Raw genomic sequence first — 288,358 nt, 5'->3', positions numbered from 1 at the left:
CATTTCAATTTTCCATTTCAATTTTGTTGAGATTTGGACGGATATTGTATGGGGTGGCTAGGAACCTATCCATAGAATTGTCCATTAGCCTAATTTTCATTTCTTTGTACATGTACGTTTGTTCTGTATGTATTATTCATCCATGCACTGTATTTTAAATGTGTATTTTGTTATCTGTCATTGCAGGATATTGCCATGCCGTTGCGTTTCCGTGGCAACGAAGCCGGATGTCTGCGGTGCAGCAGGGAGATCTCGTAGACCCGGAAGAACGGGTGGAACGCGGAAGTAGTGAATTGGAGCGCATCACTGTGTGCGCACCAGTCCGTCCGCCGGATACCGGAAGTTCGGGTCTGACAGCTTCCGGGACGCTGACTCCGGCGTGGAGCGCGGGAGACCATGGCTGGTAATGTATAAATGTCCGTTTTATGTGGGGGGACACTGGGGGAAACACTGTTGTGAATACTGTGTGTAGCTGTGGTTTATGCCCTGAGGACGGAGCGGAGGCTCCGAAAGTACTTGGCGATGACTTAACCTCAATACAGCTCTTTTGTGCAAATTATCTGTGTGGAGTACCTTTCTTCTGGAGGAGATATATATATATATATATATATATATATATATATATATATATATACATGCACACACACACACATACTAGTAAGCCTGCTCAAAGCTAATGCTTTGAAAGCTACTGTAGTCTACTACTGTACCTCTGTGCTTGTGCATGTGTGAGAAAGAAATGCAGTTTCACTTGCTGCCAACAGATGGCAGTATTTCAGAGACACACAAATGGACACTAGACATACAGTATATATAGATTATAAATGTATATATATATATATATATATATATATATATATATATATATATATACATATACAGTATATATATATATATATATATATATATATATATATATATATATATATATATAATTTTTTACTTGCTTCATCCCAAGATTTTCTATAAAAGAAATGAACAAGGAGACAGTACAGGATGTCAGGGAGTAGATACTGTCATACTGAAAGGTGATACAGTCATTATGGCAGAGATGAGTCTGGGTCATGAATTCTGACATGTCCTTACTTTACATAAAGCCAAGAATAGTGACATATTCTTCTTGGCACACATTGTTTAACCTTTTTCAAAGCCTAGGACGTCATGTTGATGTCTGAAACGTATGACCTTAGAAATCCTTAGGCTTGGAAATAATATCTAGCCAAAAACTAGAGAAATACCACAATAAAGAGTGAGAATGGGAGGCAAATAATGAGAAATGTACCAAGAATTCATGTCTCAGTATAGAGACAACAGTAATAAAGAAAATCTGCGATGATGTAGAGAAATTAGCTATAGAGAATTACATTATTCAGGTCTGAACTACAAAGTTTAATGACAAATGACACATTTACCTCTGGCCTACATAAATCATTGTGTGCATACAATGTAGTATATACAGTAGCCGCTGTTGTCTGATAGAGAACTTACCACAAGGTAACGTTTTATACTGATGAACATTTATTAAACCTTAGTTGTCCTCCGAAAGCATTTTTATATTCACACAGTTGTGGAAAACAAAATAGCCAAAGCCTTGATATTTTAACAAACAAATAATTGTACGGAAAAAAAGTAACATAAAATCCAATACAGTTAACAGCATAAATCCGATGCATAACAATGAATAACAGATACAAACGTTGCAATAAGAGCACAGAAAAGGAGAGAGCAGTGTACTGGAAAGGGCAGGGCAAGTCCTTGTCACTGGAGTCAGCAGGCAGGTTTGAGTTACAGGTGGAGGCACAACAGCTCACTAAGGGGGTCATTCAGACCTGCTTGCTAGGTTGCGTATATTTGCTGCCTACCGAGCAGGTAAACCAGGGCAAGATCCCATCTGCCAGGGAACCCATCTGCCACAGGGACCCCGCCGCTGACTTCCCATCCACTGCAGGGACCCCACTGCTGACTTCCCGTCCACCACAGGGACCCACTGCCTGCCCCGCTCTGCCTGACCCTGCTGCCTGCCACCAGTGTATGTGCGGGGGGGGGGGGGCTGCCCCTGTCACCCCGTGGATAATCCAGCACTGAGGTAAATGCTGCTCCGCCTCCCCACCAAACGCACACCCGCCCTCCCACGCTGACCAAAGCCCTGCATCACGATGCAAGTGGATGTGTACACTAACACACGCATGTGGCCGTGACAAGGAATTTGGTGCAGGTGCTTACCTCATGTGAAGTCAGCTCCCCACCCCGAGCAGGCATGGGCACGCTTGTGTTCGCAGGGGTACACCCAGCCTTTTTATGGGCACACGCCGCCATTTTTGTGTCCCCCAGAGACCGGCCACTGCCTAGCCATCATTTTGCTAACACCCTGACAAGTGTAAAACTTGCCGAAAGCGTTCCCTCCATGGGTGTGCTCATGCGCATGAGTGACTATGCGCATGTGCACTCTCACACCATCGAAAATGGGGCCAAATTCGCTGCTCGCTGAGCAGGTCTGAATTGGCCCTAAAATTCATTAGACATGTCTGACAGTTGAAGCTCATGTGAGTTGTGACGTGCAGAGTTCGCCATGTTGCGGAGGGTTATTAATGTCATGTGTATTATTATTTCAGTCTCCTGGAGGAGAAACATTATTAAAGAAAGTGGAATGAAGTGTATTTTTATTTGACGTCCCTCTTCCCCATGCGAGAAGAACTAGCGGGAGTCCAAGCAATGGATTTCTGCAGTTCATGGATTCTCAACATGACTCATTCTAGGCAGGGCCGTATTAACCCATGGCCCAGAGGCGTAGCTACCGTAAGGCAGCCACCGCGGCTGCTTGGGGGAGCAAGCGCCAGCGGGACACCCCCGGTGCCCGGGCACTCTGGTCAGACCCCCTCTTACCCCTCCGCATGCCGCCGCCACCGCATTCAGTCCGGCACCGCAGATAGCCTCCGGGCTCCGTCTCCTGCAGTAATGAAAAATGTCACGACAAAATGGCTGCCCCCTAATAGCAGACAGTTTTTACGGATGCTAGAGGAGGCCGCCGCCTCCTCTAACATCCCTAAAAAAACTGTCTGCTGTACGGGGGCAGCCATTTTGTCGTGTTGTTTTTCATTACTGCAGGAGACGGAGCCCGGAGGCTATCTGCGGTGCCGGACTGAATGCGGTGGCGGCGGCATGAGGAGGGGTAAGGTAATTTTTTGGCGGGGGGCGCCACAATATTTGTTACGCCTCTGCCATGGCCGGGTGTAGTCTTTCAGGTATTTCAGTCCCTCTTCAGCACTTCCTTCTTCCACCGCACTACAGCAAAGATATGGGGTTAGACACCTGCTCTTCTACAGAGTGCACATTCCTCAGATGGCAAGCAAACAGTTCCAAACTGGTTGTAGGTAATAGGGCAGTCTGTAAATAAAAAAGAGTTGTGGCACTGCACTTCAGCTGACATTTCAGAAACACAGCCTATGCTATCATTAACACTTTCAGTATTCACAGTATTCTCACTCCTATTGGTCAAATGTCTCTCACCCCCAACTGCTAAACCATTCCCTTCCCACTTCCTCCAACTACGAGAGTGCCTTTAACCATTGGAACCCTAGGCCACCAGCAACAATGCCTCGGTCCCAGGTGGTTCACACCATGCACACTGCACCCATTTTTTACTACTTTCCTCTCCAGAGTCCTGCGATGAAGGCAGCAGTGCTTCTGGAATCCACAAAATAATTCCATGGCACCTTTTTTTCGGAGTTCCACGCATGCGCCGTAGAGTCTGAGACTCTATCCTATAGATGGAAGAATAACAAGAACAATTTATTAATACTGACTCACTGGACATATATCTAAGTTTATATTTAAGTTAACATCAGTCACCATTGTATGAATGTGGAGACAGTGGGATAGGGGAAGTCATGTCCATCAGTAATCCTTCCCCTTACATTTTCCATTTCCTTCTCTGTAGGGTGACAGTGTACATTCACACAAGGGTGCCCTTCAGTGTTACAGTTAAATATAAATTGTCAGCATTTAATTAATGTTTGTAAACCTCCATTTATTAGGCCTGATTCAAACCTGACTGCTGATCTGCAAAGTTGCAGATGAACGGGAGTAGACAGAAAGGAAATCTGCAAGAGAATTGCAAATGGATCACTATCTACCCGCAAAACCAATACGCAAATAATAAACCATCAAATGATTTGTCTGTACAAATGTCAGTGAGTCTGACCACAGATACAGGCTGATTGAGGCTGGCACTGATGTCATAGACCCTCCCTTAAAACACCTGGTACGACCTGCATTTTTTTGGACACTCCCAGAAAACATCCGGTTACCACCCAAAAACATTGACCGCTTTGCATTTACGATCCATATGCTTTTTCTGTCTCTATTTCCCCTTATGCATGCGCAATGTCTACAGTATGCATGAGCAGTCATTAGGTAATCGCTTGATCTGCGCATTTACTGATCAGCGATCAACTGTGAATCAGGAGGTTCGAAATTCAGTTAGCTGTAATGTGTGGGAATTATTTGCAATAAAAAGGTAATATTTTTATCCAGCTGTGATATGATTTTATTTTCTTTTGCCTTAAAATAGATATAAACATGTTTCCTTTACTTTGGCATTGAGTAATCTTTCCTGTTTGTGTTGTTTATCATCATCCAAGTCAGTGGTCATCAATGAGACCTACATTAACATGAAGCTTCTCTGGCTTGAAGCAACTTAATGGCTGGTCGTGACTATGACTCCACGAATGACATTTCCCCATGCAATGACCTGCTTAATGACCTTTATTCTCTACGATGGATTTTCAAAACAAAACTGCATCAAAACACTTGAGAAACATAATACATTTCATTAACTAAACATAAATAGAACAGCAAAAAACATAGATCTGAAACTCTAAAATAGCTACTGGGAAATAAAAACACAACAGTTGGGCACAGGTCAAAGTTTAGAAAGTGATAATTAAAAATATATTATGATTTCTACTTGTGCAAAAATTAATATAACAGTGGAACTCAGGGGTAGATTTATTAAGCTTGGTGAAGTGATAAAGTGTCTGGTTTTTATCACCAGCCAATCAGCTCCTGCCTTTCATTTTTCAAACAAAGCCTTTAACTTCACAATATTACAATATTTGTACACAGGCACTGGTTTTTATGTACTGTATTACCTGTGTACAAATATTGTAATATTGGCACTGGTTTTTATGTATTTTATATATGTACAGTGTGGGTCACTGTTCCTAAATTTAGATTGTGGAACGCATTATAAGGAAGTGCCCTTCCAGTGGAACGCAAGATTATACTAGTGGAAGACACGCTGCCATACATCATTAGAGCGCGCAGTCTCCACAGCGCTGACACGCATTTACAGATAGTTCCGGGTATGTGAAACGCACCTGTCTTAAGAGGCGCGACACATCCCATTTGATATACACACATCCAGCCGGGTGACACACGGAAGCGGGTGCAATGGAACGCACCTGACTTCTGGTCACCGCGATCACCAGCGGTAGCGCTATTTTAGCCCTTCTATGTACTTATCCTACAGACTATGGATTAAGGAAGATGACCCACACTTATGAAAGTTCTTATATGTATTTTTAAAGTGTTTACCTACAGTTTTTTACTTATGCCTTAAAAACGGAACAGGAAGTTACTCTAATTCCTGTTACAGGGTATATAAACCCTGACCCAGACACTCCTCTGTACACCATGAGGAAGATCCCAGAGATGCGTTGTGTGAACAGAGGAGGACGCACTTTGGGCTGCTAGTATCCAGTTTGGGACTTTGATCTTTCACTCCCTGGTCGGAATATCCGGGAAAGCCTGCCAGGTTGTAGATCGTTTTGTTTACATCTGTACCCGCCTAGCAATCCAAGTATTATCCTCACCATTTTATCTATTTTTTATGTGATTGTTTTTTAATGTGGAAGTCATTAAAAAAGTTTTTATGATCTATCCATCGTGTGGTCTGAGAAAGAAACCTTTATAAGAACGTCGCAGCTACAAAATCAGTGAGTTGGGGTACACATTGGATTTCCAGTTGTGGTGGCACCTCCCCCTTTCCCTGGTGGACCCAAAAGATACCTTGATGTGCAAGCATATTAATTGTATATTGTGAGTTGGGGTACGAATCAACTAAAATATACCTTGATAGGCTTTTCCAGCAACATCATTGATGTGAGTTGGGTACGTTATTCTGTACCAATAACAATCAGGTGGAAGGAACATCACCATAGTCCCTCACTCCTTGCACGGATGTCAATGAGATTCTGTGTGGACATACTTCACCATATGCCATTTTTTTCTGTTTCTCTTTTCATGGACAAACGTATGTGAAAAATTCCCTACAAGGATTTGTACTTTGCCCATTTGACGAAAAGGAAAAATCCTACTAACAAAGGTAAGTACCATCGAACATGTTGTAAGCGCTGGAAGGTTCCCACTTAAAATTTGTGTGTATTGGTTGTATTTTTGAGGAGTGGTGTCTCCCCATTAAGTGTTTTGAGACCTACTAGCAGCTGCGCCCAAGGGTGATCCATTTGCCTTTCTTTGGGTTTTATACTTACCGATCCCCATGGGTGACGGTCACAGGCGACGGGCGGCAGCTTTCAGTCTCCTCCTCCATCAGTCACTCCGAGTCCCCGGCCCCAGCAATGTACGTAATTCATTGCATTTCCGCTGGGGGAGCATCACATGGTTTCCCTGCTCCCCAGCGGCACTACGCTAATTGCGTACATTGTAGGCTGGCAGTGCCAGAGGAGGGGGACTGAACGATGGTGCCAGGGAGTGACTGCTGGAGGAGAGGGACCCATCAGGTGGATCAGGGGGACCCAGTGGATGTGGTGGCCGGGTCAGAGGAAGGTAAGTATAATGCACAACACACATACATTTCCCCCACTATCCATGTCATATCGCCACTATTCATGTCATACCCCCAGTATCCACGTCGGCGTGTAGTTGACTTTATAAAGTGTGGCGAGCGCAGAAAGCCACCGAGCCCAAAGCGTGGCGAGTGCAGCGAGCCCGAAGCTTGGCAAGTGCAGCAAGCCCCTCTGCAGGGCTACAGAAGCAGTTACGTAGTTTTTGTAGGCAGCATAGTGCTGTATACTGTAGGTATTCTCAATAAAGCACTACATAAACTATGTAACTGCCGCCGCGAAACTAAACAAGTACCATAGTTCTTTATTTTTAAGCAAGATATAGTTTTCTCTACATTCTATTGATGATAATTGTTCTGTCATTGAGAACATTAAGATTTTCTCTCCTATGCCATCTCCAGTCATTGTGTGTCATTGTATGTCAGTGAAAGAACTATTTGAGTTGATAATGTTGATGCTTTTGTCCAATGTCAAAATGAGTGAAAGAAACATATTAAGGGTTACTTATATCACTTTCAGACAGAAAAAACCCTAAATCCCAGCTTTTACTCAGCATTTGAGTTCCGGGTTGTTTTGCAGGCCCCAGCCTGACCCCCCTTCCCCCCCATTTCACACAGAAAAGCTAATTACTATCTGATAATTTGCTGATTAACACCGGTATTTGTTCTGTAAGAAAGGGTCCACCCGGGTCGGATTCCCAGGGTCTTCGACCCCGGTGAATACTTGGGTCAAAGACTAGAAATTTCAACATGGATTGACTCTTTCACACAAGAAAAGGACCCGTGTTGAACGGCAAATTGCAGTCTTGAAATGTTTGACCCGGTAATTTGCTTTTCTGTGTGAAAGGGTATTGAGAAAGTGTAAAAGCACATGAACATGTAATTAATACCCCTTTCACAATGAACATTAAAGTTACAGAGTGAAGCATTTCTGCTCTTTAATTAGTTCAATATAAAAGGGTCAACTTAAATTCCGAGTCGCTGACCCTGCTCTTTACCACGATTTGCGACCCGGCTTGACCCTTTCACATGTATCTCAACCAATTACCAGGTTGACATTTTTTAACCCAGTAATTTGCTTCTAAGTGTGAAATGGGGTCAAACTGCACCCGGCAAAATAACCCGGCATTAAAGTCTTTAAATCCCAGGTCGCCAACCCTGCTCTTTACCAGGGTCGGCGATCAAGGATTTGCAAATTGAGTTGACCCTTTCATACTTAAGAAATCCCGTGTAATTCAGAAAATGGCACTCAAAATGTCGGGTAATTGCCGGATCGCAGGTCTGAAAGTGGTATACGCTTTATTTTGTTATCATATTGCCCTAGGAATTTGAAATATCCATCTGTGACCTTAAAATGTCCCAATCACTAAGATAGTTAATGGTCTTAAACAGGTATCTTGTATGTTGGCAACTCATGTCAACTTTTTTGGATGGGGTCTTTGTGTGCACGCTAGGGCCCAAAGGGTGTTGCAGCACCGTTGCTTAACATGTTAAATAGCAGAAAAGGCAAACATTAAGGGCAGGGTGCCGCTAGAGGGGATGAAACCAAATGTTCTCACTAATCCCATATGTGGCTCACATTCCAGCAACATGGCAACACAGGCAAAGCAATCCAGGAGATCTGACCACTGTAGCTTAGTGGTCCCAGGAATTATTACTTTTTGTGTAATTTGTTTTTAGTCAGAATAGATTTAACAATTTCTAAATCATTTTCTTGCTGACTCTACTGTATCTTTGTTTCTGGCTGGCTTGTGTCTGTATTCCATATTTACTGATGATGTAGAACTGCATTTTTGCCTAAGACAGTCATGTTTGCTAAAACAACAGGTAAATGAATTGATTTTGACAGGCAACATTTGATTGGCTGGAATATCATCCAGTTGCACTATGGAAGATTATGATATCTTTCACCAGACATGACTGGTCTTTAACAGAAATACATAAACAAATACAGTACAAATCTAAAAGAAAAACAAGCACACAATCACACGATCACACCACAGGAACTAAAAAGAAAAAGATAAAATACTTTATGGAAAACAACCTCAAATAGACCAATATAGAACACAAAAACTAGACATCTTATTAGCAATCTCTTGATATCTTTATAGTTTCCTACATTGTTTTTTTTTCTCCATTTAAACTACTAAAAACCCACAAAGTAATAGTAGCCAGCATTATAAAATGGATTAATAGAATAGCACCTAATCCAATGCGGTCTGTTTCTTAACCCCTTCCCGACATTTGACGTATATATACGTCATGGCCGGGATGTACTTCCCGACACATGACGTATATATACGTCATGACTTCAAAGTGCCACTGCGTCTAGAGACGCAGTGACAGAGGGACGATGACTGCTGTCCCTGACAGCAGACATGTCCCTGCATGCCCAGGGGGGGCGGCGATGCCGCCCCCCCGTCGGCGATCGCTGTGATTGGCTGTTCAATGTGAACAGCCATTCGCAGCGTTTTCCTGTGTTACCGGCGAATCAGACGCTCGGTAACACAGGTGTCAATCACCGCCGGGTGTGAGGGGGCATGAGGGGGTCATCGGTGACGACGACACCTCACCCCACCTGCCCCCAAGGCTGTGATTGGTCCGTCGGACCGACGGACCAATCACAGCCAAGGCGCGCCATTTAAACTAACGGTGACTGTGCTGCAGACGCCATTCCGGTCTGGAATTGCGTGCAGAGCGGTCACCGGCCACTCTGTCGTGATATACATACCTGAACCTTGCCTGATACTTACCTGATCACCGCTGATCACCGCTGGTAGCGTGCTGCCAGCAGTTGGATGCTTCCTGGATCTTGTGACTTCCTGTGTCCTGCTGCTGCAGTGTCATAGAGTCACAGATCGTGAGAGATAGTCAGAGATAGTCAGATATAGTGAGAGAGAGTGATAGAGAGTGATAGAGAGTGATAGAGAGTGCTATATTTTGTGTCTGCTGCACCCCTTTTGTGCTGATCAGTATATCTGTGCTGATCAGCAACTTTTTGGGTTTTTTTTTTTTATATATATACCTGTCAGTTGCACCAAAGGTTGTGCTGCCTGTGCAACTGACTGCTGCCCCCCCTTTTGTGCTGATCAGTTTAAATTAATTAACTGATCAGCAACTTTTTGGGGGTCCAGTTTTTTTTTTTATATATATACCCTGTCAGGTTGCACCCACAGTTGTCTGCCTGCTGCCCCTCACTGCTAATCAGTGTCGCATCACTGCATCACTGATCTGCAGTTTTTTTGGGGGGGGGGGATTGCAGTGGGGTTTTGTTTTTACACCCACGTTGCTTTTGTGGGTGCTTTTGTGGGTGTCCTGTGGCCGCTGATCAGTGACGTACATCACTGAACAGCATTTTTGGCACAGGGTTGATATCATTTTTTTTCTGCAGTTTTTTTAAATTGTTTTTTTTTTTGGAGAGTGCTGTGGTTTATTACACCCACGTTGCTTTTGTGGGTGTCCTGTGGCCGCTGATCAGTGACGTACATCACTGAACAGCATTTTTGGCACAGGGTTGATATCATTTTTTTTCTGCAGTTTTTTTAAATTGTTTTTTTTTGGAGAGTGCTGTGGTATTTTTTTTTTAAATTGTTTTTACACCTGTTGCCTTTGAGCGCTGTTCAGTGACGGAAGTTACTGACCAACATCTGTGCTCAATTTTTGGCGCAGGACCTTTTTTTTTTTTTTTTTTAACCCCTTCAATTTTTTATTTTTTTTATTGGGATCAAATTCCTGTATAAAGTATTTTTTTTTCTGCACTACATACACACTACACACTACATACCCCCCGTGTTGAATGCCCCCCCTCCCTCGTAGGTGTTAGTGGAAAAATTGTCTGGGATTTAGTGCACCCCTTCCTGGATAAAGGTTATCACCTCTATGTGGATAACTTTTACACTAGCATCCCCCTGTTTAAGGCCCTTGGTTCAAGAGGTACAGCAGCTTGCGGTACTGTGCGCAAGAACCAAAGAGGCCTCCCAAAAACGCACGTTGCCCAATTACTGAGAAGGGGTGAAAGCAGGGGAATATGCACCGAAAATATGTTGTTGGTCAAATATAAGGACAAGAGGGATGTCCTTATACTGACAACAATTCATGGAGACAGTACCACCTCCATCCCTGTACGAGGTACCAGTACCCACACCTCAAAACCTAATTGTATCCTAGATTACAATAAGTACATGGGCGGAGTGGATCTTTCAGATCAGGTACTGAAGCCGTACAGTCCCCTGCGGAAAACAAAAATCTGGTACAAGAAGCTGGCCGTGTATATCATCCAGATGGCACTGTATAACGCTTACGTACTATTCCATTCTACCAGCCAGAGGGGGACATTTATGCACTTTCAAGAGGAAGTCATAAAGGGCCTAATATTTGGGAACCAGCAGGCAGAGGGCCCCAGTACTTCTAGTACTGGCCCCCGTATTGTACCAGGGCAGCATTTTCCTAACGAAATCCCCTCCACTGCAAGAAAGGGCAGGACACAAAAAAGGTGCAAAGTTTGCTATAAAAAGGGAATAAGAAAGGATACTATTTTCCACTGTGAAACTTGCCCCGACAAACCCGGCCTATGTATAAAGGAGTGTTTTAAAATATACCACACATCTATGGATTATTAGGTTCATCATTTCACCGTGCTTCGGGGGTCTTGCTAATGCCACATAGCACCCACCATTCATTCCACCAGAATCTGAGCTGCAAAATCCAAAAATCACTCCTTCCCTTCTGATTCCTGCCATGCACCCAACTGGTATTTTTTGGTCACATATGAGGCATTGCCATACTCGGGAGAAATTGGGGCACAGATTTTGGGGTGCTTTGTCTCCTTCATTCCTTGTGAAAATGAAAAATTTGGAGCCAGAACTGCATTTTTGTGTAAAAAATGTAATTTTTCATTTGCACAGCCCAGTTGTATCAAAATTGGTGAAACCCCTGGGGGTTTGAAATGTACACTATACCCCTAGATGAATTCCCTGAGGGGTGTAGTTTGCAAAATGGGGTCAATTGTGGGGGGGTTCCACTGTATTGGTGCTTCGGGGGTCTTGCTAATGCGACATAGCACCCACCAACATTCCACCAGAATCTGTGCTGCAAAATCCAAATATCACTCCTTCCCTTCTGAGTCCTGCCATTTTTTGGTCACACATGAGGCATTGCCGTACTCGGGAGAAATTGGGGCACAGATTTTGGGGTGCTTTGTCTCCAGTGGTGCAAGTAGAATTTTTTTCTTGGTGGTACTGATAGCCTCCACCAAAAATGGGCGTGGTCATGTGTCATGAGGGGGTGTGGTCACACAAAGCTAGAGGAGAGACTAAATGACAATAGTGGCGTGACATCAGGAGACAGGGAATGACTGGGGGGCTGTTGGCTCTTGCTTGGGGGAGAGCCGGGCAGCTTGTGCTTACAATTGTGGAGCTTGCTCTTCATGTTGTCGGCGCAGCTGACAGGGCCGGCATCAGACATCTTGGGGCCCGGTACACTGATCTATCTGGGCCCCTCCCCCTAAACACATTCCCTTGAGCAGAACATTTTTAGTATACTGCATATTACATGTGTTTTTTTTATTGTTACAAAAGAAACATAATTCATAATCACTAATACTGGAGGGGGGTCAGGGTAAGTATCTTTACAGGAATCCAGGCTTGGTGCCTTTATTAACCATTGCTAGGCACTGCACTGCCACAGCAATGCTTACAGCCCCTGAGCCACACAAAACTTTGGGGCCCCTCACAAGCTTGGGGCCCGGTACAGGTGTCCCTGTCGCCTGCCCTGGCCGCTGATGCCTGTCAGTGTGACAGGCTAAATCAGCAGTAGCCGGTAGCTGCATACAGCACCAATCATAATGCTGGGTGGGCAGGCTGCGGATGCATTATATTTAGACTTAAAATAAAAATAGCATTGACAGTGGGTCAGGGGGTAAGTGGTACTAAGTATCTGCAATATATTTCTTACAGGTACTCCGTACCACGCCGTACCCCCTTACTTGCAATACTGTTTGTCTCCTTCATTCCTTGTGAAAATGAAAAATTTTGAGCCAGAACTGCATTTTTGTGTAAAAAATGTAATTTTTCATTTGCACAGCCCAGTTGTATCAAAACTGGTGAAACCCCTGGGGGTTTGAAATGTACACTATACCCCTAGATGAATTCCCTGAGGGGTGTAGTTTGCAAAATGGGGTCACTTGTGGGGGGGTTCCACTGTATTGGTGCTTCGGGGGTCTTGCTAATGCGACATAGCACCCACCAACATTCCACCAGAATCTGAGCTGCAAAATCCAAAAATCACTCCTTCCCTTCTGAGTCCTGCCATGCACCCAAATGGTATTTTTTGGTCACATGTGAGGCATTGCCGTACTCGGGAGAAATTGGGGCACAGATTTTGGGGTGCTTTGTCTCCTTCATTTCTTGTGAAAATGAAAAATTTGGAGCCAGAACTGCATTTTTGTGTAAAAAATGTAATTTTTCATTTGCACAGCCCAGTTGTATCAAAATTGGTGAAACCCCTGGGGGTTTGAAATGTACACTATACCCCTAGATGAATTCCCTGAGGGGTGTAGTTTGCAAAATGGGGTCACTTGTGGGGGGGTTCCACTGTATTGGTGCTTCGGGGGTCTTGCTAATGCGACATAGCACCCACCAACATTCCACCAGAATCTGAGCTGCAAAATCCAAAAATCACTCCTTCCCTTCTGAGTCCTGCCATGCACCCAAATGGTATTTTTTGGTCACATGTGAGGCATTGCCGTACTCGGGAGAAATTGGGGCACAGATTTTGGGGTGCTTTGTCTCCTTCATTCCTTGTGAAAATGAAAAATTTGGAGCCAGAACTGCATTTTTGTGTAAAAAATGTAATTTTTCATTTGCACAGCCCAGTTGTATCAAAATTGGTGAAACCCCTGGGGGTTTGAAATGTACACTATACCCCTAGATGAATTCCCTGAGGGGGGTAGTTTGCAAAATGGGGTCACTTGTGGGGGGGTTCCACTGTATTGGTGCTTCGGGGGTCTTGCTAATGCGACATAGCACCCACCAACATTCCACCAGAATCTGAGCTGCAAAATCCAAAAATCACTCCTTCCCTTCTGAGTCCTGCCATGCACCCAAATGGTATTTTTTGGTCACATGTGAGGCATTGTCGTACTCGGGAGAAATTGGGGCACAGATTTTGGGGTGCTTTGTCTCCTTCATTCCTTGTGAAAATGAAAAATTTGGAGCCAGAACTGCATTTTTGTGTAAAAAATGTAATTTTTCATTTGCACAGCCCAGTTGTATCAAAATTGGTGAAACCCCTGGGGGTTTGAAATGTACACTATACCCCTAGATGAATTCCCTGAGGGGTGTAGTTTGCAAAATGGGGTCACTTGTGGGGGGGTTTCCACTGTATTGGTGCTTCGGTGGTCTTGCTAATGCGACATAGCACCCACCAACATTCCACCAGAATCTGAGCTGCAAAATCCAAAAATCACTCCTTCCCTTCTGAGTCCTGCCATGCACCCAAATGGTATTTTTTGGTCACATGTGAGGCATTGCCGTACTCGGGAGAAATTGGGGCACAGATTTTGGGGTGCTTTGTCTCCTTCATTCCTTGTGAAAATGAAAAATTTGGAGCCAGAACTGCATTAATTTTTCATTTTCACTGCCCAGTTGTACCACAATTGGTGAAACCCCTGGGGGTTTGAAATGTACACTATACCCCTAGATGAATTCCCTGAGGGGTGTAGTTTGCTAAATGGGGTCACTTGTGGGGGGGTTCCTAACTTTTAGCATCTTATGGTGCCTAGAAACCTACATGGTGCCTAAAAAATAATCTCATAAAAAGGAGGCTCCAAAATCAAGTAGGTGCTCCTTCTATTATGAAGCCTGTGGTTTGGTCAACGTGCACACTAGGGCCACATATAGGATATTTATGAAAACAAAAGAATTGGGGGAATCAATTTTTAGTCACATTTCTCTAGTAAAATCTACTGTGTTCCTTAGAAAAATGTATTAAAATTGCAAATCTGCAAAAAAAATGAAATTTTGAAATTTCACCTACACTTTGTTTTAATTCCTGTGAAACACCTAAAGGGTTAACAAACTTCCAAAATGCTGCTTTGAATACTGTGAGGGGTGCAGTTTTTGAAATTGCATCATTTATGGGGGTGTCTCACATACAAGTCCCTCAAAGTCACATCAGAACTGAACTGGTCCCTAAAAAAATCAGTGTTTGAAATTTTCTTGAAAATTTGAGAATTTGCTATTCATATTTTAAGCCTCCTAGTGTCCAAAAAAATTAAAAGGATGTTGAAATAATGATGGAAACATAAAGTAGACATATGGTCTATGTTAGTTATTAACTATTTTGAGTGGTATGATTATTTGTCTCACAAGCAGAAAATTTAACATTTTGAAAATTGCTAAATTTTCCATTTTTTTACGACATTTTGGTATTTTTCACAAAAAAACACAGACTGTATCGACCCAAATTTACCACTAACTTGAAGTACAATGTGTCACGAGAAAACAATCTCAAAATCACTGGGATAAGTAAAAGCAAAAAAAAGTTATCCCCACTTAAGTGATACCTGTCAGATTTGAAAAAAAGGGCTCTGTCAGGAAGGCAAAAACAGGCTGCGGCGGGAAGGGGTTAATAAATACAGTAGTATTTAAATGAAGTAAATTAATAATAAAATAACTTCTGTTCCACTGTGTTCTGGGATGTAGTTTTACGCACCAGCGTGGGACTTAAGGTACCCATAAACAGTACACATGTGACTTCTTGGAGGGAGAAGTCGCATAAGAAATTCTTTAAACCGCCCGGAGCATGATCGCATGTTATCCCATTCCCCGCTGCTGGGAGGCTGCCCATGGTGGAGGTCTGACCAGCTAGCAGGTCTGATCTCTGACTCAGATATGGTGCGCACGGGACCGATGTCAAATGGGGCATCACGGATGGTGTATGGTTAGCATTACTGCCTCACAGAACTGAGGTCATGGGTTTGATTCCCACCGTGGCCCTAACTGTGCGGAGTTTGTGTATTCTCCCCGTGCTTGCGTGGGTTTACTCCGGGTTCTCCGGTTTCCTCCCACAATCCAAAAATATACTGGTAGGTCAATTGGCTTCCAAAAAAAATGAACCCTAGAATGTCTGTGTGTGCGTGTACATGTGGTAGGGAATATAGATTGTAAGCTCCACTGGGGCAGGGACTGACGTGAATGTTCAAATATTCTCTGTAATGCGCTGCGGAATATGTGTGCGCTATATAAGAAACTGTTAATACATAAATACATCCGATTTGGCCAATTTTCACCCGATTTCTCAGTCAGATCCATTGGAATCGGGTGAAAAGTGGCCAATTCGGACAAGTGTATGGCCAGCTTTAGGGCAAGGCTGCGAGAAAGGGGGGTTGGGCTGCGGGCACTTAGAAATCAGGTTAGAGTTAGACTGCGGGGCAGGGTAGGTTAGGTTTAGGCCAGTGATTTTCAACCGTTTTACCTTGCGGCACACTAAATTTTACAATTGCCAAGGCACACCATGAGATCCCCACAGGACAAAACACATTGGCCCCCACAGGAAAAAACAAACCTATTGGCCCCCATATAAAAAAGAATCACACTGGTCCCCACATGTAACAAAAATAAAATGGCTATGTTCTGGCTATGGCATCTATGACCTGCAAGGCACTCCGAATACATGGGTGCTTAGCGCAAAGTTGTCAATGGAGAGAACACATACTGTATACTGTAGATAGCAAGTGCAGTATAATAAACAAATTGTCACATCATGTACATGTACAGTATTTGTGTCAATTCGATCAGACAACTCATGCAATGTCCTCTACCTTGGTTTCCCAGTAAAAAAATTGCACCTCTGGTGCAAAACCAACCAGCCCTGCTCAAGCCAAGTTACAACCATTCTCTACTCCCTTCACTGGCTGCATGTAAGATTGACTTACTGAATTTCAAAGCCCCACGTGGTATTTGAAGCAGCTTCTGATTTCACACAGCTCACTCGAGTACTGCGATCTGTAGAGGAAGGACTTTTAGCTAGAGATGTGCGGGCTCGGATTCCTCAGATCCGAGCCAGCACGGACGTCATCAATCCGGGCCCGGATACGAGCAGCGCTCGGCGCTTCCCGCCTTACTCGAATCCGGGCGCACGGGCAAAACGTCATCGCACGGCGTCGGATTCTCGCGAGATCACGGAACCCTTAAATTCCGCAACCTCGCGCCGCCATCTTCACTCCAATCTCGGAGAAGGGTAGGGAAGGGTGTGCTGCTGCTGTGTGTGGTCTCTGCTGGGGCCCGTGCTGCTGTGTACTGCTCAGTGATCAAGACATCACCATTGCAAGGATGACTGGTGCTGTGTTCTGTCTCTCCTTTGTGCTGGGGCCTGCCTCTGCTGAGTCTGCTCCTGTATAGTCAGTCACAGTGTGATAGTCCACTGGTGCTGCTAGTGCCACTGCCTGCCCTGCACTGCCTAGTGTCTGCTGCAGTCTGCTCTCTGCTGTTTCCACTGGCTAGTGCCTACCAGTACCTATTGCAGTATATAATTCCAGTGTGCTGTTGCCCTTGGCTACCAGTACCTATCACAGTATATAATTCCAGTTTGCTGTTGCCACTGGCAGTGGCTACCAGTATTTTATTTATTGCAGTATATAATTCTAGTCTGCTGTTGCCACTGGCTACCAGTATTTATCGCAGTATATAATTCCAGTCTGCTGTTGCCGCTGGCTACCAGTATTATTTATCACAGTATATAAAAATCCAGTCTGCTGTTTCCACTGGCTACCAATATTTATCGCAGTATATAATTCCAGTCTGTTGCCACTGGCTACCAGTATTTATTGCAGTATATAATTCCAATCTGCTGTTTCCACTGGCTACCAGTACTATCAGTCCAGGGGTGCCCACATGTGTGCTGTATCCATCCAGGGGTGCCCACATGTGTGCTGTATTTGTCCAGGGGTGCCCCCATGTGTCCTGTATCAGTCCTGGGGTGCCCGCATGTGTGCCGTATAATTCCAGGGGTGCCCCATGTGTCCCATATCAGACCAGGGGAGCTGCCCTTTTTTTTAATGAAAATAAATTTAAGGTGTTTTTTTTTTTTACGGCAAGGGCTGTTAAATGCGCTGTAGTCCAGGGGTGAGCCAAGAGTGCTGTATAATTCATGGGGTGTTGCTAAGTAAGGTGTGCTGCTCTTTTTTATAATTAAAAGAATACACATTTTTATTTTTACTGCAGGAATTTGTCTGCCGTATAATTCCATGCCTGCCGCCATGTGTGCCGTAACAGTCCAGGGGTGCCGCCATCTGTGCCGTATAATTCCATGTGTGCTGTATCAGGTCAGGGGTGCCACCATCTGTGCCGTATAATTCCTGGGGTAAGCCAAGTCTGCCGTATAATTCATGGGGTGCTGCCAAGTGTGCTGTATTAGTCCAGGGGTGATGCTAAGCGTGCCATATCAGTCCAGGGGAGATGCTAGGTGTGCCGTATCAGTCCAGGGGTGATGCTAGGTGTGCCGTATCAGACTAGGGGGGATGCTAAGTGTGCCATATCAGTCCAGGGGTGATGCTAAATGTGCTGTATCAGTCCAGGGGTGATGCTGTGTGCCATATCAGTCCAGGGGTGATGCTGTGTGCCGTATCAGTCCAGGGGTGCTATTAAGTGTGCCATATCAGTCCAGGGGTGATGCTAGGTGTGCTGTATCAGACTAGGGGGGATGCTAAGTGTGCCATATCAGTCCAGGGGTGATGCTAAATGTGCTGTATCAGTCCAGGGGTGATGCTACCTGTGCCATATCAGTCCAGGGGTAATTCTAGGTGTGCAGTATCAGCCTAGAGGGGATGCTAAGTGTGCCATATCAGTCTAGTGTTTGTGCCGCACACTTGTGTGGCTTATTATCATAGTTATCCAGCTACCTCGGTGCAACCTTTTGCCCTAAAAACAATATTGTAAGGTGTGAGCTGTTCAGAATAGACTGTAAATGAGTGGAAATGAATGTTATTGAGGTTAATATAGCGTAGGAGCAAAACAAATAAAAAATTCTGCGATTTTAGCAGTTTTTATGCTTTTTTAACAAAAAAATCAGAACCCAAAACCCAAGAAATCCAAACACAAAACACTTAGGAGGTGTTTTGGCAAAACCCATTAGAACCCAAAACCTCAAGGTAATCAGAACCCAAAACCCAAAACCCGAAAAGTGGCCGGTGCACATCTCTACTTTTAGCAGTACCTTAAATCTCCCGAAATTCATGGGATGGACGAGCTTTTAATCATCCTGCTCCACCTTTATGGAATGCACTTCCCCACAATGTTCAAGAAGTCCCTACTCTAGAACTCTACAAAAACAGAATCAAGACTTTACTGTTTACTCAAGTATTTCCTTAAATGTTCCTTTATACCACTTTCACACTGCCTAAACGTTTAAAAAAACAGTATTTTGAAACGGTATTTAAAACGGGTCTGAGCCTTCACATTGCAGTAGATTACCGTTTTAAATACCGTTTAAATACCATTCACATCAGTCAACCCGTTTAATCCCCTGAACACATTTCAAGGCAGAATGCAGGGGACAGCCTATCACAGGTCTGTAGTCTGTTGATTTTACTAAATACCGTTTCATAAGCATTCTCACTGCATAAAAAACGGCTCTGAAACGTGTAGGACTCTGCTTTTTAAACGTTTTGAAATACCGGTTATCTTTAACCGGTAAATTAACTCTGGTGCTTTCCCACTGCAGCCATAAACGTTTTAAAATGGAAAAAAAACGGCAATATACCGTTTAACAAGTGCAGTGTGAAAGGGGTATTAGTATCTACTGTGACAAGGATCACAAACACAGGGTCTCAGATGACAAATGTGTTGTTTATTCTCAACAGCAGGTTACAGCATAGCATGTTAAATTCATATGCAGTCGGAATTATAGGCAATAGAATACAGGCACTCTAAGCATAGCAGACTCGTAAAAGGCTCCAATGGTCCCTATGCTATGACACCCCCAGCCTAACACTCAGGTACATATTCCACCATCGAGAGCAAGGTGACCCTGCCCTGGAAACCCTTATATCAGGAAATCCCAGGTGCTGCTGATTACACCCAATTTTTTGTCCCGAATTTTGGTGTAAGTTGGCATGGGCACGTATCAGTGTACCGCGTTCCCTCACAGGGCTCGCTGCTCTCGTCGTGGATGGTAGTGGTATGAAATACCGCCAGTTTTAGAAAAGACTGTGAAAAACTCACGTCGACCTTTCAACTGTCCACCTTCCCATTGTCGACGTACTACTTGTGTAGACCTTCTGGCCCACGTCAACCTTAGCCATGTCAACCAATTTCATGTGTCAACCTTCACAGTGTGGACCTAGCAAGCTTATCCCGTACCCAGCCTCACACCATTCCACATGAAATGCATCAAAGTATAAGAAATACAAATAAAAACTTGTTGTTTTTATGTACCATGTTTAATCTGCAAGTGGGGAAAAAGCACAACTTGAATTACAAAGACTTCACTATTAGAATTTACAGTTCTTAAACTGAGCGAGAAAAACAAGAAAGAACCGTACAGGGGAGCAGTGGGGACATTGAAAAAACATGTACTGAAAAATCTGAAATGAAAGGAGAACCACAATGCAATGGTCAATTGATGTGATAAGGGGGCAAAGAACACATACTGTACTGTGGCTCCTATAACTGTACAATAGGGCAACAGCGCCACCTTCAGGACACTCAGCGCTTGTACACAGAAAACAAACTGAATTGTCTTTAATATCTGCTACAGAATGAAACAGCATGCAGGTAAACAGCAGTACTGTATGCCAAGACACAATCTTACATGTGTATGCACGGCACGTCCCTGACAATGTATTAAATAAGCGTAAAGCTTTTATTACTGTGTCAAAGGAACCTTGCACCTGGCAATGACCAATTCTACAATAAAGCCAGGGAATATTTACAGGGCCAGCTCAAAGATGTATAGTTGGATTTATTTTACACAGTGATGAAATACTTTGTTTCATGGGGGAAAAAAAAATATTTTATCCCAATAATAAAAGAATAAATAAAAGTAGACTTCAGGGACAGCCTTGGGGCAGCGCTCCCCATTTTCTGTATGAACAACATGTAACATAAATTATACTGTAGACAAAGGATATTTTGTGCTGTCTGAATGATACAGTATTAGCGCATACTGGGTTCTACAATGGGAAGTGTCTAAAGTTGCCAAATGAAACAGTTCTCGTTTTTGTTAGGCTCAAATTGAAACTCTATACTATTATTCATTTTGAGCATTTATTGTTCTTAATTAGCACAGTAGTTTCTAACATGTGATAAGGGCCCTGATTCTGGTTTTCTCTGTAATCTGTGAATATTGTAGCTTACCGAGCACCAGAGGCGCCGCCCGTCGCCGCCGATTCCCCTCGGTAACATGCGAGCGGATCTGTAACGAAAACACGTCTCAGACCATCGAACGATTTCTCCTGCCTTTGCAAATAAAATGTCAGCCTGAAATGGTTTTTATTTGCATGTGCCTGCCCAAAGACAGGACGTCTGACATTCCTGTAACGTCAGCTGCCCGCTCCCATAGGCATCAGCCCGCCCACATACTCATGGGAACACCCATCAGGGGCGAGGCTACACGGGTGGAGGGGGCAGGGCTACGCAGAACAGAAGGGGTGGGGCTATGAGGGAGCAAGATAGAAGACACAGGAGACTAAAGTTTGAGTGTACTATGTCGGCAACTGATGTGGGCAGGTGTATAGGTAGTGCTACTAATGTCGGCAACTAGTGTGGGCATGTGTATTGGCAGCGCTACTAATGTCAGAAACTGGTGTTGGCACGTGTATAGGCAGCAATACTACTGTCAGCAACTGGTGTGGGCACGTATATAGGCAGCGCTACTACTGTCAGCAACTGGTGTGAGCACGTGTATAGGCAGCACTACTAATGTCGGCAACTGGTGTGGGCACATGTATAGGCAGCACTACTATTGTCGGCAACTGGTGTGGGCACATGTATAGGCAGCGCTACTAATGTCTGCGACTTGTGCGGGCACGTGCATAGGCAGCACTACTAATGTCGGCAACTTGTGTGGGCACATGTGTAGGCAGCACTACTACTGTCAGCAACTGGTGTGGGCATGTGTATAGGCAGTGATTCTACTGTCGGCAACTGGTGTGAGCATGTGTATAAGCAGTGCTACTACTGTCGGCAACTGGTGTGGGTGTTATGAATAGGCATCGCTACTACTGTTGGCAACTGGTGTGGGCACGTGTATAGGCAACGCTACTACTGTCGACAACTGGTGTGGGCACATGTATAGGCAGTGCTTCTTCTGTTGGCAATTGGTGTGGGCATATTTGTATAGGCAGTGCTTCTAATGTCGGCAACTAGTGTTGGCACTTGTATACTGCTGTCGGGCACGTGTATAGACAGTGCTACTAATGTCGGCAACTGATTTTGGCATATGGTTACGCAGCGTTACTAATGTCGGCAACTGGTGTATGTGTATAGGCAGCACTACTAATGTCGGCAACTGGTGTGGGCACGTGTATAGGCAGCGCTACTGCTGTCAGCAACTTGTGTGGGTATATGGTTACACAGTGCTACTAATGTCGTCAACTGGTGTGGGCATTATGAATAAGCAATGCTACAAATGTGGACATATGAAAGAGTATTCGGGCATTATGTGTAGCATAATGTGTGTCAATGTCATATGGGCATTATGGTGCATGGCATATTTTGTAAGGGGAATTATGGTGTGTGGCATAATTTGTAATGGGCATTATGGTGTGCTGCATATTGTGTAAGGGTAATAATGATGTGTGGCATAATGTATCATTTGCATTACTGTTTGTGGTATAATGTGTAATGGGCATTGAGGTGTGAAGCATAATATGTTATGGGGATTACAGTGTCATTGGTTTTTTTATGTGACCATGCCCCTTTCCCATGAAGCCACGCTCCTACATTTTTGCACGCGTCTACGGGGCGGACTATCCTTATTTTTTAACTCATGGCACCAAAATGGCTAGTTACAGCTGTGTAAGGTGAATAATATTATAGCCATTCCCCTTCCTTGTGAGATCACACATTTTTCTTTCTGTGTGCGCTCTCCCTTTGTAAAGCTTGGGTGGGCGCAAAATTATAGTTTGCAGGAGGGCGCCAAACCCCCTAGCACCGGTCCTGGTTGGGGACATGGACATTGCAATTTCATAATTGTAAAAAAATTCAGTACTGAATTAAGAAGAGGATTCTGCACCATTAGAGCAGTAAAATTCTGTGTGGGGGGGGGGGGGGGGGGGGGATATTTACAGCAACTACTGTTAATGAATTTAGTCAAAACTAGATACTGTACATTTTTGGCCACTAAGGGAATCCTATAGATATGACTTACTCAAGCCAGGAGTTGCAAGTGAAATAGGTTGAAATTGATGGACTGACATATTTTTTCAACATGCGCTAGGGACCCCAAGTATACAGAGAAGCCTTGATGACATCTGGGGGGCTTAAGTATTAATTTGCGCAAATATATGTAACCAATATCTATTATCATGCAGTCTTCTAGACTGGTTACTAAGACCATTCAGTGAGCTGATGGAAACCATGTTTTTCTTATTTTTAAAGCCCAGCCTGTGACATGGCAGTTACAAGCTGATTGGCTGGCTGTTTATCACTCTCCATTTTATCACTTTTTGAAGCTTGATACATCTGGCCCAGAGTGAAATCCCATCCTGTGAACGTTTGCAGATGGCTTGCGAATGGATCACTGATCTGCAAATCCATATACAACTCACTCATCATCTAATGATTTTCACAGTCTGTGCAGTCAGTGTGTAACTCTAACACTCCCACAACTCTGCCACCAGTGCCTAATTAACCAATAGGCTGATTAAGCTGAAGCCTAGAGCAGTGGTTCCCAACCCTCGTCCTCAAGTACCCCCAACAGTGCACGTTTTGCAGGTCTCCACACAGAATCACAAGTGCTATAATTAGCTCCACCTGTGGATCTTTTCAAATGTGCCTGAATAATGAGTGCACCTGCCGGGTGACCTGGAAAACATGCACTGTTGGGGGTACTTGGCCAGGGTTGGGAACCACTGGCCTAGAGCACCAGCACTAGGGGGCACCTTGCAGTTGACAGCCAAGAAATAAAATGACTGCCTAATTTATTACATACTTGTTAGCTATCTCCCAATGTACTGTGGGGAAAAACGTTTTTAAGGTGACTGCCAGATGGCTGTGCCAATGTAACTTATTGATGGAACCATTAATTTATGTACAGATGGAGTCAGCCTTAACTTTGCAGGGCTGGCATCTCTATCACCGGCCCCGCCAGCGGCCGACTCCCGCCAGGGGCGCGCGCTCGAGATGCTTGCGGGCCCCGTGGCAACGGACCTTTTCCCGGGTCCGCGCCCCCTCCCCTGCCACCTCCCCCGGTGTCCCTCGCCGCCCCGCCGTCCCCCCTAACCCTGCCCGTCTCCCTGAAGCGGAGATGGGCAGGGATCCGTATCGCCACCGTCAAGAGACTGGGACTCACACGCTCACACGCACGCGTGTCCCAGTCTCTGTCGCCGGCGCTTGCTAGCACAAGGGGTCTGGCGAGTGCCGGCCAAAGACATGCTCCATCTGTACATTGTACTGCAGCGCCAGCCGGGCAGCCTAAAGCCAAATTCTCCTTCCCATGCCACAAGAGATTAAATTAGATCCTACATGCCAGTTCTATAACCTTTGTCACATGCACACGGCCAGTATGAATGGCGAGTTGCTGAGCACTCATGCACATGTGTTTAGCAGCATTACAAGGGGAGCAACATGTGTATTTGCTTAGGGCACCTGGAACCTTTAATCGGAACCTCATGATTGAGGCTGGAGACAGGATGATCGAGGCTAGAGCTGATGTCACAGACCCGCTCTTTTAAACACCTGGTCACACCTTTGTTTTTCTGACACTCCCAAAAAATGTCCGGTGTCCATCCACAAACGCCGGTTTCCTGTCAGTCGAATTGTGATTTTTGTCACTGTTTGGCATAGCACATGCGCACCTCGATCCATGTGCAGTCGTTCGATAATTGATCAGCTTGCAGCTTTGTACAACATTAATCAAGTCTGAATAACCCCCAGAGTCTTCATACGGCACCCTCCTCTGTTAAGACGCCCTTGCTGGCAGAAACATCGCCAAACATGAAACCTACAATCTTTTTAATATTTCTATAGAAATATTGATATTTTGGTAGCTTGTTTAACTCAGAATCTGTTTTCTCTTACTGTATATAGTATATACGTTACTTTTGAACAGAGATCCAACTTATGAATAAAACATCATGTCCATGCTAGGAAAATTGTACACATTTTATCTCAAAAATCCTCCATGTTGCCAGGACTTTGCTGGCTAAGTTCAATCAAACGTCTGATCTCGTCTCTTCTTGGAACCATGAAACCGTAATGCGACTGCTTTGCTGTGAAGTATAAATGTGTGCCTTTAGTTTGTTTGGAACGCATTGGGAGATAAGTCTGACAAAACAAGTCATTGATCCTGTCATCTGGCCGCTAAGATGTTAAACTTCAATTAACCTTTTTACAGAAGTTACAAGAAACAGTCCAAAAATAACCAACAGTAGTATAACAAAAGGTACTATACTGTATTTCAGAGGTTCTCAAACTCGTTCCTCAGGCCCACACAGTTTACGTTTTCCAGGTCACCCGACAGATGCACTCATTACTGACTGACACATTTTAAAAGATCCACAGGTGGAGATAATTATTTCACTTGATTCTGTTAGGAGACATGGAAACATGCACTGTGTGGGGTCCTGAGGACCGACATTTGGAACCTGTGCTGTATATATTCTAAAGTAAATATCTGAGAACAGGTTATAACAGTTAGGATTCTGACTGTAGTTTCTCCGACATTGGAATCCCGACTTTCAGGAGATGACAGGGGGTGAGCGTATTCAAGTGGCACCAGCCGCAGGGCATGCTGGGAGGGATCCGTGACCTACATAGAAGAGGCAGATTATGTGTGCATCATACATCAGTGATGTCACTGTTTAATATTTAATAGAGTTGCTGCGATTTTATCAATAAGGGTCCAGTCAGCAGAATGGCTGCTTCCACTGTGTAGGTTATAGGTCAGTTGGAAAGGGTAAGAGATTAATCACTGACATGCAATGCTCTATTGGTTTACAGTCAAAAGAATCTGCGGAAGAAAATTCCAATATTTTCTAGTAACGCATCCCAGTACAGGCATGACTGACAGCAACACTACAGTAACACAATGACATGTGTCAGAATCAGTAGCGGAACTAGTGAGTAGTAGGCCCAGGTGCAGACATATGCTTTGTGGGTTAGGATCATTGGAAAGACACCACTAGGTCGACATGCATAAAGGTCGGCATGGGATTTTTCACTTTTTTTTTACCCGAATGAAAAACCAGTCGACATGGACACTAAAAAGTGCGCTCGCCATGCTTGGTCATGGTGCCTCGCTGTGCTCGGCACACTATTTTATTCACCCACTGCGCCCGAGTGGATGAAATAGAAAAGAAAAAGTGAAAAACCCCATGTTGACGTTTGACAGTCGACCTCCCCCATGACAACCTAATGACCCTGTCGACCTAATCCCATGTAGACCTTTAGTCATGTCAACCTTTACGCATGTCGACCTAGTGGTGTCAACATAACGCTTGTGACAAAATCCCACTTTGAGCGCCCCACCAACATGCCACCCCCCCCCCCCTCACCCCTCAACTGACTAAAGGAAAAATAGGCAGTTAGTACACTGATACAAAAAGTGCCTGTGCTCATTCCACAGCAGCATTCCCCTACATGCCCCCAGTGTCTCACTAACATGCCCCCTCCACAGAAGTGTATTCCTCACTACACAACATAACTGCACTACATTACCCTGTATGCTGTATTACATTTCATAAAATGCAGTATTACAGCACTTAGAGCGAGATTCACCAAACACAAAATGCCGTAAAAACCCTGTTTTCTGGGTTTTTACCGCATTTTCATAAGCAGCAAAGCCCCACCGCCGGGGCTTCACTGCGGGGGGTTATGCCAGTTCTAGATGGCTGAGCCCCATGGAAGCCTATGGGCTTCCCTTTGCGTCCCCCGCCGCCCTGCACACCCCCGGTAATCTGCGCTGCATCCCCCTCAACTGTGTCAGGGCAGCCTCCGGCTGTGCTGCCCGGACCAGTGATCTCCTCCTGCCTGCACCGCTTCTGGATGCAGGGAGGAGGAAGAGGAGCCCTCTCACAGCCGGCTAAGGGTTCAGGGAGGGAGGGGGGACCCACTGCACATCGCCGGCCATCGCCTTTGCGTTAATAATAGCATATGTTACTGCATATGCGATTATTAACAATGCGAGTGCCGGTGATGTGCGGACGGGATTATTAGAGAATCCCGCCCTTATTCTCCACATTACGCTCCAGTGCATCACGTTATAAGCTGCACTACATCACTACACTACTACACTGCATTCCCCTATACGCTGCACTATGAGCCAGATGCACTAAGCTTCAAAAGTGATAAAATGGAAAGTGATAAACAACCAGCCAATAAGCTCCTGCCTCACATTTTTCAAACACAGTCTGTGACATGGCACCTGATTGGCTGGCTGTTTATCACTCCATATCCATTACATAACTTTTGAAATTTGTATCTGGCTCTATATCAACCCGGCCGGCCCCACCCATTATGCATTTTACTCAGCTGAGTAAGGCGCCAGAATAGTACTCCCTCTCTTTCTCTGAGATAATCAGCTCCTAACTGTGAAGTTACAGGCTTGCTTTGAAAAATGACAGGTAGGAGCTGATTGGTCGGTGATAAAAAACAGAACCTTTATCACTTCACCGAGCTTAATAAATCTACCCCTTACTACTATCCTTCTATAAAATAGATTATAATAGTCCCTTTTTAGACATAGAAAAAAAATATAATAATTTTCCATTATTTTGAATATATTGAATGTAAAGGGAATAAATAGAGAATCATTTTAGATGCTTTGGATATTTTTGTAACTGTTGAAAAACATCCAACACCTCTTAGCAGCCCCATCTGTAAGCAGAGTGATTTATTTCCACAGCCTCCTCCCTTGAGTAACACTAGTAACCCCAAGTTAATAAACCAGTAGTTTACATTGATGATATTGGAATATTGATTTCTGTTAAACATTTATATCCCTGCTTCAGCATACAGTATGTATACACATGTACACATTTGTGTGTGGATGAATGTGTGCATTATTAATATAGGGACTGATAATGGGGGAGATTCTCTAAACAAGAAATGCGGTAAAAACCCCGTTATCGGGTTTTTACAGCAAAAATCTGGCGATGCCCCATAGACGCCAATGGGCTTCTACCGCATCCCTCCGCCGCCCCGCAACGACCCCCCGCCGCCCTGCATCGCCCCCTCCCACCTCACTTGTGTCTGGGCAGCACAGCGCAGTGCTGCCCGGACCTGTGACCTCCTCCCTGCACTGATCCTCTTCCGGGTGCAGGGAGGAGGAGAGCCCAGCGCAGCAGCTGCAGCGCCGGGTGTGTGAGGGAGGGGGGAGCTGCCGGGACCTGCTGGGACCTGGTGACTCTCACCGCAAAGGACAGCTCTTAACGCAAGAGCTGTCCTTTGCTATAATTATCGCATATGTTAGAACATATGCGATAATTATAATTGCGATGGGTGGCGAAGGGGGGCGGAGATTCTTAGAGAATCTCCCCCAATGAGTGGAATTGTTGCATGATGTGAGATTATATTACAGTATATCATCCACAACTACACTTACTGTATGGCTGAAAAGGGGTAGGTGGGCTGTAATATGGCACTGCTGGGTACTGTGGTATAATTTTAGTAACATAGTGGAATCCCTTGAGGCTGCATCAAAAGATGAAATGATCACTAATAGATGATAAAGTTATCTGGATATGTAACATTGTTGTAAGAAACAGAGAGAGTACAGTACTATATGGGGAAGTTAGGAAGCAAATGACCACTGATAAAACATATAACAACCCAAGGATGACCTGGCCACAAGAATATCTAAGGCCGGTATAGAATTAACTACAAAAGCCCTTAGTGATGAGGTAATAAGTAAAAATGTACAATATTCAGGAACCCACAATTTATGTAATAACTAATATCTCTAACGATCCCCTGCCCTGCCCTGCTCTGGTTATCTTATTGTCTCAGGCTGTAAAAGTCTAATATCCAAGTTTATCTGCTCAAAGGGTGGCAATTGGTGGGACCTCCGTCAATAATTGTCATTGATGGCGAAACTGTTAGTGTCTATCGATAGTTAGCAACTATGTTAGGGGAGAACATTAATGGTTTTAATCATAGATAGTAATCCCTGTTCTTTCAATGAATGGCCCACTTAAGTAAATTTACCCCAATGTACCTTGCACAACCTTTGGAAGAGTTTTAGCACAACAGAAGTAAAACTCCTATCTGGCAAGGATGTAGCTACCATAGGTGCAGGGAGTGCAACTGCTATGGGGTCCAGAGCTGAGATGGGCCACCTTCCTTGTCAAAGTATACATTGGTCACCATAGGGTGGTACGCCATCAGCACTGACAAACTAGTTATGTCCCTGGACCTACACATTGTAATGTGGCAAACAATGTACTGTAGGGCCTTATTGGGGGAAATTTACTAAGCAAAATGTGCCTATTAGTATTTTCAGCATTTACTATGCCGAAAATACGACTAATCCGATTGGTATTCATGGCACATTCATATTCACAAATACGAATGTATATGCTTTGAATGAATATGACTAGGAATCACCATTCATTTGAATGGTGATTCCTAATTTACTAAGCTACTATTTTACATACATATTTTAAATACGGCCGCTAATTGCTGGCAAAATACGCCTGGAAAATACACTTCATTTTCCAGGCATATTTGGCAGAAGCCTGCACGGAGTCAGATCCCTGCAGGCTTCAGTGTACAAAGAAAAAGAAAGAATTTTAAAACACAGCCATAACCAGCCCCAGCCGGTCCTGGTTCCCAAAATACGGGGGACAAAAAGAGTAGGGGTCACCCATATTTTGTGACCCAGCACCAGGTCAAACCTGCCAGCAGGATAATTCCACAGCTGGGGGACACTCATGTCACGTCATGCCAAAGCTGACATCACCATCTCCTCCCTCAGCCAATCAGGAGCGGGCTCCGGGGGAGCTCTGCATCTGATTGACCCCATTTGACCTTGCGTCAGGATCAATTAGCGGCTCCCTCCATAAGCTATAATGTTAAACATTTTACATTGTTGCCTACGGTGGGAACCGCTCATAGACACCCATGTTGTTCTCATAACATGGATGTCTATGGAGCCACGTACAGCCAATCAGGTGCGGAGCTCCCCCAGAGACCCTGGGGGGAAGGGGGGGGGAGATGGGCACACCTTTTTTTAAATTATTTATTTATGTTCTTCTTTTTTTTACACTGCAGCCTACTTTGATCTGACTGATCCATGCAGGCTGGCGACTCGTATTTGTATTTAGCAGCCGTATATACAGATGCTAAATATGAATACGAATCCGGCAAAATATGACTGCCTACGCCATCGGCAAATATGAATCCGTAAATACGGCAGATTGGTAAATCTGTCCTATTTACAAATCGTATTTCTGACAAAATATGACCAATGGCAGTCATATTCTGTGGTATTAACAATACGACCATGACTGAGCCATATTCGTATTCTTAGTAAATTTTCCCCATCATGTTGCATAATATGTACTGGGTAACTGTAATGTGGCACAATATAAAGTGGTGGCACTATAGTGACAATATGGAACAGAGAGTTGTGTGGCATGATATGTACTGGCAGCCCCACAATGAGCCATCGCACATTGGAATCATAAAATAAACTAGGGGCATGACATGGGCACTATAATGGCTCAGAAAATTAACTAGAGTACTGTTATGGAGCATAAAATTAATAGACCTTGAAGAGAACCATGCAGAGAGGTATCTCGCTAGTAGTATTAAGACAAGGGACCCTTCAAAATGTTGCTATGGGGCCCACAAAGTCCTTGCTACACCCCTGTCATCTGCTAATTATAAAGTTTTGTGGTTACAGATCAGGGACGTGCAGTCAAGGAAGACATAATAAAATAAAACAAAGAATATGCTTATGACACATATTATGTGTCATAAGTATCTGCTTTATATAAATCTATTAATTTTGACACCATAATTTGTTGCTTACTGTTTCGGAGGCACCTAGAGCAGTGCCTCCTGTTATTGTTAAGGTTCAAGAAACAAGGGTCGGGCAGGGGGGCAGGGCCAATCACCAGGCTGCAAAATCCCATTAAAAAACCTCTATAAGCGGCACCTATAGCGGTGCCTCGGTGACATGGACATGCTTTGAAAGCACTCCCCTGTCTGTGAGGCAGCTGCGATTGGTCAGCGCAGCAGAAGCAACCCAGCTGCACCCATCAGCTGCATGGACACCACCACCCCCCCCCCCCCCCCCCAGCATGTGCATGATGAAACCTCCGCAAACCCCCCACCCAGCAGGTGCAGGAACCTCCACACTTACTAGTGTGTGGCATTCTGTGCATGTGGTGTATTACTGTTGCTTACTGCGTATAAGGGTATGACCGTGGAGGTTGAGTGTAGTGGTATATCTACCACAGGTGCAGGGGATGTGGCTGCTATGGCACCCTTGATGTTTGTAGGACCCGCCACTCCCCTGCACCAAGTCATGCTGCTGCCAGTGCCTCACCAACCACTGATCTCACCACACGTCACTGTAACAGATATAACTCCAGATATAAGTGTGAAAGTAGGAGAAATATCCATGTATTTCATTCAGGGAATTGTAAATAGAAACAACCAGACCAATTAGAGATCAGAAGTTAAAGAACTGGATTATTTTCACAGCAAGACAATTCCAAAATACACTACAGTACCTTAATATGCTACATGTATGTGTCATTTAAAAATAAAATATTACAAAATACAACAATGAAATACAGCCTGGTATAAATGTCTCATACGGTATAAATCCAAATACTACATATAAGAGAGATCTCACAGTAATCTGTATAAAAAGAATTCAGTTGATATATTAGAACACTTAGATACACTTTGCAAGACTTAATGCAAAGAAGCTATTTTTGATCCTTTTGAAAGTATTGGAAAAGGAAAAACTCATTTATGCAAGATAAGAATGTATTGATTATGTAAGCGTCAGCTGATGTTAGCAATATTAATCTCAGCTATAGAAAAGATGTGCATACTATTCAATTGTCTTAACATAAGCATGTTATTTAGAGGCTAAGCATATACAAGATAAGGTTAATGCTATAGCCAATTATCTGTGCAGTTTTCAGCTTCAGTCGGTCAAATTCCTTACTCTTGTTACAAATCTATCGCCCTGGTAATGCCCACAGGGACACCTCAAATTGATTATTCCAAGTTAGTTAAGCTTTTAAAGAAATTGGTGTCACTAAACACTTCGGATTCATATTGAAGATATTGGTACTTATTAATTCAAGGTGAGGAGACATTGATTGGGGGTATTTTTGGAGACAAGAAAATGAAGTGCAAACCAATAATTGTTAAAAGACAGATAAAGCTAAAATACACATTTCTTTCTATAAAATAGCTTCTAAAAACATATATTAACACTGTATATAGGTTAGAGTTTCCACACACAGACAGCAAATGACAAATTTCAATTACATTTGCTATGTAGTGGAGTTACATATGTTGTCCTCTCTTATCGGCCAACTTCTGCAAGACATGGCTAAAAGAGGTTGACTGCATTTATGGAGGTTCAATGGCTTCTGGGAAAATGGGCCATAATGAGTGTTTGCATGGTAGGGAATTTATATAAGACTTAATGAGTCAAGGCCTGGTGTGTCTGATTCAATAGTCTTTGGAAAGTCTTTTGTGATCTATGTAAAAATACTTTAAGATGAGTCCCATAGCTGACATGTGCAGTAGGAGCTGGAGCTAGCCTGAGGTGCCAATGGGACAGAACTCAGAGGACAAAAGTGGACCACTCTGGTGTGATTGGGGTAATTATTAAGTTGGGACAGAGCATACCTCCCAACATGACCCATGTCATGTCAGAATGCTCTGCCCCTGGACCTTCCTCTTAATTTAGGATTACCCTCATCTCTGGTGAAACAACTTTCTTATTATTTAACCTGTTCAGAACAGGTGACAGCAATCATAAATTAACATAAAAGTTTGTCCCTCCTGGCATGGGTCATGTTGGGAGGTATGCAGAGTGATGTCAGGATTGGATGGGGTGGAGCCAACGGGCAAAACTGGACAGAATGGGAGACAGACCAAGGAGACCTGGGTTCCCTTACTGTTCTATATAATGATAATTATAGGTCTATCCAATGCCTAAGGATAGTGGAAGCCAAGGCCTGCAATCCCCCAAACACTGGTTTTCACTGCAGTGAACGGGAAAGACCAGCCAGTCAGAACAGAAAACCTCTGTGCCATCACAATGGATAACTATACAGTGGGGACAGGATATGGATGGGAGGAAGTGTAGTGGAATAAAGACCTAACTGATGTAACTTTACTGGTATATTATACAAAAAAGCATTAAATTACAATGAATGCATATACAATATATATATATATATATATATTTGTTTTTTGTTTTTACTTTCTTTTTTGCCTTCGTCACTAGCACTTTTCACTTTTATGCCATCATCCTGAAGAAATGGCCTGTAGGGCCATGAAATGTTGATGCACCAGACAAACTATTGTCGCTACATGTACTTTTTTGTTACATATAAAGCTTGATTGGAAACCTCAGTGGAGGTTCCTGGAAGGCACCCCAGCAATTGCTATTATTCATCCAGAGATATATAACAAATATAAAAAGCCCTGAAACTTTACACAACTGGGTCTGGTGTTTAGACCCCTGTTCTCCCACCATGTTAAGGTTTATTACTGCAAGCTACAAGCAACCAATCTGAGAAATAATATAGTTGCAGGTGGATTTATCATTTATAAAAAAGATACAAACAACCAGTATTTTTAGTGACCTAGATTTATCTAATATGTATCCAAAATGTAAGTGTTGGCAATTTTATAGATGTGCACAAATGTTTATATTTTTAATGTGTCCATAAATGCACCGATATATCTCCCTCTCCTTCAAACCATACGTTCAATACCTTTCACAATTCTTCTATTTCCATCTGAGAATCTTTCTCTCTTAGGAGGCAACTAAGACCCTCATCCACTCCCTGGTCAGAATATGGACTAGGCTACTATAATATCCCTTTATCTGGCCTCCATATCTCCTAAATACTGTATGTCTACTGCAATCTGACCTAAATGGTGCTGCCCAGATCATCCTCCTGTCTAAATGTAGAACATCTGCCTCCTTGCTCCGATAAGCCCTACACCTGCAGCCTCCTTCCCGTTCAGAACTCAATTCAAACTTTGCATACTCACAGAACCTTTACCCAATTCTTTCGTACTGACGTCTCTGGCCTCATCTCCCTTCATATTTCCACCTGCCCACCTCACTCTTTTTCTCCTCCATTCTGATTACTTCCTCCCGCCTCCAATATTTTGACCATACTGTTCCCTATAATCCAGAACTCTCTCCATATCGTTTTCGACCCTCGACCTCCTACAAAATATCAAACTGGCTCTCAAGCTCCCACTTCTTTATCAAAGCTTTTCAACTCTCATCCTAGCCCACAGCTCAGCCTCCATGCTCCTTGCTCACAGGCTCTCAAGACCTCACTTCTTTGCCTTTCTCCTCTCATTCTAGCTCACAGCTCCATGTTCCTTGCTTGCTGTCTCTCCCCTCTACATATCTAAGGTCTTATAAAAAGGCCCTCTTCCCTCTTGACTACAAAACAGCATCAATCCTTTGGCTGCTGAGTTTGCTTCTATGACTATTGTTGCAACAATGTTTATATTCTGCCATGTTGGACTGTAAAAAACAGTTTGAGTGTACCTGTTCCTACTACTTCCATTGTAGGATGTTGTAAGACACTGCAGGCCCTTTGTGGCACAATAAAAATAAAGTATAATAATACTAATAAAAAATATAGGTACTTCCTCATCTTTGCGGCCACCGCTATGCCAGTTACATTAGCCGCTACTTAACCGCTATGTAAGGATTTTCACCATTGTCCCCTCGCAGGCTCGCTACGCTTTGGGCTCAGTGGCTCGCACCGCACTCGCCGTACAGTACGTAAGTTCCGTAGCATAAGTGGTGGTCGCAAAGATGAGGAAGTACCAAAATATATTATGCTAGTAACAATATTCGTAGTTCATGGCAGGAATAATGTAGGATGATCCAAAGAAGATTCCGACAGTCCCTCCAAGAATAAGTGTCCAAATACAGTATATGATGAATTCACAATAATAGACATTGGGGGAAATTTACTAAGATGTGTATTCTACTTCACATGTGATGTTGCTATGGGCAACCAATCAGATCCTGTCTACTATCTTCTAGAGGGTGCTAAATAAATAAGAAGTAGGTTCTGATTGGTTGCCCATAGCAACATCACATGTGAAGTAGAATACACATCTTAGTAAATGTACCCCATTGTCTCACCTTACAAGATGCAGAGGACTACTAATAAGCTGTTCTTTGATGGAGTAGTCAAGGCAGCGGGCAGCAGTTTCTGATGAAACCAGAAGTCATGTGTTCAGTTGATTTGCGAACTGTATTGATGAAATCTGGAATGTGTGTTCTACTCGAAATTCTAATTATAATACAGGTTTAACTTTCCAACATGGTATGAATTGTTCTGCCCATGTTTTTCTGGCCACATTCAAAGCTGTCATAATTACAAACAGCACTTGCAACCATTCTGAGCCTACATTGTAGAGAGGGGCGACAATGAGAGAGGGTAGGAGCACGGGAAATTTAACCATAGCATTCCATGCAGGTAATAGTGGAGGTTTATTCTGCTTTCACATCGCAAAATGAAGGTTCGCACTGGGACTTTGAAACGATTCAGTCCTGGCGCGAACCTGCATTTTTGGATGTTCACATCCCACAGCGAACCGGCAATAATGCCTATTCGCTGACGTCATCTGGGGCGCGGCCTGGAGTCGGCACGTCATCGGAGGCAGGACAGCTGGAGCTGCTCCAAGTGCTGCCTCCTCCATAGTGTGAACGGGAAACATTTAACCCGTTCACACCGCCAAGCAACACGGCAACAAACCGGTAAGAACTCATTTTCCTTACTGGTTCTTATTGCCATGTTGCTACCTGTTTAAGGGACAAGGTAACCCCTTTCACATCGCACTAATTACCGGGTCAAACTGGCTTGTACCCGGTAATTAGCTGTGATGTGAAAGGGGTATAAGTTGTCAAAGTTGCAGGAGGCACAGAAGGAGATTTATTATTCGCACAGGACCCTCATTATGTTGGAGGAAAGTAGGATGGACCCCCTAGAATATTTTTTAAACTAGGTATATAAAAGTTAACTTTTATTGACATAGTTTAAAAATAGCGAAATATAAAAACACACAAAACAAAACAACATGTTTTGATTTGTGTCTTTATATTTCGGTATTTTTAAACTATGTCAATAAAAGTTAACTTTTATTCGTGAGAGTCCAAATAGGTGCACCACGCTGTGACACACTTTTTCTTTTCCTTGTCTCTGTATATCTCAATTGTGTCCAGTGGTAGCACACCTCCCATGGAGTAAAAACTCTAAGGAATATACCTAGTTTAAAAAATATTCTAGGGGGTCCATCCTACTTTCCTCCAACATAATGAGGGTCCTGTGCGAATAACAAATCTCCTTCTGTGCCTCCTGCAACTTTGACAACTTATACCCCTTTCACATCACAGCTAATTACCGGGTACAAGCCAGTTTGACCCGGTAATTAGTGCGATGTGAAAGGGGTTACCTTGTCCCTTAAACAGGTAGCAACATGGCAATAAGAAGGGGTTTATTGCATTGGTGATAAGGTAGAGGGAAGTAGAAAATAATCTATAACAGAATAGAATAGTATCAACTTAATTGGCCATGTGTGCTGGCGCACACTAGGATTTTTTTATGGATTACAGTGCAGCATCAAGCAGGGATGAGGGGGGGCATTACATACATTAAGACATTACATGCGAGGAACACATGCCCGCCGAACTGCACAGTGCATAGGCAGTCATCAGCGGCGCCACTGGTCATTGCAGCAGCCAGGTAGGTGACAATATAAGCAGGGACAGTATAGTTATCACATAGAGAACACTATACTGTCCCTGCTTATATTGTATATAATATACATAAATATATAAATATATATATAAACAAAATTTAAAACAGTGATGAAATGCTAACTGCATACAGGAAGCAAACATAAAACAATGTTATGAAACAATCACCAGGCTGGCTGCAAGACCTGGAATTTTTGGCACTTTTATCACAGTCTATTGTAACCACACATCGGCACCAGATTAAATGTTTCTCTATTGTTACCCTTATTCTGGAGCTGAATATATTATATGGGCTTAGACAGGTTCAACAAATCCTTATCCCTGGGAGGGGTGGGGGAGAAGCCCTATCCTGCTTTGAACCCCAAAAAAATAAATACTTGAAAAATGAAATAATTGCAAACAGATTGGTGCTCGTCTACCGGAGAAACAATTCTTTTTAGAAATCAAAACAAATTGTCATTCATCCTGATAGATTAAAACATTTATTGGAACAGCAAAGTCCAATAGGTTCTCAAATGAGTCATGTATCATGTTGATATGAAAACCACTAGTGGATTTTGCAGAAATCAATCCATCTCGGGGCATTAAGAGTCTACCGCTGCATACTAACAGTGCTTTGTGTGTCCCAAAAGTGATTTTCTCACTTCCATCCAGACACTTTGTATTTTTTTCCAGAGGACAGCTGTTTAATTCTACCATATATTGAAGTGGGAGATCTCCTATAGTCTGGATTGTGCTGCCGCGTGGAGTAGCTGCTGATTAATGAGCAGGTCAGTGACACATTTACTGAGAGATGCTTACTAAGAATGGCAAATAGGAAAAATGTATGCATCACTGCAGAATATATAGAACTGCAAGAAAATTGCATTCTACATGAAAATCATAGCTATAACTTTTAAAAATGAACAATAATGAAAACAAGGAGAAATTACAAGGACCGTGTTTGCATGTGTTCAGCCTCAGAAGAGTGACAAGTGGCCTAGCTGCCCACTGGTAAGACAATGACAAGGAGTGATGTGTATCCTGAATGTACACAAGAATCCACATGGACTATTGTGCATATAACACAACAAACCTGTGGCTCTGCACAGCACATTTTCCCCTTGCCTGCTCTACCAAAATATCCTGGAGACTCCAGAATCTTGGGTGGCTCTCCCAGCCACCCAGAAAAGTGGGAAAGTCTAATGGGGGATCCCTCATGGCTCTCCACTTCCACCCACTTCCTGAGCGAAGTCAAGGCGGCTTGATGACATCATTAACACTGAGTTGTGGCATCTTGGCCCTGATCCACTTTACTAAGGGCCAGATGTATCAAGCTTCAAAAAGTGATATACTGTATTGGAGATAAACAGCCAGCCAATCAGCTCCTACCTGTCATATTACAGTTTGGGTTTGAAAAATCACAGGAAGGAGCTGATTGGCTGGTGGTTTATCACTCTCCACTTTTTCACTTTTTGTAGCTTGATACATCTGGCCCTCAGGCAGAAATCACAACATTGTATTGTGGCCACAGTGATGCAATAAGGATACTACTCCCCTCTACCCCTTTGGCTATGCCATGCCGCACCTTCCTCCACACCTACCACCTGGCACTGGTTTTACAACTTCAATATAGCAACAGGCCAGTGCTATTTGATATTAAACCGGAAACCCTTAGGGTAAGGGGGGCAAACACATAATTGGGCCACTTGCCAGAGAATCCCAGAGCAATGTTGGACAGCCCATATATTTTTGTAACATTATTTTATTGTATTTATATTTTTATACTAGTGACAAGCAAGATACAGAATCTTAAAAACGTGTGTGTCCTCCACTACAGATGGAGCCAGGCAATATGTATGGGAACAACATAATTCACAGACACGGGGCTGGACTCGTTGGAAAGCCCTGGTCCTCAGCTACAAAATGAAATGACAGGGGGGGGGGCACGTGCCCAGGTGCCCCCCCCCCCCCCCTGAATCCGCCACTGGCTCACGATACTGTATATTAGTTATTCACTAAAATGCCTAATTTATTGGCCAGTGTGTAACCATTTTTACTTGTCCATATTTATTATGTGAGAAGGAATTAACACTGGGCACTGCTGTGTACATACATATGCTCTCTGCTTAAGCAGTCCAATAAAGTAGATTAAAAGACAGGTTGCTGTATGTGACCTCCTGCAACTCTGCCCTTAATGCCGCCCGTTTCAGCACTGGCCAGAGACCCTTTCCATGGCAATCTTTTAGGAGAAAATCTGGAGAACATTCTAGATCAATTTCCATACCACTATGATTGAGAATGGCCGCAGCAGCACCACTATTGGAAAGGATAACGGTATCCATCTACAAGGTTGTGCAGTTCACCATTTATAAGACACAATGGGGCTGAATCAGACTTTCCCGGTGGGCAGCAAATTTGGCCCTGTTTTCGATGGTGGGGGAGTGTGCATGCACATAGTCGCTCATGTGCATGGGCACACCACCAAAACGAACGCTAAATGATGGACAGACAGGGAGCGGTCAGCATTTTATTTAGCGTTCCTACAAAAAATGGTGGGCGCGCCCATGGAAAAGTTGGACGCGCCCATGGAAATGCTGGGCAGACATCTGCGAATGCAGGTTTGGGGCAGACGGATGACATCACATGACGTCAGCGACCGCCCCCGAATTTGAACAAGAGCGACCATCATAAAAGTAAGTCTAAGAGAGGAAAAACAGTACTTGTTTCCTAGCGCGGCGCCCATCGCATCGCATACCATAACACTAAATATCGTATACGATGGTATGCGATGCGATGCAATGCAACAATGGCATATAATGCGATCGTATACGATTTTTTATTGTACAACCACCCTGATGGGTCCTTACAATGTTAAATGGCCCCCCATACTCAACGCCACCCCCACGATCAACGCCAACCCGAAGCGTGGGCGAGCGCAGCGAGCTCGCGAGGGTCGGCGGTACGCATCCTCCAACCTTTTCATACCCCCACTATCCACGACGGCGTGGAGTTGATTATAGATAGTGTGGCAAGCGCAGCGAGCCACCGAGCCCAAAGCGTGGCGAGCGCAGCGAGGCCTGCGAGGGGATGCGGAACGCGAGCCCAAAGCGTGGCGAGCGAACGCGCAATACATGTAAAGTAATCCGTGTCCCCTCGCGGGGCTCACTACGCTCGCCACACTATCTATAATCAACTCCACACCGACGTGGATAGTCAGGGTATGAAAAGGTCGGAGGACGCGTACAGCCACCCCTCGCGGGCTCGCTTAAGCTCGCCACGCTTCGGGTTGGCGTTGATCGTGGGGGTGGCGTTGAGTATGGGGGCCATTTAACATTGTAAGGACCCATCAGGGTGGTTGAACAATAAAAAATCGTATATAATCGCATCGCATGCATTGTATGCGGCTATATGGCATGCGATGCGATCGCATAAGATGCCATAAGATGAAAATATTGGGCGCCGTGCTAGGAAACAAGTACCGCTAAATCATTTGACAGTAAAAGACAATCAAATGCTTTTTTAAGCGCACACATCTGCTCTCATCACGCTGTAGGGATTTGCCCGGTGGGGGATTGGCGGGCGGCATTTACCTGCTTGCTAGACAGCGAATATATGCAGCCTAGCTAGCAGGCCTGAATTACCCCCAATATACCGTACCGATGACTTTTCATTTCCTCTGGAGTTCAGTAGCAATCTCCTATATTGCATGTTAATATGATGAAAATTGTTTTGATTGAATAAAAATAATTTTGGACAATGTTGAAAAAGACAGGTAGAAAGATAACGTAAACCCCTTCTGTAGGGCACACAGTGGTAGACATGCCTGCATCTGCATATGATTAATACATAAAAAGCTACTCCGCCAGGGCTGTAGAGAGTGAGTGCTTGTCTTTGGCCGCACTCCAGAAGTGCCGTTAGTTTTCCGTATCGGATACCTAAGGTTTATATTATGTGGTTCTGCAGATCCCCAGTGAAAACCTGCTCTTAAAATTGCCTTCCACAAGTCAGTTCTCAGCAATAATCCTTAAAGTCTGAAAACTGGATATATGTATTTTATGCTAACGGCACAGATCTGTAACTCCGTGCCTGGAATCTGTAATGCCTTTTAAATAACAGAACAACATCTGCCTTACATTAATCTTATGGAATCGTTAGAAATGGAATCCTTGGATGTTATATATACAGTACTAGTCTAGATAGGACAGAAATAAGCTGATTAGGAATCACTGGGAGCAGGCCAGCTAAACCAGTTGATTTATTTATCTTGATACGTATACTAATGTACATTTTACTGCAACAGGGATAGCAGTCATACAGATGGATTTAGTGTTCTCCAAAACATATTAATTAATTATTATTTAAAGTAAATGTTACAGGGCACATACAGGACTGTGAGTGGGGTATTCCAACTTTTTTACCTTATCAAGTTACGGCTGTAGCCTTCTCATTTATAGGGGTAGAGAACCTGTATGGCAGGGTTTGTGTCTTGTTTGGGCTCCGGACTGGGACCAGTGGGCAAGACTGGTTGGGACAGCACTTAACGAAGTTAGATAGGGCCGGATGAACTAAGCTTTAAAAGTGATAAAATGGAGAGTGATAAACAGCCAGCCAATCAGCTTCTGCCTGATATTTTTCAAACACAGTCTGTGACATGACCAGGGGGTGCTGTGGGTACAGCTGTCGCAGGCACAGGGTTCTGGAAGGGCCCAGGCAGCTCATTTTCCCACCGCAGCCAGTGGCGTAACTATAACATCTGCTCCCCCAAGCCAAAAAAGTGGTTCAGTGGGGTTTCGTTGGTTTTCCGGGCTCTTAGTACTAACAGTGCTGGCTGCTGTACCCGGACTCTGACGCCTGTCAGAGAACGGGGCGCCTGCAGGGGTGTGCAGAAGGGAACGCCGTCCGGCAGACACTGCTGGAGCTGGTCTCCCTCTACAGGTTGCTGCCGCCCGCCCTGTTTTCCTAGTCCCGTACTCACCTCCTGATGCACGTCTGGGTCTTCGGCCGGTGCAGTCTCTGTCTTGCTGGTGCGCGCACGAAGTTCCAGCTTTCAAGGGGTGCAGCTGCCGCTGGTATGGATGGCTTGGTGTGATATTAGGAATGCTAATATACATGGCGGGCGGCAGCAACCTGTAGAGGGAGACCAGCTCCAGCAGTGTCCGCCGGACGGCGTTCCCTGCTGCACACCCCTCCAGACACAGAGCCGGGAGGGAGCGAGGACGCGGGGCGCAGGGCTGCTGTGCTGCCTGCCGGGGGAGTCGGGGACCAGGGAGGAGGACAGACACGGAAACGGAGGAGCTGCCCGCGGCGCAGCAGCCCACCCGCGGCCATCTTGTTTTCTAGCAAAATGCCAGTTCGCCGTAGCTGACAGGTGCCCGCAGCCCACCAGCTGACAGGCGCCCACCACAGCGCTGCTCCTCCAAGCCACCGCGGGGGCTGCCTCACAGTGGCTACGCCACTGACCGCAACACTCTAATAATAATTATGCCCCCCTAAGAGCAAGGTGCTTCAAGGTAAAAATACGGTCAAACTTCAGTTAATGCAGTTTTCAGGGGTTTGCCGCATTTCTCCTATGCTCTAAGCTCCTGAAAGTGAAATATTCTAGAGCTAGGACCTGGTAGCCAGATGCCATTCTGCTTAAAAGTGATAAATTAGCCATCTCTAGCGCACATGCTAAGAATTGCCACCTTTGCTCTAGAGCAGCTAATTATACCCTGATTCCATTAAATTCCTTTCTCACCCTCTTTTCTTTCCGTGCTACTGTAAATAATCTTGTTTCCGTGTTTCAGAAGGACAGCAGACATGTGCAATTGTTCAGATGGAAAAACATTTCATACTGCAGCAATATTGTTTGCATGCCCGTCACCAGGCGTGACCTGCCTGTAGGTACAGTACGTCTGATTTTTGCCAACTGTACTATGAAGCTCTGCTGTATAATACATTGGGGGAAATGTACTAAGATGCGTATTCTACTTCACATGTGATGTTGCTAGGGGCAACCAATCAGATCCTGTCTACTATCTTCTAGAGCAGGGGTGGCCAAACCTGTCCTCAAGATCTACCAACAGTTCTTGTTTTGCAGGCAGCCTGTGGATCTATAGTAGGAATGAATGCAGCATGTTTGAAAATGTGACAGTTTGTAATGACCACAGCTGTGCACCAGCTAGGTGAGCTGGAAAACGTGGACCGTTGGTAGATCTCGAGGACCGGTTTGGCCACCCCTGTTCTAGAGGGTGTTAAATAAATAAGAAGTAGATTCTGATTGGTTGCCCCAACAACATCACATGTGAAGTAGAATACACATCTTAGTAAATTTCCACCCTTATGTTAGAGATTCCCAAACTCTGCCATTACAGTCCAGGTTTTAAGGATATAAATTCTTAGGGCCAGATGTACTAAGCCTTGAAAAGTGATTAAATGGAGAGTGATAAACCACCAACCAATCAGCTCCTACCTGTCATATTTCAAACACAGCCTGTAGTATGTCAGTTTAGAGCTGAGTGGCTGGTGGTTTTTCACTCTCCATTTGATCAAGCTTAGTACATCTGGCCCTTTGACATAATTAGTACCTCAGTCAATTTGGTTTTACCATATGGGCTTAAGCATGGATATCCTTATAGCCAGGACTGTAATGGTGGAGCTTGTGAAACTCTGCTCTATATTATTACATCTATCTAAGGTGTTAAGTCATAAATAGAACTCAGCAGTGCAACATTGTGTGGCGCACTGACACCTTCACCTCATACCCTCCAACATTTCAAATGCAGAAATCGGTACAACTTCAGAAAAGAGGGGTGGTCACGGGTGAAGGGGCATGGCCACATCCCCTTTCTTATCCTTTTGATGGACAGTTTTGCAGATTTAAGCTGGCCATACATCAGAATGATCGATCTTAAGATCGAGTGCTTATGATTGTGTACAATTTCCCTTGAAATCCCCGGCAGTCCTTGGTGGTTTTTGGACACACAATCTACACACAATCCATCTTACAATCAGTCATACAATCCATCTGCTGTATGACTGTGTATGCAAGATGTGCACACAATCTGCATAAAATCCATCATACAATCAGTCATACAATCCATCTGATGATTGATTGTATGATTTGTGTACACAAGATGTGCACACAATCTGCATACAATCCATTTTACAATCAATTGAGATTGTATGATTGGGTACAATATCTTTCTGATGTATGGCCACCTTTAGAATTATCCTCTCTGATCACGGTGCGGTCCCTACCTGATGCTGCTCCCCTCTCTACCGCTTCTCCAGGGATGCAGTCAAAATCCCGACAGGGTCAAAATCCCGAATGGGTCATAATACCGACAAGGACAAAATCCCGACAAGGACAAAATCCCGACATTTAAAATCCAGACATGTGCAGACAGGCGGTATTTCATGCCCTACCATCCACTAGGGCGTGGTGGGAGAATAAAATAGTGTGCCCGAAGCATTGCGAGCGAAGCGGACGATGCGAGGGGCTGTGGTTCACTTCCAACTGTGTCGACATTTGGGTAAAAAAACAGTGGAAAAAAACATGTCGACCTCGCGACCTGTCGACAGAAAGTCATGTTGACTGTTTCACCTGTACATTCTATATGTCAGTATTTTGACCCTGTTGGGATTTTAAATGTCGGGATTTTGTCCATGTTGGAATTTTGTCCTTGTCGGGATTTTGTCCTTGTCGGTATTATGACCCATTCGGGATTTTGACCCTGTTGGGATTTTGGGCTGCAGTACCGCTTCTCCATGCTACATACTCTCCGGCTGCTACTGCTGCTCTCACACACGCAGGGAGGGACTGCAAGCGCTGCTTGAACCAAGGACCCGGCTGCGGCACGGCAAATCAGCGACCTTGCACAAGTGATTGATGGCGGCTTAGCCAGTCAGGGCTCCCAAAAAAAGGTGCAGGGGAGCTGCAGCCGCAGGCGTGCGGCTGCTAAGAGGCTAGAGATATACACTGTATGGGCAGCGGCCATTTTGTTGTAGTGTGTGGACGGGGATAGAGAGAAAAATCGGTACAATCGGTACAGGGAGATTTAGCCGGTACAGACTACTAAAAAACGGTACTGTACCGGCTAAATCGGTACAGTTGGAGGGTATGTCACCTAACATATAGCAGTATATGAGCTGAAATACATATTTGATATAAATATGCATTTAAAGGTAACTGGGGCAAACGTACGAGAACAATAACGTACTATAATGCCAGTTTATATCATGTCATTTTCTTAGCTTTGACTTAGGCCTAAATGCTAACATTGAGTCCTAAAATAGGAGTTTTTAGGAATGAACTTTGGAGGCAAAAACAATGTTCCGAGCTGTGCTGACTTCCCACCAGTGCGACTGCCTTGGCACGGTGATTATATTGTATATGATTACACTATCCTCCTGTGGTGAGCTGATTACATTCTTTTATCAAATTGCAGCAGCAGCAGCTGTTCCATTCTCAATAACATCTATACTAAACCAACAGTAGATTCAGTCGTATGGCATAACATACTAATACACTTTTTGGACAAATATATATTTGTCAACAGAGTTAGTGGGACTGACACATACATGTAACAGAATTTGCTCTGTTCTATAACCGAACGAATTAGAGGTTTGGTTATCAGGAAATCCGAGTCCATCTGAATCTTGTGGATCTGAAGAACTGAACCAAAACCCGGTCTGGATACCCCAAATCCCAGTTCAAATCTCCTGGTTAGGACATTTTAAAATCTAAAATTCTGGTTTTGAATTGAAATTTTTTTATATTTGAGATGAATCCGAAACCAAAACACGAGGGTCGGCTTTTATCTCTAGGTTAATGGTGTATACTGTACTTTGGTGCCATTTTGTGTCTTTTTAAGAAGTGATCCTCTTGCACTTTTTGTGTTTCTTAATGTCTTATCCTGGACAGAAAGCTGATTTTTGAAAGCATTCACGGCCCCCATTTTCTTTTTTAATACTTACCTCCGAAGTCCAGTCACCAGTAAAATGGCCACACTACATTTTCCTGCAGATCTGTGCATGCACAGTAGGGTCTGAGCTCTCCCAGCAAAGAGGAGGGGGCTTGGCCAGAGGAGGCAGCAAACGGGCCTCCTTCTCTCTTAAAATGCCCCTTCCTGGGGTCAATTGCCCAGCTGCCTTACCAACAATTGCCAACCTCATCGGAAATGGAAAAATAAATGGAAGTAGCATGTAGCATAAAAATTGGGCCTGATTTAGGGGGTTATTCAGACCTGAGCACACAGCTGCTACTTTGCAGAGCCCTTTGATCTGGAATAAACTGCCCAGCCAGAGTAAAATCCCACCAAAATATTATCAGCCCTTCTCCATCTAATGATTATTACACTTACTCGATGGCTGCATGAAAAAAAAAAAAGTGGTATGGGGCCGGTGCTGGCGACACAAGACTTCCCTTCAAACGCTTGGGAATGTCAGTGTTTTCCCTGACACTTCCAGAAAGCAGCCAGTTACCACCCCAAGCGCCGGCTTCCTGTCAATCAACTTGCCCACGGCCAGCAATTAATAAAGTTGCTAAATTTTATCACAGGAAGGCCTCACACATGCTTACTAGGAGCCGTAGGCATGCAAAGTCTATCGATTATCACCCAGCCTGCAATCGCCCCCAAACGCTCACTACCCGTCAAACTGAGACTATTGTGATTAAACTGGTAGTACATCGTGGTCAGGAATATTTATCGCTAATTCCAGCCACACGTTTGATAATCTGCCGAATTGCAAAGTTGATGATTAGGGATCAGGTCTGAATCAGGCCTATTATACGGCCCAATGGAATGAACTTTTTTTTTCCTTTACATCTGACCAAGTATATTAGTGTTTAAACGTATAAGTCTGTGTGACAGGGGACCTATGTTTAGCGTTCACTGCTATGTATTATATTACTACTTGGTGTACAGACCGTTCCGTTTATCTGGCATTATTACAGCTTTTGAGTCTATGCAACATAAATCACACACGGAGGCAACAAATACAACTGAATGTGTAAAAATATCAAATGTAATCTTCTACCGTGCTTCCCAGGTCTATAAATCGTTTGATTTATAGATACTCGCTCCTTTATTTGTACTTGTGAATTGAGGGCAAGGTTTTTGAATCTAAAGGCCCCCATCCACTACTAGTGGGAGGTATTACATGCGATCCCCCGAATGTGATACCCAGGGCCGGCGCCACCACTAGGCAGCTCTAGGCATTTGCCTAGGGCGCCGGCTCCTGGAGGGCGGCAGTTCACCCCTCACCCCCAGCGAACTGTGTAAAATACTTGCGGCCCCGGCGTCCCTGCAGTGCTGCTGGAGCGGTCAGGGGTGTCCGTGCTGCAGGGGTACCTGCTGCGCCGTCATGTGTATAAAGCTGGCTGCGGCCGGCGGGGTCCCTGTAGTGAATAGAAAATAACTAGCGCTATGCGCACGGCAGCATGACACATGAAATGATGGCGCCGCAGGTACCCCTGCGGCACGGACACCCCTGACCACTCCAGCAGCACTGCAGGGACGCCGGGGCCGCAAGTTTTTTCCACAGTGCTCGCTCCTGGCCTTCTGAGCAGGGGGTGGATAGGGGCGTTGCGGCTGGATCAGGGTCATTACCATATGCACACGCCCTGCGTTTCATGGGCATTCCCATGATAACGCAGGTGGTGCCTATGGAAATGTGGTTGTGACGTGTGTGGGGCAGACAACTGACAGATGTCAGCTGCTCGCCCATATCCCTGCTTTTCTTTGCTCATATGTACGAGGGTTCTAGACCACTCGTGCATGGGCGAGCGCTTTCGTCATAATTCGATGGTCGCCGACCATCAAATGATGGACGAGGTTCCCACAGGCATGCGTTGGATGTTCACATAAAACATCCGTTCCAATGCCGACCGGCCAAATGCAGCGTGCGCTGACGATTCATTCACTAGGCAGAGTTTGGTACATTCGCTACTGTTTTCTGTATTCAGAGTGAAAAGTACCTCCTTGTACATACGCAATTCCTTGTAAAGTGACACAAGTGACGTAAGATGTGATTTTTGTCAAGGTTCCAATCGCATGTTTCCAAATCGCAAAGTTTTTGGCCAAATCGCAAATGTGACAGAATGCGGTTATAGGGTTAGTAACAGAATTCACATGCGATTTGGTGCGATTTTTTTGGTCATAAAAATGTGTTTTATTACACATGTGCGATTTTGTTCACATGGTAATGTGGGGTTTTTGGCAACCAGCCCTGGGCTCATTGAACCGATCCTATGTTTAGAAATTCAGGGGCCAAACAACGTGAGGTTCCCCATCATTTCTAAACCAGCACCAGGCTCATGGGCCGGTCCTGGTTCTCAAAATACGGGAGACAAAATGAGTAGGGGTCCCCTGTATTTTGAGAACCAGGACCAGTTCAGTGAGCCTGGTGCTGGTTATGCTTGGGGGGTGGGACCCCACAATGTTTTTATTTTTATTTTATAACACAGTTTTTTTGACAAAGTTTGCAAAAGTCAGAAAATCACTGCCTATTACATTTCTTTACCTCCCAACTTTTTTGTTAAAAAAAAACGTGGCATCTGCGCATGCCTAAGGTGCACGGACGAAATTAGGAGGCATGGCTTTGAAACAAAGGAACGTCCTGGTTTTTGGCCGGCATGCCCAGTGCCGGCATTGTCCTGTGGTGGGAGGCAGTTGGCAGTCCCCCCTGTCATCTGGTTAATATATGCTGTGCCCTGCAGCATAGAGGCTGGGGGCTGGCCAGTAGCTTACAGAGCCACAGCTCAGGCCCCCACAGTGGTAAAAATGGGGAGTGGCCTGCAAATCCCATCATCCCCGCAAGGCCATGCCCCGTTTTTTGCCACTGTGAGGGCCTGACCAGCGGCTCCTGGTTCCCAAAAACCAGGACGTTCCGCGGGAGGGGGGACAGTTAGGAGGTATGCATGTCACCCATGATGTAGATGAAAAACTAGTTCCTCTGCACAACGATAAATACTTCACAAAGTTTAATCAAAATGGGTCAGACATTAATTAGTGCTATAGAAGTTGGCAACTGTACTTATTATCAACTGTGGAGGACAAGGAGGATAGATTTTATACAAAAAGAGGTTTGTCAGTTAGATTAATATCAATCTTTAGTAGATGATAATTCAAATCATAAAAAAACCTATCCAAATAATTAAACAAGAAATAAAACTAGAGCCAATATACTGTAGATCATTCTGGATAGATTTGGTTTTGGAATTTGCAGTCTCTGGGCATTGTTTACGATCAGACCTCACAGCTCAACAAACTGTATTGTGACTTACTGTACTGTAGGTCTGTTATACATGATGGATTCATGTGCTAGGAATAGTCTTGGTCCCATCAGTAGCAGTAAAGCTTATAGTTGCAAGTGATGTATCACGAGTCTCTCTCTCTCTCGCACGCGCTCTCTCTCTCGCACGCGCTCTCTCTCTCTCGCACGCGCTTTCGCGAACATTTACTAAAATATAGAAGATAAGAAATATAATCTGTTTCCTTGCTATAGACAACATCCTATCTTCAATAGAACTTCCATCTTAGTAAATTTACCTCCCTCTCTCTCTCTCACTCTCTCTCATTTCTCTCTCTCTCATTTCTCTCTCTCACTCATTTATTTCTCTCTCTCTCATTTCTCTCTCTCTCTCATTTCTCTCTCTCTCTCATTTCTTTCTCTCTCTCGTTTCTTTCTCTCTCTCATTTCTCTCTCTCTCATTTTATCTCTCTCATTTCTCTCTCATTTCTCTCTCTCTCTCTCATTTTATCTCTCTCATTTCTCTCTCATTTCTCTCTCATTTCTCTCCTCTCGCTCTCGGGAACATTTACAAAAATATAGAAGATAAGATATATAATTTGTTTGCTTGCTATAGACAACATCCTATAGAATTCAATAGAACTCCCATCTTAGTAAATTTACCTCCGTCTCTCTCTCTGTCTCGCTCTCATTTCTCTCTCTCTCATTTCTCTCTTTCATTTCTCTCTCTCATTTCTTTCTCTCTCTCTCTCTCTCTCTCTAATTTCTCTCTCTCATTTCTTTCTCTCTCATTTCTCTCTCTCTCTCTAATTTCTCTCTCTCATTTCTTTCTCTCTCATTTCTCTCTCTCTCTCTCATTTCTCTCTCTCTCATTTCTCTCTCTCATTTCTCTCTCTCTCTCTCATGTCTCTCTTTCTCTCTCTCATTTCTCTCTCTCTCACACAAAAGATTCAGTCAAATATTTTACAAACTTTAAGTTACTTTTTTTCCGCTTACAGATTACTAAAGTGAAAGATAAAGTAGAGAGAAATAAAGTACCAGCTTCTGTCATATTACAGGCTGTGTTTAATTGGTTTGTTCTCTACTCTGTATCTCTCTACAAGGCTTTGATAAATCTCCCTTTAACTGCAAACTCCACTCTGATGAAGAGACAACTGCAACAAGATAAAGTGCAGGTGACAAAGCTTACTCAGCAGCACTCCATCAAACATAACGTGAGTGATGGAACTGACCAGACCCCGAGGGGTTCACTCCATACACAGACGAGAGAGGGAGGAATATACAATGTATTTGATTTCTCAATAACAAACGTTTGGAATAGGGGTGCAATGGATAAAAGTCTGATACTACAGGGTGCAATGGATTCTAAAACTTTTGGGAACCACTGCTTTAAGCATCAAGCACACTGGTAGTCAGAACAATTATTATAAACTCTCCTGCCATGGAGAACTGAAAAAATGGTGTGGATCCCTAATATTCCCTAAGGTCCAGGACCACCCCACCCCCCTCCCCCAGCCAGAAGAAGAGATGTAAAAAAGCATCTTCATTTTATTTACACTACCAAAATACCTAAGTATTCAATGTGTCGTTAATTATTATGTATCATACTCTGGTGTTTCCCTATAGTATTTTGTGTTTTAAGCCATTTGTATATTTGAGTACCACTAAAGGACTTTAAAGAACAGTTTCAAGGAGATAATTTTTTTAAATTGTTCTGGGTGTTATCAACACCATATTGTGTATACCTCTGGAGATAAGTAAGTAAATGCCCTGAAAACACTTTGCTCAGTATGGCATAATATGAACTGGAGGAATTTAGTTCCATGTGGCATAATATGAACTGAAGGCAAGTTGTTCCATGTGGCATAATATGAATTGAAAGCACTTAGTTTTATGTGGCATAATATGAATAGTGGGTACTACAGGAACGTTTGATATTGACAATGAATAAAAAAAATGTTTTAGGAAGTCTGAATAGTGTTGAATCTAGAAAATTTGAGTGCCTATTGAAGGATCATGAGACAGAGTAGCAACCTCCTAAACTTTTGTTAAATACACTGCATTCTTTCTAATTTTGTTCTCTTACAGATTTGCCATAAAGTTTTTGAACCCTTTGGGGGAAATTCACTAAGGTAAATTCGTAAAAAAAAATCGTATTTTCATAGTAAAATATACTTTCTTTTTTTTGTCGTATTCGTATTTTTGGCATTTACTATGCCAAAAATACGATTATTTGTATTCTTATTTATGGGACATTCATATTTGTATTTACCCTAAAGCAGGTCCTTATATGCCACATGGAGTAGTCTGGGGTAGCTCTTAGTTCAGATATATCAAGTAAGGAGCCATTATCATGTGGCTTGTTGCTGGTTAATCGTAGACCCAATTTAGGGTAACGGTGGTGTGGGGTGCGGTGCCCCTGGACTGGTTGAGCAGGGTGGCTTTAGTGCGGCACACCTTTACATTCTATTAACACTTTTCCCTTACTAACACTATCTCTCTTCTATTTCATTTTTTTATTTTCTCTCTCTCTCTCTACACATAGCTTCGGCTTCCTATCACTAATTATTAACACTATAGTATCTTACTGGCGTGCCGCACTGGGCTTTCTAGCTTATGATAGTTTTGGGGTGCCGCACCCTGCACTAGGGACCCCCAATATACAGAGAAGCCTAGACGTGGCTTGGGGGCATAGCATACACCTGCGCAGGTATATGTGACCAATATCTCTGAATTCTATTATCACGTAGTGTTCAAGACTGGTTACTAATACCATTTAGTGAGCTGGGGGAAACCATGTCTTTTTTACTTACTCGGTATTAACCCCTCCCTCATGCACCTGAGTAGTATTACTGAACTAATTGAGCATCTACCGCTATCTGTAAGCCTGCACGGATCTGACTGATCCGTGCAGACTGCCTAGACAAACTCGTATTAGCGGCCGTATATACAAATGAAAATGCCATTGGGGGTTTAAAAAGCAGTCGTATTTAAAAATTACCCTCCGGAACACGAAATTTGCATACGGCTGAAACAGTATTCGTATTCTTAGTAAATTTCCCCCTTTATGTTTTCTGTTATTCTGCATAACCTTAACGTATTTAGATCTATGTCAAAAGATAAAAAGAATAAAAAACAGAATCAGAATTTGATTCATAGCAGCCCTGTGTCAAAAGATTCATATTAAATGAATTGTATTTTATAGGTCCCCCTTAGGTTCAGTTATGAGATGAGGGACAGTACTTGCTTCTGTTTGTGCAGATACTTTACGATTGGAAGCCTCAAGTACTTTTTACTATTACATTCACCATAAACAATTTTAATTGGACCGGGACCATCAACCTAAGGCACCCCTGCAATGCGTCGAGACTCCCCAGGGTGCCCAAACACACAGTTTGGGAACCACTTATGCATTTGCAAACTCCTAAACTGTGTGCTGCTGAGGCCAAATTGCATTGAAATGGTTTTACACCTTCCATTGCGTAAGTGCCCATTGTGGGTGTTTAAAACGCCTAGTCCCCACGATAAGGGCAATAGTGTGAACATATACCGCAAGCTACAGTAACTTTTAACATTGTTAGGTTCATCTATTTATAGTTGCTAATGAGCAACGGTTAACATGCACTTAGGCTAGGACATTATCTGTGCCTGTTATGCTGTATTTGTGTGTATATTATCGGTGAGCTTTGCCCAAGTTTCTGCTTTCTACACCGGTAAGTCTATAAGCAATGACTGATTTTCTTAAGAGGAATACTGTAGTGCAGTGTCTGCACATTTCCTTTAACTCAATCTTAGTGAGTTTACCAGAGTTCCTATGTCAACCCGCAGTTATTTTGATTTTCAAGCAAAACAGGCTACTGTACAGTAGATATTGATTTTCTCCCTTTCTGGAGGAATTCTTGTAAACAAAATTATTAATCCACTCCAAATGGGCTATGGAAGACTGGTTGCAATCTAGCCTCGAAGATGAAGAAAAACTTCCCGAATGAGCCTCCTTCACTAAACGCTTGTAGAAATATGAAACAGAGCCAGGCTACATAAGTTTGTGTAATAGGAGATGCTGAATGTACTGTTTTATTAAAAGAATCTGCTTTCTGTAAGTGAGATTATAAAATCATGTGTTTTATTTTGTATTACACTATTCTGTGGGTTAACTTTGAATGTAGATTTGCCAAAGACATAAACACACACACACATACAGTACACACACACCTGTCAATCATTTAGCGACGCTTCATATCCTAAAAACAGAACCTTTCAATATAATTAGACAGACAGAATGATTGATGTCCCAGAAAACTGTGCTGTGTCGATGTGATTTGCAGGCACAGCGATTGCATGTGTTGTGTATTTCAACTTTTTTGATCTTTGTTATTTTCTTATGCCAGATATACTTGCTGTGAGCAGAATTTTAGCATCCTGCATTTTTCTGATGAATCGTTTTTTTAAATTTGTCTTGCCTGTCAATCACTTGCATGGCCTTATATTTTATGTACCTGGGTCTAACAAGGTCTCACAACAAATTAACCATATAACTGCAATGAGAAAACTTCCTGGCCATACTGGTTGTGCTTTATGTAGTGGATTATACTACGTATACTGTCACATCAAGCAGATGTACAGTAGCATCCGATTGGTGAATGTCAAGGGCCAATAAACTATAAGAGGAAACCCAAACACTATACAATCCACCAATCAAAGTGCAGGCAGTTTCTACTGGGTATGACAACACCCAAGCTCAGCCACAGCCAAACCTGTTCTAGGATACTGTATTTTCTCTGTTTTGCATAACATAAACTAGGACGCACTCTGTATTGTATATTTTAGTTAATAGATGGCTTTATTTCCTTAGACTGTCCAGTATATTGTCTAGAATCCTCTTGGTAATTTGTATCAGTCCTTGGACTTCAGTTTATATGTATCAGCTCTAGATTTTCAATGATGGTAACTGTATCGTATATTGGTCATTAGAATGCTGCTTATATTGTATATCCATCACTCGCAAGATCATTGTTTTATAAGTATGTAAATAAATGTATCTTTGTACGATACATGTGTTCATAGAACAAGAGCCTTCGCGTTTCGCCGCAAAAAGCAGCTTTTTCAAGGATCATCCTTGAAAAAGCTGCTTTTTGCGGTGAAACACGCAGGGTTCTTGTAAATTGATTAACTGAACCATTGGATAAGCCACCCACCTTGCCCAACAACATATGGGCACCACCTTTCCAGCGGAGGTTACAACTACCACCATTGAACTATGTGGCTTGGATCTCTTCAACTCACCGTGGCAACACCACCTTTGGAGGAAGGCCACCTCCTAATAGACCCGGTTCCATTCTTGGTAAAGGAGAGGAAGAGACTCCCACCTCCTATTCATTTGATATTACAAATTTCTCAACATCTTCCCAATAACCAAATGGACTTCCCCAGTAAGGGTGACTATCCATACACTCATGTCTAATGCACTGAGTGACCATTGATTTGCAGTATTTTAATATTTTATTACTATTATTGCTTCATCATATATATTGGTTTCTTGATTTTTATATGCATTTCAGTATATTAAAATGAACATTTTTATGTCATACACTGTTTTTCTATATCTATATTGTACAGACACTGTAATGCTCTCTGTATTGTACAGAGACAATGCTTTCTGTACTGTATATACAGTACTGTATGTGTCGAGAATCATTTCTGCAGTAAGAAGGGGCCAGATAGGACTGGTACAGTAAGTGTAGTATTTGATTTTAGCATCATATTTCGTATTTCTTTGGCAATATAAATCCGTGCCTGTGGGGTTTTTCTCCATCACACCACATCCTTGCCATTATAAAAGCTAGTATTTGCACCCCAGCCCAAAAAAATTGTTAGCCCGCCTCTAGACATTGGGAATTTATTTAAAAAATCTGTATAACAACTAAATGTTCGACAATTATTTAATTCATTATTTCATGGTTTTAAAGTTATCTAAACAAGCTTCCTCAAAAAATCTGTCTTTTAAACTACAGTACATCATACATTTCCCAATATTTCCCTTCTGATAACACATCCATCATTTTGGTCACAGAAGCAAAACACCTCAGCGTTCATATAAATCATCATATCTCTAATCTTAACTCTTTGCTGTAGGCAATGAAGTCACACATCTCAAAATAACACATGACCCTGTCACTCCCTCAAAACAGCTTATTATGGTATGTCTGGAGAATAGCTCTGTAGCCCTGGACAAGCTGGACATTCAGTCATTTCTACAAACAGGATTGTTTACACCGGTGAAGGAAATGTCCACTCTTCATGTACCCAACCGACAATAATATGATTTGAACACATTTGTTTTTCACTTTCCTCCCACCCTTTTGCCGAAAGGCCATGTTATTGAAATAAGGCCTATTTAAACAAACATATCCCTTTAAATGCCAACATCTCTGTGAGATGTGCAAAATATCTGCTAAAAATACCAGCGTCGCTCCAATTTGTTATACAAATTCAAATAAAAAAATGTGTCAACAAAAAAATTATATTTCCTATATAAAGTAAACATTACAGGTCAATTTTCACACCTATTTGACAAATTCACTTAGCATGCTAAATAAATAAAAAGCCTCACTAACATCCCCAACATATTATAACAAGATTAACAATTAACAAAAATTAAATGCTAACATAGGATTGGAGGAGATTTATTAAATTCTGGAGAAAGATAAAGTAGCAATTAATCAGATTCAGTCGCTTTTCAATCATAGGGTCAGATGCACTAAGCTTCAAAAAGTGATCAAATGGAGAGTGATAACCAGCCAGCCAATCAGCTCCTGCCTGACATTTTTCAAGCACAGTCTGTGACATGGCAGGTAGGAGCTGATTGGCTGGCTGTTTATCACTGTCCATTTTATCACTTTTCAAGCTTAGTGCATCTGGCCATAGCCTGAAACATGGTATTTAGTTGAAGATTGGTTGGTATTTTATCTTTTTCCACTTTATCTCTCTCCAAGGCTTAGGACATCCAAGGTTTGATTTATCTCTCCGAGTAGAACAAATGACAATCCCCATAAGAAAAGAGCACTGCTTTGGGGCATAAGAGGGCAGATGGGCGCCAATTAAACCTCCTAATAAAGGGCCATGGGGAAGCCCTGAAATACCTGTAGCTTCTGGTATCATTGGAAAATAATAGAACTTGTTTCAAAGGGGAAACTTTCTCAAAGATTGGAGAAATATACAGTGGAGAGAAAAAAAAAGTACTAACCAATCAGCTTCAACCAGCCATTTTGAAAAATGTCAGGAGCCGACTCGTTGGCATTTTGGGGCAGATTTATTAAGCTTGGAGAAGAGATAAACTGGAGATAAAGCGGAGAAAAGGTCAAAGGAGATAAAGCACCAGCCAATCAACTGTGTTTAAAAAAGACAGTTGGGAGTTGATTGGCTGCTGCTTTATCTCCTTTTACCTTTTCTCCGCTTTATCTCCAGTTTATCTCTTCTCCAAGCTTAATAAATCTGCCCCATAATCTCTCTCCACTTGATCTCTGTCCATGCTTTTATTAAATCCCCCCATAGCCTGTAAAATAGCATTTGGGAGCTGATTGGTTGGTACTTTATCTCTCTCTCTGTGCGCTTTGCTTAATCTCACCCAGAGAAGGGTATATAGGGAGGTATTCAACACATCTCTGCACATGTTACATCTGCCCTACCTGCAGTGCACATGGTTTTGCCCATTTTGAGGACAAATTTGTACTGCGATCAGGTCTGAATAAGGGCCAAAGTCCGAGGATAAGTGAAAACGGATCTGTTTTGTCGAAAACGGCCTTCAATGCTATAGGAAATGGGATTGAATACTCTCCTGTCTTCTAAACTTTTCAAGATGTTGCTTGAAAAAGATGAACCCCAATCCCCAATATCCTTAACTGTCTATATTTTTCACTGAAACATACAGATGGAGCTTGACCCATCGTTGCAGGGGATGGCGGAAGATTCACCAGCCGCCATCCCCCGACAGCCACCATAAGGGGATGCACGCACGTCCCCTTACAACGGGTCCCCGCCACCTTGCCGACGGTCGCCCCGGGTCCCTGCCTCCTTGCCGCACCCCCCCCCCACCAACCCTGTCCGTCTCCCTGAAGCGGAGACGGATAGGGTTCCCGTCCCCCCGCCGACGGGAAACTGGGACGTGCGTGCGTGTGAGACGCACGCACGTCTCAGTCAGATGGAGCGGCTCTCTGCCGGCGATCGTCAACGGACAGATTCTGGCGATCCTGGGGCAATAATGAGAGGTGCTCCATCTGTACATTGCACTAACATCAGTCCAAATTCTAAACTTCCATGAAACTAGATTATGAATAGACTTTAATTCAGTGGCGTAACTCCCGGAGGCAATGGAGACTTTTGCCGCCGGGCGTTAGCCATCAGGGGGGACACAGAGAGCAGGCGCAAGCAAGACTACCCAGCCCCCACTGCAGCAAGAAACCCACTTCTGACACAGACCCCCCCGCCCCGCTCTAATATGGTCCATTACAGCTGCAGCTTGCCGCAGATCGGATCTCTACAACGGTTCCGTTCCGCAGCGCAGCTCCCCTCTCTATTGCAGTGCACACTGACAGCTCACGTCAGGTGCCTGCTGCAGCGCTATCCAGGACAGCTGAGCGACGGCTCAGCTGTCCAATGCTATGTAAATCTGCAGCCTGCCGGACCCTGATTGGGTGGTGTGCAGGCTGCCCGGAGGAAGGAGGCGGGATCTCTGAAGCAGCAGGTGACCCGCTCTCAGTATCAGCAGCACAAGTAAGACTGGCTTTTAGATTATGCATAACACATATAAGTGTGTGTATATATTATATATATATATATATATATATATATATATATATATATATCTTGTGTGTATGTATATATATATATATATATATATATATGTATATACAGTATGTGTATGTATATATATATATATGTATATACAGTATGTGTATAGTATATACAGTATGTGTGTGTGTATATATATATATATATATATATATATATATATATATACACACACACACACACACACACGACAGTATATATCAAATCTAATATAATAGTTTTTATGGTACTTGTGGAGTATCACGGCTCCCATCGCATGCCATCGCATCCCATATATAGTGGCATGCGATGGCATGCGATGCGATGCGATTTTGGCCGTTTTTTTTACAAAATCGTATACAATCGCATCGCATGCGATCGCATCGCATACGATTTTGCACTGAAAATCATCCAAATGCATTGGAATTAGTATTAAACATGTTCAATGGCCCCCAACTGGCATGTTTGAGGCTGTACCACCCCCACTATCAACGCGAACCCGAAGCGTGGCGAGCGCAGCGAGCCCGCGAGGGGCGGCGGTACGCGTCCTACGACCTTTTCATACCCCCACTATCCACGTCGGCGTGGAGTTGAGAATAGAAAATGTGGCGAGCCACCGAGCCCAGAAGTGTGGCGAGCGCAGCGAGCCCCACGAGGGGACGCGGACACCTGTGAAGCCCGTGAGGGGACGCGTATACCTGTGAAGGTATCCGCGTCCTCTCGCGGGGCTCGCTGCACTCGCTACGCTTCGGGCTCGGTGGCTCCCTGCGCTCGCCACACTTTCTATTCTCAACTCCACGCCGACGTGGATAGTGGGGGCATGAAAAGGTCGTAGGACGCGTACCGCCGCCCCTTGCGGGCTCGCTGCGCTCGCCACGCTTCGGGTTCGCGTTGATAGTGGGGGTGGTACAGCCTCAAAAATGCCAGTTGGGGACCATTGAACATGTTTAATACTAATTCCAATGCATTTGGATGCTTTTCAGTGCAATTTTTTGGCATACGATGGCCATCGTGGGAGCCGTGATACTCCACAAGTACCATTTTTATTTTTAGGTTGGTATATACAGTTTGATATCTACAAATGCGGTGGGGGTTGGGGGGGGGGGCACCACTATCTTTACCGCCTCTGGGCGACTCGTATGAAGATACGCCACTGCTTTAATTTACTCATAGATCTAAATATTTCCAAGTAGTGCGCAAAGTACATATTTGTGAAGGATGTCTTGGAGTGCCCAAAAGCCGATATTGCTCACCAATTCAATCGAAACCATGTCAATATAGCATTTAATGACCACCTTAGATGAGGCAATGATTCCTAGAACATTGGTGCATTGGATGTGACCTTGGATTCAACACAATTTCATATTGGATTAAGATTGTAACATTCTCATTGCGCACTAGAACTGTACATAAACTATGACATCTTCGTAGTGCCAAACATTGATGTTAAGCCCCAGCAGATACTGTATTCCATCAATAGTTTGTCCCTCAGCTAACAGTCATGTTTTACAGGTTGTATGAATGAACAATGTACCGCCGGCAATAATAATTCACAGGTACTCCAACCTGCAAATCTCATAAGAACAACACGATCAGCAATTTACTTCCATGCTGATAAACACAATCACTAGCTCCTTTTAGTAGTTCTCCTGTAATGGGTTCTTGTCAGCTCCATTCCCCATTCAGAGATGCACATATTAGGGATGCCCACTGCCCCCTCCTTTATTTCCATTGATTCGTCTATTCTCCATTGGCAATATTGATCTTAAAATAGCATTATCCGTGAATGACTTTCGTCTATGTGTATTGGATTCTGTTACACCTGTTCCAGCAATACTGGAAACTATTTACTACTTTTACAAATCCAAGATTCTCCCAGCGGCTGTTTTTTATTCCATGACTCAAATCACTATCTAAACTGAAATGTAGCTCTTTTCAGATCAAATATATAGGGGTTCAAATCACATCCTCCTTACCTGACCAGTATTCGGCTATAATCCAATTATCTCCTAGATCGCCTCGCTCTTGGATAGTTGGGGACTTCTTGCACTGCCCTTCAGGGCCGGTGCTAGGGTGTCCGGCACCCTCCTGCAATACATTTTGCACCCTTTCACATTGCCATAAGCTGCAGCCTGATTGTGGGAGCGTATGCAACATGCGATCCTATAGAGGATCTCGGGTGCATGTACATGTATGCATACATACACCTCAGTGCTGTGTCCGCAAAATGTTGCAGGCAAAGGTTAAAGGTGCCCATACACGCTGCGAGAATCGCATACATTATGGGCTAGATCCCATCGCACGGCATGCATGCAATGTGTGTCCGATGCGATCTGAAAGCAGTACAAAAAGTATGTGCAGCACATACTTTTTGTACTGTGCGATGCGATGCCCGCAGGAGCGCACAACGCATCGCACGCTGCTATTGCAGTGTGTATGGCCACCTTTAGGCCCATAACCCAGCCCATTATTTAAAAAGTGTCTAAATTTAATATAAAAAAAAATTATTAAAAAAATTGTTCTAAACATGTATAATAAAAGACTCACTGTTCTTTTGCTGTTTAACTCTTGTGCAGTCCCTCCTCTTCTATCTGCGTAGGCAGGGCGCTGAGGATGCCATTACACCCCTCTCGTGACTGAGGGGGAAAGGAGGGGAGGGAAGGAGGAGATGAAAGAAGAGGGGAGGAGATAGAGGGGGCGGAGTGTTGAGGACTAGCGGTGGCACTGGCACAGCACACTGAGAAAAGGGAAGGAAGGGGAGGTAGCGCTGCTGCCTGTTCGTCATTTGATTGACAGCTGACAGGTACAGGGAGCAATGGGTAAGGGGCGGATCCGGACATGATATGCCATCTAGGCATTCACAGACAGCGCTACATGCCTCAGCGCAAAGGTCCGTGAGGAAGAGGGGGCAGGTCGCAGGAGGAGGACAGTCTGTGCACTGTGTAGGGAGCTGCTCAGCTTCTCCATACTGCCGCCCGCTGTCAGACAGGCACTGCGGGCAACATGCAGGTTGTGTGCACTCGCGGTGCAGGGAGCAGCTCTTTATACTGCCGCTCGCCCGCCGTGGGAGGAGTGTAGGAGGCAGTGACAGTGAGGGCTGAGCAGCTTTAGCAGATCAGGAAGGTAGACAGCGCCTTATCAGCATGGCGCCTCCCTGCATTGAAGGAGCTGCTGAGTGGGTAGTGCCGGCCCTGCTGTCCTTACAAGGCAGAGTTGTGGTCTTGAAGAGTGTGATTTTACCCTTTCTTTATATTATGCAAATGTAGCCAATTGCAAGTTCCTCTAAAGAATTTAAACATTCTTTAGCCAGGTAAAATAATTTTATAGTGTAAAGTTGAACATATTCGCCCCAACAGTAGCCTGGGAGTCCTAATGACATACTCAATTGGTTTTCTTTGCTACATTAGTGACTGGCTCCTAGAACGTTTCAAAGGCAGTGGCGCCATTAGAAATGATTTCTTAGTGGTACTATAAGTGCACGTCGTAAGTGCGTGTGCCAAAATTGGGCATGACCGTGTGTCACTAGGGGATGTGGTCATATGAAACTAGATGAGTGGTTACATGGCAATAGGGGCATGGCCACATTATGCCACACAACCTAATGAATCTTACACATTATACCACAAAGGGGTTATTCAGTAAGGTTTTCAAAATCTTTCTCTGTTGGACAAAACAATGAGCTTGATTCAGACCTGTTCTCTAGGCAGCATATCGTAGCCTAGTAGGTAAACGCTGCCGGACCAAATGTCCGCCCTCCCTGCCGCGCAATCCCCATTCTAGAAAGAGAGGGAACGTGTACGTGTGCACATCCCCTCGCATGCGGCAGCACGGGTGAAAAATCATTCATAGATCATTGACCATAAATTCCTCTGCGTTCCCATGGAGTTATTTTGATTCTGTGCAGGGTAAATACTGGATGCTTTATTTTTACACTGCAATTTAGATTTCAGTTTGAACTAGGGATGAGCGGGTTCGGATCCTAGAGATCCGAACCCCCACGAACTTACCTTATTCGAGGACGGATTTGAGGAGTTCGCCGGGTCCCGCCATTTCCAGGAGTCCAAATTGAGGCCAAAACGTCATAATCCTGCGTCGGATTCGGATCTCTATAAAAGGTCCGGCTCCGGTGCCATCTTCATTCTGCATGTAGAAGTCAGACGGCACTGATGTGGCCGTGCTGTCTGCACAGAAGAAAAACCTATGGGGGACAAAAAACACTGTGGGGGGATATACTAAGGAGGGGCAACTAATGGGGGACCAAATAGAGGCTGCATAAACTGAGTGGGGCTGCTCAAGGGGGACAACTGTAAAAGTCGGGAATCTAAAGGTACATTTACTAAGGGGGAACTAATGGTGCAGGAACTTTTGTACTAAAGTTACTAAAGGGGAACTACTAAGTGGAAAACTATTCAGGTTACAGCTACTAAGGGGGCATTACTAAGGCTACTACTAAAGGGGGACTGTTATATGGGACTACTGTGGGGGACATTTAAGGGGGGCTCTCTGAAAAAAAAGTTTTTTAATTTTTTTATTTAAATAAAAAAAGGTGTTTTTTTTTTTTCCTTAACCTGCAAGGGGTGTTAAGTGTGCCATATCAGTCCAGCTGTGCTGCCCAGTGTCCCGTATCAGTCCAGGGGTGCCCGCATGTGTGCCGTATATATCCAGGGGTGCCCAGTGTCCCATATCAGACCAGGGGTGCCCCCATGTGTGCCTTATAATTATATGGGTGCCCCCATGTGTCCCGTATCAGTCCAGGGGTGCCCCCATGTGTCCTGTATCAGACCAGGGGAGCTGCCTTTTTTTTTATGAAAATAAAAAAAAGGTGTTTTTTATTTTATTTTTACTGCAAGGGCTGTTAAATGTGCTGTATCAGTCCAGGGGTGAGCCAAGAGTGCCGTATAATTCAAGTGGTGTTACTAAAGTCTGCCGTATTATTCCAGGTGTGCTGCTCTTTTTTTAATTTAAAAGAATAAAAGTTTTTCTTTTTTTTTAACTGCAGGAGTGTCGCCATGTCTGCCATATAATTCCATGCCTGCCGCCATGTGTGCCGTATCAGTCCGGCGGTGCTGCCCTCTGTGCCGTATAATTCCATGTGTGCTGTATCAGGACAGGGGTGCCCGCATGTGTGATGCATAATTCCTGGGGTGAGACAAATGTGTCATATAATTCATGGGTTGCTGCCAAGTCTTCTGTATGATTCATGGGGTGCTGCTAAGTGTGCTGTATTAGTCCAGGGGTGATGCTAAGTGTGCCATATCAGTCCAGGGGTACTATTTAGTGTGCTGTATCAGTCCAGGGGTGCTATTAAGTGTGCTGTATTAGTCCGGGGTGATGCTGTGTGCTGTATCAGTCCATGGGTGATGCTAAGTGTGCCGTATCAGTCTAGTGTTGTGCCGCACACTTGTGTCACTTATCATAGTTATCCAGCTACTTTGGTGCAACCTTTTGCCCTAAAATCAATATTGTAAGGTGTGAGCTGTTCAGAATAGACTGGAAATGAGTGGAAATTTATGTTATTGAGGTTAATATAGCGTAGGAGCAAAAAAAAAAAAAATGTCTGTGATTTGAGCAGTTTTTTTTATGCTTTCTTTAAAAAAAATCAGAACCCAAAACCCCAAAAATCCAAACACAAAACGTTCAGAGGTGTTTTGGCAAAACCCATTAGAAGCCAAAACCTGAAGGTAATCAGAACCCAAAACCCAAAACGCGAAAAGTGGCCGGTGCACATCCCTAGTTTGAACTGGGCACTTTTCATGTTTTGTGTTTCCGGTTTTGGATCTATATATTTTTTTTAAACCATAAAAAACACTAAAATTGCAGAATTAATAACCTCAATAACATTAAATTCCACTCATTTCCAGTCTATCCTGAACACCTCACAATGTTGTTTTTAGGCCAAAAGGTTGCACCGATGTAGTTGGATGACAAGTGATACAAATGGGAGGCATAGACACTGGACACACGGCACTCTTAGTAGCACACATGGATGAATATGAAATTATATATGACACATGGCAGCACCCCTGGACTGATATGTTAGACATGGGGCACTCCTGCAGTAATAAGAAAAAACATGTTTTTTTAATTATTTTGATTAAAAAAGGACAGCTCCCCTGGACTGATACGGCAGACTTAGCAGCACCCCATGAATTAGACAGCACACATGGGGCACCCCTGGAATTATACACAACATATGGCAGCATCCCTGGAATTATATACAACACATGGCAGCACCCCTGGAGTTATATGCTACACATGGCATACATGGGGCACCCCTGGAATTATACACAACACGTAGGGCACCTCTGGGCTGGTACCGCACACTGGGCAGCACAGGAGAAAAAAACTATATATTTTTTGGTACATGTGTATTATAGCGGCGCCCATCGCATCGAATACCAAAATGTATATGATGGTATGCGATGCAATATCGTGCGATGTTGTACAATGTCATCCAATTTTAAAATTGTATGACATTGTATATGCAATGCGATGCGATAAAAAATTGTATAAGCACCCTAATGGGTGCTTACAATGTTAAATGCACCCCCACACCCACCCACCCACCCCCCCCCCCCCACTATAAACTTGAACCCGAAGCGTGGCGAGCGCAGCGAGCCCACGAGGGGCGGCGGTACACGTCCTAAAACCTGTTCATACCCCCACTATCCACGTCGGCGTGGAGTTGAGAATATAAAGTGTGGCGAGCGCAGCGAGCCACCGAGCCCGAAGCGTGGCGAGCGGACGCGGATACCTGTGAAGCCCGCGAGGGGACGCGGATACCTGTGAAGGTATCCGCGTCCCCTCGCGGGGCTTGCTGCGCTCGCCTAACTTTATATTCTCAACTCCACGCCGACGTGGATAGTGGGGGTATGAAAAGGTCGTAGGACGCGTGCCGCCGCCCCTCGAGGGCTCGCTGGGCTCGCCACGCTTCGGGTTCACGTTTATAGTGGGGGGGGTGGCGTGGGGGTGCATTTAACATTGTAAGCACCCATTTGGGTGCTTAAAAACACCCTTTAGGGTGCTTATACAATTTTCCATCGTATAGGGGGCAAAATCGCATCGCATGCCATCTGGTGTATGGCATGCGATGCGATTCGATAAAAACAACGTACGACCAACATCGGGGGCACCGCTATAATACACAAGTACCTATTATTTTCCCAAATACACAGCAATCCCCACTTAGTAGCCCCCAGCCCCCTTAGTAGTGCCCCCATAATAGTACCCTTAGTAGTTGTCTCCCATAGTAGTTTCCCCCTTAGTAGCTGTCCCCCCATAGTAGTTTCACCCCTTAGGAATTGTCTCCTATAGTAGTTTTCCCCTTAGTTTGACACGTTCTGTGCTCTGAGTCTGGGCAGGAATACCTGAACAGTGCCCAGGTCTGTAGTCGGATTGGGGGTGTCCGGGTGTATTCGGATTCCCGAAATCCGAACCGGCTCCCCCCTAGTTTGAACTCACATACCACCCAACTCTAACTCTCTCTTCACATGTTACATTAAAGAAAAATATAAAACATTGGTCAGGTCATTTATAGATGACCTCAGTGCCCATCCTAAAGCTTATTCCACATATCCGAATATAAAGGCAGGTGAGGCCAGGAAGTATACACCGCGAGGGCTACCAGGTGAAACATTGTAGTGAACTAGGGCGGGATATATTAAAATACATCGCCGCCCTTCGCGCCCCCCCCCCCCCGCTGTGATGCCGCCGCATATGTACTAACATATGCGGCTGGCATCGCGTTGCGGTGACAGAGGCCCCCCGCGATACCTGGAATGTGGTGTGTGGGGGGTCTCCGTCACCTCCCAGCCGGCTCCTGCATCCCTCACGCGGCGTCACGCCGGGGACAGCTGTCCCCGGCACCTCCTCCTCCCCCTGCAGCCAGAAGGACGTCCGGCTGCGTCACTAGGGGGAGGAGAGGTTTACCTTCCAGGGTCCAGGAGGACCCTTCAGGAAGGTAAGCCAGAGGGGGGGTCGGCGAGGCGGCGGGTTTGTGTCTGCGGTGGCGGGCAGCGAAAAGAAGCCCATAGGCTTCTATAGGGTATCGACACCCAAAGGTGGCGATACCCTTCACTGCGGTATCATTTTTGATACATAGAAAAATGCGGTAAAACCGGGGTTTTACCTCATTTTCCATTTGATACATCTCGCCCCTAGTGAGCTTCACACAGGCTTCATGAATGACCTTCAAATGTAACCGAACAACATCCACTTTGAATTACTAACTTTATTTAGAATTCAAAAGACACAAAAATGATTGTGCTCTTTGTGAAATGTAATGATATGCATTTTTTATATATCTTCATTTGGTTGCGATAGAAAAATGAATGAATCTGATCGAAAGTTTCTGCCAAACGTGAAAGTACGGCTGACCAAGGCATATAAGAAGATGGAAGTGCTTCTATGATCTATTCCACATGAAAAAATCAACTACTAACGGGTTTAAATTTCCTAAGGGAGCTATTTGTCAACTGAGGGAGAAAATGAAGTTCGTGAGGCTTTCAAAAATCTAGACAGATAGCTATAAAGTATACTGAAAAAGGATTACCAAACAGCACCATTCCTTCTAATCACTTAAGGCATTGAAATAATCTGTAGCTTTACTAGATCAAAGGCCTGGTTCAAAAAAAGAAAAAAAAATAAGTGTACTGATTGAAGACATCAGCACATTTTTAAATTGTCTTGCTGAAAAATGTGCTCCGAAATTTGCAGACATGTGATCCTACTTTAAAAAAATAAAAAAAGAGTTGTTTTATTCATACTCTGCCTTACGGGGAAACTTCAGTAAAGATCAAATATTGTACTTCGGCGTATTTAAATATTCTACTTTGCCTAAAAGAAAATGTGGAACGTTTATGAAAATTGGTGAATAAAACCTACTGAAACCCACAGCAACTAATCAGTTATTTAGTTTTCATGTTCTTCATTGTACAGTAAAAATGACTGGGTCCGGCAGCTGTGGCAGACAGCATGCAACGATACTGTAGCTCTCAAAATTACAATTGGTTAATAATCATTTAGGTGCCGATTTATCACCATGCTGTGACAATATTGGCCCAATCCGCAATGCAAAAATTGATTACATTGCACGGATGTATCAATTATTGCATGCTTGAGAGGAAGCTCGGTCCCTGTGATGCCACTCAGCAGCCAGATCGGAGTATTCTTCAAGAAAAATACCCTTATTATGAGTTGCGCATGCACCGCCGCTGACATCGCCGCCATTGCCTTCACCTCTGGCAACTTCTCCCCTTCGCAACAATGACCCCTCCCTTCCCTGTGCACTCGGTGATCCTACGACTTACCAACACCCAGGGATTGGTATACGGATTTCCTGAAGAGCTGACAGTGACCTTCTTTTAGACTTTTTTTTGTAGATGAAGCATTAATGAATATGTGTAGCTTGAAATTAAAATATTATGTACAGCTATTTTATTTGATATTGAAAACCCATACTCTGGGACCGTACTTGCCTACTTATTGGCTTCTCTAAAGTCATCATAGCACCGCCCTCTAGTTTAGTACTTACTTCTCCACAATCCGGCATTCGCTGTGGCAGGCCCGCAAAAGCACCTAGAATATGGCAGGACAGCCATTATCCCGAGGCTTTGAGCCCTGCAGCTTAAAATGCCTCTGCTCCAACACATCACCTCTGTGCTCCCCCCCCTCAGGTCCTGGTGGCTCCATGGTTCTCCCCCACCTGTGTCCTACACCTCCTGGTTGAGTTTGTTCACCCCCTCCTCATGTTCCATAGTTACATAGTTACATAGTAGGTAAGGCTGAAAAAAGACTTGCGTCCATCTAGTTCAACCTGGTATAGATATCCATTGCTGATTTGGTAGGTTCTGGTATTTTACAGACAAATTATATTTCTTATTTGTACCCATGGATGTTTTTCTCCAGTAAATGTTTGTCCAACTTTGCCTTGAACGCATTTAATGAGCCAGCCGTTACCACCTCTCTGGGAAGAGAGTTCCAGCGTTTTACTGTTCTGACCGTAAAGAAATTCTTTCTACTAGCTGAATAAAATCTTTTTTCTTCTAATCTATACTCATGCCCTCGTGTCCTAGATTCCTTTCTAGTAGAAAAGAGGGTGTGTGACAGTTCCTTATATTGGCCCTTGATATACTTGTACATGTTGAGCATGTCCCCCCTTAAACGTCTCTTTTCTAATGTAAAAAGTCCCAAATTGCTTAATCTCTCCCCGTAGCTTAAATTCTCCATTCCCCTAATAAGCTTTGTTGCTCGCCTTTGGACTTTTTCTAATTCTATGATGTCCTTTTTATAGTGTGGGGCCCAGAACTGTACTCCGTACTCTAGGTGAGGTCTCACCAATGCTTTATATAGTGGCATAATTACCCTTGAGTCCCTAGTTTCCATTCCCCTCTTAATACATGCCAGAATTTTGTTGGCCTTTTTTGTAGCTACATTACAATGGGCACTACATCCTAGTTTGCTGTCTATTTGGACTCCTAGATCCTTTTCAAGTATGGAATTACCCAGTTCCTCTCCGCTAAGGTTGTAACTTGCACACTGGTTGTGTCTCCCAAGGTGCATAACCTTACATTTATCTACATTGAACCTCATCTTCCATTTTTTTGCCCACTCATCTAGAATTGCAAGATCATTTTGAAGCATGGTGACATCTTCTGATGATTTGATGACTTTGCTAAGTTTTGTATCGTCCGAAAGATGGATACATTGCTGAGTAACCCTATCCCAATATCGTTAATAAAAATGTTAAACAAAATGGGCCCCAAAACCGAACCCTGGGGCACTCCACTTAGTACCGGTATCATATCTGATACGGCACCATTCACAACCACTCTTTGTTCTCTATTACATAGCCAATTCCCTACCCATCTGCAGATATTTTCACCCAATCCTAGGTTCTCCATTTTATTAATCAATCTCTTGTGTGGGACAGTATCAAATGCTTTAGCGAAATCTAGGAAAATCACATCTACAGCATTCCCATTATCGAGGTTTTTGCTAACCTCTTCATAGAACCCTAGTAGATTAGTTTGGCATGAACGATTTTTCACGAACCCATGTTGGTTAGTACTGAGTAGACGGTGATGATCTAAATATTCCTGGATACCATCCCTTAAAAATCCTTCAAATAGTTTACCCACAATTGATGTTAAACTAACGGGTCTGTAATTAGCGGGATCTTCCTTTTTTCCTTTTTTGAATATTGGCACTACCTCTGCTATTCTCCAATCTTTTGGTGCTATACCTGACGATAGTGACTTGCTAAAGATATAATGTAGGGGGGTAGCTAGTTCATCCCTTAATTCCATTAATACCCTCGGATGAATCCCATCTGGCCCTGGTGATTTATTTGTTTTGAGTTTGCTTAGCCTCAGTATTATTTCCTTCGGCGTGAAATCCACAATGAGATCTGGCTTATTTGTCCCGTTTGTGGTAAATGTTCGTTCCACAGTCTGCTCTCCCTTAGTAAATACTGATGAGAAGAACTCATTTAACAGTTTTGCTTTTCCCTTGTCCTCAGTAACACTTTTTCCACTAGTATCAGTTAGTGGGCCTATGTTTTCCTTAATTAAACGTTTACTATTTATGTATTTAAAAAACTTCTTTGGGTTGGTTTTGCTTTCAGTGGCTATGTACTCTTCATATAATATTTTAGCTGCTTTGATTACCCCTTTACAAGTTTTGTTTGATTCTTTGTATTTTGCGAACACCTCCTCATTCAAGTTATTTTTATAGAATTTAAAGGCTCTGGTTTTATTGTTGATAGCTGACCTTACTTCTTTGTCCAACCATGGTGGCTTTTTTTTGTTGAATTTACCTTTAGTTACTTTAGGAATGTATTCAATAGTTAGTGAATCAAGCACCTTTTTTAGAGTATCCCACATTTCCTCTGCATTTTTTCCCTCCATACCCGTTTCCCACCCAATTCCTGATAGGGCTTCCCTGAATAATTCAAAGTTTGCTTTTCTGAAGTTTAGTATTTTTGCAGATCCTTTTTGATGTAATTTACTGAAGTTGATTTCCAGTGAAACCATATTGTGATCACTGTTCCCTAATTGTTCAATTACTTTTGTGTTTGAAACTAAGTCTGTGTTATTTGTTAATACTAAGTCCAAGAGTGCCTCATCACGAGTTGGAGTTTCTACCGTTTGTGTAATAAACTGGTCTTTAAGTAAGCTTAAGAACCCATTGCTTCTTGCTGATTTACCTGTTTCGTTTTCCCAATCAATGTCGGGTAAATTAAAATCCCCCATAATTAATACCTGACCCTGATTTGATGCTTGTTTGATTTGGTTTAAAAGAAGAGACTCTTCCCTTTCGTTTATAATTGGTGGTCTATAGCATACCCCTATTATAAATTTGTTTTTTGTTTTTTTATTATTGTCGGTTAGCTCTGCCCACACTGTCTCCGAGTTGTCGTCTTCCAGGTCTGTGCTCATATTTTTCTCACATGATGTTAAGTTATTATTTACATATAGGCACACACCCCCGCCCCTTCTATTTTCCCTGTCTTTCCTGTAGAGTGTATATCCCTCCATGTTTAATGCCCAGTCATGCGACTCATTACACCATGTTTCTGTAATACCAATGATGTCGTAGTCGTCCCTACTGATCACCGTTTCTAGCTCCCCGATTTTACTCACTAAGCTTCTTGCATTAGCCAGTAAGCATTTTAATTTATGTTTATTTTTAGATATGGCTCTAATATTGTGATTAGTTTCACCCCAGGACCCATTTGAATTCTTTACTAGCTTCCTCTTTCCCCTCTCCCCTTCAATAGACTCTCTACAGGCCTCCCCACCATGCACACTGCCTGCCCTCTTTATAGTTCTGGGAATTCTTCCTCTGTCATTCCCTCCTTCCCGTATACTAAGATCATCTGTACCTAAGAACTGTAATGGGGTAACGTGACTGTTACAACATAACATTTTATTACATGACATTCCTGATGCACCCTGAGAGTTACCCCCGATTATACCCTTGTGGCTTACTTTTCAGGCACAGTGTATGTGATGCCATGCCAAGTGCAGTAGAACCACTAAATGAAGAAGGGACTGTGCATACTAAAGACACCTTGGGCCATACCTTGGGCCAGATTCTCTAAGCTTCAAAAGTGATAAAATAAAGAGTGATAAACAGCCAGCCAATTAGCTCCTGCCTGACATTTTTCAAACACAGTCTGTGACATGGCAGGTAAGAGCTGATTGGCTGGCTGTTTATCACTCTCCATTTTATCACTTTTGAAGCTTAGAGAATCTGGCCTACGGTGAGAAGGGACAGGAGGGACACAGAGAAGTGGTAAAGCAGCTGCAGGGTCAAGGGATATGGAGCTGCTGGAGGGTGGTAAGCTACTGGAGTGATAGAGGCAAAAATATGTATAATGGGTACTAGTGTGGACATTATGTGTATAAGGGGCACTACTACTTTGGATTTTATGTGTGTAAAGTGGACTACTGTGGGCATTATGTATATACTGTAAGTGGAACTATTTTGGGCATTTTCTGTAAAGGCATCCTCTCTAAAATTGAGGTAATCCGACATGATATCTCCTTCCATACCCCCTCTGCTGCCCACCCACCCCAATCATCCTCCCCTACCAACTACCCCACTCTGTCATCCTTCTGCCCTACTACAGCTGAGGAAGTCCGCTCCCTCATCTCATCCTCTCCCCCCTCTACCTGTCCCTTGGACCCTCTCCCCTCCCGTCTCCTCAGTTCCCTCTCCCCCACTGGCTGCTCCCACCTTGCTCACCTCTTTAACCTATCTCTTTCTACTGGCATCTTTCCCTCACCCTTCAAACACGCTCTGGTCTCGCCTATTCTTAAAAAACCTAACCTGGACCCTTTATCTCCAACAAGCTACCGCCCTATCTCTCTTCTCCCATTTGCCTCTAAAATACTAGAACGGCTGGTTTACAGGCGTCTCACCAGCTACCTGTCTGACCACTCCATCCTAGATCCCCTTCAATCTGGCTTTCGCCCACTTCACTCCACTGAGACTGCCCTAGTGAAAGTCACCAATGACCTGCTGTCAGCCAAATCCAAGGGTCACTTCTCCCTGCTTATCCTTTTGGACCTATCTGCTGCCTTTGACACTGTGGATCACCCTCTCCTCCTCCACACACTCCAAAACATTGTCCTCTCTGGCACAGTCTTTAACTGGTTTTCCTCTTACCTCTTCAACCGTTCCTTCTCAGTCTCTGCCTCTGGCTCTACCTCACCACCTTCTATCCTTCCTGTCGGGGTCCCTCAGGGTTCCGTCCTTGGCCCCATTCTGTTCTCTCTGTACACCTCCTCTCTGGGTGCACTCATTAACTCCTTTGGCTTCCAATATCACCTCTATGCAGATGACACCCAAATCTACCTCTCCTCTCCTGATCTGTCCCCCACTGTTTTCTCTCAAGTTTCCAACTGCCTCGCTGCCATCTCTACCTGGATGTCTGAGCGATTTCTGAAGCTGAATATGGACAAAACCGAACTTATTATCTTTCCCCCACCCAGAGCTATGCCCCCTACTAATATCTCTATCACTGTTAACAACGCCATCATCTCCCCTGTTCCCCAACTCCGCTGCCTGGGTGTCACTCTTGACTCCTCCCTCTCCTTTGCACCCCACATCCAAGCCCTGGCCCATTCTTGCCGGTTCCAGTTACGCAACATTGCTCGCATCAGGCCCTTTCTCTCACAGAGTGCAACTAAGCTGATCATCCACTCATTAGTCATCTCACGGCTTGACTACTGTAATGCTCTTCTCACTGGCCTCGCTCAATCCCAACTAGCTCCTCTCCAATCTGTCCTCAATGCTGCAGCCAGGCTTATCTTCCTCTCCCGCCGCTCTAACTCTGCTACTCCCCTTCAACAAAATCTGCACTGGCTTCCATTCCCCTACAGAATCCTCTTCAAACACCTCACACTCACATACAGGGCCATCTCTAATTCCATTGCTCCATATATCTCTAACCTCATCTCCATTCATACACCCTCCCGCCCTCTACGGTCAGCTGACGACTGTCGTCTCTCCTCCACCCTGATCACTGCTTCCCATGCTAGAGTACAGGACTTTGCCCGTGCTGCACCCCTTCAGTGGAACGCACTCCCTCGCTCCATTAGACTCTCCCCGACCTTGCAAAGCTTCAAACGGGCACTGAAAACTCACCTATTCATCAAAGCGTACCCTTCCACTGCATAAACCAGCTGGTTCTCCGACCCCTTGCCTGTTTACATCCTGCTGTCTAACCACCACCCCCTCGCTTGCACCTCTTGTAATCTGTCTGTCTCCCCTTCCTACTAGATTGTAAGCTCCTCCGAGTAGGGCCCTCTTCCCTCCTGTTGTCAAAGCCCACTTCTCTTCACATTTCACTCACAGCTCTACTTTACTCCAACACTCAGTGACCATCTTCATACTCATCTCCATCATTGGCCTCAAGCCTCTAGTTGTATGTTGATTGGGTCCTCACTACTTACATTTAAGCTGTAATGTGTATTGAACTGTGGTCCTCTTTATTTGTACTGTATTTTTGTTATTTATTCAAAGTTATGCCAAGTTTTGTCTCCCTGTATTGTTCCTTTGTACGGCGCTGCGAAACACTTGTGGCGCCTTATAAATAAAATTATAATAATAATAATAAAGGGACACTACTATGTGGTGGACATGTATAAGGGGTGTTACTGTGTAAAGTAATATGAATAATTGGGCACTGCAGAGTGACATAATGTGACTAAAGGGTACTACTTAGAGTTGGAGAGTGAATAAGGAGCACTACTAAGTGGTGTAATATGAATCAGGGGCAGAAAGCTGTGGATTTCCCACCTGGTTCTGGAGGTCATAGTAGGGTGATGTCGGAGTTGCTTTGTTGAACTTGAGGCATCTGGACTGGCTCCAAAATAAAGAAGCAGTGGCATGATTGGGAGGTGTGTGAGGGGGGGGCACCAGTAATGTGCCTAGGGGCAGCCTGACCCCTAAATTCACCCCTGGGCAGACTACATGCAATGTAACTTGAATAATATTGTGCTACAGTGTGGCATAATTTGGATTGGGGTACTATTGCCTGACCACACCCCTTCCTTGTGAGACCACTGTCCCTTTATAAAGTATGGGCTGTTTAGTTTGCAGGGTGGTGCTGAAAGCCCTAGCACTGTCCCTGACTCTGCCTAGGGGGGGGGGGGGGGGAACGGGCGGCAGGAGAAATTAATTCCACCACCTCTCTAGGACTACTTTAAACCTTGAATATACCAAAATTAAACATTAAACACATCCCTATAATTGTTATATATGTACACCTTACATAATATTACAGCAATACCATCCACCCCAGGTTATATTAATAAACCTCAAGATTATAGTAGCCCCAGCAATTCTAAAAATCACCCACAGATTTTAACTTTGCTAAAAGGAGGCCCTGTAGTGTTATCGCATTCCTCATCATGGCAGTGGAGTGAAAACAAAATAACTCACACCCCTGTTAGGTACAATTGAAAGGCTGGGCAGTGAAGCAGGGTGACATCTGCCCACTGGCATACAGGCAGCAGCAGTACGATTATCTCCCTCCTCCCTGGCAGCTAGGACTCCTCCCCCTCCCTTCACTTGCTTGCACTGCAGCCAGGGAGATACTGTAGGGCTATTCCACGGGCCTGCTCAGGCTAGGGCCATTGGAAGATAGGTGCAGCTAGGGATGGCCATCGTGGTCATTACCATCGATGGTTGTCATAGATGACAATAGTGCAACTGGCCATCGATAGTGTTAAACTATGCAATCTTTTCTGCCTATAGATGGTCATCCATTTTTTTTTACTGATTGTTCTGTGGACCAATCAAAACACGGGGGAGGGGCTTTGTGGGTGTCAGGGACGGGGTTTCGCAGGTGTCGGGGTTGGAGCTATGCTCCATGTCACTACAGCAGCACTACAGGGGGCAATATTTGTTTTAGAGGCACTACAGGTGGCATTATCTGTGTAAGCTGCAATATGGTGGTTATATGTGTACAGGGGCATTGTGTGCGTAAGTGACACTACAGGGGCAACGGGTGTGTAAGGAACATTACAGGGGCAATGGGTGTGTAAGCAGCTCTACAGGGGTAATAGCCTCACCTGGCGCGATGCTAACAGCCCCAATAAGATGACATTTTAGGGATTTACTTCACTTGCCCCCTGCAAACAATGCATTATCCCCAGAAGCAGCCCATTTCAGCAGGGAGGGACACCATGAGTTACCACACTGGGTGACACCAACCCTATTGATGCCTCTGCATCATGGTTCCCTTATAGTGATGCAGAGGAGGCTAGGCTCAAGGCAGTTGGAACCTGAAAAGTAAAAAGGGGTGGATTCTCAGAGGGAGTGACAGAGCCTTAGGAGGGGAAGGAGAAGGGACAGAAAGAAAGCAGCACATTGGTGGCTGGACCCAGGGAAGCAGAGGTGTAAGGGGTTGATGCCAGGCAGGAACTATGGTGTTTGCAACCCAAATTAAATTAAACAAATTAAATACGGATGTTTCTTGAGACACATCTTTAGGTCTTCAGCCTTAGTGCAGCCCCCGCAGGTGCCAACACGCTAAGGCAACATGCCTAAAGCCGCCTAATGGCAGTGCTGGCTCTTATCTTATATGGCCGAATTGCATTCACAGAAATAAATGCATATACTTGCAGCCACACAGCCACTGTTTTGAAGTAGCCACCATTGCTATCATGTAGTTCATGCACCGGTGTTATCCTTGGTGCCCAAGACCTATCAAAGACTAGATGGATCTCGGCATCGGCTTACTTCTACATAGTCCATAATTCCTTCTTCACGGTCATGAATAAACTTACCATGTGCACAACTGCCACCCAGTAACATGCATTCAGGTGTAATTACAGAGGTAGCCAAGCTGCATAGAAATCTGAATTGTCTATTGTACAAGTTGGGTCTGCTCAACTTCAGAGGATAGGAAGCATGATTATAAGGAGGATCCATAAACAAAGCAATGTTGTGTATAACTGTATAAAGTGATAAGTAGAAGCTGATTGGTTGCTATTGTTATCTGTTAAGGTGCCCATACACTTATCCGATTTGGGCTGATGTCACCCTGATTCCGACGGATCAGGCTGAGAAATCGACCCAAATCGGATGTGTTTGACCCATGCGTGTCGGGAGGTCGGACGGGCTGCACATAAAACATATCAGATTGGACTCATTAATGGCACATCGCAGGTGCTTTTTAGCACCTGCAAAGTGTTGGGACTGAGTCATAGGTGTGTGCCACCTATGTGCAGCGGCAGGGAAAGGCCAGCGGGCACCTGGGTCTGGCCAGCGGGGTCCAACCAGCTGGTCTGAACGGTGGCAGGGAGCTAGTGGCGGCATTTGCCAGGCGGTGGGGCGCGAGGTGCTACTGAATTTTAAAAAATATTTTGAAAAGACTGGCTGGCTGGTTATTAGCTGAGAGAATTCTCTCAGCCAATCAGCGGCTGGCCACTCTTTTCAAAATATATTTTTTTAAATTCAGCCGCACTTCGTGCGCCGCTGCCCAGCAAATGCTGCTACTAGATAATATGCCAAAGTTTAGTGATCCACCTACTGTATATAGATCTGCTTTAACGCCATAACAAAGGCAGTACGTTCATTTTGTATCATACAGTAACGCCTCTACTTATTAAGTTTAGTTCCACTTTACATTATTTGCCGACTTTTTTCCAGTTCCTATTAAAACTCTTTTTTTGTTGTTGTTGTTGTCATGTATTACTTCTTTATTAATTACATTATACAGTATGAGTTTACCATTCCCTTCTTTTAACTAACTGACAGCTGTACTTTTCATCTAAAAGAAAGAAAAAATACCCTACTCAGCGACTGTTCACACTCAGCACCTTCCAAATCAAATTTCTAAATTTTAATTAATAAACATCGCACATTGCCACAGGGAGACTTTTACAGTACATGCAATTCTTCTCCCCCCAGCGCCTTCCTTTTTCTGTTGCTGTCCTATGCAAATAGGTTTTGCCTTCAGGGTATCACACAAAGCAGATGCTCTGTTCTAACAGCTGTTAAGGGTTCAGCAAGCAAGAGTTTCGGGCTTAGTGCAAAACAGCTCAGACAAACAACTGCGTAACTAGGAGTCTTTGTCATTTATCCAGCACCTATTATAAGAGCAATTAATTAGTTACGGAAAAAGTTTAGATACTATATAGAGCTTTACATGCAATAATCTGATATACAGTATGTGGAGCTTCATTCTCTAGTGATAATTCAATGTAAATATATGCTTTTTTATAGATAACAGTTTAACAGCTCATTGGCTCAGTTCCCCTCTGTCATTTGCTGCTCTGCTTATTCTCTAGGGCAGGGGTTCTCAAACTATTTTGCTCCGGGACCCCATCAGACAATAAAAATAATTACAGGACTCCAGCAAGTTACTGCAGAAGGTCAACACATCACACGTGTAGTCAGCAGACAGCACATACATGGCAGCATTGTGGGGGCACAGAGTGATGGGAGGAGTCTAATATACCATAACCCATCACATCACATGTGTAGTCAGCAGACAGCAGATACATGGCAGCATTGTGGAGGCACAGAGTGATGGGAGGAGTCTAATATACCATAACCCATCACATCACATGTGTAGTCAGCAGACAGCACATACATGGCAGCATTGTGGGGGCACAGAGTGATGGGAGGAGTCTAATATACCATAACCCATCACATCACACGTGTAGTCAGCAGACCGCACATACATGGCAGCATTGTGGGGGCACAGAGTGATGGGAGGAGTCTAATATGCCATAACCCATCACATCACATGTGTAGTCAGCAGACAGCACATACATGGCAGCATTGTGGAGGCACAACATGATGGGAGGAGTCTGAAGTAACAGACAATTCAACAGATATATCAGACTCCTTGAATCACTGACTGAGATTAGAAAAGTCATCAGCCTCATGGTCAGCAACATGGAGTCGCGACCCCATGAAGAGAAGGTTGGGACCCACTTTGGGGTCAGGACCCACAGTTTGAGAACCACTGCTCTAGGGTGAGAGTTCTATTTAAGATTTAGCTGTAAGCAACCAATCAGAATCTATTATAGGAGGAGGTGCTAAGTTAATAAGAAGTAGATTCTGATTGGTTGCCTATAGCAACATCCCATCTTAAATAGAACTCTTATCTTATTAAATCAACCCCACCTCATAAAGCGCTGGACATCTACCATAGAGCTGAAAATGGGGGCGTGTCTAGTGATAATGTCAGCCCTGATAAGACCCACCCCCTTATGATGAGCCATGCGCCTTTTCAGCTAGCGGCGCAGCTATGCCATGCTGAAGTCCTGGTACAGTATTTGCAGCATAAATGTTGTGAGGTATGAACACACAGAAGCACTCCAAGGATCAAACTGACCTATGTAGGCTTCTACAGTACGCATAGCTCTCAGACATGTCTATTTGAAACTTCTATTTTGGTCCGAGTTTACATCGTGTTTGCAAAGGAAATTTTAAATAAATCTGCATGTTACATTCTTGTATATAGAAACTAATGGCGAGTTAGGTGTATTGGCTTCTATCTGTGTGTATTTCAGATAGAAAGAATGGTATTTTTGCTCCATATTTGGCTTTAAAAATCTCCAAGTTTAAAAAATAGGATAAACTCACGAGTGTGCAGTCATGACCAAACACGATTCTTAGCCACTTACCCCTCAGTCTCAATGTCTCCCTAATACATAAAAGAAGAAAAATTGCGTCATTCTGTTTCCTTGGAAACTAGAACTGCCCAAACTTCCAGAACTGAGTGTATACGAACCCCGGCTCATTATTTCCCATCAAATCAGCAGGTGGCTGGCCGGCTAGCACCTTCATAAGCCATTGCTAGGCACTGCACTGCAGTGGCCATGCTTACAGACCCTGAGACTTTCAAAACTTTGGTGCTCTATACAAAGTCAGAGCTGGTACCGGTGTCCCCTTTGGCTACCCTGTCACCGGTCCTGGTTGTGGAGCAGGATGTGGTGGAATTAAGGGCTACTGTGGGCCACTGACTTTGTAAGGGCTAATGTACTGTAGGCAGTGGGATACACTGTCACCCTCAAACTCTGTGTCATCATAATCAGTGAAGGGATATGGGCTGCCGTAGTGACAATTAGGGCTACTGTGAGTGATATTATTAATATTAATAATAAAATAGCTGCTGTGAATGTGATTAAGGGCATTAAGATACAGTGTTACCCTCAGACTTTGTATAATTAGTGAAGGGCTGTGGGCTGCAGCACTGTGACTTCACATTAAAATTATTATAATAAAGTGAGTGGTGTTCCCGCATTGTACTTAAAAATTAGATTCAGTAGGTGCCACCCATCCATCACTTAGTGGAATGTTAATAAATAAGGAAACGTTCAGTAGGAGATACACTGCAGTATACATTTGTGTGTTTATAACAGGGTTCGGCACTGTTAAGAAATATACAGGTTGAAGAACAATGTTATTGGTAAAGGATTTGAGGCTGACCTGTTGGCCATAGGATCCCCCCTCCTACAGTACTTTATCATTTCATCAATCCTTCATTCTTTTAAACTAATCAGACCTGCCTTCCACTACATACATACTCCACTACCATTTCTCTGCCCTGGCGTGTGGCCTCTTCTTTTGAAAATATGAATTCTATGGTGCTGTATAGATTATTGAACTGCCACCGTGTCTAACACTGCTGTGCTGCAAAGTTTCATAAATGTGCTGCATTCTGAAAGTATTGTGGTTGCGCTTCTGATCTGTTGATCATTTAGCCAGCAGGACAGCCTTTGGCCTATGTTGGGGATCAATGTTGTGAGTTGTGAGATGGCCAAACATGGCTGGAAATTACTAGAAATGATTGTTACGAACAACAGGTCCAAATGACATAGTTTTATCTATTTTTTATTATTGTTTTTAAAAACATGCAGATCCAAAACCCAAACATGAAGATAAATACAAATCCAATATATGAGCGTCAGTGCACATATCCAGTTTTAATACATATTTATTATTTATTTTTTTACAGTTTCTTACAGATGGAGCCGGGCTCCTTCTTGCTGGCGAATCGCCAGACTGTCTCCGCTGGTGATCCGCCAGCAGCGAGGCGCTCCATCTGACTGAGACGCGCGTGCGTCTCGCACGTGCGTCTCAGTTTCCGGGTGGCGACGGGAACCCTGTCCGTCTCCGCTTTAGGGAGATGGACAGGGTTAGGGGAGGGGGGGTGAGGGGAGGCGGTGGGGACCCCGGGTGACCGCCGACAAGCTGGCGGGGACCCGGGGGAAGCGGCGGGGACCCGGGGGAGCGCCGTCGGAAGGGGACGCACGTGCATCTCGTGCGCACGCGTCCCCTTTCGCATATCAGCTGGCGGGGATGGCGGCTGGTGATTCTACCGCCATCCCCTGCAAAGACCAGGCCGGCTCCATCTGTATATAGCGCAGCCGATTCCGTTGCGCTTTACAATAGTAGACAGTGATAGAACAGACTGGGTAACAACAGACAGACTTGGAGGTAGGAGAGCCCTGCTGCAAGCTTACAATCTATAGGGATAAATATCACTTATGGCTGACCTTGTGGCCAGTTGATGGCTGGATATCATCATCATGCGGTATTAATAATGGAGCTATTTTTAGGTGGAAGAGCAGAGCTGAAGTTCCGTCCAACCTCTTTGTTAACCTGGGCATGCAAATAGATCTCATTTGAAGCAACAACGTCTTACAAAACAAAAGCCTATGCATAATGCAACACTCATATATCACGTACTGTACTCAGCATTTCTATTAAAGGTCAAAACAAATCACTGTATGCATCTTTTATAAATCCACTGCATCAACCAAACTTTGCATGACCAAAGGTTGGAATGCATTTCTTAGTAGGTGCCTCGGCGAGTCACGCTCTGTTTACTCTTTCATTGGGTTCTTCTACCTCACTCAAAATTCAGGTAGGGTCAACCGTAATAAAGTCAACAGTCAATATGCCAAAGGTCAACATAAAGGTCAACATACCTTTGGTCGACATGGTCAATAGCGCGAAACAAGCAATAGGTCAACGTGGAAAGGGTCAACCTAGGAAAGGACGACATGAGTTTTTAACTGACAGGGCACCGCATAAGTGTACGGCGTCCCATCGCATGACTCCTTTCACTTAATAAGCTTCGGGCATGGTGCTGGGCTACGCTCGGCACACTATTATATTCTAGCTCTATGTACACATGGATAGTAAAAAATAAAAAAACACCTTTTTTTTTAAAAAAGTGTCAAAAACTCATGTCGCCGTATTTAATATCGACCTTTTTCATGTTGACCGACTGCTTGTGTCGTCCTTTTGACCATGTCTACCTAAGGTATATCTACCTTTTTTCATGTGCCAACCTATGCCCTGTTGACCAATAGTGGTCAACTTACTGACTGTTGATCGGCCGAACGGCAACCCTAAAATTCTACCCGACCCATTGTGAGCCGCTTGCCCAAGTCGAATGGTTGCCACTGATGAGCAACCAGCGAAGAGTCACATACGCAGAATGAAGGAAAACTGATTCCAGAAAAATCTAAATACATAGATATAAAGGGGGAATTTTATCAAACCTGAGACTTTGCCCGTTGTAACCAGTTTCTAGACATTATGGGGGAAATTTTCTACGATGAAATGAGTATGAAATGAATTTGTGCCCTTTTGATGTTAAATACAGCTGGGACCTGGTGCCCGGCTAATATACAATCAGCCGAATTTGGCTGAATTGCTGTTTTTATGAACGGCAACTTCAGCCAAATTTTGCTGTACGAATGATTACACCATCGATGGAACTCATTTGTATATGGCCATAGAGTTCTATCTGATCGGCTAACTTACAATCATTCGCACAGCTACGAATTCAGCAGTAAACACGACTGGAAAAAGAGACCTCAGTTGCAAGGCGCACTTTGGGGGGAAAAAACTGCGCGGGGTCAGGCATCCGTGATTAGACCACGCCCCCGACTTTACCAGGACCCAGCCAATCTCACCATGGCTCTGGTGATGACACTTGTAGTTGCACTTTAAATGCTGTGAGACAACAAAGCAAACTCAGTTAATAGCAATGTTTTTATTTTAAGTGAACAAAAGTATATAGAGCAATCATCCAAAAATCACCTGATCGCTGATGCCGATAGGTTATATTCACGCTTACATGTTTTACTAGTGCAAAATCATATTTGTGATGTTAGGGATAAGGAGCTTCAGAATACATAGGCACCACAATATTTCCTGCGGCTCTATCTGACAGCTTGCATCCATAATCAGCAGTGGTCAAAGAGTAGTGATAATTGATCTCTATGGAAACATCATCCCCTGTATCCATTGACATTTTATTGCCCGTGTGTCAATACTTAATTATTGGTTGTAGTATTTGCGATCAGGCCAGTGCATGAAATAATCTCTAGGATCAGCTGTAATCATGCAAAGGTCACTAAGGTAACTGCATTGTAACGGGAACGGAACACAAACCATTTCACTACTGGTGACCTCACGCCATTGGCAAGATAGAAAATAGTGTTGACACAGATCAAACCTTGACTGAGGCATTTTCTTAAATGTATGGTTTTAAGGGGCCTATTCCTCATCACTAAAGGGCTCATTACACATGCTAGTGTCTGAATTTTTATGTAACAGTCCCATTCATTATTAGGGGCCCGACAGGGCAACCAAGTATTTAGTTAACTCTGAAAACTAGCAATTTTCGCAGTTTGCTTTTGAGAACCAATTCCAATTTCAAAGCCTGGTGTTCCCAGAGCCCCATTCTTTTCTATGGGAAGGAGTTATGGGATTGTGAATAGGGATCTGAGTACTCTTTGCATGCGAGTGGATGTGTACACTTCCACTCACACGCGGCCGCTTGGGCAAAAAAATAATTCGATGGTCACTGACCATCAAATTTTTTTTCCCGTTCGCAGATTGAAGTCAGTCTAGACAGACTTTTATCTTGGAGGGAGATGGCCGAAATTGGGGTGGATGCTGCATCATGTGACTCCAGCGGCCCACCCCCAAGCAAGCATCGACAGTGGCTACTTTTTTGGGGGTCTGGCCAGAGCAATGGTGCTGTTTTAGCTATGCCCCCTGAAGTGCAATGCTATTTTTAAGGCATTGCACTGTGGTGGGCAGGGCTAAGATGGCGCAATTCGTGTCATTTGACCCGTGGACCCCCGCCAAGGGGGGGGGGACGCGGGAGCCGGGTGGCTTTCCGGGAGGGTCGCCCCTCTTTCCGGGGGGCCGGGACGAAAACCCAATTTCCGGGACCATCCCGGCCATTCCGGGAGGGTAGGCAACCCCGGCCCATAAAATGCTGTCCGTTCTCCTGTCTCCAGCCCCCTTCCCTATCTAATCCTGTTATAGTATTTCCCATACACTAGTGTTATTTGACACTTTTTTACTACACATCGCACCAATAAATAGTGTGAAAATGATCAAATCGTATAGGTCATTCACTTCCGGGTCAGTTGAAGGGGTATCGCATGCAAGACTAGCACTAGTTTATGGACACCTCAAAAATATCCGGGTGCTTACAAATTGTTACTATTAGTAGTGTTTGAAAGTAGAAACAGATGCTACGGAGTAACAAAGCAATTCCTGGTTCTATATAACCGAAACTGCTCAAACAAATCATTCGGAAACAATAAGTAACAGAGCAGCAAATCACAGAACAAGTGGCGACTGCGAGTTCAACTTCTGAGCACAACGTGAACTTTTTCTTCCATTGTAAAGATATTGTATCCCCCAATGCCCTGGCTTTTAGCATTCTACCAGCAGTAACAGCTTTAGACTCCTTTATCAAACAATAAATCAGGTAAACTATTGCCACAGCGACAAAATAAAAAGATAACAAGCATTTAGAGGAGGCACAGGATAAGCACCATCTATTATTGCAAACATTATGATCACATAATCCATCCAAATGCCCAGTCATAGAACAATGATAGATCATTTAATATTCTTGCCATTGCATCGTCTAGGTAGAAAACAATAATAAAACAAAAGGTTCCAAAAAAGATCAAACAATAGAAAAACAGCAAAATGTTCCTTTATTGAAATGTCAGGACGAAAAATGAATTTAATATGTGTGCCAATCAAGTTTTATTTCCCTAAAATAAATGACCTTTACTCTTAGATAAAACATTGCAGAACACAGAGAAGGTGTCCTGTATTCTTAGTTATTCTGCAGAGATAATGACAGCGTGTACGGGGCAGCGTTGAGCGGTGAGCGCTGATGTGTGCACCCGCATCATCACTGGACCGGACGCTCATCTACTGGTGAGGGGGTGGGGGGGGGATGGCTTTCCATAGTGTCCTGCCCCTGTCAGTTAGGCAGATGTGAGTAGACAGGAGAACCAGCATTGAGCTATTTCCGGCTGTCACTGTCAGGGCTGAGCCCCGAGTCTCTCCCTCTGTAGGTGGTAGTACTGCTGTGCATGGGCTCTGTCCCAACCAACACACCATTCTGCTCCCCAGCCTTGGGTGTGACCACACACTGCAACTCTTAATCACCAGCAGGGATAACAGGAGTGATTGTACCACAGCCCCTAACACACAGATGTAGTTTGAGGACAGGACTTAGAACCATAGGTGCTGATTCTGTGGGTGCTCAAGGGCCCTAGCACCCACGGAAAATGATGAGCACCCACGTGCCTGAGTCCCACTGCTGGGCCACCATATTAACTTGCTAATTTGCGGCTGCAGCACCCACATCGCCGGACCTGCCACCTGGTAAACAGTATACCAGGAAGAGTGTATTTTGTCCGCGGAGTACCTGCACTGTGGGGGCATTTATGTACCTGCACTGTGGGGGCATTTACTGTATGTACCTGCACTGTGGGGGCATTAATGTATGTGGATCTCTGTTGCCGTAATTTGAATATTGGAGACAACAGTGCTCCATAATAATATATTGGTATTGTTTTGTGGCCACACCCCTTCCCCATGAAGCCACTCCTCTATATTTTTGGCTTGAGCACCCACCGGCAAAAACGTAAATCGGCACCTATGCTTAGAACAGAAGCCCAGCTGGGACAGATCACCTAGGCCCTTATTCTGGTTGGTGCGGCCAGAGCCGCACACGGGGCTCCGGCCGCACAAACCAATCCCCGCCCACCCTACGGATCGCCACGGCCGTCCGTACACGGACGGCTGGCGATCCGCATAAAAATGGTGGAGGCTACGCCTCCACCATGGTGGGAGCTGCCCCCTGCATTCGATGGTCGTCGACCATCGAAGGCAGGTCCGCACGCCGCGGCAGCTCCCGCAAGCTGAGACCACACGGACAATCGTCCGTGTGGTAGCTTGTATGGGGGCTGAAAGCTGACATCCGGCGACGTCAGCTTTCCGCCCCCATGAGTTGCGTCATGGCCTCATTACCATGCATACGCCCCGCGTTTGCATGGGAACGCCCATGAAACGCGGGGCGTACACATAGGGAAATGAGGGCATGATGCCTCTCACGCCCCTATACGCCCCCTTTGCGGCGGACGAAATACGTCTGCGGCGAAGGGGGCTGCACATGCGCAGATTCACCTCTGCGCATGTGCAGAGTAAAAACATCGGCGGTACGGCCGCACGCGGGCCGTACCGATCCGATTAGAATAAGGGCCCTAGAGGTGAGCTCACCTGGAACACAGCACTATGCACCACAGAGACTTTGTGGGATTCATATTATTCACGTAACCTTTAAGACTTACAAATGTTCTATTTATGGCTGTATTTGTTGCTACAGATGTGTCCAGGCACATAGTTGCTGTATATAGCATTGTAACATAGTGGCATCATATTGCATACATCGCAGTATGCCGTGCTCATTCACAGCCGCCCGTCATTCACCTCCCCCACCCCCCTCCTCAGCAATCAATGGATAGAAGGAGTAAGAGTATGTGCACTCAATGCTATTTTGTGCTACCAATGCCGAAGCTGTACACTGTAGATAGTGCTGCAATCATAACCACTGTATGATATCCCCGATATACTATTATGAGTTAGTTACTACTGGAGCACTGTAACTCCATGCATAAATGTTCTCAACTCAAATTCACTCCATTGTTTTGCACATAATTGGTTAATATCAAGCACATATCATCAAACCCCTCCACCAGCATGGGTAAATCCCCAGCCACTGACCTCACCACACACACCACTGCTAAGCCAAAAACATGGCATCATCACGGCCATGCCGTGCCACCATTAAGGTCACTCAGTACCGTACTTTAATAAATCAATAAATGGAATCTGAAGCTGTTTTTTTGTACGAACATTCCTGCACAAACTCGCACACCTCCAGATTCTCGCACCCTATTACATTTGCTCTATTTACATAAATAGAATTGCAGCCATGAAAGTGTATGGCTTTGTAAAAATATGCTAATTTGCCACCTGCCGAGATATATATTTAGATGGCCACTGGAGGCACCCGCCTCTTGTGTACGAATAAGTAACCATCGTACGCACATCTGTAGATAATCGTCTTTCAGAGTAACCCTGTGCTCATGCGGAATTAATAGTAAGATGAAGTAAGAAGTACAGTAAGATGCGGTAATTACTGCGGTCAGAAGCTGTGACACTCCCCAGCAATGTTTGCGGCACACCTGCGTATAAGTCCCCGCACCCCAGTTGCTTCCCACAAACACTCCATGACCAGTGGCATAAGTTTGTCCAAGTGACCTAAAGGCAAGATATATATAGGTGCCCCCCTTCTTTAGATATCACGAGAGAGAGAGAGAGAGAGAGAGAGAGAGAAAGAGAGGTGGGAAAAGAGAGAAAGAACACATATATATTTCAAAACTCAGCCACGGGCGTTATATTGATGGCTATTAAACTAACTGATTTAAACTCTCAGGGGAGGAGAGGTGCCCCCTCGGGAGCTGGAGCCCAGTGGAAGATAAATCCATTGCCTCCCAGAGTTCTGCCTCTGTCCCTGACTGTAAATCACTTTCAAATAAATACCCACTACAGCCACCAAAGTGGCCATTTTTTATAGATTGCCGTTTCTGGCCACACGATTGGCCAGTTCCAGCCTTGTACAGAACACCATTCTTCATATTTACACATTTGCATTTCACAGTACAGTGTTTGTGAATGTTTCCTTCTCTAATGTACAGTATACAGTAGTTAGAATATGCAACACTTATGGCAAAATCCCATTGGTGATACCGGAAATATTTTGTATAAATGTAAAAATTGCCGCATCAGGAACACTGTTAAAACATTCCCTGTGATATTGTGTCACTACACCATACTTGCCTACTTTTGAAAACTAGGTTCAGGGAGATTATAGTTGGTAATAGAATTTTGCAAAGTAGCCCATTGAGGAGGCGTGTCATGCTCCACCCAAAGGGCGTGTCTTATTCCATATATGGAGAGATTGTGAAAAGAGATTGTGAACGTGGCACCTAGAAGCGTCGGTGTGTATGAGAGGAATCTTGTAAAATCTTTTAAAGTGACTTATATCCAAATGTAGATGAGCCCCAAAGCAGTTAGTAAGAGCTACTATACTTGGTAAAGTGCTGGGAAATGTTGCTGATGATCTAATGTAAATGTATCTATCATTCCTTTTTTCCCCAAAAATGGAACACTGTAATGTGGGCTAGGTGATGAGGAAGATTGCTAGACTAATGAGGGAGAGAGGGAGATTGCTGCTATGTCAGGGAGTCTCCTGCAGAATGCAGGAGGGGAGGTCACTATGGTATAACAGTGTAATGTGGGCTAGGTGACATGAGGCAGATTTCTAGACTAATGAGGGAGAGAGGGAGATTGCTGCTATTTCAGGGAGTCTCCTGCAGAATGAAGGGGGAGGTAACTATGATGTAACAGTATAATGTGGGCTAGGTGACATGAGTGAGATTGCTAGACTAATGAGGGAGAGAGGGAGATTGCAGCTATTTCAGGGAGTCTCCTGCAGAATGCAGGGGGAGGTAACTATGATGTAACAGTGTAATGTGGGCTAGGTGACATGAGGGAGATTGCTAGACTAATGAGGGAGAGAGGGAGATTGCAGCTATTTCAGGGAGTCTCCTGCAGAATGCAGGGGGAGGTAACTATGATGTAACAGTATAATGTGGGCTAGGTGACATGAGGGAGATTGCTAGACTAATGAGGGAGAGAGGGAGATTGCAGCTATTTCAGGGAGTCTCCTGCAGAATGAAGGGGGAGGTAACTATGACGTAACAGTGTAATGTGGGCTAAGTGGCATGAGGGAGGTTACTAGACTAATGAGGGAGAGAGGGAGATTGCTGCTATATCAGGGAGTCTCCTGCAGAATGCAGGAGGGGAGGCAGCTATGCACTTCAGTGTATGTTACATCATGGTGATTTTCATTATGCCCTGCCTATAGATCCGGCCTGCATAAGGAAGATCACGTTTTACTGCCTTAGAGAACAACATTCTACATGCAATTAACAGGAAAGCACATGGGCATGGCTGTGTTAGTGCAGTAATGCGATCACATAACATAACTGAACTCCTTTCCCCAGTCAATATATTGATTAGCTCTATATGTGGACCAGGTTACAGGACAAATTACAAGGCACTTTAATTACCTCAACTGCTTTTAGTGTACACTCAGCAATGCTCCTAAAAAGATGGATGATGGATGTCAGTGTAAGAGCAGCGCATAATGAGGTAACCGCTATTTGTAGCAGCATTAACGCCACTCACAAATATGGGATTATATCACTTGGTACAAATAGGAGCTTCCCACCGACTGCTGTGCCATGAATAATAAGTCATGTCTGGGGAATGGCAAATTGTACAGCAGAGATGAAGTGACTAATAAGGGGTAAATGTATGAAGCAGTGATAAGGGAGAAGTGAGCCAGAGGAGAAGTGGCCCATGGCAACCAATCAGCTGCTCTGTATAATTTTATATTATGCAAATTGTAGATGTTACTTCAGTGCTGATTGGTTGCCATGCTCCCTTATCACTGCTTCATACATCTACCCCATTGTTTGCAAATGAAGGCACAGCCAGCGCAAGGGGCTGGGTCTTGTCACGCTGACACAAATCCCTCATATAAAAGTGTGCAACAGTTTGGTGGAGAAATATGATTGCGGAGTCACATGCCCAGGGCAGAATGTGAATATGTACAGTAATCTGTATTCAGGCTCACATATATCATAGACTAGCAGATATCGATCAACAGAATGGGGCATAGAACATTAGTCCAATTTACAGGCGATTATTGGAATGGTGTGTTAGCAGTAATGCAGCATCAGAAACAGCAAATTTGCTGGTACACAAGCAATAATGGGGCAGATGTATTAAGCCTGGAGAAGAGATAAACTGGAGATAAAGTGAAAGAAGATAAAGCACCAGCCAATGAACTGGGTTTGAAAATGACAGTTGAGTGTTGATTGGCTGGTGCTTTATCTCCTTTTACCTTATCTCCACTTTATCTCCAGTTTATCTCTTCTCCAGGGTTAATACATCTGCCCCAATGACAGCTTTGTTAACGCCTCATATTATTATGGTTAACGGCCTGTAATTTTACCTCTTTGCAGTAAAACTATAATAGGCCATATGTTATTATTATTTGAGGATTGTAATGATTCTCGGCCAGATGCACTAAGTGCCTCTGGCCCGCTATATGTAGTGTTCAAATCCATCATTGACATTTTAATATTCCGTGTATGTCATGCTAATCTGCCTAACCAACCATTTCATGGGTTGAACTTTTCCAAGTCAACTTTTTTTGAATGTTGATCTTTTGGTGTTGACCTTTTGACTGTCTGTCTAGACATCGTCTGTCAACCATTTGGATATCTTGGAAGCAGCTTTACTGGCACAGTGACCCAATGCTGCATCTTCAGATGAATCAGAGGATAGGATAAACTGCCAGGGGGCATCTATTTATACCAGACACACCCAGGGCAGCCGAGAGGGGGGACAGGTACTAATTACCGGGACCCGGGCTTGCTGGAGGGGCCCGGCAGGGGCCCTGGTCCGACCCCCCCCCCCCTCCGTCCCTCATGACATCAGCAGCAGCACACATACAGCATGTGCTTTGCTGACAGCAGGCTCAGCATGTGTGTCTCACTGACAGCGTGAAAACTCATGCTGAGCCTGTTGTCAGCACATGCTGTAGGTGTGTGCTGCTGCTGCTGCTGAGTTTAGAGTTTTCTTTCACCCCTCTAAACATTTGGGGGCGTGGCCTAAGCACAAGAGGTGGCCACACCTCCCACACGTAGACCATGCCCCCCAAATTTTGACGGGGCCCAGCATTCCTCTCGGCTGCCATGGACACACCCTGTGCCATTAGCACATGGTATTATTGCACAGCGGCTGCACCCAAAGGCACAGAGACTGTGCAATCCATCTTTAAATGAATCAGGCCCTGAGTTCTCTCCTACACCTCACATGTTTTGCCAAATTGGAAACTAATGGTGTATTTCCTAGCTAAAATTATTATTAAAATAATAATTATTATTATTATTAGTGACATGCATAGAACTGGAACATTGACAGTAGATACAATAAATGTAGACATAAAAGCAAATAGTACACAGTTTCATAAGTGATAACATTGTAATTGGAAAAGATTGTGGCTAATACAAGAAGATTGAGGGCCAGATGTATCAAGCTACAAAAAGTGATAAAGTGGAGAGTGATAAACAGCCAGCCAATCAGCTCGTACCTGTCATGTTACAGGCTGAGCTTGAGAAATGGCAGGTAGGAGATGATTGGCTGGTTGTTAATCACTCATCCTTCTCTCCGGGCTACCTCTCGCCCGCCTCGCCCCTCTCCAATCCATTCTTAATCTCCCATCGCTTTACCTCCGCCTCCACCCTCTGTCTATCTCTTCACTGGCTCCCCATTCCTTTCCGAGTTCTCTTTAAACTCCTCACCACCACCTACAAGGCTCTCTCCTCCTCCACCGCTACTTACCTCTCTTCACTGATCTCTATCCACACTCCCTCCCATCCCCCACTCCGCCGTCGACCGCTGCCTGACCTCTCACCTAATCACCTCCTCCCACTCCCGTGTCCAAGACTTCTCCCGCGCTGCCCCCTTGCACTGGAACAATCTCCCTCCACCCATCAGGCTTTCTGATTCCCTTACCTCCTTCAAGCACTCCCTCAAAACCCACTTATTCCGACTAGCACATCCCTCCTCCTCCTATCCTGCCTACCCTACCCCTCCATCCGTTCCCATCCCGTCCTACTTATCATATTGTTTTTTGTTCGTCCACCCACCTCTATCTGTTAACTTTTATGAGTAGGGCCCTCCTTCCTCACGTACTCACCCTACCTCTTTACCTCACCTGTGCTCCTGCCCCGTTCTTCCTCTACTTCATCTTCAGTCTCCTCGACAATTTCCACACCTACTTCAGAACTGATGCTGATTTTAGTTCTACCAGCTACACCCCTATTTATGCTGTATTTTATCAACACACCCTGGGGGGGTGATATTTGTTGAGGTGTCTGCAAAGAAGGGGACTTCATTTAATGTTTTCTGACAGATATGGAGCAGTGAAGGAACAAGACCAGTCTTGCTGCAGCATTTACAATGGATGGAAGTGGATATAGATGGGCCAGGGCAATGCTGAATAGTAGTAGGTTGCAGTAGTCTGTTTGGGAGATGGAAGAGATGGAAGAGTTCTGATAGCAATTTGAATAAACCCAAAAAAATAGGACGGGTGTAAAATAAAGCAGGGGAATGGAACCAAGTGTGACACCAAGGTGGCAGGCTTGTGTGACTGAAGAAATTGTCATGTTATTGATGCTGAGGGAGATCTGAGTGGAAGTGGTGGCTTTGAGAGCAGAGAAGATGACCTGTTTTGGGCTGTAATTGGAGAGAAAGGCTGGACCAAGACTTGAGTGTGAAGCAAGACAGAGATGTGCTGGAGACAGGTTAAAGAGGTGAGCTTCAGGTCAGTTGCATCACTGGGTGGTGGGAGGGGGGGTGGCAAGCGTGGTGTGAAGGCCATATTTTTGGTGTCACCCTTAAAATGGTGATACCAAAGTGTCAAATCCTTAGTGACAGTAGCTGGGTCCTGCACTATATCATTACATGCAACACATGGTAAGGTGGCCATACATCATAAATACCTTCTTACAATCATGATTGTATTAAACTTTCCCTTCAACTTCCCAGCAGTCCTTGGTGGTTTTTGGACACACAATGTGCTCACAATCTGTCATACAATCCATCATACAATACAGCTGCTGCATACGACCAGTCGTCTCACAATCGATTTTATGCACCTAAACTGCCTGATAACTGCCAATCAAATGCCGCTGCTTGTATGAGCCATCGTACAACCGATTGTATGTGCTTAGAATCACATGAAACGGCTCCCAATCCCAACTGATTGGACTTGCATCACGTCTGATCAGAGGACCAATCTTCCAACCTGCGGGGCCGCGCATTGCACAATTGTGTGCACACGATGTGAACATAATCTGCATACAATCCATCATATAATCCCTCGAGATTGTATGATTGGGTGCAATGTCTTTCAGGTGTATGGGGGCTGAGTCAGCAATGCAGACTGACTTTAAATTAAGCCAACCACAAAACCTGTGTAAATCTCCCAGTTTAAAGGGATAGTATGGTAAGCCTAGGCAGAGAAGGTGGAATTGGGGCGAGAAGGAAAGTTGATGAGATGAGTACACAGACTTCCATATACACATTAAAATGTTTACAATTGTCAAATAGAAACTGTAATACTGTATGTTTTGCAGATCCAGCCCACCCAAATGAGGCAAACTGTATCGTAATCTTTGTCACAGCCCTTCTACCGGCAAATCTTGGATTCAAATCGGCAACAGGACAGCCATATCTCTAACATGCCAGCAGCCTGAATTACAGACGTGCCAAGAAAACTTCAAAGGTGTCTTCACGGAGCATTATGTATTGCAATCAGCTGTGGGGGGGGGGGGCTGTTCAAGCGCAGCCAGGCATCTCGGGCCATGGAAGACATTACGCAACCGAATGGGAACCTTTGTGATCTTCTAACATCCATGAACTTGACACCCTTTTAAGTTATGTGTATCCATGCCCCTTAACAGTGTGATGTAATTGAGTTTTATCTTATTCTCTATTTAAAATAACAACAAAAAAAACAGAAGTCACAGCCTGCAGTCAACTCACCGAAGTCTGATTTCATTAAAAGTAAAACAAACTTACATTGCATGCAGACATGTCGCACTGTCATTGCTGATCAGCCAGCTGGATATGAATCCGTAAACTGTATTATCTAGATATACTCTATACCAGGGGTGGCCAAAGCGGTCCTTGAGATCTACCAGTGTCCACGTTTTCCAGATCACCTAGCTGGTGCACAGCTGTCGTCATTACTAACTGTCACATTTCCCAGATCACCTAGCTGGTGCACAGCTGTAGTCATCACTAACTGTCACATTTCCCAGATCACCTAGCTGGTGCACAGCTATAGTCATTACTAACTGTCACATTTCCCAGATCACCTAGCTGGTGCACAGCTATAGTCATTACTAACTGTCACATTTCCCAGATCACCTAGCTGGTGCACAGCTATAGTCATTACTAACTGTCACATTCCCCAGATCACCTGGCTGGTGCACAGCTGTAGTCATTACTAACTGTCACATTTCCCAGACCACATAGACTATATATATGCACCAGCTAACTGTCACATTTCCCAGATCACCTAGCTGGTGCACAGCTGTAGTCATTACTAACTGTCACATTCCCCAGATCACCTGGCTGGTGCACAGCTGTAGTCATCACTAACTGTCACATTTTAAAACATGCTGCATTCCTTCCTACTATAGATCCACAGGTTGCCTGGACAACATGCACCGTTGGTAGATCTTGAGGACAGGTTTGGCCACCCCTGCTCTATACCAATCGCTGAAGGAAATGTTTTATCTTCTGTGCATGAGATTCCACTCTTCATTTATTCACAAATCACAGAAGATTATGGATCTAATATTCTGTCATTTTATTCTAAAATGTATTAACTTTTAAAAAACAAAGGGCCTAATTCAGACCTGTTCTCTAGGCTGCTGCCCCGCCGAACGCCCCACCCCCACCGCTGCGCGAATCCTGTCGCTAGCATGTGGCCGAACTGGAGAAAAGTCATTTGATGGTCACAGACCATCAAGTGATCTCTCTCCTCTTCTGGAATAAAAGTCTAAACTGACTTTTATTCCGGCCACAGATCGCTGAAAAGGGGGCGGGCGCTGAAGTTATGTCATGTCAGCTGCCCGCACCATGCAGGCATCAACCCGCCTGCTTTTCCAGGGGAACGCCCTGCATTTTCATGGGGACGCCCATAAAAATGCTGGACGTTCCTCTGCAGCCGCCCCTGGGCCTCCCTGTCTGGAGCGAACAGCTCGGCGAGTGTGAGACTCACCAAAGACATTGGCTCCCGGGGTATGTGCATGCGCATATTCAAACCCGAACAAACATGTCTGAATCAGTACCATACCTCCCAACAGTCCAGTTTTTTGCGGGACCGCCCCGTTTTTTTGGGATGGTCCCGTGTCCTGCCCGTGGTGGGGGGGCAGCTGGGAGCCCCGCCCCCCAGCGTGAAGGGAATAGGCACACAGCATCTATTCAGCGGCACAGAGGATGGAAAATGGGGGCATGGCCCGATGGCAGCCTCATTTGCATATGACACACCCTCATTTACAGAGACCACACACCCCACCACGCGAGTGTCCCTCTTTGAGTACTTTAGAAGTTGGGAGGTATGCAGTCCCAAAGTTTCAGCATGTTGGAGACAGTAGGCTTAAGGTCCATACACACTGAGCAACTATGCCCAGCGTGTATGGACAGCGATGATCGCATTCATCGCTGGGGGAAAGCCGCTCAGTGCATACACACTGAGCGCCTTTCCCCCTGCCCGGCGCCGACGGAGGGAGGGATGGCTTTGCATAGCGCAGCGCTATGCAAAGCTGTCCTCAAAGTATAACCAGCAGATGAGCGGCTTTCCCGGCAATGATGCGGGAGCGCCAGGGCCGGCGCCACCACTAGGCAGCTCTAGGCATTTGCCTAGGGTGCCGGCCACTGGAGGGTGGTAATGAGCTGCCTGGAGGAGCAGCAGCAGCAGGAGGAAGGGTCCCGACACCGAGGAGAGCAGGAGGAAGCAGGTGAGTGAGCCTACCCCCATCCCTGGAGCCCGCACTGACCCCCGTGAAGCTCTAACCGCTTCCCCCCTCCCGTACCCACATCTCCCTCCACCAAAACACTGCATCTACCTTCATCAAACCCCCACCGACGGAGCTGAGCATAGTGGCGACCGCATTAACCCCCCGGCGTCCGCATTAATCCCTCCCCTGATGGAGTGGAGCACCGCATTTACCACCCCCTCCCCCCAGAGCAGGAGAGCGCCGGGGCACCGGGGCTCCCACCCGCCTGCGGCGCTCCGGTGCCCTGCACCGGCACTGGGGAGTGCACAGCAGCACTCACTGCCGGTGCATACACACTGGGCGGCTTTGAGCTGAAAGCCACTCAAACCTGCTGTGTTTAGCGACTTACAGCTCAAAGTCGCCCAGTGTGTACGGGCCTTTAGTTACAGATCTCCACATTCCTGTATTTCAATATGCCCTTGTTATCTAGAAGAGTGTAAATTAGTCATCTGTAGATGCCTGTTTGAGGCTAGGAGAGATTACATTTGGTTATATTAAATCTGCATGCACACAAGAAATTAAGTGTGTATTAAAAGAAAGCTGTACAGAAGGAGGAATGCCCTTATCTCAAATATCTTCCACTTAATAAAGTATTTGATAGCTACGCAGATGTACAGTAAATGAGAAATATCATGCACTTAATTTGAAACATTTTGCATGTGATAATAAGTAATGGTGCCCGACTTCAGTGTATTTGTGTTCATGGTATTTTCATATTATCTTTCTATTGTTCCAGCGGTAGCTGAACTTTCGGAAACATTAAAGGCAAACCCTCTATCCCAGCCTCTGCATAAGAACTTATAATAACAATTGAAACAGAGGCACCAGAATATTTCCATTAGCAAAAATGCTGCAGACCCAAGAGAAAATAGAATTGAATGAAAAGAGGCGATCTTTCAGGTGGCGCATACTAACAAGCTATGACAGAATGCAATCAGTTCTGATTCTATCACATACTGAACAAAACTTATGTTTTACATAGATTTAACAAATTCATTTATTTGATATGATTTGTCTCTCATCCACTATTGTTGGAAAGGAAATGCAGCACTGTATGGGCAGGATAGACACTGCTTCTCAAAATTCAATTACATTCTCTGCTGTTCGTAGAAGACGTCCTTGTTATTCCCAGAGGAAACGTGAAATCTTTTAAAGGGTAATAGAATCAATTGATTTTTGACTAACGCCCAAATAATGGAGCAAGTCCTTACTGAAATGTAACCTGCTTGACAGTAGTATTTTCAATGGCAAATTTCCATTTTACAACTGGTTACTATCAGTAACAGCTACCAACGGAACAATGTGTGCTCTTCCTAAATTGCTTTCTATTCCTCGTTCTTAAACATGAGTCTCAGCATAGTACATTGTACATAACATACAGTATAGTATACAGATGGAGCGCCTCTCAGCCAGCTCAGGGAATCGCCAGAGCTGCTCCATCTGTATATATATATATATATGTGTGTGTAATGTATAGAGACAGGATTATATGCACCATAAAAAGCCTGAAATATGCATGCAAATATGCATGAAAAATACTTAAAATATGCTTGAAAAGTGTTAAAATATGCTACATTAAATAATAAAAAAAGAATTTTTTTACTTATTTATTTAAAAATCAGCATAAAATGAGTTGCAAATAAACCTCAAAAATAGGCCCACAGCTGCAGATGTCTAGTGCTATAAACAGGACTTTTTTGGGCTGCTACAGCAGACTGCATCGTCCAAAGCTCTTGCATCAACTACTTGGACCCTCATCTCCAGCGCCGATGGATCGAATGTCAGCATAGTGTGTGAGGGCGCCACATACTCACTGTGATACGGCATTTCCTCCGTGCCGCGTGATGTCACAACCCTTCTGCTGCAGAAGTCTGCCTCTTGGTGTAAAGTCCCAGGCCAGGGGCAGGCAAAGGTTCAGGAGCTTCGTAATGGCATCCACCCCGACTGACTTTTATCAACATGAATTGGCAGCCTAGAGCAGTGTCAGACACATCGTACATCCAAGGTTCCCCACACTGCGCACATATTGCCCCAGCCTGCACACTCTACCACTACCTGGCCAGCAGCAGCAGGGCAAAGCAGTGCCGTGATTCGCGGGTGGAAAGGGGGCAGTGCCTAAAATATGCACCATCACTAGATTTTAGGTAAAATATGCAATAACCAGTGAGAATGGGCAAAATATGCAAATGTATATGCAAATATGCAAATGCATATAATAATCCTGTCTCTAGTAATGTATTTTTATTGATTTAAATATTTATTACAACCAATGACTGTGATGTTAGTGTATTAGAATGCTTACTATTTGTAGACACTCCCTTACTAAATATGTGTAAGCCAGAATCTTCGGTGATGGTCCCTAAGACCAGGGGAATGCTGGGAAGTGGATGGTGCTGAGACAGTGTGTCTGGAGTTGGATGGAAGAAAACAGCACTGGCTGGGGAGGAAGCAGTGGGGCAGCAGCGTTAATCAGATCAGTGCTGGGGCGGGCGGCGGTGACCAGATCATCAGTGTCCACTGTCCAGCGCCGCAGCGGGCGGGCAGCGGTGGCTATTACATCTTTAAAATACTGTAATGTGTCAAATGTCTCTCCGGCTTTTGATTGGCTGAGATAGAGCACTCTCAGCCAATCAGTGGCCGCGGAGGAAGGCCACTGATTGGCTGAGAGTGCTCTATCTCAGCCAATTATTAGCCGGGCAGTCATTTGACATGTTATTTTAAAGTTGTATCAAAAAGGGGGGTTTTGGGTAAGGCGCTAGAATCACTATGTGTGAGGGAGCTGCTCAACTCGAGTGGTCTAAGCTCATTCAAGTGCAGTACAGAGGATGGATGGTTAAGCGCTCACCTAGTGTGTGTTATTGGTGATATATATAGGATGCAGATACAGTATGTAAAGAAAATATGTTTATTGTGACAACAATTGGTATATACAATAAGTAGGGGTAAACAACGTGGGGTGTGGGTGCCCTGGGCACAGATGGTACTCTGTAATTGATGTGGAGGTAAAAAGTCAATGGTAATGACAATGAGCCCTGGTGGGGAATGAGGGTGTCAGCAGACCCCTTTTTACCATAAACCTCCTGCAGTTTATGTCTCAAAGTGAAGGTGAAGTGGGAAGGTGTGCTGGGCCCCGGTGGGGAATGAGGGAATCAACGGATTCCTTTGTAACCATAAACCTCCTAGGTTTATGTCCCATGCACTTTGTGGTAACGGTGGGGGCCTCCGGGAGCCTGAGGTGCGGTAAAAGTTAATGTCTGTGCGGTGAAGGGGTGTGATGGCAGTGAGCGGCGTCCCACTCACTCACCACTTACCCTGTCAGCCGGCGGCGGGGATGCGTGTCGGAGCTCAATGTGACGCTCCGTGTGGTAAAGTCCTCAGTCTTTAGGGTTCAGCCTGGTGGGTGCTGGATCAACAGACGGTGCGGCTGGGGATGGACGTGCTGTCCGCCGCTGCCCGTCTGCCCGGCTCCACGGACTGTGTGGCTGGCGCGTCGCTTCCGGGTAGCGGTGATTGGCTGGGTGCTGCTTGTCCCGGAGTGACGTAGCCGGGAGTCCGTGCGCTCAACTCAGAGAGGAGGAGACTTGGCCGTGGAGTGTCAGTCTGGATGTTGCTATGCCAACGCGTTTCGGCCTCTCTGGGCCTTTGTCAAGGATGACATCAGGACCAGGGCTACCTACGGGATGAAGATAGGTAAGTATCAGTATGTAAGGGCTTTGGATGTATTAAAGTTTTATTTTAAATGTGTGTCAGTGTGTTTATTTTACTATTTTTCATACTGTGGAACTACAAGTGCCAGCGGGCCCTTTAATGCCCCGCAGGCTGGGACTTGTGGTTCTCCAAGTCCCAGCTTGCGGGGGAGGCTTGCTGGGATTCATAGTTCACCAGTATTAAACAATAGTTTATTCTTTTTTTTTACACCAAGATCAGCCCGGTGACCACAGCCCAGGGTCACCGGGGACAGCACCAGGCTTCAGCCTGGTCAGGTAAGTCCTGGAGGGGGGGGACCCCTTTATTGGGGGTGTCCCCACTCCCCCAGGGCCCCTGGCCAGGCTGACCGGTCGGTAGGGTTAATGTTTTGGCCGCGGGACCTTATGTTGGACGCTGTCCGGGATCTCCTGCACCCGGACAGCCGGCGGATGTTGCGGGCCACGTGAGCGCTGGAGGAGATCCCCGGCAGCGTCTCACGACTCGCTCTGGTCCCGGGCGTCGGGGCGTTGCTAGGCAACGACCACGAACTTCCGCCTGGCAGCTCCCCGCGTCGCCAGCTGATGTCAGCTAGGCGGTGCGAACTTTCAAATAAAGAGCCGGCGTCTGCTGGGCACAGACGCCGGTTATAGCTTTACTCAGCTACTCCCCGGTCCCTTGCGCTGTCTCTATCTTTGACCTCCTGGGCTTGCTCCTGGTCACGTTGTTGAGATCCTGCCTGTCTTCACTGGTGGGAACTGGAGTGTCATCATCCAGCTCCAGTGTCCCAGCCCAGCCACCCTGGTGATCTTCTTAGGGTCACGTAAGTGCTCCTGTGGAGCCTGGTTCTTTTATTTTGAAGCTGCCCTTCTCTTTTTTTCCGTAGGCTTTCTAGCCTTTTATTTGGTCACCTTGTGGGGGTTTTGGACCTTGCTCCTCCGTGGGCCTGGCCCATACTCTTATTTCCATTGTCATTCTGATACCCTCATTTCCTTGCCTGCCCTTTGTTTTTCTCGGATAGGTAGGTCCTCTCCCTCTTCCGTCCCAGTCTTTGTTTGGGGATTCGCTACCTGCTGTGTAGTTGTTGTTGTTGTTGTTGTTTGTCTACGTGGAGATTCCCCGTCTCTTGTCACTTGTGCCTGCGACTGGGTCGCTTTCCCGGATTTGGCCCGGTGCCGGCAGACAGGGTTTTTTGTTACAGTTAGGCCCAGTAGTTAGCTTGTCCTTTTGAAGTCACCCCTGACGATCGCTTACCCCTTGTCATCTCACAGACCTAGCTGCATCGGGCTCCTTCGAACGCGGCGGCCACAGGTGAAGCCTAGTACCTGCAGGGGTTTGTCATCTGCCCGGGGTACTTAACAGAGTCAGCATAGGGTTCGCTGTGGCCGTCCTAACCGGCGGTCCCGGCTACGGGCTCACGCCTGACCTCCAATTCCCTGGTCCCTGTAACTGTTCCCCAGTGTCTAGTGGCAAGCATAACACCTTATATAATAAGTGTCCCCCGGCTGTGACATTACCCTGCTGGCTGGTTTGGCCTGGGGCTGGTTCTTAAAATACGGGGGACCCCTAGTCATTTTGTCCCCCATATTTTGGGAACCAGCCCCGGACCTGGAGCCTGGGGCTGGTTGTTAAAAATCGGGGAACCCCTATTTGTCGGGTTCCCTGATTTTTAATTACCGGCCCGGCTCTTTCAGCCTGGTGCTGGTTTTGGCTGTGGGGGGGGACCCCACGCTGTTTTTTTTTATATTTATTTATTTTTTCTATTTTTTTACACTGCAGCCTGCACGGATCTGACTGATCCGTGCAGGCTAAAGCCAAATACGACAGGGAAAGCAAGGTGTATTTTCCTGTCGTATTTGCGTGGCTGTTTTACACTAATTAGCAGCCGTATTATCAGTACGGCTGCTTAGTACATCAGGAACCACCATTCTTTTGAATGGTGATTCCTGTCGTATCCTTTCGATGGTGTAGACATTCATATTTGTAAATACAAATAGGAATGTTCCATCTTTAGGAATACAAATTGTTGTATTTTCGGGATTGTAAATCCCGAAAATACAAATGTGTAAAAAATAGGTGTATTTCTGCCTACGAATACACCTATTTTTTACGAATCCATTTTGGTAAATTTCCCCCATATTGTCTTGTTTGTTGGTTTAATATCACCCTTCTGCTGTCTGTAAGCACATAAATGGCTTCCGATTAATGTTTTTCTTTCTGTGCAAAACCAAATGCCAAATGTGTGCCTGCTTCTGAAAAAAAAAATATATATATATATATATATTTTTTTTTTTTTTTTGGGGGGGGGGCACTAAATGAATGTCTTGCCCCGGGCACCAGAAACCCTAGTTTCGGCCCTGTCCTACCTGCCATGTTACAGGCTGGGTTTGAAAAATGTCAGGTAGGAGCTGATTGGCTGGCTGTTTATCACTCTCCACTTTTTCAATTTTTGAAGCTTGATACATCTGGCCCTGTGAGAGGGATGTACCAAGCCTTTGCGGTACACTCCGCCACACATCGCAATAATATTAATTGCATACAGGGCCGGTGCAAGGCACCAGAGCGCCCCAGGCAAGTCGGGGTGGGGGCGCCCCGGTGTCTGCCGCCCGGGTACCTGTCCTGCGGCGCTGTAAAGCTGGCGGCGACAGCGGGGGGTCCCTGCAGACAATAAGAAATAACGAGCGATATCCGCCGGGCTATGCGGAAGCGCTTCTGTTTTCGAAACACTGGCCGCACGGTGCACGCTGATTGGCTGAATCTCAGCCAATCATTGTGCGGCCAGTGTTTCCAAAACAGAAACGCTTCCGCATAGCCCGGTTATTTCTTATTGACTGCAGGGACCCCATGCTGCCGCCGCCGCCAGCTTTTACGCACATATACGCCGCAGGACAGGTACCCGGGTGGCAAGGGGGGGTGAAATACCGCCCTCCAGTGGCCGGCGCCCTAGGCAAATGCCTAGATTTGCCTAGTGGTGGAGCCGGCCCTGATTGCATATATACTAACATTTGTATTTATTATTGCAATGGACAGCTCTTCCAAAAAGAGCTGCCCTTTGTGATGCCAGTACTTCCAAGGTTTCTGCCTAGGGGGTCCCAGGCAACAACCCGGAAGTTTCTGCCTGGGCCTGGGGGAACGCAGGGGTGCTGGGAGGGATCTGATCACATCCCTCTAGGGCACGATGTGGAAATAGGCCTGGCATTGCCCAGTACACATGGGAAATGTGGCCAAAGCCCCAAAACAGTCTTTTGGCTGCAATTATCCTTAAGTACATCCTGCCCTGTGGCCGCCACTCTAATATCATTGTAGCACATGTACAGTGTGACAGTGACAAAGATAACTCAACATTGACGGGTCCCTCCATCCCTGAATCAGGCCCATTGTCCTGTAAAATAATAAGCAAAATCAGATATAAGTTGCACATGTTCTGCTTGAACCGTTTCCTTATACATTATTGTGTGACCTTGGTAAAGTCATGGGACCATGCAGCTTAGTGGGGAGGAATATTCAGCACAGGGAGCATTATACCATATATTACGGGAAGTGCTCAGCTTTTAGGCTCTAGGTCCATAACAATAGAGAAGTAAAATGTGGATAAGTTGCCATATTACTAAATCCAACCAGCGGTAGAAAAAGCTGAATAGGACATAATGGAGATAACGGATTTAAAGCCATGAATCACATGCAATTTGTAATTCATAAAATGACGGATGAGAAATATGACATGCATTGCTTGGTATTATGTCATGCAGCATTGCACTTTGTGGCTTGTGTCTACAATGCTGTTAAATCATTATACTAATTATATATGGTTACAATGTATCTCACATTGGACTGTTAGCCAAACCGATTTAAATGTGAACACGTTTCATCTGCACTGACTCTACCTAAATGCTGCCCGTTTCTGCATAACACAATGCTTTGTAATAAAATCACATTAGTGTGGTACACAGTTTATAATTCATGCCGTGACAAGGATAAGAGAAAAACCTTTAGAAGTCATCATATTTTAGTTTAGAAAACAGAAAATCTGTGTATTTACCCAGCTATAAATTAACATATGTACATGTTTGCATGTTTGCATCCCTCCCAACAGTCTTTTTCACGGGGCAGTCACATTTTTGTGTGATTGTCCCATCCACAGGTAGCAGTGTCCCATGGTGGGGGTTGGCAGTTAGGAGTCCCCCTGTAGCGTGGAGCCATAGCACCCAGAGCAAGATTATGTGACTGCCCCCCCCAGCAGAAATAAAAGGGGGTGGAGCATAAGTGAAAAAGAAGGCGGGGGAGAAGGGAGAGATGAGATACAGAGAGGGAGGTTTGAGTGAAAGAGAGAGAGAAGCAGGGTGGTAGAAGGAGAACTGTGAAGCGGTGAGAGAAGTAGAGGGAGAGCAGGGGTTTGTGTTTTGTGGTGAGGACCCTCCCAGTACAAGAGGCACTGTGGCAGGTCTCTTCTCAACTGTGGTCTCCTCTGCCCTGGCTCAGGCTGGTCTCATGTGCTCACATACCCTAAGTATGGGTGGATTCGGTGGTTTTTCATAAAAGACGAACTTCTCATCTCTATCTGTGGGTGAGTCCTGGCACAGGCCCTCTGAAGATTTTGGCGCCTGGAGCTCGCGCTCTGCAGAACCACCCTCGCTACTCCCCTGTGCGCACAGTGTCTATTCACAGAGACAGAGGGACAGGAAGCATGGTCAGCAACTCTAAGAGCGCTGGCCATGCCCCACAGTGCGCTTAAACTTTTTTATGCTGCTTCTAATGAGTAATAGTTTAAAGGTTGTTATTGAAAAGGCTTATTGTTTAGACCTTGTTGAATTAATATTCAGTAATATATTCAATAGGACTCTTATTCAGTACTTTTCATTATTGTTTTTGTAATACACCATTAAAACATAATTTCATAATCCAAAATACATCATTTATTAAAACACTATTGTCACATTGGGTTGATTCTGGTTGATTCGGTCGGATGCGTATTTTCGGACAGGAACCGAGCATTCTTAGCCCCGCCTTCCGTACGGATCGCTCACACAGTCCGAATGCGGTAAAACGCAGACCGAACGGACAGCGAGTGGATTTTTCATGTGAACACCTCCTCCATCTCTGGGAACCTCCCCCATCATTTGATGGTCCGCAACCATCGAATGCAGGACCGAGTGGTCAGGCAGCACCGAGTGCTCCAGACCACTCGGGCATTTCTCCGTGCAAAAGCAGGGATCTGGGCGGTCAGCTGACATCCGGCTATGTCATATGTCCGCCCCCCACACGTGCGTCACAGCCGCATTACCATACGTACGCCCAGCGTTTTGATGGGAACGCCCATGAAACGCGGGGCGTACGCATATGGTAATGAGCCCAAACAGCCCTTCACGCCCCTCTCCACCCCCTGTTCGGATTGCTCTGACCGATCGTTTTCTGTACAGAATTCACGCCGTATTCGGACGTGCATGGCGTTCCACATGCGCAGATACGCCTCTGCACATGCGCAAACACCATCGGCCGGCAGGCCGCATTCGGAGCCATCCGACTCAACCAGAATAACCCCCATAGTTCACAACATTCATTAAAATTCAATTTTGCATACAGAACACCATCACGATTTGTTAGTTTGTCCCTCGATAGAGGGGGAACTCTTAATTTGATAAACACGTAGACAAGTTTTTAATGAAGATACTTCTGTGTGGGTTCTAAACCAATGTTCCCAACATTATGAATTAAAGCTTTAAAATATATGAATCCCCCGAGGAAGTCCTTTTAAAGGACAAAACATGTTGGAAACACTGGTTCAGAACCCACACGGAAGTATCTTCATTAAAAACCTGTATTTATTAAATTAACGGTACTATAGTATAATAAATAATGTATTTTGTATCATGAAATGATGTTTTAATTGTGTATTATAAAAACTAGGTACTTCCTCATTCTTGCAGCCACAGCTTACGCCAGTTACGTTATCCGCTTTCAGAATAGCGTAATTGTCCCCTCGCGGGCTCGCTTCGCTCAATACAACTTTACTAAAGTTAATAGATGGTGGCGTGGACACAGGAGGGTGGTGTGGCAAAAGTGGAAAAAGATAAAGTGCAGCCCCATCAGCTACTATCATTTTTTCAACCACAAACTTTAATATGGCAGTCAGGATTGTCTGGTTCTTTATATCTTTGCACTAAATATCACTCCAAGGCTTGGGCCCCTTACACTTGTGAGATTTTGTGAGATTTCATCCAATTTGAGTCAATTTATCTGAGGAGATCTGATGTGCCGTCTGACAAAATCTTATGTGCCTGATGTGTAGGACACAATCTACAATCCCGTGCCATTGAGTAGAACCAAGAGATTGGAAGAGATTGAACCTCCTGCACATAGGATAAATCTCGAGTCAATCAGGTTCAATTTGTTGAGACAATAAGTTGACAAGTGTAAGGGGGCCTTTAGTACATCTGCCATTACATTTTTAATGTGCTATATATTAACTGTGGTGGGTGGATAAACATTATAAACATTGGTTAAAGTGAGGGGGGAACGGGGTGAAACTGAGTTCCACCTCCTCATTGGCCCTGCACAGTAATTCTCACAGAAAAGCATTCTAGTTTGCAGGGCGGTTCCAAAAACCCTACCACTGGCCGTGTCTCTGCCTAATGGGGAGGGAAATTAGGTGGCATAGAGAAATGAGTTCCCCCACCGCTGCTTGACCACTTTATACCCAGGTGGTAAAGACACTAAAGTGGGCGTTGTTTGTACTGATGGGTCTGACAAATGGTGAGCGCCCTTCTGTGCTTTTTATTTAAGTAGCTGCACGCACTGCCATGTTTTTGCTCAGAAGAAGGTCTATCTTCATCCCCAATGCTCACAACAGCCCATATTATCAATGGTTCTCCTCATAGAACTGCAGTACCATATTTAAGGGAGTACAACTTCTGCAGTGGACACAAGAGAAGAATAGGAAGGTGCCTGTTGTTGGCGCACAAGTAATGAAAATTGTTAAAACATTTACTTTTATTACATTTTTTGTAAAAGGTTACTTCTGCGAAACATGGTAAAATAAAGGGTGTGCACGAAAATAAAGTGTGATTAAAAATCTCTTGTTTTTCTTACAGTCGTACTGTAAATGTATGTCTTTTTGTCAATTTTATGTTTGTATGTATGTAAAAAGAAAAGCAAAATGTTAATAAAAAGTATTGAATTTAAAAAAATAAGGATATGTGTCTTTATTTTAACATATTTCGCTGAAGTAACCTTTTACAAAAATTTAATAAAGTATTTTTTTTTTATTTTCATTCCTTGTGCGCCAACAACAGACATCTTTCTATTCTTTTCTTGTGTCCCGCAATAAAATGATTTTGTTTATTATATAGAATAAGAGGGCTCATTTTCCCTTGCCATCTAAATACCATATATACTCGAGTATAAGCCTACGTTTTCAGAACATTTTTTATGCTGAAAAAGCCCCCCTCGGCTTATACTCGAGTGAGGGTCCCACTTGAGTCAATACGTTTTTCCAGTTTTTTGTTGTAAAATGAAGTGCCTCGGCTTATACTCGGGTCGACTTATACTCGAGTATATACGGTAAGTCCTGGTGTGATAATTTTGCTGTTGCATCAACTTCTGCAGAGTCAGACCCCTCTGGTCCTTTTTTAGTTCCTCCTGCAACCATGGTAGGTCCATCGTACTGGTGGCAGCTTCAAAGAGAAAAACAGTGTATCATGCCAACTATAGATGGTATTGCAGTGGATCCACTCCCCCAATAAAAAAAAACAACCCTGGACTATGATCCTGTTCTGGTAGAAAATACTCTCCCGTGTAATCCAGCATATTCCATGTTTTCAGTAACCAGCATCTGGCTCAAACAGCCGGTAGGCAATGCCATAACAAAGGAACAATCATAAATGGGTCCTCACATTATCCTGCCCTAAACTGGTCACTCCAGGCTTGGAATTCCTCATGAAGTGGGTAATCAAGGTCTGATCCTTCAAGCCGATATTTCACAAAACTGAGGGATTATCAGCAGAATGCACTTGCATTGCGCATACATCAAGGTGCCGCCGCATACCGGCAAACTATAAGCAAAGTGACCTTTTGGCAGGGTTATGGCCATTTGGCAGGCGTGTTATGGCCATTTCAGGGCATGTATCTGATGTCAGCTGCAAGTACCGTACAAAAACATGGCTTCTGCGCTGATACTGTTGCAGCCAGTCTGCATAACCATAGACCTCGAGTAGTTGATGATTGTCTTCCTTGTGCATAAGCTGCATACTGTATGAGAATGAGTTGCCATCGCTCTGTTTCCCAAATATCAGTTGTAGTCAGTTAAAAGATTGAAGTGTCGTTGGGGGCCCAAAAACATCTGACAGCCAGGGGGCTTGGGTTAATATGGCTCTGCCTGTTTTACGATGGCCTATCATTTTGACATACGACAGACAGGGCCGCCGACAGGGGGTTGCTGTGGGTACAGCTGTCCCGGGCCCCGGCCTCTGGAACGGCCCGGGCAGCTCATTTTGCCTACCGCAAACTTCCCCTCCCCCTTGACTGCCTCCGATGTGCTGCCTGCTTCTTCAATGCAGGATGCTGGCGGACAATTAAAATGCTGCATCGGCTTTTGAGCCTATCAGAGTGGTTGCCGGTACAAGAGCTCTGATTGGCTCACCATCCGGTACTGCATTTTAATTGGCTGCCGGTGTCCTGCTTTAAAGAAGCCAGTGCTTCGGGACCTGCAGCAGGAGTTGGGCGGCAAGTGAAGGGAGGGGGGAGATAAGGGGGGGGGGGGCAGAGGGGTCCAAACTGGAAATCAGTCCTGGGCCCCAAAATTCCTAGGGACACAACAAAATTGCACTTGACCAGTGAGATAATACTGTATCTGTGAACTTTAAAAAACATTCCTTAATTTCTTAAATTGAATGGAAGAAAAGTTTGATTTTATTATTTTACTGAAAGCGTTATAAATGCTTGGAACAAACTTCAAGCTGTTGAACTATAATAACAAGCAAGGAAATGTAAGGAATGTGGCCCCGGCTGATGTACATACAGGCCTTTAGAGATGATTATCCAATGGTGAGTGAAAAGGGCAGACTGGGTGGTCCAAAGTGCCCTCTATATTTTTTTATTATTAAAAAGTTCTAGCATAATATTACAGCCAGCAATTGTCAGATTTCTGGCTTTCGTCGTCTGTCTTATTGATTATTAACATTTGCATTGTGATCAATGATATCCCTACAGGGAGTTTAATGTGTCTCAACAATTTGACATTCCAAGATTATTAATTTTTTTGTGTGTGTGTGTGTGCAAATTACTAATTACTATGGCTACTCATTGCTCACAAACCAATCATATTACAGCGACACAATTGCCTTTAGCACTGGAGAAGAATTGCAATATAGTGGCATTAACGGCTGCAGAAGGGAGATGATGTTTAAGATTTTCAGAAATAAATGTGCATAAAAAAGCACATTTTAATTAGTGTAAGTAGTATATAGCTTTCCTATTTTATGGACATGAATAATTTGCATTTATTTTTACTATAATTCCAAAATTAGTAACGTCAAACAGCCCCTCTCGGCACGCCAGGTCCCTTAACCCTTTGAGTGCCAACGTTTCTGTGAGAGATCCTCAAAATATCTGCTAAGGCTCTGTTAGCAATGAGCATCTTTTTTACTGAACTAGCAACTTAGTCGTAACGCAATGTGACTAGGATGCACCAGGAGATTGTGGGCGGGATGTACTACACCAACCTCTTGCAGGGCATCCCATTACACATTGCGCTGATACTAATCGCACATGTACTAACATGTGCGATTAGTATCAGCGCAGAGGTTATCTCCCGATAAAATATACCATTTGTAATGAGCACCGGTCCCTGGATTTCCCATGAAGAGCAGAGTGACATGGTGGATGTGGGGGACGCTGGGAGTTATCCAATCAGATCCCTCTGATAGCACATATGCAGACAGAAGCCTATTGGTTTCTATAAGGTAATGCCAACACTGAAGTCCCAGCAAATGTATTAAGCTTAATGAAGTCATAGGCAAATGCAGGGGGGGTTCTGGTTGCCTGGAAACACCGCTCCTCTTAGCAAGATACAATAGCTGGTATATAATCTGATCAATAGAGCTGCCACCACATCATGCAGTGTAAGGAACAGAGCGGAGCTGCTGCACATACCCAGTGTGAGCCCTCAAACATCTCAATGGACCAGAGAGGAGCTGACAGGAGGAAGAGACCGGCGCCTTACCATAAAGTGGGAGATTGTGAGCTTAGAAATTGTAGTACTGGTTCTATTATGTTTGTGTATTTATTTATATGTATATGTTTAACCTTTTCCTGACCACTTATCTTATTTAAATGTTTGAGACAGCCTATAAGATGGTCTACATCTGTACTGTTGAATATCAATACTGTATTTCATGCAGTATCCAGTGTATAAAAAGACGTATTTTCTGGGCTGTTACCGCTCACCCAGGCTCGCCTACTTACTCCAGTTGTAGATTTTGGATTACATTTGGAAAGAAACCCCATCTAAAAATCCTTTGTTTGCGACTGGAAGTGATAAAGTAGTGATTAATTGGAAGGTGATAACACACCAGCCAATCAGCTCCTAACTGTGAAGTTACAGGTTGGGTTTGAAAAATGTCAGTTAGGAGCTGACTGGCTGCTGTGTTATCACCTTCCACTTCCAAGCTTAATACATCTGCCCCTGTATACAGTACCTGATCAGTGGGGTCATTGGCATCACTACACAGGTGCGGCCCGCTCCTGGGTGTTACTCCCAAAGGGGAGACACCAAAGGCCACTGAAGACAGCCCCATCTCCGGGGACAGTCAGCATCTTTAGGGACGCCTCATTCCGGGGTGAGAATAACGGGTTGTCTGAAATAGGCCCTGCCCCTTTTAAAGACGCCTTAGAATCTGCAAGGATAACAGTTCAGATTGCACTCTAGGGGTTGGGCTGTGAGTCCCTGCCCCTCCCACAAAGCACATACATTGACTCCTTGACATGCCTCAGGTGTCACCAAGGTTAGTGACGCAGATGCCTATCCTCAACCATAGCAAAGTCTTGACAAATTTGGAAGCATAGCTCCACAGATGAGCTAGCACAGGTCTCTGCTCGCTTCTGTACATGCGGCTGCCCCCTTGCAGTTGTTCAAACTACCCTGCACCTCATGCCTACGGGGCTTTATTTTAAAGTTTGGGCTAAGTTCCGTGCAGCGCTACACAACTCCCATTTTGCAGGTATCTGCTTTTCTAGTGTAGAGAAAGTACCAACCAATCAGCTTCTATCTTTCATGTTACAGACAGTATTTGATAAAATTACAATTGGTTGGTACTTTATCTCTCTCCACTTTATCTCTCTCTGCACTTTAATAACTATTCCCTTGAGTACAATAGAGCTGTCTGCTTCTAGCAGAGCATGTCTAAAACGTGACGTGAAAAGTGACCTTTACTTCCTTCTCCCACAGTGTTTAATGGGATTTTACTGTATTACATGAGCCAGAAAGAAGAACTCTATGGGGAGACGTGTGGATAAAAGCTATATGCCTTTCTAATGCAACAGAACCCGATTCATTATATCACACTATTGGAATGCGTAAAATTCCTCTAACCCGGCATAAGCTTTAATTCAATTTAATTATTACATTTAGCATGATTACACAGTAGTATATATCTTATATCTCTTCGTATAGGACCTCAAACAATCCTTTTATTAATTCTTAATTATTTCTCCACTTCATCCAGCCTATGATTTCTCCATGCCTTGGGTTGTTTTATTGTATATATATATATATATATATATATATATATATATATATATATATATATATATATACCAGGCAAGAATCCTAGAAGGATTAAACACGTCACTGCAGCAGGTTCTGGTGAAGAACTTGTAGTTTATTAGCCTCGACGGGCCATATCGGGGCACAACCCCTTTCTCAAGAGACTTCCAAAACAAGTACAAAATACAGTACAGTGTCTGTGACCAGATATTAGCCGAGAGTGCCAATCAAACCCTCTTCCATATATATATATATATATCGACCCCAAGGACCGGCACTCACAATGTAAACAGCTTTCACGGTGCCTTTCCAAATTCCATGTAATATAAGTCCAATAAGCGTTTCAGGGATCTGGTCCCTTTTATCTTGATAAAAGGGACCAGATCCCTGAAACGTTGACCTCAACTTGACTATTGTGTCGTTTATTGCATGGAGTGCCATCCGCTTATTAGACTATATGACTCAGACAACTGTATAAATTGGAAAATTAAGGTCACAGCCAAAATGTATTCAATCGAATGGCTGGAAATTAAAGAATTAATCAAAAGTGGCCAAGAAGCATGGCCCTCAGTAATAGCCTATGTATAACTAAATAAATGGGCGTGGTCATTACCACGCCCTGCGTAACCTTACCGGGAAGCTCCATTTTCCCTTAATTGGCAGAGCACTGGTCCCTCCCTAAGATGGTGACCTGGTCCTCCCCTAAGGTAGTGACCGACTCGCTTCTCTCAAAGGGGAAATGCTAGTCAATCTCTGTCACGCTAATCTCTTTTCAACCGAGGAGCCATGCTCTCCACCAAAACAAGGCCGCCACAGCAGGCCGAAGTCCGCCACTTAGCTAATCACCCCTCATATTTAGCACTTCCACAAGGCTGTGACACACAGCTTCATACCTTCCCAGTTTAAATGCTCTCCGTCTGCTCTATAGAGCTCCACCGCCTTATATCTAATCCCTGGGTGCTTAATCACAAAACCTCCAATGCTCAACACAAACTTGGACACTGCTGCATTAAGCTTTCTTCTCACCTTATCCAATGCAGCTCCTCCTTGTGTCCCTCTCCATACCCTCCTCGGAATCACATCCGACCAAAATAATCTCACTTCAGACCATCTTTATTTTATGCCCTGGAGATCTTTTTTAATTGCCAAAATCAATTCAACGTCTTTGCATAACCCAAAGTCATTACCTTCGGCGTGAATAATTAGCACATCTGGAGCACCCCATTTTGCTTCTGAGGCCAATAAGATTTCCCACAACCTGTACCAACAAAGACCCCTAACTCAAATCCACCTCACCTTACGAGCCCCCTTTGACCTAATCTCATGCTTTCCTGCCCAATAGACATATGAATGTCCTACAATCCACACCCTACCCACCACATCAGCCGAACCTATAACAAAATTATATAAAACTAACATTAGAAACTTATAATACTTATTTTACCTAACAGCAACTAGCCAGGGTAAGGTGAACTGAGTTGTTTAGGCTACCCAGATGGATGTGAACAACACAAAACCTCAGATTTTAAGAGGAAAAAGTGAAACGCCATCCAATCCCCCTTGATAAATGGCAGGCGGCTTATGGCCCTGGGTTACCTAAAGAACAAACTCGCCAGGAGCGCACTCTCTATAACCTGTCCCCCCTTATGTACGCCTTGAAAGCTGAAGACTTCCATCTCCCCAAACGCTTCATTGAATCCTGTGAACTGCCTGCTACCGCTGCGCAAGTTGCCGCCCCGATCATGAAAGAATGAGTACCGTATTCCTCTTCTGGCAGACCTAACGCCACAAACATTTATTGAAAACAAGAGAGAAAATTGAAATTTAGTCAACGGCGTTTTATCCTTGTGAATTAACCACTGAGCCCCCCCACTTGGCCTAACCGAAGCAAACTTATTTGCTAATTCTACCGGACAGATCTCCTTCCTCTCCTCTGCCTTTATAGAAATCCAGCGCCCCCTTCCTAACTGGTCGGTCATGGACCTCTGAATTTTTATCAAAATGAGGTCCTTCTTAATTAAAAAATTATTTTTTAAAACCCCCGTGACCACGCACGATTTATTATTGACTGCAACTGTCTCAAAGAAACTTTTTTAATAGCCAAAAATGCCTCCAACTGTTCTCTCAAAAGTATAACCTTTTCTTCCGGAAGCCTGCAAATACCTAATACCGTGTCTATTTCAATACCCAAATAAGATAATCTTCTGGCAGGGCCCTCCATCTTTTCTTTCGCAATAGGGACCCCCAACATCCTAAACAACGCACTGACTGAAAAATGCAATTCACTACACACCTCACTATCTGCCGGAACTATAAACAAAAAGTCGTGAAGATAGTTAGTCACCCCTTGCTGCTTACAGCCCGCCTTAATGCACCACTGCAGGAAACTGATAAAACATTTGAAAGATAAACATGAGACCGAACAACCCATCGGTAAACATTTGTCAATATAAAATCCATCCCCTAACCTAAAACCCATATATCTAAATTATTCCGGGTGCAATGGCAAAATCCTAAATGCCGATTCAATATCTACCTTAGCCATAAGGGCTCCTTTACCATAACCCTGTACCAAACCTAACGCATGCTCGAACAATTTATAGCTAACACTACAAACGTCCTGATCCAGCGCCTCATTCACTGAGCCCCCTTTCGGATATGACAAATGCTGTATCAACCTATACTTCCCAGGCTCCCTCTTAGGTACCACCCCCAGCGAAGAAACACATAGATCTGCAATTGGGGGCTCCTTAAATGGCCCTATCATCCTACCCAAACTCACTTCGCCCTCCACCTTCTTCTTCACCACCTCTGGGAAATCTCTAGCTGACTTCAGGTTCCTACCTGCCGCTGCAATCACCCTATCTACTATTGGTAAACGAAAACCCTCTGAAAAACCCTGCAACAAAAAGGCAGCTTCCTCCCTAAGAGGATAGAGCCTCAACCATCTCTTTAATTCCTCAATCTTAATTGGGGACTCCGCCATGCCTAATGCCGGACCTAGACTCTCCCCTCCTAGCTGCTTGCCCCCCTGATCTCCCACACTCTTTCGCTGGGTGGTTACCGCTGCAGAGCAAGCACATGTGCCTATAACTACACCCTGCTCCGCTTGTGCACTGCGCGTTGTTAAACGCGTAACATTTTCCCCTCCCGGGCACGCTGTACCCGGGTTTGCTAAGAAAAGGCTGCTTGCGCCCCACACCTGCTTCATTTAACCCCCTCGTCTGCTGGGTAACTTCCAACCATACTTCAACATCTTTAAACCCAAAACTAAAAACTTTCTGCCCATCTTGCTTTTTTCTAAAAAGCTCATCATACTGCCTCCATGCATTAACCCTGCCTGTTGAATACATGTTATGTACCAAATGAAAATATTTGAACATATTCATATGCTCCAATGGCCTAGTCTCAGTGTAGCATGCCGCAAATACGTAAGCCCCTGCAAGCCATTTGGTATAAGACCTCCTAGCCTCCTCTGCAGCCGGGCCTTTCGCCTTAGCTGCATCCAATGCCCCCTTCGCCTCATGTGTTATAGCGAACTTATCCACAAAACGCCCTTTCCTTATTTTGTTCCTAATTTTAGACCTCACACCCCTCAAGATGGCCGTATTAGAACAATGCACCGCATCACCCGATGCATCCGGACCTACCCTGGCTGCGCTGCTAGCTACGCTCCTAGATCCTCCTGTTCCCTTCTTCTTCCCTCTAATCTTCTGCGCAAAATACTTCATAAGCTTTTGCGGCCTACCATCCGAGCTGGATGAATCAGTGGAACTGTTAGAATGCGATCCTTCTACCTGACGCTGCGCTGCTTGCATTATCTCACCTGCTCCGGATGTCGAAGGCCCCACCTGCTCTTCAGCTCCAACCGCATGTCCCTCGCTGCGCAGTGCGCCCACCGCAAACATTTTCCCTTGCAACATCTGGTAAATCAACCTCCTCGATAGCGCCCGCACCCCTCTCAGGCCCCCCGCCCTGCGTAACCTGCTGAGCTGCTGCCGAAACACTGGGAGGTCTGGCAGCAGGAATAGGAGGATGAGGAGGGGGGGGGGGGTAATTGTAAAATGTTTTGCTGACCTAAGCTGGAAATTCCTTGCTGGCCGCTAATCCCATAAAACCCCCTGGTGCCTGCCCGCAGCCTGGGTTAAATGCCCAAACTTGCTGACCCTGGCTACTAGGAACACCACTCGGCCAAACCTGACCCTGGGCTTGATAAATTGGCTGCTGTGTATTCACCCACTGCAGCCATCCTGGCCACTGTCCCTGAATGCTCTGCTGATGAATCGCCATATTAAAATACCGCGACCAACTCCTAAACTGAGCTGCCTGCACAGCAGCCGGATTATCTACAACCCCACTAACTTCTTGCAACCCTGCAGGCTGTGCAACTAGCACAGACCTCTGCACCAATACCGATGTGGCTGGCGGCTGTGCAAAGGTTGGTAAAGGTGAAGACCTAACCCTCACGATTGGTGTAAAGACACCCCTCACCGAGTGAGGCGATTGCCAATCATTTATCCTAACTGCTGACTGACTATTGTCAGGGGACAGGTTCACTGACTGAACCTGCTGCTGCATATCCTCAGCTCCTAAAGCTGTAGGAATGCCCCCTGCTGGCTGAGGTCTGCCAAATGTCTGCCTGGGATAAGGGGGCGGGGCTAGCTGCCACCTCCGTTCCCCCACTTTCTGACCTGGGCCCCCCCCCCCCCATCTGCAAAATACCCCTGCTGCTGGGGGACCCACTGCCCTGTGCCCCCCTAGCCAACCAAGTCTGCAGGCCGGAAGGCGAGGGGGCCGGGCGCAGCGTGCCTAAAACTGCGGTCGCCATTATGTTAAATGCACCCCCGGCAAGAATTACTGCGCCCGCGCACCCTCCCTCTAACTCCCGCTGCACTAACCACGGGAGCCGGGGCCGGGTGCGAACCCCCCATAGCCGCCGCTACTAACACGCGCGCTCCCCTGGAGATCTGAGAGGACGCGGCCACCTGTAATAGCCTAGCCGCCTCCACCAGTCGCCAGGGAGGGGGAGCGCTGTGTACCACTTCACTACAGAAAAATTTTAACACTTTCGCTGACAAGAAGAGGAAGGAGAATAAGCCGGCAGAGGTATGAAAGATAAAATGAAAGACCGACAAAAACGGTTATGTGAAAGTATTTAATAGATAGTAATAGTAGCTAGAAAACAAAGGAGGACAAAATAAGACAGGGTTAGAAAGATAAGTAATAGTAAAGCTGAGCAAGATAGAATAGAGAGATATGAAATAAGAGCACAATTAGCCTTATAAGACTCCCGGGAATGGCAGGCTCCAGAGAATCCAAAACTGGCAAGAGGAATAATTTACCTCAGCCAAAGCTTATACAAACTTCTAAACCCCTCCCCCTACTCTGTTACTACTGGCTGTCTAATCTGACTGACCCCCAATCAACACCTAAGACTAAAACACCAATGAAAGGTCAGCTAACTAATTCTTCTTACACAAATGGGGTGTTTATCTCAGCGCAAGCTTAGGTAAGCTTTTGATTCTATTTTGTTTTGAAAGCTAATCTGCTACCTTGTGACTGCCTCTGTGTTTTGCATGTGTGAGAGAGATTTTGCATATCTCTGCGTTGGGCACTGGAGCCAGTTGCCAGCTGAATTAGATAATTATATATATATATATAGGTACTTATGTAGTATCTGGGCTGCCGATTTTTTGATTGTATGCCTTAAGTTAAGGCATACAATCAGATGCGATGCGATGCGATATCGCATCGCATCGCATCGCATGCGACCATCGGATGCGATGACCCGATTTTTCCATAGGAATCAATGTTAAAATGGACTGAGTCCATTTTAACATGGAATTCAATGGGAAAAAGGGGTCCTTTTCATACCCCTACTATCCAAGTGGGCATGGAGTTGGATATAAACCTGTGGCGAGCGCAGCGAGCCACCGAGCCCGAAGCGTGGCGAGCGAAGCGAGCCCCGCGAGGGGACGGTATTCTGTGTCCCCTCGCGGGGCTCGCTACGCTCGCCACGCTTCGGGCTCGGTGGCTCGCTACGCTCGCCACAGGTTTATATCCAACTCCATGCCCACTTGGATAGTAGGGGTATGAAAAGGACCCCTTTTTCCCATTGAATTCCATGTTAAAATGGACTCAGTCCATTTTAACATTGATTCCTATGGAAAAATCGGGTCATCGCATCGCATCGCATCGCATCGCATCCGATGGTCGCATGCGATGCGATGCGATGTACCCGATTTAGAAATCGGCAGCCCAGATACTACATAAGTACCTATATATATATATATATATATATATATATAAATAAAATTAGTGTTGGGAAGATTAACACGTTATTATCGTGTTAAATCTATTAACGCAGATAATAATAAAAATTTTGTACTGTATATTTAAATTTAAATACACAGTACTATACACACAGTATATCTTTAAAGTTTCACTTAAAAGAGCAATTCTATATGTGTTGTCACAGCTATAAAGAAACGCCAAATGGAGTTTGATTTATAGTTGAACTGGAAGCCGACACATCTGTGTAATAGAAGCCTCGATATCTACCATCTCTATCTAGCAGAACTGGCTGATTCTCTAATTGAATATTACTGTGAAATAAAATTGCAGCTTATTCCTTTTTATGAAGCGATCAGAGAAATCAGTTATATTTTTGTCTTTAACCCTGATTTATAATAATGGATATTTAAATGTAGCGATGATTCATCCTTTTATTCTGAGTAGATCACTTAACTGTCCCCTTCACAAGGAGAAATTTCTAATGGTAGTCAACATTGTCTGGATTTTGTCGTGATAAGCATTTTTGTTTTAAGGCACAAGGACTTATGAAAGTAAAACATAACTACAGTAGTTGCCTTATGTACAGTACTGTATGTATGTCTACAATGACTACAGGGGCCCATACACCTGCGTTGGGGATCTTCAAATGCCCCATCCTGCCGGCACCGTCGTTCCGCCAACTGGATGCGCAGACTAGATCAGCAGGCAGCAATGATCGTCAATCCATCGGAGGACGGGGACATTTAGCAAGTTATAAAGTCCGGATTCTGCTGGGATCTCTGCTGGAATTGGTGAATCTGGATTTTTATGCATGTTTGATATCCCCGATCTCCCGGCGCAACGGACAGGGGATCGAAAGGAATTGCCCCTATACATGGCAGGTGTATGGGCGCCTTTAATCCTACTGGTCTGGATTTATTTTTGCACACAGTAGACCCATGTTTAGTGAATGAGGCAGCAAATGCATCATAGTGAGTGAGAGACTCATAGGCTCAAAGTAAATTCAGCGAGTTGGGTACAGGAATCAGAAATCTTGGGTCCCGTTATACTGATATCTCTGTGGGCACCCCAATCCTGCCCCCCTTGTGCAGCAGATAATTGTATCTTTTTAATAAATTGTATTGAGGTATCATGAATCAATGACGGAGCTATGTGTAAAAACACAGTATCAATTGTTCACAATGTGATTCACAAAATGAGTTCTTCACAAATTGTTGTATTACAGGTCGAGTATCCCGTATTCGGGCATCCATTATCCAAATTATTCCAAAAACCGTGGTTTTTGGAATCATTCGAATAATTATTATTTTATTTTTTCCCCCCTAACCCTCTTTTCATACTTACCAAGTCCCAGGGCGTCCACAGCAGGCCTCCGGCATCTTCTCCAGGGTCTCCAGCGGTCCCAGGAATGCATTGCGCGAGTGTGCGCGCGCGCCGGTGACGTCACCGGTGCGCGCGCACACCCACGCAATGCATTCCTGGGACCGCTGGAGACCCAGAGAAGATGCCGGAGGCCTGCTGTGAACGCCCGGGGACTGCATGGATGCCGAGGGACCACCAGACACCATCAGGGGACAGGTAAGTATGCCTTAAAAAAATTATTCCAAAAACCGAAAAATTCCCCTATCTGGAATGCTCGTGGTCCCGAGCATTTCGGATAGGGGATACTCGACCTGTAATGTATTAACATTAAAGAATGCAATAGACATTATATGTAACATATATAACAGGACAGTAAAGGTATATGGTTGCATCATTGCATAGTGCATGTTTTTTATTATTACATTAAAAACAGATCATTAATATTCTGAGGAATTTCCCTTCCAGGGTTCCAGACATGTGGACGGGCGGGTGGCTATCCGGCTAGCGCCTTCTCAAACCGTTGCTAGGCACTGCATTGCCACAGCTTTGCTTACAGCCCCCGAGCCCTTCACAGTTGGGGCCTGGTACATGTGTCCCCTGTAACCCCACCTGTTGCCGGCCCTGTGGGAAACCGGTGCTTAGAATGCTGGTGGTCACAGGACTGATTACAGAATCCCAATGCCTAGAATGCCGACACCTGGTGGGTACATTTATTAACACTCCCCCAGCCCTAATCCTCCCTACCTGTAGCTTAAACCTAATGTTCAATTCTTGCAGCCTAAACCCCACTACTTGCAACCTAACCCTAACCTCCCCACCTAGTCCCTAGTTGTATCAGCATTATGTTTTGCTACGACCCTATGGAATCTAGAAAGGTGCCTGTGTGGGACAAATTCTTCCCTATACATATTTAAGATTCTTCTCTTTTGTACCACTAATTGCACATATATACAGTACCTACCACATTTTAAGTCATAGGTTCATTGTCTCCTAACAAAAATGAACCCAAGAGTGAATGACGAATAGGAGTACAGTATGTGGTGGAGAATATTGATTGTAAGATCCACTGGAGCAGGACTGATGTGAATGGCCAGATAATCAGCATTTGCATTCCTGGCGCATGTACCATGATGACAGTCACCGGGATTGGGGCATGGGCAGTACCGTCCTCTGTGCTTCTATTGGCTTCAGCAACAGCCCATAGAAGGGAAATCACAGTCCCATTACCTGTACTATAAAGATGACAGGCATTGGGTCCAGCGCATGAGCAGTACCGACGTAGGTACTGCGCATACACAGACCCTGGATTTTATGGGCTGATGCTCAGCAGCCCATATAGAGGCATCCCAGAGGGAGGGAACACCTCCCAATGAGACTGCCTTGGTGACTGGCAGGTCAGACTTCCAATAGGAAGTCATTGCCAGTCACCGTGAAGCCAGTACAGTCTCAGTGGTGGATTTTAGCCCTGCAGCCCATAGGTTAATAACCGCCACTGATCATGAATATTAAATCTGACCTCAATACTGATGATGACCAAAACCATAATACTTGTTGTGACCTCATCCCTTCTTTTGTGTCTTACGTAATCAGCTGTGTCTCTGCTACTGTATCCCTCCTAACACTATCTACAGGTCCAAAATAAATCTTCTCATCCTCTATTATACCAAAGATACAACCCACCTTCAAATCGCCACTTTCACAAAAAGATGCCTGACCCTAGAAGATTCTCACCCCACATGGCATGCCAAGAGGCGCTGACTAGTGTGACTGAAGGAAAGATGTAGAACTGTATATCTGTACATCTAGCCGCAATATGCCTCTCAGCGTTAGATGCCTAGCGGGAGTCAACCGCCAGGCCCCTTGCAACTTGGTTAGCGATACAATGGAAGATGAATTGTAATACAATAACCAAATCTTTTTCAGATAACAATTTACAGATAACACAGTTAAGAGACAGAAATTGGATCTTTACATGTGGCAAAATTATGCCTTAATACTACAGGATGAGGCTGTGTATAATACCAAGAACCAGAAGGTTGCATGCAGTTTTCCTCATGATTAGTACTATATGGAAATAGACAACATGCACAGATTATCCTTTAGCAGGCTCCTCCATGGCTGGTGCCATCACTAGGGTGTCTTTTGACAGGCTTTGTCTTGGCCTTTTCTATTAATGGGATGTCCTTTGATAGATTCAACCTTGGCTGGTTCCATTAATAGGATGTTCCCTGGAGGGCTACTCCATGGTGTGTTCCGTCCATATGGAGACCTTTAGAATTAACCCCCCCCCCCAAGGCTGGGTTTATCCATTGTATGTCCTTTGACAGATCCCCCCATGACTGGCAGCCTATGCCAAGATTGGTTCCATAAATGGGATGTGTCTTGGCAGACTCTACCATGGCTGATTCCATCAGTGGGATGTGCCTTGGCAGTCTCTTCCATGGCTGGATCCATAAATGGGATTACTAATACCCTTTTCTCACTGCACAGCAAATTACTGTGTCAATCATATCGACCCAGTAACTTGCTTTTCAACACAGGTCTTTTTCTAGTGTGAACGGGACAACCCAGGTCAACATTCCCAGGTTTGTTGAAAGGCAAATTACCAGTTCAAAATGATTGATCCGGTATTTTTCTGTGCAGTGAGAATTTGGGGAAACACAAGACCCAGCAAAATGATAAGTCATTCAAATGTCGGGTAAAAGCCAAGTAGTTCAGACGGAATGAAGGATATTTATGTATAAAAAAAAGTATTTCTTCAAATGATCACAACTTTATCTGAAAAGTCCATCAGTATAAGCTCGTTATTGTCCATTTATTATTTTAGTGGCCATTTATTAAGAATATCATTTTATTATTTAAGAAAAATCCACTTATAACGCTCTCAAAATCAAAGCGATACATGCTCAATAAATCTAAATTTTCTCTCTTAAGAAATCTAACTAAAATCACATTACTTATCCTACTAAAGAACAATACATATGTGACCTTTAAATAGTGAGTACTAATTAAAGAGGATTTTGCCAGCATAAATCCCACTCCTTGGCCCACAGCAATGGAAGAGTTATTCTATTATATTTTATGGTACTTGTTTCCTAGCACGGCGCCCATCGCATCGTATACCATAAGACTAAATAAGGCATACGATGGTATGTGATGCGATGCGACGAGATGTTGTACAATAAAAAATTGTATGGCATTGTATGCCATACAATGGCATACAATGCAATGGTACACGATTTTTTATTGTACAAGCACCCTGATGGGTCCTTACAATGTTAAATGCACCCCCATGCCACCCCCAATATCAACGCGAACCCGAAGCATGGCGAGCGCAGAGAGGGGCGGCGGTACGCGTCCTCTGACCTTTTCATACCCCCACTATCCACGTCGGCATGGAGTTGATGTTAGATAGTGTGGCGAGTGCAGCGAGCCACCGAGCCCGAAACATGGCGAGCGCAGCGAGCCCCGCGTGTGTTCGCGGAATACATGTAAAGTAATACACGTCCCCTCACGGGGCGCGCTGCGCTCGCCTTGCTTCGGACTCGGTGGCTTGCTGCGCTCGCCACACTATCTAAAATCAACTCCACGCCAACGTGGATAGTGGGGGTATGAAAAGGTCGGAGGACACGTACCGCTGCGCTCGCCACGCTTCGGGTTCGCGTTGATAGTGGGGGTGGCGTGGGGGTGCATTTAACATGTAAGCATCCATTAACGTGTTTATACAATTAAAAATCGTACTGGGGGTGCATTTAACATTGTAAGCATCGCATGCATCGTATGCGGCTATATGGCATGTGATGCATGCAATGGCATAAGATACTATAAGATGGAGATCTTGGGCGCCGTGCTAGTAAACAAGTACCTATTTTATTGTTGTGTTTTCGCATTTAAAATGAATCAAACAGCAGATGTAAATCTTTAAATGCGTCATTACTCTTGGAAAATGGTTATAAGAATGACAAACAGGGTTTAGACTTGAGATTCAATTTTTACTGAAATGGATAGGACATAGTTTATAATAAATATGCTTTATTGTAGTGTAAGTTTGACTGTACTGAACATTCATAGCAATTGATAAAGTCAAGGCTCCCTATGGCTAAACAGCAATTGAAAAACACTACAATATAAATTGTAAAATAACTTTATATTTTGGACAGCAAATGGGATTTTTTTTTACTATGACATTATAATGTGACATTATAATGGATGTTCATGGCACTGTTATTTGATTTTTTGTATCTCTTAACTATGTGTAAGTGTGTTCTCAGCATAAAATCTTTTATATCCCAACATAAAATCAGATCCACCTTTCTAAAACTTTTTGTCAATGGTGTGTCCTTTCATGATCTTTTATATCCCAACATAAAATCAGATCCACCTTTCTAAATCTTTTTGTCAATGGTGTGTCCTTTCATAATTGACCAGACTACATGTGCAAGCATTTGTTAATCACCGCTTGTCAACATACAGTATATGAGGTTTAACACAATTCTAGTGGGGCCCATACACACTGGGCGACTTTGAGCTGAAAGCCGCTGAAAACAGCATGTTTAAACGGCTTTCAGCTCAAAGCCACCCAGTGTGTATGGCCTGGCGATGAGCGGCGAGCAGTAATGCACGCTCCCGCATCATCGCCGGGAAAGCCGCTCATCTGCTGATATTACCAGCAGATGAGCGGCTTTGCATAGCGCTGCACTATGCAAAGCCACCCACCTCCCGCGACGGACAGGGGGAAAGCCGCTCAATGTGTATGCACTGGGCAGCTTTCCCCCCAGCGATGACAGCGGTCATCGCGGTCCATACACGCTGGGCATAATCGCCCAGTGGATTATAGACCTTAACTTACCGACTTGATTGTAACATTGTAGTTTTTTTGTTTGTCAGAGTGCAGAAATATTGTTTCATGAAAACAAAAAGAAAAGTACTGTAAAAGATTGTCTTGTCCACCGGTTCTCAAATTCGGTCCTCAGGACTCAATATAGTGCATGTTTTACAGGTCTCCTCACAGAATCAGGTAAAATAATTAGTCCCACCTGTTGATATTTAAACATGTGTCGGGGAGTAATGAATGTGCACCTGCCGGGTGACCTTGAAAACGTGAACTGTGTGGGGTCCTGAGGACTGAGTTTGGGAATCATTGGTCTAGTATACCACATACAGTACTTGCCTATTGAGGAAATGCTCTGTTCCTGGACTCCCCTGGTAATGTAGGATTGCCATCACCTGTGGTGAGCTAGTTAATTGATAAGAAAGGTGTTTCACCACAGGTGATGGCAATCATACATTACCAGGGAAGTCCAGGAACAAAGCATTTACTCCCTCATGGAGAGGGTCAGGTAGGTAATTATGGACTACCATATACATACTGTACCTCTCAACATGATCCTCTCCAGGAGGGACACAATGCTCTGCTCCTGGACTTTCCTCTTAATTTCTGATTGCCATCACCTGTGTTGGACAGGTTTAGGGATAAAAAAGGTGATTTAACACAGGTGATGGCAATGCTACATTAAGAGTGAAGTCCAAGAACAGATCATTCTGTCCCTCCAGGAAATGGTCATGTTGAGAGGTATGCATATACCTCTATTATGAGGAACAGGGGAGTTGGGGATACATACTGCTTGTCAACAAGAATTATTGGGGGCCCAGAAAGCAGGAGCAAGAGTAAAATTCTACTTTAAGCATGTAACACACGTCGACAGGTAAATATGTCAACAGTTGTGGTACCAGCAAGAGTAACAGTGCGGGTTTTGAGCTAAAGACACTGGAAGGTCTGCTGGAGACAATCCCAGAGACATATTTATATATAAAAGGCTATCTACTCCTCATTTCTGAGGTGAAGTGCCACCAGTGACCACTAGAGACTCGACAAGCCAAATGACTCCTTAAAACAATCTTTTTCAAACTTGCTGGCTATGGACAGAGGGAGCTGTGAAGACAGAGATTGGAGGTAGGAACAGGTAGGGACCAATCTGTCATTTTGATGGGCTTTAAACTAGTATACTTATAACATACCAGATAAATTGTGGCATTTTCCTGTTGGGATACAATCTCATCAATTTACTAAACTTGATACAACCGCAGTCCTACTGAGAGTCCACACTATTTTACTGTCATTAAAGTATACAGTAGAAACCCCAGATTTACTAAGCCGCAGCTGTATGCCATTTGAAGTTTTATGCTTTAAGACATCGTCCAGCAGAGTATGAGGGACAGCCTTGCACCCTTACAAAAAAATAACAATTTAAGCATCTAAATTGATATAAAGGGACATAAGAGTAATCTTACAACAACTTCTGCTTGTTATCTTTATCATATCCCAAATGCATAAACAGTGGTGCTGGACGGAATGGACGAAACTTAATTTGCAACATAATTTCAAAGTAACATTAATACCGCTTTTACATAAAAATGCTGCGTTGCGCCAGGGATTTTGTACACTGCTCCAACTTGGATGCGAACCAACTGAAACCCCTTTCAGAGTAGCCGCTGGACCCTTATTGGTGGGGCGGTGACATCACTAAACACATGACCAATGCTGACGCTTGAAGACAAGATCATTTTTTGCTTTGGCTTATACTGTAAACAGCTTACCCATTTACACTTACCACGACCCAGGACCAATTCTGCAAGCTAGTAGGTTGGATTTCCAGGTAATGGATAGCCCATTTACACTGAGCCCCTCCTGGGTTATCACAGCAATGACCTGAGTTTTTAGCAGCAGCAGAAAAGGGGTATTACATTAGCAATGTATTTTGCCTCCAGGTAATTTCTGTCTTTGCTTACTTAACTTTTCAAATATATATACCAATGTTGGACTTATAAAGGGCTCAATAGAGATTGCATTGGTAGGGGTCCATACAAACGGGTGTGATCAGCAACCACAGAGGCTGGTGGCCAACCCGTAGAGAGGTCTTATAATGCATGAACTGCCAATGTTTATTATATACTTATAACATTTCTAATATACCCAGGTCCTGCGCAGCCACTAGGCAGGTCTAGGCAATAGCCTAGGGCGTCGGCCACTGGAGGGCGGTAGTGAGCTGTAAAGCTACCACCGCAGCAGAGGATCAGGAGAGCCGGAGGATGGAGCAGGTGTTCGGTGTTTGAGCATCGCACTCACCCCCCACCCCCCACCCCCCCAGCAGCACTGCGGCCACATCCCACTTCCTCCCATTACATTGTGTGGCATAATGTGTAATGGGCAATACGATGTGGGACGATATGTACTGGGCATTATGGTGTGCGGAATCTTGGCATACCGCTTTTAGATCGCTATCCCGGGTTCGACCCTTTTACACTTAACCTGGCTGATTCAGTTTGATGCTTTCACATCGCACCTGGGTCGATGCGGCAATAACCCGGGTTATAAATGCGATCTGAAAGGTTTATGAGGGGGCTTTACCTGGCTTTACAAATGGCCTCTGCTGTGTGGTGTTATGTTAATAATGGACACAATTATGTGGTGTAATGTGATTGCTGTTCCTGTGCAGGATGGGGCGGGAGAAGGGATGCAGGCACTTATGTATTAGCCTAGAGCATCTGGAACCCTTAGTCAGACCCTGTAGACAGTCTATATTTTTGCAGGTGTCCAAAAGTGCAGCTAGATGGCATCTTTTTTGCAGCAAATGAGAATCGAAAGGCTATTAAAAAATAGTATTGATTAATTGATTTATTGATTGATTAAAATGATCATGTGTGAGAAGTGGATCAAGAGCAGTAGCCTGTTTTGCAGCAAATGAGAAGAGAAAATGCCATAAAACAATAGATATGATTGATTGATTGATTGATTGATTGATTGATTTATTGACTAAAATGAACAGGCGTAAGACACCACATTATTTCTGGTAGATGTGTGTGTAAAGGTCTTAACATCTACCAGCTTGAGTGAGGGTACGCATCGTGATGCCTTTAAATTTTTAAAGATCTAGATCAGGCATGTCCAACGTTGGCCCTCCAGATGTTGTGAAACTACACATCCCAGCATGCTTTGCCACAGTTTTGCTATTCGAGAATGCTAAAACTATTGCAAAGCATGCTGGGATGTGTAGTTTCACAACATCTGAAGGGCCAACGTTGGACATGCCTGATCTAGATGGTCTACATATTGTTATTTCCATTCTCTTTCATGTACGATCTAAACGAGTTGAACGGATGTGACTGACACATGTGTGCATTCGACTCTTTATCGCCCCTGGTCCATTTCCTTCGAGATTCTACCAGTAAAGGGATTATAGCGTGATCCCCATTTTAGGGCTCGGCAGAAGAGTGATTGCGCCTTGGGACTGGGTATTTTGTACTCTGGTGAGAACACTGGGCCTGAACAACGTTTAAGTAGATTTATCCAGCATGCTAAATAGGAACCACCGGGCGTTAGTGATGCCCTTAGGGGCATTTTCTAAGTGACCTAGTGGGATCGCTTAGAAAATGCCCGAAATAGCCCTGTGTATAGGCCCCATAAGTGTCCTTTTTTGGGGCACTGAATTTTTTCTTTAACATTGTAAAATATTTAGATTTAATTTGCCTTTTCTTAATCCATCTGACCCCTGGTCCAGGTTTAGAATTTGTTATAGTATTATCACGACTGGCAGCCAGCACAGTGCTAGTACTTAGTTGTTGCTGCTCCTGCTCTTCTCTCAACTATATCAACTCGCACTGCTTATTTTATTAATGCTGTGGCACGGCACCTATTGAACAGTATTAAAACGCAGTGCCACTGCCTGACCCTAAGGACACACAATTATTTCTTTTTACTGGAGGAGTGGAGAAAATTGGGAATTTCCCCTGTATCCCTGAAGGCTAGTCTGCCCCTGCACAATACAAAGATCAAAAAACCGAGCGAGAAAGTCTAGCGCTCTATATCGGATAGAATTAATTAACCAATATTTCGCCCACAATTTAATAAAAAAACATATGACCACCTGCTGATGTTTTGTAGGAGTTGTTCAGGCTCCTTGGAGAGAAACAAAAGAAAGACAATACAGTTCAAAACTGCGCATAGGTCAAGATGATGTTTACACAATAAAATTAAATTTTTAAGAATAAAAGATACAATTCATTTTTTTTTTTAAGAAAACAAAATATCATAATTGGCCTTAATAGTTAACCTTTTTGTCGACAATTTAATGAAAAAACGGTACCGATGTTAAGCCCAATATATCCCCTAATGGTAAAGATGAAAGTGCACTTATGCAGTACAGGTTGAGTATCCCCTATCCGAAATGCTCGGGACCACAAGCATTCCGGATAGGGGAATTTTTCGGTTTTTGGAATAATTTTTTTTAGCCATACTTACCTGTCCCCTGATGGTGTCCGGTGGTCCCTCGGCATCCACGCAGTCCCCGGGCGTCCACAGCAGGCCTCCGGCATCTTCTCTGGGTCTAAAGCGGTCCCAGGAATGCATTGCGCGGGTGTGCGCGCGCACCGGTGACGTCACCAGCGCGCGCACACACTCGTGCAATGCATTCCTGGGACCGCTGGAGACCCTGGAGAAGATGCCGGAGGCCTGCTGTGGACGCCCGGGGACTTGGTAAGTATGAAAAGAGGGGGGTAAAAAAAAAAAAAAAAATTCGAATGATTCCAAAAACCACGGTTTTTGGAATAATTCGAATAATGGATGCACGGATACAGGATACTCAACCTGTATTAGTCAAGCAATGTTAGTTTATGATCCACAGACACCTGATTAGTAAGAGCAGTGCACTGCAAGTTTTTGTTGATGCAGAGGTTAGTGGGGTTATTAGTTCCAACAATAAAGGGTTAACACAAGGCCGTCCTTTTTATGTCTGGTCAGACATTAGTTGTTTGGTTTGGTACCTGAAGTATTGACAGTATGTGGCACTCGTCTCCCAGCTGCTGGTGCTGAATCACCTGGATCGTGCAGCTTTATCCGGAGGTTAGATGGTGTATACCGTGTCCCCTTCAGGCTCAGCTGGCACTTGTAGTGCTTATCCAAAAGGTGGGAAGATTCTGATATTTTGATGTTTTTGACGCGTTTTTGACGCGTTTCCCCGCCTGCTATGCGCTGTCAGCGGCTTCCTCAATGATTTCTTTTTGGGGATATATTGGGCTTAACATCGGAACCGTTTTTTCATTAAATTGACGACAAAAAGGTTAACTATTAAGGCCAATTATGATGTTTTGTTTTATTTTTAAAAAACTGAATTGTATCTTTTATTCTTAAAAATTACATTTTATTGTGTAAACATCATCTTGACCTCTGCGCAGTTTTGAACTGTATTGACAATACAAAGATGTTTGGGGGGGGGGGGGGAACAGATAACCACATTTATGCTACTTTGACCATAATTTACAGTTACTGTATACAACTTTGTTTGAACTGAGGTTAGCCATTTTATAAGTAGTAGCTTACATCCTATTTTGTATTTACTGGTATACTGTAAATTGCTAGAATTGTGTTACATCAGTAAGTAATCTGCCAGCTTTCAGCACATTGGCTGAGAACAATCACATGATCTTATCTTTACAGCAGCCCACAATGTTAGCTTTTTTAATAATTACCTAAATATTTTCACAGGAAGTAATAGACTGAAAGCACAACTTTATATTCAAGTATGATATGTGTGTACACTGTACATTACATTTAAGCTTAAACTATGACTATATTATTATATTCTACAGTAGTTCTAAGCAGCATTTCAAGGACACTACATTACTCATATTAATAATTTAACGTGTTTACAATGCACTGTGAAAGCTGGTGACCCACTTTATATTTCTAAACAGTATAGTTTAGCATTACATAAGCAGTTATTTATAAGCCATAACTACATTCACAATCTAGCCAGTGATTTCCGCAGGAGTAAACACTGCAGCTTGGCAAAGGAACAGATACAAAAGCTTGAGAAAATGCTAAACACCTGAAAAATGTAATTATCGGGGAAACCGAGAGATGGGGGAGGGCAACGCTGTCGCTCCGATAACATGAAAAACAATATATTCCACATACAGTATGTAAAACAAATCATAGCAATTTATTTTATGTGGACATTTGGTGTGGATATTTGGTGCCACCCGGTGGTTATTATATGTACATCTTAAAGCCTATTGAAAACCAGGCAAGGTAGTGATTTATACTGTATATGTCATTCATGTTTTTTTTATGATCAGTGACTCAGGGGAATAATTAATTGTATATGGGCAGCATCCACAAACAAGCAGTTCTTCATGAAACAACAGAACATGCATTGAGTGTGTATACAAGCAGTTACTTCCTGCGTTATAACGTTTGTCAATGAATAATGTTGGATTTGTAGATTTGCATTTTTGATTCAATACATCATTTCACTGTAGACTTAATTTAGATTTTATGATGATCTCAAGCTGTAATGGGCAACTGGAAAATGCTGCTGAATTGTTGCTTAAACTGTCCGTACGTATACTGCACAAATGTTGTCGTCTGTAGGCTGTGCATGAGGCGAAGCATCTCTTAAGCTCTGTACACACGGTGCAATATCGCTGGCAATACGGTCGCAGAGCGACCATATTGCCAGAGATTTGTTTGTGCTGCAGCGAAAAATCGACGGGTGCACGCTCCTGTGTTCAGCCTCCTAATGATCAGCTGCTTCCCTCTACGGCTCCCCCGGCAGAGACTCCTGTTCATAAGCGACCATCTCTGATCGCTGATGAAAAAAAAGACACTAAGCAATATATTGCACCGTGTGTACACAACTCAGGCAGCCTGCTAGTGATATCATGAAGCCTGGTCAACTGTCCTTGATGTTGTCCTGCTGAGGGTAATCAAGCTGCTGTCCGTAGTGTCGCTATCATAGTATTCTGTGCACAGCTCCCTGGAGGCAGGTCTAGTTTGAGCACAAGAGGGGGCTGAACACCAGGGACTGGCTGCTGCTTAAACTATATTAAGCCTTGTGAGAGGCACAGGAAAAATAAGTACCCTCCCCCACCAATAAAATTGCTGAAGCTTCACTTTGCCCCTGCAAAATAATAATTACAATACAGAAACATACATGACAGGCATAAGTAGCCCATGACTTAATTAACCTTTTCTTAACCATAAGTACAAAACCTCTTACTTAAAATAATTGAGACTGACGCAAATAAATCACGCAGACAAAATAAGGACTCAGACACCAGAATTACGTTTAAAAAGGTCAAAGGAATTATTTATTGAAGACCTTGTTAAGCTAAACTAGAATTTTAAATTTGGAATTTTTGGGATCTTAAAGATCAGTTCCCTAAACGTTAAACTAAAAGATGTAGGATGGCAAAAATTATAGTCGCTACAACACGCCAGCCCAGTCAACTTGAAACACGTGACTTAAACTTAAGGAGGGGTTCACCACCGCCTCCTAACTGGCAAAACCTGCATCGTGAGGATCTCACCACCCCCTAACCTGGCAGAGCAAAAATGGGCGGTCCCGCAGGGGAACGCCCCTTGTCCACCCGCATGGCGAGGACCACTCGCCGTCCTACGAAGGGGGTGGTGTCCCACGATGACCGCTTATGCCCCCCTTTGACCGCTGGCTGGTAGCGACTTTCCGCCAATATGGCTGAAAAGCCACCACAAAAATGCTTAAAAAAGACCAAGCGTACCAGCACTCCGAGGGATAACCATCCCCCCGTTGAGTGCTAAAATAGGGAGGGCGGGAGGGCTTCCAAAGGTAAGAAGGTGGAGGTCACATGATCCCTAAGGCTTAAGTAGTGCTGTAATGTACCCTCCCCTTTAACTCCTGATAGGCTAACTACTTCTGCCAACCTTATCACTAGGCAGAAAAACTGAACAGAGTTTTTTCACTGCCTGAACTTTCAATGACCCTAAGTCAGGGCTCTTATATTGCCTCATGCTTAGGCAGCCCTCAGCTCCCCTAAGTAGCCCATGACTTAATTAACCTTTTCTTAACCATAAGTACAAAACCTCTTACTTAAAATAATTGAGACTGACGCAAATAAATCACGCAGACAAAATAAGGACTCAGACACCAGAATTACGTTTAAAAAGGTCAAAGGAATTATTTATTGAAGACCTTGTTAAGCTAAACTAGAATTTTAAATTTGGAATTTTTGGGATCTTAAAGATCAGGTCCCTAAACGTTAAACTAAAAGATGGAGGATGGCAAAAATTATAGTCGCTACCACACGCCAGCCCAGTCAACTTGAAACACGTGACTTAAACTTAAGGAGGGGTTCACCACCGCCTCCTAACTGGCACAACCTGCATCGTGAGGATCACACCACCCCCTAACCTGGCAGAGCAAAAATGGGCGGTCCCGCAGGGGAACGCCCCTTGTCCACCCGCATGGCGAGGACCACTCGCCGTCCTACGAAGGGGGTGGTGTCCCACGATGACCGCTTATGCCCCCCTTTGACCGCTGGCTGGTAGCGACTTTCCGCCACAACAAGGTTGCCTCAAGGCAACCTCCACCGCCATCCCCAGGAGAGATCCCGAAAAACCATTAACCCGTGTACTCAGGCCCAAACTCTGAAAATATCCTCCAAGAAAATGCAATTTCCCGCAGGGGAAAGATGCACCCCATCCTCACGATAAAACCTCACACTGTCCAAAACCAGTGAAGGATGCTTGACCACAATTCCCCCCATGGCTCTCACAAAAACTCCTACTGCAGAGTTTACTTTCTTGCGAGCCTTTTCAATGGCGGAGATCCTGACTGCACCCCGCCAATGAAACCTGGGGACTATCTCCGACCACACCATCTTAACACTAGGCCAGTGTGCCCTCAAAGCTACCAGGTCCGACTTGATACTTAAAATCAAGTCAATGCCTTTGGTAATACCCAAATCATTACCACCGAGATGGATGACCAGCCACTCAGGCCTGCCCCAGTTCCTCTCATGCCTCATGAGCACTTTCAGGAACTCGCCCCAACGCAAACCACCTACTCCTATCCACCTGACCTGCCTATCACCAAGGTAATCATGTGACCTTCTCGCCATTGGATGCCTACCAGCCCAATAAATAAAAGAATGGCCGATGAGCCATATTTGTCCCGACGAATCTGTTGTAACTGAAAATTAAAGGAGATTCCCTAACATCAGTATCTTATTTCAAAACACAACTTGATACATAATCAACCCATGTGAAGGAGAAAACTTAAAAAACCTCCCGTGGACCAGTTTTGCCAATTGAATTAAGGCCCCCGTAGAGGAAAAAGTAAAAGCAACCTTCACACCATCGATTCCGGAACGCTGTCGTTCCAAAACCGACAGTAAACTACGTTTACGGGTTGGCGCAACAGGCGCATCTACAACTTATCTAAACGAACATAAGACTTGTATGCATTCGACTTCCACCGACCTAGCGCCCGGATCTCACTTACCGACAATCCGGACGCCGCCGCCTGTGTAGCCGACCCAATCCGAAAGGAATGGGTACCATACTCCTGAGGCCTTAGCCCCAGTACCTCTAAACAATGCTTTAACACTGCAGCAAATTGAAACTTTGAAAGTGAACTCCCATCCGCATGCAACAAGAACTGCCCCTGAATCCCCGCAGGGCGGATTCCTAAATAAGCTTGTGCCAAGCTAAGCGGGCAGATATCCTTAACGCTTTGCACCTGCAATGTGACCCAACGCCCCTTACCCAGTTGATCCGTTTTGGACTTGACCAACCTGCATAACACGCTGCCACTACCCATTTGGACGTTGCCCACCAACAAACCTGCCTCTTTGCCTGCTTTGTTCTTAGCCACTAACTCGCTCACTCTAAATGCCCCGAAAAATGCAAACACAAAAGCAGTTCTAAACAGCAGCACCTCAAATGGAGATTCCCCAACATCCGCTAATATTTTAACTAAATCCTTCAGCAGTGCCAAATCAATGGGCCGCCTTAAGTCCTTTGGTGCCGGGTTGGCCCTGGCCCACCCTTTCATTGCCTTAGCCAACACAAAGGACCGAGTGGGGTCCTCCTGACCTCGCAGCCGAGAATGAAAAGCTATGCCCGCAAGGGCAATCGACATGGCCCCTTTAGCCCTACCCGCCTCGTAGTGTTCCCACACAAAAACACCCAACCTGTCTTCCATGGACTCACCTTCCCGACCATACCTACACAGAAAAGCCTGCCAATCCTTCCATGCTGCATCATATGCCCTTTGTGTGGAAGGAGCCAAAGCGTTTCTGGCCAGACCCACTAAACCGGTTCGATGATCTGCCAGACATAAGGCGGGCATGTCAGACCCACTGGAGACGCCACGGGTACCAATTCCCGGAACCTCTCCCATTGGAAACAGGACAATGCATCCGCAATTTTATTATCAATGCCGGGCACATGACTGGCAGAGAAATTAATATTAAAACGCAAACACTGCAACACTAGATGCCTGAGCAGCCGCAAGGTGAACGGGCATGAACTCCTTTGATTGTTTATTGCGTGAACCACCCCCATGTTGTCGCACCGAAACACTACCTGCCTATCAGCCAGCTCGCGGGCCCACAACACCAGGGACACCACAATGGGAAACAATTCCAATAACAGAAGGTTCCTAGTAAAACCCCTATCCACCCAGGACTTAGGCCAGGCCGAAACACACCATTCCAACCTGAAAAAGGCTCCGAACCCACAACTGCCCGACGCATCCGTAAATAACTGAAGTGCACTGTTGTAGCAAGGAGGTGCAGGCCACAATACTACTCTGTTGAACGAAACCAAAAACGAGGACCAAACCTTTAAATCTTCCCTGATTTCCCTGGAAAGGTAAACCGAATGATGGAGCCGTGCAACACCTGCTGTTGCCCGTTCCAATTTGCGACAAAAAACGCGGCCCATGGGTATAATCCTGCACGCAAAATTGAAAGAGCCCAATAACGACTGCACCTGTTTTAACCGCACTTTCCGCTTAGCCAGACAGTCATCAATAAGGCCCAACAACTTCTGAACCTTATCCGCCGGGAGACGGCAGCATCCCGCCTGAGAATCGATTTCGATTCCCAGATAACTGAGGCAATGGGTGGGACCCTCCGTTTTCCCTTCCGCTATGGGCACCCCTAGCGCCCCAAAAACCCTCTCAGTAACCTCCAATAACTTCTCGCAAACCTCGCTGCCGCCCTGACCCACAAAAAGGAAATCATCGAGGTAATGTGCAATACCCTGCTGTCCCGATGCCGACTGAATGCACCAATGCAAAAAACAACTGAACTTCTCAAAGTACGCGCAAGATACTGAGCACCCCATAGGTAAACATCTATCCACAAAAAACTCGCTACCTAACTTAAAACCCAAGAACCGCAAGGAATCCGGGTGTATTGGTAACAACCGAAAAGCAGCTTCAACATCCACCTTTGCTAACAACGCATTGAGGCCACAGCCTCTCACCAACTGCAAGGCCTCCTCAAACAACTGGTATCTAACCCTGCAAAGTTCCTCCGGTATGGCATCATTAACTGACCCCCCGTGGGGGTGAGAAAGGTGCTGAATCAACCTGAACTTTCCCGGGGTACTCTTGGGTACGACACCAACCGGAGAAATGCACAAACCCTGTATTGGAGGTACCGTATATGGACCGCACATACGCCCTAATGCTATTTCCGCATCCACTTTCTGGCGGACAATAAGAGGAAAATCCCTGGCCGACTTTAAGTTCCTAACTGAAACAACATGCACAGAACCCTCAATCGGCAACTGAAAACCAAAACGAAACCCATTCAACAAAAAACTAGCAGCCTCAAGATCTGGGTAATTCCTGAGCCATCGGTCTAACTCAGCCACCACTATAGGCGAAGGAGCCTTACTTGCGACCTCCGGCGGCTTCACTGCGTCACCTGCTTTGGCAGATGGGGCTGCGGTGCAATCCTTTGCTGGGTGACTGGACCCGCACACTCTGCAGGAGTGGCGAAAACGACAATTCGCCCCCCTATTGCATTTACCCTCATTGTACGCGAAGCACTTGCCCCTGCCCGCCACCTTAGGGGACTGTGCTGGCGCCGCTGTCACCTTCTTCCCCGTACCCTCTCCCAAGGGCCTGGTCTGCTGCGTGACCTCCAACCAGACCTCAACATCTTTAAAGCCCATAGGCAACACCCCGTTCCCGTCCTGTTTACGACGAAACTTTTCGTCGTACTCACGCCAGGAATACCCCTTTGTCTTCAAGTACATCTCGTGCACCAAAAACAAATATTTTATAAGGTTAGGGTATTCCGCCACCCTCGTCTCAGCATAACAGGCTGCAAAAACTAAAAACCCCTTGAGCCACTGGTGAAAATTTCTAAACGCATTTTCCCCTATTCCATCGGCCTTTTTTGCTTTCTCAAAAGCCTGCTTCATGTCATCAGTCAATGTAAAAATATCAACATACTTCCCCTTTCTAATCTTTTCCCTCATCCTCTTACGGATGCCCCTAGTGACCGCTGTATTCGCACAATGAACCATTTCGGTGAACAGGGGTGGCTCCGCAGGAGGAGGAGCAGCGCTTGCACCCAAAGGCTTATCCTTTGTGGTAACCTTAGCAACCTGACGCGCAATCAACCTGGCTAACTTACGCGGGCGCCGAGGGGAATCTGACCCCACACTACTGGTGTCGCTATCTGTGGAATCACAAGATGAATGAACCACACACTCACCCATGGCTGATGTTCCTGGAGCTTCGTCAGCCGCAACGGCCGACCCGGAAACTGCTGCAGACGTTTCAGGGGCTGTCCTTGGCTCCGGTTTGACTTCCCGACTTCTCCTCCTGGATGCCATTGTCGTCCCTGCACCCGCACTCGCCTGTGAAGACACAACAAGAGAAGGGGGGGGGGGAAGAAACAACACTACCCCCCTCGGCCACGGCGGATGCCGAAGCCTCCGACGGGGCAGGAGGGACCACCTCAAAAGCACTTGAAGGCAGAAACCGCTGCTGATGTGTAAACCTGACCGGGTTACCATTTCCCGCGATGTTTGGGGGTACCCCACCACCCCCGCCCCAGGGGAAAACCCGTAACCCTGACCCAGCTGAGGCTGCCAGAAACCTGAATAACTTGACCCTTGTTCCCAAACACTGCCCGCTGAACTGGGTGAGCTGTACCCATGTGAAACCATGGGCCCCCACATAGGCTGGCCCTGAGAACCCGACTGATACCCTGCTCCCTGTTGAAAACCATAACCCGTGGGAATTAAAGGCCTCCAGGGGGCCCCCTGGGACAACACCCCTTGACCACTACCCCCCATGTGGGACTGAAAATATGGGGAGCTATGGGGGGCCCACTGCCCCTGCCAACCCAACATGGGGGAACCCTGAGGCATTGGGAGGTTGCCAGGTTGCTGATGACATAATCCCTCCCCCTGAAGGAAACCCTGGGTAAACACTTGCTGCAGGTCCCTGCATCTGCACTGAGGTGGCCACAGAGCTACTGGAATAAAAAACATTTCCTGCTACTCCTACCCCTGCAGGTGGCGCTGTTGCACCACCCCCTTGCCCCACCATAGCATTGTAACCTACAAACCTAGGCCCTGACTCCCCAAACATCCCCTGACTAACCCCAGCATTGGGGGGAGCCAAGACACTTGCCCCCATTCCTACCCTATATTGGGGTCTGAGGCTACTCAAACCCCCTAGCGCAGGTCCCACATTTGTGCTTCCTGCAGCCACATTTTCACTCCCAGAGCTTACACCCGCTCTGATGACCAGAGGAGCTGCCTGGCCGGCAACAACCCTCCCACCCCCTTCACTATTCACGTCCCCCCCAACGGCCTCACTCCCCACAGCATTTATACCTTGCACACATGCGTTGCACCCCGCAAGGGGAGCCATCGCCAAATTCCCAGCCCCAAGTCCCGGCTCCGGCCTGTTAACCTGCAGCGCCGGGGACCCCCGAGGCCCAGCAGGCCCTGAGGAGATCCCCGCCGCCTGCGTCGCCGCGTCAGGCTTTGCGCTCACCGGAGCCGAAGCCTGCACGTCCTGTACATCCCCGCGATCAGTGAGCGCCGGCGCGTCATCCGCCGCGTCACTCACTTCCCGCTGCGGCCTGCACCTCACCCGACGCGACGCTCCCCACTGAGGGAGCCGACCCCGCTAGCACCCCCGGTGCCGCCGACTCCGGCCGGGAGCTCTCCCCGCTCCCTGCCCGCTCGCTGACCTGCCCCAAAACCGCGGACGGCGCCGGGGGAGGAAAGGAGGGCGGGGGGGCTACCACCACCACCAAATCGCCCACAGCGTTCCCTGAGGGGGCAGGCAAAGCTTCCGCCATGTCCCCAACGCCCACTACTCTCACCCTGGGCCGCCGGTACCCCGCAAGGGGCCTGGCAGCGTCCACCAAACGGCGGGGAGGGGGAGCAGAGCGTCTAGGCCTAGGCATTCTAATGCTTAAGGTGACAGAGAAAATATTCCACTTACCAGATCTGCGCAGGAGGCCACAGGATACCAGCACTTCCAAAGGTAAGAAGGTGGAGGTCACATGATCCCTAAGGCTTAAGTAGTGCTGTAATGTACCCTCCCCTTTAACTCCTGATAGGCTAACTACTTCTGCCAACCTTATCACTAGGCAGAAAAACTGAACAGAGTTTTTTTACTGCCTGAACTTTCAATGACCCTAAGTCAGGGCTCTTATATTGCCTCATGCTTAGGCAGCCCTCAGCTCCCCTTATTAATGGGGGACACTGTGGCAGTGAGGCCAGGGATGGTAGTCTCTGGACAACCAAGTGCCATCTTTCAGTGCCATGGTGCCGGATGGAGTCACTGTATTATCAGCAGTGAGTGCCCATGTCACCTGCCCTAAGAGCATCCTTGTCACCCTCAGTTGCCCAAGTCACCCACATTAAGTGCAACTCTGCACCTGTGTCATTCACAATAAGTGCAACTCTGCACCTATATCACTTGCAGCAAATGCCCCCATGTAACACCTGCAGTATGTGAACCTGTATCACCTGCAGTGAGTGCCTATGTACCAACAGCAGTAAGTGCCCTCTAGTCCCTCTGTCATTACCTCCAGTTTATGTCACTGGGTCCCAATCTGGAAGAGCTTGTCTGCTGTGGCAGCTGGCAGCTGGCAGCTGGCAGTGGGCAGCAGCCCCTGTAATGGACTGCTTCACTTGGCTCCACATCATACTCCTCCCCAGACTCAGTGCTAACGTATGCAGCCATCCTGCTTCTCCTCCACCGCCATGTTATATGGTTGCTGACGCTGGTCCCTGAGGGGAGAAGAGAGTTGTGCGCAGGGCGCAGGCTTCTCCAACCCCTCCGGCAGCCATTTCAGATATGGCGCCCTGCTGATGAGCCAATCCGAGCTCACGGTCCGAAAGCCAATCGCAGCGACTGCCAGTACACGGCCTGTGATTGGCTGATGACTGGAGCTGCATTTGAAATGGGCTCTGGTTGGCCGTCAGATGGGTGGAAAAACACCTGCATGGAAGCTCCCCGCGGGGGGGGGGGGGGGGCGTTACAGGGGGCCGAAAATAGGGCTGCGGCCCTAATTTGCATACGCAAATGCACCATAATTTGCGGCTTCGCCGTGCCAATGTCCCTATTCTTCCTTTTAAAAAGTTGGGAGGTATGCATCTGCGGGGGCAGTGACAGTCTTCATTACCTACATGGATGATGGCATGCGTATGGGAGTACAGTCGGCAGAGTGTCACCCCATTAAAGGGTGACACACAGTGCGGCCCCCGCACCCGGCTCATGACACCACTGCTGCCGGAGACTGGGCAGGGATACTGGGAGCAGAGCCGTGCAAATTCACCACTGTCTGCCCTGTTTACTGTCTTGCTCTGGCTGCCCTGCTGCCTCCGGAGCTCTGTGCTGAGAGCTGGCTCGCCACTTGACCGCTACATCTGATTCCCAGCCTCAGTATTGTGGCTCCGCTCTTTTGGGCCAATGAGGCAGGTGAGTGTGGTGCGCGGGCACCCCTTTCATCCATCTGTGGGCTGCGGGCTTGACGCGGCAAGGGAGAGAACAGCTGCAGCAGGTTCCAGAATGCCATTCCTGATAATGTCATTTTTCGTCTGAACTTCAGGAAAGGCATTCCGGACCATTCTGGCTCAAAATTAGCCCTGGCTGTGGAGTTACCTTATAGTTAGTTTGCATATCTTCTTTATTGCCTTGGGTTGTTAAGCTAGGCTAGTGTGGGTGATTCCACTATAATGTTATCCCCGGTAGTAGTGTGGGGTAAGATGCAGTGTTTTCCACAGAGTGGCTGTGTGAGAATTCTGCAATCAAGGTGGCAAGTAGGGTGGCCTATCCCGGGATCCTGGGATTTGGCCCCAAAATCGCTGGAATTAGACTGCGCATGTGCAGTCTAATGCCGGGCAGCATCTGAGCACCTACTAAGAAGCTGCCCGGTTTCACCCGTAGCCGGCGCGCGGCTCTGCGCAGCGTGACATGATGTCAGTAGTCACGCTGCACACGCCGAGAAGCTGCACCGCCACTCCAGGACCCATTATTGACAGCCGCACCGCTCGGCTCCATCCTTACGGTTCACTGCCTCCTGCACACACAACCTGCCTCTGCCACAGCACCCGGCTCCCGGCTGCACTCGCCCAGGTATGTAAATATGCTGGCATTTTTTTAAATCGGGAAACCAATCCCGGGATTGAGCATTTTTCAATCCCGGATGGAAAAAATGCCCCTGGATTGGCATCCCTAGTGGCAAGTCTGTAACCGGTATGTCGCCTTTGTGTTGCGGTTTGTTTTGAGGTCAGGTCTGTTCAATTCATGTGGGTGCTTGGCAGACCATTTGTTTGTGCCTTGTTTGTGTAACTCCATAAGTAAAGCAGCTAAATTGTAGAGCCATGTGATCAGGTAATCGTCACCGAGTCAGAGTGAAATCCCACCCTGTGCATTGCAGCCTGACGATTCTTAACCACTCATCATCAAATGGCTTATCCAGTGTGTGCAGCCGAGAACCTACTCAGCGAGCACGACTGAAACAGACTGATGGAGCTGATGTCACAGACCCTACCTGAGAATGCCGGGGTACTCCTGAGTTTTCTCTCAAACTCTGAAAAAACGGCCAGTTGCCACTTCCAAATGCCAGCTTCCGGGAAAATCAACTTGCATACTGAAAAAAGATGCTAGATTTTATCGCAGGATGGCTTCATAGATGCATACTGCAAGCAGTTGACTGATTATTATTTATATGGACATAAGCAATTGATGCTTGCAATTTAGCTGGTTAGTTTATTGTGCAGTAAAAATAAAACATTTTAAAAATCCTACAGTGTCTGGCCTCTAATTATGGGTGGGGCATATCCTCACTCTCCATCTATAACCCCAGGAGCCCTTAACCGACTTTTATTAAAGCCCAAACATCTTAACAAGTCTGTTTTGTAATAACAGATATTTTCCTGGGGTTTTAAATCATAAAGGTCAGAAACTTGGGACATTTGCAGTATACTTGTGCAACCTTACCAGTGCTTTTATCACAATACATATCCATACTTTTACTTTCTTCCATACAATCTGTAACAAGTACTGAAATTCAGACATTATGGACATGCAAGAACAGGATGGTGACATTTACACTGCATACACACAAATGTAACAGCCTGAACATAATGGAAGCAGAGATGGATTACGGGGGGGCATTGTCAAAGGTGTATGCAGCAGGCCAGGGACCCCTGTGTGGCACATAGGAGAACTGCTGCTGTTCCTCTCTGAAGTGAGTTCATTACAGAGGAAGCAGCAGAGGGAGCTATGTACAGCCTAACCAGCAGCAGCTACAAACTCCGGATCTCCTCCTGTCTTCCTCTACTGCAGTATCGGTAGTCAAGCTAAAGAGCCGACATCATGCGCGCGCCGAAGGCGCATGTGCCAAAAAAAGGGGCGTAGTCTATTTTGACCCCTTGGGTGGGTGTGATACAAATATGCCTCCAATAGTGCAGTGCCATATATACATATGCCCCCAATAGTGCCAGATACACATATGCCCCCCACACGGTGCCAGGTATGCCCCTACGGTGCCAGAAAGCTGGTATGCCCCCACAGTGCCAAAAAGCTGGTATGCCCCCACAGTGCCAAAAAGCTGGTATGCCCCCACAGTGCCACAAACTGCTATGCCCCCACAGTGCAAATTTCCCAGCAGCAGCACTCACCGTTGTTGCTGCTGCTGCCGGTTGGGGAGAGGACAGTCTGGCGGCCCCCTGCAGTCCTGTGATGTCACCGAGGGGAGGAGAGCACAGCACACCGCGCGTCTCCTTCCCTGTGACTGGGCCATCCACCAATCAAAGCTCGCTGGCCGGCTCCTGATTGGCTGCTGGCCCGCGAGCTCTAATTGGCAGATGGCCCAGTCACAAGGATGCACAGTAAGGGGTAGGAGAGATGCGCGATGCGCACTCTCCTCCCCTCAGAAGGAGAAGGGATTCAGGGAACCGGCAGCAGGGGGGACTGGGACGGACGGTGGGCGGCGGGCAGCAGTGGGAGCAGGAGCCACACTTTACAAGGGGGAGAGCCGCATGAGGCTCAAGAGCCACGGGTTGGCCACCACTGCTCTACTGGTTAGCGCTTTGCATGGGTATTTGTGTATGTATGTAGTATGTATGTATGTATGCTGTGTGTATGTGTATGTATTTATGTGTTGTGTATGTTTCTATGTATGTTGAATGTATATATGTACTGCTGTGTATGTATGTATATTATGTGTCAGTATGTTCTGTGTGTGTAATGTATGTGTCTGTTGTATATGTATGTATGTATGCTGTATGTATGTATCTATGTATGTATGCTGTTTGTTTATGTATGATGGGTATCTGTGTGTGTGTGTGTGTGTGTGTGTGTGTGTGTGTGTTTGTGTGTGTGTGTGTGTGTGTGTGTGTGTTTGTGTATGCTGTCTATGAAAAAAGGTTAATTAACCATGCGCCCACAAGGACGGCAGCCAGTTAAATTTAAACAGTCTACCCGTGGCTTCTCTTATAGCACTAGTTATTTTCTTTGTGTATACAGTAGATGTACGTATGTATGCTGTGTTTGTGTGTTTATTTAGTCCTTAGGGCCCTCCTTGTCCCCCGGGGGCCCCTGGAACCTTAATCCGGCGCTGAATGGAAGCCTCCAGAAAAGTTATATATATGGTAACTGTGCCCAATATTGCCTGTTTACATGCAGCTCATTACACACTCATCTCACAATTTTCTGCTCATGTGTCTAATTTTGAGATACGTTAAAAGAAAGAAATGACTGTTACGTGTTCTGCTTTTGACAACATGTACTTTATTAAACGCGAGGTTCATTCCTATCAAGGCTACAGGAATAGATAAAGGTAAATGCAATAAGATTGATGCATTCATATCTGACATCTGTTTTCTTTTCATTCTAAAGGAACGTTCTATAATTAATGAACAAGATTCAGCTGAGGCTTTTCCTTGAACCACTTGAGGTTCTTCTGTGCCAGTCTGTGGAATAGAATAAGCTGTGATCCCTCTGCAATAAACAACCTTTACTCCCACATGTCTAGTGCATGGTCTGCTGGAGACTTTTATGCTGATAACGGCTCCTGAGCGCTGCCAAGTAAACACTAATCTAGACATGAGGTTCATCTATATTTGTAATGTGCATTCTCATCCACATTTGGAGTTACGTTTCAGAGTTACACGGGTGGCGGCCTTGATGTTAGATAGATGAGTCCATTACACTATTTCTAATTACAGCAATATTGGATTGATTAATGAGCAATACAGCAACATTCAGTTGTATTCAGCCTACTGCCCATGCTGAGTTTTTTTTCTATTGATGTCTCCGAAAATATGGAGAGGCACCCTATTTCTGAAGTACTTGCCAAAAATATGGCATTTGTGCAATAAACCTGAAGATAGGACTTCTTCTTTCAGTTGGATGGGGGCCTACAGACATCGGGGATGGATCATAGGTCGATGGCCAATAGTTTGGCACCAAATTGTCGAACATTTACAAAAAATTGACATGTACAAGGCCGACGTTGACAAAAGGTCAACACAAACAAAAGTTTGACCAGGAAAAGTTCGACACATGAAAAGGCCGATATTTAAAAAAAAACTATTTGTGTCAATGTCAACACCTGATCATGTGGGCCCCCAATTAGTGTAGCACATACCCTTGCATGGCTCATGGTTCAGGCTAGGTGCCCAGCTTCACTCAGCACACTTCACTGTTCCCAATCAGGTCCACGTGGATAGTAAAGTATGAAAAAGTCCAAAAAAATCATGTTGGGAACAGTTAGAAGACTGAAAGTGGGATCCCAACGATAGAATCCCAACAGACTCCGGTAAGTGTTTTCTCCTAACCTCCACCAACCCCGCAGCTCTGTACTTACCTGCGGGATCCGTCAGGATTCTGAACGTCAGGAACCTACCGCTGGTCCTTTGACTGTGGGGATCCCGATGGTCTGTATTTTGACCACATCCCCAATTAAAGAGATGACTTTAAATGATAATAAAAAATATTACTACTGGTGCAGTGTTGGTGCAAAGGGGGGTTTGGATAAAGTGTTCACAGTTTTTTTAAGTTGTTTTATGTATCTAATGAAATGGCAATGCAATCTAATTCTAAGAATCCTAAAGAGAAACATAACATGTTTTATTAACTAATATATTTTCTTATACAGCAGTCCAATAAATCAAACTGGAGAGCTGGTTTACCGTGTCCTAACAGTGCCGGTACCTCCCAATATACCATCAACGGGCATTAAAGGAGCAGGTCATAAAGGCTGGTCTAACTAGGCCAAGAAATATTATCGTTGTTCTAATCAATAAAATACCTACTTCATGCAAATGTTAAAGATGAGAATACATATGTCATGTGTATCTAATACTGGGATTTTTCCTAATTAGATATATATTGGGTAACCAGCGAACTGGTATCCCTAGGTGGCGCTGCTTAATCAAAGAACACAATTATTCATTCAGATCCAATTGGAATATGCATAAATTTATTAAAAATACAATTCATCATAAAAGAATTTTCATTTTCCTAAACACACATGACATACTACATATAACATACAATAATCAATTATTAGGCGAAGCTGATAGTAGCTTTCTGAGGCTTATTTTTCAGAATGAGTCATATCATAGAGGCAATTTCAAATGTCGAGGCTTATATAGTTACCAGTCCCAAGGGCCGTTGGTAGTGAACAGATTTTTCACAGATTTATACTGCAATGTCCTGTTGGACTGATAGGAAAATGAAAATTCTTTTATGATGAATTGTATTTTTAATAAATTTATGCATATTCCAATTGGATCTGAATGAATAATTGTGTTCTTTGATTAAGCAGCGCCACCTAGGGATACCAGTTCGCTGGTTACCCAATATATATCTATTTGCACTGTGAGAGGTACACAATTCCTCTGAATAGGAGGCTGCAGCTTGGTTAAAGGACTGAAAATAATATAATATTTAAAATTTACATTTATCTACTGTAGGAACCAGCGCTTTTGAGTGACCCTAGTGGCCACACATTATTGTTTTTCCTAATTAGTTGTCTCTAGGCAGTTGTCGAGGAAAACCCCAGAGCCGTATTCTACTTATGCCGCCATCCGGAGCAATGGTGACCTTCACGTGAGTTATGACTTCATTTAGGGATAGAGAGGTCCCATCAATAAAATGTCTCTTGTGGGGATGAAGCTAAAAGTAAGAAAAGAATTATAAAAAAAAACATTCTGATACAGTAAACATTTGTTGACTTACAGGTTAACATTGCTATTAGTACTGACAGGTATGAGTACAACGTTTTTTAAATGGTGTGGATTGTTTGGTTGACAGTCAAAAGGTCACCCACTATCCACAGGCAGATGGTCGACACATGAAAAAAGTTAACATTGAAAATTGTATCTTATTTTTTATTTAACCATCTCATGAAGTAATAAACATGGATGGCATAAAACATATATATATATATATATATATATATATATATATATCTAAAAAAAAATATATATATAATACTTTGCCCATCTTGGGGAAGGAGAATACCCCACCACACCTGATACTCTGGATCCTAAAATCAAGTCCTCTCAGAAACTCTATGGTGAAGGCATCAGTCATAAATCTGGAATTCTAGGTCGACTCTAATACACAGTGAAGGTCACCGATATGTTTTGCTGAGCTTTTACAAGGTGGCCTATATTTCCCTTCCTGAGGGCAATCTACACTATCATCTGAACCTTTGAAATCAGACATTTCTGTAAACTACATGGGGAAGTGATACTGGGGCAGATGTATTAAGGCCCCTATACACTAGGGCGACTTGTCCTTAGGACAAGTCGCCCCCGACTTCCCCCTGAGCTTCCCCGGCTGCTCCCCGGGGGAGCTTGATTAGATTGGCACTTGATGTGCCATTTTTTACATGTGATAAATCGTCTCGATTTATCACATGTAAAAAACCCAGGAAGCAGGGGGGGGGGGGCTGCTGGTGGGAGCAGGGGGGCTGGGGACGCTGCGGGGACACAGACGCTGCGGGGGACACAGACGCTGCAGGGGACACAGGCGGCATAGAGCCGGGCAGAGGGAGCTGGGAGCTGTCAGTGCTAGAAAAAAAAGCCTACTGTATACAATGAATGGGCAGCCTGTGATTGGCTGAGCGCTCTCTCAGCCAATTGCTGACTGGCTGAGAGAGCGCTCAGCCAATCACAGGCCGCCCATTTATTGTATGGGCTTTTTTTTTTTTATTCAGTGCTGACAGCTCCCGGCTCCCCCCGCCCGGCTCTATGCCGCCTGTGTCCCTCGCAGCGTCCCCAGCCCCCCCCCCCCTGCTCCCTCCACCGCCACACCGCCCCACTAGGTCCCAAGTCGGGTGGTCGGACGTGCAGCAGGTCCGTCCACCCGACGCAGATCCGATGCGCACAGGACCGCGCATCGGATCTGAGGGGACATCAAAACTAGCCGATTTTGGTCCGATTTAGGCCAGATCCGACTTATCTGGCTGAAATCGGACCAAAATCGGCTAGTGTATGGGGGCCTTTAAGCCTTAACAAGAGATAAATGCAAGGGTGATAAGGAGAGATAAACATCCAGCCAATCAGCTCCTTACTGACTTTTTTAAACACAGCCTGTAACCTGGCAGTTAGCAGGTGATTGGCTGGACGTTTATCTCTCCTTATCACCCTTGCATTTATCTCTTGTTAAGGCTTAATACATCTGCCCCACTGTTTTATACATATGTTTTACACATCTATTCTTTTTTTTGAGTGCGGGGGGAATTCCTGGCATTAGAGGATTCCCTCAGGAAGAAAGAATACATTGAAAAAGCTGACAAACGGGGAGATGACGCTATACAAAGATCAATCTATGTAAGTGCATTGTTACAGTGTGTACTTGAAATTACACCAATTTACACTATGACAGTTTTTTTTTTGCTTTCTAAGCCCATATGAGCTGAGGAATGGCGATTCCTAATTTACTAACCAGCCGTATCTAATATATGGCGGGTAATTGCCGCAACTTAATTTGGCGTATTTGGCTTTTACAAAATTTTATGTAGCTTTAGCCAATTATTTATTTGGCCAAGGCGTATTTGGCTTAAGCCTACACGGATCAGTCAGATCCGTGCAGGCTTCCATGTAAAAAAAAATAGATAAAATAATTTTAAAAAACGGCATGGGGTCCCCCCCATGGCCGTAACCAGCCGCAGGCTCAAAGAGCCGGTCCTATTTTAAAAAATTCAGAGAACAAGACAAATAGGGGGTCCCCGCCATATCTAAAAACATCACCAGGCTCAATGGCTGGTCCTGGTTCCCAAAATACAGGGGACAAAATGAAAAGGGGTCCCCCATATTTAGAGATCCAGCATCGGACACAAACAGCCAGCAGGCAAATGCCACAGTCAGGGGGAGACTTTTTTTAAAAGTCCCCTGGCCAAAACATTAACTTGTGGCTGGTCAGCCTGGGCCGGGACCCTGAGGGAATGGGGACCCCCACAATAAAGGGTTCCACCCTTCAGAGTTAACCCTGTCTGTGCTGAAGCCCGGGGCTGTCCCCGGTGCCCACTGCTAATGCTTTTGTTTTAAAATACCATATGAAACTACCAGCAAGCCTCCCATGAATGCAATGACTTGAGAACCACAAGTCCCAGCATGCAGGGCATTAAAGTGACCACTTTACCTGTAGTTCAACAACTTAACCAATAGTTAAATAAAAGCCACACACAAACCGTAGATAATAAAACTTTATTGCATGCTACAATGACACATACCTACTTACCTACCTTGACACGTAGGTTTGGTCCATTTCTTCTGTAGAAATCCCTATTGGGTAGCTGCAAAGGAAAACTTGTGGTTCCTCCAGTTCGTCCTGGTTTCGGGTCACTCATTTTGTTTTTTAACTCCCTGGATGCCTACATGGATTGAAAAGGACGTGATCTCCGCCGGAGGACCCTGGTGTGTATAATTTCCTTTCAAAAGTACCCATATGGATTATCTCCAGGGCTAGCCCATGGACGGACCTATGTGTCAAGGTAGGTGACTATCAGTATGTATGGGATGTATGTAATAAAGTTATACTTTACTAGGGTGTCAATGTGTGTTTATTTAACTAGTTGCACTGTTGTAGAATTACAAGTTTCAGCAGGCCCTTTAATTCCCCACATGCTGGGATTTATGCTTCTCCAAGTCCCTGCCTGGGCTGACCGGTTAGGGGGTATAATGTTTCGGCCGTGGGACCTTATATAATAAGTGCCATGGCTGTGGCATTACCCTGCTGGATGATTGGGCCTGGTGCTGGTTCTCAAAATATGAGGGACCCCTACTCATTTTGTCCTCTGTATTTTGGGAACCAGGACCGGCCCTTGAGCCTGGTTCTGGTTTTAAGAATCCGGGGATCCCCTATATCATTTGCTCTGTGATTTCTTAAAACCAGGACTGGCTATTTGAGCCTGGGGCTGGCTAAAGCCATGGTGGGGGGGACCAGTCAGATCACTGCAGGCTGCATACGAATCTCAAAACTACGACACCTTTGTAAATTATGCTCCGGAATACGAATGTGTAAATGACATTCTCCACCGATTACAGTCGTATATAAAATACAAATACGACCAATACATATTCCTATTCTTAGAAATTTTGCCGAGCGTTTTGCTTCAAGAAACACCGCAAACTGTTTTGCAACATAATCCAATGCGAGAGACCATACAGTGAAGTACATTCCCGTTTTTTCTTATTATCTGTCATTAGTCTTATAGTCTGTAGTCCAGGTTTAGAGTTTGGACTGCTTAATAGCACATTGTTACCATTGGAAGAAACGTAAGATCACAAACTATAGAAAAGGGCTCTATGATATTGGCTTACTTAGTACATCTGATATGGTAAATACTGTACCTGTGTGACAGGTAGAAGTGTTTTCCATTGGTTATTCAGATTCACATCCAAAAGATCTTTGAGTTTCTTGTCTTCCTTTTGAGGTGTCAGGACACAACATTCAATTTTACATGAATTTGGTGCATTACCTATCATAGAGATTGCACTTTTCAGTTTCCACAATCTCCATACATTATAGAAACACAAAGACAAACGTGCCCACAGAATATCAAAGACCATCTTCACGCTAGTTTATAGAATCGCAAGTTGTCCCTCATGTGGAGCCGGGCTGTCATTGGACTGTTGAATGGTTCCTGGCTTCACGGTCACTGCTACAACGCAATTAAAAAGACTATGGGGTTTATGTACTAAGGCTTGGAGAGAGATGAAGTGGATGGAGATGAACAACCAGCCAACCAGCTCCTGTCATTTTTCAAACACAGCCCGTACCATGACAGTTAGGAGCTGATTGGTAATTTATCTCCATTCACTTTATCACTCTCCAAGGCTTAGGGTCGGTATTTAATATTGGCCGCTATTTCCAAGAGGGAAAAAAGCACCCGCCACCTATTCAATGCTGCTGTTTTCGACAGCATTGAAGGCGGATTTCAACAAAACAGATCCGACTTTAAAACAAGTCGGATCTGTTTTGTCAGCAACGGCCACGGATTGTCGGATTCACATCCGTTTCTTGACAATCCACGACCGTTTTCACCGACACGCCCACTTTTCAGCAGTCGACGGGTAAAATATTGATTCAACCTGCCAAGTTATAGGTGAGCTGGACCGAAAATGGCTTGGGATTCCAACTGTCAGGATGTTCGGACAGTCGGAATTCCACATTGAATACCTCTCTTAGTACATAGACCCCTATCCCCAAGGAGTAGTCTCACCAGTATATAAACCCTAGCAAATTATTACTTATAGGTTAGAATTGTTGAAACTACTTGGGAACATTAAGAAAAAAATCTTCAGTTTCATTAGTAGGATGATGAAATGAACTTACCTTTAAAGTGATTAGTGTCTATTTCTATCTGTGTAATTAAACCTGGATGGCCAAGCCGAAACACTGCCCATTCATTTCCCAGGAATTGGAGGATTCCATTTTTGTCAGCCTATAGGATAAACACCTGAAGTGTAACTGCTGAAAAGAACATGCATTCCCTGACTGTTGTATACCCAGGCCCCAAATATTCTGCAGGTACATTATATTCTTCCAGCAATTAGACGTATCAGCCCTTCTCCCACAGCGTCACTCCACAGTGGGGGTTATTCTGGTTCACTCGCAAAGGCACACTCACTCTCTAATGGACAAAACCATATGCACTGCAGGTGGGGCTGATGCAACATGTTCGTAGGGAGTTAGATTTGGGTGGGGTTTGCACTTCAAACTGATATCTATATTGCAGTGTAAAAATAAAGCAGTCAGTATTTACCCTGCGCAGAAACAATAGAACACCCAAATCTAATTATCTCTGCACAAGTTACATCAGCTCCACCTGCAGTGCATATGGTTTTGCCCATTAGATAGTGATTGTGCCTTTTGTGAGTGAACCAGAATAACCCCCAGTTTAACCTGAAGCGCCTTCTCATGTCCTTCCCCGTCTCATGGAAGACATTTGTTCCTATCTACACAACTTTTTGATTGATATAGAAATTATTCACTTCCTACTGTACTTTAGTTTGCTCATTTCCTCTAAACATTTTGCCTAATACAGTACACAAACTTCAGAATGACAAGGCGAAGGATTCAGAGTACATCAGATTGTTCCTAATAGTGTGGCCAATCCCGGGATCGGGATCGGCGGGATCCCGGGATTTCGGGATTAGACTGCGCATGCGCAGTCTAATGCCGGGCAGCGTCTGAGCACTCGCTCAGACGCTGCCCGGCTGTTCCCGTAACCTGATCCGGCGTGCGGCCTGCGTAGCGTGACAGTAGAGGTCACGCTGCGCAGGCCGCACGTCACCAGTGACCGCCTGCCCGCCTCTTCTCCGCCGCCCGCCTGACTCCGCCCGCCTGCCCGCCTGCTGTCTTCTATGGAGGTGCACTTGCCGGGAGGCACCGTGCACCTCCAAACCCACTCCCGGCCGCCCGCCCGCACCCTAATGTAAGTAGATGTGCGGGTCGGCCGGGGTGGGTCCTATGCTAAAAATGTTTTTTTTTTGGTGGGGATGCCAATCCCGGGATCCCGGGAATCCTGGGATTGAGCATTTTTCAATCCCGGGATTGAAAAAATGCCCCGGGATTGGCATCCCTAGTTCCTAAGACATTAACCATAAAAAACACGTGTCTCTGTGGCAGTTACCATCAGTATTATTTTATACAACTCCCCAGTTTCTATTCAATACATTTTTAGTAAGAATGCACCTCATTTATAGATTATCATTAAATAAAACACAATACTAATTAAAACTAAATGACAGCGAAGATGAATAAAGACTAAGCTAATGTATGGTAAGAACTGCTGTTTTAAAATCATTCTACGCATTCAGAGCTTCTCTATTATTATGACCATTGGAAGATCCTTATGTTTTCTTTTAACATTTTGCTTACTTTTAAGATAGGAGGTCTATCTAGTCTTCTGGCAGTCTCCCACCCATCGCCCATGTCAGCGGCTCTTCCTAAACCTGCATTTAAATGAAAACATTAAGATGTATTATATATAATCGCAAATATATTTTAAAGAGGATGTTGAATCAAAAAAGTGGATCATGAATCAAAAGAAGTGACATTTAATTAATTGCAATTTGCCAATTGTTTAAGGATATATTGTCACCAATGTTAGGCATAGGCAAACTAAGCATTTACCTATGGCATTTGGAATGCCTAGGGGCATTAGCAGCTTCTGCTGATTAAAATGATATGCAGCATGCCTATATTCTGTGTGTGAGTGAGGCTGTATCTGCATATGAAATAGAAATCACTGTAACATAGCATTCTGTATGCAGGTACAGCCACAGTCGCACAAAGAATATATTTATGCCACATATCATTTTAATCATCGGAAGCTCCTTGTGTGCTGGTCATAACAATGCAAATAAGACGAATTTTCAGAAAAAATGCACCCAACGTTAGCAGAACTGGCCAGGAGCTGCATGGTATATTGAGTCAAGATGTATGAGGAAACATCTGTATCCAAGCAGAGGCAGAGGTCACAGTGTTAGGGGCTGTGCGAGTGCTGTCTGCGGGTGGGTTAGTTGTGCAATAGTGTTCGGCATATGTGTGTCATGTATAAATGCATTAATAATGTGCGACATATGTGTAACAGGCATTATGTGTGTCATGTGTATAAGGGCATTAATAATGTGCAACATATGTGTAATGGGCATTATGTGTGTCATGTATAAGGGCATTAATAATGTGCAACATATGTGTAAGGGGCATTATGTGTCATGTATAAGGGCATTAATAATGTGCAACATATGTGTAAGGGGCATTATGTGTGTCATTCAGTGACGTGCGGTGAGGTTAGTGTCAGGTGAGGCAGCCTCTTTTGGTGACAGTGGGGATAGTGACAGGAGGGGTGGGAAGGGACAGTGACAGCGGAGGGACGCGGGTACAGTGAAAGCAGGGGGGACATGGGGACAATGACAGCAGGGGGGGCGCGAGGACAGTGACAGCAGGGGGACGTGGGGGGGACATGACAATGAAAGTTTCTGTCTGCCATATGATATCAAGTACAACCCCCCCCCCCCCCCCCCCCCCAGGCGCTCACCTGGTTCCTGAAGGGTGGAAAACACCTTTTGATTTTTGAGAGATGGAAGCTGCAAAAAGGAACAGCTCTTTTGTGGCTGGCTCCATACTGTGCAGCTGTTTAGACCAGGGGATCAGAGCAGCAGGGAGGAGCGTACTTGCGATGCCTCCCGACCGCAAGATACACAGCAAACCTATGGACCCAATTGGCAGCATTTTAACAGCCCCTAACATGCCCCCCCTCACTGCCCCGCTGCAGAGGATGAACAAGAGCCGGAAAGACTCCACACTAATCCCCGCTGGCCTCCTACGCGCTGCCACATACCACAGCACGGCACAAGCTGAGCAAATCCCCCTTGGTCTGCTCTGTGCTGCCGGACAGCCTCCACACTGGTCCCCGCTGGTCTCCATGCTTCCACGTCCCGACATGTAGCAGCGGCAGCACTGTTGTCTATCCCCTGGCTCCTGTAGCTCACGCTAACATTCTCTCTCCCCCTGCTCCTGGAGCTCTCGCTAAACTGGAACCGCCCTCCATATGCCCCTGGTCCTATCACATCTGCCTCAGTGATGTGGACTGATATCCCTGTCACTGAGGCAGATGTGCAGGTGCCGCTTCGCCATTATTTTTCAATGGGCTTTTCAGCCTATTTTCGTGCCTGCAATTAGCCCCGCCCCCACTGCTGACAGTTTTCCATTGTCAGCAGGAGGCACAGCTCCCGCTGCCTCCCAACCTCCCACACAGGTTACCCCATTCACTGTAAAAAAAAAATACCAATAAGATATTTATAACACAGTATATGTGTTATAAATATCATCTTTGTATTTTTATTTTATTTTATGAACGACAGGGGAGGCACTGCCTCCCCTGCCTCCCCTGACTGCACGTCCCTGGTGTCATTATGTGTATGAAGGGCATTAATAAAGGTTGGCATAATGTGTAAGGGGCATTATGGTTATAAGGACATTAATAATGTGTGTCATGTGTAAGGGGCATTACTGTGTGGTATTATCAGGGGTGCCGAGAGAAAGGGGTATGGGGTACAAATTACCCAGACCAAAGTCTGATGGAAGGGCCCTTAAGTGACAGCAGCAGCTGCAGCTCTTCTCCTCTGGCCAGCACACACTGCTTTGTGCTGGGTTGCAGTGTGGCCATGGAGGTGTTTAAAATACAATATTTTCTAAGGGTATAATGTGAATAAAGTGAGGAGTAATGAACATAAGGTAAAGTGGTACTACTGTGTGATGTAACGTGAATAAGGGACACCATTGCATGATATAATGTGAATAAAGTGGCACTACTGTGTGGCATCATTTGAATTGGGGGTACTATTGGGTGGCCATCAGGGGCGGATTGGCCTGCCGGGAAACCGGGACATTTCCCGGTGGGCCGGCCCATAATAGAGATTAAGCGGCTGCTCACCCCCTTGCTGGGCCGCGGACCGCACGGCCGCCATCTTTGCAGCTAGCGGCCGCGGCCGCAGCAGTTTTCCCAAAAGAAATATGGCTGCGGCAAGCCCAGCACCGGCTCTTACAGCATTAAAAATGGCCGCGGGAGAGCTGGTGCGCATGTGCGGACGCACTCAGCTGCTCCCGCGGTTCTGTCCGTCAGTGTGGTTACCTGTGTGCAGGGAGGCGCCAGCCGTGGGATGCGCTCTCCCTGCTGTACATCAGGCTCTGGGGCTGCCGGCTGCCAGTACACTGTGTCACTGATTGCAGCAGCGCCAGCAGCACAGACAGAGCTGAGCTCCCTCCTGGCTCCCAACCCCCTTTTGATGTCACCACATCAGTCACGCAGTGGATCCTGGAAAGGGGGCGGAGCTGCACGGCTTGAAAGGGGCGGAGCTACACGGGTGGAAGGGGGCGGAGCTAGACGGGAGCACTCAGCACAGTTAATGAAAGAATTTGAAAGAAGTAGATCCACAGCCAGCCAGCCAGCGTTTAAGGTAAATAAAGTGGTGGTGCTGGCATTACACAGCACTGTCGGCAACTGGTGTGGGTATTATGCAGCGTCACTACTGTCGGCAACTGGTGTGGGCATTATGCGGCGTCACTACTGTCGGCAACTGGTGTGGGCATTATGCGGCATCACTACTGTCGGCAACTGGTGTGGGCATTTTGTGGCATCACTACTGTCGGCAACTGGTGTGGGCATTATGCGGCGTCACTACTGTCGGCAACTGGTGTGGGCATTATGCGGTGTCACTACAGTCGGCAACTGGTGTGGGTATTATGCAGTGTCACTACTGTCGGCAACTGGTGAGTGCATTATGCAGCGTCCCTACTGTCGGCAACTGGTGTGGGCATTATGCGGCGTCACTACTGTCGGCAACTGGTGAGGGCATTATGCGGCGTCACTACTGTCGGCAACTGGTGTGGGTATTAAGCAGCGTCACTACTGTCGGCAACTGGTGTGGGCATTATGCGGCGTCACTACTGTCGGCAACTAGTGAGGGCATTATGCGGCGTCACTACTGTCGGCAACTGGTGTGGGTATTAAGCAGCGTCACTACTGTCGGCAACTGGTGAGTGTGTTATGCGGTGCTACTATTGTCAGCAACTGGTGTGGGCATTATGCAGTGTCACTACTGTCGGCAACTGGTGCGGGTGTTATGCAGCATCACTACTGTCAGCAACTGGTGCAGGCATTACGCAGCACTGCTACTGTCAGCAACTGGTGTGGGCGTTATTCAGCACTACTACTGTCAGCAACTGGTGTGGGCGATACGCAGCACTACTACTCTCGGCAACTGGTGCGGGTGTTACCCAGGGCTAGTATTGTCAGCAACTGGTGTGGGCATTAAGCAGGGCTACTACTGTCAGAAACTGGTGTGGGCATTACGCAGCGCTACTACTGTCAGAAACTGGTGTGGGCATTACGCAGCGCTACTACTGTCAGAAACTGGTGTGGGCATTACGCAGCATCACTACTGCCGGCAACTGGTGTGGACGTTATGCAGCATCACTACTGTCGGCAAATGGTGTGGGCATTATGCAGCGTCACTACTGTCGGCAACTGTTGTGGGCATTATGCAGCGTCACTACTGTCGGCAACTGGTACGGGTGTTACCCAGGGCTAGTATTGTCAGCAACTGGTATGGGCATTAAGCAGGGCTACTACTGTCGGCAAATGGTGAGTGTGTTATGCGGTGCTACGATTGTCAGCATCTGGTGAGGGCATTATGCAGCGTCACTACTGTCGGCAACTGGTGTGGGCATTATGCAGTGTCACTACTGTCGGCAACTGGTACGGGTGTTACCCAGGGCTAGTATTGTCGGCAACTGGTAAAGGGCATTATCCAGCACTACTACTGTCGGCATATGGTGAGTGTGTTATGCAGTGCTACTATTGTCAGCGACTGGTGTTGGTTTTACGCAGTACTACTACTGTCAGCAACTGGTGCGGTTGTTACGCAGTGCTACTACTGTCAGCAACTGGTGCGGGTGTTACGCAGTGCTACTACTGATAGCAACTGGTGCGGGTGTTACGCAGTGCTACTACTGTCAGCAACTGGTGCGGGTGTTACACAGTGCTGCTACTGTCAGCGACTGGTGTTGGTGTTACGCAGCACTACTACTGTCAGCAACTGGTGCGGGAGTTACGCAGTGCTACTACTGTCAGCAACTGGTGCGGGAGTTACGCAGTGCTACTACTGTCAGCAACTGGTGCGGGTGTTACGCAGTGCTACTACTGTCAGCAACTGGTGCGGGTGTTACGCAGTGCTACTACTGTCAGCAACTGGTGCGGGTGTTACACAGTGCTGCTACTGTCAGCGACTGGTGTTGGTGTTACGCAGCACTACTACTGTCAGCAACTGGTGCGGGAGTTACGCAGTGCTACTACTGTCAGCAACTGGTGCGGGAGTTACGCAGTGCTACTACTGTCAGCAACTGGTGCGGGTGTTACGCAGTGCTACTACTGTCAGCAACTGGTGCGGGTGTTACACAGTGCTACTACTGTCAGCAACTGGTGCGGGAGTTACTCAGCGCTGCTACTACAGTGGGCATTATGTATAAGCAATGCTGCTACTGTGGCCAACAGTGGGCATTATGTGTAAACCTAGCCACTACTGTGAACATTATGTGTGTGTAAGGGTTCTACTACTGCGGGCATTATATCTAGTATAAGCAGGGCAGGTGTAAGACTTCTCAGAACCCTAGGCAATACTTCAACATCCTAGATATTTTGACCAATTTCATTTAGAAGGGCCAAAATGAAGAAATTGGTCAAAAAAATTGTACAGTGTGTATGGACCAATTGCACTAATGGGGCATTGTGTAAAGGGCACTACTGGTGGCATTATGTGTATAAGCAGTACTTGGGGCATTATGCATAGCATAATGTGTGGCATAATGTCATATGGGCATTAAAGTGTGCAGCATATTGTGTAATGGGCATTAAGTTGTGGCATTATGTGTAATGGGCATTACGTTGTGGCATAATGTGTAATGGGCATTACGTTGTGGCATAATGTGTAATGGGCATTACGTCATGGCATAATGTGTAATGGGCATTACGGTGTGGCATAATGTGTAATGGGCATTACGTTGTGACATAATGTGTAATGGGCATTACGTTGTGGCATAATGTGTAATGGGCATTACGGTGTGGCATAATGTGTAATGGGCATTACGGTGTTCTGCATATTGGCCCCCATTGTGGCTGACTCGGTAAACTGCAAAGCTTTCAGCTCTATCTGTGTCTTTTACATGGAATTGAACCAAATCATGGTTTTTATGCACCATGATTTGAATCTTCATTTGCACCGTTCAATCAGACCGGTGTGCAGCAGTCCATAGATTATATATGTGTGAGCCGTTGTGATATTATGTAGATAGATATTGTAAAATATCATAGCTGTTTTCTATTTTTGGCACCTCTCAATGATTCTTTTTGCTGTTGTGGAGCCCAATGTGTTTCTTATGTTATTGCTGTGGGGCCTAGCGTTTAATGTTTTCTCCTGTTGGGGCCACCAACGTGTATTGTTTTCTGTTTGGGCCAATGTTTGTTTTTTTCTTTGGGGGCCGGTGTGTTTTTTGGTGTGGGGGCATATGTTTTTATTTTCTTTATTTCCTGTTGTTGGTCAGGTTTTTTTTTTCCTGTGGGGTCAATGCTTTTTATTTATGTATTTGGTGGCCAATGTTATGGTGTCCGTACAGAGTTGCTGATGGGCGAGTTGCTGATAGTGGTTGCATACAGAGAAGCTGATTTGCACGCATTGGAGGCTATACTGAGATGGATCATCTGCACCTAGGATAGGGCTGGTGAAAGTTTCAATAATGCAGCCAATGGTGGCAGCGTAGCAGCATTAGCATAAAGTCGCATATGCAACTGCATCAAAAAATACAAGGAAGGCCGCAACTGCATGCAACTCTGAATCAGATTCTATTAGTAGTGATCCGCCCCCACTTGACAGACTCCACCCCCTCAGCAGACCCCGCCCCCAGGGCTGCTTCCATAAATTTCCCGGGCTGGTTTTACATCCCAATCCGCCCCTGGTGGCCATGCCCCTTCCCAGCAAGAACACACCCCTGTTTGGGCTGCGCACCGAATGTGTGCACTGTTTCTATTTAAAATATTGCGGGTAGGAGCACCAAAATGATGACTGCTATGATGAGTGTTGATGGTGCTGGGAAAGGGGAGCAGGGTCAGGGGCATAACTAGTGGCGGTGCTAGGTGGCACCAGCAAAAATTTTGCCTAGGGCGTCATTTAGGCTAGGGCCGGCTCTGAGCACCAACCATAGATTGCTGGGGGAGCAGGTCATCACATATAAACATACATGGAAATTTTTATGTAATTTATGCGTTGCACGCCTTACCTGTTGTTTATGCAATGGTAGTGTTGGGTTTTTGGGAGCTCTTTAACTGGATTATGCAACTCAGATGTATGGGATCCAATTCTCATGTCATACAGTATAATACAGTTTTTTTGACCCTATTACATAGGATGTTGTGCAGTGATAAGGGTGTTTTCAATTCTCCCTCCTATCCTATAGAAATTTTTATGCACCTGTATTTTACCAATGGTTGAACCTTTATGCTCATGCATTTACTATGCATTTACATATAATTGGAAGATGGCCTGTAACTACTGATTTCTGAAATAAATAAAATCACTAAATTACTAATTTAAAAAATGTCCACAAAAAATATCACAAAAAAAGCTTAACCCTTTCAGGTCCAACGTCTAGTCAGGCTCAACAGCCCTAGCGCTAGTAGCAGATCCAATGGTGAGCCACTTTAAAATAAGAACATTAACATTGTCCAACATTCAATGTAGACCATTTTTTTATAAAAAAATAAAATAAATTACAATTAATCTAAACATTTAAACCAGACTGTTTGAATTGCAAAAAAAAAATTGGATTGCAAAGGGTTAAAGTTTCTTTTAATACAATAACTGCAGTACAGAGCCATTAACCACACAGTGGTATAGATGTAAGAAGCAGTGATAAGGGAGAAGAACTGCGCCAGTGGAGAAGATGCCCATGAAAACCTACAGCCCTAAAGTACTGTAACATCTATAATTTGCATACAATAAAGTTATACAGAGCAGCTGATTGGTTGTCATAGGCAACTTCTCCACTGGCTCACTTCTCCTCCCTTATCACTGCTTCTATATCTGCCCCTGAATCCCTTAACTCCTCTGTACTCAGTGGTGGCACCAGTAGACAGTTGGGCACCCAGTAAATTAAGGCACCACCTTCAAACTGATTAATTGAGCTCTTGCTGTTTTTATACGTGAACTGTTGTTTGCCATGGGAACTCTTTAGTCACAGTCCTATCCTGATAGCTTAGCTAGAAAGAATTGTGCTCAACTTTACAATTACTACTCATTTTAATTTAGAAAATGATATGGATTATTTGATGTTTCTTTAGATACCCATGAGATTTCGGGGATGTCCATAATGTGCATCACTGAATCCGAGGCAGACACTTCCATTACTCATTGACAGTAGGTCTTCCAAATCATTTGGGCCACACAAAGACCAATCTCTTTGTCCAATGCCATAGACTTTAAAGCGAGCTATCCCTCCATCTATGTAAAAACAATACACAAACGTTAGTAGCACTTAATGCCATAGCTATCAGTAGTGCGAAATTAGAACATTTTCTTTTTTCTCTGAATAAGTCCATGATTTACAATCAAAATGTGTTGAAAACTACTGGTTACTACTAACAACAGTACTATCCTGTGACTTGTCTCTAAATACAGTATGCTTCCTAAAAGTAATCACGGTACTTGTGTAGTAGCACGGCGCCCATCGCATCGCAGACCATATTGCATGCGATGCGATGCGATGCAACGCGATATCGGCCGATGTTGTACAATGGCATACAATTTAAAAATGTATGCCATTGTATATGGCATACAATGCCATACAATGCGATGCGATTATAAATTGTATAAGCACCCTAATGGGTGCTTACAATGGTTAAATGCACCCCCACGCCACCCCCAAGTATAAACGTGAACCCGAAGCGTGGCGAGCGGCGGCGGTACGCGTCCTACGACCTTTTCATACCCCCACTATCCACGTCGGCGTGGAGTTGAGAACAGAAAGTGTGGCGAGCGCAGCGAGCCACCGAGCCAGAAGCGTGGCGAGCGAAGCGAGCCCCGCGAGGGGACGCGGATACCTTCACAGGTATCCGCGTCCCCTCGCGGGCTTCACAGGTATCCGCGTCCCCTCGCGGGGCTCGCTATGCTTCGGGCTCGGTGGCTCGCTGCGCTCGCCAAACTTTCTATTCTCAACTCCACGCCTACGTGGATAGTGGGGGTATGAAAAGGTCGTAGGACGCGTACTGCCGCCCCTCGCGGGCTCGCTGCGCTTGCCACACTTCGGGTTCACGTTTATACTTGGGGGGTGGCGTGGGGGTGCATTTAACCATTGTAAGCACCCATTAGGTTAGAATCGCATCGCATGCCATCGGGTGTATGGCATGCGATGCGATTAAAAAATCGGGCGACGTGCTAGTACACAAGTACCGTAAGCACTTAACAGTGTAATAATTATAGCAGAAGAATTTTGGAAACAGAACAAGGCAAACGAGATTTTTTTTCTCAGATATTCACTTCGAACATAACGTGACTGATATAACTTCTATGTGACAACATTGCCTCACCATTGGTACCACACACCACACCATTGGTCCCATACACACAACAGTGACCTTTTCACACTACAACTAAACTGTAAGTTATTCTTAACCAACATTTGAGTAACATTCTCTAGTCCAGGAGGCCTGAATACAGTTTAATCAAGAAGTAAAAACATGTAAAACCTTAAATTTATAAACTATTGTATTAGTGAGGGTATGAAAAGTAAAAGATTTTCAAGAAAATATATTATCATTGAAACTTGTCAAGATATTGGACCTCGTTCTGCTAAACCACTCACACATCGCACTTTTATCTTGAAGGTCACAAAGTAGTCGTTTATCACTCTCACTTGGAGGTGCCTGCAGTATACAGGCCAACAGAGACAGATACATCAACTTGCCAGAATTCCATACAGTATGCACAAATTGGGCAGGTATCATTATTAAAGCCATTAAAATTCCATAGGATAGTCTGTATATTAAGCTGAACGACCTTGTAGCTATGCACTTGTCCACCTTAGATTCATTTAAGACTTTTATTGAGTATTATTGCAGTTTATAAATTAATATTTGTTTATTTTAGATATCCTGTAAATTATTTTGTATTATTTGAGTAACGTAATGCCAGAACTTGACATGGAGTGAATTAAACATCCCCATCTGTGTGTCACACTGGGATGCATGTGACTCAGGGATCCAATAAGGGCATAGGGCTGGCTAGGTTGACTGAATTTAAAATTACAGGAAGAGGAGTAGACTTCCTCTTCTTCCTGCAGAATTCCCCGCCCTCCCTTCCCCTTTTGTTTTATTGAGGGTGGTGGGTTTAATCGCGTTAGCTGATAGGCTGGAAAGAACAGCAGATTTAATCAATTAGCTCACACTACGTGTTGATGTTGACGTTTTAATGGCTTGTTTGCGATGCACTCACCCCTCATTGGCTTAGGCCTTTCAGTTGGATCACCCGTTCGGGGACAGCGACCCCACCTGGCTGTTTGGGTGGAGTTGGATATCGCTTATTTTTGAGTTAGGCCAGTTACGTTAAAGTTGGGGTGGAGTTACAGTAGTAGCCGTTCTTTCTTGGCCACCATTAATTAATTAATTAATCTAATTTAAATACTCAATTTAGCTTAAAATATTGCTACAAATAAATCAGTTAATTTCTGCCAAACCTATGCCTCTGAGTCTTTATTTCAGGTTTAGTTATGTAAGTTAAGAATTTATAAATATGACATGCTAAAGGTACACATAAGATGTGTGGATGTTTATAATATCCTATAGTTTTATTATATACTAAATACTTATTTTTTATGGTACTGTTTTAGAGTTTTTTTACAATAAGGCGATACGACTGACAAGTTACAATTAATGGAGAAACACTTGTTATTATTTTCTTCCTGTTTTGTGCTTTAAAGAATTATATTTTCATATCAGAAGCAATGCTACTCTGTAGAAGCAAGTCATTAGTTTAACATTTTGGTTTATTATATCACACCAAGAAGCAAATTACCGAGTTAAAGCTAGAGTCAACTTGGGTCTTAAATTCCGGGTCACGACCTTGCTCTTGACCGAGGTCGGTGAGCCAGGATTTAAGACCTGGGTTGACCCTTTCACAATGCTGCAGACACAGGTGTCACCAGGTATTGCAGATGTTCGAGAAAGGGAGGGGGGGCCCTGCCTATATTATCATTCCCAAGCCCCACAATTTCTGATGGCAGTCCTGATCTTCAGTTCTGCCTTCGGAACTGATGTTGATATGGTTAAATCTTTCTCTAGCACTGTGTATTTCCAATTACAGGTACCTGGGTAGATATTAAGTCGTATGTGTGTCCATCTTTCTTTTGAAGTGACTTGAAAGTAATTGTGACAGCAATCGGGGTATCCCGGCTTTAGCTCTGTCATTTCTAGAAGGTAGTCCCACTTTTCTGAATGCAGCTATAAAGAAGGAAATAGAAACTGATATGTAAGTATTACATTCTGAGAAACTAAAATACAGTGTGTTCTTTAACCAAAATCCCCAGGCTAAAGGTGCCCACATACGGCATACTCCTATATCCCTATAGATTGTAAGCTTGCAGCAGGGCCTTCCTACCTCCAAGTCTGTCTGTCTGTTGTTACCCAGTTTGTTTTATCACTGTCTACTATTGTAAAGCGCAACGGAATCTGCTGCACTATATAAGAAACTGTAACGGAATCTGCTGCACTATATAAGAAACTGTAAATAAATACAAATAAATAAATACGGTGAGATTTTTTAAACATTAAGGCCGTTTACGACCGATCGGAATGACCAATCATTTAAAAACCTTAGTGTGTGGGCATGATCATGATCCAGTTTGGGTGCATGCCGGTTGCTCATCGAACCTGCTAAACCCTTCAGCAGGCGAAAAGATAAACGACCCTTCGTGCACGATTTGAACACATTGTTCATGTTTAGGCATGATGAACTATGTATGTGGCAATGTTGGGGTATATGGTTGGACTAAGCTGTCATTTTGACGGGCATTTAACTAGTATTATATATTCATTTGGGGCGAGGACATGAGATAAGCCAAGTGCCTGTAACCAAGGCTTTCATTTACTTCCAGGGCTAGTGGAATCACTCTGTGGCTATGGAATTATCCATCTGCCCATGCTGCCTGCATACAAGCAGTGTCCAAGATTTCCTAGTCCACTCCACCATATACAGTACATATATGCAGCGTCTTCAGGAACTCAAATAACAATTAGTTCAAGGAAAGTTTCTTGTTATAAGGTACTAATGGGCATTCCACGGGGTCTAAGGAGATATTTATTGTGTTATATTCCTTTTGGAACTGATATTATTGGGAAATGACATGTACAGTAACTGTTTGTTTTACCTGTTGTTATGATGTACAGCTTTAAGCCCAATGATTATAGTACATTAATATATATATATTTGTGTACATCTTAACACCGTATTATAACACATCTAATTGTTTCTCTTATTCTCTATACCTGTTCCACAGCTTTAAAATCTTTCTCGGATGCAGCAGATCCCAATCTGTCTCCCCGTGGGGGAAATTCAGTCTTGTCTTAGAAAAGGTGAAATGATTGAGAAAAGTCAAACACAAAACATCTCGGTGTTACTTTTTCTTATGACAAAGGTAGTAATAATAGAAGAAGAATAAATACCAAATTTAGTACACAAAATAATCAATTGTAAGGGGTCAATGTAATCAGGAGTGATGAAGGGGCGATACTGACATTGTGTCTTTATGGCAAACACTGAGAGCAGCCCCCTACATCATCACTAAAGTGCCCCACATCTCCCACTATATCATGCATTTTAGTTTGTACCCCATTGGGATGCCTATTAAAATGCATGAATTCAGCCTACTGTAACACAGGTTGGGTGGCCAATCCACAGGATCGAGACTGGCGGATCCCGGGATTTGTCCCTAAAAACGCTGGGATTTGAATCCAGGGATTGTAGCTTCCAAACCTGGGATTCTGTAGCCTGCTAATGGGCTTGTCTAATGCTAGGCAGCGCTGAGCACCCGCTCAGATGCTGCCAAGCTGCTCCTAACCCCGGATGTGTGCAGAGTGACCCGATGTTAGTGGTTACGCTGCAGAGCCCACTTGCCACTCCACTCCCACCTGCCATACCACCCAGCTCCTGCCTGCCACACCGCCAGCTGCGCAGCCTGGCCAGGGCCACCGAGAGGGGGGGGGAGCGGGTACTAATTACCCGGGCCCGGGCTTGCTGGAGGGGCCCTGGTCCAACCCCCCCTTCCCCCTACATCTCTCCCGGGCATCACACACCTCTACAGCATGTGCTATGCTGACAGCATGAGAGCTCATGCTGAGCCTTCTCTCAGCACAGAACATGCTGTAGGAAGGGGGCAGTAACCTCCCCCCTCGACTTTAGAGTGTTTTTCACCCCCCTCTAAACATTTTGGGGGTGTGGTCTAATCACGTGAGGTGGCCATGCCTCTGCGATTAGGCCACGCCCCAAAATTCTACCGGGGCCCGGCATACCTCTCGGCAGCCCTGAGTCTGGCTCCTGCCCGCTGCACTACCTAGCTCCTCACCATGGCATCATCCAGCTCCTGCTGCTGCCTGCCACCACTGGGTAAGGGACATTGTGGTGTGCCCGGTTTTAGCCAGAGAGGGGGGATTACAATTTTACATTACATTGACAAATTCAATCCCAGTTATCCCTGGAATCCTGGGATTGAGAAAATGCCTTGGGATTGGCATCCCTAAACACGGGTTTTATGCGCACTCGACTGAAATTATAGATTTTGCATCGTTCCCATTTTTTGTGATGAGACTCAGATTTCATATAATGTTCCATCATTTCTTAGAACTCTTTGCATATGTTTTACTCAATTTAAACATTAAACTATGTTTCATCATCCACCCAGCAGCCATATGGCGTATTTGTAGCAGGTCCTCTTAGAACCTTTCCTATTCTCCGGTATTCCATCCACTTAATCACCACCAACTGGCAGCTCAGTGGAAATGGCTACAATGAAAAAGCAGAGCTAGTAGTACGCATTTTTTATAAATAGTTTATATTACAAATAGATTAAATTAATTAAAGAAATTTGCATTATGTCATTCTACTTCTGATACAACTTACTATGTGTGTGGCAATCCACTGCTGTAGGTATCATTGCTATTTTGCAAATACATATGGTGTAAACATTTTCTAAAAGTATTAGATACCTTGTAAGCTTGCTGCCTGGACTGAAATGTGTGGAACGTAGTTTCCAGTGAAGAAATGTGTGTCCACCTCAAATCCGAGGATTATCCCTGGTATTCCCAGCTCAATTATACACCAATCGTGACCTAGGGTAAAATGCATTGTCCTGTAAAACTTTTCTCAGTGAAATATACTCTACAGTGTGATTTGATGTGTTCTACGGGTTTCACTGGATTCTGTGTATAAATCTGTGCCGCCTATTACTTGTTTAGCAGCTGTGTTGTACACATTACACATGGAATTTGGAATCCAAAGATATATTATAAGATGCATTATTTTATCCACTTCTAAGTTGTAATTATCTCTGTTACAATTACATTAGGATGCCAAGAGTTCTGTGGATAGAGCAATAAAAACACAACAAACTTTTTGTTACATTTTATAACATTTTACTTTAGGTTTACTGGTCAACTGAAGGAAGCCAAGGCAATGATGGAGGATTGTTTTTGTATTACTATGTGATTTTTTTAATAAAGTACTGTAGAACACATGCCGTGAGGGTGGAGCCGGCGGAGCATGAGCTCTGGTCGCCGAAATATCACAGGGCCCCGGAGCTGTGCACCTCAAGCTCTGCCACCAGCTCCCCCGCCCTGCTTGCCTGCTCGCCCGGTCCCCGCAGTGCCCGGCTGGAGTCTGCCGCTATTTTCAATTCGTCTCCTGCTGGACCGGTAGCCAGTAGGCGCTTGCGGTCCAGCAGCCAATCAGAAGCAGCATTGGCTGCTGGACTTGCGAGTGCGTATTGGCTAGCGGTCCAGCGGGAGACTTGAGAATTGAAAATAGCAGCGGACACTGGCTCAGCCGGGCATAGCGGGGAACTGGAGAGCTGGGCGGGCAGTCCCCCTTGGCAACAAGCTATTTCAGTCCCCCTTGGCAGCAAGCTATTTCAGTCCCCTTGTCAACGAGCAATTTCAGTCCCCCTTGGCAATGAGCAATTTCAGTCCCCCTTGGCATCAAGCATGAAGCCAACTTGGCATCGAGCATGAAGCCTCTGGCATTGAGCATGAAGTTCCTGGCATCGAACATGTAGATAAGTGGCACTTATGTGTCAAATGTCTAATGGGCATTGTTTGTTATATAGTATGTAATGGGCATCATGTGTGGCCTTATGTGTAATTGGCATTACGGCATGTAGCTTTATGTGTAATGGGTATTACAAAGTTCACTAAAATGTGCAATGGGCATTACGATGTGTGGTATAATGTTAGGCCATGCCCCCTTTTTGCCACGCAAGAGCAAATCAGGGGGCGCAAAACATGCCCTTCCTCATGGCACCTAGCTACACCACTGCTGGGCAGCCTCAAACATGCAGGAGACACTAGATGCATGTTTTTTTGTTTCTTTTTAGCAAACTGCAGCTTATACTGAATCAGGCCCTATATTCGCTAATGTAACAAAGGCACAATGCAAAAGTAACCTGGATGCTAAGACTGGCATTGCATGCAGCTGCTGTGTTCAACTCTGACACTAACATGGATAGAAAGACAAGAGACTGAAAACTGATACCAATGAGCCAGGTAGCAAAAGCTTTGTAACAAATATACTCATTCTAAGCATCTAATAACAGAGGTGTCACTAACCGCAGCAGGGAATAATAGTCATGCCAGGGGAAATGGGGTGCCTCACTGGGAGGGGCTGTGTTCTTACTGGAGGAGTGAGGTCTCATTCCAAGGGGTGGAGAGATGCAGGCTGCCCCAATGACAGTGTAGGCTGCGGTGCCAGCTCCTGCACTGTGATAGGAACAGGGTGCTGCATGGATTGTTACAGTGCAGCAACTGGCTCCTGTCACTGAACAGGAGCTGGCATTTCGGTGTCACCCGTCAGCAGGTGACACCTGGGTGCGGCCTACAGCCTCGGCACCCCCTTGTGACACCACTGCCTAGGACACTATGGGCCAAATGTAAGAGGGTGTGAAAATCAGAAAGTGAGAGATTTTGGGAGAGTTTCCCCATTTTTTATAAAGCGGCAATCATTTACATGGCAAATTCAACCTAGTTTTGCAGAGTAAATGATTGCCGCTTTAAAAAATGGGGAAACTCTCCCAAAATCTCTCACTTTCTGATTATCACACCCTATTACATTTTGCCCTATAAGTGACTTTGGATCAGGGTTGCCGACTTTTATATTCTCCTCTCCTGGAGAAACCCGGAGAGGAGACTTTCAGCAGCCGTTCGGGGGACGTCATTAAGCCCCGGCCCCATGATGTAAAATAGCCGAATTCATGGATCTCCGTGGAGGGGGCGGGTCTAAAATGACGCGATTGTGACGTTTTAGCTCCGCCCCCTCCTCTGAGACCCGCGGATTGCGGCATTTATCCCTACCTGCCGAGAGGGCGCAGTAGGCAACCCTGCTTTGGATGCAGCTAAAATACAACATAAAAGCTTAATTCGTAAATAGGTAAGAAATTCTGCATATTCCTTTCCCGTGTCACATTTAGTGTAGGTGAATGAGGAAACATTCGCAGCTTATTGATAGTTACGGTTAATGCACATCTCTGCTCTCTGCAATTGGCTCATTTGTTTCTCACCTGGAATTCTCTTCCTCCTAGTCTCCCACCCATCCATCCATTTCCCATACTCTGTAAAGAGACCAGTTTTGAATTCAGGATCATGTTTCTGTAAAGTAAAAGTATTATATATAAGACAAGTTCTGGGACCAGCTGCGCATCTTCCAACGAGTCAAACCTACGGAGATTATTAACTAAAATGGGAGTTCTATTGAATATGAGATTTTTTTTTCAGGCAATCAGAATCTACGTATTAACACCTTTTAGAAGATAATAGATAGTATCTGGTTGGTTGCCCATAGCAACATCTTATCTTCAATAGAACTCCCATCTTGCTAAATAAAACCCTACATGTGTCATTCCTTTGTGACTGGAACTTAAGTTGGTGGTCCCATATCCAGTGGCGTAACTACAATTGGGGCGCCCCCCCACCACTGGATTGTGTGCGCCCCCCTCCTACTCCCCCTCCCCCAGTCACCTGCACTTACCCCCTCTTCTGCCGCGACGATCCGTTGCGGTCCCGGGGCCGGCTTCCTGGACCTGCTTCTACTATCGTCAGTCCCGACGCTCCTGCTCCTCTCTCTGAATATCACATCCAAAATGGCCGCCGCCTTATTTAGGATGCAACAGGAGGTCGCTGCTTCCTCTAGCATCCTTAATAACTGTCTGCTGTGAACAGGGCAGCCATTTTACAGGAGGACAGGAGGAGCACCGGGACTCAGGCATCAGAGATTCGGCAGCAGCAATAGCTTCCACAGACCCCGTGGTGCCCAAACTTCCCTAGTGCCTCTAAGTGACCTCGGGGGCTGTGGAGCTATTGATACGCCACTGCCCATATCAATCCATCTGTCACAACTTTTGGTAATATTTATGTTTTATTCTCTTTATTTTTATCAATTGTCTGAACACAATTTGAAAGCAAATATTAAAGGTCATTAAAATAACACAACATCTGTGTAATTGTGTAGTATAGTCAGCAATAAATCCTACAAGATGTTGCCCATTGCAACCAATCAGATCTATAATCTAGAAGGTGCTAGATATCTAGTAGTAGATATAGTAGAATCTTATTGGTCGATATTGGTTATTGGTCATAAAAAAACAAGTTTCTGTGTTTACTGCAAAGCTTTGAAAAAAATAATTTTGAATCACTGTGTTTCCAAAAGATTGCAAGATTGTAACTAATCTACTCTATGCCAGTTGGTTGTTACCCCATCTTGTTTCATTACTGTACTATTCATTATAATTCTGATTTGTTCCCTATTGTAAACCACATCAATATATGGTAGCACTATATAAGTAAATGTTAATGATGATGTTGATACTACTACTACTACAAATAATAAAACAGGTTGAGTATCCCTTATCCGAAATGCTCGGGACCACGAGAATTTTGGATAAGAGATATTTACGGTTTTTGGAATTATTATTTTTTTAATACTTACCTGGTTCCCTGGTGGTGCTTCAATGGTCCCATGGCATCCACAGTGTCCCCCGGCATCAACAGAGGCCTTCAGGGTCCTCTTCAGTGGTCCCAGGAGTGCATTGGGCGAGTTCACGGGCAATGCACTCCTTGGACCGCTGAAGAAGATCCTGAAGGCCGCCGTGGACATCGGGGGACTTGGTAAGTATGAAAAAAAGGGGCAGGGGGGGAACAAAAAAAATCCAAAATATTCTAAAAAAAAACACGTTTTTGGTAATATTTAGGATAAGAGATCTATGGATATGGGATACTCAACCTGTAATATTAATAAAAATATGCCAAATCCCTGCTGTTGACCAATATAAGCATTGGCAGATTCATGCGCTTTGTGGAAACTGTGAAACTCACTTTTCTCTGCGCAGATTTTAATATCCAGCTACACTAGATTGCTAAACTTGCAGTGTCTGCAATTATGCACCATGGAGTTCCATGGGCCGTATTCATATCACGCCGGATCTCCCGTCTAAAGCTACGGGAAATTGCTGGGCTATACGACATTGATCTTTGTATTGCACTGATCGTGCTCATTATGGTCCGGTTCTTCCACGCATATCGGTTGCAGGTGCAAAAATTCTCTAGTGGCTACAGGCACAAAAACATTTCAATACAACCCAATGTTGACTCTGTGTCTGCATATCTCACACTCTTCTTCTGAGAGCGGCACTCAAGATGTTCGGGCTCAGCCATGGCAGCAGAGGAGGCAGCTCTATAGCAAACTGTAAGCTCCCATGTCCCAAGGAAACCTCTTGTTACCCCTCCTATACCAGTAGTTACACCTTTGTTGTTACGGTCCTTAGTATCATAAACTTACACTTAAAAGATTTTCTGCAGCAGCAAACCAGTCATCTGTTGCAAACAGCACCTGCAAATATAGAGCGAGAATTGTCCAACATCCTGAAAATGCAATTTGGAAAATTATCTATCAGACACATTGTATTAACAACACATCTGAATTAATTTTCTACGCTAATGAATTAGTTGACCTTTAATAGGCGTACAAGTACTACTTGGTCTTTAATCGTTACTAACTTACATTCTAAATATAAATTGTTCAGAGTGGACGAATGTACCAGTAAGACCGTAGGAAAACATAGGTAATATTTAAGAGTGCGGAATATTAATGTTTAACAGATCTTACCTGAGTTGACTGTTCTCGGTCCGCTGGAAAATGCTGGTATGTTGTAACTACATGTTTACAGATGTTGCAGAAGAGAAGTGTGATTGCTCAGCTAATTCAATAGAAATAGTACAAATGTTCTAAACCATTTAATGTTGGATTGAACCCAACATAATTATAGAGCGCATCAAAGATGAACTTCAAATAAAACGAATGATAACTGTGTGGGTATAATCAAAGGCTAATATAGAAAAAAAAAGTTGGGTAAAATCATTAATGGTGACCCCTAAAGCGTCTAAGTTTTAGCGTCTGCGTGGAGGACACGACCCCTTCATAGCGGCTAGCAGGTAGCGGCTAGCAGGTAGTCGGGTTTCAGACGCTTTATCGTCTGAATCCTGACTCCCCCTTCTTAGCGGCTTGCAGATAGTCCGGGTTTCAGACGCTTTTGCGTCTAAATTTAGCGTCTGCATGGGGGACTCCCACTTTGATAGCGGTGTGCCGGGGTGTGTAGTTTAGAAGCCCCGGCATGTCAGCAGTGTGCCCGGGATGTCCACTTTTACATGCCCACGTTGTCAGCGGTGCGCAGGGCTGGCTATTTCACTGTGGAACTACAAGTACCACAGTGACCTGTCAGCGCCTGGGCAGTGCGCTGCTGCTGCTGCCCGGCGCTACGCTGATCACGTAGCTTACAATACGTAGTATACAGCTAGAGCGGCACGCGCACAGTTAAACAGAGCTAGAGCGGCACACGCACAGTTAAACAGAGCTTCTGGCAGGCTGCCAAGTTTCAGAGACAGAGTGTGTGCGCTGCGGCGCTGTGAAACTACACAAGTACCTTATTTATTATTAATAAGTGGTGTGGCAATCAGTGCAGGTGTAAGGCTTCACTGCACCCTGGGCCAAACTTTAACATCATGCCCACAAACCTCACACACTGTCACCGACCCTCACTTTCCAGTGAAAGTGTGGAGGTGGCATCCATACCTCCCAACAGTCCCTATTTTAGTGGGACATTCCCAATTATTAGGGCCTGTCCCGCTGTCCCACCCGCGGGTGGCAGTGTCCTGCGGTGAGGGGGGGCTGTTGGGAGTCCCCCCTGTCGGCTGCTAAGCAGCGGGGAATAAACGCTGTGCGCATGCGCACAGCGTCTATTCCCGCAGCCAGGGGGCTGGGGGCATGGCTAGAGGCTCACAGAGCCTCTGGGTCATGCCCCCATAGCGGCAAAATGGGGGCGTGGCCTCGTGGGAGAGCCGCGAATATAGGCCACGCCCCCTGAATTAAGCCACTCTTTCGGCACGCATCAGCAGTGTCCCGGGTCCGGGGACAAGAAAGTTGGGAGGTATGGGCATCTCAGAAATTCTAGCGCTGGGGTATTAGCTACGCTGACAACGTACCTTAGGCTACGTTGTCAGCGTAACATAGCTGGGCGCCCTGCTAATATGTGGCATAATACTTATTCGACGAAGGGCGGGCGGCGGGGCTTGAGCGGCGGGTGGTGGAGCGGAGTGTGGGCCGGAGGGGGGTGATACCACCAGCACTCGGTGGACACCAGCATCCGGTGGGGAGACGCATCCTGGGCTAAGGCACCAGCAATGTACGTAATTCAGGGGAGCATCACATGGTTTCCAGTGTAAATGGTTGCCGCATTAAAAAAACTGGAGATTTCTTACCAAATCTCTCACTTTCACCCATTTAGTTTACTGATCTCTTCATCTCATCATACAGTTGTAACAGTTATTATGTTAGATACAAGAGGTGAAATTTAATACGAGACGAGAATCAGAAAATTAAAGATTTGGTAAGAAATCTCCAGTTTTTTTAAAGCAGCAATCATTTACACCGCAAAACCAGTTTTGGAGACTTCTTACCAAATCTCTTACTTTCTGATTCTCTCACCCTATTACATTTAACCCAATGTGTACCTTTCCCCCAACTGTTTTGCAAGCCAGGTTATTCATCTGCACAAAGTCTGGAGCGGATTCTGGAAGTCCATGTTCTCTTGTAGCAGCCATTTTGCTAATTTATTAGCAATCACAATCCTATGACTGAAAAAAAATGGTTTATAGAACAAGAGACTAATCAATGCAACCTATTGGTTATCTGAAACTGTATAACGCAGAATGATAGAGTACACAACCAACATAACAACAGAGGAGCAGTGAAGACTAGAATGAATGTACAGTAGCACCAAAGAAGGAATGAGTTGACTTACATCCTTGCTGCACTCAGAAGAGTGGGACGTGACATCAATGTTCTTGTAGGTGTCTTGTCTCTCAGAGAGAACACACACACTCACCTTGCATGATACAAAAAGAGTCCCTGAGGAAGCCCCAAATCAGTTCTGAAATTAATTTTGAGAAACAGAATCTCTGCACTGCACAGTGTCCTCAGATAAAAAATGAAGTAAATGTCATAGACTGCAACCAGGATGGCATCGGTGAGCTTCCGGCGAATTTGCCAAAGCTTTAAAAAAACATTTTTTATCATAAATGATTTTATTGAAGCTTTGTCAAATTCGCAAAATGTTGTTATGTTTATACAGGTTGAGTATCCCTTATCCAAAATGCTCGGGACCAGGAGAATTTTGGATAACGGATTATTCCGTATTTCGGAATATTTTAATATTTCAATGATGTATTTTGAAGTATCTTGCATTTATGCTGTATAAACACATAATATACACACAAATATATTTTATTACCACATAAAATACACACAAATATATTTTATTTGTTCAAAAAATAAGTTTTCAAAACGTGAAACAAAATGTGTGTACTATCTCAGCACTGAATTTGAATGCCAAGCAATCATTGTCTTGCACATATATAGTGCCAGTTACATATCATGTCCTCAGTAGTGCTGTTACAAATGTCCCCAGTGAGTTTTTAGAAAAAAAAAATAAATTCACTTTCTGGAATGTCTGGTTTTCGGAATAATTTGGATAACGGATATTCGGATATGGGATACTCAACCTGTAACAGATTCCTATAAATGGGCATAAAGTATAAGATATCTATTTAGATAAAGAATGATTGTATTTTTCCTTTATCATTTAAAAGATGTAGTGATTCAAATGAAAAGAGGAAAGAAGAAAGGGGAGAAAGACGAAAAAATTACAGAAGAGGTGCAGTAGGAACATTTAAACAGAGCAGGGGATGACTTACATGTGTCCAGGCTCGGGGCTAGAATTACAGGAAATATATGACATTGCTAGCATTAGGTTGTGCAAGAAAAAAGGCAAAATCACAAGTCTGAAGAAAGTCAACGTGAATATGCGACTGTGTAATTGACAAATGTCATTGTAGTATAGTGCTGGGTAGGTGTCTAATCATAGTCAAACCCTGGGATTCCCAACATTTAAACAGGTATGTAGCAGAAGGGAATGTAAAGAGTAGGAAGTGTAAAAGTGCCACGTTGACTATCCTTACATTAACAGGGGATTATCGCCAACCGCCAGCTGCCGCCATCTGCCAGAAGGGGGCGCGAACGCCCCACGCTGCAGCTCGCCCCACTCCCCAGCCCCCCAAGCCCCAACCCCCTCCAATCGCTGCCCGTTTCCCAGAAGCGGACACAGGCAGGTAAATCACTCCTCGCCACCGTGTTGACGGGGACGCGCATGCATGTGAGATGCTCGCACGTCCCCCTCAGATGGAGCACGTCCCCCGGTGATCGCCAGCTAAGGGAATCTGGTGATTCCCCAGCCTGGCTTGAGGTGCTCCATCTGTATGTACAGTACATGGCACACTATTATAAAACTCAATCTTAGCCCAAAATTTATATAATGAGTAGTGTAATTGTTGTAAACCTTTTTTGCTCATTCTGCTAGAAAAAAATTATGTTTAAAATTAGTTTCAAGCTAATCTAATTATGGCAGCAGTCTCCATATGGTTCCCTTCACTCAATATGCAATACAGTTCCTGGCATTGTCTCAAGAAAGCAAAACAAATACGTATACCTTTTACCCCGCTGCCCTCTCCCACTATTGCCAGAAGACGCTAAAGGCCAATCTATAGATGTACCACGATATTATCATTATACAATAGTGATTACTGCATCTCCCAAATACAATACATATTGGTTGTTATGGACTGTTCTTCAAAGTTCGTCAGTAGTAACATACACCAGGTAATTTGTTTATTAGTAATATTACAGCTGGGCATTATGTCTACATTCGTTTGAATAAACATTGAAAAGACACTTCATAAAAAGATCCATGGGTTAAATGCCATTTTTTATTAATGAATACAATAAGTCTACCTAGAGTTGTATTGATACAAATAGAGCACATGATGATGATGATGAATTAATATACTATATCAGAATTTTAATATATTACTTTTACTTTAGTTTGTTAATCTATTAATATTCTAGACAACTGTCTCTTATACTCAGTCCTCAGGACCCCAGGCAGTTCATGTTGTAAAGGTCACCTGTGGATTTTTAAAATGTGACAGTTGGTGACACACAGTGCACCTGCTGGAGGACCTGGAAAAACTGTTTGGGGTCCTGAGGACCTTGTTTGAGAACCACTGTATTAGAGGTCCAAATATTTGAATATACGGTACTTGTTTCCTAGCACGGCCACACCGATTTACATCGGGGTGGTCGTGTCGGAAAAATCGCGTCGATCGCATCGCATGCGATTTGGTCGCATGCGATGCGATCGACGCGACCGACCCGATTTTTTGATTGAATGAAATGTAAATCGGGTCCCTGGGACCCGATTTTACATTGGATTCAATGTAAAATATTCCCAACCCCCCCAAATTTAACGGCGTAAACCCCACCCCATGATAGACGCCAACCCGAAGCGTGGCGAGCGCAGCGAGCCCGCGAGGGGCGGCGGTGCGCGTCCTCCGACCTTTTCATTCCCCTACTATCCACGTCGGCGTGGAGTTGAGAATAGAATAGTGTGGCGAGCGCAGCGCATGGCGAGCGCAGCGAGCCCCGCGAGGGGACGCGTATACCTGTGAAGTTATACGCGTCCCCTCGCGGGGCTCGCTGCGCTCGCCACGCTTTGGGCTCGGTGGCTCGCTGCGCTCGCCACACTATTCTATTCTCAACTCCACGCCGACGTGGATAGTAGGGGAATGAAAAGGTCGGAGGACGCGCACCGCCGCCCCTCGGGGGCTCGCTGCGAACGCCACGCTTCGGGTTGGCGTCTATCGTGGGGTGACGACGGGGACATCTATAATGTGAAATGGGTCATATTGGCCCATTTCACATTTTTCAAATTTTCTCACGATTTCAATGTTAAAAAATATTTTAACATTGAAGCCTATGGAAAAATCAGGGGCATCGCGTCGGGACCAATGTTAATGGTCCCGACCGACGCGATGCCCCCGATATTTTACCTTTCCCGACACGATTTCAATGTTAAAATATTTTTTAACATTGAAGCTTATGGAAAAATCGGGGGCATCGCGTCAGTCGCGTCGGGACCAATGTTAATGGTCCCGACCGACGCGATGCCCCCGATATTGTGTCTTAGCCGGCAAAATGGACCTGATTTCAAAGGAAATAGGGTCCATCGTGTGGATCGTGTACCTTAACTTAAAGGTACACGATCCACAAGATTGTGGCCGTGCTAGGAAACAAGTACCGAATATACTGTACTGTAGGTATCAAAAATTCAACAGTGTTAGATTTAATCCAGTCTTACCTTATAAACAAGAGTCCACATATACATATATCTCCCATCAGTTAAAGCATCTGGTTAAATAGATACAGTAATAAACAACCCTTAACCAGCCTGTCAATCAGTTACTTCTCTAATTGATTTATTCTGAAATGTAAACATTAACGAGACTGCAATACAAATCACATTACAAAGTCTCTAATACTTTTTTCAAAACAAGTAAAACTTGCAGCTTCATGGGGCCTACACACGGGGCAATTTGAGGGCATTTTCTAACTAGATTGCTTAGAAAATTCCCCTACATTGCTGTGTGTGTCGCTATCTTTGCATCACTATTGCCTGGCGATTAATATCCAGTATGCTAGAAAAATCTAGTAATCTCCGGTGTCAGTGCCAGTGTTCTCTCCAGAGAACACTGTCCCTGAAAGATCGCTGAGCGGCACATCACTGACATATCACTGTACATCGCTGTGTGCTGAGCGATCTTTCTGAGCTATCTAGCATCACTCAGAATGCTCTAGCACTGGGGTAGCCTACTCCAGTCCTTGAGAGCTACCAACAGTTAATGTTTTCCAGATTTCCTCACAGAGTGCCAGATGTACTGTATCAAGCTTCAAAAGTGAAAAAATGGAGTCAGTAGCACATGCAGTGGGGGTTTCTGAGTACCGAGAAACCCCCCAGGAGTCTAAGGGCCATAGGCTGAAATCTGAGGGTCCCCTCTTTCCATGGGTACAATAATTTTAAAAATCGGCCCTTGGGAACCGGAGATATCTGACTTCAAACAGTGGTCCCCATCCAAGCCTGTTAATTGCTGTTCCCAGTCAGATATTTCAGGACTCTCCCCTTTTGATGGACACTAGTAGCTTGTCTCTACTGTTCCCAGAACCAGAGATATCAGCCTTCCAGCAGCTGGTTACTGCTCCAGCTCCACACAACTGGTATGTAGTTTTATATTCTCGTTGTCAAATTGCTCTGCCTCCTGAACTCTGATCCCCTAGTACCCAGTACCATTTGGTAGGTGGGATTCTCTAGTTTTTAATTCCATTATCTAAGAATCTAAGAAATCTATTTCTGGGAATTGGAGATATCTCCAGTCAAGCAAGCTGTCCTCCCACCAGAAAATTATGAATAATAAGCCCACTCCACGAAACACCCCTCCTCTGCGTATTAAACATCCTCTACCACCCTGGAAATTATGTATCAAGGCCCCATCATTCAGCCCAATGCCCCCTTCTCACACCCCATCTCCCACCATCTGTGCAGTAAAGGGGTAATTAAGGGAAATTACTGATCCAGGCCCTAGTAGTAGTAGTAGTACGTTTATTTATAAGGTGCCGCAAAGTGTCCGCAGCGCCGTACATAGCAAACAAAAAAATAAATTACAAGGTAACGTACAGGGTGTGTTGAAAAATACAGTATAAATAGGGGTATAGCTGGTAGAACTAACATCAGCATCAGTTCAGAAGTAGGTGTTGAAATTGTCGAGGAGACTGAAGATGAAGTAGAGGAAGGGAAGAACAGGACAGGAGCACAGGTGAGGTAATGAGGTAGAGTGAGTACGTGAGGAAGGAGGACCCTACGCATAGAAGTTAACATACTAAAAATAGGTGGGTGGACGAACGAAATACAATAGGATAAGTAGTTCCAGGGGGGAACGGAGGCAGGATAGGAGGATCAAAAGAGGTTAGGAGGAGGGATAGGCTAGTCGAAAAAAGTGGGTTTTGAGGGAGTGCTTGAAGGAGGTAAGGGAATCAGATAGCCTGATGGGTGGCGGGAGGTTGTTCCAGTGCAGGGGGGCAGCGCGAGAGAAGTCTTGGACACGGGAGTGGGAGGAGGTGATTAGGTTAGAGGTCAGTCGGCGGTCAGTGGTGGAGCGAAGAGGACGGGAGGGAGTGTGGATAGAGATCAGTGAAGAGAGGTAGGGAGCTGTGGAGGAGGAGAGAGCCTTGTAGGTGGTGGTGAGGAGTTTAAAGAAAACTCGGAAAGGAATGGGGAGCCAGTAAAGAGATAGAAAGAGGGGGGAGGCGGAGGTAGAGCTGTGGGAGAGGAAGATGAGCCTAGCAGCAGCGTTAAGAATGGATTGGAGAGGTGCGAGGCGGGTGAGAAGTTTCCCAGAAAGAAGGATGTTGCAGTAGTCAAGGCGGGAGATGACAAGAGAGTGAATGAGAATTTTGGTTGCGTCAGTGGAGAGGAATGGTCTGATGCGTGAGATGTTGCGTAGGTGAAAGCGGCAAGACTGTGAGAGAGCACGAATGTGGGGGGTGAAAGAGAGGGAGGAGTCAATGATGACACTGAGGCAGCGCGTTTGGTCGGTGGACGTGATCTCGGTTTCACCAATGCTGATGGAGATAGTGGGAGAAGAGGGGATGTTCGGGGGATGGAAGATTAGAAGTTCAGTTTTAGCCATGTTTAGTTTCAGGAAGCGTTGGATCATCCAGGCTGAGATGGCCGTGAGGCATTCGGAGACCTTGGACAGGAGTGATGGGGATAAGTCGGGGGAGGAGAGATAGATTAGGGTATCATCAGCATAAAGGTGGTAATGAAAACCATAGGAGCTGATGAGGGTGCCCAGAGAGGTGGTGTAGAGGGAGAAGAGGAGAGGGCCAAGGACTGACCCTTGGGGAACACGGACTGGCTGCGGGGTAGTAGGAGAGGAGGAGCTCGGAGTGGAGACGGAGAAGGATCGATCGGAGAGGTATGAGATGAACCAGGAGAAGACCGTGCCAGTGATGCCAAAGGAGCAGAGGGTGTTGAGCAGGAGAGGGTGGTCAACAGTGTCAAAGGCAGCCGACAGATCAAGCTGGATGAAGATAGAGAAGAGGCCTTTGGATTTAGCCGATAGTAGATCGTTAGTGACTATGGTCAGGGCAGTTTCAGTGGAATGTAAAGGGCGGAACCCGGATTGGAGGGGGTCTAGAATGGAGTTAGCAGTAAGGTGGCTTAGGAGACGATTATAGGTCAGACGTTCTAGGAGCTTGGAGGCAAAAGGGAGGAGGGAGATGGGCCTGTAGTTGGATGGAGAGTTGGGGTCCAGATTTGTTTTTTTGAGAATTGGGGAGACAAGAGCGTGTTTGAAGGAGGAATGGAGGATCCCAGAGGATAGGGAAAGATTAAAGAGGTGAGCCAGGTGAGAGCAGACTGACAGACTGAGACGACCGATAATATTGGAGGGGATAGGATCGAGCGGGCAGGTGGAGGGAGAAGCGGATTGAAGGATAGAGTGGACTTCAGCAGCAGTGGTGGGGTAAAATGAGGACAGGGGTTGGAAGGAGGGGAGTGGAGATGTAGGAGGGGAGGAGGGAGAGGGTGAGGTCATGGCAGCAGTGATGGCAGTCCTGAGAGAGGAGATTTTGGTTGAAAAGTACGTAGCAAAATCAGCGGCTACGATGGAGGACGGAAGAGCTGGAGGAGGGGGGAAGAGCAAGGAGTTGAAGGTGGCGAAGAGCCTGCGGGGATTGGATGATTGGGAAAGGATGAGGGACTTAAAGTAGGATTCCTTGGCCAGAGCAAGGGCAGAGCTGAAGGAGGAAAGAATGAATTTGAAATGGAGATAATCCGCAAGGGAGCGTGATTTCTTCCAGAAGCGCTCAGCAGTGCGAGAGCACTTTTTAAGGAATCGGGTGATAGGCGAGTGCCACGGTTGGGGGTTGGAGCATCGAAGGGGGATAGAGGAGGGAGGGCAGGCAGAGTCCAATGCCGTAGATAGGGTGTCATTATAGAGGGAGGCGGCGAGGTTCGGGCAGGACATGAGGGCGATTGGGGCGAGAAGAGGACACAGTGTGTTTGAGAAGGCAGCAAGATCAAGTGTGTTGACGTTATGACGTGAGACAATGCGCTTGGGAGGGGGGGTGGGAGAGGGGGAAACGGTGAGGGAGAAGAAGATGAGGTGATGGTCAGAAAGAGGAAAAGCCGAGATAGTGTAGTCAGTAAGGGAACAAGAGCGAGAGAAGACGAGATCGAGGGAGTGTCCTTGGATGTGGGTGGGAGAGGTAGTCCACTGAGATAGGCAAAGAGAGGAGCAGAGAGAGAGGAGTTTGGAGGTGCCAGGATCAGCGGGGTTATCCAAGGGGATGTTAAAGTCACCAAGAATGACAGATGGCAGGTCAGAGGAGAGGAAGTGTGGAAGCCAGGCGGCGAAGTTGTCAAGAAATTGGGAGATAGGGCCAGGGGGCGGTAGATTGCAGCTACACGAAGGTGGTAGGGGTAGTATAGACGGATAGAGTGAGACTCAAAGGAGGAGAAAAGGAGAGAGGGTTCAGGGTGAATGAGAAATATATAAATTAAAATGTTATCTTTATTGGAATATATATTAAAATGAGAACTGTCCAGTCCGTGAAATATATCATGTATGTGTGTGAACAATAATTTTCAATTTTGTATCTTTAATAAAATTCAAATTCAAAGTGAATTTGAATTTTATTAAAGATACAAAATTGAAAATTATTGTTCACACACATACATGATATATTTCACGGAGTGGATAGTTCTCATTTTAATATATATTCCAATAAAGATAACATTTTAATTTATATATTTCTCCTAAAATTACTTTTGTGCGCCAACAAAAAAGACATTCTTCTCTGTCCTTTTCTCTGTTGTTACATTTATTGTCTTTGGCTGCACCCCCTCTGAGCTCTACTATCGATAACGTCTCGTCTGGGGTAACTGTGGTGCTATAGCACCTGCCTGTGCGGACATATCCCTTTTCCCCCTATCCCTAAAAACTTACGTTCAGGGTGAATGACACTGTGGGTGCATGAGGCTGAGAGGAGAAAACCCACGCCGCCACCTTGGCGACCGTCAGGCCTGGGAGTGTGAGAGAAAGAGAGGCCACCATGGGAGAGAGCAGCTGGAGAGACATAATCAGAGGTGGAGAGCCAGGTCTCGGTGATAGCAAGGAGGTGGAATGCTCTAGAGATGAATAGGTCATGGATGGCAGGGAGTTTGTTGCAGATGGATCTGGCGTTCCATAGTGCACAGGAAAGAGGGGGGTTGGGTTGTGTATTTATGTGGATAAGGTTTTTGGGATTGCAGAAGCGAGGGGGGGTCGTTGGGAGGGTGGGGGTGCGGGGGCGAGTGGTCAGGATAGGTATGGGATGGGAGGGGGGAGGAGCAATTGGAGAAAGTGAAGTTGAGAGATTAACAGCCATGAGGAACCGAAGGTGAGAGGGTAGGTTAGTGAAAGCAGACAGAGGGATTTGGGAGGACAGACAGCGTCTGTAGTAGATTTGCGAGGATGTGGTAGAAAACAGAGTGAGAGAGAAGGTAACAGGCAAGGAACTACTGTCAGAGAGGAGACAAGTGGGTAAAATCAGGTTGATTGAGTAATCCAATTAAGTATGAAACAACAACAAGTGAGAGGATGAAGGGAACAGAGAAGGTCAGGAGTGAGGCAAATGTGAGCAGGCGTGAAGAGGGAAACAGGGTGCGATAAATGTGTGGCAAAGACATGCTGAGCGGTATTTATTTTTATTTTTATTTTTTTATTTATATACATTTGGTCTATCTATAATACTTTAACTGACCCGGCATATACTGGGTCACCTAAGTGTCCATCTCCGTGCTTTGCTCCGCCCCTCTGGAAACCCCCTTCTGAAAATCCTGCATTTGCCCCTGAGAGTGATAAACACCCAGCCAATCAGATCCTACCTGCCATGCCACAGACTGTGTTTGAAAAATATCAGGCAGGAGCTGATTGGCTGGCTGTTTATCACTTTCCATTTTATCACTTTTGAAGCTTGATACATCTGGCCCAGAATCACAAGTGATGTAATTAGCTCCACCTGTGGATCTTCTAAAATGTGTCTATGAGCAATGAGTAGACCTGTGCAGCAGCTACTGTAGGTTGTCTGGAAAATGTGAACTGTTGGTAGCTCTCGAGGACTGGAGTTGGCTACCCCTGCTCTAGCACATCTCCCCATGTGGAGATCCCATTATTCATAATTTAGAATGTAGGGGGTGTAGGCATTCAGAGAGCCCCTACATTTGTTATAATCCCTGGTGTCTTCCTCTGGCAAAGTATCATACAGTTCATATATCTTGGGGCCAGCACTGATAAGAAGCATGCTTTTCTTTTTGCTGTCAGAAGTTATCCCCATGGCTTCAATAAAGTGTTCAAACTGGGCAAGCCATTTTCTCCATAATTCTGCTGCATTAGGGGCATCAGTATGCAGAAACTGAGGAATTAATGCTAGCATGTCAGCCATGATTACTAAGAGGAATATATACTGTAGTTGCTGAATGTAAGTAATCAAAAGTTTATCCTCGTCGCCAGTTGTTGTATCTTGACATACCTTTGTTACTTTCAATTAGTCTTGCACACTGAAGATTAGATGTTTTATTTCTTATGTATAAATCATACTTGCAGGAGTACAGTTAGACATCCCCACATGCTTGCTCTCCTTCTCCTTCTTCTATCCCCCCACTGCAGACAGAGACAGCAGTCCCGAGTCCCAACTCTCTTTGCCTCAGAGGGGGGCCTGGAAGAGTGGAGATAATTTTATTGGTGATGAAACATGTCAGTCAATGACACAGGGCGGGGCTGAGCAGTGAGCTGAGCTATTATTGGCCAGCAAATCTGGGTAACTTCTAGTGGGGAGGGAGGCAGGGACATGAGCTCTAAGCTTAGCTCACACGACTCATAATGAGTCGTGCAGGGCAGCTGCTAGATTATATATCTATAGATTATATATCTATAGATTATATATCTATAGATATATATCTATAGATATATATTTGTAAATCCAAGCCCACCAGAATATTAAAATAAAAATTGTAAATTACATAGTAATTACATAACACTGAATCTATGTTGGTATATTATTAACATTCATTGCATAAGCAGCTGCCAGATGAACTGCACAATCACTATTAAAGCTGGATACTAAGCAGCAGCAAGGGACTGAGCCTCTGCAACTCCCTAAATGTGTTGTGAGCCGTGCACTGTCTCTCTCTGTGCCTGTAATAATAAATGAGTTGTGAGCCCAGCCACTCTTACTTCCTGTCTTCCAGAGCACACTGGGCCAGATGTATTAAGCCTGGCAAAGAGATAAACTGGAGTTAATGTGGAAGGAGATAACGCATCAGCCAATCGGCTGTGTTTGAAATATGACAGTTGGGAGTTGATTGGCTGGTGCGTTATCTCCTTGAAATTTAACTCCAGTTTATCTCTTTGCCAGGCTTAATACATCTGCCCCATTGAGTGGCTGAGCCTCTGCAACTCCCTGAGTGTTCTGTGAGCCCTGCACGGTCTCCCTGTGCCTGCAATTCCATATGAGTCGTGACTCGAGTGTCGAGTCACTGACTCAACACACTTCACTGAGCTGAGCCGTGTGTCTCAACTCATTTCAATGAATCGTCTTTCCCAACACTAATCCCCTTACTTCCTGGTCACATGTTCTATCTCACTGCAAGATTCTTAAAGAGATACTAACTTATCTAGCTAATGCACATAAACTATCTTTATATATACTACAGGGGGGTTTGTGTGAGACGGAGTGGCACTGGATTGGGACACTCTGAGACACACCTCCTGGCGCTCGGCAGTTATAGTTGGGTTCAAGTGAACTAATTTAGCCATAATATAAAAATTTCACAGCTGCAGCATACACTCCATACACCCCCCTTCCATAATTTAGAATGTACCAAGTGTTCCAATAGCACAAATGAGTCTATGGGAGAGGTATTTATACTTTTAGCTAAATGCTAAATGGCAAGAGCAGAGACCTTTCAGGGATATCATTAGAATGAATCTAGGCGATAGTTAAGGCTCCCATACACTGTACCTGCAATTTGGGCTATTTTTCTGTGATTGCAGCAATCAATCAAAGGAAAAGAGCCAATATTACAGGTGACTGACAGCTGATCCGATGCAATGCTCATTGCACCAGACCCGCCAATTCGCCCCAGCTGAAGAAGTAATCTGCAGGATTGCTTCTGGCTCCTGGCAGGTTTGGCTGAGACATATTGCATGTAAAAGGACCGCATGTGATATATTGCGTGATCCTATGGCTCAAGGGGTCATTGCATTGCGACTTCACCGAAGTCGCCACAATATATGGGGGCCATTAGCTTTAGACTGGTCATGTGGCCAGAAGGGCCTAACTATGTCCTTGGGCCAGTCCATCCACACAGAGACACTGGGGCTGGCTGAGCAGCTCTACCTTCTAGCACTAAGGTCAGGAGCCCAGTATTCAGAGAGCCTCATGGTGCACACCTGGGAGCTGGGACCACATCGTCTTGTAGTCCGCCTGCAAAGTTAATATTTCAGGGCTGTCTTAGAGCCCCAGTTGGTCCCTGGTCTTGGATTAGAGTTTATGGCAAATTATGGGCTAGTATTTCACATTTAAAAATTTTTAACATAACATTTATTCATGCAAAACAAGCATCCAATAAACCCAAGTCTTTGATAGGTGTAAGTAAACCCAATGTTTAGGTACGTTCCTGAGGGGTTTGGGATATGGACAAAGCATAAGCTGCACTAAGCATGTACAGATTTGGGGCTGCGATGTCACTTGCAGTGCCCTCAACAGTAGCGTTTAGGGGTAGTAATCTGGTAGCCACAGACAGCACTGTAGAGAACAGCATCATGAGTTTTGTAGGCCCTTGGCAAAGCAATGCACTGATGCCCCAGGAATGAATGTACAAATCATAACTTGCCACATCTATGGTCTGGTGCTGTCTCTCCGCATGCTTCTATACAGTGTGTGACGGTAAGCCTGATTTGACTATAGCTCCAGTTCTCCACCAATGAAAATGTCATTCATTGTCTGGCTGCAGACTGGAAGGCAACTTTGCTGGCTTCAGCAGCATGAATTTCCCAGCCATACTCTGTAACCTATGGGTTAATAAGAAGGCCAATGTTCACAAAGATGATCCGATGCTGCTTCTTTGGAAACAGCAGATCACAACATATCCTGATCACTGACAGACAATGTCTAGGTCAACAGCCAATAGGTCAAAACCGTATTGTGGACATGGTAAAATGGTTGTCTCGAGCAGTAGATCAACGCGGCGATTTTTGGCTTTTTCATGCCTTACCCTCACTGTGAGCTGCAACTGGGAAGGTGTGCCAAGCATGGCTGTAGCGGAGCAAGGGGATGCGGGAAAACTAATAGGGGGTCCCAAATGCTCAGGTGTTGACAAGGACACCCCAAAAAATTATAATTATTATAAAAAGCATGTTGACATTTCCTTGTGTCGACCCTTTCCCAAGGTCAAACCTGTGCATGTGGACCTTTTGTAGTCGATCTATTGATTGTTGACCTTGACATTTTCTGTGAGCTATACCACACCTGAGGCCTTATTCAGAGTTGGTTGTTCATCTGCAAAGTTGCAGATGACTGCAAATAGATTGCTACCACGCAGACAGAAAGAAAACCGGCCCCATGCAAATGTGTGAGAAAATTGCAGAAATATCGCTAGTTGCTATCCATAAGGAATTCACAAACCATCGGATGACTTTTCCAGTCTGTGCAAATGTGAGTAAGTCTAACTCTACTGCTATCTGCGACTGAGACAAGCTGGTCAAAGGCCGGCGCTGATGTCACAGACTCTCCCTTAAAACATCTGCATTTTTTCAAACACTCCCTGAAAACTGCAGGACCCCCCCCCCCCCCCCCCCCAAACGCTGACTTCCTGTTAGTTAAATTGTGTTTGGATGGCGATCAATATGCTATTCCTGTTGCTGTTGGGGTTTGTATATGCGTGCTGCTATCCATACGCATGTACAGTCAATCAATAATCGCTCAATTTGCAAATTCTCACATCTTCGATCAAGTCTGAATCAAGTCCCATGGATCAGAAAGCCACCCCAGAAAGTGTCTATTTTCAAGAGATGCCTCCTGAAGAATTTCCAAATTGTAGGGCAGTCTCTATGTACAGAGATACAGTGACATTGGGCCTTATTCTGATTGGTGCGGCCGGATCCGAATATGCGGCCAGGACCGTGCGTGCGAAACCCCGCCTTCCATACGGATCGCCAACTCCGTCCGTACGCGGTAAGAAGCTGGCCGAACGGACCGCACGTGTATTTCTCATGAATACACCTCCTCCATCTCAGGGAACCTCCCCCATCATTCGATGGTCGCAGACCATCGAATGCAGGACCGAGTGGTCCACCAGCTCCCGCAACCTCAGACCACACGGACATTTTTCCATGCAAAAGCAGGGATCTGGGCGGGTAGCTGACATCCGGCGATGTCATATGTCCGCCCCCTACACGTGCGTCACGGCCGCATTACCATACGTACGCCCAGCGTTTGCATGGGAACGCCCATGAAACGCGGGGCGTATGCATATGGTAATGAGCCCAAATAGCCCTTCACGCCCCTCTCCACCCCCTGTTCGTAGTGTACACATTTCATGCGGAATTTGGGCGTACGCACCGCTCGCACATGCGCAGAGACGCCTCTGCACATGCGCAGACACAAAACATCAGCGGCACGTACGCACGTGGATATTACCGCACCAACCAGAATAAGGGCCTGTGTGAAGAGCATACTGTACATTTCTGAATGAGCCCCAAACTCATACCCTCTCCCAGTGGTGGGATTCAAATAGACAGGTTCTATGTCCTTATGCCCATTGCACATAAAGCCGCACGCTATAATGCCAATTACACAGGGGCTTCATGCTGGATACCAAGGGGGCTTCATGCTGGATTCCAAGGGGTAGTGAATTGCTCATTGCAAAGGGGGAGTATTGCTTGTTGTCAAGGGGGAGTGAAATGCTGCCGCACTGTGTAAAGACCACCGCCGCCAACCACACACAATGTAAAGCTGTGACAGCGAGGCAGAGAGCTGCGTGCTGCCCGGCTGTATACTGAAAGCAGGTTCGCGGCTATTTTGAACTCTCCCGCTGGACCACAAGTCAATAAGGAGCCACCACTGCGGCCCCTTATTGGCTGCTGGACTGCGAGCTCCTATTGGCTCGCAGTCCAGCAGTAGCATTCAAAATAGCCGCGGACCTGCATTGTGTATACCGCTGGGCAGCACACAGCTCTCTGCCCGGCTGTCAGCTTTACCGTACCTTGTGAGCTGCTGCGACTGTCTATATTACAAGGAGCAACCAACGATGCGCATTTTAGCAAACGGTTCTGCAGAACAAATAGTATATTATGTATCGTTTCTGCAGAACCGGTGCGAACCGGCTGAATCCCACCTCTGCCCTCTCCGTAGTAAACTTTTCATGGATCTGTTGTTTCTGACTACCAGTATCCTTCGTATATCAAGACAGGAGTATTATTAATTGCACTTTGTGAAAAAGCCTCCATACGATGAAACCTTGTGTGCATGTTTCTTATTAAATTATGTGTTTAAATAAAATATTGACAGATCCATCCTGAAACTTATGATTAGACCATAGAAATTCAGGATTGGTCTTCATTTATGTGTGTTCTAATTAGCGACTCCATCTGATATCAGAATATTGTTACTAGTCTTAGGGCCAGGCCGATGGATGGGTGAAAGTTTATGCTTATGCAATTCTCGAAAGTTTTGTAAATTGAAATTGTTTTTTTAATGGACCCTTATAGGCCTTTAACCCCTTTGGTGGTATGCCCTGAAACTTATCAGGCTGAGCTGCGCTGCAGGAGCGGGCTCTCCCAAGTAATTCTGGGCACACCACTGTAAAGAAAGCGGGCGCCAGTGGTGCCTCCCGTAGTGAATCACTGGTGCACTGCCATCGCCCCTGTCGGTGATCCTAACACACACAACCCCCCCGTGCTGATCCTCCCCATTGCCGATCCTCACGGTCACCGCTCAGGGAGGATCAGGGAAGATCAGGGCTGCTTGGGGAGGATCAGGGCTGCTCCGGGAGGTTCAGTCACGCTCAGCAGTTTGTGTGTTCGGGCATCCAAAAACATGAATGCCCGAACAGACTAACGGCTGTGCGCCTAAACACCCTGGCAGTTTTGACCTGCCCCAGGCAAACCCACCACTCAAGGGGTTAAGGGTCCATTTAAGGGAGTCTGTTTAGTGTGTTGTATTCAGTGCCGTCAAAAGGAGATGGGCAGGTACTAATACATGTTAAGTAATCCGCGTCCCCTCGCGGGGCTCGCTGCGCTCACCATGCTTCGGGCTCGTATTACGCGCCCGCTCGCCAAGCTTCGGGCTCGGTGGCTCGCTGCGCTCGCCACACTATATAGAATCAGATCCATGCCAACGTGGATAGTGGGGGTATGAAAAGGTCAGAGGAAGCGGGTTGGCGTTGATGGTGGGTGGCGTTAACAATGAGGGGGTATACACCTAATGGGGGGGCCTGGGGGGCATTTAACATTGACCCTAATTTGAAATGGGGTGTCAGGGAACATTTGGAACCATTTAACATTGATTCCTATGGAAAAATCGCGTCAATCGCATCAATCGCATCGCATGCGCGATTTGGTCGCATGCACGATTTGGTCGCATGCGATGCGATCGACGCGATTTTTCCGACCCGATGGAAAAATCGGGCGCCGTGATAATACATAAGTACCCTTTTTATTACCCCTGGATCCTGCCTCAGATCTTCTTGTCTTCATATTGCCAACAAACCGGTGTTTCTAATTCACCCTATTGTCCCTTTTTGCCATGTGTGTAGCTTCTAGCTTGTTGGAACAGGGTAGTAACTAATCACTGCTGCCCTGGCTCGACATAATGCAGAATAGTTCTGAATAAAAGGGTCTAGTCCAGTGGTTCCCAAACTTTTTTAAATCAAGGCACACTATAGTATCAGAATTGTTTCCTCAGCAACCCTAGGCCAAAAGTTTCTTGCTGAAAAATTATGAAAAAAATATTAATTAAATAAATGGTGTTCATAGGTCATCATTACGGTCAGTTATGTGGTGAGGGACAAGATTTGCTTCTATTTGTCCATACAGTATATGCTGTGAATGGCAGCCGCAAGTTCTGGTTTTGCCAATTACATTGACCAAAATTAATTTGAGTTGGTCCTGGACCACCAACCTGAGGCCCCCCTGCAAGAGTCCCAAGGCATCCCAGGGTGCCACGGCACACAATTTGGGAACCACTGATCTAGTTTAATCATAAAACATGAAGTTAGCTTTGGTTACTTCTATGGGACCATGTACATATTTGTGGGATTCATAGCTTGAGAATTATTGCCACTTCTGTTGCGTCTTGGTTGGCCAACTGTAGTAATGATTTGTCTGAAAGGGTCTTTGCAATATAGGTTACACAAGATGGAACGTTCATGGAACAAAAACCAAATACAAAGATTATATTTAATAACAAAACACAACAATAACAGTATTTAGTCATTTATTTTATTGAACACATCTGTTATTCACATTTCCTTATTCGTAGAGGTCAACTGGAAAAAACAGATGAATTAAACATTTCTGTTGGAGTCCATGCACTGGGGGCATCAGAGTTCATCAAGGGCAAGCTTTTCCTTTGATATCACCATAGTCCATCCCATCACATCCTTTTTGCAAAATTGGGTCCCCTTTGGTCAGTGGGCCGCTGTTCATTATTAGGTTGTATTGGGGATATGCTATCTTTTTTTTTTATAAAGAAACTTTTTTAAGAGTATTTTCCTATTAATAATAAAGATTAATACAGTAGGTAAAGGTTGTGATGAAACAAGATGGACCTGGACTGAGAACCTTTATATTCACATCTCGTTTCTCACAGTGTAATGTACTTTTAATCCTTGGACCAGTCTAGGTTTATAGACAAGAGACCTGTGAGTTCCGCGTATTGCTATTTATTGTTATCAGGTATATTTTGCAGTAATGTATGTATTGGAGAGATACAGGTCATTGCCATAGTGTGTGACAGAAGGGAGGGAGACACAGGAAGCTGGGCCAGTAAATTAGCATTTGTATCACATATGCTAGTCCATTGTATAAGGTGTGATAGGCAGAGGCGTAAGTTTGGGAGGCAATGGAGTTATCTGCCGCCGGGCTCCTGCTCCCAAGGGGGCACCTCTCCTCCCCTGCCAGTTTGAATCAGCAATTGAAAGGCGTCAATATCACTTTTGTGGCTAATTCCACCTCATAGCATAATTTTTGCAAGTGTCCCACCCTGTATTAGAACCCATGACCTGTCTTACTGGAGACAGATACCTTACTGACTGAGCTATTTGGGGGGCACCAATATTTATCTTGCCTCTGGCCAACTGTGACGAACTTATGCCACTGGTGATAGGTGTGGCTTGTAATGTAGCAGAACAATACCTGGTGACTGGTAAAATAGCTGCCAGACAAAGGGATGTATCTAGGTCAGCAGGTAATCAGGGAGATAATAGGTCAGACCTCCCAGGGGTTGTGCAATGGGTCCCTGATGCACTATACTGGCTGACATAAGATTGGGATATCTGACCTTACTCCCTGAGTAGACTTTTTGGCACCAGTGGGGATTTGACAGCCAGGTATATAAGGAGAAAAGTTTCTCAATGGAGGAGATTATATCCTGGTGGATCCTGTAGATCAGACATTAGAGGAAACCCTACCAGGACACATGACTGTCTAGTTTACGGTAGTGGTAAGGCTGCGGGATACTGAGGTTGCTATTTCAGGGTGCTGATTGGAAGAGGCTCCAGTAGGATCTATGCTACCAATTATCCTGGACCATGTGAGCATCTTTTTCTATTGGTCCATCATGAATACTTATTTTTTATATAGTCTTGTCTGCCCGAGAGATTTGAATCCCACGAGGGTAACCACCTTCCCAGCTAAGGGTGGTTTCCTCGCACTGACATTATTCATTCAGGTATGGGTCATATGATGGTCGATATACATTGGGTCAACCACTAAAGGTCGACAGGGCTCAGGTCGACACATAAAATAGGTCGACGGGTCTACGGTCAACAGGGTCGGAATGCCAACAATAGAATTAGGTCGGCAATGGGAAGGTCGACAGCGAAAAGGTCGATGTGAGTTTTTTCACTTCTATTGTCCAGAATGTTGACGTAAATCAACATGGACACCGTATTAGTGTACGCATCCCATTGCATGGCTTGCTGTGCTCGCCATGCTTCAGGCGTTAGTCTATTCTCCCTCCTCGCCCTGGTGGATGGTAGGGTATGAAATACCGACTGTTTTTGAAAAAAAAAAAAACGTGCAAAACTTATGTCCACTTTTTGACTGTCGACCTTCCCATTTTCGACCTAATGTTTGTGTCGATCTTCCGACCCTGTGGACCTTAGGCTTGTTGACCTACTTTATGTGTCAACCTAAGCCCTGACAACCTTTAGTAGTCGACTTAATGTCTTTTAACCTTCATACTGTCGACCTAGCGATCGTATCCCATCCATTCAGCTTTTACCTCAGCTTGGATCTGTGCCTGAAGGGTCCATCTACTCTCTGTAAGGAGTATAACCCTCAGCTACAGGGAAGACATGAGCAGTGGAAATCAATGGAAATATAACAAGGAAAAAACACATTTACACATACTGAGCAGCATTGATTGTGGTCGGCAAGGGGGTTGTACGATGAAAAACACCCATCCTCACCATCAAACCCCCTTGCCGTTTTTCAATGTAAGGGCCAAATCCTCACCATGAGAGGCCGGCGAGGCAGTGAGTCCACGGCATTTTGTGGCGAGCCTCACCGTTTTAATGGCCACACTCTGGGTGGTATTCAATGAGGCTGATTCGCTAGGTTTTTATGGCGATTTTGTGCTGTAAGGCGAATTTTTGACAAAAACGGTGAATCACCCTATTCAATGACCAGATGGCGAATACATTTCAAGGTTTTTTTCGCCATGATTCACCGAGTAGCAATCGCTATCTTTTTATGGTGAAGTGGAAGGTGAACTTTTAAAATAAAGTGTTTTGTTTTTTACATTTGGTGTCAAAAAATCAGGAATTTTATTTTGAGGAGGGGCATGCTATTTTTATTCATGTGCTGTAAGCACATGAATATATATTTAATTTAAAAATATATATTATTATTATTTTTTTTTTTACACTGTCCAGCCAGCAGGGGACGCCGGAGCCGAGCCGCTCATTAGATATTCATATATTCACTGCACCCGATCGTTACATATGCATGATCGGGTGTAGTGAATATACCCGGTCCCCTGCTGGTACCCCCGGGGGGCAGCCTGTGCTGCCTGGCACCCGGGGAGCCCACCTCCCCCCCCCCACATACGCTCTGGGGCAGGCAGGGAGACTTCCATCTCCCTGCCTGCCACCGTCCTCAGGCTCCCTGCGGCGTTCGCCGCATGAGCTCATATTTGCGGTCAGGGGCAGCGAGCCCCTGACTCGTTGAATACCGGAGCCGGCGAGGCTCCGGAACGCGGCGACCAGTGGCGAATGTGCAGCGAATCCTAAACAGGATTCGCTGCACGTCGCCGGTATTCACATTGAATACCACCCTCTCTGTTTCCACCTCACCTCAGGGAACAGGTGTGAACCAGATTGGTTGAATACCCTGAGAGCGAGCTATCGGCACTTCTATGTGCCGATAGCTCGCCGTCAGGGCATTGAATACTGCTAACTGTATGAATGCAGTTTTTGGCAACAAGTGAGGGTAATATAATGAAGCCGCATAATACATTTTTATATAGAGGGACAGATGTACTAAGCTTGAAAAGTGATAAAGAGGAGAGTGACAAACCAACAGCCAATCAGCTCCTTTCTGCCATGTCACAGGCTGTGTTTAAAAAATGACAGTTAGGAGCTGATTGGTTGGTGGTTTATCCCTCTCCAATTTATCACCTTTTTGGGGCTTAGTACATCTCGCCCTTAACCTGTTCTTTTTTAATCCATTTTTGAATACATGGAAATAACAAAGTTTATGTTACAGTATAGTTCGTTTATTTACTGAAGATTAAGCAAAATATCATGAAACCAACATAACGAAGACAAGGTTTCAGATGTTCTGTAACTTCGACATATTATTAGTATGAACATTCTTTTATGAAAAATATTCGTAATTATAACATTTGCATATTAGTTATGTTATGGCCTGATTCAGGGGGGTGCGATAGCGATGTTTGTGCAGTTAGTATTTTATGCCGTGCATGTATCAGAGTCACATCGCACATGCTTCCCAATAATTTTTGGGGTATATTCTGTTTTTATTGAGAAAAAAAAATTGATAAATCAGTAGAAATACAAAGTTTAACGAACATCAACATGATAGCAAAAATAGAAAAACATATAAAAGTCGTAACAGTAGATGGGTAAAATTCCACGTATTATGCAAGAATAAACAAGGGGAGGGAGGGAGGAAAGAAAGAGGTTGAGAGATTGGGATAAGAGACGAGAGAAAAGAAAGAAGAAAGAATAGGAAATAGTGATAATAATCACCAGGGGACGAGGGCAAATTTGGATGCAGAAAACTGGTATTTTGGTGGGAATTTCTGTGTGGCAACAGTGATATGGGTAGGGAGATACTGGTAAGACGCGGGCAGGAACTGCATCCAAAAACGTAGTAGCCCTGGCACCAATAGTCATATTTCAACAGACAATCTGAGCAACCATATAGCTAATCTAATGTCTGAGGATGCAACAGATGTGCGACCGACAGCTGCAGAATTAGTATAAAGTTGCAGTCGCATTCCAACTCCGAATCAGATCCTTAGTTATATGTAGCATTATCCTTAACATTGGATAGAACACAGGTTCTCAAAGTCGGTCCTCAGGACCCCACACAGTGCATGTTTTGCAGGTCTCCTCACTGAACCATGTGAAATAATTAGCTCCACCTGTGGATCTTTTAAAATGTGTCAGTCAGTAATGAGTAGGGATGCCAATCCCGTGGCATTTTTTCAATCCCGCGATCCGGGATTGAAAAATGCTCAATCCCGGGATTCTCGGGATCCCGGGATTGGCATCCCTAATACAGTTCTGCTCCACACATACCCACCCCCACACCGGCCGACCCGCACATTTACTTACATTAGCGGGCGGCCGGCCGGCCGGGAGTGGGTTCGGAGGTGCACGGTGCCTCCAGGCTCGTGCACCTCCTTCTTAGCAGCCAGGCCGCAGGCCGGAAAGGATGCGGGCGGGCAGAGGCAGGCGGGCGACGTGCGGAGGAGACTGGAAGGGGGCGTGCACAGCAGAAGGCTGCGCAGCATGACCTCTACTGTCACGCTACGCATCGCCGCAAGCAGGGGTCAGGATTAGGGAGCCGGGCAGCGTCTGAGCTAGTGCTCAGACGCTGCCCGGCATTAGACTGCGCATGCGCAGTCTAATCCCGAAAATCCCGGGATTGGATAATCCAATCCCGGGATTAAAATCCCGGACTTTTTTAGGCCAAATCCCGGGATCCCGCCGATCCCAATCCCGGGATTGGCCACACTAGTAATGAGAGCACCTGTCGGTTGACCTGGAAAACGTGAACTGTGTGGGGTCCTGAGAACCGAGTTTGAGAATCACTGGGATTTAACATTTAAAGTTTTAACTACCATAAATGTAAATGTTCAATTTTCCATAGTAGCCGAAAACTAGGAATTTTCTTTTAATAATGACATTTTTAACTAAACCAACAAAAATAATAACCAATCTCTGCGGGGTGCTGCACATTTACACTATTGCACCATGTTAGGAATATACCCAGGGAATGTACTAGGTTTTCTGCAGATGAACCAAAATATGTTACAGCATGCCACGCATTAGTAGAACGTCCAGATTGTCATTATAGTCTGTTTCATCATTTACAGAATTCCGTTATACAGTATTTACACATCTACAATACATATTCTATTTATAGTAGAGATGTGCAGGCTCTGATTTACTCTGATTTACTCTGACAGTTGACAGTTGACAGTTGATAGGCAATAAGATCCTGCTTTGAAATCAGAGTAAATAAGAGTAAATCAGAGCCTGCGCATCTCTAATTTATAGTTATAACAAAGTGGTATGCATACTTCTGATAGGACGTTAAATAGCATAACGATTGAAAAATGTGCCTTAACCCTATATGAAACCACACACATTTAGGGCCAGATGTATCAAGCTTCAAAAAGTAATAAATGGAGATCTATAAACAACCAGCTTTTTCCTGTCATTTTTCAAACCCAGCCTGTAACATGGCAGTTAGGAGCTGATCGGCTGGCTTTTTATCACTATGTTGGTGTTTTTTGTCACTTGATAGCTTGATACATATGGCTGTTAGAATTTACAAAAAAGTAGCCATCTGCTGGCTTACTAGGGGTCTGTTCATCGTGATAAAAATATCATTGGGAAAACTTTACTTTTAAATTCACCAAGTTTTATTGATACAGTACTTGTTTCCTAGCACGGCGCCCGTCGGGGTTGATCGCATGCCTTAAGTTAAGGTACTTAAGGCATTCAATCGACGCGATGGACGCGATTTTCTGTCAATTACCAGCTTTAAGTGCCGGTAAAGACAAAATCGCGTTGATCGCAGTCATCGCGGCCCATTATAATGGGCCACGATGCGACCAACGCGATCAACGCGATTTTCCCATAGAGAACAATGTTAAACTAGTTTTAAAGTTAAAATTGCGTTGATTGCGTCGGTCGCATGCCATTATAATGGCATCCGATGCGATCAACGCGATTTTACATAGGGAACAATGGGAAAAGGGCCAATATGAACAATTTCTCATTGTATATGGCCCCTCATGGGTATTAAGTATGGTTAATGCCCTACCATTGTTAACGGCACCCCACTATTGACGCCAACCCAAAGCGTGGCGAGCGCAGCGAGCCCGCGAGGGGCGCCGGTACACGTCCTCCGACCTTTTCATATCCCCACTATCCACGTCTGCGTGGAGTTGATTTTATATAGTGTGGCAAGCGCAGCGAGCCACCGAGCCCGAAGCGTGGCGAGCCCCGCGAGGGGACGTGTATACCTGTGAAGTTATGTGCGTTCCCTTGCGGGGCTCGCTGCGCTCGCCACGCGCTCGCCGCGCTTCGGGCTCGGTGGCTCGCTGCGCTCGCCACACTATATAAAATCAACTCCACGCCGACGTGGATAGTGGGGGTATGAAAAGGTCGTAGGATGCGTACCGCCGCCCCTCGCGGGCTCGCTGCGCTCACCACACTTCAGGTTGGCGTCAATAGTGGGGTGGCGGCCATGCTAGGAAACAAGTACCGTTTTATTATTTAAATAATCAACAGCGTCTATTCTTGGAGACAGAGGGGCTGGGGGCATGGCCAGCAGCTCACAGAGCCACTGACCATGCCCCCACAGCGGTGAAAACAGGGGCATTGCCTGATGGAAGCATTGTGAGCATAGGTCACACCCCCTGGTCACTAGGACACACCCCTAAATTTCGGATGCGCACCCCCGGCGTGCCCAGGGGCCCCATCTTATTTTTTTCACAAGTTGGGAGGTATGTCTGATGTAGTATATTTATATTAGGATGACTTTTCCTCTGTGCCATTGGAAATCTGCCCCCCCCCCCCAAATAAAAGTGTGTGCTCTCATATCTCATTAACTTACATAGGAAGAAAATTACACATTTTCCTTGTCAAACTCACAAATAAAATACAGAGTAATGAGGCAGGAGACATCGTTCCAACCGCCCGAAGACACCATTTCGGCACAGTCCTCCTCATCGTATGCGTTGTTGGGTTCTCCTTGCCGCCACTTGTTGAAGGTCTGCATAGCTGACCGGTCGGAATAGACAAAGTGGCCTTCTTTATCCAGGTCATTGATCCCAATAAAAACTCTAGTGAGACCAGCCTGGTTTATGTAAGAGGCAATCAGACTATTTGTGGCCTCATCCTTGGGCATGCTGAGTGTTCCACCCCTTCCTTGGCAGTAGGCCTGGGCCTCAGTGTATTTCTTCTCCTCTTTCACCAGCAGGTAGATCTTCGTATCTGTCTCTCGCACTCCAGCAACAACTGCGGGGGAGGGCAGTGCTGAAAAGTGAGCACTCATATTTCTATAACAATCTTAATGCACATTAAATCAGTTTATGCAGAGATGAAACCAGAAACGTTTTACACAGTTGCACCACCCTTCCATTCAATTTGTAATCTGCTTAATTATTACGATTCCTTTTAGGGGTGGGGCACCATATCCCGGCAGTTGAGATCCTGATGGTCAGAATGCCAATGGATTGGGGTAAGTATTTTAACCCTACCCCTAATCATCCCCACCCGCAGCCTAACCCTGACTGTTCCCTCCTGCAGCCTAATCCTAACCGCTCCCCTTTCCTGAAGCCTAACCCTAACCACTCCCACAGCCTAACCACATCCCTTGTACCCAACCCCAGTACTTACCATCAGGATGCCACAACCAGTATACTAACTGTCCAGATCCCAACTTCTGGAATCCTGACCACATTCCCTATTCATAAACCATAAATTGGACATAAAGGGCCTGATTCTGAATTCAGAGCATATTGGGAGCACATTCCATCCACGCCAGGAATTCTGGTGCGAGTATCCACCTTTATTCTGAATTGGAAACATCTCCGCAACTGTACCACCCACAGTTCTCCATCAAGAAAAGCAGCCATCATTCTTATTATTGTCACATAACCAGTGGTGGTTTTACCTATGGGCACAGAAGCATTGTAAAGTCCACCACTTTCTTCTGCCTAAGTGAAGTCAGAAGCAGTCTGAGATACTGCACTGGCGTCACTGTGACTGGCAGTGACTTCCTATTGGAAGTCCGACCTGCCAGTCACCCACGTCAGTCCCATTGGAAGGTGTTCCCTCCCTCCGGGACACCTCTAAATGGGCTGCTGAGTGGCAGCCCATAAAAAATTGGTTCTGAGCAGGCGCAGTGCCAGGACGATACTGAACATGCGCTGGACCCGAGACCCTGAGTATGCCTCTGGGGTCTGCTGCAAAAGCAGCCCATTGGGGCTGGGGGCCAGTCCATGCACAGTACCGAACAAGCTACTGCGCATGGGCCAGCCCCGGGACCGTCGGCTGGGACCGGGATTGACGGCGGGGACCACGAGCACAGCGCATTGCAGCAGCCCCCCTCCTCCGCAGAGGTAAGAGCCTCCGCTGCACATACCCCATGCTAGGTACAAGATATGCGACTTGTATAGGACACAACTCTACTGTGCATATTCCCGGTAGCCCCTCTGGTACCACCCAGTAATGCCCATTTGGTCAGGAGGGAAAAACATCTGAAATGCTTCAAATTTAGAATCACAAAGTTGTGTACGTGGGCCGCAGCACATGCGCAACTTGCTAAAACTCGCTAGATGCGGCCGCTTTCAAACTTGTGTGCAACTCACAATTAGGCGAAGGGTCATTTAAAAAGGTGTATGCAAAATGTTTTATGATGCTTTTAAGTTTTTATGAGGCACATTGATGTATGTCTCCAATCGAAGTGATAAGTATGCTATTACCTTATAGTTGTGGCATTTATCAATAAATATATCAAAGGCTTCAAATTTCCTTGTGGTGAGTATGCTTGAGATGGCTTACCAACTTCTGCATATGCAATGTTACAAAATGCACAGATTTCAGCCTTCAGCTTCAGTTATTGGATGCAAAGACAGACCTTGTGAGAAAGTTCTGTCCCATCGAATCCTCTCTGCAGCCTTATCGGGAATTTATTTGTAAAAAATACCCAGAGTAATGTGCCACCACCAACATCGCCACAATTGCCACCTCACCACTATTGCCATCACCAGCACCCAACTTTGAGTCTCATCAACTCTCCCACCCCCCAATCATACTCACCTGCACCAGGATTGGTAATCAGAGTTCCTGGAGGGCAGAAGATCATCGGGGTTCCCTGTTGCTGTGTCCTCCGTCCGGTTCTGTGAGATGAAAGTGAGCTGCCGCTTTACAGCATCACTTTAATGCACCAGTGGTCATAGGAGCAGTAGGGAGCACTGATTACCGTGTGCCCTTACCTGAGCACCAATCACCAGTCCCATCAGGGTGGGTGATTTTTATTTTACATTGTTTTATTTATTTATTTATTTATTTATTTTTTTACACTGTGATTAACTTGCTGTTGGCCCAGTCCCCACACTTCTTTCTCACCTTAGGGTATTTCAAAAATTAGTCAAGGGTAGCTGATACTAAAATAATGTGAAAACGGTGTGAACACACCCCTTTTTCACTTTATTTTAGTAAAAAAAACAAAAAAATTATAAGAAATTTGCCCCTTTGTGAGAGTTCTGTTTTTATGTTGAGGTTGGCTTTGCCATGTAAATGATTGCCACTTTAAAAAAAAACGGGAGAAATCTTTCTGATTCTCACATCCAATTACATTCCCCCCCAATATGTTAATGGAAGGCACAGGTAGTTTTAGTGAATATCTACTACAACCTGCCCTAGGCATACTTGCCTACTCTCCCGGAATGCCCGGGAGGCTCCCAAAAATTAGGTCCCCCTCCTGGCCACCCAGGAATAGGCGCAATTCTTCCGCATGCTCCCTGAAGCCCCAAACCTCCCGGAGCTGCAGAAACAAATACCGGAATTTGCAGCTGAGGAGGTGACAAGACTAAACTGGCGTCGGATGATGTCATTTTAGCCCATTATGGTTAAATCAGCCTCGTCCCCACCCTCTCGACGTGTAGCATCTTGGTCGCCTCTCCGGGCTTCTCCTAGAGAGGCCCGGTCAAAAATAGGCAGGTTTGTCCCTAGGTCACACCTGGCAGTCTAAAATGCAACTTTCATTTTTAACCAATAAAAAAAAAATGTCAATATTGCTCAGAAAAACTTTTCTACCTTTTTGTCCCAGAACCTAACATGCAAAGCTGCCACAGAGCTAGAGGCCACATTTAATACATACCATTTTTCACAAACTTCAACTCTGTGGTCAGTTGTGCCACCCGGATGTCCATCTCTCCAACAGCTTTCCTCAGCTGTCCACATTCACAGGGAAGTCCTACAAGAGACACGAGTGTTAGAGTCCCCATTGTGATTTATCTAGAGCAACTTATCTGCCACTTGCGTACAAAGATGAAGCATTGGTCGCACTACCAAAGTTCTAAGCAAAGATCAGGTTGCTCACAATGTCCATGTCCTTTAAAACCCTCCGGTCACTACCGCTGCGTACAACACCTCCGCTCCCCCCCCCTCTCCCTGTTACCGTCCAGGAATACACACTTCCTGTCAATCCTGCCAGATCCACACTATGGCTGTCGTCTTAAGTCCATTGTGGAACATAAGTGGTGCAACTTAGGTGCCTGCGCTACGGAAACAACGTTGTCTTACTGCAAAAGCATCAATAGGGCATCCCCCTCTAAATCAGACCCAATGTCCTTAACATACTGTATTCAGAATTAAATTATGGGCAGGGGTTTCAGATTATCAATAGTCTGTTTCAATGAATGATCTATAAGATCTGATTTTCAGTGGCAATTTGGAAAGATTAATTTACCCGTTACATTCTTAACCTGCGTCACTCCCCTCAGCCATGCCCCCCCCCCCTTCCTGTGCTGATCTGGCTGCCTCCTCCCAGAGGAACAGATATATAGAAGTGATTTATCGCATAAGCTGAGTGATTAGAGCCAACCTGCCTTCCTCAGCACAATGCTCCCACCAGACAGCGCTTGCCCATCCTTTGTATCGATTGAAATGGGTAGTGCTCAGTGGCGTATCTATAATGGGTGCAGTTTGCACCCACTATATGGCGCAATGGCCATTTTTCCAGTGATGACAAAAAGAAATACTGACAATTCCTGGGCACTGACCAATTTCTCTATTCCCGATTTCTCAATTTGACCCAAAAAGAGAAGGAAAAAAGAGAACACAATAGTGTAATACACTTTGATAAACTGATGTAACACTCTTTCCAAGCTGTATGTAATTGACTGGACCCGTACCCTTCAAGGTGGTCTGCTTTTTAAGGCAGACAATTAGCGCGTCCTCAGGGGGCGGTAACGTCACCGTGAAGGCTTCAGATTTGTCCAGTGAGCATAGATATAGAGAAAAAGACTGGTATGGTGTAATACCGTTTTTTTATTCATAAAATGACAACATAAAATCAGGGTTATAGCACAATGGACTCTCACCGAGTGTGTTGGTCCACAACACAAGTGTAGACAAAAGAGCAGATGGTATAAAGCAGGCGTCCCTGGAAGCTCGCACCCGGTGTTAGATCCTCTGTGGTTCACCCTCTCTCCTCCTCGCCAACGCGTTTCAAAACCCTATAGGTTTCTTTTTCAAGGCACATGCCATGGGTCCAGTCAATTACATACAGCTTGGAAAGAGTGTTACATCAGTTTATCAAAGTGTATTACACTATTGTGTTCTCTTTTTTCCTTCTCTTTTTGGGTCAAATTGAGAAATCGGGAATAGAGAAATTGGTCAGCGCCCAGGAATTGTCAGTATTTCTTTTTGTCTTTACAATATTTTTTGTATGATTGGTGTCTTCATACTAATTGAGCAATTCCAAAGGCAGCGGCAGGCGCAAGGGTCTCCCTCATTCACTCTATTTTTCCAGTGATGGAGGGGGAGATTCTCTAAGCGAAAAATGCGGTAAAACCCCGTTATCGGGGGTTTTACCACATTTTGGGATGCTGTAAGCATCCCCCGCCGGGTTACCGCAGCGGGGGGCATCGCCAGAAAAATCTGGCGATGCCCCATAGAAGCCAATGGGCTTTTACCGCAACCCTCCGCCGCCCCGCGCCGACCCTTCGCCGCCCCGCATCGCCCCCTCACCTGTGTCCGGGCAGCACAGAGCTGTGCTGCCCGGACCTGTGACCTCCTCCCTGCACTGATCCTCTTCCGGGTGCAGGGAGGAGGAGAGCCCGGCGCAGCAGCAGCAGCGCCGGATGTGTGAGGGAGGGGGGAGCCGCCGGGACCTGCTGGGACCCGGCGACTCTCACCGCAAAGGACAGCTCTTAACGCAAGAGCTGTCCTTTGCCTTAATTATCGCATATGTTACAACATATGCGATAATTAAATATGCGATGGGTGGCGAAGGGGGGCGGAGATTCTTAGAGAATCTCCCCTGGAGTCTGAGCCCTCTAGAGCTTAGACTACACAATGCAGGGCTGCTGGCGGCAACAGCAGGGCTGCAAAAATCCCCAGAAAAATGGCCACCGTGCCAACTAGTTGGATGATTGGACTGAAAATCTGGTACTGTATGGGGGAAAATGCCAATAAGCAATTTGCTCAGGAGAATGGACAAAAACATTCAGTGAAATTTTTAAATCAAATAGGTCCAACTACAGTACATTGTTTGAGTGACAGTTGTCCATTTTCCGATTTGGGAAACCAATGACTTAATTACAAATTACATTTGCTCCTTTTCAGTACCAGATTTTTATTCCATCCAACCAACTAGTTGGATGGTTGGAGAAAGTAGGTCTGATGTGTGGCCAGCATACACTGCAGTGTGTATTGAAATGCGGTGCTCTTTTTACCTGTTTTTGTTATTTATTTACTGTAATTTTAAGTTTTGTCTCCTTGTACTGATCCATTGTATGCCCTTCGTACAGCGCTGCAAAACACTTGGGGCGCCTTATAAATAAAATATAATAATAATAATAATATAGTAGAGCCACTTTAACAGAGCAAGGGCCTGTGTTCAGACTTCGGGTGAGCCCTTTCCTCTCTCCCTTCCTGTAGACTCTGGCATTGTGCCAGAGTCTCCTGCACATGCGCAAGACTCCGGAAACATGGTGCCCACCACACGTATTGCACCCATTATACAAAATGCCTAAGAGGATTTGCTCTACTCAAATCAATATTAGGAAGGCCTAAAGCACCAAAATGACCTGCTAATGTTCAGACAGATTACAGCATCTGGACCAATGTTGTCTTCACATCATGTCTGTCTGTATCCAGTCTAGCATCAAGAGTAACAAGCAATTTAAAAGTAAAATATACCTGGATCTCCATTAGGACCGGGAGGACCCATATCACCAAAATCTCCTTTTTCACCTAAACAATGAAAACGTATTAGACATTTCTACTGTACTCTTCATATAAGAAAGAGTTTAAAAAAATAAAAAGTTAGAATAACATCTTGGTTACATGGATGGGAATATTACATCAAACAATTCATCCATAATAAAATGTACAACTGACTCAGGGCCAGAAAAGTGATAAAATGGAGAGTGATAAACCACCAGCCAATCAGCTCCTACCTGCCATTTCACAAGCTGTGTTTGAAAAATGACAGGTAGGAGCTGATTGGTTGGTGGTTTTTCACTCTCCATTTTATCACTTTTCAAGGCTTAGTACATCTCGCCCTAAGTGATGGTAGATCAAACCATAGTGGTCTAGTACAAGCTCATATTGAAATACCTTTAGAACCAATAGGGCCAATTTTCCCGTGACGACCCATGCCTCCTTTCACACCTTTGTCACCCATTTCTCCTGTAAAAAAAAACAAGTGCCAGGCATAATCATCTTGTTTGGGGCATTTTAGCTTTGTCAGAGTATCATATTCTGTATATAAGAAAAAAGCCATAATGGTGAATGTGTGGTATCACTGGGGTGTCATAAATGATCTGGAATGTGGTGAGCACTGCTTGTACTTGTGAGTACTGTACTTACCATTTCTAGCAAATGCCTCCACACATATGTCCCTCACAATCAACCACACAATCTCTTTCCACCCACTGTCACATTCAGGGCTTCTCTCAGTTGCTACTGGAGAGAGCCTTGCAATGTCTCCTTACCAGGTGGCACTAGGACCGTGTTGTTCCAGAGGCATGACCTCCGACATCTGTGCACTGCTGCACATGTGCAACATTACCGCGCATCTAAGCTCCATCCACCATAGAGTAAGGACATGCCTCTGAGATCCTCCATGAGAGAGAGAGAGAGAGAGAGAGAGAGAGAGAGAGAGCGATACTCAGGCCATATCACCATCATTATACCGCTATATTCAGTATATATATATCAGTGTCTGCATCCCCCACTGTATGTATAAACATAGTTGTCTGCACACTACTGGTGTTAACCCATACATTCCTGGGTGGATCTGATACATCCACTGTATATGTGAATTCTGTACCTGATCTACATACCTGCTGCATTAATCCTGTGTCGTCCTTACAAACCTGTTCTGCCCATAGTTGCCGACATTTGTTTTCTCATCTCCAGGAGCAGCCCGGAAAGGAGACCCGATAGTAGTATGTAAGGGGGGCGGGGCGAGGCAGACGTCATCAAGCCCCGCCTCCATGTCAGGCTAACACCGCAATTCGCGGGCCCGCAGATTGGGGGAGGGGCTAAAATGATGCTAAATGGCGCGAATCGCATCATTTTAGCACCGTCCCTCGCCGCGGACCCGCGGAAAACGGTATTTAGGTCGGTACGGAGGCGGGGTTGCTGGGGCTGTGTGACCAATGCGGGAGGATTGCCCACCTTCCCGGGGGGTCAGGAGGTGGGACCCGATTTTTGGGAGCTTCCCGGCAATTCCGGGAGGGTAGGCAAGCCTAGTTCTGCCTAGTTAAAAAAAAAAAACCTGGTTGAGTTATTTGTCATTTGGACTGACCTCCATTACACGCCACTGTCACCTACAGTTGCAAGAAAAAGTATGTGAACCCTTTGGAATTACCTGGATATCTGCATATATTGGTCATAAAATGTGTCACAACCAGTGGCGTAGCTAGTGGAAGGCAGCCCCCGCTGCTGCTTGGGGAAGCGGGGGCTGCGTGGGCGCTGGGTCCTGCCCAGCGAAGATTCTCTGACAAGTCAAGCACAAACAAATGACAATACATACATATGCTGTGCGTGGCTGCTGGCTTGCCGCCTGCCGCTGCCGCACAGTCGAGTCTCACTGCCATATCAGTATTTTGGGGGAGGGAGCTAAAGATGCAAATTAAGTCAAGGGCGGGGCTAGATGATGTCCACATCAGGCCCCACCCCCTGAAGTACTGCTAACAGTCTCCTCTCCGGGCTTCTCCCAGAGAGGTGACTTTAAAAGTAGGCAACCGTGATTTGTGCGTGCATGTACGTATGTATGTGTGCGTGCGTGCAACTATTTTGGTAGTAAAGGAGACCCCAATTTTGGTGCACATTCAAGGAGAGGAGAGCAGGCAGTTATGTTACGGGATGCAATGCATAACCTTAACAAAAGGTTAGCTTAGTTTTAATACAATTTAGAATTAGCAGCAAATCCAAATGACAGATGAAAATGACAAACTGTTTTGCAATGCATAGGGTAGAAGTGCAATATTTTTGGATTGGAACCAAAATTCTGATTTTGCACGCAGTACATAAACCCTGGGGAACTTTATGTGTACCCTGTAAATCTGCACATTTTAAATTTGCCAGCCTGTAAATGGAACATTGTTTTCCCCAAGGTGCACCAAAACATTCTAGCTGTAATGAACTTGTAACTGAATTAGGACAAGTATCTTGTTTAGAGGTACCAGCTCCCCCTAGTGGTGACATGCAACATGTGCGACTCATATCCAGTGAGTTGAAATTATCCTATATAATTTTTTTTTATCTTCTGTGTATTTACTATGTGAGAGGTGATTCTGAATAAATGTAACCTTCCTAAATATAACTTCCACGCGCTTTGCCGACATATGTCACAGTGGCAGGATATAAAGGAGTAATGCGCCAGCAGATGCAGCACTGACGTTTCTTATTAATTTGATGTATGAATTGTCACAGTTTATAGATGTCAGAAAAATAATACACGGCACAGAAAGCACTTCTTCAATAAAACCTCTGTGTCAGAGTTTATGTTACTATTACTGAAGAACGAGTACCACAAGGTACAGCAGTAAAGCCTGCGTTAATGTATTCTTCTGGGACCTGCCGCTCCGACTAGTCCCTTGCTAAATTTTATGTGGGGTCATTAATTCTTCTCTGATTTGTTAAAAACCATTAAGAGTGCCAGAGTATTAAAAAATAACAGTTTGCAACTGAAAAATCCTTGAGCTGGCTGCATGCCGCCTCCACTGAATTATATGGGATGTAGAGGCAGTGGGAAGTCTGTACTGAATGGCAGAAAACAAAAGGATTTGCCTTTTGCATGCTAGTATTACATGAGGGAACATTGCATTATGGGTATGTACCATAAAGCCCATGATCGGGGATCAGGTGACGTATAGGTAAACTTATTCTGTCTTGATTGGACACTCCATTCCCAATAGCAGATTAAGGGTAGGGATGGCCATCGTTGCCGTTGCCATTGCCATCGATGGTTGCCATTGATGGCAATTCTGCAACTGGCCATCGATAGTGCTTAACTATGCAATGGATGACCATCAATATTTTTACATATCGATGGTCAACCATTGTATTTGATTGATTGGCCTGTGGGCCAATCAAAACACAAGGGGCAGGGCTTCGCGGGTGTTGGGGGGTGGAGCTATGCTCCGTGTCCCGGCACTTTGAAAAAAAAACGGCAAAACATTGTTTTGCTATTCCATCGATGGAGGGAAACCATCTGGTTCTCCCCCATCAATGGCAACAGTATTCGACATGAAGCTTAATACATCTGGCCCATAAAGTGGATACTAATAAATAACCAGCCAATCAGCTGCCATGTTACAGATTGGGCTTGGAAAATGACAGTTATGAGCTGATTGGCTGGTTGTTTATCACTCTCCACTAACGCTTGATACATTTGGCCCTAAATCTGTAGCCAGTGTGTGAAACCGGTAAAATTATAATCCGACAGAGCAGAAGACAGGTTGATCAAGGGCAGTAGAGCCCCCGATGTGTATCTCCACGCCGTTATCTTGTGAAAGATGGTCCTGAGTCATAGTTGGTCTCTATTCCAATGTTCAGGCATTCTGCAAATCCATTCAGCCGCAATGCATGCACAATTACTGTCACAGGGCGGGATGCACTAAAGTCTGACGGTGAATCCGGCCACACATCGCCGAGATGTAACCTGTGAGCTTAACATCAATAGTGGGTAAATTATTTGAGGGATTTTTAAGGGATGGTATCCAGGAATATTTAGAGCTTCACAGTCTAATCTGTATTATTCAACATGGGTTTGTGAAGAATCGTTCATGCCAAACAAATTTACTTGGCTTTTATGAGGATGTCAGCAACAACCTTGATAATGGAAATGCAGTAGACGTGGTCTTCCTAGATTTTGTTAAGGCTCTTGACACGGTTCCACATAAGAGGTTGATAAATAAAATAGAAGATCTGGGACTAGGGGTAAGAATTTGTAGATGGGTAAGGAACTGGCTGTGTAATAGAGTACTAAGTGGAGTGCCACAAGGGTCGGTGCTAGGGCCCCTTTTATTAAATATATGTATTAATGATATTGGGGTGGGTATTATACTCCGCAATGTTCCATCTTTGCTGATGACACAAAACTGAGCAGAGTAATTAAATCAAATGAGGATGTCTCAAGGCTTCAGAGCGATCTTAATAAATTAGACTAATGGGCAAAAAAGTGGAAAATGAGGTTCAATGTGGATAAATGCAAGGTTATGCATTTTGGGGGACATAATCAATGTGCTAGTTATAACCTAAGCAGGGAGACATTGGGTAATTCAGAACTTGAAAAGGACCTACAGTTGGAGTCCAAATAGATAACAAACTGGGGTGTAGTGTCCAATGTCATATAGCAACAAATAAGGCGAACAGGATACTAACATGCATACAAAATGTAATTATGTCACTGTACAAAGCATTGGTTAGACCACATCTGGAATACGGAGTTCAATTCTGGGCCCCACACTATAAAAAGGACATCATAGAATTGGAAAAAGTCCAAAGAAGAGCAACAAAGCTAATAAAGGGAACTGAGAATTTAAGCTATGAAGGTAGATTGAACTACTTAGGATTGTTTATGCTAGAAAAGAGATGTTTAAGGGGAGACATGCTTATCATGTACAAATATATCAGAGGACAATGTAAGGAACTGTCAGACGCCCTTTTTACTGTAAGGAAGGACTCAAGGACACGAGTTTAGATTAGAGAAAAGAAGATTTTGTTCCCTTAGAAGAAAACATTTTTACAGTCAGGGCAGCCAAACTATGGAACTCTCTTCCTGGTGATGTGGTGTCGACAGACACAATAAATACGTTTAAAATAAGGTTGGATAAACATCTATTGGTTAATAACATACAGGGATACAAGCAATAATCATGATCTGTCCTTGAATATATCAATGTACATTACGTATAGCAAGGGAAGAAGCTATACACCAAGGTTGAACTGGATGGACTTGAGAGTTTATTCAGCCTTGAATACTATGTAACTATGCGATTTGCATTGTTAATAATCGCATATGCGCTAACATATGCGATTATTAACGCAAAAGACAGCTTTTCCAATAAGAGCTGTCTTTTTTGAAGTGCCGCCATTACTGGACTTTGGGTCTGCGATCCGGGAGTCGGAGAGGTAAGGCTGCAGCCGCGGGGCATGCTGGGAGGGATCTGTGATGGATCTCTCAAACAGAATTGCAGAGGGAAGCCCATAGACTTCTATAGGTTAACAACAACTTTTGCTAGATATACCCTGCGCAGCGGTACCCTGACGACAGGGGTGGATTTAGGGGTCCAGTCAGCTGCGCACGCACACAGTGCTCTGTGACCACGTCACCGTCCTTGGCTCTGCTATCACGCAGACATTCCCTCAGCCGAGCCTGCCCGCACCGTGACTCCTTCTGTCAGAGCCGCCAGGGTGGGTGCACAGTGACACGGATATTGTGGCCTGCTAGGCTATGGTGTGGGCCTGGTAACTTGTAAGTGGTAACCCTAATTGTGCCGCTCTTAATAGGTGTCGCCCCTTGGCCCGTGCCTCACGGGCCTAGAGGCAATTCTGGCCTTGCCTGATGAGATGATCGGGGTTTAGTACATCGGAGGGGGGGTTAGAGAATATAGAAATGCGGTAAAAACCCCGATAATGGGTTTTTACCGCATTTCTGGGTTAGAGCATCCCACCCGTTGCCTTTAGTGCATCTCCCCCACAGTGAGAATTCATTAGCAAGTGATTGACAGGAAGTGACTGTTTTGTGGGAGATAACAGCGAGTGAAGGCAAAAATGCAGGCATTTTGTGACCACTTCCAGCAGCTGTCTACAAACCAGATAACGGGCCAGATGCACTAAGCTTCAAAAGTGATGAAATGGAGAGTGATAAACACCCAGCCAATCAGCTCCTACCTGCTATGTCACAGACTGTGTTTGAAAAATGTTAGGCAGGAGTTGATTGGTTGGTTATTTATCACTCTCTATTTTATCACTTTTGAAGCTCAGTGCATCTGGCCCGATAGCTCTCCTGCATCTCACTTAGGGCGAGATGTACTAAGCCTTGAAAAGTTATAAAATGGAGAGTGATAGACCACCAACCAATCAGCTCCTTCCTTTCATTTATCAAACACAGCCTGGAACATGGCAGTTCGCAGCTGATTGGCTGGTGGTTTATCACTCTCTATTTGATCACTTTTCAAGCTTAATACATCTGGCCCTTATGGTGGTAATGCTGCGTAACCATAGATTCACTGGAGGAGTCAATGTTTTAATGATTTGGGTCAGATACTGTGTATGGTACTGTTGGGCTCATGAAATGTTTTATTTGCAGCCCTCATAGCGCTGAATCCAAATATCCATGGGGTAAATTTACTAAGATCAGAGTTCTATTGAAGATGGAATGTTGCCCATAACAACCAATCAGATTCTAAGGGTGACATTCACTAAGATGGGAGTTCTATTTTACAAGGGTTGTTGCTATGAGCAACCAATCAGAATTGACTTCTTTGTAACCCTACTTCAGGTTTACATGTATTAAATGAATGTGTACATACGTATAAGTGATTAAAGTGTTATATAGAACTGTATAATTGTATATATATATGTTATTGTGATGTGATTCAATGTACACTATCACTTGTTAAATGTGTGTTACTTTATACGAAAGAGTTGATACAGTGGAGAAATTTCTAGAGATTACTGTTGATTATCTCGAGATAGATAGGAAACGTACATGATCCCTCGAGGGGATCAGCTGGTCCTGGAGAGAGGTATATAAGAACTGTCGGAGGGGACTAGGAGGCAGAAATGACAGCCCTTCTAATGAGCTTGACTCTATGTGCCAGAGTGTAGACATATTGGCCAGCAGTACCTGGCGGCCGGGGAAGTGAGCCCAGAAGGATAGGTTGGTAGCGGAACACCTCGTAGCCTCACCGCCGCCAGAAAGAGCTGTACTGTAAACATACAGCGGCGGGAGGCAAGGGGTTGGGAGCCACACCGACCTGGGTGTCCCTGCAGGAAGACAAGACTCGCTGCCGCTAACAGTGGTACAGACAGCAGGAGCTGAAGCGGCTGTGAGAGCGAGCGTTGCCGGAGAAGAGCGCTGCTGCAGAAAGCAGCCAGCAGTACTTACCCAGCGGCGGAGAGACACATAGAAGCAGGAGAAGCTGCCGGCTGCTGAAAGTCTCGCGGCGGAGGAGCGAGACGGCAAGTGACGTATCCGCCGGCAGCCGCTGCTGGGAGCCGCTGCTGGAAGCCGCACAAGCAGGAGAAGCTGCCGGCTGCTGAAAGTCTCGCGGCGAAGGAGCGAGACGGCAAGTGGAGTGCCCGCCGGCAGTTGCTGCTAACAATACCCGCAACCGCCCTCGCTACACAGGCGGGGAGTTGATAGACTAAGGGACAGCCAGCAACGATTTAGCGTTGATCCAGCTATAGCAGCTAGAAGCCAGGAACATTGCCACTACTACAGCGTTGTCAGCGTTGTCACAATCAGAGTAGGGGAAGGAATCTTGTTACGCTAAAGCCTTTCCGTAGATTGCCTCATCAGCCCTCATCAGCACCAGCCAAGTTCAGTATAGCAGAGGGAGAGACGTCGCTGACAGAGCAGAGCGGCTGGGGGTGGTAAGGTCAGTTGCTGAAGGAGCGGTGTATCTATCACTGTCACTGGCAAAAGAGCTGCCTGCTGTAAACATAATACAGTGACAGTGGAGAGCACTGGCTCGTATGAGAACTGGCTGATAACCTTACAGTCTAGCTTAGTTTCAAGAGACAGAGAAGGCAGAGCAACCGCAGTGAAGAAGCTAAAAGCCAAAAAAGCTAGCCGCACGCAAGCAGTCCAGTTAAAGTCTAGGGACAGATTTATCTACCTCTCGGAAGCAACGAGGAAAAGGGTGAGATCAAACCAATTTTATATGCATATCCACTCTACATTATAGAGATTGAACAGATTACCTATACTCCCCTTACACAGAGAAAGCTTCCTAGTGAATTAATAAAATCCAGACAGGCAGCCAGAAATAGACACTCAGTTACTTTGTATAACAAAAGAACAGACATCACAGAGACAGAGAAAAGGATTTATTAGAATGGATACTTCCAGTATAAGTATAAGTATCCAATTCTAATACTTTTCTATTACTCAGACATATAGCATCCCTGAAGGAAAACCATCTTTATTGCATACTAATAGTAAAAGAGGACATTATGGGCCCCAACGCGCGCCAACACTCATAGTAATACAATGCATTGTATACAAGGTTTTTTTTACTAACTGGCCAGTTATAGCAGTGAATGTTATTAAGGTAATTTTTGTATTGCATGCAAGGGAGAGTCTCTGTATAGGATAAGGGGAGGTTAGAGGGGATTGTATTGTACTGTATTGTAAGTGGTGTATTGTATTATATTGTTGTTGTAAAATATTCAATGTATAGATTCCGCTTGTACACTTAATTATTGTACAAGGGTATCTATATCGTTGCTGTTGATGTATATCTATGCGTTGTATAGTAAATAAATTAACCTTTTACCTCATGTAAGGGATGTGGTTCCTTTGCCAGCAATAAATCATCAAATAAGGATAAGTAATTGTTGCTGGGGATAGTGTTTTCCCAAACTACACTAGTTAAATAAGTTTGGGTGGAGGCACATTTAGTAGTTGGGTTACAAAGTGGAGGCACTGCTGAGATGGAAGAACGTAAGGACATACTGTCAGGGAAGGACATCTATGAATGGTGTTTAAGGAAAGGAAGGAGTGCCAAGCAGTGTTTGGCTGTAGGAGGGAATTTTGCCGAGTTTATAGAAAGAGATGTAGTAGAACGGGTAAATAAATTGTATGGGATAACTGGACCCAAAATAATAGATAGATGGATAGGAGATTTAGGAAGGATTGTCGCATATCTATTGGAGACTGAGGAAGAGCTAGATAGTAACCTGATCCCTGCTATGATTGTCGCTGACAAAGAAACTGGGAGGAGATGGCAAATCATATGGCCAATAGTCTCAGAGGAAGAAGCCGCCAGTGCCCCTATATTTACATCAGGAGGGGATCATGGTGAGGAGGAGAGAGATGACACCGCTAGACAAAGTAGTAGTACAAATATAGGGGGAGGCCAATTTGAAACTATAATTAATAAGGTAGTGTCACAACTGGAGAGATGGCACTATGAAGGAAGTTACAGGAGATTACGGATTTTTTCCGGGATAAGCCCTGTGCCGGCAGGGGAAGAGACTTACGAAGCCTGGAAAGAGGGGGCTGTGCAACAGGCTGAGGAGTGGCAATGTCCCGATAAGATTAAACGACAGAGAGTAGTGGAGAGCCTACGAGGACCAGCGATGGGAGTCATTCAGGCCACTAGGAGAAGTAACCCGCTGGCTACCTTAGAAACATATCTAGAAGCATTAGACTATGCTTACGGTACTCTAGAAGATGAAGGGGAATTGTTGTCCCGATTTCATCACACCTTTCAAGAACCAGGTGAAAAACTGAGCATATATGTGATAAGGTTGGATAAGCTATTATATAAAATAATTGAGAAGGGAGGCATCCGAAAGGAAGACGTGGATAAAAGCAGAATGAAACAGCTATTGCGAGGAGCCTTGACTACCGACTATGTGGCGCAGAAATTAAGGTGCTCTGGGTCTAAAGAACCTCCCCCTACTTTCAATGAGTTACTTAAAGAAATCAAGCAAGAAGAAGTGCTCATAGAAATGAGGGATAAAACTGTAAGAAAAGTAAAAGTGATACAACCAGCTATTGAGACGAGTACCTTCGAAGAGAAGATACTAAAAATGATGGAAGAGCAAAATAAAAAGATTGAACAGGTCATAGCCGCTCAGAATACTACTACTGGGCGATCTGTTAGCAGTACCCCAAGGTTCAATTCCAATGTGGCAGTCAGAGGCATGGGAAGGGGATTTAGTAATGCCAATAGAGGATGTTTTAAGTGTGGCAAGTTAGGACACCGAGCTTTTGAATGTACCAACAACAGAATAGTGAATAGAAACAGTAACACGGGGGGTGTTAATCCCAGTGACAGCAACCTTGAACAGGAACAGGGAAACGAATAAGGGAGGACTGTGAACCCCTCTCAGTCCCCCTGGATAACGAAAATATTGAAATGGGGAGATCGTGGTGGAATGATGGTAGAATGATCCCGGAGGGACTTATGGGGCCAGTTCCTCTAGTAACAGCTGAAATAAATGGTCGGGAGTGTAAGGTATTGTTGGATAGTGGCTCACAGGTGTCCATTATATTTGAGCCATGGTACCGTGAAAATATACCTGAGGTACCCTTACGTCCAATTAGTGGGTTGGTTATATGGGGGTTGAGTGTAGATAAGTATCCCTATTTAGGCTATATAGAGGCAGTGTTAGGATTTGACAAAGGTGAAGGAGATTCACTGCGGGTCCCTTTTGTAGCATTGGTCTGTCCAGAGATAAAAGGAGAACAGAACGAACTACCTATAATCGTGGGAACCAACACCCAACTATACCAGAGTTTGTCTGAATGGTGCCTAGGAGAAAAAAAGAAAATTCCTAATGATCTTGGCTATTCTTTTAACATAGAGGCGGGGAAAGAAGCGGTTGGGTCTGAGAACAAATTTGAGCAGTGTTTTAAAGGGAGTGATATTCCGAGTGAGGAAAAGGAGATGTTGATAAAGGCTTTAGAAACTAAAGAACCAGCCTTTTCCACAGGAGAATGGGACCTAGGAGTTGCGAAAGGAGTAGAACATCAGATAAACCTTACAGATGATAGTCCTTTTCGAGAACGTTCCCGTCGAATTGCGCCTGCGGACTTTGAAGACGTGAGATTACATCTGAAAGGATTGCTAGAAAATCAGATGATTGTTGAGTCCCGGAGCCCATATGCATCACCCATAGTGATCGCTAGAAAGAAAACCGGAAAGATTAGGATGTGTGTAGATTACAGAACTTTAAACGCTCGGACAGTACCTGATCAGTATACAGTGCCACGTATAGATGAAGCCTTGGATTGCTTACAAGGCAGTAATTGGTTTTCGGTCCTCGATTTGCGCAATGGGTTCTACCAAATCCCCATGAGGCGTGAAGATCAAGAGAAAACCGCTTTCATTTGCCCCCTAGGTTTCTTTGAATTTTTAAAAATGCCGCAAGGGATTAAGGGAGCCCCCGCCACATTTCAAAGGACCATGGAAAAAACCATCGGGGATATGAACTATAGGGAGGTATTAGTATACCTTGATGACATCATCGTTTTTGGTACCACACTTGCTGAGCACAATAACCGTCTCCTGAAGGTCATCGGCAGGCTCATTGATGGGGGTTTGAAACTGTCCCTTGACAAATGCATCCTTTGCCGGTCCTCGGTAAAATATCTCGGACATATTGTGAGCAGAGAGGGGATAGCTACGGATCCTGCCAAAGTAGAGGCGGTTAAGACATGGCCAAGACCCACTAAACTCAAAGAGCTCAGATCTTTCCTAGGGTTTTGTGGGTACTATAGAAGGTTTGTTTCTAACTATTCTCAAGTGGCCAAACCCTTGACTGATTTAACCAAAGGATATCCTTCCCCAAACAAGAAGAAGGATAAAATCGGTAATGCTCTTAAAAAGTTATACAGACCAGAGGAATTGTTTGGTGAGAGGTGGGATAGTAAATGCGAAACTGCTTTCCTACAGTTAAAAGACAAATTGACTAATGCCCCGGTGCTAGCCTATGCCGATCCAAATACCCCATATGTACTTCACATAGATGCATCTCAAGAAGGGATAGGGGGAGTTTTATATCAGAGCCACTCAACTACCACCAAAGAGTTAAGACCGGTATCTTTCGCGAGCAGAGGTTTAACTGATAGTGAGAAGAATTACCCCACTCACAAACTAGAATTCCTGGCCTTAAAGTGGTGTGTAGTGGAAAAATTTCATGATTACCTGTATGGGGTCGATTTTGAGATACACACTGATAACAATCCATTAACATATATCCTCACCACTGCTAAATTGGATGCGACAGGTCATCGATGGTTGGCTGCACTGGCTTTGTATAATTTCTCGTTGAAGTACCGCCCGGGAGTAAGCAACATTGATGCTGATGCATTATCTAGAATACCTGGCCAGCCGGCTCAAGAGAATGAAGAGGAATGGATTGAAGTCCCGATGGGAGACGTAAAAGGGATGTGTCATCAGATGCAAATAAAAGAATCTTCCCTTGGAGAGGAACAGTTGAGTGCTCTAGGGGCCACCTCTAATGCATTACCATTGTCTTATTGCTGGTTGGGTCGCTTAGAACTAGAAGGACTGTCTAAAATAAAAAATACCCAAATGAAGAAGGAACAATTAACTGATAAAGACATTAGAGATGTATATTATCTAGTACTAGGGAGAAGGTGGAATCCACAGGGGTTACGGGTCACAGAAAAGGCGAAGATCATAAAAAAACAAAAGAAGCTGTTGCGAGTTAAGAACGGGATACTTTACCGAGTTACTAAACTGAAGGATGGGAAACCTGTATATCAAACTGTCTTACCTGAAAAGTATAAACAAACCGTATTACAGGCGTTACACGATGATCACGGACATTTAGGGTTTGATAAAACAATGGGATTGATAGCTCATAGATTTTACTGGCCAGGAATGAGACGAGATGTAGAAAAGTATTGCCAAAATTGTGGGAGTTGTGTGGTAAGGAAGACGGTGGCTACACAACATGCGCCCTTAGTATCTTTCCAAAGTAATGGCCCAATGGATGTAGTGTGTATGGACTTTCTGACCTTGGATGTGGGAGATGGGAAAAAGTGTCACATATTGGTGGTGACTGATCACTTTACCAGGTATGCGCAAGCATACGTTACTCCAAATCAAAAGGCGTTGACAGTGGCGAATACGCTATGGAGTAAATTCTTTATACACTATGGATTACCTAATAGATTGCACTCCGACCAAGGCAGAGAATTTGAGAGTCATTTAATCAAAGAACTCTGTTCACTATGTGGAATTGTAAAATCTAGAACTACTCCTTATCACCCGCAAGGGGACCCTCAGCCTGAGCGATTCAACAGGACCTTGTTGAATATGTTAGGGACTTTGAATCCTTTAGACAAATGGAGCTGGAAAAGGCACATCGATCGACTGGTTCATGCTTACAACTGCACTTTAAACGAAGCAACTGGATATTCCCCTTATCTTTTAATGTTCGGGAGGGAGGCTAGACTCCCAATAGACGTTAGCATGAGAATACAGAATAATTCAGATAGTGGTACCCCATCAGTATCGCATAGTAAATATGTTAAAAGGCTAAGAGAGGAATTGCAAGATGCCTATGAGGTAGCTATAAGAGCAGCTGAGAAGCTAGGAAAAAAGAACAAGAGGATATATGATAGGAAAGTCAGAGAACAAGAACTCGCCCCAGGAGATCGGGTGTTGTTGAGAAAATTTGGGATACCTAAGCGGATTAAAATCTCTAACAGGTGGAGGGAGGATCCCTTTGTGGTAATTGAAAAATTTCATGACCTGCCTGTGTACAGGATAAAACCAGAGTCTGGAGAAGAAATTACTTTGACCTATCATAGGCAACATTTGTTACCTATAGGTAAAGAGGTACGAATGGAGGGCCTTATTGAAGGTCTAAATATTAGAAAAGAAGGGAAACCAGGCAAATCCAGTATTGAGGTTGACAGAGCATTACCTGACTTCACTGAATTGGATGAAAATACTGAAATTGCAAGCCCAGGGTACTATTATAAGGTGAATGAGGAAACCGATATGGGAATGGTTAAGTCGCACACTGATAGTAGTAGGGGTGATGGAGAAGGAGGGGATTATTGCCAGACTCAGGGTCTGGGTTTGGAGGATACCAGGGGAGAAGGAACTGATTTACCTGAAGGTGATATTACAAATAGTACTGATGGCTCTTATGGGTATAGTGTGGAGGGTGAAGAAGAAGACATGTGTGGCATTGGGAGGCCTAGACGGGTATGTAAACCCCCCTCTATTCTTACCTATGACAGGTTGGGAGAACCTAACTCTATACCTAGGGTAGTGTATCCTAGTGCCGTATACGCTTGGCCTTATTTTCAGTATTCTAATATGCCTGTGTAACTATAGTAATGATGGTGATCTGATTCATAAATTAATTAGATCACCAGGGGAAGAGAATGTAACCCTACTTCAGGTTTACATGTATTAAATGAATGTGTACATACGTATAAGTGATTAAAGTGTTATATAGAACTGTATAATTGTATATATATATGTTATTGTGATGTGATTCAATGTACACTATCACTTGTTAAATGTGTGTTACTTTATACGAAAGAGTTGATACAGTGGAGAAATTTCTAGAGATTACTGTTGATTATCTCGAGATAGATAGGAAACGTACATGATCCCTCGAGGGGATCAGCTGGTCCTGGAGAGAGGTATATAAGAACTGTCGGAGGGGACTAGGAGGCAGAAATGACAGCCCTTCTAATGAGCTTGACTCTATGTGCCAGAGTGTAGACATATTGGCCAGCAGTACCTGGCGGCCGGGGAAGTGAGCCCAGAAGGATAGGTTGGTAGCGGAACACCTCGTAGCCTCACCGCCGCCAGAAAGAGCTGTACTGTAAACATACAGCGGCGGGAGGCAAGGGGTTGGGAGCCGCACCGACCTGGGTGTCCCTGCAGGAAGACAAGACTCGCTGCCGCTAACAGTGGTACAGACAGCAGGAGCTGAAGCGGCTGTGAGAGCGAGCGTTGCCGGAGAAGAGCGCTGCTGCAGAAAGCAGCCAGCAGTACTTACCCAGCGGCGGAGAGACACATAGAAGCAGGAGAAGCTGCCGGCTGCTGAAAGTCTCGCGGCGGAGGAGCGAGACGGCAAGTGACGTATCCGCCGGCAGCCGCTGCTGGGAGCCGCTGCTGGAAGCCGCACAAGCAGGAGAAGCTGCCGGCTGCTGAAAGTCTCGCGGCGAAGGAGCGAGACGGCAAGTGGAGTGCCCGCCGGCAGTTGCTGCTAACAATACCCGCAACCGCCCTCGCTACACAGGCGGGGAGTTGATAGACTAAGGGACAGCCAGCAACGATTTAGCGTTGATCCAGCTATAGCAGCTAGAAGCCAGGAACACTGCCACTACTACAGCGTTGTCAGCGTTGTCACAATCAGAGTAGGGGAAGGAATCTTGTTACGCTAAAGCCTTTCCGTAGATTGCCTCATCAGCCCTCATCAGCACCAGCCAAGTTCAGTATAGCAGAGGGAGAGACGTCGCTGACAGAGCAGAGCGGCTGGGGGTGGTAAGGTCAGTTGCTGAAGGAGCGGTGTATCTATCACTGTCACTGGCAAAAGAGCTGCCTGCTGTAAACATAATACAGTGACAGTGGAGAGCACTGGCTCGTATGAGAACTGGCTGATAACCTTACAGTCTAGCTTAGTTTCAAGAGACAGAGAAGGCAGAGCAACCGCAGTGAAGAAGCTAAAAGCCAAAAAAGCTAGCCGCACGCAAGCAGTCCAGTTAAAGTCTAGGGACAGATTTATCTACCTCTCGGAAGCAACGAGGAAAAGGGTGAGATCAAACCAATTTTATATGCATATCCACTCTACATTATAGAGATTGAACAGATTACCTATACTCCCCTTACACAGAGAAAGCTTCCTAGTGAATTAATAAAATCCAGACAGGCAGCCAGAAATAGACACTCAGTTACTTTGTATAACAAAAGAACAGACATCACAGAGACAGAGAAAAGGATTTATTAGAATGGATACTTCCAGTATAAGTATAAGTATCCAATTCTAATACTTTTCTATTACTCAGACATATAGCATCCCTGAAGGAAAACCATCTTTATTGCATACTAATAGTAAAAGAGGACATTATGGGCCCCAACGCGCGCCAACACTCATAGTAATACAATGCATTGTATACAAGGTTTTTTTTACTAACTGGCCAGTTATAGCAGTGAATGTTATTAAGGTAATTTTTGTATTGCATGCAAGGGAGAGTCTCTGTATAGGATAAGGGGAGGTTAGAGGGGATTGTATTGTACTGTATTGTAAGTGGTGTATTGTATTATATTGTTGTTGTAAAATATTCAATGTATAGATTCCGCTTGTACACTTAATTATTGTACAAGGGTATCTATATCGTTGCTGTTGATGTATATCTATGCGTTGTATAGTAAATAAATTAACCTTTTACCTCATGTAAGGGATGTGGTTCCTTTGCCAGCAATAAATCATCAAATAAGGATAAGTAATTGTTGCTGGGGATAGTGTTTTCCCAAACTACACTAGTTAAATAAGTTTGGGTGGAGGCACATTTAGTAGTTGGGTTACATCTTATTTATTTAACACCTTCTAGAAGATAATACATAGTATCTGATTGGTTGTCTATAGCAACAGCCATGTGAAGTAGAACTCCCATCTTAGTCAATTTCACCCTAAAAGGTGCCAAATAATTAAGGGGCCTGATTCAGGTTTACTGGGTCCGCTGTGAATACGCTGCGGGGGGGGGGCGAGGTTTCGGAGCTGCGCATGCATATCAGCAAATGTACACATGTGCAGACCCGATGTGCCAACACCTTCAGCGACTATCACAGTCACCGAGGCGTTTGCACACAGTGGGGGGGGGGGGCAGGGGCTGTCGCACAGGGACGCCCAGCATTTCCTGGGCATGCCCTCAAACACAGTGGGTGCGCCCAGAAAAAACACTGGACGCAACCATGCACGTCACCAAGCCTGCACGGTCGGGCGGCTGACATCACCTGGCGTCAGCGCCTGCCCCCTTCTCACCCGTTTCCGAGGTAAATAAAAGTCAGTCTATCATCAAATGATTTTTCACCCGTACGCCTGAATGCGAATGGATTCGGACGGCAAATCGAGTGGGTCTGAATGAGGCCCAAGAAGTAGAATCTGATTGGTTGCTATGGGCAAAATCTGTCATCTTAATAAATTTACCACCATGGTGAGATCAGGCTACAAGGCAGTGGCGCAGGCAGGGGGGTTTCCGAGCACCAAGAAACCCCCCTGCGTCTATTCAAAGCCACAATGATCAGACAGGGAACAAGCCCCTCTTTTCTGCTCCCTCGTTTCCTCTCCCCCGGGTTTTCAGCCTACTCTGCAGCGGACAGAAGGTTGAAGCTGCCCAGCTGCTCTGCTAGTGGGCGTGGCCAGGCTGCTGCTTGCTGGGCTACAGGGTGGGAGTGGGACTGATGCGCAATGAGCTCTGCTTACTATTGCATTGCTGTGTGCCGTCCCCGCTCAGCTGTGCTGCCCGCAGTAGACTGTCGGCCTTCATCTGTTCTGCAGGGGCCAGCAGAAGATGCGCTGATTGTGTCAGTGACGTATAGGGCGGAACAAAAGGGAAGAGTATGTATTGCGCTCAATCAGCAGCGTGATAAATAGAATAAACTATTTTGGTATGTGGATCAAGCGCTTGTAAATAATATAAGTGGGTGATACTAATAATATGGAAGGTAATGATAAAAGGAAGAAGAAGAAAAAGAAGAAGAAGAAGAAGGAAGAAAAAGAAGAAGAAGTAAAAGAAGAAGAAGTAAAAGAAGAAATGTGCATGCTGTAAAATTAATTAAATAAACTAAAACCAAAATAGAGGTTGAAGTGAATTACAAAGGGTATATGTAAACGTATATGTCCTCCATAATGTTTACAGCTCCTTTATGAAGCACATTGAGGAATTGAGGACTTTATTAATAGAGTCAGCAGCGTTATTGGTGGTGCCAGGAGGTTGCTGTGATGGTAAAGACCACAAGTTCTTATGAGCTGGGGAGATGCTAGAGTAAGGGCTGACACTGGGCGGTAAAACCCGCACAGGCAAAAGTCGTGCCGTACACAGTAGTTAACAATGGACAGGAGTGTGTCCATTCACACGGGTCGGTCACGGCCCGGACGCCGGGTTGCAGCTGCCTATTACCACTGGAAAGGACGGCTGCCGGACTGTAGCCATCCCAAACAGCGTCTGTACCCTGTGTCCGTACCTGTACTTCATCATCATCATCTGGTATATCTGCAGGGTAAATCCCAGTTGTCCTTTCCAGGATTGCTTAATAATACATATATGTACGTACGTTTCATTTGTCTTTGGAAGGCTACATTGATCGTTACCTTTCTCTCCTGGTGGACCAACTCTGCCTGGTCTCCCTGGTGCTCCTTTCACTCCTTTTTCTCCAATGTCACCTAGAAAAGTAGAGTTTAGTTTTATAAAACAGTTTAGACATCCTATGCATGTTTACCCTATGAGAAATATCATTAGTGTGCTGACAATGACAATGACCAGTGGGTTAGGGTCAGACTCACAAGATTCAACGGTCTGCAGCCGTTGAATCTAGTGCTCAGACTCTACAATGCAGTAGAGTCTGAGCACTAGAGGGCACAGATTCTACTGCGCATGCGTCACAGGATTCCGGAGGGGTAAGTATTAAGAACGGGTGCAATGTGCATAGTGTAGGACCCCCTGGGATTCAGTGGCCCATGCGCGGCATCAATCAGCGCTCACCGTTGGGTCCCATTTCACAGTCCATGGAAGGTGCACTGTTGCTTGCGGCAATGTGAACGCTACACATGCGCGTTCAAAATTATCGACTGAAAATGAGAATGCATAGCAGTCCCAGTTTAACTGACAGGTAGCCAGCAGTTATGTGTGGAAACATGGCATGTTCTGGGTGTGTCTGAAAAAACACAGGTATGCCAAAGTGTTTTTGGGGTGAGACTGTCATCATTGCCCGCTTGCCGACTGTCGCTGATTAGTGGAAGCCTCAGACTTGCTCAGTACTCTTGGATGTTCCGGGATTTTTGCACTGGACGTTTTTTATTCTTTCTGGTTGGCGACTTTTTGTGTTTAGACGCAGTCGCTGATTGTGACACAATCACATCTGAATGACCACCCCACCCCCCAGTTACCACCCAAAAAAAGACATCAAAAGCCCAGACAGGGTGAGTTTATGAAGGCAAGATTCAGCACGAATTGCATCATCAGATTGCCCAATTGTGCTCTAAGTGGGTGGCCATGGAGGGGGGTATGAGCAGCTTTAAGCCGCTAGATAGAGGTTCGGAAGATGTGCCCGCCTTTCCGGGGGCCAGTAGTGCCAACTGATTTTTTTGGGAGCCCCCTGGCCATTTCCAGAGAGTAGGCAAGTATGATTTACGTTTCAATACGGTAACCATAGGGACGCCTCCAATGCAGCCCTGCAACCAGCATTGAGCCAGGCCCTTGATATTAACTTTTTTAGATCTGCACAACAGGTCAACTCTTAAGGTGCCCATACACTGAGCCAATTTGGGCTGATTTGGGCCTATTTCGAGGAATCAGGCCATGAAATCTACTCAAATTGGTGCAGTTTGATGTCCCCTCAGGTCCGATGTGCGGACCCGTGTGCATTGTACCTGAGCCAGTGGTTGGACCTGCTGGCTGTTCAACCACCCCCACCTGGGACCTCCCTCCCGGCGGCGGGGAGCAGGGGTGCCGAGAGAGGGGGGGAGCAGGTACAGTTTACCTGGGCCCGGGCCTGTCAGGGGGGCCCTGGTCTGGACACACAGTTCCCATTCCAGCCACCACCAGCAGCAGCAGGTGCCAGTGCCATGTCTCCAGCCCAGCAGTCCCAGACCTGGTTCCCCACCCATGTCCAGGTCACTGTGTTCCAAGGTGGAAGGTGGGTGGCTGGTTGCTCTGTGTCTGCTGCCTCCCTGCATGCTGCTGGGGCTGATATCCGGCTCTGGAAGTCAGCATGTAACCCCTGACAGAGCATGTACAGTAACTCCATGACATCGAGCATGTTAACCCCTGGAAAGCATATAAATCCATGGCAATGAGCATGTTAACCCATGGCAGAGCATGTAAATCCATGGCAACAAGCATGTTAACCCCTGGCAGAGCATTATAACACCTGGCAGAGCAGGTTAATCCAATGGCAACGAGCATATTAACCCCCTAATATGCGATGAGCATTACGGTGTGTGGAATAATGTGTAATGGGCATTATGGCATGTGGTAAAATATGTAATAGGTATTACGGTGTATGGCATAATGTGTACTTCCCACTACGGTGTGTGGCATAACTTGTAATGAGCATTATGGCATGTGGTATAATATGTAATGGGTGTGTGACATGTGTAATAGACATTACGGTGTACATTTTTGTCCCTGTATCCACCTTGGAAGCAGTGGCATAACAACAGGTCCGCAGAGGAGCTCTGTCTGTGGGGGCCTCAGAAAGTTGTTGTACCGGGGCCCAGGATTTCTCTTGGCGGCCCTGGCGGGGAGCAGGGACGCATGCAATCCATCACAACAAATGTATTGCAAACAATCATATAAGGATAAATGTTGGTACAGATGGAGCGCCTCTCAGCCAGGTCAGGGAATCACCAGATTCCCTTAGCTGCCGCTACGGTTATAACCTCATCCCTTTAATTCCGGACACATATTAATTACACAGGTTCTGTGGCTGACTGACTTCAAGACTCCATTTCACCGGGTTTTAAACTGCCACAGAACCTGTGTAATTAATATGTGCCTGGAATTAAAGCGATGAAGTGGTATCCCTAGCTGGCGCAGAGTGGCGCTTGAACTGATGGGGACGCGCGTCTCACATGCACTCGCATCCCCATCAGCACAGCAAACTACGATGGCAGGGAGTGATTTCCCTGCCCATCTCCCCTTTAGGGAGACGGGCAGTGAGTGGGGGGAGCCAGCAGGGGGCTGCGGGGAGAAGCAGGGGACTGGTGGTGGCCGGCAGAGGGCTCTGACAAAATGGGTCACACAAGCATCTCGTGCGCGCGTGCCCCCTTCCGTCGGCGGTTGGCGATTCTATCGACGGGAGCTGCTCCATCTGTACCTCTTTCTGTTCATTAAATTGCAGACATTTTCCTGTCCACATATGATTGATGAGAGAGACATTCTGCTGAAAGATTCAGCGCTTAGCATCACTGAGCTCATTGCACACAAACAAAAGACACTTGGTAAGGGATAATATGACAATACAAGGGAAGATGTACCTTTTAGACCCGGCACAAGTATCTGAACAGAACAAGACTCATCAGCAATGTTCTGACAATACCCAGATCCCAGCAATATCAGCAGCAGCAGGTTAATTGGGGTTGCCACGGAAACCAGAAGTCTCTTCATTGTGAGTCCTTGTAGGTCATTGACTCCTGAGCAAAAGAATGTATAAACACTCAGTGAATTAGTCCTACCATGTACTCAGTATTTCCATAGTCTTTACTGGAAACGCCATGTACTGCCTGTATAGTGTTCATTTAGACGTTTATCTAGGGTTGCTGGGTCAACAATTTTACAGATGCCACACACACACATGCTATCTGACTTCAGATGCTGAATCTATGGCTGCACAATAAACCCCTGCAATGTTATGCCCCTTTCCCACTGCAGCTAAAAAACGGTAAATTGCCGATTTTCAGCGCAATTTACCGTTTTAAGGCTGCAGTGGGAAAGTGCCAGAGTTGAAATACCGTTTAAAGCTAAATGGTATTTCAACCCGTTTTTAAAGCAGAGTCCTACACGTTAAAATAACGTTTAAGAGGCAGTGGGAATGCCTCTTAAACGTTATTTAGCCTCCAGGCCATGGGTCCTCAAACTGCGGCCCTCCAGATGTTGTGAAACTACAAATCCCAGCATACCTTGCCACAGTTTTGCTATAAGGGAGTGTTAAAACTGTGGCAAGGCATGCTGGGATTTGTAGCTTCAGAACATCTGGAGGGCCGCAGTTTGAGGACTCATGCTCCAGGCAGTCCCAGTGCCTAGTAGTTCTCACTTTGTGCATGTGCATAATAAAGAGCCGTTCATTACATATGCGCATATATAATGAGCGGCTCATTATTATGCACGTGATCTCATTACATATGCGCAAAGTGAGAACTACTAGTTCTCATCAGGCACTGGGACTGCCTGTACCCTGCATGGACCCCCACTGCCTCCCCACTGCCCTGCATCCCCGTGCAGGTAAGTACAAGGGGAGGGGAGGTGGGGGCATAGGGCAGGTACGGGGGGTTAGGCACTCTTTACACTTGGGGGGGGGGGAAGGATTAGGCACTCTTTACACTGGGGGGGGTTAGGCACTCTACATTTTACACGGTTCACTGCAATGGGAATGGTACGTAAATGGTATTTAAAACGGTAATCTGCTGCAGTGGGAATGCTAATACCGTTTTAAATACCATTTAAGATTACCAGTACTTTAAACTGGTCTGCAGTGGGAAAGCAGCATTAGCTAGCCAAATAAGAAGAGTTAAGCTTAAGTTGTATAATGCATGTTTATTTTCATTTGCATTAAAACCTTTGCACATTGATTGTATGACTGTTTTAGTCGATTATGTGTAATACCTCCCAACATAGAAACATAGAATTTGATGGCAGATAAGAACCACTTGGCCCATCTAGTCTGCCCCTTTTTTTTAAACATGTGGCTTCAAGCTATATTTGATCCTTATTTCTTTGTAAGGATATCAATATGCTTATCCCAAGCATGTTTAAATTGTACTACTGTATTTGCCTCTACCACCTCTGATGGTAGGCTATTCCACTTATCTACTACTCTTTCTGTGAAGTAATTTTTCCTCAAATTTCCCCTGAATCTTCCTCCCTCTAGTTTCAGTGCATGTCCTCGTGTTCTGTTGCTCCTCTTCCTGTGAAGAATGTCTCCCACCTGTACCTTGTTATTGTTAAAACCCTTGATATATTTGAAAGTATTCCGCGTCCCCTCGCCACGCATAGGGCTCGGTGGCTCGCTGCGCTCGCCACACTATCTAAAATCAACTCCACGCCGACGTGGATGGTGGGGGTATGAAAAGGTCGGAGGACGCATACCGCCGCCCCTCGCGGGCTCGCTGCGCTTGCCATGCTTCGGGTTGGTAGTAGAGGTGGCGTGGGGGTGCTTTTAACTTTGTAAGCACCCATTACGCTGCTTATACAATTAATAATCTTATAGGGGGCCCATTTAACATTGAAAACACCCTTTAGGGTGCTTATACAATTTTAAATGGCATACAATGCGATGGTATACGATTTAAAATTGTATAACATCGGCTTCCATCGCGTAGCATACCATTGTATGGGCGCATCGATGGGCGCCATGCTTGGAAACAAGTACCTTATATCCTTTTGGAGATATGGCCTCCAGAACTGAACACGGTACTCTAGGTGAGGCCGTACCAATGACCTATACAGTGGCATTATTACTTATTTCTTTCTACTGCGGATACCTCTCCCTATGCAACCAAGAATCTGACTTGCCTTATTCATTGCTTTGTTGCATTGCCTACCTGCCTTTAAGTCCCCTGAAATAGTGACACCTAGATCCCTCTCTTCCTCAGTAGTTTCCATTATAGTGCCATTTATACTATATTTAGTCTTTGGATTTTTGAGAGCCAAGTGCATGATTTTGCATTTTTTGGCATTAAACTGTGGTTGCCATGCTCTTGACCATTCCTCTAATCTACCTAGATCATCAGTCATTTGTTTTACCCCTCCTGGTGTGTCATTCCAGGAGGGACAAAATGCTCTGCTCCAGGATTTACTTGCCAGTGGCAGTTGCAGAGGTGGGATTGCACCAGTGTCCAAAATTCAAAAAGGGGAGCCATCCTTTCCAGTGAGTCCCGGACTGTGGTGTTTGGGGTGGCAGTTAGTGGGGCTCCCCTATCTGAATTTTGGACTGTGCTGCAGCCCTGCCACTGCCCCTGGCATGGAAGTCCAGGAACAGAGCATCTTGTCTCTCCTGGAATGGGTCGTGTTGGTAGGTATAGTCTAAGTACATCACACATGGATCTTGGAGTCAAGTGATATTATTTTATTTGTATTTTGAAGAGAAGATAATGTATACTTGCTTATCTTAAAGGAACTGCTGGGAAACCCCATAAAATTGGATTGGATAGAAAGTTGGGCATAGACTCCTGCATGCCCTTAGACATCCATGCATCCCCCTTCTCCTATCAAATACCAACAAACGCAGCTCTCCAGGGAGCAGTTGAAGCTAAAATGTCATTTTAGCCCCACCCCCCTCCTAGACCTGCAAATCGTGACATTTGCCTGTGAAGGGGTAGGGCTTGATGACATCAGGCTCCACCCCCCAAAGTACAGGTGAGTGCCTCCTCTCTGGGCTTTTCCCAGGAGAGGAGAGAAAAAAAGTAGGTAAGTATGAAGTACTGTAACGTCATTATTTGACATTCATATATATAGCAAAGCATTTGTAATACATACATTTCAGTTATATACTTACAAATGCAATATAATTTGCAAAGGAGAGTCCTACTATTGAGAGCTGACCTTTGCGATAATGGGACTTCTATATTTAGGAGCCCTTCTTCATCTGCATGACGGGGGTAGCCACATGGGGGTGCTGGGGGAGATCAGACTAGTTCTCTCTCAGAGGAGGATAATGCCAGTTAACGGATAACACAATGTTAAAGCTGGCTTTACACACCGCATGCAAGCCCCATAATGCATCACATTCTAAAGCGTGGTACATATGGAGAAATGCGTCTGAACTCTAAAATTGGAAATGTTCATATTATTAGCCACATTTTCCCTTTAGTACCTCCTGTTCGGAGTGTTTATATTTAATTAAAGCTTGGACCTCTCTTTTCATTAATTTTTCTCACCAGTTTGACATATTAAGGAAGGGATTCAATCCTGGATTCCAACTGTCAGAACATCCTAACAGTCAGAATATAGGCCATTTTCACCAGCTTCTGACACTAATTCAACTGTTGGCATTCAATGTACTGACCGATGAGTATCAGAAGTCCTGAAATCCCCCAAAAAGGATGCGAATTGTCAGGAAAAAACATCCGCGAATTTGACAATCCACGTCCATTTCCGACAAAAACAGATGTGACATTAAACAAAGTCGTATCTGACAGCCTTCAATGCTATCGGTAATGACAGCATTGAATAGTTGAGTGCCGATATTTCCCCTGATGGGAAATATAGGCACAGATTGAATACCCCCCTTCCTCCATGTTCGAGAAATGTGAGCAGACAGAGGCGTGGGATTGACAAATTTGACAGATAGAGTCGATGAGAGGATGAGACAACAATAGAGACACTTGAGATATGTTCAGAAAGTTAGTAGATGAACCGGTAAATAACAATGCGGTGAAGGCTGGGGAAGAGAAGGGTGTGAAAGTGCTATAATAAGGATAGAAACCAAAAAATAGCAAAGAGGTCAAGAAGGATGAGTAGGGAAAAGAGACCCTTTCATTTTTTCCAGATCATTGGTAACTTTAGGAATGGTTTGGTGGGACTTATAGGGTGGTAGGTCAATTGGAAATTGGTGAGAACAAGAGTGAGAAAGGTGAAATTGAATCTTGTATACAAGAAGACACTAAGGAAGTTTGGATACAAAGAGGAGTAGAGAAATGAGAAGGTATCTGGAAAGAGAGGTAAGGTTACTTGTTAGCAATAAGAGCAGAGAAAGTACAAAGGTGGGTAGATGAATGAATGAGAAGCCGGGTTTGGTTTATGTTTTTGATAAGCAGTAAGGGAAGCAAGGAGATTGATGGGTGAGCAGAAAAGTTAGAAGATAATGGCAAAGAAGTAATGAGAAATTGTTGACTGGGTGTTAATGAGAGATCTAAAGTAGGCTTGTTTGGTGAGAGAAGAATGGGTGGCATGTCATTTTGGAGTGCTTAGGATGGGGCTTGGTGGATCATCAGAGATGTGTCTGGGGCTGCTTTGAGTGTAGAACAATACAGTGGAGCTGCAGTATTACGGCAGGAAATAATGGAAGTAGCTGATAGGAGTGATTCAAGGGAGGCTGAGAGGAGGACATGATCGAGGCTGCTTAAGTGCTGCTGTTTGTGGAGGGGTTTCGAGGCAGATAATGCTGCAGAGGCAAAGTGAGGCATAGGGAAAGTAGGTTGTTGTGGTCAAAGAGCATCATTGCAGAGTTTGAGAAGCTAGAGATGATATAAATATGGTAGAACATGAAGTCTGGGGAGCGTCATCACAATGGGTCACAGATGATGTCTATTGGGTGACACCACAGGTGGAAGCTAATGTGTGGTGTTTAGCGGTAGCAATGTCAGTAGTGCTATTGAAGTAATAGAAAGCAGACTGAAGGTGTCAAAGAGAACAGGACAAGAACACGTGCAAGTTTGTCATCGACAGATCTAACATTGCCGTGGAGTAATAAAAAGGAGTGGAGGGAAAATAGAGAAATGAAGATGAACTTAGAAATGATGGGGGTACAAGGTGCATGGGGAGCTTTATGGTGGAATGTGAACAGATAGTGTGGATTGTGTGGTTCTTGCCAACAGACAAGAGTTGGAGGTGGGACAAAGAGGGAGATTCATGGGTGAAAACATAGTGGAAAGTAATGGAAGCAAGTCATTGGTGAGGGTACAGGGAGCAGAGTATTGGAAACTACAGGTAGAAGAAAAGGACTGAAGGTTAGAGCTGATGTTAGCTGAAGGGGAGAAGGAGAGGTTATTCTGGTTGCTACGCTCCCCAGCACGTTCGCATTTGGGGGTGCGATGTTTTGGGTCTGCGCATGTGCAGACACTGAGTGCGAGCGGGCATGTTGAACTGCTAGTTCGCCGTCCCATTCATACCTAGCAGTGCCGGCGCGGGTGTAGGACGGCGGTAGCTGGGCATTCCCATGCAAATGGCGCCGTGATGAGGCTGCCGGGGCCGAGCAGCTGACGTCACCAGATGTCAACTGCCCGCCCTCTTACCGTACAGGAAACACTTAAAGCTAAGACACCGGAGAGTGCCCCTCCCAAGTCAAGGCTGCGAATGGATGTTTATGCGGGGGAATTCGCCGTGCAGGGAGGGGGTGTGTGTGAGCAGCATTTGCAGCATGCGTTGTGTGTCGACCAGTATAAGGTCTTATATAGGGCACAACTCTAACTGGACCTCGGTGCACTAAAGTCCTTATCATATATTCACTGAACATTATAATCTCATGCTTATATTGTCAAATTATATTGCAATTTTTTAAAATGTATATTTCTTAAAGCCATCCCAATAATGACAGGTTTGTTTTATTTTATGGCTGAGGTAAACAGACTACAACAATATCATCTTGTAATAAATACATTTCTTGTGTCCTTACTTAGCCATGAAACAGGACTGTATGTTTTGTAGCAGAAGTTGTCTGCTATATGTACAAACAAAACTGCTTCCCAGACAGAACAGCCCGGGTTATCTGTAATATGTTCAGCTAGGCCAAGTTCCTCCGCTGTTTACACATATTTATAGCTGTCGTCAGACATTTCCTACAACTTTGTTATCATTTACACATAGTCATGTTTTCTCCCCTCATGTTTTTAAACACATATACAAGATGCAGCCGTCCTCATCCGGGATTCTGCAAGCCTTGCCCCAAGGGTTCTGCAAGTTATTTATCAACCAAGGGCAGTGCATTGCTGTGCCATGTGACCAGGGACTGCCGCCATTGTGTGCTGCAGCAAGGACTTTTAGGGCCTATTGATCAAGTATTATTTGTGGTCAGTCCCCTAAAAACACAAGTTTTACCCTCAAAGAATAATTAGCCCTACAGTGAACCACAGCAGATAGCATATCTTTCTGCCACCCACGGTCAGTAGACTTGTCCTACACCCACAGCCATGTCACCCACAGACACCACCACCAATCCAGAATACTCCACATTCTTCACTTTGATAGGCTGCTCCTCAGCCATAATGTTCAGCTGTGAGTCCTCCTTAAGATTCTTAACAATAATGACTTCACCAAGTGCAAGGAGCAGCTGTGTTACCCTATATCTGTATATCATGTTATAGTGTTGGGAGTATCATCATATAATGGTGGGGGTGCCCAACATACCTATTCCATTCTTACAGTGGCATGTTAAGAGGAATAGGGACCCATGAGGAATAGGGACCCTCCTCTATGAAGGTCGTCTGGGTAAAAAGGTCAAAAATGATGATGAACTCAAAAATGGTCAACACAAGTTTTTTGGGTTATATTAGGCCAAATCTTGTATATGCCATGTTACGTGACCACCGTCAGCACAGATGTGTACCCTCGTGGCCACGCTTTGCTCGCGACGCGTCTCACTTCACTCGCCACAGGTTACTATTCCCAATGTATTTATTTAATTTCTTATACCTGTATAGCGCAGCAGATTCCATTGCGCTTTACAATTGTAGACAGTGATAGAGCAAACTGGGTAACAACAAACAGACATGGGGGAGGGGATAAATTCAGACCCATACTAAAGTGCAAATAATACCTGTAGCTCCCTATCAGATAATAGTTTTTGTAAATGGGACTACATTGGATAGCTAAAAGCTGATATGCGATTGGTTGATATTAAATAAGCCAATAAGTCTGATTGCCTCGCTAAAGGTAGACAGAAATCTGATTGGGCAACATCACCTCTTTAATTTTTATTAGTTTTATAGGTTTAATCTTATCTAATTTACCCTTAGTTAATGATAATTGATGTACTAATTGTTTAACACTAATATACTATACTGTACAAATAGTACTGTAATTATGCTGTAAAACAATAACTTTTTGCAAAAGAATACGGACAAACCAATACCCTCACCTTCATTAATAGAATCGAGCCTCTGAGACATCCAGGTCTTTCTGGTCAATCCGATCCCTCCTCGGCCGCATTTAAAACCACATCAAATAAGAGCAACGGTAGAAAAATATATTTCCACTGAGATTTTGTTACAGGGTATATGTGCAGGTGTGTCCGTCCCGGAAACCTAGACACAACCTGGCCATATAGTAAGTTATTGCTGTCAGTCAGACAAGGAACACAGTCTGGTTTAGCTTATAGTAGCATTTCATTTCTCTCAAGTCTCTGGTAAGTTTGTATTCTTTCCTCTTCTGTCCCTACAGTGAATTTTGCATAGAGGTGCGGAAAAGAAATGTCTGTTTTGAAAAAACCCTTCTGAGAACTGTGCTCGGGGGTGACATCCAAGCACAACACAGGGACGGAATCGAACACACTCTCTACGAGCACTGAATGCTGACTGCAGAAATTGGACCAACATCAGAAAAGTAGATTTAAGCCGAGATTCCCAAAAATGTTTTTCAAATAAGGGAAAACTTCAGTCGTGTGCCCAGGCCGGAAGCTTCACAAGAGCACAGATACCCATGGATGAATTGCAAGTACGTTGTACGTTAATGATCTCCTTCTGTGGGGCCCCTACTGGCAATGCAAGGATAGCATAGGAAACATGCTGCCGTTCACCAAAATAAATACATATCACAGTATTTATATAGCATCATTTATGTATAGTACAATATACTACTATACTGTAAAGGGTATGGGTCATTGGGTTGACAAATGTTATGTCGACATGCATTGGGTCACGACTGAAGGTCGACATGGCTTAAGTCGACATATGAAATAAATCGTCACGGCTAAGGTCAACAGGGTTGGAACGTTGATACAATCAGTGGATCGACAATGGGAAGGGTCACATGAGTTTTTCACGTTTTTTTTTACCCGAATGTTGACAAAATCAACATGGACACTGTCAACAAGTACTGCATCCGCTCGCCATCCTTTGAATTACCACCTGTCGGCACATGTCGGGTAAAACAAAAAAAACATTTTACAGTTGATATACTGTATAGGATGGGCTTTCAGGAAAAATATGTGATACAGTAAAATGCTGAGTATCCCATCACAAATGATCAGAACTTGATCTATGACAGTGGTGGAACTTGCGAGAGGTTGGCCCAGGTGCAAATATTATAATTTTGCTCCCCCCCCCTCCGCCACTCCAACCCAAGTTCACAATATGCCACACAGCAGTGGGCCCCTTAGCTCTCAGGGCCCCCGGTGCAATGCACCTGCTGCACCAATGGAAGTTACACGTTACAATTAATCTTCCATTACAGCAAACCTACATTTTTTGGTAAGGTCTAGTTCCTCTAAAATAATAAATAAAAAACAATCCAAATGCTTTCTGGGAAGTGAAGCTCAGGGCTTAATTTAGCAAACCAGCAAATGAGGCACATCCTTGTAGCAATACTGTCCATGAAGTAGTATAAGATTGATTGATGCGTACAACTGTTTACCCTCATTTCATTTACTTTTTAATCACTTGCTATATGATTTTTCCAGTCACTTATTTTTTCAACATAAAAAATAATAGATGAGGGTGCACTTGGCAGAGATGGATGATTATATGAAATGCATGCTAGAAATTTAGGGAAAACCTAGGTTGCCCGCCAACCATTAATGATTAACCACCAATGGTAGGTGGTTTTGACATTGATGGCAGCGGAGATCCAATGGTTCTCCTCCATCAGTGGCACAATACTCCTTTTGTTTGTCGTTGGTGCCAGTATATGGAGCCACCTCTGATTGACCCACTTCCCAGTGAGTAATAGAGCAGGTATGACCATTGGTGCGTGAAGAGCTTAATCACCAATGGAGAACATCAATTCATTAACAGACTAATGGCCATCCCAGACATTATTAAGCGGAACTCATTCAGAGGTGGTAATAGAATTATACATTGTATTAATTACACATATACAGCTTAAGCAACTGTTCCATCATATATTTTCCCATCATTTGTATTACGTATTTATCTTCTATTTCTGACAATGTGTTGCTATGTCTTATCAAGCTCTGGTCCACACCAACATTTCCCTGCTTGTTACTCTCATTTCTTAAACTCCAAATTCTGCTCCTCATTATAGAAGACAGTGCACTTTGCCACAGTTAGTTCCGATCACAGTCTAATAACAGTGCAAAATGGTGAATCCTGTATTCGTCTACTGCCCAAACTAACTTCAAATAGGAAAGACCAAGAAGCCAGTTTTATTACCTGCCAAATAATTCTGTACCTATTTGGATATGGTGTCATAGTGTTGACACTTGGAAATGTTTTTGGCATGTTACATTGAAGATCTTGCTCCAAAGAGAAAAACATTGCCTACCCCTGCTCTATAACATCCTCTATTGGCCTTTCTCACTTGACCAATGTCTGCTCCTCGTAATGGCTAATGACATTCTATTGTCTTCTACAGACATTGCTCATGCTCGGATTTCTGTAACTCCTTGCCCTGCCACTGACCACCACCTAATCACAGTGCAAACTGTCATCTGCGACCTTAACCTCATTACTCACTACCAACAGTACATGTGTGATTGATATGGTCCCAATAATCTCTAGCCTCGCATAATCCTAGGCAATCATCTTGGATAGATCTCTTTAGCCAGTTCTGGGGGAGGGGGATTTAACTTTTCAAAAACTTAATTATTCATGGTCACAGGTCAACCCATTATGGGTGTTCTATCATTGGCAATTTTGTACAGAAACTTAAATTGCCAGAAATAATCAATAATTCTTTATGGAATCTTTCCAATCTATAAAGCATTGATTCTTAAAATCAGGCAATTTTGCTCTTCTGAGCCAAATCAATGTTTTTTCAATCATTTGAATGAGCAATGCATTTCAATGGGAGCAGAGAGCCCTGTGACATGTCTTGAAAAATAATATAAACTGTTTGGCAACATGTGATTGAAGCAATGGCTGGCTGTAAATCATAAAATACTTCAAGATTGTTCAGTCTGCTTGGGGTAACTTGGAGTACTGGGTTTGTAGTTACATAATAATATTTATTGTATTTCTGTCATTTTCCCATTAATTTCAAACGGCCAATTTCAATGGGTTCTCTATACCCATTTAAATGCCTAGTTCATTGGAATGAATAGGTAATCTTTACCTATAGGATATATATAACAGGGTGCAAATGACAAAAGTGACTTTTTAAGCAAGATTAAAGTTTTTGAAATGACAGTGATATTGGGGGAAATTTACTAAAGGAAATTTGTAAAAAAAATAGGTGTATTTGTATCCAGAAATACACTTATTTTTGACATTTACTATCCTGAAAATACGGCAATTCGTAGTCGTATTGATGTGCTATCAATACGAATTGCCGTATTTTCGGGATAGTAAATGTCAAAAATAAGTGTATTTCTGGATACAAATACACCTATTTTTTACAAATTTCCTTTAGTAAATTTCCCCCTTTATGTCATTTGCCTGAAAAAAGTGAGATTATTTTTGTCATTTAAAAATTGCTCTTTAACAGATTCCCTGCTGCTCTCTACTTTATAGTACAGAAATGACCGCTTCCCGTGACTGAGATAGACCGCTATTGTTTTAGCGAGATTTACATGGTGATTTGCCATTAGTAGCATAGGTGCAAACAACAAAAAAGAAATAGGATATTGTTCAGAATCGGTAATTAATACCCCTTTCAGACAGAAAACAAAACCGGGAATTACCCTGGTCCAGGATGATAGACCTCTTTTCTGTCTGAAAGGTTCAACCTGGGTCTAAATTCCAGGGCTTCGACCCTGGAATTTACCAGGTTTTTTCCCCCAGATCTGAATTCCGAAAACCCGGGTCGCTCGCTATCTGAAAGGGTGCAACCTGGGATTTTGGGATTACTACACAGAAAGGCACTGTGTAGATGTGGCTGGGACCAGGTGATGGGGGGAGCGGCAGCAGCGGCCGGGCAGGTCATGGGGGGAGGGGGGGTGGCAGCAGCGGCCGGGCAGGTTATGGGAAGCGGCAGCAGCTGGACAGCACGCTGCAGGGCAGCAAGGTAGCCTGGCACCGGTGAACAGGAGGCTGGACAAGGCTAGCCTCCTCTCCTCTTCCCCCCCCCCCACCTCACTCCATCATCCCCTCTCGCATCCTCACTCGCTCTTGCCACCCCATCACCTCTCCCCCATCACCCCCTCACCCACCAGCACCTGGCTCCATCATGCTATCTTGCCCTCATTCCCTCTCACGCCTTCTTTTACCTCACCTCTCTCATAATCAGGCTTCTGTGTGAAAGGGGTCAACACAGGAAATTCCCGTTTTTTTTGTGCTGTGTAGAGGGAGTCAGAGCTTTCAGCCTAGTCCTACCTTGGTTTTTGTATCTGGGAAATACCCGGAATTTGGGGGTTCCTCTGTCTGAAATGGGTATGATTGATAGATTTCTTTTGGGTATAAAACCCCTTGAGATGCAGCTGCCTGAATATACGCACACACTCTTTTTTTATGTGTCTCTATTCCTTATGTACATACTGACTGCATATGAATATGTATAATGCCTTCCAATTCATCTAAGTAATACTGTATACATTAGAGATGAGCGGGTCCGGATCTCCGGGATCCGGCAGATCCGAATATCGTAATCCGAGTCAGGATCCGAGTCTGTTCGGGAGTTCCCGCCTGAATTCCGGACCGAAAACGAGGCAAAACGTCATCATTGCGCTGTCGGATTCTGGCGGGACCGGGATATTATAAAAGACACACGCGCGCCCCGCCATCTTCACTCCAATCTAGGAGAGGGAAGAGGGTGGGTGGGAAAATCCGTGCTCCGTGGCCTGTGCTCCGTGCCCTGTGCTCCGTGCCTTGTGCTCCGTGCCCTGTGTTGTAGTGATTTATGTAGGCCTGAGCCCTGTGTTGTGTGATTTAACTAACTAGGTGCTGCAGTGCTCACACGCAGGGGCTGCAGTGCTGCTGAGTGTACACACTGTGTACAGGGGCTGCAGTGTCCATAATACAAGGGGCTGTGTCCAGTGTGTCAGGGGCGGTGTCCACTGTTCAGGGGCTGTCCTGTGCCCTGTGTTGTGATTTATTTAGCCCTGAGCCCTGTGTTGTGTGATTTAACTAACTCGTGCTGCAGTGCTCACACGCAGGGGCTCCAGTGCTGCTGAGTGTACACTGTGTACAGGGGCTGCAGTGTCCATAATACAAGGGGCTGTGTCCAGTGTGTCAGGGGCTGTGTCCATTGTCCAGGGGCTGTGTCCAGGGTGATGGGCTGTATCCAGTGTCCAGTGTAACGGACACTGCTCCTTGGCTGCACACGGTAAAAACAGTGCACAATCAAGCCACATAGGGGTCTTGGTACTTGTTTTAAGGTTCTAACAGAGGAGCGCAGCTACTAGTAAAACTAAGGGTGGGTGGGAGGGCCCAAGGACAATTTGAACTTGCACATCTTTGGATTCTTTGCTCTTTTTTTTTGGGGGGGGGGGGGGGGTAGTTTATAAAACTGCCACTCTGTCTTCCCCTGCAGAGCTGCTCGGCTTCCAAGATGTGCCAGGTTGGAAGTGTAAGGTCTACATGTATGTGATGCCCATTGCTGTCGCCTACCTTATTCATCCAGCTACCTCTGTATAACCTTTTGGCCCTACTACAGTAAATTAAAACAATTTTTTGAGCTGTGAAGTGATCAAAATTGACTAGAAATGAGTGGAAACTAATGTTGTTGAGCTTAATATTACTTTAGGGGCAAAAACAGGCCGAAAATCACTTATTTTAACAATTTTTAGCATTTTTCAAAAAAATCCAGATCCAAAACCCGCAAGGGTGGTTTTGACAAAACCAATCCAGATCCAAAACCCGAAGGGAGATCCAGATCCAAAACCAAAACAGAAAAAAGTGCCCGCCGCTCATCTCTAGTATACATTGATGGTTTCGAAAAACTTATGTGACACTAAGGTAAACATATATTACTGGATTTCTTCTTGGTAATCCATTCATTTGGTCTGGAAAATATGTGCTATAAAAACCACACTCTAGCTTAGATTATATTAGATCTTTAGAAAATGTATAAAAATAAAATTTTACAATAATATCCAACATAAACAAAGAGAATGGAAAATGTGATTGCTGTTCAAATGAAGGTTATTTATAAATTTTCAGAAGCCCGGAGGAGGAGACTGTCAGCATCACGTGTGGGGGCCTGATGTAGACCTCATCAAGCCCCGCCCCCCAGCACTGAAAATTCCCCCGATTTGCGGAGCCTCGTGGAGGGGTGGGGCTAAACTGTGCTATTTGCATATTTAGCCCTGCCCCCTCCAGCGAATAGCCGCGAATCGTGGGGATTCAACTATGCGGCTGGGCAACTGCTGGGGAGATCGGGAGGGTGAGGCAGAATCCTGGAGGATTGCCCACGTTTCGAGGGGCCGGGAAGGGGACCCGATTTCCGGGACCCTCCCGCCAATCCGGGAGGGTAGGCAACCCTGGTATGAGGGGCATTTTTTAAGCGATCTCATTAGATTGCTTAGAAAATGCCCCTACACACGGAGCAATGCTCTGTGTGTTGATAGTAATAATGAGTGCATTAAACCACTGTAAGGAGACAGGAGGAAAGTTATTAAAGTAAAGGAATTCTAGTGGTCTATAACCCCGTTTTCTGGAGTGTTTGCTGGAAGAAGGGATTACCAGTCACTGCTTCTCTCTTAAAACAGGGAACCTGCAGCCTACACTGCTTTTTATGAATTAACCTGCATACATGGTCTGGTTGCTTATATAAGTGCAGTCTGCAATTACAGTATTTGAATATATTTATGTCATTGCTGTATTCTGCCACATGTCATTTTTCTTTATTTGTATCTGCACTATTGTTGTTTAAGGTTGCCTAGACAACGCGTTCAGCGTCTGAGCGTGACAGAGGCCGCGCGTCGCTAAAGAGTGATGTCACTGGACCAGACGAGCGGCGTGTGTTGAGCAGCAAATCACGGTGATGGTGGGTGTTACTTAAGGAAGCCATATACAGTTTGTAATTTGTTCAATTCGTCGAAGGTCAATAAAGGCTGAAACTTTATTGCCTTACTATGTCCTAAGTCTGTTGTGCTTATTTCGGGGAATGAAAGTCCTATGAGTCCTATATATACTGTTATACTGTAGTAATGTCCTTGTCACGTGTGTGTGTGTGTGTGTGTGTGTGTGTACACAGCCGACAATAAGAGACTTAACAGGCTGGTAAGGAAGGCCAGTTCTGTCCGAGGAATGCCTTTGGATTCTGTAGAGATTGTGGGTGAGAGGAGAATGATCAGCAAGATAACATCATTATTGGATGAATGCTTCACACCCTCTCAAAAATATTTTGACGGATCTGTGTAGCACTTCACCCTCGATACTCAACGGAGAGGTACCGCAGGTCTTTTCTACCTGCTGCAATCAGAATGTACAACTGTCATGGTCTGTAGAGACCTACATGTTCTTAGATTCTAGATTTATATTGTTTGGACTTCTTATCTTATTTGCTCTTTTCACCCTTATCTGTACTTGAACCTTGCTGTAACAATTGTAAATTTCGCCATTGTGAGATGAATAAAGGAATTCTATCTATCTATCTATCAGCCCAGCATCACTCACATATGTTACATAAATTCAAATAAAAAAATGTGTAAAAAAAGACTATATTTCCTATATAAGGTAACATTACAGGTCATTACGATGAGTACAAATGTTTGCTTATCAATTTTTACATCTATTTTGACAAATACACTTAGCGCTCACCCCGAACCCAAAACATCATATCAACATGTGTTCTAATAATATTAGAAAATATGCAATTACCAGAAATGTAACGAGTAATCTCAGTGGGGCTGCTGTCACTTGTGGACCTGCTAGTCTACTAGACTGGATCGGGTCCCTAGGTCCACAGTGTCTATGTTGACCACTTTTGGTGGACAGTGACTACCCTACAGATGAAGCCTTCAGATAGCCTTCTCTGGAGAGTCATTGCTCACCAAGGCCTATTGTTCTCAGCTGCAATACAATACATCAACAATATAGTTGAGCAGGGCAAGGGGACGTGGTAGACTTATTTGGTGTCCACGTCGACATATGTCAACATAGACACCAAAAAGCATGAAAAACTTGTGTAGACCTTTCCAATGTCGATCATGTACCAGTCGACCTTAAGCTTGTGTCGATCTAGGGTATGTCGACCATTCTTAGATATCTAGTCACTGTGGACCAATACTGGTCAACCTAGACATTGCTAACTCATTATCCCGGAACCCTACAGGACACAGATTGTCACTTTTAACACAAATAGCTTTTTGGATTCATCTAAACAGTGGGATATTTATTTATTTATTAATTAACAGTTTGCTATATAGCGCACACATATACCACAGCGCTTTACAGAGAATAGTTGAACATTCACATCAGTCCCTGCCCCAGTGGAGCTTACAATCTATATTCCCTACCACATGTACACGCACACAGACATTCTAGGGTTAATTTGTTGGGAGGCAATTAGACTACCAGTATATTTTTGGATTGTGGGAGGAAACCGGAGTACCCGGAGGAAACCCATGCAAGTACGGGGAGAATATACAAACTCCGCACAGTTAGGGCCATGGTGGGAATCAAACCCATGACCTCAGCGCTGTGAGGCAGTAATGCTAACCATTACACCATCCGTACTGCCCATTTGTATCAAGGATCCATTAATAATAATAATAATAATAATATTGTTTATGCTATATAAACCGATCCCCAAAATACCAAATCCTAGGGAAATATATTATTTTTTCTTAAACTTTGTTTTTCCAAAATTATTCAACATTACCAATCTTTCTTATATAGCACCGTTTGCAGCACCGTCCATGGTAATATTCAGTGGCTTTGATCAGCAGAGGCTCCAGAGGTGGAGCTGTAGCACAGTCCAAAATTCAAATAGGGGAGCCACATCCACTGCCAATAAGTCAGTTTTGAATGGTAGTTGGTGGCAGTTGCTCTGCCTCCCTTATTTGAATTTTGAACTGTGCTGCAGCCCACCAGCTTTGGTCATTGCTGCTCTTTCTCAGTGCAATAAACATGTCTGCAAAACAACTTCCTCTAGTAATTGTCCTTGCAACACAATAGGGCTGTATTCAATGCAGGGGCCAGTGGCCAGCGAGGGGGTTAAACGGCAGGGATCAAGCGAGCCTCGTCATCTTGCCCCCTCGCTGGCCGCTCACCGTATTCAACAATCCGGGGGAATCCTCACTATCACAGGACGGCGAGGATTCCCCATACTTGCCTACTTTTGAAAACTAGTTTCAGGGAGATTATAGTTTGTAACAGAATTTTACACAGCGCCTCATTGAGGGGGCGTGTCATGCTCCACCCAAGCGGTGTGTCTAGTTCCATATATGGAGAGATTGTGAAAAAGATATTGTGAACGTGGCACCTAGAAGCGTGGGTGTGTACTGCTACATCTGAGGGGAATCTTTTAAAATTACTTATATCCAAATGTAGATGAGCCCCAAAGTAGTTAGTAAGAGATACTGTACTTGCTAATGTGCTGGAAAATGGTGCTGATGATTCAATGTAACTATATCTATCTCTCATTCCTTTTTCCCCAAAAAATATAACAGTGTAATGTGGGCAAGGTGAAATGAGGGAGATTGCTGCTATTTCAGGGAGTCTCCTGCAGAATGCAGGAGGGTAGGCAGCTATGGGATTCCCCCAAACAGCGTGGTTCGCGGCTAATGCAGGGAGCCCGCTGGGGGTAATCGGCAAATGCAGGGGGGGTCAGTTGAATACTGACCCTGCGAGCTGTGACAGTGAGCAGGCAGCCCTGCTCGCTGTCACAGCTCACCACCGGCATTGAATACACCCCAAAAGACTAATTCATCATTTCTCACCGGCAGAACACAGAGAAAGACAATAAGAAGTTCTGTAAAAGTTTACAGCAGCTACTTTCTTACCTTGTATGTGCTGTAAGGACTGGCGCTGGAACTGTCCTCTGGCTTGCACCACATATGAACCTCAAATGCTGCTGTTTACAAAAGCCTGACAGATCTTAATTGAAAAAGATACCTTCAGCTCTCATACACAAGGAGTCACGGTGTTATCTGTGCACAGTTTCCTGTTTGAAATTGCTCAGCTGCTCTTCTGGATAATTAGGATAGGAGTGTGGGAAACTGGAAGATGCCCCATGATGTAACCTACTCTAACTCTGGGGTTTATTTTTATTTTTTTACTATTTATTCTGTAAGCGGCAGCACCAGTTGTCGATAGGTCAGAGAGAAAAATCAGGGCTTACTGTAATGAATGATGAAGCACAAGATATATATCCAAGTCTGTTTCTTATCAGGCCTCATTAAATCCTACTCATTTAACACACAAAAATCATTGTAAAATGCTCCAAGCTGAGTGAGCATGGAATATTTAAATAAATGCTAATAAATAACTCTGGCTTGTGTGTTCAAGGAGAGATTCAACCAAAATAGCCTGTATCCAACCCGGCTGTTGCCAGGTCGATCCGGGTTCACGTGAGGTGTGAATGGGCCTTCTGAAAATATCCGGGGTCCAGCAACCCAGCATTCTGACCTGGGTTTAAAGAAGAATTAATCTCAGGTTGGACCTGGGTTTATGTGAAGCGTAAACGGGTAACCCGGGCTGAGCAACTCAGGTCCCGTGCACACTATAGGGTGGAGGCAGCACCAGCTCAAAGTACTGTCTCCTCCCCCACCCCGATGACGTGCCGTCCCGCCCCTGATGATGTCAGCGATTTAGCTCATTGCTGGGTGGCTGTGGGGGACCTTGCATCACACATGCTGGGATGCTTCCAGGATGGACCGGTGCCCAAATTCCGAGTTTGACCCCTGATGATGTCAGCGATTTAGCTCATTGCTGGGTGGCTGTGGGGGACCATGCATCACACATGCTGGGCTGCTGCCAGGATGGACCTGTGCCCAAATTCCGAGTTTGACCCGGCATTTGCAATGTAAAAGGGGCTCTAGTAATACCGTGTAACTATGGTGGTGCAGTTCTTTAAAAAAGTTGGAGAATTTCATCTGGTGCTGTCCCTCAAACAGTAGAGATTTTTTTGTTTGATTGGGGAAAGATAGATATATCCTCCAACGTAGTCTGCAAAGCACTCACAAAGAACAAGCTGACCTTTTGTCTAGGCCCTATATTCACATGAATGGTTTCTTTAACAGTTACACCGTTTTCCTAGCTCTTTCCCACGTCAAGATACCACGTGTCCCCTTCTTGTATTTACTGACCTTATTAATGGGCCCTATATTCATGTAAGGGTTTCTTTTCCTCTAGGGGTGTACTGGTATTCCCTCTGACCGGTCTCCCAACATACACCAATCAAAATATCCCGTTGGGACGATAACTCACCTCTATACGAGGCCCTATGTGCCACAAAAGGTTTCTTTATGCTCCCTTCATAGTTGGAACCACAGATTTGTAGATACAATGTATCAGATAAAAAAAATGAATAAAAATACAAATATAAAGAAGCCGGGGTCTCCACCCCCAATGCATTTTATAGGGTGTGCGATTCCATGACATTAGGTATTCAATAATATGATTGTATGTCCCAAAAAATAGGTTTAACGCAACCCCCCCCCCCACTATCCACCTCACCCCGAAGCGTGGAATGCGTCCTCCGATTTTTTTCATTACCCCACTATCAACGTCAGCATGGAGTTGATCTTATATAGTGTGGTGAGCGCAGCGAGCCCCACGGATTACTTTACATGTATTCCGCGTCCCCTCGCCACGCTTCAGGCTCGGTGGCTCGCTGCGCTCGTCACACTTTCTAAAATCAACTCCACGCCGACGTGGATAGTGGGATAATGGAAAAGTCGGAGGACACGTTCCGCCACTGCCGCTCGCCACGCTTCGGGGTGGCGTGGATAGTGGGGGGGGGGGTGTGTTAAACCTATTTTTGGGACATACAATCATACTATTGTATACCTAATGTCATGGCATCACACACCCTATAAAATCCCATGCGATCGCATGTGATTAAAAATCGCATGTGATCACATGCAATTTTGCAGCAGATGCGATGCGATGGCCTAGGGCAGAGAGAGCAGTGAATAAATTACATAGGAAAAATCGCATCGCACATCGCATGGCCATAAAATGGCCCATGCGATGCGATTTCACTACACAGAATAGCCCACTAAGCAAATAGCTTAGTGGGCGCCGTGCTAGGAAACAAGTACCTATGCTTGTTGCCACCGGGGTTTACATGTTCATTGCCCAGGGATTACCCTTCTCCTCCTAAGAGGAACACAGTCTCCTGCTGCTCCTCCACCTCAGCATATTTGGCATCAGGCCAGGCACACTGTAAGAATGGGCAGGAATGCGAGTGGCGTAGTGTCACAGCTCATAGTAATGTGGAAGCAGAATCCAAATGTGCAGTGGCACTGTAGCCGCAGCACCCACCATGTACATCCTGGGTGGGTGACGGCAGGCAAGTAATACAGTCCTGACCAGCACTGCAGATGAATTCGGGGGAATAGGTGTGATCATTGCTGCAGGCAAGTGTGAGGGAGGTGCCTGGGCACACAAAGCACCCACCTATAGACACAGGTATCACATGGATCTTTTGCACTCAGCATGGAGTGAATGTACATGCCCATGCTAAAATACAGTATGCAGAAAGAAAACCAGTGTGTGGGCATGTTTAAATATGGATACTGGGTATAGAAAGGTGGGACCAGAGTTTGACTGGCCCACAGAGGAAATCACCAGTGGGCCACACTGCCCTTTCCTCTGTCAGGTTCCAGACAGTGCACTGACGGAACGGGCCGAGAAACCGACTCACATCGGGTCAGTGTGACGTCCCCTCAGGTCTGCATGTGATGGATCCATCACAAGGTAAGGACTGCATGCTCGCGGGTGAACGGCTGGGTATACACTGCTGCAAAAAATTGCAGTAGTGCACGCCCAGCTTTTCTGTATTACAGTCTGATTAATGCTTTTAGGGATGGGAAAATTGCATTTTCTGGGTGTGTGAAAACACAGGTGTGCCCAAGTGTATTTTTGGCTGGGTTTCTGACATCAGTGACGACCACTTCCAGCCTGATTCGTTAGCACATTAGTGGAAGCCCTAGACTGGCAGAGATGGAAAAAAACTGATGGTTCATTTTTTTGCTAATGCAACACTAGGAGGCGGTTGTAGAGTTTATCTTGATGAGTGATAGGACATACATTAAAATGTTATATATTATTTATATTTTATTTGTTTAAATACCAGTTTCTGAATTTCTCTAGTGTTATACTAACAACATGGTCAGTGTGGTTATATTTTATTTGGCAATTTACCATAGTTCTGCATTATGTATGCAATGTTCCACCGCCCAGCCGCCCTCTGTGTTCCATCACTATCCTAGAGCAGCAAATGGAGCACTGACCCTAACCGTTGAAAGATGTCTGCTTGTCCTAATACTAAAGCAATTTGCTTATCTATAGACATGATGGATGCTTACATTTCCGTTGATAGATGTGAGAGTGGCAGAGCAGTGATAGATAACTGCCCCAATGTGTCACATTGGCCCTTATTCTAGTTCACTTTCTGACAAAATCCTTCTTAGATGGACAAAACCATGTGCACTGCAGGTTGGGCAGATGTAAAATGTGCAGAGAGAATTAGATTAGAGAATTAGATTTGGGTGATTTTGTTTCTGTGCAGGGTAAATACTGGCTGCTTTATTTTTACACTGCAATATAGATCTCACTTTGACGTAAAACCCCACCCAAATCTAATTATATCTGCACAGGTAACATCTGCCCCACCTGCAGTGCACATAGTTTTGTCCATCTAAGAAGGATTTTGTGTTTATATGTCATTCTTAGGATCAATTATGTAGTGAGGAACCAGATAAGCTTTTGTTTGCCCATATATTTCAAGACTGGCAGGCACCAACTCTGGTTTTTCCTATTGCTTTGCCATAATTAGACACCCAAGGGTGCGTAGGCACACACTGATTTACATTGTACCTAATATGCAACATTTGCTTTTATAAAAACAGACTTCATTATCCACTTTACACCTAATTTTCCAGTTTGATAACCCTCATTATCGGCTATGTTGTAAAACTTTCAGGTAGTTCACATTTTACAGGTATTGTTACAGAATCACAAGGCAAATAAGTAGCACCACCTGTGGATCTTTTAAATATGTCAGTGAGTAATGACTACAACTGTGCACCTGCTAGGTGACTTGGAAAACATGAATTTGCCTTTGTAGAATGTACCATATTTTGATGTATGTAGAGCGAGTCCTGCGGGAGAAAAGCACTATAAAAAAGGGGATTTTTGTAAGAACTTACTGTTCAAATTACTTTCTCTGACTCCATCCTGGTGACCCAGCTAACCATGGGATGTATTACGGTCCGCAGGACCAAGGCACCTTCTTTGAGAGGCAGGCTCCTCTCTTCTGCATCCCAGCATTCCTCAGTTGAACGTCTAAAGTACACTAAGATACATTACTCAGTATAACGCCTGAACATATTAATATGCACAATCACAAATAAGCAAATAACATGAACAAAACACATGAACTGTATAAACTTACTGAGCGTAAGGGAGGGATTGCTGTGTCACCAGGATGGACTCAGAGAACGGGATTCAAACAGTAAGTTCTTACGAAAATCCCCTTTTCTCTGTCGTCCATCATGGTGATACAGCTAACCATGGGACGTTCAAGAGCTGGTCCTTTGGGAGGGTATGCTCAGGCTTGCAGTTCTCATCACTACTCGCCCAAATGAAGCGTCGTCCGAACCTGTAGATTTTGGTAAAGGTATGAACAGAGGACCAGGTGGCAGCCCTGCATAACTGCTCCGCTGTAGCCCCACGACGCACAGCCCAAGAGGAAACAACTGACCTGGTGATATGGGCATTAATCCTGGAGGGAATCGGTCTGCCTACCTTAGTGTATGCAAAGGCAATCACCGACCTTAACCATCTGGCAATGGTCTGCTTAAAAGCAGGCCACCGTTTCTTATGTACGTCATATAGGGGGTTATTCTAGTTCATTCTTTCTGACAAAATCCTTCTTAGATGGACAAAACCGTGTGCACTGCGGGTGGGGCAGATGTAACTTGTGCAGAGAGAATTAGATTTGGGTGGGGTTTTTCTTCAAAGTGAGATCTATATTGCAGTGTAAAATCATGCGGTCAGTATTTTCCCTGCACAGAAACAAAATAACTCACCCAAATCTAATTCTCTCTGCACATGTTACATCTGCCCCCCCTGCAGTGCACATGGTTTTGTCCATCTAAGAAGGATTTTGTCAGAAAGAATGAACTAGAATAAATCCCATAGTACCAATAGCAAATCCATTTTGCGAAAATCCTTTACTCTGTCCACATAAATGCGCAGAGCGCGATCCACGTCCAATTTCTTCAGCTTGTCCCTATTTCTCACCTCCTCTGGAAGACAAAACACCGGGAGCACAATCTCCTGGTTTAAATGGAAATTAGATACTACCTTAGGTTGGAACTTCGGCACTGTTCTGAGAACAGCCCTGTCATCTTGAAAAAACAGAAATGGAGACTTGCAAGACAAGGCTCCCAATTCTGAAACCCGCCTAGCCGAGGCTATGGCTAACAGAATTGTAAGTTTCCAAAAAAAGATATTTAAGATCAGCCGACCTTAAAGGCTCGAATGGAGGCTTCTGTAGAACCGACAACACCAAAGACAGATCCCAAGGTGCCACCGGCTGCCTATATGGAGGTTTAAGTCTCATAACTCCCTGTAAAAAAGTATGTACTTCTGGCAACAGAGCCACTCTTTTCTGAAAGAATATAGATAAAAGCAGACAGCTGTAGATGGTAATTTGCTGCAGACACAGGCTTACAAGCCCTAAGCATGGTTTGGATAACCGCATCTGAGAAACCTTTCTTCCTCAATAAGGAGGTTTCAAAAGCCAGGCCGCCAGATTGAGACAAGCTAGGTCCTGGTGGGTGTAGAAAAGGTCCTTGTTTGAGTAGAATACAGAAAACCAATGACCAGCTCTATATTAATCAGGTATATTATTACTTGTTTGATAGGAAATAAAACAATATTCCTACTGGTGCCGCTGTTTTGTTTGGGCTGCTCAACGTCCCAATTTGAGAATATGTAGAGAAAAGAGACACAAAACTGCGCACCGTAGGGATATAATTATTTTATATATAAAAAAAACAATCAATTACAAAATATAGACATAATTACACAAAATTAGATACAAATAGCTAATAGGTGGCCACTCTTTTACATAATTAACACATAATCATGATCATATACAATTCATAAAATAATTATTAAAACAATAGGTGAGGTATTATCAATTATCAATTTGGATAAAGAGCCTGTATTGGAAAAGATGTTAATCAGTTAGTAGCTTATGATTAGTATATTGCCAAAGCAGTTGAAAGTCAGTTCTTAGGGGTGCAGCAGAGAGTAGCTTAGTCCTGGTTAGTTTGTTAGGCATTAAAGGGTTAAGCAGATGGTATTGTTAATACGCTTTATCAATAGCTTGTTGTCAGTTCAGTTCATCATGTCTGGCCAGACAAAGAGTAAAGGTACCTTTACAGCCTCAGAAGAGAAAGATGTCCTCCCAGCTACCAACACCGGTTTGTCTATGCTGCAGCTTTATCCAGAGTGAAACACCATAAATTTATTGCAGAATGCAGGAATGCATATGAGATGGATGTCCGTTTTGGTAACTCTAACGCATTTCCCCGCCTGTTGTTAACCTCAGCGGCTTCCTCAGAGAGAAATGTCCATTCACCAACTGGCGAATGTCCGCCGCTTTGGACTCTGGGAGAAATACACGGTGTAGATGTGTATCCAAGATCACACCCAAAAACTGAAGTTTCTGAGTGGGCTTTAAATGAGATTTCGGGAGATTTAACAACCACCCGTTGTCTCGGAGAAACTGCGTTGCAATTGTCAGATGTTTCTGCAACTTCTCTGCCGACTCCCCCTTAAACAGGAGGTCATCCAAGTATGGAATAATCACAATTCCATTTAACCTGAGAGCTGCTGCCATGACAGCCATCACTTTTGTGAAAACTCTCGGTGCTGTGGCCAGACCGAAAGGCAGAGCCTGGAACTGCAGATGCATTTCTCCTATTGCGAAACGCAGTAAAGACTGATTTTCCCTGCATATAGGCAAATGTAGATAAGCATCCTGGATGTCCACTGATGCTAGAAATTCTCCAGGCTCTATGCTTAAAAGCACTGACCAAAGAGATTCCATCCTGAAGTGGTCCACCCACAGGTGTAGGTTTAAAGACTTCAGATTTAGAATGGGTCTGAAAGAACCTTCTGGTTTGGGGACTTTGAAAAGAATGGAATAAAATCCCTTCTTTCTTTCCTCCTGAGGTACCGGGATCACCACTCCCTTTTCGAGCAACGATGTTGTGGCTCCCAAAAGGGCTTTCCGCAATCGAGCTTCTCCTGATAGGGGTGTAGGAAGAAATCTCCTTGGAGGGGCATCCCGGAGATTGATCCTGTAACCCTGGGAAATGAAGGAAAGTACCCAAGGGTCCACTGTGGAGAAAGTCCATGGCTAGCCCCCACTCTGATCCCAGAACAGGGAGTATCAGCCCCGTCATGCTGAGGACTTATCCTCACTTTTGGAAGGTTGATTCTTTGCAAAGGCCCCAAAACGGGATCTGGGTGCCCTTCCCTTGCTAGAGGGAAACTTTCCTCTACCTGTTTGTCCTCTATTGGATGCACCCCCTCGAAAGGAGTAGCGAAAGGTTGGCCTAAAAGCCCCAAACCTAGACACTGAGTGATTAGATGTGGTAGGAAGGAAAGTGCTCTTTCCCCCATGACTTGTTTAATAATGGAATCTACAGTAGTTCCGCTCCAAAAAGAAGTTCTCCCTTAAAAGCCAAAGCCTCTAGAGACTTCTTGGATTCACTGTCAGCTTCCCAAGCTTTAAGCCAGAGAGCTCTCCTAGCTGTCACGGAGGTGGCTGACACTTGACGCCATCTTGGCACCTTCTTCCCCAGCTTCACAAACGTACTCCACAGCACACTTTAGCTTTTTAGCCAAAGCAAAAGCTTTGGTGTCAGGCTGGATTACACAAGGCATCAGCCCACTTCATCATGGCCTTGGATACCCAAGCAGATGCAATAATAGGGCGTAAGGTAAAACCCGCCCCTTGAAGCACAGCCTTAAGACAGCCTTCAATCTTCTTGTCCACGTGGTCCTTAAAAGCAGCACCCCCTTGTACAGGTAAAGCAGTGGATTTAGACAACCTTGCAACAGGCGCATCCACCATAGGGGTCTTTTCCCATAATTTTACATGCTCCTCCGGCATGGGATACAGGTTTGCAAATCTTTTGGGCATGAGAAGCCTCTTATCAGGCGTCTTCCATGCCTCTCCAAGTAAAGCTATCATGCCCTCATCCGAGGGGAAAGTAACTGCATCCCTGCGCAGTTTCTTAAATACACTATGAGCTGGCACTTTATCCTCATCTGAGAGATTCAAAGTCTGCTGAACTGCCAGGATCAAGTCCTCAATACCAGGGACAGAAGACTCATATTCTTCCCTCTGGTCCCAAAAGGTATGCTCAGCACACACACCTTCTTCATCAGAATCTAAATTCAGCATGGGGGTGTAGATAAAGGGTGCCTGGGGGAAGTAACCTCAGGAGCCTTGGCAAGCTACTCCATGAAAACATTCATTTTATGAGTTAATGCAGGACACTCTGAGCAGTGTCCCGCATAACCTGCCGTAAAGCATGGTCCCCCTGAGATGGAGTAATAGAGCACACAGAAGGTTGAGAGGAGGAAAAAGGCCTAGGAGACTTTACAAGATCATCTATGCCTATTCAAAGCCTGTACCAAGGCATTCATTGATCTCCCCAAAGCAGCCTCCCACGCAGCTTCAGGCTGCTCAGACATCTGGGCTTGAGCCCCACTGGGCACAGACTCACATGAAGGGCACAAATCCCCCTGATCCATCTGCTCAACTGTTAATTTAACACCACAAAACCCGCAGTTAATTAACATGGCAGGCACTCCCTCCCCAAGAGCAGCAGCACTATACCTTTCTGTCATGATTACACATAGTGCACAATATCAGGCGTCTGCACAGAATAATGTAACAGTGTACTTATCTGTCTGTGCTGCTGCAATGGATCCTCAGCGATCACCAGGGAAAGCGCTACCCAAGAGAAACTAGTACTCAGTTCTGCAGTGTAGATCCTCCTTCAGCTTCACAGTGTGTAAAGAAAAGGCGCCAGAACAGATTAGGAAGAGACCAAGTCTCTCACCTCCAGTGTCTCCCCTCAGACCTGGACCACTTGGAAGCATCTAGTTACACTGGACTCCTGTAATAGGCATCAACTCCATTTCTGGATTTCTGCCTATAAGCCCCGGAAAATGGCGGCGCCATAGCGGGGGGGGGGGGGGTCCCCCAAGATCCCCCCCCTAAGCAGGGAGCCGGTTCAAGACTAACAAAAAACGGCTGCAGCCAGTCAGCACACCACCCACTACGGTGTTCACCTAAAACGAACTGAGGAATGCTGGGATGCAGAAGGGAGGAGCCTGCCTCTCAAAGAAGTCAGCATAGGTGCCTTGTTCCTGCGGACCCTCCTACATCCCATAATTAGCTGTGTCACCAGGATGGACGACAGAGAAAAAAAATTATAACTATTTGGGGTCCTCATGAGCAAGTTTTAGAACCACTGCCCTAGTGGATTCAATAGATAATTCTATACAATATAAAAAAAAATATTCAGTTATTAAAATAATTACTACACAATAAATAATATACAGGAAAAGCTGGACCTTTTGAAGGGTTTTCTAATGGATACAATGTACAGCACTGCACAACACGGCTTAGTTCAGTGCACCCCAACCATGCGCTCACTTGCACCATGCTCATGAGCACATCCTATTATCTGCCAAAGTCTGGCGCAGCCGGCCATCCCATTGTGCACTCCATGCTGTTGGCTTCAGCCATTGCCAAACACCACCACCACGATATCCACGCTGACATCTTCCAATTTTGGACATGGGCACCGATCTGATGTCAGCTATCTCCAGAGAACCAATATCAACACCTACTGCTGTCATGTGATAGAAGTCACCAATCAGCTGACACCTCTAGGGGTATAAATCCCATGAGCCAACACTGCCCAAATGGCCAGTGCTTTGTGGTCTGATCCTGCTCATTCCAGAGTTTGCGTACAAGTCATTAGTGCAGATTCCATCTCCAGCACTCCCTGGCTTCCATGCCTGATGGGCTGCCTGTATCTAGATTGCTTTCCAGCTTCCAGCAGCTATCCAGAAGGACTATGCACTGTAGTTAGTGTCCCTGCAGTCTTCATTGCTTCAAGGATACCAAATATGTGTTCCCAAAGTCCTGCACTGCAGTTTTCTCACAGCCTTAATTACTTTGCTGATTTCAACTCCGTTATAATGAAACCTGCAGCTCTCACACTTGCTGATAACCAACCTCAGCATTCCTGAATACCTGCTCTGCCGAGTCCTAGCCATTAACAATACTTCGTTGATATCAAGTCCAGAAACTGACACCTCTACAGTATACCGGCAGACTTCAATTCAGCCATTTCCTGTATACGAGTTGATCCTTTATGAAACCCTCCCCGCAGTCTTACCTAAAACAGATTTCCCCGAATTACCAGACTGACACCCAGAAGTCACCCTGCAATTTCAAATTGGAGTTGAAAATACGGATTATAAAAGCCTTCAATTTGTGGAAGTCAGCATAATACTGGAAATATAGTCACTAGATTTATCCCCTTGAGTGGTGCGTTTTGCTGGGGCAGGACAAACCTATCAGGGCAGGTTTGTCCTGCCCCATCAAAACCCACCACAGGAATTTGGAAGCCCTTCCTCACCTCTGCTCCGGCGTTAGTACAAAAAGCCACAAGCTAGTGGCGAAACGGGTCAGAGGCAGCCGCTCACTCTTGCCAGATTGGACTTTCATCACCACCCAGTCCATCCTCTGCCTATTATTGGGAACCTCCATCTTGAATCTCCCTCCAAAACCCTCTACAGGACACTGAACTCCAGGTGAGCCATCAGTGACCGGGGTAACCTGCAGCATCTACCTCCAGGTGAGCAAACACCATCCCAGCCACCTGTTAGAGGTTCCTGCCCCCCCCCCCCCCTCCTCAAACAAAGTCCAGATTGGAGAACCTATGCCCATCCTCCTCCAGTGTATATAACATCAACAGTGACTTTTCACTACACACAGGAGGTGCCCAAATTGGGTATTGAGCCACAAAATCTTCTCTAAAACCAACAGAGGGACACAAAACGGACATTTCCCCATCGACTCCTCCAGCGGCATTAACAGCTATCCGTGATAATAGAGAGGACCGGTGAATTGTCCTCCACACAATCCTTTTTGATTTCCGTATTCCCATTCAGCAGAGATACCAATGGTTAAGTGCAATTTCCAATTGGACTGATATCGAATTGGGCAGTGGCCCTTACAGATTCTCATTCATTCATTCAAAGAGTGAGACCTTTTTATATTTATATTTTTATTGTGTCATGTTATTGTGTGTAAATGTATGTAAATGTTTATTATAATCTGTAATTATAAAGTACATTTTTTCACTTTAAATTGGTCAATCTGTTCATTGTAACTCCAGCGCTGCTTCTTTGATTCCCTATTTAAACCCAGCCTGTAACTTAACAGTCAGGAGCTGATTGGCCAGTGATAAAGTACCAGGCACTTTATCACTTCTCCCTTATCACTGCTTCATAAATCTACCCCTATGTGAGATCTGGAAAACATTAACTGTTGGTAGCTCGAGGACTGGAGTTGGCTATCCTACACAACTTTTCTCTAACCATGCAACTTAGAAACATAGAATGTGACGGCAGATAAGAACCACTTGGCCCATCTAGTCTGCCCCTTTTTTAAACCTGTTACCTCAAACCATATTTGATCCTTATTTCTCTGTAAGGATATCAATATGCCTATCCCAAGCATGTTTAAATTGTTCTACTGTATTTGCCTCTACCACCTCTGATGGGAGGCTATTCCACTTACCTACTTCTCTTTCTGTGAAGTAATTCTCCCTCAAATTTCCCCTAAATCTCCTCCGTCTAGTTTCAGTGCATGTCCTCTTGTTCTGCTGCTCCTCTTCCTGTGCTAGAAGGTCTCCCTCCTGTACCTTGTTAAAGCCCTTGATAAATTTGAAAGTTTCTATCATGTCCCCCCTCTGCTCTAAAGTATACATAAGATCGTTTTGTGATGTAGGCCATGCACCATTTTAGTTGCCCTTCTTTGTACAGTCTCTAATGTATTTATATCCTTCCAGAGATATGGCCTCCAGAACTGAACACAGTACTCTAGATGAGGTCGTACCAATGACCTATATAGTGGCATTAGCACTTCTTTATTTCTACTGCTGATACCTCTCCCTATGATACCAGGAATCTGACTTGCCTTCTTTATTGCTTTGTTACCATTAATCCCTCTCTTCCTCAGTAGTTTACATTATAGTGCCATTTATACTATATTTAGTCTTTGGATTTTTAAGACACAAGTGCATGATTTAGCATTTTTGGCATTAAACTGTAGTTGCCATGTTCTTGACCATTCATCTAATCTATCTGGATCATCAATCATTTGTTTTACCCCTCCTGGTGTGTCTACCCTGTTGCATACCTTTGTGTCACCTGCAAAAAGGCACATTTTACCCTTAATTCCATTTGCAATATCACCAATAAAGATATTAAAAAGCACTGGTCCAAGTACAGATCCTTGGGGTACCCCACTTGTAACCTTTCCCTCCTTTGACTGTACTCCGTTTACTACAACTCTGTTTTCTGTGCTGCAACCACCTTAAAATCCAATCCCAAGCTTTCATGTTTATTTAACAGTCTGCGATGTGGGACAGTGTCAAAAGCCTTACTAAAGTCTAGATAAGCTACATCTACAGCCCCACCTTGATCTATTACTTTAGTCACCCAGTCAAAAAAGTCAATAAGATTTGTTAGACATGATTTTCCCCCAGTAAAACCATGACATTTCGGATCCTGTAAATTGCTGGTTTTGAGATATTCTACAACTGTTTGTTTCCATCAATTTCCCTACTACTGATGTAAGGCTCACTGGCCCATAGTTGCATACCTCTTCCTTTATTCCACTTTTGTGCAGTGGGACTACATTCACGGTTTTCCAGTCCTATGGACTCACTCCAGTAGCTAGTGACTGGTTGAATAATTCTGTTATTAGTTTTACCAGCTCCACTTTAAGCTCTTTTAGTATCCTTTGATGTATCCCATCTGCCCCCATTGATTTACCACTTTATAGCTGCCCATACCTGCTGCGATCCCGGCGTGCGTTGTGGGCTTAACCCCTTCCCGACATTGCCTTTTATGGATTTTATTTTTTATTTTTTCCTCCTTGCGTTCAAATAAGCGTAACTTTTTTAATTTTCCGGCTATATAGACACATGAGGGCTTTTTTTTTGCGGGACAAGTACTTTGTAATGGTACCATTTACTATACCGTATAATATTCTGGGGAATCAGGAAATAATTCAATGTGGGGTAAAAAAAAAAAACGCCATTCCACAATTTTGCGCTGGTTACGCTTTTTTTGGAGTTCATAGTTCGTTTAAAATGATGGGTTATCTTTATTCTATGGGTCGTTACGATTCCGGTGATACCAAACTTATATAGCTTTCGTTACATTTTACCACTAAAAAAAAAAATAGAAAATGTTACGGATTTTCGAATTTGCGTCGCCATGTTCTGCGGCTTATAACTTTTTTATTTTTCCACCTACGGACCTGGGTGAGGGCTCATTTTTTGCGGGCTGAAGTGTACTTTTTAATTAATACCATTATGGGATATGGGCGACTTTCTGATCTCTTTTTGTTATTTTTTTTTGGGTACGCGATGCGACCAAAAAACGTAGTTTTGGCGTTTGGAATTATTTTCCGTTTACGCCTTTAACCGTGCGGGATAACTAATGTTATATTTTAATAGATCGGACTTTTAGGAACGCGGCGATACCAAATATGTTTATTTTTTTTATTTTTTTTTATTTGGGAAATGGGGAAAGGGGGGTGATTTGAACTTTTAATATTTTTTTATTTATTTTTTTATTTTTAAACTTTATTTATTTATTTTTTTTTACTTTTACAAGGCCCCCTAGTGTACTTGACCACTAGGGGGCGCGATCGCCTGTACTAGGTTCAGCCATAGAGCTCTATGGCTGAACGTAGTGATTTTATGCACTTCCTATTACCATCCTGCCTCAGGCAGGATATGATAGGTATGCAGACACGGCCAGCACAGGGGTCTACATTAGACCCCTGGCTACCATGGCAACCAATCGGCACCCTCCGATCTCGCTGCGGGGGGCCCCGATCGGCGCCGGAGGGGGGTGCCCCCCCTACGATCAGCTATTTAAGCACTGCGGTCGCTTTGCCCGCGGTGCTTAAAGGGTTAAACGGCCACGATCGGCGAACTCGCCGCTCGTGGCCGTGAGAGCAGGGACCTGGCTGTAATATACAGCCATTACCTGCTCTCTTTCAAGCCAGTTGGCTTGATTCCCCCGCAACCGACATATGACGTAAATGTACGTCATATGTCGGGAAGGGGTTAAATAGCATCCATCGCATGCGATGAAAAGCAAGTACAAAAAGTATGTGCAGAACATACTTTTTGTACTGTGCGATGAGGTGCTGCGGGAGTGCGCACCTCAAAGCACACATCGCACCGCCGGGAACGCAGCGTGTATGGGCAGCTTTAGTTTTGAGAGTTCTGTGAGGACTGTGGCCCCTTCTCTTTCAGCAGTGAATACTGAGCAGAAATTATTAATAACAAAAAAACCAAATACCCGGAACTATATATCAATACATGGTGTTCCAGGAATAACTGTTTTAATCTAAGGGTACAAGAATGTGCATGTTTCCTGGGTTTTTACAGCGTTCCTCATTTTTTATTGAGAATATTATGTAGACCTGTAGATGTGATGAGGGTTTTAACACTTTCAATTCACATTCGCAACTTTGTCAATGCTATGATCTGTCTGAAGTACTTAAAATTTTATATTACAAGCTGCATTGTTTAAAATATTGACAGAGGTATGTAAAGGTGCCCATACATGGTACAATCATTGTATAGAATTTGGCCTCGATCCCATCGAATACGTTTTGCAACGCAATGAAATGAGCTCTAGTACAAAAAGTATAAACAGCACACACTTTTTGAGCTGTGCAATGTGTGCATCTCATCGCACCCAGCAATTGTACTGTGCATGGGCACCTTAAAAGGGTATAAACCAGAGGGATTTCAGCCCCATTTCTAAGCGACCTGCCTAGGTCCCATAGAAATGGAGGACTGATCGTTCGGTGTGTATGTCCCGCAGTGATGGCAATGTGCGGTACTATCGCCCGCAGGGAAAGAGTGCTTGAAGGGGCTTTTGCCTAGAAGCTTCTTGAACAGGCTGGTCTGAGTCTCAGCACTGGGATACAGAACAGAGCTACAGCAAATTGTAACACCAGACACGAAAGAGGAACTGCATGGGTTTTGAATGGTGCATACCATTAAATAAAAAAAAACACCTTATATATATAAAAAGCAAAAATCGCTTCACTGGTTTAAAAAGTGAAGAGCACATATACCCCGCTACGCTCCCATGTGCCACACATACAGCCTGTGGGTAACCCATATTAAGTAATTTAGCAATTCATGGTGAGGGGGGAATTTTTTTTTTTTTTTTAAATAAGCGTGAAGGCTTCATACAAAGTTTCTAAATAATTCCACAATGCTAATAGATCCCTCCTCTAAAACACCAGCCAGTACTGGAGAATAAAGCCTTCATCTACAACGCTGTAAATGAAAATGAAGCCACAGCCAAATATTTTCTACACAATTATTTGACAACTTTGAAGGAAAAATTGGTGTAAAGTTTAAATGATTTTTCACTAGGGGCAGCATCATAAGACACTTCATCTTGTCGCCATGGAGCCATCAAGTACATATAGTCCTCAAGAAGCCCTGGTAGTGCATGTTTTCTACATTTCTGGGGCACAGGCTTATTTATCACGGACGGGAACAATTAAAGAGCACCAATGGAGGTATGAACTACACCCATGATCGAGACTTAAAAACCGTGCAGCTAGGGTCCAAAGACAGTTTGACTTGGAAAAGCAAGTGAGGTTATGCTGGTATTCTCCTCTGAACCCCCACACTGTCTACAGGTCACCAAAGATTACACAAGATCAAGTATGTTGTACCCATATCCGTTACATCCACAAGAAAACAGACAAAAAAAATAACAAGTACTTTTTATTCGTTCATTTTGCAATTTAAAGCTGGAACTCAGGGAATTCAAAAACCACATCTTTGCCTGTGAGTTTCTTGTAGACACCCGAAAATGTTTCAACCTAGATGTAAGGGAGAAAAAAAAATTAAAATAAATAACCCTTTCAACATCTAAGATCTAAACACAAAGTGAAAGTCAACCCTAGAACACGGTGAAACATTTGTGTCCTGCATGGTTTGTCTCCTAAGTCACTGCAGAGAGCTCTGAGAAGGTTTAGGAATATACAGGATTCCGTCCACACCAGCCACAGGGCCGGGGACGTGCATGCTCTCCAACATCGTGGAAGGGGACTGTACGTCACTGCGCCAGAAGAGGCAACGCTCCCATGAGCCACACGGACAGAGCCTGTGAGTGTGACCTCACAGGGTATCCACGTTGGGTTACATTTGTAATTTTCAGCTAAACAATGCTGCATTGAAGTAATGGGTAATTTTCCATTGCATCTAAGAAGTCACTTTGCATAAAGTGGCTAGTAATGGCCAATTACAATGCAGCAAATGGTCTGAAACAGAAAACTGCATTGCCTATTAACACTTATTACTGGTTCTCATATGCTCTAGGCCAGTGGTAGCCAACCCTAGCCCTCGAGAGCTACCAACAATTCACATTTTCCAGACAACCTAGCTGCTGCACTCATTAATCACTGACACATTTTAAAAGATACACAGATGGAGCTAATTAGCTCACTTGTGAGGAGACCTGCAAAACATGCACTGTTGGTAGCTCTCGAGGGCTAGGGTTGGCTACCCCAGCTCTAGGCCATCTAATAAAAGCATTTAGGAAAATTGCTCAATCTGTTGTGTAATACAGGAAGTAAATGGATTCTCAACTTACTACCTTGTGTTCAACATTGTTCTGTTGTGCCTTGTCCAAATGGACTTTGATAAGCCGACTGCCATCCAACTTCACACGGATTCTTTTGCCCACAATTTCACTTGGGAATACTAGGTCTTCAAGGATTGCATCATGTACTGCAGTAAGGGTACGGCTAGAACGAAAACATCCCGTTAGCACCACAAGTATAGCAACATGTGCAGATCAAAGAATGGCTACTTAAGCATGTCAATTAACAGAGCATATGTTCCAGGGTAGGGGATAAACAGAGGAGAATTGAGTGCAGAGCAGATAAGATTTGAGGTGGGAATTCAATAAATCACGGTAATTTACAGCAGGCTAATTGAAGCAGAGGGGCTATTCAATTAGCCTGCAGTTAAGAGGGATTTCTGAGTGGGCTCGCAAATAAAGCCTCATTAACTGCCGTGATGTTAACTCATAAGGTCTGGTGACATCACAGATTCTGTGGGTTAACTCAGGGGCAGATTTATTAAGCTGGGTGAAGTGATAAAGTGTCTGTTTTTTTGTCATCGGCCAGTCAGCTCCTAACTGAAGTTACAGGCTTGGTTTGAAAAATGACAGGTAGGAGCTGATTGGCTGGTGCTAAAATACAGACACTTTATCACTTCACCAAGCTTAATAAATCTACCCGAGTCATTTACTGGGCGACAAGATGCGCTAACTGAATAGGCGGGATGTTAGAGGCTACCACCTTTTTGATGCAGTAAATTTTATCCGGTAATTACATTCCCTCTAGATCTTGTACATAGGTTACATATACAGCACAGAATATTTTGCATTTAGTGCATATTTCATGATTGTTTTCTTCTGACCCAACCTGGATTAAACTATGCAGTGTAAAATGAAGACCCTACCGCGGGAGTTGCGTTTGCATATGCAGTAGCCACTCTATGGGAAACTATGAATGGTTCTTACATCATTTACCGCTTCAGATTAACCTGCCATCATTGGCTCATCATCAATACTTCCAAGAAATAGCATGTATCCTGCATGGTTTGTCTCCCCAGTCACAGCCTGAGAGCTCTGGGAAGGTTTAGGAATATACAGGAAGCCGTCCACACCAGCCACAGGGCCGGGGACATGCATGCTCTCCAACGTCGTGGAAGGGGACTGTACGTCACTGCGCCAGAAGAGGCAACGCTCCCATGCGCCACACGGACAGAGCCTGTGAGAGTGACCCCACAGGGTATCCACGTTGGGTACAAATGCCAACCCTTTGTCTTAAAAGCATCACTTAAGTCAGGAATGGTAGTTACGTTTACTACAGTAGGCTGCATAAATTCAAAGAATGTAATATTGACCTTTACCTTCTGGGTCGCTTCTGCTTATTTTTAATGCGGCTTTTTCTTGTTGGTTTGGGCAGAATCCTTCTCTAGAGGAAAAAAGGAGACTCGCATAATTATCACACCCAAATCAATATTCACCACTAACAACTTAATGGTAAGTCTTTGACGACACTTACCCAATAATGACCTTCTGTTCCCTCAACTATTATTTCACCAATTCCACTTAACATGCCATGTATAGATTGTAAGCAAGGCCCTCCTACCTGTCAGTTTGTTTCATCACTGTTTCCGATTGTAAAGCGCAATGTAAATCGCAGAGCTATATAAGAAACTGACTAGAACCGATGGTTTCGTGTGCAGAAAACCCACGCTAAAGGCCCCCATACTTTGTGACTTCTCGGAGGGAGAAGTGGCATAAGAATTCCCTTGATCCACCCATGAAGCAGGACCGCATGCAGTGCTTTTCCATGCGATCCCATTCCCCCTTGCCAGGATGCTGGCCATGTGTTAAGTCAGACCTGAAAGCAGGTACAATCTCCGACTCGAATGTGCACGGAACCAAGGATTGGATCAGATGTCAAATATATCAGATTTGACCACTTTTCAACAGACCTGTTAGCACAATTGGTCGGAATCAGGTGAAAAAGTAGCCAAATCATACAAATGCATGGCCAGCTTTACTTCTATGTATACAGAGAAATTGACCCAATTGATAATTACACGCTATGGTGTCCTTTCACACACAATGCTCAATACAAAGCACTAGAGGCAGGACAGCTGCATAAGACATATCCTAAACAGAGACCACGCAGTATGACTTTACACTTAAAGGATAAAAGTATCTGTATAACATTTTATGTAGAAATAAACCACATTAATTTTTTTTTTTTTTTTTTTTTTTTTAACTGGGGACTTGAGCAGTAAGTAGTTTAAATCACAAAATTACACTGTTGCCAATTGCTCACATGCTACAGAGAACACAGAAGCCAGGAACAAAATCAAGTTGTAGAAATGAAAGCAATATGCAGAGAAATGTATTGTACATGTTTGTATCCTGCATGGTTTGTCTCCCCAGTTATAGCCCAAGAGCTCTGGGAAGGTTTAGGAATATACAGGACGCCGTCCACACCAGCCACAGAGCCGGGGACATGCATGCTCTCCAACGTCGTGGAAGGGGACTGTACGTCACTGCGCCAGAAGACGCTACGCTCCCATGCGCCACACGGACAGAGCCTGCGAGTGTGACCCCACAGGGTATCCACGTTGGTTAAAATAAGTGAAGGGTTCCAAATTCAAGCAGCAGCCTTGCCTGGGAAACACCAGTTAAATATTCATCAAGTATACTTATGAATAGTCTTGACTGTTATATCAATAGGAAAACATAACTAAAGCTGGTCATATACCTTAAGATTTATGTCCAAACAATTAGCCGTTTGGAACGGAATATTAGAACTGTACGGCAGTGACAGTCAGCCATTTTGAACCCAAATTCCAAAAATGGTCGTTTGGAAAAAAACACAAAACTGATTTTGTCTTCCCATTTGCTGCTGTTCATAACAAGTTTTTCATTTCAGCCAGCAAGTTGGTTGGTATGTTGCACATAAAAACCTAAACAGTATATAGCCAGCTTTAGAGCATCCAAAGCACATCACCCCTGAGCTGACAGCTTCAACCTATTTGCAATGAGTCTTTAAATCTGTCACTAATGAATGAGTGGTACCAATGAATCAAACCAGATTATCTTCTGCAGAATGAACCTCAAGACAGGGTTATCAAAAAGTTACTCTAGTGTTCACGCTAAGTTGTTTTAGCGGGGTGCCGAGCCCTGCCCATTTTGCAGCACCCTACTAAAAGAATCTAGCCTGTCTGTCCCTGCTGCGGGCTTCTGAACACCTCCGCAAGAGACTTCGGCGGAGGGGCCCATCCACATTTGTGACATTGGCGGACAGACGCGCCCAGTTCAAAGTGGCCCTTTTCCTCCAGCACCCTGCCCACCTGGGACGCTGGAGGGAACACTAAAGGGGTGTAGGCCAATAAACAGCACATCTACACAGAACTAAGAAAAATGTGGACAAATTATCTTAGGGCAAAACTGTTAGAGCCATTATTAAACGTGAACCAAAAGAGGTAATTGGGAAAGATATGCATTAAACCCATAGTAACATAACCCTAACTAGTCCTTACATACAACTTCGACCATATAGTTTTTCCACACTCCTCCCACTTACCTGAGCAATGAAGACAACGTGTTTACCGCTGAACTTCTTCTCAAGCTCACGCACCAGTCTCACTTGGATCTTCTGGAAGGACTTCAGCTGAGGAACTGGAACGAAGATGATTATTGCTTTCCTACCACCCCCGACTTCAATTTCCTGTGAGGAATAGACAGCAAATTAAGCTACACCAGAGCCTTCCCCAAACCATCATACTGTTACCGCTTATACTACCTACTCAGTTATCTGTAATGATCACCACCAGTCTATAAAACCCACCACAGCCATAACTAGCAATCCCCCAGAAGGACGGGAGATACAATGGCAGTGAGAATTATATCGGTGTTACAGTAATCAGGTAAAGGGATGCAGATATGTCTACAGCAATCTCAAAGCTGCACTACAGAAACCCAAAACAATGATTCCAAGATGTGATACAAGTACTTCTAGACCACAACTGTACTACCAGAAGTATAAACCAAACCTTTAATGAGCATGTATCCTGCATGGTTTATCTCCCCAGTCACAGCCCGAGAGCTTTGGGAAGGTTTAGGAATATACAGGACGCCGCCCACACCAGCCATGTGGCCGGGGACGTGCATGCTCTCCAACGGCGTGGAAGGGGATTATACGTCACTGCACCAAAAAGCGCTACGCTCCCATGCGCCACACGGACAGAGCCTGCGAGTGTGACCCCACAGGGTATCCACGTTGGTTGCTGGGCTGCATTTTGCAGCATGGCATCACTATCCTCCAACTTGACCCCGGCAGCCGGGACAATATCGATCATATTGCATGTCCACAGTAAACTATATGGCAACTATATCATTCTGATCGGTATGGGAACGCTATAAGCTAGCGATAAATTCTCTAGCTTGCACCCAGCTTGACCAATGAAAAGCTATTTCCTAATGCAATCAGTTTACAGTATTTTTACATTTAAAAAAAAAACATTAATTCTAAATGCCAAGACGTATACCCCACCAGGCAGGACTAGATGTATTCATACTGTACCTTTGCTGCTGTAATATTTAGTTCCCTTAATTGAGCTTTAAGATCCGAGTTCATCTCCAGCTCGAGCAGAGCCTATAAGGAAAGAAACATTTTAACCATTTGATAAAACTAAATAAAAAATAAAGCACATTATGGATTATCCACTTCATAAAAATGATGACCAAATGAAAATTGTGCACAATCACAATAAGATGTACCCTGCATGGTTTGTCTCCCCAGTTATAGCCCGTGAGCTCTGGGAAGGTTTAGGAATATACAGGACGCCGTCCACACCAGCCATGCGGCCGGGGACGTGCATGCTCTCCAACGTCGTGGAAGGGGACTGTACGTCACTGCGCCAAAAGAGGCAACGCTCCCATACGCCACACGGACAGAGCCTGTGAGTGTGACACCACAGGGTATCCACGTTGGGTCACAAGCTAGTCTACACACATACAAAGAATTTAAAAACATTAAAAGGGTCAGAAAGTCTTTCCGTTGCACAATCCATTGTAACACATTAAATATAAGCACTGAAGTGCCACAAATGCAGTGTGGTCAGTGCTGAGCAGTTTAATTAGAACAGACAAGTGAATTGCAGGCTGTGAATGTGAAAAGTACATTGTAATAAGCAATCGCTCACCTGAGAAATGCCAGACTCGAACTCGTCCGGCTTTTCGCCATTCGGCTTCACGATTTTGGCGCTTGAACTGAACATGGCCTTCTGGTGGCAAGAGAAGGAGGAAACAATTGAACGATAAAGATTATTCAACATTTTCCCTCTATGGTCCCATTTCCCTCGGTCTGTTACACAGGAAGTGCTACCAGTAACCATTCTTTGCCTTTCCTACACTGGGCCCAGACCATACACAAAACCAACCCCCATTACCAATACCACCTTATTGTTCCCAGAATAAGCCCAAACTAACCTTACCTAACCTGAGGACGGGCATGTACCCTGCATGGTTTGTCTCCCCAGTCACAGCCTGAGAGCTCTGGGAAGGTTTAGGAATATACAGGACACCGTCCACACCAGCCATAAGGCCGGGGACATGCATGCTCTCCAACGTCGTGGAAGGGGACTGTACGTCACTGCGCCAGAAGAGGCAACGCTCCCATGCGCCACACGGACAGAGCCTGTGAGTGTGACCTCACAGGGTATCCACGTTGGGTATAACTCACAATGGAGGTTTGCCAAGTGATTGCAGTAAAACAAGTTGTTCACAATGGGCCAGAAATCAATCTAAAATTATATACACATACACACACACACACACACACACACACACACACACACACACATACATACATACATACATACATACTGCATGGTTACTTGGGGTGACTAGAGTACATGCAACAGGGTTTCGCTGCCCCTACACAGACAAATACACACATACATACTGTACTGAGAGCAGCTTGCGCCCCACCACGTGGTCTCTCGCCGCCCGCATCTGCACGCATTGTGACCCCACACGGCCACCATCACTGCCCGGCCGCTAGATGCATCTTAACCGCAATCCGGCGCCATCCCCTCTAGACAGGTGCCTCAGCGGGGAAACCATTCTAGCCCCGGTATGGGAAGACCATCTGCCGCAGGCTAGTGCCGGTATTGCGCGCCGCGGGCGGCAGGGAACCGTGGATAAGAGACACATTAGCTCCGGAGGATCCGCCGCACTCACCGTCCTCTCTCAGTGACGGCCTAGGAAGAGGACGAGATCCCGCGAGAGCGGCCCAGATCTCAGCGAGGCGCAAAGGACGCTGGGAAATCTGCAGAAGGTATTTGAGAGTGTCCCCGCCTCTACTGTGTCATGGATGAGGATCTGGCGGAAGCTCGAGACCAAGTGGGGGCGGAAGTGCTGCTCATTATAGGAAGGAATCAATGAGTGTGACGCAAACGGAATAAGGTTGCTTAATTCCTTGAGCTGAAGTCTCGTTTAAAGAGGACTTCAGATTTATGATATGATTAACAGAGAAAATAAAATAGCCAATTATAAAATGTGAAACGAGTCGTATAACATACAAGACTGATATTTAAATAAATAAAATAATATAATTGTTTTCTAATGCATTGGTAATTAATATTACCTTTTTTTTTGCAACTGATTTACTTTTATGCGCCCCCTCCTAGGGTGTCACCCCTTGCAAAGGCATTTGCTCCACATTCTTATGCTTTTAGGATAGTTTTCCAACTTAGGAGCTGATTATTAGTTCTGCGTCTATTGGCGGATACCCGTTCGTTACTGTATGTAAAGGCCCCCATCCACTAGTGTGATATAGCCTGTTTTTATGCGATTGCAACGCTTTTCTGTGATGGATCATATGAAAACTGGCACATCACAGATGCTTTTCGTGCAATTGCGATCATCGCAGATCTCACTGGCTGTCACATATATCACAGCGGTTAAGCACCGCTAAGATCCCATGAGGTACATTGTATGCAAAAGGACCTCATACAATGTATCATATGCGATCCTGTCCCCCAGGAAGGTCCCGACCATGTTGCAAGCACAACTCATCCAACTTATTGCTGAGCGACATCTCCCTAGTGGATGGGTGCCTTAACTACAGCTTCAAAGTCCTTCCATGATGTACATCCGTGAGGACCGAGACACCGCTGTCAGCATCCGTAGGCGCTCATGTACCCTATAGATTGTAAGCTTGCGAGCAGGGCTCTCCTACCTCTATGTCGGTTTGTTTCTACACAGTTTATTTAATCACTGTTGTTTCCAATTGTAAAGCGCAAAGGAGTCTGCTGCGCTATATAACAGACTGTAAATAATAATATTATACCGTTTGGCGTGCCTTTACGTGAACCACCAAGATGTGCATAAATCCCAAGGCAGTTCGGCCACCTATGGAGTGGATGAATGTATGTGTACGCAACCCCTTACAGTGTTACAGAAGCAGCGTTTAGGTTCTTGCATGCTCCCCAGTCGCACAGTGTATGTATCCTATTTGTTAGCGCTCAGAGATAAAGTACAGAATCTGCCCTAGTCTGTACGTATAATTGGATATTCCTGAGAGGTAACAGGTTGGCTAAGCGGATTCGGGCATGTTGCTGAAAGCAGCTGTGACCAAAAGGCACTGAACTGATCACACATGAGGAATATTCAGACAGCTGGGACAAACAGGGTTTGGAAGTGGTAGCTTCTATCTAGATTCTAGGGCAGGGGTACCAACTCCAGTCCTCAAGAGCTACCAACAGTTCACATTTTCCAGACAACCTAGCTGCTGCACAGGTGCACTCATTACTCCCGGCCACATTTTAAATGATCCACAGGTGGAGCTAATTACTTCACTTGCGATTCTATGAGGAGATCTAGAAAAACATTAACTGTTGGTAGCTCTCGAGGATTGGAGTTGGCTACCCCAGCTCTAGGGTATCCGGAATGATCATAGAATGACTGACGATAGACAGTCACATGATCGACCACTAAAGGTTCGACAGTCAAAAGGTCGACAGGGTTTAAAGGTTGACGGGCAATAGGTTGACATGAAAAAGGTCGACATGCAATTTTTAACCAAATTTTCAGCTGACGTGCCACCAGGTGGTATTTCGAGCCCTACCATCCACTAGGGCATGGAGGGAGAATAAAATAGTGTGCAGCGAGGCACCGTGCCCGAAGCATGGTGAGCGCAGTGAGCCATGCGATGCGACGCGGTACACTTAGACAGTATCTATGTCGACCTATGTCAACATAGACACGATAAAACAATCAAAATGCATGTCGACCTTTTGACCATGTCAACCTTTTTTATGTCGACCTTTTAACCATGTCCACCTTTTACCTGTCGACCTTTGGACCCTGTCCACCTTGTGACTGTCGACCATATGATTGTAGACCTAGACACTGTAGATGTTTTATACCATAACCGCTTCTAGCCGGGCTGTATACGGTGTTAGGACACTTCTTCTCCAGGACAGTTCCTGTGTATCACTTGCCTGTGCAGTTATGTATTCAGCATGGCACAGTCAGAAAGATAGGCTGGTTGGCACAATAAAGTTTTTGAAGCAGAATGCGAGAGATGAGCCCGAATATCCAGGGGGAGAGGTGCATTTTCACTCTGGTACACGAGATGTTAATACATCTTGTCTGCATTGCTTTGTGCACTATAGCAGCATGATATGTGCCAACATAATACATATCTCCCTCTATCTCTTTCCACTTTATTTCTCTCCAAGGCTTAGTACATCTGCCCCCCTGTGTGGTATGTACCCTGGTTGGGCTCAATTCCTCACCATACAGTATGTTACTACTGCCATCCTTGCTGGCGGGTCGCCAGAACGTACGCGCTGGCGACCCGCCAGCAGCCACGCCAGCGAGGAGACTGAGACGCGCGTGCGTCTCACGCGCACGCGCGTCTCAGTCTCCGTCGCTAGCGCGACGGAAACCCTGTCCGTCTCCGCCTCAGGGAGACGGACAGGGTTAGGGGGGGGTGCGGGCAGGCGGCGGGGACCCCGGGTTACCACCGGCAAGCCGGCGGGGACCCGGGGAAACGGATGGAAGCGCCTCTCGTGCGCGCGCGTCCCCTTCTCACCATCGCCATGGCGCTGGCGGGGGATGGCGGCTGGCGACGCCAGCGCCATCCCCTGCCAAGATGGGAGAAGACCCATCTGTACTTACAGTATATATTATTGATCTGTTTTTAAGTAGGGTGATAACAGTTACATAGCTTAAGCCTGGACTTAGCCTGAACTTAAACTGAACAGGAAGCAGTACGGATGGTGTAACGGTTAGCATTACTGCCTCACAGCACTGAGGTCATGTGTTCGATTCCCACCATGGCCCTAACTGTGTGAAGTTTGTATATTCTCCCCATAGTTGCGTGGGTTTCCTCCAGGTACTCCGGTTTCCTCCCACAATCCAAAAATATACTGGTAGGTTATTTGGCTCCTAGGATGAATGTGTGTGCGTGTACATGTGGTAGGGAATAGATTGTAAGCTCCACTGGGGCAGGGACTGATGTGATGTGAAATATTCTCTGTAAAGCGGTGCAGAATATGTGTGCGCTATATAAGAAAGTGTTAATAAATAAATAAATGTTGTTTTATTTAAATCACTTCTTTACCCTCCTTCACACTCCATACCTGCCAATATCAGTGCGCAAGAGCTTGCTTCATTCTTCAAGGACAATATTGCTAAAATCCAAGATTAAATGGCATACTCTTCTGCAGCCAATGACTTGCTTACTTCCTTTTCTGAGCCCTTTGCCACTTTCTATCCCAAACTTAACTACAATCTGTAACCTCTCTCTCTACTGGTATCTTTCCTTCTCTGTTCAAGCATGCACTTATTACTCCCATTCTAAAAACACACAATTCTGATCCAAACTGTCTCTCTAACTACCATCCTATCTCTCAGCTCCCATGCCTCTCCAAGCTTTTTGAGAAACTTGCCTACACTTGCCTCACACACTTTCTTAACTCCTACAACTTATTGGACCCACTTCAGTCAGGCTTTCGCTCTCAACACTCCACAGGGACAGCACTGACTAAAGTAGTCAATGATCTGGCCACTGCTAAATCTAAAGGCCATTTCTCACTTCTTATTCTTCTAGATCAGGCATTCCCAACCACGGTCCTCAAGGCACACCAACAGTGCAGGTTTTGTAGATATCCAGGCTTGAGCACAGGTGACTTAATTAGTACCTGAGTGATTCTGATTAAACCATCTGTGCTGAAGCCTGGATATCACTAAAACCTGCACTGTTGGTGTGCCTTGAGGACCGTGGTTGGGAATGCCTGTTCTAGATCTCTCAGCTGCCCTTGACACCGTCGACCACTCTCTTCTCATACAAACACTACAATCCCTAAGTCTTCAAAACTCAGCCCTTTCTTGGTTTTCTTCCTACTTATTTAATCGCTCTTTCAGTGTTCGCTTCTCTGATTCTACCTCCTCCTCACTACCTCTGTCCTTTGGAGTACCACAAGGCTCAGTCTTAGGTCCTCTGCTTTTCTCAATCTATACCTCCTCACTTGGGAAACTAATCAACTCTTTTGGATTTCAGTATCATCTGTACACTGATTATACTCAAATCTATCTTTCACCTACATGCAGCAGGAGCCACTGCAGTCATTACATGTGGGATAGAGTAGGTGTACTGGAGGAGTGGCACTTTAAGAAAACTTTACTGCTGCAGGCTCCTCCCTCCTCTATCCCCACCCAGACCCCAGTCTTAGAAAAAGTGCCCGGAGGAGTAGGTTCTCTGGGCCTCTTCTCCTCAGGGAGTTAGGTCTTTTTACTTTTTTCTTTTGATTTTTATTTTTTAAAATATTTTTATTTTTACTGCTGAACACAGGCAGACCCCTCCGCAGGGTCTGCCTGCTCCGTGGGACCTGGAGGGGTGCGGCTCGCGTTACGGGTCCAAGGCCTGGCCACTGCTCCAGGAAAGAAGGCAGCATCGCTGCAGGTAAGCGGCGCTGTGCGCCGAAATGTGGCCTGAGACGGGCGGGCGCACCCGTTCTCTGTTACAGCAGCCGGGTCCTGACGGCCGCCATTTTGGAGACCGTCAGTGGGGACAGAAATCAGAGCGGAGGCTGTACACAGCGCTCCGCTCTAGCAAGACTGCGCGCCGGAGGGAGAGAAAGGGCTTAGGTGACGTCACCGTGTTGGCGCCCTTTCTCTTTCTCCTCTCTCTGCCGGACGCCATTGCTCTCCCACCGCAAGGCTGACTGAGGACATCGTGTAACGCGCTCCAGCGCACACACTGCAGTCCAGCGCTCCCCTTATCCACTACAGAGAAGGTCTGTAAGTTACTGGGGATTTTTGTGCACATTTTACAGAGATTGTGCATAATCTCTGATACAAGGGCGGAAGGCTTCCCCTCCCTATCCTAGCTCAGCTCCACTGCTCTAGGCATAGTATATCTGTTGCTTAAAGTGTGTGCACCTTGTCTATTTGTGTCTGTGTGAGTGTTGTGCTACTAGACTAATCACATACACTGACAATATGGCAGGAAAAGCTGCCTCTAAGGCTGCTCTTAAGGTTTTCACCTGTAAAGCTTGTAAGGAGCAATTCACCCAGCATATAAAGGGTGTCTCTTTGTGTGAATCTTGTATGGAAGTCGAGTTACACACACGCCATTTTAGGATAGTATGGCCGCCATTTTGGTTCGCAGAGTTGCGCAAATAAAGTTTCCATACCCGAGTATGTGTGACAAAGTGGACCAGAAGAGTAGCCATACTATCACACATAAATTCATAATGACACACTTACACTAAATGAAATATAGTTAAAGGTTTAGAACGCCACACATAGCTTAGTTAGCCCTGCACACATCTGTCTGTATCATGTTTAGTACCGTTCCGTTCCGTTTCTTATGCGTAGTATTCCGGTCATTGCGAATATTTCGCAATATACACGGCTCGATAGTTATGGACATAATCCATATTCCAGGGACAGTTTCTGTTGAAAGTATGTAACAAAGGAATCTAGATGAAACCGGTTCTTATCACTGCTGACGACGAAACCACCAAACAAAGGACTCTTAAAGTTCACTCCCCTGGACCTAGCCAAACCAGGTGTATCATCTTACCCCCCAATCACAGCTGGCCTGACATACGACCTCTGACCAATGAGAACGGCCTTTGACCTAAACTTTCTGACCCTATAAGATAGGCGACCCAGAGCAGCCAAAGTCTCTTCGGCACATCTACCTTTCCCTGACTTTCCACCGGACTATAGTTCATCCCTGAACGATAGTGAGCTCTGACCGGACTGCGCTTCGCATATTTGATGAGAACGGTAACGGTTGCATTCACGGTATTTATTCTTTTTTTTTTTTTTTTTTTTTTTTTTCAAACAAAATTTATTCCGTTTTTCGCATAGTATATTAACATACACATACAGAAAAATATATTGAAATAAAGAAATACATACATTGCAACATGGGTATTTCAAGCAGTAGAACATTTAAGGCGGCTATTAGGGTAAGTTCCTGAGTTAGAGACTGATGTATATTAACGTCCTTCTGCTGTTTTCTTGTAGACTGAAGTCTGGGGTGTTGGGGTGGTTCTCTCGGAAGCGCTTCTATGTGTCTCAAAATTTCTGGACGTATTGTCGTCGAGGTGAGGTAGATTGGGTTTCTATTGGATACGTTTCTGCTCTTCTCGAGTAACGCTCTTCAAGAAAGTGCGTGTCTGGGCCTTATTGTCGGTTTACCAATGTTGCAAAACTCTAATAACTTTAAATATCTTATATACTTATATATAACAAAAAAGGGGGGGGAAGTAGAAGATGGTTAGAAGTAGATGAGACAGGTAGGGAAAAAGGGGGGGGGGGTGTTAACTTGGGATAACACATTTACAGTATCTAAGATTCGTTTTGTACTGAATACATTATAATATGTCTTATATCTAGATGGGTGGGGAGTATATGAGTATGGATATGAGTGGGGGGGGGGGTTTCGTGTTTAGGAAGGGAGTACTTGGAGGCCTTCAAAAAATCTCCATTTTCTGTTATATCTGGAGATTCTTCCAGTAGGGAGGGAAGTGTCATATTTGTCAAAATGCATTGTCTTGACGAGTGTTGAGATGAGGTTTGTCAGGGATGGTGAGTTTGGTGATAACCACTGTTTTAGAATTAATTTCTTTGCGGTCGTGACCAGAATGGTGAGGAAAGGTATATGTTCTAGTTGGGGGCTGGAGAGATGCCAGGGGTCAAAGTTTGCGAACAGTAGTGGTATAGGGTGTAGGGTGGGTGTGATGTTGAAATTCTTTTTTATGTAATTTATGATTTTGTACCAAAATTTTTTGATATGTCCACAGGTCCAGATATTGTGGAAGAATGTTGCCGAGGAAGATCTGCACTTGGGGCATTCTCCTGATTCCTCCTCTACAAAATGGCTTCTTTGGCTCTGTGAAATGTAAGCTCTATGTAGTATTTTCATATGTGTCTCCTGTAATAAAGAGGTTTGAAGTATGCTCATTGTGTCTTTGTGGTGTTTGAATAGAGTGTCCTGATCGAGGGTGTCTGGCAGGTCTTTCTCCCAGGCCGTAGTGGCATGGGACCAAGCCTTTTTTGTTTGGAGAGCTAGGAATTCGAAGTATATCATTCTGGTTTTGAATTTCTTGGATTTATATTTTAAAATAATTTTATGAAGAGGGTCTTGGGGGGAATCGGAGAATGAGGTATCTGGGAGAGATCTGGCATAGTGATTAAGTTGCATTATTGGGAATAGGGCGCTATGAGGCAGTCCGAACATCTCCCTTAGTTGCGGGAATGTGTGGGTACCTCCCCCCGGATCAAAGACCTGGGAGGTGAGGACCAATCCTTTTGATTTAATGCGGTTAAATGCTGCTGAATTAATGCCTGGAGAGAACATCGGGTTGCCCCATATCGTTAACCATGGTGAGTTTGACGGGTCTTTTTTAAAGACTTTGCATAGGTGGTGCCATGCATCATAGGTATCTCTAAAGAAAATATGGTTGAGAATGTGCTTTGGGATTGATTTCTTTGGGGTGTGGAGAAGGGCCGAAGGTGAGTAGGGTGTAAAAAGTGTTTTGTCGAGGTTTGGGATGGTATGATAGTCTAAGTCAAGGAGCCAGTCCATTGCATATCTGTTTAGTAAGGCTTTTGTGTAGAGAAGTAAGTTTGGAAGACCCAAACCGCCGAGTGCTTTAGGTTGTTGCAGCTTTAGTATAGATATTCTGGGCTTTTTTGGATTTCCAAATGAATGAGGTGAAGGATTTGGTAATTTGGAGTGCGTCTGCGTTGGATATTTTTATTGGTAGGAGTTGCATGATATAGGTAAGTTTTGGTAGTAATATAGATTTGATCACTTCCATGCGGCCTATCAGTGAAAGTGGGAGTTCCATCCATCCCTGGATTAAATTTCGTATTTTAGTCAGGATAGGGGCAAAGTTTAATTTATACAGGTGTGTTATTTTATTTGGGACTTGTATGCCTAGATATTTAATATGTGAATTTTGTATGCGGATGGTATTTAGTTCAGGGTGGTCTGGGAAGGTCGGGGGGTGGCCAGAAATTGTCAGGAGTTCGGATTTGTTTATATTTATTTTATATCCTGAGAAGGATCCAAATTGGGTAATGATCTTTATGGCTGTAGGAATTGAGTGTTGGGGGTTATTGAGGAAGAGGAGCATATCATCTGCGAAGAGGGATAATCGAATGTCATTGGTTCCTAATTTTATGCCTGTGAATTTTGGGGAGGATCGGAGGGCTACTGCGAGGGGTTCTAAGGCGAGGGCAAATAGGAGGGGAGACAGGGGACATCCCTGCCTTGTTCCCCTGAGAACCTGGAATGGTTCAGAGATAGTGCCGTTGCAGATGATCCTAGAAGAGGAAGAGTCATATAGTGTTTTTAGCCACTCTATGAAAGTGTCTGGGAAGCCAAAGTGCTGCAGGGTGTTGAAGAGATGGTCCCAGTGGACCATGTCGAACGCCTTTTCAGCATCAAGTGATAAAATTGCTTTTGGATCGTCCGACATGGTCCCCTGGGACTGACATATGATAGAGAGGACCTTTCTGATGTTAGTGACCGGATTTCTCCCTGTCACAAATCCTGTCTGGTCTGTGTGGACCAATTTAGGGACTAGGGGCTTTAGTCTGTCTGAGAGGATTTTTGTAAGTAGCTTGTAATCTAGGTTTAGGAGTGAGATAGGCCTGTAGGAGGCTGGGTCTGAGGTGTCTCTGCCTGGTTTAGGTAATACACGTATGTTAGCTGCGTTGAAGTGTGGGGGGGCTGAGCCTGATTGAAGGAGGGTGTTAAACATGGCTACTATTGAGGGGGCTATGTGTGGCAATAGTAACTTATAGTAGTCTGCTGTTAGGCCGTCCGGGCCTGGGGCCTTTCCCTGTTTAAGATGTGATATGGCATTTGTTACTTCCAGTAGGGTAATCTCCGATGTGAGGGCATTCTTTGAGGGGGTGTCAAGTTGGGGAAGGTCGGTGTGCTCCCAGAAGTTTTTTTCCTGTGTTTTTTCTGAGTGTGGGAGTGAATACAATTTGGTGTAGAATGTGTTAAGGACACTGGCGATTTGAGAATTGGTGGTGGTGCGTGTACCCTCTGGGGTTATCAGGGGGTGAATCGTAGAGGGGGTTCTCTGACCTTGTAAGAGGTTTGACAGTAGTCTGCTGGATTTATTGCCAAATTTGTGGAACTTGAATTCTTTTCTGAAAGTGTACCAAGCTTCTAGTTTAGTGAGTATTTTGTCAAATGTTGCTTTGTTTGAGTTATATGCAGCCCGGTGTTGGGGAGTAGGACAGGATTTAAATATTTGGTATGAGTTAGTGAGGTTAGTTTGGGCTAGGACATAGTCCGCTGTTAGTTTTCGTTTTTGATGGGTTGAGAAAGAGATCATAGCTCCTCTCAGTACTGCCTTTGAGGCCTGCCAGAATAATACTGGGTTTTGTTGGAGGGTGTCTGCATTGTCTTTTTGATAGTTTGTCCATGTCTCGACCACTACGTCCCTGAGCGCCGTTGAGGTGGCCAGGGAGGCTGGGCATTTCCATGAGATGAATGTGGTGTTTTCAGTAGTTAGAGTTATTTTAAACCAGGTGACCGCATGGTCGGAGAGAACAATGGGTTCTATTTTGGCCTCCTCAACTTTTGGTAGTAGGAAAGATGATACTAGTATGTAGTCTATACGGGATAATCCTCCTGTGGCTGCGGAAAGGCAGGTGAATTCACTGTCTGTAGGGTGTAGTGTTCTCCAGATGTCTATGAGATGCAGTTTCGAGGCTAGGGTTGTTACTCCAAATTTAGGCTGGCGTCTCTTAATTTTCCCCTGTACTTGTTTATCAAGTAGGGGGTGGGCTAACAGGTTAAAGTCGCCACATAATATTGTCGGGAGGTGTGTGTGAGGGGTTAATAGGGTGATCAGCTTACACAGGAAGTCCTTTGAGTACACATTTGGGGCATAGACATTCATACAGATGTATTTTTTATCAGAAATTGTGAGGGTACACATTAAATAACGCCCTTCTGGGTCAGACACTACATCATTTACAGTAATTGGCAGGTTGCTTTTTGCTAGGAGTACCAAGCCCCTTGCCTTAGAGGTGAATGGAGCGGATGCCCACACCTTCCAGCCCAGGATGGATAACTTGAGGGTTTCTGTGGCTGTGAGGTGGGTCTCCTGTAGAAAGGCTACATCAATATGCAACTTGTTAAGATACAATAATATTTTCTTTCGCTTGCAGGGGGAGTTGATACCCCCTACGTTCCAGGAACCCATTTTAACTGACATATCTAGATTCTAGTTTGGTAAAATGTAAAGCATACTCACGATCCTGATACTGGGTTAAGCGGTACATTTCTATGTCATTTTCGTGTGTCATGGGGAGGAGGGGGAGGAGAGAAAAGATGGGAGAAGAAAGGAGAATAGAGAGAAAAAACATTAGCATTATAGCAAACATATTAATAGCATCATACTTCCGTGGAAATAGTTGTCTATAAGTGCACTCTGGGTGCATTAGTGACCAAATGGACGTAGACAGGCTCCTAAGGCAGGGATGCCCAAGGAGTACAACATTTCAACTTGGTCCACCGCCTGGTGGGAAAAACAAGGGGTGGGGGGGGGGGGGTTTGTTCTTGCTTGCCCTAATGAGACCGAATGCAGTGTCTATGTCCAGCACAGAATTGGGGCGTCTGGTAGATGTTTTCGGGCATGTTGGGATGGGGTAGGGGGGGGGGGGGGGGGATTTTTGCATTATCGCAGGTCAGTTTCTGGTGTCAGGATTATGCATTAGTTAGGCGTATTTCTTCTGGCCTTTCGGGCATATGACAGTAGTCCGGTAGTTGGAGTGGGGTGAGGGGGGGGGGGGGGGTCAAGTAGGTTTCAGCTTTGTCTTGTGATAGTGTTGCAGGATTAGTCACAGTCTGACATGGTTTGGTGGTCTGGGGTCTGGGTGTCCTCCTCCTTCAGGAATCTCTCCGCATCTAGAGGGGACATAAAGTCGTGGAAGGATGTTCCTGTGAAAATGCGCAGCCTTGCAGGGTAAAGGAGAGCAAATTTTCTGTTGATTTTTATAAGCTTAGTGCATATTGGTGAGAAGTCCTTTCTTGCCTTTGCGAGTTCGGCAGAGTAGTCCTGGAATATCAGGATTTTGTTCCCTTCCCACTCCAATTCTCTATGTCTGCGTGAGGCTGACCAAATAAGCTCCTTATGGAGATAGTTTAAAAGTCTGAAGATAACCGCTCTTGGTTTAGAGCCTTCCTGCTGCCTCTGGGGGCCCAGTCTGTGGGCTCTTTCGATTACCAGGTCTTCACAGCGGTTTTTTATCTGCAGCATTGTGGGGAGGGATATCTTAATAAAATCATAGAGCTCCTGGCCCTTGACGGATTCCGGGAGCCCCACAATTCTCAGGTTATTACGCCTGGACCTGTTCTCAAGATCTTGTAATTTATTATGGATTTGGTAGAACTCTTTCGTGTGCCTCTGTGACTCCCTTTTCAGTTCAGCAATGTCTACCAGGTTCTCTCCCACCCTGTGTTCTGTGAGCAGTACTCTGTGGTTTAGCTGGGCGATTTGGTTAGTAATGTCTGCTGTCTGCTCTTTAAGCAGTGGCCCAATTGCTACCCTTATGGCGTGGATCATGTCCCCGTAGGTGACCGGGTCAGTGGGGGCTGGGAGTACCTGTGAGCGGGTGTCAGGGAGATCCGCTGGCTGTAGGAGTGTATCATCGGCTTCTCTGCGGCTGGCGGGTCCTGGCCGGGGTGCAGGCGTGGAGTGAGACGTTGTTTGTTGCTGCACCACGCTGTCTGCTGTGTCGGTCGCCATTTTGGATTCCTTGGCCCGCTTCTCCTGTTCGCGCTGAGCGCGGCTTTTCGTGCTGGGCATAGCGGGGAGAGAGTCCTCCATGCAGCGGGTGACTTCTGCCGTGAGAGAGGGGGTGAGCGGCGGTGTTTTGGAGGCGTTAAACGCCGTGAAAAGGTGTGCTGGGCGGCCTTAGTAGCGGAGCTGCTGTAGTCAGCCTCCTCTCATCAGGCAGCCGGAACCGGAAGTCCACGGTATTTATTCTTATTGTATTGTTGGCTGGTTGTGTCTTGTATCGGTATTCTTTCCCCTTAGCAGAGCCTGTTTAGTATTCATTGTTAGCATATTGTATCACTTGTTAAACCGGTATTTTCTATTCCTGTAACCCCCTTTTGTCCATTAGGGACTTAAATACAACCTCTTTATGGAGTTCTTATCTCCTTACTTCTATACTGTGGTTTGTGTCTGTTATTCGCATTTAGCGATAAAGGAATATTACGGACACTCAGGGCCGGTGCAAGGCATCTAGGTGCCCTAGGCAAACCTGCAGGACACCGCCCGCAACCCCCCCCCCCCCCTTGCCTGGCTCCAGGCTCCAACTGCATGGCGCGTAGACGCTACCCCACCAGGCTCTATAATTAATAAAGTAATGAAACTACCGAGGGTGCAGGGGACTGCTTGCCCGTGTACCAGCTAGCCGCTGCGCTGACAGACAGTTCTGAATCCCCAGTTATCAGGCCTGCCTGCTACAGCGGGAAACTTTGTCACCCCTGTCAGTCAGTCAACTGCCTGTCAGCGTTACTTAATCCCCTGCCCGCCTCCCCACCCTGGACGGTCTGGACTGGACACCGATACACACGAGCGGGCGGCAGAGCAATGTACTGACTCCGGCGGGTGGAGGAGCGCCCGCCAGCCCAGCTACTTAGTGAAACACACTCACTATGTAGCTGGGCGGTCGGGCGGCGGCGGCTCCTCCACCCGCCAAAGTCAGTACATTGCTCTGCCGCCCGCATCATCATGTGTGTCGATGTCCGGTCCAGACCATCCAGGGTGGGGAGGCGGGCAGGGGATCAACGCTGACAGGCAGTTGACTGACTGACAGGGGCTACGAAGTTTCCCGCTGTAGCAGGCAGGCCTGATAACTGGGGATTCGGAACTGTCTGTCAGCGCAGCAGCTGGCTAGTATGCGGGCGGGCGGGCTCTGGCGGGGTTACTCACAAATAGCTGCTTGCTTGTTTCCTCTGCAGGCATGGCAGCTTCTCTGGGCATAGCTTCCTGCTGGCTGCTGCTTCTCCCCGGCTGCAGCTCACTACCGCCCCCTAGTGGCCGGCGCCCTAGGCAAATGCCTAACCTTGCCTAGTGGTGGCGCCGGCCCTGCGGACACTGTCCATAAAGGTATATTCGCAGATTAGAGACAAAGTACTGCGAAGGAATCTCTGATTAAGGTATTGGTTCTTGGTGTACATAATACAATAAAAGGTACGCTACGCTGCGCTACGCTTTGTTCGCACGTAGTTAGGTATAAAGGGTACGTTGGTTGCGGACTTATTACGTAACCAACGCTTTTCACTTATTGTCTCTCTGGTCATATTATATCGCCATTAATAATTGAGGGCTCGTCCGTCCGCTCCACATTCCAGAACTCAGTACCAGGCGTGCGACCTGACCTATACCAGCAAAAGGGTGGAAGTATTTATTGTTTCCATTGCTGGATAGGCCAGGTCCGCGGCGGTGCGGGGTTCGGGAAGTGCTAGCGCTGAACCCGGAGTACAATGAAGGTGAAAGCCACGTGTTTTAAAACATATATTAAGTGTTTAGTAAACTGTACTTCTGCCTGCCACAAGTAGTTTAACGGGGTATAGTGTCTTGAGTTGCTTGTTCATTACAGTATATGTACCACGTGCGATAAGGTTCGCACACGTGGAGTCTGTGTTTATTATAGTACATAGAGGATCCCCTCTGTGCAAAACTATAACTGTTTATTGTTAGTTACTGCAAAAACAGGGACTCCGCCACGTGGCGACAAGTCCTGGGCCTTTTGCAGTAACGTAAAGCGTCTAATGTGTATTACGCAAGGTGCGCGCGCACGTGCCCATATCGGGAAATTTTCGCATCTTTGTACGTGATTTACGGATTAAGTGCGGGATTTATTTCGCATCTTGATACGTAACTTTCGGACGGAGTTAAGGGATTTATTCCACATTTAGGCGCAATTACTGCGTATAGCGAAACCCAAGTGCAACCTTGCAAATACACTATAGAACACGTGGGTGGCCGATTCATCGGCGGCCTGTGAACAACGCATGTACACACGTGGCTGTTCATTGGTACTGCACATGCAGCACACATAGGAACTCAAAGGTGAACAGTATTGAACCACTAGCTTTATTTAAACAGTATAGCAATATACTGTGGATAAGGTGGTGATTAAATAAAGAGAAAATAAGTTTTTTCTTTTTGTTCATTTTCTCATTAAGCAAGCAACTCAAGCATTATTTTAATAGATTCCTATAGCGTATTATAAGGGATTTATACCTGCATAAGTATCTAGTGAAAAGCTACCAGCCTGGGAAGATTTTCTGTACAGAAATATTTCAAATATATGCATAAGACCAAGGTGTAACCAGCGCCCAGTGTGAAAAATAACTGAGGCGAACGGGTGTGTGACGACACGACTCAAGCGCAGTGTAGCCAGTGTAGGACAGTCCAGTTAGGACCGGGTTCACGTGACGACGTGCCCATAGGAACTGCCCCTTCCGTGGAACTACCTATTTTGATCCACTGGGAGGGTACAAGAGATACATCGGAACCCAGTGATCCGATTAGCTACTTTAGAAATACCAGTTTTTGGGGGTACAGGAAAAACAAGTTTTGCTGTGCCCTGGAAAAACTGCCGCACCTTGCAAGTTGGCTAGCAGTTCGCTACTAGTTGAAAGACTTGGTGATTGAGTACATTACCTCGCATAGTGGGCTTCACGCTTGATTGCGGAATAGTGCCATTTTGTGGAGAAGGAGTGATTTGGGAGTGACTCACTGATAAACGGACCTCCGGTTTCTGCTAGCTGTGAACGTTTATTCCTGTAATTATGGGTAATAACGGGTCACACAGGGATACCGAGTCAGTTAGGGAGGAATCTAGTCGACCCAAAGGGTCGGCGGCTTTCATTATGTGCAGGAAGCACGGTGAACTCGCAGTTGTTTATCAAAATAAATGGAGAAGAATGACACAAGGCAGCAAGTTAGAATTTCCCAGCGTTGGTAGCTTTGATCCAGAAATCTTATCGGCAGTAAAAGATGAAATATGCCTGCTCTCCAGTCGTAAGGAGAGAGTGAAGCATATAGATATTCTTAAATTGTGGCAGAAGGAAGGACAGGAACAATGGGGAATCAGAGGTCTGACAATACCAGATGCAATCAGCCACAATAAAAATGCAACCGCTGCCACAATAGAATCAGCTCCCCTACCCCCATATGTGCCGAAGGGGTTAATGACTCATAAGAAAGACATGAGTAATAATGTATCCATTGCTAACTTGTACGCTGTTTTTACCCCCTATAAGCAAGATACAGATCCAGAAGGGAGATTCCTGACATCAGCCATCCCTTGCGAAGCTAGCAGAAAGGAGAGAGAGGCTGAGACAGCCCAAGCTGCTGCTGCCATTCTGGTCGAGGAGATGGCTGATGCCAGGAACACGATTGGAGACACAGGTAAGTACACACAACACAGCACAGAGATAGTTGCTCCTGGGATGTTGTCCAATGGTGCAGGGGGGATACAGATCCACCCTCTGCACACAGTGGAACCTCCTTGTGGACGGGGAGACGGGGATGAGGTAATGCCTGTAAAGGATAGTGACATGCACAATACATGGACACGATTGGAACGTCATTCAATCATCAAAAATTTCCCTGATCCCAGCAAAGATCTGGCAAAGTGTCAGAAATTTGTAAGGGAGCGAGGAAATTCAGATGAGCCCACCAATAAGGATTGGCGATACATGTTGAGAGCTTGCCTCCCTTCACACATAGATGTCCAGAAGTTCATTCGAGACAGTGGTGTGGAGGGCGATAAGATTTTAACTGAACAGGGCAACCAGGAAAATATACGCCTAATAAATATACAATTGGGTGTATATTTCCCAGCGACAGTTGAAAATACCCTAGGGTTCACCATCACACAGAAAGATGGTGAGTCCACCAGCGGATATTTCAACCGTGCTTTACAGGCGTTGCCAAAACACTCTGGTATCCCCAGCCCCAGGGACAACATACATCTTAAGGGAGGGATTGTCTCTGTGCTGATACAAGGTCTTAGGGAAAATCTGAGAACCAACATAGAACCCAACTGCAGACAAATGTCAATACACACTTTAAAGAAATCTGCTGTTGATCTGGACAAACGATTTAGGACAGAAAGACAAAACCAAACGGTATGTTTCAAATGTGGAAACAAAGGACACATAGCCAGACATTGCAGGGTAAGTAACCATAGGAAACATAACACATATGTAAGTAACTGGGAGACACAATGGGAGAAGACAGGTAGGTCTCAACACATAGCCATAGCCCCACCTAGTAGCCAACGCCGCCCTAAGCATGACACATATATGCAAACAGGGAGTAGGACACACATAACACCCCACATCCAGGTAACATAAGACAATATCTGAGGGAGGAGCCCCAGATATGGGTAAGTGGAATAGTTTAAATATAAAGTTTTTTTTTGTATCAAACCCGTTAACAACATTCCCTCCTGGTCTAGGTTGTGCCAAGCAATTAGTAGCAGCAATTGGGGTAACAGGAAAAATACAGCATTACCCACTGACGAAACCAGCAGATGTTACAAGCGGGCCTCTGCATACCAAACACTCTTTTCTGTTGGCTGCAGCGGCCCCGACTAACCTCCTGGGTAGAGATTTACTATGTAAAATGGGATGTGTCATCTATTGCACCCCTGATGGGGTATTTCTGGACACTCCTAGAAATCTTACACAAGAAGTGCAAGATATGCTGGACAGTCCTCAGAGGCTAATGTTGTATTCCACTGTTATAGAGTCAAATCCATCTAAGGTAGCTAAAAACTATAGCACAAATACCGAGTTCCCTTTGAACTAAAGATGGGAAGGACACAGGATCAATGGCAACCATAGCTTCAATAGAAACCCTGTTAAAAACAGAAAGTATAGCGCCCCAAAGTACAGCTTCACCATTTGAAATCTGAGGTTGAGCTGGAAAAATACCCAGTGAAATAACAAGGTTCCCAAAAGAAAACTTTTAACAAAACACCCCTAGACACAGCCCATAGTCACAACCACACTGGGAAACAGAAAGAAAGGGAGGGCTTACAAATCAGAACAGGAGTTGAAAAGGGTAAGAACCAAATAGTTGAGAGCCAATTCCCCCATAGTGCTAAATCCTGGTGTCATAAAAAAAAATAATAATAAAAGAAAAATTTCCAGTTGAAAATAAATGTACACATTACTGTCATAAATATTTTCTACTTTTTTTTTTAGTTTTTCTCTCTCTCTTTTTCCAATTTTTTCTCCTTCCCCTACTCTTCTGTTCCAGAAACCTCAGAGAGCCACCAAGCCCTCCCCCGGGTCTTGCAAGATCGCACACTGTCCTTACGGCCCACAAATGGGTAAATACCAATACAATGGGTTAATGATCTATTGTTATGTCCTTTCCTCATCCACAGCAGCAGCAGTTGGCGATAGACAACTTCTGGTGTATCCTCCTGAGGCAGGACATAATGTATCTCAGGACGGATTGCGGTTGCGCCTGAACAAGAAAGAGGGGGAGGGGGGGGGGGAAATCTGGGACCCATTAGTAACCATAAACCCACAAATCATAGAAAAATAGTTTGAAAGATCTGTCGCACTCCCAGCAGAGAAATACCCATTGTGTATATGCGGTACCCCATAAAGCGAGTAGTCAAAATATATTTTTCCAGTAAATCTTGAACAAAGTCCCAGTAATTTTGAGCATTGCTCCTAATGTTACCCAGGGCAACCACAGCCACCATCTTGTGAAAAGCAGTCCAAGTAATGAACAAGCATTCCCCTTCTACAAAGAATGAAAAGGGTTGTAAAACGCATTTACATATAAATAGGTGCAATCACAATACCCATGTCTTCACAGACAGAGGTGGATAATAAAGAAGGAGAAACAGGCCTGATTACAGCCTTTGACACAAGAGATCATGTGATTTAGAATATTAGACCTGCTGAGGGGGCGACAGATATAGTGATGTAAGAAACCTGGTGATGCCAGCCTGACCAATGTCGTACTGCAGTGTGCAATTAAACCCTATTACTTGAGCACTTCATACTTGTCTACACAGTGTAGTTGCCATAGCACTACTGGTAAACAAAACTGAGAATGTGGTGTTGGGGTGTGTTTTAACTGTTTATGCTCCTCATATAGTCTGGACACTCCTAAAATTCTGCCTAAACATGTGAAAAATATTCATCAGCCAAGTTCACTAAATGGGAACTTGCATTGATGTTACCAGTAAAATGGGTAATATTGTAAACCCAGCAACACTCTTACCAGGTGTGCCCGCCAAGGCACAAAGGGTGGATTGGTGCTGAGGTTGCTGGAATGGTAGAGTTTAGTGGGAGCCGAGACGAATATGATTGCATGACATGTTTGAATCAGACCTTTGCAGCATGCCCCCAAAGGGTGGTAACAACCCATTGGAAGAGGTAAGTCATTTTTTTTTTCTCCCTCGTTTTTTCCACAACACCGAGAGGGGAAAATTGTACACTGGCTATACCGTAATAGATGGAAAAGGCATAGTAGAGGCTGAACCCATTGGACGTCTCACTCAGCAACAGCAGTCTCATTAGTAGTACTGCGGGCTGAGAGAAAAAAAAAAAACAGCCAATATTCATGCCGACTCCAAGTACGTTTGTTGGGGTAATGCAGAAGATCTTAGGCCCAATGGCGCCTCAGATGTTTTGTTTCAGTAGCTGGCACTCCAGTGGCGCAAGCGTTGTAAGTTTAAAAGATTCCTGACAGTCACACAGCTGCCGGACAGAGTGGCTGTTATCAAGTGTAAAGCCCACATCTTCAATGAGGATTCAGTGTCACTTGATGATGAACATGCTGGCAAGGCAGCTGGGTGAGCCATGCGCTCTGCGGATAATGTTTGTGTTCCCCCTGTAAATGTCAGTATATTCACATAGAAATACAAGATTTGTGTCCCCTGCAGGAGAAGCAGTCTGGAAGGAGAAGGGATGTGGACAGGAATAGAAAGATGGACAAGGAAAACCAGTGACTCTGAGAACATGCCAAACTGTCAGGACAGAGATAGCCCATGGCCTGACTTGTCTTGACAGGGAAGGTATGTGGAAAAATTAGTCCGAAATTACTAGTGTGCCCACAGACAGGTAAGACGATAGGATCATGCCTTACTTGTCTGGGGGAAAGAAACTGCAACGGCTGTTCCCACAGAGCCATCTCCACATCCCTCCTCCAGCAGGATCCTCTGCAGGTAATACAAAATTGGCTTTGTACAGTCCACTCTAGAAGCATTTAAGTTATTTATTTTTTTTTTTATATATATATATATATATATATATATGTGTTGACGTTTGTGTGTATAGATATGGCAGCCCAGAAGCACCCTTGAGTATGCAAGTATATATATATGAAAGGTTTAAGTCATGTGTGAACCTTCAGGGACTGATGGTACACCCCATAATCTCTTTTTTGTAGTAGTAGAATCACTCTCAGAACTCCACCTCATTTGTCCCCATCGAAACATTGCTTGGCGGGCAGCCACAGGTTATGGTAATCCCACAAGGAGATCCTAGACCACAAATGCAAGTGATGTATCCATACCTGGAAAACTACAGCAAAAGGACTTTGTTGACACCTGTTGTGAACTGTCATAACCATGAACCAGGAGATGTTGTTGTTTCCCCTGCTTTGCCATATACAGGTTGCTTGATAGACCTTTGGAAAGAACCACCCCAAATCTTGTTGACCAGCACTACCTCAATAACAAAGTCGCAGAGAGAGAGATTCGGGTACGTTCGTCCTACTGCCAAAGGAACAGAAAGCCAGAAGGTCCTTACACTCGAGGGCGAAAGAAAGAAATCGCTAAGAGGCACCATTTCGGGAGGACTGGAGAGCAGCTAAGGTCAAGCAACCTGTACAAGCTACAAAAGGGACTGTGACACACCCCACTGGTAACAGGTTGGAAGGATCACTAACAAAAATCTTTTCCTTTCTCAGTTTTCTCTATTGTTGTGGGTCCCATTCTTGTCTCCCCCCCCACTATCCGTTCTTATCTTCAAAATCAAGGATACCGCCGCCGCACTGCTGCCAGGCATTGGACGGACGATACAGAGTTCTGAGAGTGTGTTACCCGTCCCAGTTTAGGTCAAGGTAGAATCTATAAACTTGACACATTACCCAGGACCGGATGTTTGATAGTGATAATACCATCATACTTAAAAGCATACCAAAAAGAGAGACAACAAAGAGTTCAAGGGTCTGTTGTCACAAACAATACCTACCAAAGGATGCCATATCTGAAAAACGTGTATATGTCGTAACCTCCCTTGTTTTTATTTTTATCCCAAAATTGTACATTATCCTTCGTGACCCTGAGTAGATTGTTCGATAAATGCGGCCCATCGTTTATCCGTGATCCTGGATCGGCCAAGAGCAGATGGTTTACTCCCCTTATATGTTTATTTCATGGATCCCAATTTCTTTGTTAGGATTATGAATTTCTGTATTGTCGTGTAAAATGTTTTTTTTTAATGTAACAGTTTTATATTTACTGTTAAAGGGTGGACTATGGAAGTCGAGTTACACACACGCCATTTTAGGATAGTATGGCCGCCATTTTGGTTCGCAGAGTTGCGCAAATAAAGTTTCCATACCCGAGTATGTGTGACAAAGTGGACCAGAAGAGTAGCCATACTATCACACATAAATTCATAATGACACGCTTACACTAAATGAAATATAGTTAAAGGTTTAGAACGCCACACATAGCTTAGTTAGCCCTGCACACATCTGTCTGTATCATGTTTAGTACCGTTCCGTTCCGTTTCTTATGCGTAGTATTCCGGTCATTGCGAATATTTCGCAATATACACGGCTCGATAGTTATGGACATAATCCATATTCCAGGGACAGTTTCTGTTGAAAGTATGTAACAAAGGAATCTAGATGAAACCGGTTCTTATCACTGCTGACGACGAAACCACCAAACAAAGGACTCTTAAAGTTCACTCCCCTGGACCTAGCCAAACCAGGTGTATCATCTTACCCCCCAATCACAGCTGGCCTGACATACGACCTCTGACCAATGAGAACGGCCTTTGACCTAAACTTTCTGACCCTATAAGATAGGCGACCCAGAGCAGCCAAAGTCTCTTCGGCACATCTACCTTTCCCTGACTTTCCACCGGACTATAGTTCATCCCTGAACGATAGTGAGCTCTGACCGGACTGCGCTTCGCATATTTGATGAGAACGGTAACGGTTGCATTCACGGTATTTATTCTTATTGTATTGTTGGCTGGTTGTGTCTTGTATCGGTATTCTTGTTTAGTATTCATTGTTAGCATATTGTATCACTTGTTAAACCGGTATTTTCTATTCCTGTAACCCCCTTTTGTCCATTAGGGACTTAAATACTACCTCTTTATGGAGTTCTTATCTCCTTACTTCTATACTGTGGTTTGTGTCTGTTATTCGCATTTAGCGATAAAGGAATATTACGGACACTGTCCATAAAGGTATATTCGCAGATTAGAGACAAAGTACTGCGAAGGAATCTCTGATTAAGGTATTGGTTCTTGGTGTACATAATACAATAAAAGGTACGCTACGCTGCGCTACGCTTTGTTCGCACGTAGTTAGGTATAAAGGGTACGTTGGTTGCGGACTTATTACGTAACCAACGCTTTTCACTTATTGTCTCTCTGGTCATATTATATCGCCATTAATACTTGCTATAAGGCAGAGCACACACAGGATGTGGAGCCTCAGACACAGACTTCTCAGTCAGATTCTTCTGAGCCCCTGTTACAGAATGTGTTGGCTGGATTGGCTGCAGAATTAGCTGCTTCCAGAAAAGACAGGGAGCGTTTTCAAGCTCACCTCTCCATTATGGGTTCTACTGAGCCAGCATGGGTTACGACCCTTATGCAGTCAGTGGATTCTCTGTCCAACAATGTGGCAGGGCCTTCACGCCCTCCTCAAAAGCGTCCTAGATCACCCATAGGTTCACTACAGGGAACTGATATTGATACTGATGGGGATGAGGACTTACTTCAAGTAGATGAAGAACAGCTTCAGGATGAGGCGCTACAGCGTGATGATCCTCAAGGGGTAGAGGGCTTGATTCGAGCAGTTAGGACCACTCTTAATTTGGTTGAGGAGGATGCTCCTGTTCCTTTGTCCATATTTGGTCGAACACAAAAGCATCAGGTTAGCTTCCCTGATTCAGCTGAATTGGATAGACCACTTATTAATGTGTGGAAAATGCCAGACAAGAAATTTCAGTTGTCTAGGCGCATGAAAATGCTCTACCCTTTTTCTCCTGAATCTAGGGATAAATGGAAGACTCCGCCTCCAGCTGATGTTTCGCTGTCCAGGCTCTCCAAACGCACCACGCTTCCAGTTCCGGCTGCTGTGGCTCTAAAGGAGGCTCCTGACCGTCGTCTTGAGACTACGGTAAAAGCTATTTACACCACGGCAGGGTATTGCTCAGACCAGCCTTAGCTTCAGCCTGGGTCAGTAAGGGCATGGAGAAATGGGCAGAAGAGCTAGCACTAGGTTTACAGAGCGGCAGGCCTCGTGACGAGCTGCTCCAGCTGGCTCTGTATGTCAAGGACGCAGCTGTCTATACAGGAGAAGCTGCTGCGGACGTAGCTGAGTTGGGGATTAAAATCTCAGCTTCAGCTGTCTTGGCCAGACGTACTATCTGGTTAAGGTCCTGGCAGGCTGAGGCCGACATCAAAAAGGCTGTAGAAGCTTTGCCTTATGCGGGAGATATGTTGTTTGGCCCTGAGCTTGACAAGCTTATTGCTCAAGCTACAGGGGGTAAGTCCACCTTCCTCCCTTCGGCCACTCCCCCACCGAAACGACAATTTACGGGTCCCTCCTTTCGGGCTTTTAGAGGTGGTGCCTCATTTAGAGGGCGTTCCAGGGGAGGCTTTTCGTCCTTTCGTGGGCGTAGAGGCAGAGGTGGCAGAGGTGCCGCAGCCGCAGTTACCTCTACCCGCCGGCCAGAACCCAAGGTTGCAGACAAACCTGTGGCATGACGGGCTTCCCGCCCATTTGGGGGACCCCAAGGTGGGCGCAAGGTTATCCCTCTTCGAGAATGTCTGGAGGTCTCACTGTCGAGACAGTTGGGTGCTTCAGATTGTGGAACACAGGTACAAACTGGAGTTTGTTCAGGCTTCGCCGAACAGATTTTTTACAACAGGCCTACCTGCTTTAGCAACAACACAAGCAGCTTTGGTCAACTCCATTCAAAGTTTCTTACAGGCAGGGGTCATTATACCTGTCCCCAAACCTCAGGAAAAGCTGGGTTATTACTCCAGTCTTTTTCTAGTACCGAAGCCGGACGGATCGGTAAGACCCATCCTCAATGTGAAGCACCTCAACGATTACGTAGTGTACCACAGGTTCAAGATGGAATCCATAAGGTCAGTCATTGCAAGCCTGGAGCCAAGGGAGTTCCTCTTATCTCTGGATATAAAGGATGCATATTTGCATATTCCGATCTGGGAACCACACCACGGTTCCTCAGGTTTGCTATTCGCAATCAGCATTACCAATTCAGAACTCTCCCTTTCGGCCTTTCATCAGCTCCA

General features: G+C 45.1%; 3 protein-coding genes, 1 long non-coding RNA gene and 6 other non-coding genes across 18 annotated transcripts; 1 reads left to right on the top strand and 9 right to left on the bottom strand.

Moving 5' to 3' along the window:
- Positions 1-144,041: 144,041 nt before the first annotated feature.
- ALLC (allantoicase) lies at positions 144,042-182,069 on the bottom strand. 6 transcript variants are annotated; one of them, XM_083178504.1, is made up of 15 exons: positions 181,965-182,069; positions 175,696-175,745; positions 173,198-173,215; positions 172,246-172,374; positions 171,956-172,078; positions 169,728-169,778; positions 167,455-167,542; positions 164,894-165,016; positions 163,178-163,254; positions 162,001-162,133; positions 158,985-159,140; positions 150,964-151,037; positions 149,416-149,524; positions 148,431-148,558; positions 144,043-144,744 (listed from the first exon to the last, which is right to left on the bottom strand). In XM_083178504.1, the coding sequence occupies exons 5-15, from the start codon at positions 172,043-172,045 to the stop codon at positions 144,595-144,597; spliced, it is 1,179 nt and encodes a 392-aa protein (XP_083034630.1). In that variant the 5' UTR covers positions 172,046-172,078; positions 172,246-172,374; positions 173,198-173,215; positions 175,696-175,745; positions 181,965-182,069; the 3' UTR covers positions 144,043-144,594. The 6 variants fall into 6 exon arrangements, with proteins under 6 accessions (XP_083034632.1, XP_083034630.1, XP_083034628.1 ...); XM_083178502.1 differs by lacking the exon at positions 173,198-173,215; XM_083178506.1 differs by lacking the exons at positions 172,246-172,374; positions 173,198-173,215 and having other exon boundaries at positions 144,042-144,744.
- Positions 176,560-238,652, top strand: LOC146064698 (uncharacterized). Its single transcript, XR_014471841.1, has 3 exons — positions 176,560-176,609; positions 231,446-231,718; positions 237,993-238,652. It is a non-coding gene; the product is annotated as an uncharacterized LOC146064698 (long non-coding RNA).
- COLEC11 (collectin subfamily member 11) lies at positions 195,629-241,235 on the bottom strand. 3 transcript variants are annotated; one of them, XM_083178512.1, is made up of 7 exons: positions 241,068-241,235; positions 223,609-223,764; positions 220,723-220,794; positions 202,777-202,848; positions 202,357-202,410; positions 199,310-199,405; positions 195,629-196,458 (listed from the first exon to the last, which is right to left on the bottom strand). In XM_083178512.1, the coding sequence occupies exons 2-7, from the start codon at positions 223,736-223,738 to the stop codon at positions 196,049-196,051; spliced, it is 834 nt and encodes a 277-aa protein (XP_083034638.1). In that variant the 5' UTR covers positions 223,739-223,764; positions 241,068-241,235; the 3' UTR covers positions 195,629-196,048. The 3 variants fall into 3 exon arrangements, with proteins under 3 accessions (XP_083034638.1, XP_083034636.1, XP_083034637.1); XM_083178510.1 differs by lacking the exon at positions 241,068-241,235 and adding an exon at positions 231,144-231,505; XM_083178511.1 differs by lacking the exon at positions 241,068-241,235 and adding an exon at positions 231,144-231,490 and having other exon boundaries at positions 195,630-196,440.
- Positions 241,236-257,389: 16,154 nt separating this feature from the next.
- On the bottom strand, positions 257,390-264,545 carry RPS7 (ribosomal protein S7). 2 transcript variants are annotated; one of them, XM_083178501.1, is made up of 7 exons: positions 264,469-264,545; positions 263,430-263,510; positions 262,808-262,879; positions 261,809-261,952; positions 259,602-259,666; positions 258,274-258,427; positions 257,390-257,500 (listed from the first exon to the last, which is right to left on the bottom strand). In XM_083178501.1, exons 2-7 carry the CDS (start codon positions 263,502-263,504, stop codon positions 257,423-257,425), a joined length of 588 nt encoding a protein of 195 aa, XP_083034627.1. In that variant the 5' UTR covers positions 263,505-263,510; positions 264,469-264,545; the 3' UTR covers positions 257,390-257,422. The 2 variants fall into 2 exon arrangements, with proteins under 2 accessions (XP_083034627.1, XP_083034626.1); XM_083178500.1 differs by lacking the exon at positions 264,469-264,545 and having other exon boundaries at positions 258,277-258,427.
- Positions 257,598-257,818, bottom strand: LOC146065975 (small nucleolar RNA SNORA73 family). Its single transcript, XR_014472778.1, has one exon. It is a non-coding gene; the product is annotated as a small nucleolar RNA SNORA73 family (small nucleolar RNA).
- LOC146065971 (small nucleolar RNA SNORA73 family) lies at positions 259,272-259,493 on the bottom strand. The gene has a single exon (XR_014472774.1). It is a non-coding gene; the product is annotated as a small nucleolar RNA SNORA73 family (small nucleolar RNA).
- LOC146065970 (small nucleolar RNA SNORA73 family) lies at positions 260,626-260,847 on the bottom strand. Its single transcript, XR_014472773.1, has one exon. It is a non-coding gene; the product is annotated as a small nucleolar RNA SNORA73 family (small nucleolar RNA).
- Positions 262,287-262,508, bottom strand: LOC146065973 (small nucleolar RNA SNORA73 family). The gene has a single exon (XR_014472776.1). It is a non-coding gene; the product is annotated as a small nucleolar RNA SNORA73 family (small nucleolar RNA).
- LOC146065974 (small nucleolar RNA SNORA73 family) lies at positions 262,997-263,218 on the bottom strand. The gene has a single exon (XR_014472777.1). It is a non-coding gene; the product is annotated as a small nucleolar RNA SNORA73 family (small nucleolar RNA).
- On the bottom strand, positions 263,736-263,957 carry LOC146065972 (small nucleolar RNA SNORA73 family). Its single transcript, XR_014472775.1, has one exon. It is a non-coding gene; the product is annotated as a small nucleolar RNA SNORA73 family (small nucleolar RNA).
- Positions 264,546-288,358: the final 23,813 nt, after the last annotated feature.

This window comes from Crinia signifera, chromosome 3 (assembly GCF_055691185.1).
Source record: "Crinia signifera chromosome 3, ASM5569118v1, whole genome shotgun sequence".
NCBI lineage: Eukaryota > Metazoa > Chordata > Amphibia > Anura > Myobatrachidae > Crinia > Crinia signifera.
The sequence above is the reverse complement of the archived record's forward strand: the minus strand, read 5'-3'. Positions and strand labels throughout refer to the sequence as shown.

What these genes read in the sequence shown, in the direction of transcription:
- COLEC11 (XM_083178510.1), bottom strand. Translation starts at nt 231,174, where the DNA reads ATGTCTCAGAGGCTCGATTCTATTAATGAAG. An exon ending in GCTCGATTCTATTAATGAAG is followed by an intron (nt 223,765 to 231,143) that starts GTGAGGGTATTG and finishes TCTTTTGCTCAG; the next exon opens with GAGTCAATGACCTACAAGGA. An exon ending in CGGTCCTAATGGAGATCCAG is followed by an intron (nt 199,406 to 202,356) that starts GTATATTTTACT and finishes TGTCTCTTGTAG; the next exon opens with GACTTCCCTGTGAATGTGGA.
- ALLC (XM_083178506.1), bottom strand. Translation starts at nt 172,045, where the DNA reads ATGGCTGCTACAAGAGAACATGGACTTCCAGAATCCGCTCCAGACTTT. An exon ending in CTGCAGAAAATCTTTTAAGT is followed by an intron (nt 167,543 to 169,727) that starts GTAAGTTTATGA and finishes TTTACTTTACAG; the next exon opens with AAACATGATCCTGAATTCAA. An exon ending in ATTTTAAAGCTGTGGAACAG is followed by an intron (nt 162,134 to 163,177) that starts GTATAGAGAATA and finishes CCTTCTTTATAG; the next exon opens with CTGCATTCAGAAAAGTGGGA.
- RPS7 (XM_083178501.1), bottom strand. Translation starts at nt 263,504, where the DNA reads ATGTTCAGTTCAAGCGCCAAAATCGTGAAGCCGAATGGCGAAAAGCCG. An exon ending in AAGCAGAAGCGACCCAGAAG is followed by an intron (nt 258,428 to 259,601) that starts GTAAAGGTCAAT and finishes TTTTCGTTCTAG; the next exon opens with CCGTACCCTTACTGCAGTAC. An exon ending in ACAATGTTGAACACAAGGTA is followed by an intron (nt 257,501 to 258,273) that starts GTAAGTTGAGAA and finishes CCTTACATCTAG; the next exon opens with GTTGAAACATTTTCGGGTGT.